Here is a 288,358-nt window from a genome sequence, read left to right as displayed (position 1 = left end):
GAATCAGAGGTGCGTTCGCGGTGCCCATCGAGGATGTGAGGAGTGAGAGCCACATCGACTCCTTGGCATGGTGCTATATCTTTTCGTGTATATGTACTATCGTCTCAGGTAGACAAATTGCAAAACAAACTTTATATGATTCCGACGAATCCGATGTACGCGCGGGATTCTCATCAAGTACCAAGTTACGGAGGTGAGGATTGGGAGTCACGACCACTTCCCGACCTGGTACCATAACCTTTCGTGTATACTATCATTTCAAGTAGACAAATCACAAAAGTATGTCTCTATGATTATGTATACGGTTTGTTAGGTAACGCACCTGGACTACATGTAAATAATCTTTTTAATGTATTTTATACATCAGTGGCTTGTTGTCGATTTTGATTATAAAATAATAAATGTATAAATAAAAGGACTATGATGATTAAAAGCAATATTTATAATTGCTAATCAGGCTCTGTCAATCTCTCAGATCATAATATTGTTGTAGAATTGTAGAGAATATAGACACTAAGTCGCTTGCCAGTATAAGGTGAAAAGCAAAAATGGTCCTGGCAGAAAACACTAACTCAATTAGTTGTTATTTCCAGGCAACATTTCGTAATTTTTCATTTAGTGCGTTTGCAGAAAACTGTTTTTAGGTAAATGTATATTTTATAAAAATTAGTGTGTTTTTCCAGACGGTAAAGTTTGAAATAAGGAACATTTTGGTATAACTAACTCAATATGTCATTTTTTCGAATTAGTGTCTTCTGCCAGAACAGTAACGATATGTTTTAAAATATTAATGTTAGTGAAGTAAAACAGCGCCACAGGCGACTTATTTTGCTATTAGAGCAAATTTGTAATTTGTGTTTATCTCACTAATCTGCTTGACCTGCCACGCCGCCCCCAGACTAGAGCCCCCCACCGTGTGGAGGACATACACCAAAATTACATTACATACTTATTTGATAAATAATTAAATATGCTTACATAACACACAACGAAGAACCAAATATGTACATACATATTCCCATGTATTTTTATTATCAATAAAAAAACTAATTAATGTGATATCTGAGCTTGTTTCAATGAACGTAAAAGTTTTATATATTTTAACTTGATATTTGAAAGAGCAACCCGAAGTTCTTGGTCATGACCCTTAAGACTTTTTATCATTTTTTATAACTTGAATTGAAAAACTTTGCTCACTTAGATATGTCGTAGAAAATGGGAGCTGAACTGCGATAGCCTTGTTAGAAATACGATATTCTTTATACACCGAAATCCAGAAAATAGCCAATGGAACATCGGCGAAGTTCAGTTTTAGCGTTCCGTTGTTTCTCAATTCAAAAAATTACTCTCGAATTTATAGGGATAGCGCTTATATAGAATTGCCGGCATTGGTTGCAAAAGGGTTTCGAATTCAGTCGTATTGATTGTATGAAAGTAATGATGAAATTTCTTTTGAAGCAGAGTTAAATGTTTTTTTGACTGATCAAAATTAATTGCTTGTCTTCGTTGGTGGTCTGGTAGGTCCTTTGGTACATTTGTAGAGATCCTTGTGTTAACTTTGAAAAAAATATTTGGTTAGTGGGTAAAAGTTTGAAACAAATTTTTAATATTTAAAAAAAACGATTTTATTTTTATAAAATAAAAAATATATACATACATATATATATATATATATATATATATATATATATATATATAACTCCAGCTATCAATGATGCGTCCTTTTACAGATCCCACAGTATAGCGTCCATCAGAAGGACTTGGTTTTTCGTAAATGTAAATAAAGTATATTCTTTTTGTCATGCATCTGACGACCGTAAGGTATTTAAATTTTTGAAAAACATACAAAAACAAAAAACCACCTTTTAATAACCCACTTATCGGCACTCCTTTCATATTAATACATTAAGGCGTCCAGCATATATTTTTTCATAGTGGGTCGCATCTCTTGCGTCCGACTTGTATCTTTTGTTCTTCCCAACAATCGGATGTCTTGTGATGTTGCCATCATTTCTTTACGTTTTTGTTTAATAGATTTAATAGGTATATAGATAGGTTGTTAAGAGGGCTATGATCATGGCGCGTTATTATGAGTTTTTCGGAGACTATTATTTCGAATAGAAAAATTGGAATGGTACACGTTTATTATTGTTAGTGATATGAGATTTGTATTGATGGGTAGGTACTTTCCAACCTTCTTCAGTTTACTCTCCCACCTCAATTTTATTCCATCTTTGCTGGAATACTTATTTTTAGGTCTCGTAGATGGGTAGGTACTTTCCAACCTTCTTCAGTTTATTCTCCCGCCTCAATTTTATTCCATCTTTGCTGGAATACTTATTTTGAGGTCTCGTAGATCTTGATATTTTCTATATAGTAGGTGGCAGTGGCGAAGGGTGGAGGTAGGCTGTTAAGATTCGACATCAATTGTGTACACTAAACTTTGTCAGTCATACGTATTTGTTTTCATTGGAATAAGACTACAATTCGGTTGGTTCGTTTTTAAAATTTAATTAAGCCCTGCGAAAAGCAAGCCATAACAGATAATAGTCAATAAATGCTAGTATATCTATAAAATATCTAAAATTATGCAATTAATTAATCATACATAACTTTGGACATTTTATAGATATAATAATATTTTTTATCAATTATAGTTTGGTTTAGGAGGGGCTTAATTAATTTAAAAAAATAACCAGCAATATGTGTAACATGTATTCTTAATCCAATGAAAACAAATAGTATGAATGAAAAAGTGTGCACAGTTTTGTCGTATCGTCCAAAATATACCAAAACTATTATGGTTTGGTATAAGGCAGGGTTTAATTAATTTATAAAAACTAACAAACACCATCTGTAAATTGTAGTTTTTTATAAACATTATTTATGGCAGGTCTTAACAGCCTACCTCCACCCTTCGCTACTGGTAGGTGGTAATTAAGTTTCAAAATTCTCTGATTCCCTTTACTGTGATAAGTGAAACTATACTTTTATATCCATAAGATCGTATAAGCAAATAGAAAGGGACGTATTTAATATAAAATTAATAGCATACCTAACACTTCTATGTGTAAAAACTAGATATTTATTTATTTTACATAATGACATCATCATTGTCCAGGATCTATCCGATGCTAGGTGAAAAAAAAATAGTCATAAGCCACAAAAATATTTTTAATAAATTCATATTTGGATAATGGATAAATTATATGTTTTTCCGTGTGATGTGTGGAATAACAATAGTATACACAAATAAACGTGGGACGCAAAACGGCTATATTATAGTTCTTATAATTTTTGTAAACATTAAAATGCTCATATCTCAAAACAATGTTTCTGTGGCATATTATTGTCTTGTAATAACCCATTCAATATGTGTATCTTCGTATTTTAAACAACATTTTCTTAAATATCATTTTTAAGAGAATATTAGAGGGCTGCAAACTCAAGGACTGTCCTAGACGGCAAAAGGCCTAGCTACGCCACTTCCTTATCTTAAAGGAAAAGCATAAAATGTAATGAAACAAATAAAAACACGGATCATATGGGCCTCCACAGGGTAGAGGTTTGTATTAACAGATTTTGTTTTTACGAGAAATGGATGTCAGCCACTTGCTCAACCTATTAGGTCCATACCCTGACTCACACACAAATTGAAAAACAATATGTGTACTTGCCAGACCCAGGATTCGAACCTGAGACCCACGGCGTGATAGTCCAACGCTTATGCCGCGCGGCCACCGTGGGTTTAATTGGGGCATAATAACTTAATATAGTTAAGGTGGTTGATAAAATTATACAATAGTGGATAAGAAAAAACGGTACATAGCCAATCTGTACCTAAAAATAATCGTACAAATTAATAATAAAATATAACTATATCTAAATAAAGTTAGGTTGGTAGATAGTAGAAACATTAGTGGATAAAAATAATAAGTACCCAATATGTACTTCAAAATAGTTACACAATTTAATATTAAAAAAAAAAAAAGCACAATGCCTAAATAATGTTAGGTTTTTGGTAGAAACACAATTATGACATTTGATAAGAAAAAAGTATATATATAATATATAATGGAAAATAGTTTAACAAAAAACAAGAATTACCTATAAGTACCAAAATAAAGTTAAGATGGTTGATAAAAACATATGAGTATCAATAAAATAGCTGGTAATAAACTTTTGCAAAAAATTGCTGAACTCAATTAAGTATCTTTCCCTACCAACAATAAAAATAAAGATAATATAATATAATACTGTACAAAAATGTAATACTAAGTAGGTTACCAAAACTCCAAGATAGTATTCGAAACAATAATGGGAATGTGATAAAATAATAATACCTACCTATCTAATTTACCATACATCCCGACTGTCCCGAAGGTCACATTGTAGGAATGAGTAATGAATAAATAATTATTATTTTTGCATCACCCGTGCTGATATTAAAAACCTGGAATACAGCGTTGCCAACAGTTGGTCGTACGTTACGCGACACATTGTAAACAAAATATACACTCATTGCTAGTACCGCCCCGTCAGCGACAAAACTGCAAACTACAAATGCATATTTTGTTCCTACGAGACATTGATATACTACTGGATGAATCATATGCTTCTTAAAATGACGCCCGATTTTCAGCGACTCGGCCAGTATTAAAACTTACTGTTTTAATATCAGCGGACTTAACTCGATATAAGCTCACTTAATATTTGTCTCGAAAACGACCTGGCAATAATTATGAGTAAGCCCGATCTAGATTGCATCTTACTCTAACTAATAGTCAGCGCATGACGACTTGCTCTGTCCGCTCAGACATGAATTTTTGGTAGCTTGCAAGCTTTGGGTTGCAGACCCTTAGGGTCACTATTCCAAGAAGGCAAATTTAGTTTTACAGCCAGGACAATACGGGTGAAATTCGGGAATCCATGTTAACGGTCTTAACGCATTATACCTACAAGGAAATATTATAAGACGATATTCGTAATTTCTTTTGTTTTTTAAAATGACACTTTTATGGGAACTCCTCATCTAGTAGTATATCAATGCTATGAGGTAACAAAACTGCATCTGGGCTATTTTAATTTTTAGCCTCTATGAGCGTTTGGGAGACAAGAAAACGTAAAATTACATGAATTTAATCCTGACGCAGAATTACGGTTGGACACAAAATTGAATGAAAGTGTCCTATTAGATGACGCAGAAATGATTGTGAGATGTATATATATACATATCTGTACCCGGGAGGCATAGGACATCATGTCCATTTTTGCCAAAAATGACTTTTCAACACAGGAATACTTAAGTTTTTTTCCTCTATCTAGGGGTATATAACAGTATCTCAAATTCGTTATATTAACAGAAATAGTAGTGTATAAAACAACACTATATCCATTTTCATTCCGGGGCATATAACACTTTGTGGACATGTAGTTATATGCCTCTAATTATTTATTTTTCCAATGACATCATATCCACATATTGTTGTATGCCTCTAAGAACTTTTTCACTTTTAATCTATGGTAACTGATATTGGATGATTATTGAGTGTCAATTTCACGAAATATAGCAGCTACTTTCATATAAAAGACCCATATTTTTGTAATTTAGTATTATTGGTGTGGGAACTATATTTTTATAGTTTTTCATTTTTAAGTTTATAAGGAAACAATGAGTTCACGTGCAAAATGGATAATGCTGTTGGCGTCAACATCAGCTCAAAATTCTAGAGAATGTCTACCACCAGGTAAATATTCACACCTACATTAATAATGAACCTATCTACAGTAGATATGCTATGTGAAATGATATATTTTTAAGTAAGTACTGAAGTGTTAGAATGAGTTTTTTGGTTTAAATTTTTTTTTCGACCATGTCCAATCCTAATAGGATCATATGGGCCTCCACAGAGTAGAGGTTTGTATTAACAGATTTGTTTTTTACGAGAAATGGATGTCAGCCACTTGCTCAACCTATTAGGTCCATACCCTGACTCACACACAAATTGAAAAACAATTTATGTACTTGCCAGGCCCAGGATTCGAGCCCCACGACCCACGGCGTGATAGTCCAACGTATATAATTTCACACAAGTTTTTTCTCCATACATCATTTACATGTTATTATTACCACTAATTATTATTTTATTACAGTAACGATTAGGGAACATTTGAATGATACCCGAAATTTTGCAATAGAGGAGGTTACATGCAGAGAGCTTCGATTAATCTTCGATCAACAGCTTGTTGAAGAAGAGATGTTATGACGGAGAGTTATAGCTTTTGAGATGTGGCTGTATAGACGCAATCTCAAAATTCCTTAGACTGACCGGGTGACATATGTTGAAGTTCTCAATCGAATGGGAAAGGACCAAGAAGTTCTGCGTAGTATCAAAACCAGGAAACTACAGTACCTCGGCCACATTATGAGAGGACAAAAGTACAGCATTCCCCAGCTTGTCATTCAAGGAAAGAACAATGGTAAGCGTAGCAGAGGATGACACCACATTTCATGGCTTAAGAACCTCCGTGATTGGTACGGGTGCAGCTCCACTGAACTTTTCCGGGTAGCAGATGACAAAGCTAAGATTGCTTTGATGGTGGCTGACCTCCGCTAGGGCATGGTATAAAAAGAAGAAGATACCCTTTGCATAACATACAAGACTAAACAAGTAATCATTGATATTGTCATACCCCACACCCATTAATAATAAAAAGTATTATGGTATAATGTCCTATTCGACAATTCAATCGAGGGCATTCAGGAGACAATCGACATGTTGCATGACAACTCGTCTCGCATTGGTTTGAAAATCAACGCGAAGAAAACTAACGTTTTATGCAACAGCACCTGTCCTGATCCAGATTTCCCTCTGATTAGCGAGAGGCAAAATATCGAGAGCGTCGACAGCTTTAAATACCTGGGGGGTACACATCACGGAAGATGGAATTTTGGAGAGAGAGCTCGCTACCCAAATGGAAATGGCTGGAGCAACATTCAACTCGATGCGGAATGTCTGGGACTCATGATTGTAGTCGGTCAAAACCAAATGCCGCCTATTCGACGCTTGCATTCTGACGGTGCTGCTTTAAGGTAGCGAATCATGGCACCTTACGAAGGCTCAGAGCAACCGTATGCTGAGCTTTGAAAACAGATGTTTGCGACGGATACTGGGTGTGCGGGTGGGTGTGCTGTGGGTATGACTTTAGGAGCAACGAGGAGATAAGAGAGCGCACCAAGCAGCCTCTGATTACGCTGAGAGTGAAGAGGTGGCGTTGGACCTGGCTTGGTCACGTGCAGCGATGCCAGAAGAGAATTTCAACCTGGCTTGCCTGTTCTTCAAGCCAACCGGATTCCGGCATCCTGGAAGGCCGCTAAATACCATCTATAGAGTGTATATGGCGGAGCTATGGGATGCTGGTTTGACCTGGAACAATGCAAAACGACTGGTGAGCGACAGAGATTCTTGGACGTGTCACGTGGTGTCCATATGCTCCAGCTAAGGGACGGATATGGCCGAAGAAGAAGACTTTATTACCTGCATATTGTCATGATTTTTATAAAAAATTAAAACAAGGGGCCAATTGAACACTCCACCACCTGTTTATTGATTTAAAACAAGCTTTCGACAGCGTGAATAGGGATAAAATGCTGCAAAGCCTAAAAATACTGGGAATTCCCTTAAAACTAGTAAGGCTAATAAAGACCACACTGACGGATGTATGATGTATGTATGATGTATGATGACGCGAACAATACCAACGTTTTGTGTAAGTAGCACCTGTCCTGATCCAGATTTTCCTCTGATTAGCGACGGACAAAATATCGAGAGCGTCGACAGCTTCAAATACCTGGGGGTACACATCATGCGAGATGGTATTTTTCAGAAAAAGCTTGCTATCCGAAAGGGAAAGGCTGTTCTATTCGACAATTCAATCGAGGGCATTCAAGAGACAATCGACAGTTTGCATGACAACTCGTCTCGCGTTGGTTTGAAAATCAACGTTTTGTTCAATAGTACCTGTCTTTATTGACTAGCGGCGGGAAAAACATCGAGAGCGTCGACAGTTTCAAATACCTGGGGGTACACATCACGGGAGATGGTTTTTTGCAGAAAAAACTCGCTATCCGAAAGGGAATGGCTGGAACAACATTCAACTCGATGCGGAATGTTTAGGACTCACGACTGTACTTGGTCAAAACCCAATGCCGCCTATTCAACGCTTGCATTCTAAGGGTGCTGCTTTACGGTAGCGAATCATGGCACCTTACGAAGGCTCAGAGCAACCATATACTGAGTATCGAAAACAGATGTTTGCGACGGATACTGGGTGTGCGGTGATATGACTTTAGGAGATAAGAGAACGCACCAAGCAACCTCTCATCATGCTGAGAGTGAAGAGGCGACGTTGGACCTGGCTCGGCCACGTGCTGCGGATGCCAGAAGAGAACCTCAACCTGGCTTGCCTGTTCTTCAAGCCGACCGGATTCCGGTGTCCTGGAAGGCTGCTAAATACTATCTATAGAGTGTACACAGCGGAGCTACGGGATGCTGGTTTGACCTGGAATGAAGCAAGAAGATTGGCGAGCGACAGGGATTCTTGGAGGCGCAGTGTGGTGTCCATATGCTCCAGTTAAGGGCCGGATATGGCTATGGATATAGAAGCATAGAATGTCACTAATCAATCGTTGTTTGTGTAAGTGTACACAAATTTCGTATATCGTAACGATATTTGCACACATTGGCTTAAATTAATAGTTTTTCATGTCATTTACTTATTTCTGACAAAGCAAAATTATTACGAGTACCGAAATTATCAACACAAACATGAAAGACTAGCTGTATAAAATATGGCTTATTATTACATATATTATTATTATTATCATGTGATTGACATCTATATTTTGTCGATAGATGCCATACCTAAGTAAAATTTCATTACATTATAATATATTATTAAATGAATGATGAAGACACCACACCACTGATAAAGCAAAAATTATATGTCGTCATAATACTGTCTCCTGGCTAAGGGAAAGAAATCCTTGATAGAAAAGCCTGGTTGAGCGTACCTTGCCTCCTTAAGACCAACAGATTAACAACTCCATACAGAAGCCTCAGACGATAACCAGACAACCCAGTATGCATATTGGTACATAGAATCGTCGGTGTTTTGTAAAAAGGGTGAATCGACCATTTTGGCGAAATTGCCATTTTAATGAAAAAACAATACCTTACTAGCTTTGTTGTGTAAAAAGAGCGAACTTGTATCTTCGCAGGAAAGTACTTAAAAACGATAATCGTAAGGCCGAATATTCACGTAGTCTTAGTGTTACGGATAAAAAACCAATGTGACATATTAGGCCTTTTAAGATATTAAGGTGAGTCGGGGTAAGTGTGACATAGAATTTAATGAGATGAATTTCAACCTGGTTCATGATGAATAGGTATGTTTTAAACAGTTGATAACTTTACTATAAAAAAATGATCTACAATATCATTACAATTATTAATATGTACAGAAGGAACCCACTGTATATCTTACTATAATACGACATTTTAATATTTTTTGATTACTAGTCAGTTTGTTACACTTACCCCAATATTGGGGTTAGTGTAACTAAATTCACCATTATTCCAAAAGTTCTTCAAAACCATAACGTATTACATGCATAGAAAGATAATATATCATTTAATGGATATTGATTCTTAAATTAAAACTTTTGTATAGATTTTCAACAAAAATGATCTCTATCATTTTTTTGGGGTAAGTGTGTCATACTAATGTATGTAGAGCTAGTGATCTCCCGAAACAAAAATGACGTTTTTTATTAGGTAGGTACTTAATTATTTAATGTGGTTATCTCAGCAACAGGAGTGGTAGGTAAAATCAATCAAAAGCTTTTGAAGATTAACTTATAATTTTATTCGTCTCGAAAGAGCACAAATACAAAGTATACAATACAAGAATGCAGAGTAACCCTAAAAATATTCAGTACTTACATGACAAAGACGTAAGCACTTACAGTAAAATCAAAACGATAAAGAGGTTTGCCGATTGTGTGCGGCGTGAGAATAAGTGTACGAAAGAATGAGTTAAATTTGAAATGTTATAATAGCTTCACCAAGAATTAACAGGGTAAAACATAATTTTTTAGCTCGAAACAGTGAGAATTAACAAACAGTTGATGAAATTTAATATACCTAACATGATTATTTTCGTATTATTACAAAATTAAATAACAATCAGCAAAAATAAAATGTGGATACAAATAGAGAGTAAGATATAAAAGAAAAAATAATAATTAATACACAAAAACATTAAATCTTTAGTAACGTTTTGGGTCTCATTCTCGAATCATTTTTTCGTTTTTACTGTACTTACAATTCAAGTTGGTGTGGTTTTGTAACAATGTGTTTTTTACAGGATGAGGTTGTTAGCCCCACGCCCAACCCCCTCCCCTATTCTAACTTAATTATTTCACATTATATAATTTAGAAAAACACTTTCTGAGAGCGTATATTCGATTGCCAAAGTAGCTTGATTTCGAAGAATGCTGATGAGTAGGTATTTAATGACCAATAGTTAATATTTGTCGCTATTAGTATGTCATACCGTAGCATAATGGATAAAATGCGACGATTGGGGCGTTTACCCGTGTAGATGCAAGGTTCGATTCCCGGCCGGTTGGCTTACTTTTTTCAAAAAAGATTTTTTCTATTGGTTATAATATACTCTATCAGAAAGTGTTTTTCTAAACTATAAAATGTTCAATAATCAGAATGATATATTCTTAAATCTTGTGAATTATTCGTTTGAATAAAAGAAATAGTTAATTATTAATTATTTCAAATTGCAATATTTGAAATTGCCTGACTAGGTACCTACTGAATATTGTAACCAGAGATTTTTGTTTTGAAAATTATTTCGCCTCTTCGTCCAGTTGATGGTTGAGGCAATATGCAAATGACATCCTCTTCTTTCACTTCGTAAATGTCTTCTACTGTTGGAAATGAAAACAAGTTTCGTTTTCTTTTTTAATCATCTTAAGTTTTCGAGCAAACTTTGTCAGAATGCTGTCATCTTGCTCAAGTATTATTATAACTCCGACAAAATGTTTCACAGTTTTTTTTTTGTAGCAAATTGTACTACAATCCATTTTCCAATCTCTAACATTTCTGAATTAGATGCACCTGCAGCATCATCAAACTGATCAAACATTGATATATTAAGCATATTAATTAATTGAAGGATCGTTTTCCTCATCGCCGAGCAAATCATTAATATAGTCTTGCATATTATCTTCGCTTTCGTCACTTGATGTCCATGACAAATCTTCTTCCGATGACATGGGTTCGTGTTTTTTTTTTGTTTTGGTGTACTTTTATCGGTTTCAATACCTTCTTCTGAATGTTAGTTTTGTTTTGCAATGGCTTTATTTTCTTTTCTATTGGGACATTATTTTTCATTCGCTCTATAACATCATAACAAGTAATCACTTCTGCTCCTGGGGCAACCATTTTTCTCCTATTCTTTATAGGCGCCTTACTACTGATGCAATTCAGCAAAAGTGTTTCAAACAAAGTTTTTTCTATATTCTCTGCAGGAAACTTTTGTAACAGTGGCATTTCTATTAAACTTTCAGTAACTTCTTTATTTGGTAATTGAACAACTTTGCAATCCAGAATCATAGGCTAAGAAGAACTTTTTTGAGTCGAACAGTCCCCATACAAATTGACGATTTTTTTTTAATCTTCAGAGAATTCGATTTATAGCGATTTTCGCGAATTCGAAATCAAATTTCTCCTTTTCCCTTGAATCCCTTGGATTTCGAATTGTCTACGTTATACTGGTATACAAATTCTTACATATAAACATTCTATTTCAATTACGAACATTTTCGATCTTCGATACTTCGATCGATATAAATAATCCGTTATGTCCCATCACTAGTTAAAATATTGACTTTGCAAATTCATAGAAAATATATGGGGGAAGTGTGACACAATACAAAGGCACACTTACCCCACATGTTTACTTTCGTGGGGAAGTGTATCTACTTGATTAAAGGTTTCAAATACTTATAATTCAGTAAAACGATAACACAACGTGAAGCAGCGTATCAAAACACATATACTCACCAATTTTTACAACCACAATGTGCAGATTTCCGTGTTTAAAAAAATATTTTAGTAACAGCTACCATCTCACTCGTCGACTTCAAAATGTCGTCTGGAGAATAATCCATGTAGTCACCTCAAAAAACATGGTATCGACACCATTTCTGATTATTTTATAAATCGGTGACTTTGCTATCATCTTTCCATAGATGGCATCATCCAATTTGTAGTAGATACTGAGATATCTTAGTAGCTACACTTACCCCAAAGTTACACTTACCCCGACTCACCTTATATTATAATGCCTATTATAAAGACAGTATTCTTTCTAAGCTTTATTATACACTTGTTAGACATTTATAATCATTCACAAAGGATTATTAAATTAATAAATAAATGCCAAAAGTTAAAAATCCTCCTGTAAAATAGCCTTTTGGTTAATTCGCTCATTTTACAAAACACCGACGAAATGTTCACACCTCCGGGAAGGACTTGCATGTCACTCGCATTATGCACACCTGCGGGTATGGCAGTGGCGAAGGGTGGAGGTATTCTGTTGAGATCAGACATAAATAGTGCACATTAAACTTATTTCTTTTCATTGAACTAAGAATACAAAATGCAGATGGTGATTGGTTAGTTTCTGGTGTAAAGCCTTCAATATTCTCTCTTAATATAGTGATATAGTCTCTTGAATCCCTATTTTTGTATAGAATGGATTGCACATCCCACAAACATGAAAATTGTTCATACAGTTCAAAAAAGTGAATAGTGGTATGGGTATGTGATTTCCACCTTCTGCTCGTATAGCAAAATTATATGACGGATTTAAAACGGAAATTAATTATAAAATGTAAACATGTTCTTCTACGCAGTGTAGTTTGTATTTTTCATCAGCAGGTTCGCCACTATCATTCTAAACTACGCACACGTCATAAAATGCAACTGTCATGTGAAAATTCAACTTTTTTTTTTTTTGTGATTTTACCGAGGCTTTGACTGCGACTCGCTGTCATATCGCCTCTTCTCTTCTAGAAGGGGATCCGTCGATCAGGTCCTCACTCCTATTCTGTTAAATAACTTTACAATTTTGCCTAGCTCTTCCGTCTTACCCACCGCCAGGCCACCCTTCAATTCGTCGACATTCTCATAGATATCTGCAATTCGCAGCTGTACTCTGTGAATTTCATATTTGGGGCATTGCAGTGCTATATTATGTACAATGTCCTCTAAAACATGACATTCATCGCAGAGCTGCGATTCGCTTCTTCCCATGAGGACATCAAATCTTTTGCCCATGGTGTGCCCTGTTCTTAGCCTCAGTATTAACTTAAGCTCATTCCTCGTCAAAGAAGACTCTACAAACCAGGGCACCTCTCGTGGTGATGGTAGAATTGATTTACTCCATTTCCCCTTTTCTAATGATGCCCTATGGTGAAAATCTATCCACATACTATGGCACATTTTTTTTATAGCCTCATTCCAGTCCAGGTTTTCTGGTATCCACTGATGTGGTACCCCTGAATGACCGGCTTCCTTTGCCAGATCATCTGCCCTTTCATTTCCCTCAATGCCCATGTGCGATGGGATCCATTGAAGGCATAGATCTCCTCCTCTATTTTTCTTGGCGTCGATCTGGTCAAGGATGTGGTATGCTATGGTTTTACTGTTATGTGAGCGAGTTGCTGCGGCAAGATGTTGTAAAGCGCTTTTGGAGTCTGTTAAAATGACAGCTGATTGCGCCGAGAAATCATCGCTTAAAGTGTATTTAATTGCTTCGTTTATCGCGATGAGTTCCGCCGTCATTATTGGTATTGCTGGGTTTAGCTTCCAGCTCTTGTTTATACCTACTTCTGGTATCACAAGAGCTGCTCCTGCTCTATTCTGATCTTTGGATCCATCTGTATAAAGGTGGCTCCATCCTGCGTACCTCTCTGTCAACATTTTTTCGACACGCTCTCTTGCTTTATCGGATACTATGCTCCGTTTTGGTTTGTCTATTCCTTTGGCCTCTAGTTGGATAACAGAGCTGAGGTCGTAGGTACCAACTGGCCTCCTCAGCGAATACATACCTAGGCATTTTGTATTTAATACCTCCCAACTTTCTGTGGCTTTAAGGATTCCTACCAGTAGTGGGAGCTTTCTTTTCTCATAGTATGTATTGCTTTCAACGAGCTCGTATAGGAGTTTCACCTTTGCCAATATGGGGTTATCTATTATAGATTTCCACTTCATCCATGTCTTGGTAGCCAGTGCCCATCTCCTGACATTCAATGGAGGTACGCTGAGTTCCGCTTGTAGCACGTGAATGGGCGTTGTCCTGATAAATCCTCCACATATTCTTAATGCTTTGGACTGGATGCGATCTAGCCTCACCGAATTAGTTTCGGCAGCGGAGTGGTAAAACATACTCCCGTAATCTAATCGGCTTCTAATGAGTGCCGTGTATAACCTTCTCATATGAATGGGGTGTACGCCCCACCCACCTCCCGCCAGTACTTTGAGTATGTTCAGAGGTTGTGTCAGGCTATTCGCGCAATGACTAATATGATGCTTCCACGTTAGTCTGTAGTCCAGGTTCATACCTAAAATTTATAGGTGTCTACTCTTTCTATTATAGTGCCGTCGATTTTTAAGTTAAGCTGGTTTTGTCTCTTGCCTCTAGGAAAAAGTACCACCTTAGTTTTGCTGGGAGCTACTTTGAGGCCTCGCGTTTCCAATAATAATTTTATTTCGTCAAGACTCTTCTGCATTAACCTTTGACATTCATCTACTCTTTTTCCCGAACAAAAAAGTGCGAAATCATCTGCATATTGTACAATGTTGACCCTTGTTATTAACTTTAATATGTCAGTTGTAAGAATGTTGAATAGTAATGGGGATAGGGGGTCTCCTTGCGGAAGGCCTCTTGAGCATACCGTACTCTTCTTTTCATTATTAATGCACATGGTGATTTTTCTTTCATTTAAATACTGCTTAAGATATTTAGTGATCTTCCCACCGATTCCCCATTCATTCAACACCATTGACACTTCTTTCACATGCACATTATTATACGCATCCTGGATGTCCAGAAATGTTGTCAGAGTTACTTCGTTTTTGACCTGTGCTGCATTGATGTCTAGTACTAGGTTGCCTATGTTCTCCAGAGTCGACCTTTGCCTTCTGAATCCCGTAGTATTGTGATGAAATAGTTGTTTTTTCTCTGCAAACCATTCGATTCTTCTTGCAATCATCTGGATGAACGTTTTGCACATGCATGATATGAATGCAATTGGTCTGACTGACGACACTAGGGTAGGGTCTCGCCCTGGTTTTAAGATTGGGATAATCATCGTTTCCTTCCATTGCCTAGGGACTTTGCCGGTTTCCATGATTAAGTTGAATATCTCCACTAGTTTATTTTTTACGGTCTCTGGCAGCTGAGCGATCATGGAATATGAAACTTCGTCCATGCCGGGGGCAGTGTCTTTATTTTTGGTTACTGATCTTAGTTCCGCCACTGTAAGAATTTCATTCATTGTATCATTAGGATTATATGTTTCCTGTTCTGCAATTTCTTCCTTCGTTTCGTCACTTTTACTTGCTAGTTGTTGAAGGAGGAGTGATGCCATGCTTTCATCCAGTTGATTTTTGAATTTGTTTCCCGATTTGCCCTTCATCCAACTCATTTTTCTCCACATTTCTGAGTAGGAAGTCTCCGAGTTGACGGAGTCACAAAATGCTTTCCAACTTTCTCTTTTGGCTTTTAGGATTACTTTTCGAGTTGTGGCTTGCTTTTTCTTTAGTTCTAAGTAGTTTTCTGTTGAACTGATTTTTTTGAAGCGAGTATAGGCAAGCCTTCTCTCAGCGATTGCCTTTGATACTTCGGAGTTCCACCATGGGTCTAGGACGATTTGGCACCGCAAACTGGCCTCCGCCGATTGGCCTCCGGTAATTGGCCGCCGGTACAATCGAACGCCGGCCCAATTGGACACCGACCCAATTCGACGCCAACCCAATTGGCCTCCGGGAGGATTGGACGCCGCACAGTTGAATTAAATGCGCAAAGGAATAGACGCACGTTACGATTTGTTGGAGTAAATAAGCAAGTCAGTTTAATATGCTTCTATCTTTTCAGTAGTCGTACCTTATACATTTCGCGCTTGACACATTTTTAATATAGATTGAGAAAAAATATTATGCCTTATGATATTTATTAAAAGAAAATAATTCTTCCCTCGCTAAAACTTAAATATGTGCATAATCAATTAATTTATTGTCTATACATGGATACTTATTTATATTTACAACAAATATTAATAATAATGTTAGATATTAGAATGAAAATTACATTATATTTCAGCGTTTTATCGACTTAATATTATAATAAAGCTTAAACATGTATATTATTATGCATAAATGCGTATTTTAAGATAGTATGAAATTAAAAACAAAATATTAAGTAAGTTATCTGCTAAGTATAAATGTTTCAGTAGTTTGATTGAAACTACTTAGGTACTGGGTGCCGGACGAAATCCCGAAGACCGAAATCCTGAATGGCCAAAATCCCGAAAGCCGAAATCCCGAATACCGAAATCCCGAACGCTGAAATCCCGAATGGCCGGAATCCCGAAAAATAAAAAAAATACAAACATCAATAATTGCGCAATTTTTGCAATAGACACAAAACCCATTTTTTGTGGAAATATAAAAAAATGTAAAATACAAATATCAATAATTGCGCAATAGTGAATTGCGCAATTTTTGTAAGACACAAAATCCATTCGTTCTACAAAATGGTCTCTCCTGAAAAAAATTGCGCAATCGGAAAAACCCATTTTCCGCAAAAATGGGATTTGTCTCTCTCACAAAAATTGCGCTCACGATTGCGCAATTATTGATGTTTGTATTTTACATTTTTTATATTTCCACAAAAAATGGGTGTTTGTCTCTCTTGCAAAAATTGCGCAATTATTGTTGTTTGTATTTTTTTATTTTTCGGGATTTTGGCCATTCGGGATTTCAGCATTCGGGATTTCGGCCTTCGGGATTTCGTCCGGCACCCAGTACCTAAGTAGTTTATCAATCAAACTACTGAAACATTTATACTTAGCAGATAACTTACTTAATATTTTGTTTGTAATTTCATACTATCTTAAAATACGCATTTATGCATAATGATATACATGTTTAAGCTTTATTATAATATTAAGTCGATAAAACGCTGAAATATAATGTAATTTTCATTCTAATATCTAAAATTATTATTAATATTTGTTGTAAATATAAATAAGTATCCATGTATAGACAATAAATTAATTGATTATGCACATATTTAAGTTTTAGCGAGGGAAGAATTATTTTCTTTTAATAAACATCATAAGGCATAATAATTTTTCTCAATCTATATTAAAAATGTGTCAAGCGCGAAATGTATAAGGTACGACTACTGAGAAGATAGAAGCATATTAAACTGACTTGCTTATTTACTCCAACAAATCGTAACGTACGTCTATTCCTTTGCGCATTTAATTCAACTGTGCGGCGTCCAATCCTCCCGGAGGCCAATTGGGTCGGCGTCAAATTGGGTCAGCGTCCAATTGGGCCGGCGTCCGATTGTACCGGCGGCCTATTACCGGAGGCCAATCGGCGGAGGCCAGTTCGCGGTGCCAAATCGTCCCATTCCCTTCCACCATGGTTTTGGTCTAAAGTTTGGGTGACTGCATACTTTGAGTCTCGGAATGCTTGAATTTGCCCCATTATTCAATATTGACTCCAATTTATCATACTCTACTTGTACATCTCTGGTAGGTTCTGTAAGTCTGTCTATGTCATTTGAGATGATTTCTCGATATTGTTCCCAGTTTGCTTTAGGGTAATTTCTTCTTGGGATGATTTCTGTTTGGCATTGATTTTCCACAAACTCGATGATAATGGGTAAGTGGTCACTGCCCATAGTATCGGAGTCTAATTTCCAATCGGTTTCCAGTACCAGCTCATTGGAGATAAATGTTATATCCGGTGCCGCTCCTGTCTGATTTGGAGGGGCGACCCTGGTACTTTGTCCATTGTTAATCGCTACTAAGTCGGAGTCAAGACATACGTCAGCGACATCCTCTCCTCTTGCGTCTCGAAGTATATGATCCCACATTGGGTGGTGTGCATTGAAATCCCCACCCATAATTGATCCCTCTCCCATTTGATCGAAGAGCCTGCTCCATGCGTTTTTCCGAATGGTAACATTGGGTTTACAATATATTGCTGTCACTGTTTTTAGTTTTTGTGTCTCTCTGATTTCGACTTGACATGCCTCCAGTTCAGTTGGAAGGCCTTGTAGGGTCTTTTCTTTAGACGCCAGTGTTTTATGCACCAGAATCGCTATTCCTCCGTATCCATCCCCTCTGTCTTTTCTATACATCGTGTAATCATTGAATTTTAGATAGTCTAATTCAGACCTCAGCCAAGTCTCTGAGATTAATGCTATAGAAATTTTTTGTCTTATTAAGTAGAGTTCTATATCATCCTTCTTTTGCTTCATACTTCTGGCATTCCATTGTAAAATCCTAATTTGTTTTTTATTATCCATTTTGCTGCAGAACCTCCCTTAGAATTTCCCCTAAGTGTCCTTCTTTGAAGTGTTTGCATACCCAGTCCACTGCTTTAATTATTAGTTGTTTAATGATCTGCTGCCAGTCTCCCCCTTTCAGCAAGACTTTCATAATTTCTCCCATCGCGTTAACCTCTGTCTTCCCCTTTGAATTTTTCTTATTTTTTGTAGGCTTTACGCTACTACCTGTAGCTATTATTGTTGAGCCTGAAGCTTCTACCACCGCTTCTTCTTTCTTTTTGATTTCCTTAGTTTTTTGAATTGTTTCGCTTTCATCTCTTCCAACAAGTTTTTTTGTTTTAATATGTCAGCATAGCTATTATTTAACATATTTTTTTTGCTTCCTTGAAAGGTATGTTCATTTTTTCATTGCTTCTTTGCAATTCTTTTCCTCTTGCCACTTTGGGCATTTTTGGCTGTTTGCCGCGTGGTTACCTTTGCAATTGATGCACGTAATTTCCTCATTTTTTTCGCAGGTTTTGTGGTTTTCACCACACTTAGGGCAAGTTTCTACTGTACGTCCGCAATTGTTCGCGATATGCCCATATCACCAGCATTTGTAGCATTGCATAACCCTGAATACATACGGTTCTACAGCAAAAGAGACTCCATATATGTAAATTGTTCTCGGCAATATTTTCTCCCCAAATTTAATACTGACTGACGAGGTCTTTGTCAGCTCTCCTGTATCACCTTTTCTTGTCAACCTCTTAAGGTTGATTACTTTTGCATCACTTTTGATTTCCATTTGCAGTTCTTGGAGGTCCATATCAATATCGACTTTTCTTATTACTCCATAAGAGCAGGAGTCATTCTCTTTGGTCACCAAACCGAGATCTTTGAGTTCTCCAGCTTGTTTCACTTTATCTGCTTCTTTTTTGTCTTCTACTTGGATGTACGTCTTTAAATTTTTATTGTAAAATTTCTGTACTTCTACTCCTGCCTTATGCAGCATCTGCGCTATTTTCAGCTTTAATGGAATTTTACTTCCCGTCGCTATCATGACGATGTTTTGGTTTCCCTTTGGAGTGACCCCAGAGTCTCTTCTGGGTTTTTTTCCAGAGGTCACCGTCTGCCATTCTTCTTCTTTTTCTCCAACCACTTCCTCTTCATCATCGTTTCTTTTCTTCTTCGTTTTTTTGGTTTCATTCACTTCTATTGTGGTGTTTTCCATTTTATTGTTTTTGCCGTTCACGCGGTCTTGGAATTCGCGCAACAGTGTGAACAAAAAACAGTGTGGACAACCCCTCGCTTCACAGCGTTTGACGCACTCCCCGCACAAAGTGCACTATCCGTGCAACAATAAATATTTTTCACTTTTTCTCAAGCACTGGCACTGATTGTCAAAATCACATGGGACCACACATGTTGAGTTTATTGTCAAATTCATTTACAAACAATATTATTTTTGTTGTATCACGTATTTATAAACGTTCGCGAGTAACCAGGCGAATAGCGACACGAATACGCAAGCGAAGTTGTACAACCTCACTCCACCGCTGTTGGCTTCCGACTGAAAAATTCAACTTGCATGATAATATCGCACCGCGAGTGTAAAACCAAGGGATCTGCAAATTTTTCAATTTCGAGATTAAATGCAAAACAGCTGCAAAAGTCGTGATCTTGATAATGTAAAAGTGAAGTAACTGAAAGAACATGCAATATAATGTAGATATAAACCAAAAATTATGTTTTTTTTTTTTTTGAAACTCTATTTCTCCTAACAAAACGAAGACTTCAAACCCTAATACAGTATAACCTCGTTTTTTACGTGCCCGGAATTCACGTTTTCCCGGCAATTGCGTGTATTTTTTTTTCAGTCCCGATGTATTTCAGTACATTTAATACCCACATTTACGTTTTTCTTTCCCGCGATTTACGTCGGAAATATTCAAAATATGCGAGTTACGCGCGCTTGACAATGATTGGGTCGTGACATTCGAACGATTTTTCAATAAAAATTTTAATTGAATGTGGTTTTTTAATAAAACGTTATTTTTTTAGAAACATAAAATTTAAATGTTCTTTTTTCAATACCTCCCTTTTACATTTTCCGTCCAATTAGGTTTTTTTTTCAGTCCCTTAAAAAACGTAAAATAGGTGTTATACTGTATATCCAAAATATGTCTTTTGCACCCTGGTTTTACACTCACGGTGCGATATGTGTATAATAATTACCCGTCGCCAAATATTGCAATGCAGTCTATATAAAGTAAAAGTATTTCGAAACTTTCTTTTGACATTCTCAAGTGATTTCTAAAACTTTCGGGGTCATCTGTTGAACGTTTTATTAAAAATCGTTCTGTTGCACCCAATTATTCAATTTGAGATATCCATTTTATCGCCCATATTTTGCGTATTCTTTTTCTTTTCTTTCAAACTATGAATCATATTGTCAACTATAATCCTGGCAACTATTCGGCAGCTGTTATGAAGTTTCGACATTTTCACGGGTCGATCAGATAAACACACATTTTATATTTGCTCTAAAAGGAAATAAAATCGCCTGCGGCCCTATTTTACTTCGGAGTTATTACCTTTTTAAAATATATGGTTGTACAATGCAATTTTAGGTTGACGTGTGTTGATACTCGACAACTCCATTACTATTCGATATGTTAAATCGCTAAAAAATACACTGAATTTTATTCGATCTCCATTTGGAAAACGCCACTGTAGAGCGACAGACTGCTTTTAACCTTAGCGATAGGTAGGGGGCCTGGAAAAGATCCTCGCCTGGGGGGCCGCTTCAGGATGTGGGGGCCATGATGATTAGTCTATGGTTTTCACAATCTGTTAAATCCAAATCGCACCACATTAACAAGCACGTCTCGTTTAGTGTGCAGAATGAGATTGATGAGACAGTCAGAACTTTTACATGCTAATATTTATTATCGCGATAGTTTAATTTATACACTATTGATGCTAGTAAACTTATGCATGTGTACAAGCGCTATTATGCTACCAATGCATGGAATATAGTGTCACTTGACAGCCCGATGTCTATTTTGGTGTGGTGTAATTTTGGATGTGCTGATATTATTTAAAAAACCCTCAAAACCTAATATGGTGGTAGAATGAGGATATTCAAAATAAAGCAGATAAATTTTTGTAATAAGTTTTATTTGAGGAATGTACGGAACTCATATTTTTTAATAACACTGTCAATTTACTTCTCATTGAAAAGAGCAAATAACACAGAATAATACACAAAGAAATAATTCTGTCCAGTGATACAATCACATGACTATGAATGTATAATTTATTAATTGATATTTAGCTACACAATTTTCATAATTGACAGCACAAAATTTATGTATTGAAAGATACCAGATGGTATATTTTCAATTGCAATACATTGTGATATCATTTAGGTTTCTGCAGTGTATTAAACAATATTATTAATAACACTAAATACAAATAGGAAAAATATAAACTTTGGCAATACATAATATTGAATAATGAATAATGAAGTATTGAGATCAAACAATCAAATGCAATTAATTAAATATTCATTATTCCAAGTGACAAATACATTGTTACAATATAAATTTTGATGTATATGAACCTTACAACAAAAATGAATATTTACAGCAATTTTATGTATACATACATACATATGTTAAGAAAGTATATAACGATTACAAACATGACCTTAAGTTGAAATGAAATGTTAAGATGTTTTGATACCTATCCTAAAGATTAGACTTCACTAAGAGCAATGACATACCTAATATTATTATTATAATATTACAAAAAGTAGTTTTGAGTTTTGGCTGCAATAATTCATACAATAAAAGTGTGACTTGCATTCTGAAGGAGTTTTCATAATTAAAAATAACAAAACAAATCTGTAGTAATGTGGAAACAAAAATACAGGAATCGCCTGGCAAAGTTAAACCTGACATCTTATAGATCTTGCTATGATTAATGATTAATATGTAATAACTCTTATAATGATATACCTATCACGAAATTGACATTAAATTAATAAAACACTCTAAAATTGTAATATTAATTATAAGTAGGTTTTAATAATTATTTATGTTATCTTCGTGTGCTTTACATTTACCAATTTAAATTGTTATTATGTTTTATAGATTGAGAAATAAGTCATTTAAAAATTCATTGTATAATCAAGTAAGTTACAAAAACATCTTTTCATACATTATTTCTTTTTTAAAAAATAATTCTATATGTAGATGCATTAATATTTGACACATTTATCTGTTTGAAATACATTAACACAGATTCATGAAATGAGTTTTTCAATATTTCCTACAGGGTCTAGGACGATTTGGCACCGCGAACTGGCCTCCGGCGATTGGCCTCCGGTAATTGGCCGCCGGTACAATCGGACGCCGCCCCAATTGGACGCCGACCCAATTGGCCTCCGGGAGGATTGGACGCCGCACAGTTGAATTAAATGCGCAAAGGAATAGACGTACGTTACGATTTGTTGGAGTAAATAAGCAAGTCAGTTTAATATGCTTCTATCTTCTCAGTAGTTGTACCTTATACATTTCGCGCTTGACACATTTTTAATATAGATTGAGAATAATTATTATGCCTTATGATGTTTATTAAAAGAAAATAATTCTTCCCTCGTTAAAACTTAAAGATGTGCATAATCAATTAATTTATTGTCTATACATGGGTACTTATTTATATTTACAACAAATATTAAAAATAATGTTAGATGTTAGAATGAAAATAACATTATATTTCAGCGTTTTATCGACTAAGTATTTAAATAAAGCTTAAACATGTATATTATTATGCATAAATGCGTATTTTAAAATAGTATGAAATTACAATTAAAATATTAAGTAAGTTATCTGCTAAGTATAAATGTTTCAGTAGTTTGATTGATAAACTACTTAGGTACTGGGTGCCGGACGAAATCCCGAAGGCCGAAATCCGGAAAAATACAAACATCAATAATTGCGCATTTTTTGCAAGAGACACAAAATCCATTCGTTCTACAAAATGGTCTCTCCTGAAAAAAAATGCGCAATCGGAAAAACCCATTTTCCGCAAAAAATGGGATTTGTCTCTCTTACAAAATTGCGCAATTCACGATTGCGCAATTATTGATGTTTGTATTTTACATTTTTTATATTTCCGCAAAAAATGGGTTTTGTCTCTCTTGCAAAAATTGCGCAATTATTGATGTTTGTATTTTTCCGGATTTCGGCCCTCGGGATTTCGTCCGGCACCCAGTGCCTAAGTAGTTTATCAATCAAACTACTGAAACATTTATACTTAGCAGATAACTTACTTAATATTTTGTTTGTAATTTCATACTATCTTAAAATACGCATTTATGGATAATAATATACATGTTTAAGCTTTATTATAATATTTAGTCGATAAAACGCTGAAATATAATGTTATTTTCATTTTAACATCTAACATTATTTTTAATATTTGTTGTAACTATAAATAAGTACCCATGTATAGACAATAAATTAATTGATTTTGCACATCTTTAAGTTTTAACGAGGGAAGAATTATTTTATTTTAATAAACATCATAAGGCATAATAATTATTCTCAATCTATATTAAAAATGTGTCAAGCGCGAAATGTATAAGGTACAACTACTGAGAAGATAGAAGCATATTAAACTGATTTGCTTATTTACTCCAACAAATCGTAATGTACGTCTATTCCTTTGCGCATTTAATTCAACTGTGCGGCGTCCAATCCTCCCGGAGGCCAATTGGGTTGGCGTCGAATTGGGTCGGCGTCCAATTGGGGCGGCGTCCGATTGTACCGGCGGCCAATTACCGGAGGCCAATCGCCGGAGGCCAGTTCGCGGTGCCAAATCGTCCCATTCCCTATATGGGTATAATACTTTCAATTAATAATACAACATTATGTGAAAGGAAAGAACATTTATTATCAGTTTTCTATATTGACACTGGACATTTCATTTTCTGTAGGGCACAAGTACAAAAATGTATCATTGTTTGTTTTTCAAATTTTGTCTTAAAATGTCCATTGTTACAATAATATAAGAAACTGTAATATAATGTGAATAATGCAAATAAATTTGTAGGAAAATAATCGGAAAAAAATCTCCAAGTTATGTATAGTTGATTTACATTTACAATCTTTGAAACTGGATTCTAACAATTTAATGTTTGTTGTTCAACTTTTGAGAGGTGATAAAAATTGAACTGTGAATTGAAATTGACAGGGCTGGATTTACCATTAAAGGTGCCTTGGGCTAATAATCAAAATACTACTGTTCTTGCATTTTGTTCAAAAAACCAAATGCGTTCAAAATCTATTAAAAACAGAATTTCAGTCTTTATTAACAATAGAACATAATTGATGATGGGAAAGTCATTGATTATGTTTCCCCTTGGCAAATAATTTATTTACAGGCCTTGAAACCGCTGCTATTTTAAGGGCTCTCTCAGCCCTATGGTATATCCAAACCTGTGGACAAATTACTATTTTATAAATAAATATGGTTTTGTGTATAGGTATGTGTAATGAAATGTAGTGTGAAAGTGTTTTTAATTACATCAAGTAAGTGCTCTCAATTAAACAATTTTTTTATCTTTTATCTTAATGTATCATCTAACAGCAAAATAAAATATAAATGGTAATCTCGTATCAATACATGAAAGTTGAAGGATGTCCACGTCATGTTGATTAACAAAGATCATATTACGAGAACTCCAGTTTTGTCAGATTTTTCTTTATAATTAATAATAAAAAAATGTATTTTGTAAATACAAAATAATTTACAAACAGGCAATACTGTTAGATACAATACTGTTAGATATTTAGGTATGCAATAACTCAATTATCTTTCAAGCTAAATCATATTTTTATATACACAAAAATCATATATCCCACTATTAAGATACTCTTATATAAAAAAGGGTCTGTGGTTATTATCATAAAGTCACTTTTCACTCATAATCCGGAAGTAGAAATAATTACGAATGCCTCAGAGATTTGTAGTGATCTTTCTCAGTATGGTCGTACGGCGCCTCTCTTTCAAACGAGGCAATCTCCATCGCTGGAAAAATTACATAAATTAATATAATAGACGATAAACACAATATAACCCAATTACAATATTCTACAAAAATAAGGTTAATAATCAATTAAAATTGTCATAAATCAGTGGTACAACTCATTGAGATTCAGCTGTTGTAACCTTAAACTGTTTTATAAACATGTAGACTTTTAATTTTTTTGTAGGCCTTGGAATAACTTCATTTATCTAAAAACAGTTAGTCATCTGATGATTACGAACATTTGAGGTTAGGGTCTAATTAAAATGACACATGTAACATCGAAGGTTTCCATAACTATATTTTATTTTTGGTGGTATATAGAATATTAATGATTTTACTTTACTATGCAGTCTAATATTAACTAACAGAAAATATAAAAATTGGCTAAATTGTCACATAGTAAGTTTGAACACCTCAACACTGCAGACTCAAAATCAACAACTGTAATAGGTAATTATTAATAACTTACTATATGTACATCTTTACTTTTACTTTCTTTTAATGAAGTAAGATAAAAAAAAATTGAATTGATTTGAAATAAGTAATTTGAGTATTCCAGCTTCTAGGAAGGTAGAATAGGCTATGGAAACAAACCATACTTTCACTGCTGGTGATAATACATCCGATCCTCTTTTTGCACGGGGATACGTACCAAGGACTACCGTGCAAAACAAAACCGTGTAAAAAAAGATAAGGTGCCCATACAAAAATGGTAGATAGGTTCAATTACTTAAAATCAACTCAAAATACGAAATTCTTGAACTCAAAAATAAATCGAATTTGGTAATAATTTTTTGGTAATAAATCGAATGGTAATAATTTTTTCAAATTATTATTTTTTTAAATTATTTATTTATTGAAAATATCAATAATTAAAAAAAGTTAAAATGAAAAAATAATAATGTTTTTTTATCACTTATTAATTTAAAGTAAGTAACTGAAGGTTTTTGTTTAAATTTTCTGTATTTGAAAATGATATTAAAAATAAAATATTTACCATCAATAAAAACACACGAAGGCATTTAAGATATAGATATGAATATAATTGTGAAATATATTAGCGCTATAAAAACAGAATTTGACGCGAGATTTGTGGATTTAAAGACATGTGGTCCAATGTTTAGCTTTATTATAAAACCTGAGCTTAAATATTTTGAATAATATCAATAATCTGAAATTAGAATATGTTGAATTCAAATGATCAGTTCTATGGACAAATAAATTTAAAGATCTTCGCCAGCATCTTGAAAACACAGAACACGATCACATGAATGATGCTCATCATTCTGGGCGCCATTACCACAAAAATTTTATGGTTAAAAAAATTGGATTTGCTCTATTATCAGCATTTTGTATATTCTTGTGAGCAAACATTTTCTCAAATAAAATGTGTCCAAAATACTCTGCGAAATCGATTAACACCAGAGAATCTTGATTTCTGTTTTCGACAAGACAACTACGTATTTGTGTGTACATATTTGTATACCGTGTGCCAATTCCTGTATGCTTTTTAACAAATTAAAGCAAAAGAAGTAGGTACCTAAATAAAATAATTTAACAATGCTGACAAAAAATTAACAAAAGAATTATTTGTTTTATTAATTATTGTACTGTACAACTTTGTTGTAAATAGTTTCCTACCTACTCGTATATAATATTATTACAAAATCGTTTATGTGTATTATTTGTACAATATTAATTATCATCTATGAAACGTATGAAACTTGGGATTCCGATATAACAATGCATCAGACAAAATGAAAATTCTCAAAACGTTGTATTATAGTCTAGTCAAATAGACTTTGAACATCTAGATAATTTATCAGATAGCTCTACAGCTGAAAATTTATACAGACCTTTAAATCATCTGCTTTCCTGAGCCCAACACTTACTAAATACGGGAGACTGCTATCTCAATTTAGCAAAACCTAGGCGTTAAAGGGTGGTGATCCCAGTCCTGTTTTTTGTAAACATTCTTTATTTGTATTAATTTAATAAAACGAAAAAAAATAATACGTACTCTACTTTTAATACATACATTTGGACCGGTTTCGTCCGCCTCATTTAAAAAAAATCATTCCCGAGTTTGACGTTTCTTCAAAAATTAAAAATTATCAAAGCTTGACCTTTCAAGGGTTCATTTAGATTTGAATACAGCAATAAAACTTATATTAGACATTTTCACAACAATTTATATGATAAATATTTGTTTTTAACTGGCAGTTATACATTAAACAAACTTTTTTGTTGGGCATGCGTATTGTTTGCTAAAGAAAAGTCTGCGTGGAATTCTACTGCCATAAGTGATTTAAATAATTTGAAAAATACAGCGGTGAAACCTATGAACAGTGTGTCGTTGTCATTGGTGTGCACGTATTCATCAGTAGTAATATCGTAAGTATTATCTTCTTATTTCCAGTAAGTTACCTGACAAGTGTGCTCTTTTTCTCTGATCTCCACAGTTTACCTCTTTCCAGAAGTCACTCTTTGCCACCGCTATACACAGTCACAGGGTCAACTGACATTTCTATATCATCATATTCCATTTCTTGATCGGGGAGGGCATCGCAGTAATTCATCACTAGCCTTTCCAGTAACCTGTCAATGGCGGCAGGGTCCAAAGATTTCACCGTGATAGATAGCGTCAATTTGTAATCCACGGAATATCCGCACCCAACACAGTAAAATGCCAGTCCACATGGCATAGACGCCTCAAAATTATGGCCGACGTTGATGGAAAAGCATAGCTGCATGATGCACTTTTCGACCGTCGCATAGAACTCGTCATAGCGGTCTATGGTCCCTCCTGAAATAGTTAAAAGTGTATCTTGAACACAATACTGCCGCCATACAGGAGTAGCAGTGTTGTGTTGAATACTTATTAGTTTGATTCTTTATATCTTGGCTGATACTTAAAAGGGAAGGAAAGGTTAGAATTATGGTAATTCTCAAAAAGCGTGGGTGGAAGCTTATTTAATTGCAAGTGCCTATTCACATTGCTTATATATTTTTTTTCAGTGTTAATAATAATTATAAATAAATACATATATTTCAATCACACCTTTTCGAGAGAAGTACCTACCTAAATACCAAGGATGACTTGAATTCATCATCATATTTTTTGAAGCAAAACATATCAGTGATATGTTTTTCCCAATTGTAATGACACAACATAACAAAATGCATACCTACTTCGCGTCCTACATTTTTTTTGAAAATATTCCTTTTGAAATACATGAAATTTAGAAGAGTAATTTGGACCTAAATTATATTGTTAAAAAAGTTTTATTCCATTGGCTCTACAATCCGTTGTGGAACCTGGGAAACTCACAAATAGAGATTTTTTACGAATGCTTGTTGACCACGTGCTCAACCTAGGCCAGGGTTGGCGAACGTTTTTACGTTCGCATGCCAAAATTTCCCAAATAATATTTTTCTACTGTATGATGTGCCAAGTAGTTTTTTTTATGGCAAAAAAAAAGTTTTTTTTTAAGTTTTCTTAAAAAAAAATGTCTAGCTGATGCGAACCGCCTCTATAAAATTCAACCTGTTCTTGACCATTTCGTACCGCAGTTTTCTTCATATTACAAGCCTAACCAAGAACTCTCCTTAAATGAAGCAGTGGTGCCATGGAAAGGTTTACTGTCTTTTCGAACGTACAATCCAGACAAAATACACAAATATGGTATACTAGTTTGTTTAGTTTGCGAAGCTGGCAGCGGGTACATATGTAATTTACTAGTATACCATTGTCAGGGTTTTACGTTGGCTAATACAGTAAATACTCTCTTACATCCCTATCTAGAGGAGGGCTACCACTGTTACATGGACAATTATTACAATAGCGTAAAATTGACTGAAGAGTTGCTGGGTAGGAATGTAAGAATGTGTGGCACGATACGGCAAAATCGAGGACTACCTCCCAATTTCAAATTGTTGTCAAACAATTTGGGAAGGGGAGACTCGGTTTTCCGCCGTAAAGGGGATATTCTCTTGGCGGGACAAAAGGGTGGTAAGAGTAATATCCACTTTACATTCGGCAGAAATGGTCAACGTCAGGACTGACTATAGAGGGCAGGTGGTTACTAAGCCAAAAAGTATATTGTGGAATATAATAAATTCATGGGGGGGTGGATCGTGCAAACCAATATTTGTCATATTACGATTTGCACCGAAAGACAGTGAAATGGACCAAGAAATTGTTCTTTTGGGTTATCATGTGTGCCCAGTTTAATTCTTTTGTACTATTTTATAAATATAACCCTAGTAATAAGGTAGAATTTAAAAAATATTTATTAGAATATGTGCAGCGGCTGATATCAGCTGAAAAGGCGACAATAGATGAGATAGACAATAGATAAAATACATTACTTGACGTCACAAATACGTCACGCAGATCGGTGGATTCTCCTAAGAGATTGTCTGGAATAATGTCCAGACATACTCTGAAGGCGATTCCACAGAATGCAAAAAAACAGTATCCATCGCGAGTCTGCCAAGTATGTGTCGCGCATAAGAGGCGAGGAGAGACCAGATACGTTTGTCAAGAATGCAATGTGCCTCTTCACATGTGAATCTTGCTGGCAAAAATACCACACAAAGAATAAATAATATTGATTTCATTATAAAAATATCTGAGTTTCATTCCAATATCCTCATAAATATATCTTTTGTAAGCATTTTAGTACAACACTATGTAATGAAAAATTTTTCTGAAATCATGGCGGTGTGGGAGGGTTTTCAATTTTTATTTTGCCAGTATTGAAAGGGTGAATTCTATTAAAAAAAATTTAAAATTATAATTGAGTTATTGATATTCTGTGTTTCACTGTATTTCTAGCCGAAGCCATATTTTTATTCTTTGAATATTCTTTTCCTTGTTTTAAAATTACTCAAAGAGATCATGGAAGCATTTAAACCACTCTTCTTTCATATTATATTCTAAATCACTGAACGGTTTTCCATTTTTAGAGATTATGTTTGACGTAAAATAACAAGCAGTTTTCTTTGAATGACTGCCGTTAGTTAATTTCGTAAGGTTTGTTGATTGAATTTCGATTTGTCATTATTTATGCATGAATTTCGTCGTTTCCGTTTGCGCATTGATTGGTACCTAAAGATAATATGAAAAATAGTGATTTTTTTCTCTTCAAAATGACACATTTGTATGCCATGCAAAATCATCGCGTGTGCCATAGATTCGCCATCCCTGACCTAGGCAGACATGGGGGGGGGGGGGGCTGCGCGTCCGATATTGGCGAAACTTGCACATATTATGGACTGCATTGTTCGTACTAATACTGGAGTAGGGTTCATGTTCATCTCGGTATAAGTATCTCAAAGGATTTCAAAGTTACAAGAAAAAGTGTGCACTATGTAAAGTGGTACCTAAAATAGCAACGATGGAGTAATGATGTGAGGCATGCGCCTGGATACCACTGTTGTCTATCCCATTGGTTTAAAAAAATCAAAACCAAAGTCTACTTCTTCATTCTGTATATCTTTTTCATGCAGACAAGGGTGCGCAGATTATTTCAAGTATTATGATAATGATCTCATATACTTACTAGTAGGAAACATCCAGCAGTTTGGTATCTCAATGGTAAAAGCCATCGTGTTCGGATTCAGTCTCGATGATGTGATGTTAGATTGATCAAGACAATTCTGTAAATAGGGCAAAAGAATAGTAATGAATTAATATTAATTATAGGTATTAATCACACCTACACTCTTGGGTAAGGGTTCGTCAGTGGCGAGGGGTAGAGATAGGCTGTTAAGACTCTTCGACAGAGTCCGAAACACTTATTATTTGGCCATTAGCATCAGATGTTCTTTCCGGTTGCAAAAAATAAATAAAAAGAGAATTCACGAATTTGGAGGATTCTGACATCAGTGGTGTACAAAACTTGAATGGGTGGGAGGGTTGGGGTTGGTTTAAGTGGATTTATCTTTTCAACTAGCATTATGTCAAATGAAAAACAGAACCTCGTAAGTTCGCAGCATGTGATTACTTTCGTAATGGCTTTCGTTAGTGGTTGTACCTGGCCTGAGTCGGAAAACTTCAAATACCAGTTACCACTATTGGGTATTTAGAAAACTTCAAGAAGAATACTAACCTGTATCATCTTGAGTATGATGTATATGTGTTCGTATTTTTTTCTTTTATCGGAAAAATAGTCAGTAGTGGCATGGTTTAAGTCTATGTATTTCGAAATTGTCATAAAGGTCCGATACACAATAATTATCATACTTTCGATGTCACTCGATGGATCTAAACGAAACAAGAAAAAAGTGTAATTCATTACATGGGTAATAAAATTAATAATATTAATTGTGGGATGATATAATATGATTAGCCGGGTGTACATCACATTCAGTTTGCGCCATAGAGGGGATCATACAAATGTTTGGTGTTTACAATAATTGCCGTCGATTCCATAGCGATTTTAGTGTTGTTGAGAACATACATTTGCGAGGGGTACTGGGTGTGCGGTGATATGACTTTAGGAGTAACGAGGAGATAAGAGAACACACCGAGCAGTCTCTCATCGCGCTTAGAGCGAAGAGGCGACATCTGACCTGGCTCGGCCGCGTGGTGCGGATGCCGGAAGATAACCTCAACTCGGCTTGCCTGTTCTTTAAGCCAATGGGATTCTGGTGTTACAGAAGGCCGCTAAATACTATTTATAGAAAGTATACGGCGGAGCTATGGGATGCCAGTATGGCATGGAACGACGCAAGGCTAGCGACAGGGATTCTTATAGGCGTCGTGTGGTGTTCTGCTTATGTAGAATGGCCCATACCTATTTCCAAATCAGCATATAAAATCACTATCTATACCGAAGAAATAAATAGACGTACCTACGTCAAACATAATAAAATAATCTGAATAATTTATTTGTAACAGACAGGATTGAACGATGATTAAGTAAATCAAATTAAAACCAATGATTTCATTGCAGGCATCCAAAACTCCATAGACGGGACTGCGTTTTGGGCAGCACACATCAAATACATCAAGTATCGCCATACAGATGAGCCCTCTTTGATCATTCCGTTTGGAGGCTTCTTTGTAAATGCTGGAGCGTGCGTTGCTCAAAATTTGCTGCCCCACTTGTCCGAAACGCGTTGTTATGTCACCAGCAGCATAATATATCGTTATATATGACAGGTTCTTCATCACCATATGGAGGATCTCATTAGGGAGCAAGTCCAAATACGTAGGTAATGGTGGATCATTTTTTCCTACAAAAGTAATAAAATATATTTTAACAGAAAAATAGGTGTTATGTATACGCTCGTATACTTTATTATTCGTTAACCCTGTAGAATATTGAGAAGCCCTGATATATATTGATTATTTTAGCCTATCGTATTTACTATATTCTGAGGTTCCGATCCACATAATATTATATCAAGACTTCTCAACATTTTGACTGCTTAATGTAAGTTTAATAATATTATATATTTTACTGTATGTGTGATTTTGTACCAACATTAAATAAATTAATGGTAATCCGTAATATATGATTAATATAATAATATCTAGGTACCTACCTAGGTAGATTTAAATTATGAAATGAATTCAAATTTCTTGTATTAATTTTACACTATGAAATAATCGAAATACCATATTTACACGTGCATGGATGTACTGTGCACAGTAAGAAAATGTATGGGGAAACATGTATTATCCTGCAGTTGGCAAGATTGGGTGCATGAATCAAACAAGTTTGGACGGTTCCGAATTTGTAAAGTCCCGTTTACATGGTTCACTTTTGAAGATCATCGCGGAGGAATCATCCGCAGTGAACCGTGTAAACGCACATTCATCAACGAATCATCGAAAGTGATCATCCGGAATCAAAAGTGAATGAAGTTGAACTTGTTCTACTTTGGATCATTTTTTGATCACTGGGAATGATTTCATGCATGCGCACTGTGCCCCTGAGACTCATAATATTTATATAGGTACGTAAACTGTTATTTTGAATATTTTGAAAACAAACCGGCTAAATAGATGTTCCTGCAGTCCATATTATATTATTTGATAGTACATACTGATTGTAATAAACAAAGTGTTGTTATGTGGTTCTTGGTTGCAGTTTCTGTGATTTCTGTGTTCGCTATTTCACTCGACGCCATGTTGGAATGAATCGAGTATTTAATTTTCGGTGACACGTGTAAACAAAAAGTGAATGCCTGAATCCAATTCACTGCGGAGGATCATCCGCAGTGACTCGTGTAAATGAGCCTTGAGATTATTTTCGATCTGCGCCTGCGCAGTAGAGCGATAGTGGCGAACATGCCGGTTAAAAAACGAACTACTAAGTTTTGAGCTTTAGGCCATCCTCTCACAAAAAAGATGAGGCTGAAACTCCAGTATCTAGCTAATGTATTTGAATGGCGGCTCGCTGACGGCAAGACTGGAATCTCTCCGTTTCAAAATCTCCACACCTGAAACCGAGGAGACGCGACATGCTAGTCTCCCAGTCTCTCAGTTGCCAGTCAGCCATTAAACAGTGGTACCAATATCGGTAGATTTGGTAAGAAAATCATATTTTCCTACCAAAATTGGTAGCACTGAACAAGCAATAACAAGAAAACAAGCCAAGACGTCAAAATTTAAAGATGGGCGACCCTGATTTTTAATTTTAAATATGTGGCAGATATTGAGAAATAGTCCTGCCTGTATAATTATAGGCTGCCAGAATATTCTCATAAAGATATTACGGAAAAAGCTTAGAATGAAGTAGGAAAGACAATGAGTTTGACAGTTTGAGGTTATGAGATTATTGGGTTTCAGCAGGCCCATGTGCGAAGCATCAGTCACTGGCCAGTTTATGCATTCCATCAGCAACCAGTTCGTCGGATTTTAGTTTCTGCATGAGAGGATGGCCTAACCTAACCGATTTTCAATACGACCTTGCAGATAGTAGTATAAAATGACAACCGCGCGTCTCGCTTACTCTTGAAGAATGAGATTGGAGAGACAGTCAGCACTTTTACGTGTAAACAGTTATTATCATGATAGTTTATAGCGCCTGTACACATGCATGGAATTACTGTCGGCCATTGTGCTTATTTTAAACTGTCATGACAATAACTGTTTACACGTAAAAGTGCTGACTGTCTGTCCAATCTCATTCTTCAAGAGTAAGCGAGACGCGCGGTTGTCATTTTATACTACTATCTGCAAGGTCGTATTGAAAATCGGAGCTCAAAATGAGTAGTTCGTTTTTTTTACCGGCATGTTCTCTATCGTTATCTCGCTCTCTATCGCTCTACTGCACAGGCGCAGATCGAAAATAATCTTGCACGCAATTAATCGTCACAATAAATTTGGAATCTTCCAATCTTGTTTGATTTATGCATGCAATCTTGCTAACTGCAGGATAATACATATTTCCCCATACATTTTCTTACTGTGCACAGTACATCCATGCACGTGTAAACGGGGTATTAAAATAAGCACTATTGCCGACAATAATTCCATGCACGTGTACAGGTGCTAAAATGTTCACTTACTGACAGTACGTCGTTTTCTTCTTGTTCCAAAAGGTTTCCTTCTCGGCATTTTGAGATTTTTTTATTTGTAATCTGGGTAAAATATGTCAAACCCAATTTTTTTTTGAAAAATCAAAATTTTGTTGAATGCGGTACTTTGGCACTGCAAATGATTTGTTAGGTGCTGAAAAAAAGAAATCGTTTTGATATCACAAACTGTGGAGATTTAAGATTAAAATTGACTAAATTAGTAGCTCACATACAAATTCTTTGTAGCTCACATCAAGCACAAGGATCACACTAATTTTCTTCCGAGTTGTAGGTACATCTAATAGGCACTTTACTTACAAAAGTTAAATTAAAAATAATATTGCCAATGTGCATTTTTTATTTGAAGCAATTCATTTTTTTTTCAGAAATTGTTAATGTTTCATCATATGTCAAAATGGAGCTTTTATGCTATTTTCAAAGCATGATCCTGGACATTCCTTAAACGTTGTAGATAATCTATTTACATAATTTTGAAGCCTTATTATCCTTTATATTTATTTTAAACATTTGATGACTGCATAAAGTATTTTTATTACATAAAATAGTATTCTTTTAAACCTCTCGCTCTAATGTTTTAGAATATAGTCATATTTCAGTACGTCCATGTGATGTGGTGTTATGATTTTTTATATTTATTAATTTTTAAAAGCATTTATAAAACCATTAGTAAAATTTATGTCGACATTATTATAGTGAAATATTTACAATTAAAATTATATTAATAATCTCTGTGACCCCAAATTTGACAAGAATTAGGCATTTTATTATTCAAAAAATGGGCAAGATTTACACATTTAAAGATACTGATTATAAGCTATGTCTTTGACCATTCAAATGTGATAAACATTCTACGAATAATGTTTGCTTTATAATAATTCTTGACCTAAGAATATGGTAGTATTTTTTTGAAATACGCCATTTCTATTGGCATTTCCCAGTGGCTAAGCTACAACATACGGCCATAGCCATAAATTGACAAACGATAAATGAAGTAGGGAGTAAGATTATGTTAACGCGCGTGTTTGAATATGTACCGTTTTTAAAAAAATACCATTTTTTTCCGGTTAGGTCAGGGGGGGGCAAACTTTTTGGATGGAGGGCCAAATTCAAGAATTCAAAATGAGCGGCGGGCCGCAAGTAAAATACCATTTTTGATATACACTATTTATTATCACGAAAAATAAACATTACAAAAAAAATAATGAGAAGAATGAAACTGTTGTACATTTTTTAACATTTTTTAAAATTCAGGTGTTAATTTTGTAGTTGATATTCTCAAAACTGCTTGTAAATGGGCATCGAAGATATTTGATCGTAAAGAATTTTTATTGACGTTCATGATCGAAAATGTTTGTTCAAATATATAGGTTGATCCAAAAAAAACGAACATTTTTCTTGCATAATCTTTAAGTTGGTCGAATTTGTCTGAATTAAGGGCATTGTAAAATTTGGAGATTTCTTCATGACGATATAATTCTCTTAAATCAGTGTCACTGCAGATCAATAATCTCAAGTTGTAGCTCTATCAGTACACTATCAATATCTATTGAAAATGGATCGCGTACTATTGCTAAACTTGTCTCAATTTTTCTGAAGTCACCAAATCTTTGTGAAAAATCGTCATTCAGAGCTTTATTTATTTTACCATATTCTTCAAATTTATATTCTGGTATATTCAGCAACTTCAAAGTTGGAAAGTGGTCCACGTTGTTATTTGATATTTGTCGAAGGAATAACTTGAGTTTTAATTGAAATCCATTCAAACTTTTTACCATATCATTGGCATATATTTTTTTTCCTTGCAACGCAGAGTTAAAAGTATTTAAATGTGTCACGATGTTCAACATAGAAAATAGTGGTTACATAGTGCGAGACGAGACGCAAGGAAGACGTACTGAGATAATATATTTAAACAACAAATTCTTCAAATTTTAATCTATTGTCAATATTTTTTAAAAAATATATAAAAAAGTTATTCGTAATCAGAAGTACAATTAATGATGGCGGGCCACAAAAAAATACCCGGCGGGCCACATGCGGCCCGCGGGCCGCAGTTTGCCCTCCCCTGGGTTAGGTACATGTTCAAATACGCGCGTTAACATGATCTTACTCCCTACTTCATTTATCCTTAGGACGCCGAAAAACAGGTGAACGATCAGAATGGTTTGACGAAGATTGCTGCGAAGTCACTACGAGAAAGAATGAAGCTTACTTAATGATGCTACAGATGAAAACACGGGCATCAGACGATGAGTATAAAAAGCGCCGGCGTCACGAAAAGAAACTACACAAGAAAAAGAAAGGTGATTATTTAAAAGAGGAAATGATCCTACTCCAAGAACACTATAAAGCCCAAGAAAGCCGGCTGTTCTATAGAAAGATAAATAATGTTAGGAAGGGTTTCAAGCCTCGTATCACAATGTGCAAGGATGAGGATGGCATGATACTCACAGAAAAGCACCGTATTCTTGCCCGGTGGGTGGGTTTTTTTGATCAACATTTTAATACCCCCCCCCATAATGATACCGGCAACACTAACATTAATACTCATGACCAGGAATCAGTACAAAGTGGCATTGATGATAACGACGATCCACCAACATTAAATGAGCTAAAAGGTGCCATGTCAACGTTAAAAACAAACAGATCGCCTGGAATAGATAACCTACAGAGTGAATTAATAAAATGTGGAGGGGGAAAGCCTGCTCAAACATTTGCATAGCCTAATCCACCAAGTATGGACTTCAGAAAAGATGCCAGAGGAGTGGGATGGGCTGATTTGTCCCCTGCACAATAAAGGAGACCAACTAGAATGTAGTAACTACAGAGGGGTGACACTCCTTAACTCTACATATAAACTGTTGTCGATTCTGATATTCCAGCGGCTGGAACCCATTGTAGAAGGAATACTCGGGCACTACCAAGGAGGCTTTCGACGAGGGAGATCATGTGTTACTCAAATATTCACTCTAAGGCAGATTCTAGAAAAGACCACTGAATTCAATATTAACACGTATCACCTGTTCATCGATTTTAAGGAAGCTTATGATAGCATTAATCGAAACCGGTTATACGAAGCAATGCGTGAATTTGAAATTCCGGCGAAAATAATTAAACTTATAGAGATGACAATGACACCAGTATAATGCCGGGTGAAGCTTCAAGCGGAAATATCCGAGCCATTTATATCACTGAATGGCCTCAGGCAAGGTGACGCTCTGGCATGCCTTCTTTTCAATATTGCGCTAGAATAGGCGAGACGGGATGCAAAGATTGATGCCAGTAGCAGTGGCACAATATTTACTAAGCCTGTGCAGCTGCTGGTGTATGCTGATGATATCGACATCATTGCCATATCAGAATTGGCGCTGAAAAAGGCATTCACAGTACTAGAAGCCTCTGCCAAAAGAACGGGATTACAAATAAACGAGGCAAAAACTAAATACATGCCAGTCTATGTCACACCACGAGAAGGCGCACCAAAGTTACATATTGGTGCATACAAGTTTGATACAGTCGACAGTTTCATATACCTTGGATCTCTTGTAACTCGACATAATGATATTACAGAAGAAATCAACAAGAGAATCATGTCTGCGAATAAATGCTACTTTGGCCAGTTAAGACATTTTAAGTCCCGCATACTATGTTGTCGAATTAAAAGCACTCTTTACAAGACACCTTTAAAGCCAGTGTTCACCTACGCATCGGAAACCTGGACATTAACTCTGCGAAATCAACGAGCCCTGAACATCTTTGAAATAAAAATTCTCCGCCGTATATATGGACCGATCAGGGATGGCACCAATTGGAGGAGAAGATATAATGCTGAGCTCTACGGGCTGTGCGAAGATTGCAGCGCAGTTCAATCAACTAAGATTGGGATACTGCGATGGCTAGGTCATGTGCACCGTATGAATGACAATGAACTGGCAAAGAGAGTGTGTCCAGCAATCCAATAGGGCGTAGAAGAAGAGGCAGGCCAAAGATTCGCTGGTTGGATGGAGCTGCCAGTGACTGCCGTATTCTGGGGGTACCGAATTGGAAAGCGGCCACACTGGATAAGGACAGGTGGAGGGAGCTGTTGGAGGAGGCCAGGACCCACACCGGGTTGTCGCGCCCCTGCGAGGCTATTCTAACATATCACTTAACATCGAAAAACAGCCAAAATGATAAAATATGTAACATTTAGCACATTACGCATTCCGGTTGTTAATTATGTATACAAGTTAGCCGCGAGGAATGCGAGAAACAGTGCTAGTGCCAGAACGAGTGAGAATACATCTATTCTACATATTGAGATGCAAGACACGTAACTTTAAAAAAATCATCGCGTGTCGCTGTCTCTCGATTTGTGGGTTTGATTCTATGGTTCGCGGCTGTCAAAATAAATATTGGGAGGACATACTTATTACTTAGTAAATTAATATTGTTTTATCACATACACATAAACAACATTGTAATATTTAAATTATATATCCTTACCGTCAAAATCTATGCAATTGACATGACTGGCAAAATTGTAGGTTAAGCTGGCGTATGCCTCATAGACGTTTGACCATAGACCAGTGTTGCCATATTTACTTTTATGTTGCTGTTTATGTTGCCATATTTATTTATTTGTTGACGTAATCATGTAATGACGCTTAAAAGATATGTTCGAAAACAAAAAAACAGTGAAGATGAAATATCGTTTTCGTCGAACTATAAGACGTCACAAATATTTAATAATTTTGAAGAAAAGCAGCTGAATTATTATTTGAAAAAAGCAAGTAAATTACATCACGGACTGACAAGTCAGAAAACTAGGTAACTTGCATAATATGAATATGCTCTGAAAAATGGAAAAAAAAATACCTGAAAAATGGGAATTGCAGAAAGAAGCATCTTATGACTGGTTGTTTGGTTTTATGAAGCGCAACACCGACTTATCCTTAAGAATGCCTGAAGCAACTAGTCTGGGGCGTGCAACCAGCTTCAACAGACATAACGTATCGAATTTTTTTGACAATCTTAAAACTATTCTAAATAAGCACAATATAGAGCCACATTCTATCTGGAGTGTAGACGAAACGGGACTTTCCAATGTTCACAAGCCTAGGAAAATTATTGCATCGAGGGGTGAGAAACAAGTTGGTAAAGTTACTTCTGGCGAAAGAGGTGAGACAGTCACAGCTTGTTGTGCTATCAATGCTATCGGTAACCACATGCCACCTTTTCTAGTGTTTCCAAGAAAAAATTGGCAACCTAGGATGTTAAACAATGCACCACCTGGTACCGATGGAACTGCTTATATAACAGGTTGGATGACTGCATCTAATTTTGTCAAATATCTTAAGCATTTTCAAAAACATTCTAAAGCTACATTGGCGAATAAGCAACTAATTATTATGGACAATCATGAGAGTCATGTGAGCCTTGAAGTAATAACTTATGCCAAAGATATTGGAATTATTTTACTCACAATTCCCCCTCACACCTCTCATAAACTACAGGCCTTAGACCGTACGGTATTTGGTCCGCTTAAAACATTCTACAACGGTGCTTGTGACGATTGGATGGCCTCCAACCCTGGTAAGGTGATGACAATATATGAGGTGGCTAAATGTCTGGGACGTGCTTTCCCTCGTGCTTTTACGCCATGTAATATTCAAAGTGATTTTAGGGTCACTGGCACACATCCTCTTGACACCAACATTTTCACCGATGACGATTTCTTGTCGGCATACATCACTGACAGGGAAAATCCAGAACACACCCAAGAAGAAATCTCTGTCTCAAATTCTCAACAAGGACCAGCTCAAGAAACAGTAACGATTCTTATTCCTGAAAGTGTGATTGCAGTGCAGTGTCAACAAGAATCAATACCGATGTCTCTTCCTGTAACTGTCGGTCCATCTGAGCTCCAACAGCATATACAAGAAGAGTTATCGTTATCGACGTCTCCTATAATTTCCGGTCCATTAGAGTTCCAACAGTTAACTCCGCAAAAATTAGCACAAACTCCCACTAAAAATGTCAAGCCATTCGTTCCATTGAAACATTTAAACCAGCCTTCTACATCTGCATTAATAAGTCCTGAATTAATAAGACCATACCCTAAGGCTCTCCCACGGAAATCAAAAAGAGGGGGCAAAAAGCCAGGATCTACCAAAGTATTAACAGATACACCAGTAAAATTGGCTATTGAGGCAGAATATATGGCCAGGGAACAGAAAAAGGAGGACAAAGAAAATAGAATAGAAATCAGAAAAGCAAAAATAAGTTTAAAAACTAAGAAGAATTTGAAACAAATTCAAAATTTTTCGAGTTCATCGGAAGATGATGTTTCCGTTCCTCCATCGCCTGATTCTCTTTACAACCTAAGTGACGACCTCGAAGCTGATTTTTCAACAGAGTGCGAATCAGACGGCGATGATGACTTTGAGCTTACGATAGATGATTGGATAATTGTCAACTTTATTTCGCAAAAAAAGAAGCTACATCGGTACGTTGGGCAGATTCAGCAACAGACAGCAAACAGATTTAAAGTGAAATTTGCCAGACAACGTGACCACAAGACATTTAAATGGCCTGCAGTCGAAGACATAGGTGATGTAGCGAGATATCAGATTGTAAAGAAGCTACCTAAACCAATTTTGAAGTCTATGAGCAAGCGAATTAATTTTTTCATTTTTCCGAAGTCTCTTCGCAATTTTAATGTTGAATGATGTGCCTTGATTTAATTATTATTAAAAGCATATAATATTATTATGTAGAGTTTAAGGTCAATAAAATATTTTCTTCTTAAAACTAGAGGTATTATTTATGACTATCATGCATGTGGGATCCCCTAATCAAATCTCCCATATGTAGTGATCAAGTCACCCCCATTGGGGGTGACTTGATCACTTTTCCCTTGCCTGACATTTTGGTAAATATATATTTTTTAAATCAGTTATCCACATTTTGTGAATTATAAACGAATACCTAGATAAATTTTGCAACTATTAGGTTATTAAAAATTATTATAATCACAGTAGGAAAAAAGTTATAACAACAAAAGTAAAACGGGGATCAAGTCTCCCTCCCTTCCCCTACGTATCTACTTGTACATAATAATTAGTAGTTCCCCATATTAATTAAATATGGGGAACTACTAATTATGATAAAATAAAATTGTAATCAACTATTCAGTTTTACAAAGGCACACCAGCTGGCACTCGACCTCTTGGCCGCCCTCGACGGAGATGGGCGGACAACATTCAAAGGGATGCGGAAAGGCTGGGGATAGTCAACTGGGAAGAGAGAGCGCTGGACAGAGATGCCTGGAAAAACGTTGTGCAGTCGGCCATGGACCTGAACGGCCCCTAGCGCCAGTTTAATAATAATAATATTCAGTTTTACAAAAAAAAAGGTTGTCCATACTTTTTAAGCAGTAATCGCTGTATTATCCTCATTCACATCTTTCTGATCGGATTCTGATAAAGTATCTTCCACTCATAATCCATGTGGCAGTTTCATAAACTCATCCGTCATCTCTGAGGGATATTACATTTAACACAAGAGACTTTTAAGATCGTTATACTCGATCTCCGATATTGGTGATTTAGCACTATACAGCAAGGGTGGCTGCGCTTAAAGCATCACAGCACTTGATCGGGATCTGATGGCATTTTCTAGATCTAACAGTTTAGTCCTACTGTCACCAGAGTAGGTACAATATTTGGTAAGTTTTTTTAAATTATGCCTCTCGTAATTCACCAAATTTAATTTTGAACTTTGAAGGAATGCAAGTAGCAGCGAAAGATTTCCAGTCACGTAATTCTGCATATGACATGATGACCTAGCGTTGGAAATGATGGTGGGTCATTTTGATAGTGCCCAAACTACTCTGAATATAAATGACTCAATTGTCGCATGAATGGAATCGACCGGCATCGTAGTACGACGGGTCTATTCTATACTTATCGACCGCTAAAGTGATAAAATGATAGATACTCGTATTATCAAACTTATGGTAGGTTTGTATAAAAGTATTAGTACTTATTGCAACAATTACAACCATCGTATTATAATTGTTGCAATAAGTGCTATATTTTAACAGCAGCAAGAGAGGTGCTGTTAAAATGTAGCGCTTATTGCAACAATTACAATCAACGTATTGTAATTGTTACAATAAGTGCTAATTCTATGATACAAACCTACCCTAAGTTTGATAATATTTATCACTTTATCACTTTAGCGGTCGATAAATACAAAATAGACCCACTGGCAATAGTAAATGTATTTTTATCAATTCGATGAAAGTTGAATTTTTCATAAAATAAGATAGCATAGCCAGCCAGTGTTGCCCGGTTCTTATTCTGACCAATCACAGTATAATAAATCCTTGATTTTTTCCCGCTTTGTCAGTCCTATTCAAAGATTTGTGCATGATTGCGGAGATCTCATTACTGCCACGCTTCACCCAGTCACATCAGTTTCACCCCATAAAAAGCAGTATCCATTATTTGTTCCACTTTGGTAGATACTTTCATTATAGTATGCGTGTTTTCGACTATAATATAAATTTAGGGTTTCATAGTGGGAAGTGTTTAGCACCTTCTCGAGGTCAAAACTTGCGCACAAAACGTCATTGTGATTTTTACTTTTGGCCAGATCATTAAAGAACATCTTGCATTTATCCTTTACAGTAAGGGCATATTTATAAGTATCCGTTTCAATTAGCCGAAGTCTCTCGTCACCAGACATATTTTTTACTTTCTCGGAAAAAGAACACTATTATCTTTTTTGGTAGATGAAAACTCAAGTTGAACTTACTGCCTATTAACGAATCACGACATTAGTGGATTCATTCAAAGAATCCAAATTTTCAGTATAAATTTTATATACATTTTTAAGATTTCGAAAATCTACAGGAAGATACTATTCTTTGTAGATTATTCCGACAGTAGTGAGATGGAACGGCGGATAATTATTGTTTAATAAACTCTATTACCAGGTTTATTTTATCTCAGCCAGTTTTACTGGACGGCGGGAGCTTTCCTCTCAAATCGGTTTTCGCACAACTCACTACCAGACGGACCACCGAATAAACCGTACCGTAGCTTACACTATCAAATAACGTCGGTTACGTTGTTTTGCTCTAGTTTATAATTCGATACAAGTTAAAACGCTAAAAGGCACAGACCCTAAAAAATGTCACGCGAATGAGATCACGCTGTAATATTTTTGTCACATACGCGCTAGGTGATATTGAACAGTTCTCAGTTTAAAACGCAATTTACCAAAAACTGTCGCTTACGTTGTTTTGCCGATTAAAGGTCGATATTATTAGTTAGGGTTCAAATAGACTATAATATGACAATCGGGCACATATATGCTAAGAGCGTTTTAGTGTCTATGATCAAATCTATGCCATTCCGACATATTATTAAGGTGACGCATCAGTGAAACGCCAAATAATTTTCAACTGTAGGCGCGACGAAATTTTGGACTCGCTCGCATTCAGTGAGAGAATGTCGAGCCAGAAACACGTCACTTTGCCGCGTGATGGCGACGGGTCAATTAATTCTAAAATCGTGTAAAGATGACTAAAAACGTTACCCATTTACTTTAAAAAGAAAACATGTCAATGAATATATTATTATTGTTACTAATAGAACAATAAACAGAACATAAAATGGACGTATGTTGGATTTATATGACAAATAATATTTCGTTTGACAGGCGTCATTTGCACCCGCGACCCGCAATCCGCGCATCGCCTAGCAACGATCTTTTTAGACCGTGCCTCAACTAATGCATGACCTTAAACATACATATTGTATGAGAGCTATGACATCGTATTTACACTCTGTGACACCCTGTGACACAGGACGCCAACATAAGAAACGGGTTTTTCGACATATGACCGATCGTCATAGAGTGTATTTGACAGCGCTCGAAATGGACAGGAACGCACCGGAGCGCCGTTGTGGTTCGTGGAATTCCAAAATATACCGTTCCGGCTCGTGGATTCATTTAAAATTGCGTTGCGGTTCGTTAGATTGAGGTATTTATGTGTGAATGTATCTTTTAAAGTTTTTCTCAAAATTAAAAATTAACGAAGTTATGTCATGCCGGGCGTGCAAGGGTTAAAAATAAAATTTATGACATCCCTAAATTTCTTTCAATTTTCTTTTTTGTGTCGATACATCCGTGTCTAAATGCATTGTCTAAACACTCCAAATAATTGCATACTTACATAAAAAAAGTAACTACAGCTGCAAGCTACAAAAGAATTGTGCCTTTGCTGACATTGTTTGAAAACCTTTTGTACTTAAATAACTTAAATTCAATAAAAAATAAAGATGGCACCTACATATTTGTATAATAATTTCTAAAGTATGAAATATCTCAGTACAGTCTCGCTTTTACCTTTGACTGGTATGCATTGCGAATTTACTTACCTACTAATTTATTACTTATATTTTAATGTGAGTGATAAAACTTATTTATTTTCATCGCCATCTAATCGCCGTGTTAATTTTATACCCACGTCTATTTTTGCGGGCAAAATTTTCGGTGGTAAAATTAATATGATAAAGTTTGGTAATTTAAATCGTACAATTCCGCTAAAATCTACTTATTAGTGATAATCGCTTTTTTTTAAAACATTTTGTATTATTTAAATTTGTTCTCTTGAAATTTGGTTAATCATCTCAGCAGGCGATACCTTTCTATATATTACATATACCTAAGTATATTTGAGTGGATATTTATAAATTTTATGAAGGTTTAATTAAGTAGTAGGTACTTCGTGTAAATCTGCTAAAAAATTAAGAATTCACTCCGATAAGCATTTAAGATCGACAATACAGTTGAAACAGGGTTTTCTGATTCAATGTCATTTCGACAATTGACTCGACGTGTTAAAAATATTTATGACGTGTCGTAAACCCTTATTTTTACAATGAGTAATAAATAAATGCACCATTATGCCATTTTCCTACAAAAATGTTTTTGGTATGAAACTATTGAATAGACTACCGTAATTAGTTTATTTTTAAGGGACGTTTCTATTGTGTTATTACATACGTTGTAACTTGCTACTTTAAAAAAATAGAAATAATAGATACCTACTATGTAGAGAACTTTTAGTTAATTTTTGTTTGTAAATTTGTTTTAAAAAAAAAGATCCTCCAATAAAATTTTATTACTATCATAATAATAAATTATTGTTCTGTATTATCATTATTCATCACCGTGGCAATAATAATGACTATAATGAGACTAGGTAAGGACAAACATCACAAATTGAATCGTTTAGTTTAAAATACACTCACAAATTAGGTAGGTACGTGTTCAGTGCGGACAACAAATAATTTTAGATGGTAGTCATAGATTAAATAAATACGGTGGTAAGTTCTTTAATCTGAGGTGGTAAGTGTGCGTATATTACAATAATGGTAACCAAAGCATCATCATTGTAACATATATGTCATAATCTCCACAACGAGGGGCTGAAAGGGCTCTAGCCTGGGAGCCCGTGCTCAGGAGGAGCCCGGCGAGGCGAATCGACCAGATAAGTGAGATAAACACACATCACAAATTTGCTTTAATAGTAAAAAAAAAGAATTTTCTTACAATACTATTATTTATAGTTATGTGGTTATACGAAACAATTCTTAATTGTTTATCAATACTCGACATCTCCATAATTCGTATGGATGTTTTAAAATATACAATAAAACACTAAATATACAGATTATTGTTACCCCGTACATACTGCCTTTATTCTTAGCGATAAGAAGGGGGCCCCACCAAAGATCCTAGCCTGGGGGCCAGCTTCACGATGTGGGGCCTATGGTATAGGTATATACATACACTACAATATTAGTCCTTATAATGTTGAATATAGGTAGGTACCTACTGATTAATGACAATTTTATATTATTCTATAGGAATCGTGTTTAGCAACTCGAGTTGCACCTTCCGTCATGTTTTATCTTATATAATTAATGATACTTCTTCTTCTACCCTGTCATGTCTTAATATTGGGGCATAGGGCAAGCATTGGCGCCACTTCCCTCGGTCCATCGCCATGAGCCTCCCGCCATGTCAGACCTGCAGCAAATAGGTCGCTTTTGTAGCAACGCTGCAGGGTGAGGGAGAGGCGGCCACGGCGATGGAACCCTTGAGGCTGTGCCACAAGGGTACGAAGTGCCGCACTCTTTGGCGGCATCCGGAATACGTGTCCCAGCCACGTAAATCGTCTCTTCGTGATAACTTCAATCACCGAAGGCTGCTGTGCTCACGAACTCGGGTATTTGTAACGCGGTCGTACCAATGTACCCCTAAGATTTGGCGGAGACATCGATTCTCAAAGCTCAAAAGCCGATAATTAATGATACACCATTGGTAATTTAAAATGCTATAATTACGTAGTTTGGTGATGATGGCTTGAAGCTTTTCTTAGAAGTAGGTATGGCCTAATGGCCCTTATGGTGGAGAAGGTCCAAAAGAAATCTTTGAGGATCCTTTGTTTGAAGCTGTGTGGATGCCATCCATGGCTTTATCCGATTGATTTATCTTAAGAACGCTTACACACTGTGTTCAACCAAATCGCTTCGGATATTGGTATATTCCTCCTGCGTGAGAACGAGTTTATGTGAACGATTTATAAATTCTTAGTTTGATAACTTCTTAAATAATTAAATGGCGTAGTTAGCTCTATCGGTATACAGATATGTACTGTATAAATTTTGTATTTACTCGTCTCTGTATAGGTACTTACTATTTTTTCTAATAGTTGCTGCATCTATTTCTTTATTTTTAAACACTATTTTAATACTATTTCTTTAATTTTTTAAAAAATATTCTGTGCTCGTCTTGAATCTATAATCTGTAAAATTTGTTATATGTAAATTAATTTTTAATTTGAATCTTTGTGGTAGGTATGTGGATATGTTGTTTTTTAAGTTTAATTAATTAACAAACTGAACTATCCCAAATGAGACAGTAATATAAGTTATAAGCAGTGACGAGTGGTGGTAGAAGTAACATGCCTGCTGATTATGGGTGGTAGATAAAGTAAGAGTAAAGAATAATACAATTCTTGACGGTATACTTTGTTGAGACGAGGTTCTTTCGCCTGCGGCGCTGACAATCCTTGCCCACTTGCTCAATATACATCCGCGTAAGAAGTTCAAAGTTTATTGTTGCATTTATACATCCAACGTACGTACGTATGTAATGAAAAAAATTAAGCATACCGTTTTTTCGGAAAATTATAGAGCGTTCCTGTTCGTGAAATTTTCCATTTCGAGCACTGATTGTCGGGTTATATTTTTTCTAAATGATTGTACTAATTGCTTTTCTTTCTAAATTGCATAATTCGCATTTACTGTTGAGGTGTCTTTCACTACCATACCATGAAATTTCTAAAAATATGTGCCATAACCACAATATTGGAAAATAAAATCTTAGGTTAAGTTAGATTATATTTAGTAACCTAATATTAATTTAAAATAGTCGAAGCAAACGACATCCATACCTAATGCGTTCGAATCATAGAGGTATTAAATAAAAAGAAGGGCAAGGATTTGGCTTTCTCATACAATTGAATGAAGCAGGCCAACAATAGCTGACAACTTACGAGAAATAGCAACGCGATAAAAAAAATGTAGGGCATCACGGAGGATTTACTTTGGTCATTATAACGTACCCATATAATATAATGTTAACGTGGAAATTTTGCCGTAAATTGATTACCAACCTGCCTCACCATACTTTTCCAACATACTTGCCTGCTTCACCACACTTTCATATAACCTGCCGCCGCTAGGTTCTAATCCTTTTGCACTATGAAAACTGTATGATGGGTAAAGTGGGTTATTGATAATATTTTTAAATAGTCAATTTGGATATGTTAGGAAAGCAGCATTAACCTAAATTTAATTACCAGACTTGGTTAAATATTTAAATGGCTTACTTATTTACCTACTCAGTTTGTAAAATATATTTAATGCATATTGATACTATTGATTGTTATGTTTTAATTATTCGTCCATCTTATATTATATATTGTCTACAGATAATTCTATCCGGTATTGAAGAATCATTGGAAAGAGTACGGAGCCGAACGGAGCACGGACACATAACCGGCGTTCACACAAAAGCTATGGGTTGGAGAACACTAATAAAGTGAGTACGCGACGTGAATTTTCCGGCGGCCGCCCCGTGAAAATTGTGCCAACGCAGTACGCGCCGGGCGCTCCTACTCCCAGCCCGTCCCTGCATTTTATCAACACCCCACCGCTGAGGATACTTTTCATAGTTGAGTGATTTTTTTTACCCCTGTTAGTATGTGTAAAAGAAAAATTTCCGGCCTATCTTTTGTAATAAATAACTATTGTTAAGAAAATTAAAACTGTCGACAGGGGATGCTGCATGGAATTAATGGATCTAATTTTAGATTTGTAGGTACACAATACTATAATAAATATAATTTTAAACACAATCTTATTTTTTTTACTACACTACAATAGTAGTGAAACAATCCCATAATCACCCAGGCTTGATTAAATCACAAAAATGTACTGAGATCTCGTTGGGTATCAGACATGGAACTAGGCGTGCACACGGAAAAATGGTTTGGTGGTGGGTGACATTTTGAATCTTTCTATTGATTTTTATGGCAGAGGGAGGGGGAATTAACGAAATATAGCAGGTGCCACTGACTTCCACATTTACCTCGCCTACCACTAAAGCTTCTCGTTGCTTCAACCTCCGTGGAATACGACCAGTGCTCGAAATGGAAAATTTCACGAACAGGAACGCTGTATAATTTTCCGAAACTAAGTACTTTTGCTAATCCTTTCTTTACGTACGTACTTTTGATATAAAATGCAACAATAAACTTTAAACTTCTTACGTGGATCTATATTGGGCAGGTTGGTAAGGATTGTCAGCGCCGCAGGCGAAATAATCTTGTTTTAACAAAGTATACCGTCAAAAATTGTATTATTCTTTATTCTTACTTTATCTACCACTATAACCAGTGCATGATACCTCTACCACCACTCGTCACTGATTATTATTACTGTCTCATTTGGGATAGATAAGTTTGTAATTAATTAGTCATAACAAACAACATATCCACATAAGTACCTTATAGATTCAAATTAAAAATTTATTTACGTACTTATAGAAAATTTTACGAATTCCATTTAAATACGAGCACAGAATATCAAACATCAAGAAATAGTATTAAAATAGTGTTTAAAAAATAAAGAAATAGTATTAGAAAAAACAGTAAGTGCCTACCTATACTAAGAATTTATAAAACAACGTTCATATAAACTCGTTCTCACGCAGGTGGAATATACGATTATCCGAAGCGATTTGGTTGAATATAGTTATTTCCTGCCCAATTATCATTAGCAATTATTGCACCTTGGCAGAACAAACAACTTAGATTATCAAAAAAGTTATAAAATAATATATAATAAAATCAATACTAAGTACCAATAATGGCAGAGTTCTCATTTGTACTGGGTAGATATAAGTTGGAAAAAAGTACGTAGCCTAAATACCTAGTTCTCTTTTAACTTTCAGAATACAGTATGTAAGCATACGTCTTGAGAAATCAATCGGATAAAACCATGGATAGTATCCACTATCCACACAGCTTTAAAGGATTCTCAACGATTTATTTTGAACCTTCTCCACTATAAAGGGGCATAAGGCCGTACCTACATCTAATAAAAGTTTCAAGTCATCCAAACAACGTAAACATAGCATTATTTGTAATTAAATTACCAATGGTGTGTCATTTTCATTTATATAAGATAAAACATGACGGAAGGTGAAACTCAGGTTGCTAAGCGCGATTCTTATAAAATAATATAAAATTGTCATTAATTAGTACCTACTATATTCAACATTATAAGGACTAATATTGTATTGTATGCATGTTATGTTACAATGGCGATGCTTTGGTTACCATTATTGTAATATACATCTACCACCGTATTTATTTAATAATCTATGACTAACACCACCTAAAATAATTAGATGTCCGCACTGGACACATAGGTACCTAATTTTTTAGTACCTACTTATTCTAAACGATTCAATCTATGTTGTTTGTCCTTCCCTACTCACATTATTATTGCCATGGAAATGATAATAGGTACCTACATACAATACAAATATAGTCGTACATTTTTATTGAAAGATATTCCTATTTTTTTTTAAACAAATTTACAAACAAAAATTAAGTAAAAGTTCTCTACACACTACCAATGTATTATTTCTATTATTTTTAAAGTCACAAGCTACAATGCATGTAATAATAATTATAATACAATAGGAACATCCCAAATAAATAAACTCTGCAGAAGCCTATTCAATATTTTTTCTGCCCAAACCGTCAATGGCCCAAACACATTTTTGTAGAAAACTTCATTCAATATTTATTGTAAAAATTGGGGTTTACGACTTACCATAAATATTTTTTTAACAGAGATGATAATAATTATTGAATCACAGAACAGACGTTGCCACTGTATTGTCCACCGGAAAGAATTCCTAATGTTTTAGCAGATTTACACGAAGTACCTACTACGTAATTAAGCGTTCATTATTTTTATAAATATCCACAAAATTATCAAATTGTGCGTGTGGCCAGAATTATCTTAAATCAGTTTGGATACCAGCGACAATAGTATATAGGTATATATTATGTAATAATATAATTATGTAAAAATTGCGAATTTGTATCCCACAGGAAAGTACTTATTAAAAACGATAATTATTGTAAGGGTGATTATCCACCTAGTGTTACGAATAAAAAGCGAATTTAACATAATAGACTTTTTAAAATATTATATTATAAAGCCTATTATAAGGACAGTATTCATCCACAGGTAATTAATAAATAAATGTCAAAGGTTAAAAATTCTCCTCCTGTAAAATAGTATTTTGGTTAATTCGCCCTTTTTACAATACACCGACGATAATTATAAAGGTATTCGTATCGCCTGCTGAGAATTTGAACCAGCTTTTAAGAGAACAAATTGTTATTAAAAAATATGTTCAACACAAAGTCAAAATTAAAACACAAAACTTACCAGAAGCAACAAAATTCACTTACAAAAAAGTATAGGTACCTACTCATCATGACCTATGGCAAATAAATGAATGAATGTAGTAGTTATATCACAAGATTTATTGTACAATAGTCGCAATTCAACAATAATGTAAATTACAAAACAAATGTAAACATCGTAAAAATAGGGGTTTACGACACGTCATAAACTTTTTTTTAACAAAAGTCAATTGTTGAGATGAATACCATCTGTTGCCATTTCAATGGTTATTGGAGTGAATTCCTAATGTTATGTGGTTTTAGCAGATTTACACGAATTACCTACTACTTTATTATACCTTCATTATTTTTATAAATAACCACTCAATATCAATTTTTAAATGATCAAATTGTGTAGGTATGTGGCAAGCGTTACGTTACCTGCGACAAAATATTTTTCAATAGTTTCGGTTAACACGTTTCGCCTGATGACATTTTTGACCAACTTTTAGGAGAACAATTTTTATTAAAAAATCAAGTTAAACACACAGTTAAAATTAAAACACAAAACTTACTAGAATGTAGCAAAAAAAAACACCAAACTAATAATATAAACAATTTTGTTTAGAAACGTATTTATATCATAAATAATACAAAATATTTTAAAAGGCAACTAATAGGAATATTATAGCGGAATTGCACGAGTCAAATTATCAAACTTTTTTATATTAATTTATTTAACCACCGAAAACACAATTCATTCGCCCGAAAATAAATGGAGAAGTAATAATTTTTGTCACTCCGAATAAAATAATATAATAAATTAGTACGTAAGTAAATGAACAATGCGTAATAGTCAAAGGCAAGATTGTATTGAGATTTGAAATGTTTCGTCCTTTAGAAATTATTAAACAATGTATACTTTATTTTTTAAGAGTTTTCAAATAGTGTTAGCAAGGCACATTTTTTGGGTAATAAAGTAATTTACGCTTGCAGCTGGTTGTTTCTTGTTATTTAGACAATGCATTTAGGCATGGACATATCGACACGAAATAAGAAGGTTGAAAGAAATTTAGGGATGTCATAATTTTTATTTTTAACCCTTGCACGCCCGGCATAACATAACTTCGTTAATTTTTAATTTTGAGAAAAACTTTAAAAGATACATTCATATATAATTATCTCAATCTAACGAACCGCAACGCAATTTTAAATGAATCCACGAGCCGGAACGGTATATTTTGGAATTCCACGAACCACAACGGCGCTCCGGTGCGTTCCTGTCCATTCCGAGCGCTGCCGACAATAAACAATAAGACAATATAATATATGTATTATGTTTGAGACTAACCTTACTAACATAAAATTATGTAACAATATAATAATATTTTAGTAAAGTCTTTATTCCTAATGTCGACTAACTTTAAATAGAGATTAAAATATAGAACTTAAATTTTAATATAAGTATGTGTGACTATAATACAATGGTACAAAGGCCAAATTGAATATTTGTGTTGTTAAGTAAAGTAAACAGTCAATGAGGCCGAATGGCACCAGTGTATCAAGTAATAGAAATGAAACAATGACAAACACCCAGACATTGTGAAAATCACATAAATATATTGTTACATCACCGGAAATCACACCCGAAGCTCCCGGATAAAAGGCCAGAGCTTTACGGATTACACCACGAAGATATTTGATTTAAGAAACAAAAACAAATGTAGGTATGCTTAATATGTTGAGTATAACGCAAAACGACCACAACATAAGCCAATGGATGAGAAAGTAAAAAAGTAATGTGCGATGTGGTAAAGAATTGGGTAGTTATACGACAGAAGTTTCTTTACATTGATGCTTCTGTGATTATTGTCACAATTCACTGTAAATTATGTTTATATTTAGTATATTTGAAATAATATCCGTCATAAGTAAATAATGCCTACATATTATACAATATTAATAATATATCACACAGTCCATAAAATAATGGATTTAATATGTCATTAAAATATAATAAGTGACTTGGACCGATATATATGTATTAGATATATTATATAGAGATGAAAGCGAAGACTAGACATAAGGTACATATTTGAATATTTTTGACTATATTTTATATTTAAATAATAGTGTTTTGTAGCCTAACGTTTGGCAACGCTAGTGTTGGGTTGTGCGTGGAATTCTCTCTTATGGAATGGGAAGAAGATAATATTGAAGCGAAAGACGGGAGCAGATGAGGCTATATCAGTAAATTTGCCAAAGAAATAGATGTCTAAGTTTTCAATTGATTCTCTCTCCGACTATATCACATATATTATTATATCACCATTTTAATCGCTTTACTACTAAATAGAAATAACTTATCAATTCTTACCATTATTAAGTACCTACTAATTCCTATTTAACTATTACTAGTATCAAAAATAATGACAACAGACAACAACACTAATTTTGTCATTAACAGCGAACCAATCAAACGTGCGACCCATTATAAATATTTAGGTACATGGGTGAATGAGAAATTAGACCAGTCTCAGGAAATAAAAACTAGAATTGAGATCGCAAGGAGTGCCTTTCTCAAAATGAGACGCCTCCTTAGCAATTGAGACCTTAACATAGGTCTGAGACTGTGTTTGGTACGTTGTTATGTTCTCTCAATTATTTTCTATGGTGTGGAAGTATGGGCACTAAACCAAGATATGTCACGGTCCACGGAGACTTGAAGCTTTCGAGATGTGGCTGTATAGACGCATCCTCAAAATTCCTTGGACTGACCGGATGACAAATGTTGAAACTCTCAATCGAATGGGGAAGGACCGAAAAGTTTTAAGTAGTATCAAAACCAGGAAACTACAGTACCTCGGCCACATTATGAGAGGACAAAATTATAGCATTCCCCAACTTGTCATTCAAGGAAAGATCAATGGTAAGCGTAGCAGAGTACGGCGCCGCATTTGGTGGCTTAAGAACATCCGTGATTGGTACGAGTGCAGCTCCACTGAACTGTTCCGGGTAGCAGACGACAAATCTAAGATCCCCTTGATGGTGGCCAATCTCCGCTAGGGTATGGCACAATAAAAAGAAGACTAATTCCCAATCCCGGACATAAATTAAACTTTTTAAATTTCGCAAATTCACAAACAGAATTCTGAATCTCTGATCTTGGGATTGAAGAAAACATTATTTTTATGTAAAAAAAAAAAGATGTCGAAATTTTTTAACAGAATGACAACAATAATTATCGAATTTATTAAAGTCTATGTAAGTATACGTATCTTGGCTCCGTGGCAGACCAATGGTTTAAAAATCAAATTTAAAGACGCTAAGGACGCTAAGAGTGCAAAACTTCGTACCCTTATGGTACAGCCTCAAGAGTTCCGTCGCCGTCGCCGGCTCTCCCTCACCATTCAGCAGTGCTACCAAAGCGATCTACGCGCTGCAGGTCTGGCATGGCGGCAGGCGGGAGAGTTGGCTATGGACCGACGGAAGTGGGGCGAATTTGACAGGGTAAAAGAAGAAGAATGCCGCTAAGTAATAAGGCAACAAAATTGTCCCGCAGTCTTTCGGAATTGAACTGACTAATCATTTTTCTCATGTTTTTCTTCCATTTTACTGAGTTTGAAGATAGGTCCCTATTTAAATACCTAGGTAGGTACTAACTCGTTTCTAATTTTTAAAGGTAATAATACCAACCAAATTCTCTATATCCACGTGATTCAAACTTATTGCGAGTAACGTACCTTTTGATCTTTGATGAAAAATGTTGTATTTAATGTTAAAAAAATAACACAACTTAAACTTGAAATATGATCTAGTCTTATTTTTTTAATAAACTAACGAATTCAATTGCGGTTTAAAATTATAAGTAATGAATTTAATCTCGATTTCCCAAAATATTAATTTTAATCACGCGATATCTCGATGAAGACATTGAGGGTAGGGATAATACGATTTCGGAATTCTAAACCCAGTCCTCACGCCATGTGTGAAAAATATATAAATGCTGTTATGTATGATTGACATACTTAGGTACTTACTTACTTAATTTTATTCAAAGAGTGCATAACATTGGCTAGTAAATACTATGTACCAAATCATTATTACACCTAATATTTGTTTGATACCTATATAATACATCAATGGTAATATCCAGGGAACTCAGAAATAATTGTTCTGTGTTAAAATCCAATTCATATAAATTTAATATTGAAGATATACCTCCCAGAAAAGTATACCTACAATGAAAAAATATCAACCATTTATTGAAATACGTTCTAATCATTTAGAATTCATGTCATGCCCAACAAAAACACGTCAATAGATAGAATAAGCCGGTTGAGTTTCATTTATTATTCATATTTTGGCGATAGCTGACGTTAGGGATAGTTGCAATTCGGTTTAACTCTGGATCTGATTCAATTTAAACTCAATAATAATATTAATGATAACATCCTGGGAAAGGAACGCAGTGATAAATTTCTTTTTTTACATACTGTAGTTTTCCGATGTTACAATTATTGTATATTAACGAAAAAATATATAATAGGTAAATAATATGACTTATCTTATAAACTACTTCATAATATCGATAGTCTAACGTTGACACCTCGTATCTGACATTAAATATTTTTGATAGGAGGAATTAAAATGTTATAAAAAATTATATAATCAAATTAAATAGAAACAAAAATTCAGTTACCTTAAAAAAAACTTTTTTTAAACTATTTTTGCACTAGCGTATTTTTGTTTTTATTTAATTTCATTTCAAAGTTTTTGTAGAACTTTTAATATGCCCCTATCAAAAATATTGAATGTCAGATACGAGATGTCAATGTTAAACCATCGATAATATGGCTTTAAAATCAAAATGAACGTTCTTATCGTTTAAGCTACCGTTTCGTGAAATGCGTATTAATTCTAAAAACTAAATTATCTGAGGTGATAATTATATTACCAATACGATACATAAACGGATCGGCAACGCAAAGTGAAACAGTGAAAGATAAACTATATTTCTAGGATTGTTTTCGAAATGTAAGTTATGAGTTTGTAGAGAAATTGTATTTACATATTATGCAATAATGAAAATTAAATTTTATGAATATGTGTTCAGGTTTATGAAGTCGTGGGTCTCAGGTTCGAGTCCCGTGTCTGTAAAATTCATAATAGGTATATTATTTATTTAATACATTATGCTTGTACTGAAACTGGACCCGAAATCAAAAATATATGTGCGCGCTTAGTGTCGGCACTTGCACTGTTAACATTACCTTATACCCCGTTTACACCTGCATGGATTTACCGCTGACAGAACGTATAATCGCAGCCATAACAAACAAATGCATGTGTAAACATATGTTATCCTGCAAGTTGCAAGATTGCATTCATGAATTAAAAAAGTTCGAAAGTTTCTGAACTTTCACACTTTGAAAAATGACAACATCGCGTCTCGCTCACTCTTAAAGAATGAGATTGGCGAGACCAGTCAGCACTTTTACGTGTAAACAGTACGATACGATAAACAAAAGATAATATCGCGATTGTTTAGAATATACACTATTGGTGCAAGTAAATCCATGCACGTTTACAGGCGCTATTAGTGGCCAATCTGTTAAGATATGACATAACTAGTGTAGGTACTTATATTAAACTTTGTCAGTCAAACGTATTTTGTTTTCATTAAACTAAGACTATAATGTGTAGATAGTGTTTGCAAGTTTTTAAAATTCAATTAAACTCTGCCTAATCCAATCCATAGTAGATAATAGTAAAAATTATTCGTTTATTTAAAAAATATCAAAAATAAAATAAAAATAAAATAAAAAAAGTTATACTTACCATTATTATTATACCATACATAATTTTAGATATTTTTTATTGATTATGGTTTGGTTTGGCAGGGTTTAAAAAATAAAAAAACTAACCAACATCATCTGTAATATGTACCTACCGACCTTAACGAAAAGAAATAAGTATGACTGGAAAAATGTGTACTATTTTTGTCGGATCGCCCATAGCATACTACTTAAGCTATTATGGTTTAGTTTAGGCAGGGTTTAATTGAATTTTAAAAACTAACCAGCACCGTCTACAAGCTGGATTCTTAGTTCAATGAAAACACATAAGTATGACTGACAAAGTTTAGTGTGCACTATTTATGTCGAGTCTTAACAGCCTACCTTCACCCTTTACCACTGGGCGCTATTCGATTTAGATAACAATACCGAAATTACCATATATTACTAACAAATGTTATTGATATAAAATAAATTTGTTTATTATTTATTTAATTTCTTGGTAAGACTATAGAGCGATGCCTCATGACTGAATTTAACCCAGCAGGTACACTATAAACTATGTAGATTTAGCATCACGTTATCAGGGCATGTCCACAATCTTCCCTTATCTTGCACTATTTCTAATCGGGATGGGGAGAGAAAGGGAGCGTACCTTTGTCCTATTCGTTCTTCGTCTACTTACCTATTCTATTATCAGCTCTTTATCAAATAACGCGTGCATGTCTTATCTTATCAGCCGTATTCACTCCCGTTGCCACGATGGTCTCGCAGTTTAGAATTGACCTAAAATCATAGATACCCCACTTATTATTATGTATATAAACGTCTACTTTTAGCTATTTGTAGATAAAATATTTAGGCATAAAAAGAAAAATATGTAGGTAGTTGAATTGAATGTCTTATATGTAAAATTAATCATTTTTCGAAAGTCTAATCAATATTTTGATAAGACAGTGACAGGGCTATCTAGAAAGATATACGTTAGAGAAACGCGCATAATAGTAATGTAAACATGAGACACTATTTTAAAATGTCATTTGTTAGTCAGAGATAGAAATTTATGTCTTTGTTCAACATAATTCTGTGAAGGATGCATTCAGCTGTAGCCTCCCACAATATGTCGAACCTTGAATTATAAATTTTTCAAATGCATCTGACGATAAACGCCAAAGCAACCCTTAATGTAATGTTATTAGTGTTCATTTCAGCAAGTCAACTTCGCTTTATATGCCGTTTATTATTCTAAAATACTTACCGGAAGGGCTCAGTTTTATTGAGCCGTAATAAAAAAAAATGTACCCGGATTTTGAATACGACCCTTATTGCCAGGAATGTAAGAATTACATCGGCTTGTGGGCCATGTGTATTTGAAAACTTCGAGCGACCTAAAAAAACATACTATTATTTGGGTGCACAGCAGGCAGTCGAACGGTTAGATTTGTGCGTACTCCCATCATCTACACGCCGATTATCAAATTGACAAATATTTTGAAAATATTTAATCATGCCGAGAAGATATTTAACAGAGGAAGAAATCAGGGTGGCTGCAGAGGAGTTTTGTGATGACTCTGATATTGAGTTTGAAGTGAACGACAATAATATTTCGGATAATGAAAATTTAATAGAAGTTTATCAAAGTAGTTCATCTGAAAGTGAGCACGAACCAGACGTTCAAGTGAATGATAGTGATAGTGAATCGGCAACAATTTACAAATCTAAATCAGGATTTGAATGGAGTTCAGTGCCACCTCCGGTTTGTAGACGCAGGGCTCATAATATTGTATCAGAAAATTCCGGTTTACGCAATGAAGCGGTAAGTGTTGAGAATATTTGTGAAATGTTTAGATTATTTATTAATGACGAAATGATTGAAGAAATTTGCACCCAAACAAACAATTACTGCCAAAATTTGCATGTAAGTGAACAAGGCAAAACATTTTTACCAATTACTGCAGACGAAATGAATGCATTCATTGGCATTCTAATATCATCAGGCAGAAATAATACTGGTAAGTTACAGCTTAGCGATCTTTGGACCAGTGATGTTCTCCACGCACAGCCTTTTTATACAGCCGCAATGTCCCGCAATAGATTTATATATATATATAGCAATATACGGTTTGACGATAAAACGACGAGGGCACAGAGATTTTCAGAATCTGGCAATAAGTTAGAGCCGATAAAAAACATTTTCGAAAAGTTTTCACATGCATGTAGCAATATGTACTCACCTGGATCTAATTTAACGGTAGACGAAAGATTAGCTGCCTTTAGAGGTAACTGTTCATTTCGTGTATACATGAAAAGTAAGCCTGGAAAGTATGGTATTAAAATATGGACTGTTGCAGATTCGGCTGTTTCATATATTTTAGATATGCAGGTATACACAGGTATGATAAATAACGTAAGGGAGGTAAATCAAGGACAACGAGTAGTAACAGATTTAGTACGAAAATATTACGGTTCAAACCGGGGAGTTACCACTGACAATTTTTTCACGTCGATTCCGTTGACGGAAAATTTATTGGAAAATAGCATCACTTTGACAGGAACTTTGAGAAAAAATAAAAAGGAAATTCCAGCTAATTTTTTGCCAAATAAATTAAGAGAAGTATTTAGTAGTACTTTTGGATTTACCAGCAGGTTAACTTTAGTTTCGTATGTTCCGAAGAAAAATAAAGCAGTATGTTTATTATCTAGTCAATTTCACGATGCTTCAGTTAGTGCGTCAAATGAAAAAAAACCCGAAATTATACTTCATTATAATAGAACAAAAGGAGCAGTTTATACAGGTGATAAAATGACCGCAGGGTATTCTTGTGCGAGACCCACCAGAAGATGGCCATTCAGGCTTTTTATGGAAATGATAGATATAGCGGCTTTAAATGCTTATTATTTGTGGGTTTTAAAATATCCAAATTGGAAGAAAAATGATAGAAGTAGACGAAAACGATTTAACCGAATTTTAGCTGATGAGTTAGCAAGATCTAACGTAGAAAATAGAAAAAACAGTACAATAAAATTTCACATTCAACAGCAGGATGCTATTAATTTTTATTTGTCAGAAATTAGTTCAAGTAGCACAAATTTGGCCCCCACAAACGTAATAGAACCCAATCCTCCTGTGGCACCAAAGTCAGGATGTTGTAGATATTGTACGACCTCTAGAAGAAGTCGCATATTTTGCGAAACCTGTGAAAAACCTGTATGTGTGGTACATAGGGTTGAAAAAAAAAGTTTTAATTGCCTTAGCTGTAATGAATCTAATAAAAAACAACATTCAAATTAGAGTAGCATTATGAAAGATTTTTAGATACTGGGGATATTATGTGTGGTGGCGTATTTATATATAATTAATTATTATGAAAAATAGTATTTGCATGGCTTACGTGTATTTTTAGATACCTTTGTATTTTGTTTTAGCAATTTACATACTTTCATTACAATAAAGTATTAAGAATTCATATCATATCAATTATAAATAAATTTCATAATCTTGTACCTACCCATTCAAATGTTACATGCAAAACCAAAGATGAAATCCATTTATAAGTATTCCACATTGAAATCAGATAGCTACATAAGTAATATTATGTTCTAATGAGTTTTAAACTATGTAACTTATGGTGCACCAAGGCTTTTAGTACGATATTCTAAAATATCCTTTTATGACGATATTAGGGTAAATAATACATACATATTATATTAGTTTTACTAAGAAGAATTAAAAAAAGATTCCAAATATTATTTTATTTAGTTTGTCCGTAATAAATTATATTGTAGTCATAAATAATTACTAATAATAGTTTTCGCCCGAAAATAATATTGAGTTCGGACGTGCTGACTGCAATGTTAACTGACTTTCCCTAATGGGTATGGAAAAATATGGGATATACTTGAACACATGTTAAATATTATGTTTTTTTCAATAGTTATGTCTGTATGATAATAATATGCCTTAAAGTTTGTCACGTACATTTAAAGTGCATTCAATATTGAGGGCTGTCGGTATGCTTTGTTATATTTGGGTTTTATGGCCATAAAAGTACCCTACTTCAAAAGCTTAACCCATGGTGATGGCTTTTACATTTATATTTATTATTCTTCTCTGTGTATGTGTATACGAACCGCTATGATATCTTTCAGTAGGTCTCGTACAAAGAATAATAATTACTTACTTATATTTATTTTTATATTTTCATTTTATACCAAATAATATTAAGTAGGTACCTACCTATGTAAATAAATAAATATAGTAAACCTGTTGCATTTATATATTTTGATATAATTTTAACTCCATGTGTCCCTAAAATCGGTGATTTTTTAGGTATGTACGAGTAATACATTTTAATATTACTAATTAATCATGTTGCTTTTAATTTCAGTTAAATAATATTATTTTATTTTAAAAATGTTATCATACTCTATCTGATGTAGGTATAAACATAATATTATATTATTTCTCTGCACCCATGTCTGTAAAATCAATTCATTTTATGTAGGTTTACCATTTTAAATTGAAATCGTCCATACACAATGGTATTGACTAAATATGTAAATAGCATAAAATATCCTAATCCCCTGCGTAACATGTTTTTATGTACATATTATTATGTAATTTTTTTTTCTTAATATTTTTCGTTTAAGAGAATAAGTATTATTCTTACAAATATAATAGTATGTAGTTTTATTATTTAGGTTGTTTTATATTATATAAAGTTTTGTGTCTCCAGTTAAAATTTAATTAGTTACTAATATGTAGATACCTATAGTCATTTTTAGTTTGTATAATATGTTGTACTTAGAAGATTGAGTTAAAATTTAGTACTGTGGAATAGGCCTAAAGGGGAAACCACAGATTAAAAAAAACGCGCCATTGTACTGTACCTCCACGGTGGTGTGGAAATTAGTACAATTTTCCGTAAGTACGGGATCTTTCCCACCGTGATCTCCTGATTAAATCTAATGATTGGCTTATTATAATGTTGAGTATCTACGAAAATATATAAGTATTAAATTACGGTACCTATCATATATATATATACTTATATATATATAAAAGTAGATTTTTCTGGGGATACAATATTATATTAAATATATGTTTATGTATTTTATTATTGACTATAAAACCTCTTGTTATGAACTTATCTAAAAGAAGGTGTGATATATCTATAGTCTAAGAGGTATAGACTTAATACGTGCATATAGGTTCAAGTAGCGTAGTGATTTAATTTTTTCAATGTGTATTATTTCAACATAATAAACATAATATTAAAATATATTTAGTGGAAACTATACGATCGGAGTACTTTTGTTGTTTAATTATTCATAATTATGTAAGTATATTTTTAATGTGTTTTAAAATCCGATTTTTAATAAAACCTAATAACATGATACAATAAGATCACAATGTTTTAAAATTATATAGGGAATCGATATTGCAAAATTATAACTATTATTTTATGTGGTAAACGTGATAACGCAAGTCCATGCAGATGTTATGCTACCTAAAAACATCCCTCATTCACTTCAGATGAATTAGCCACCCCCACTCTTCGTGAAATGACAGCGTATGTTGGTTGTTCCATTTAAAACAGATCGAGACATGCCGTGGTATGGTTATGACGTACATTTATCGATGTTCGATTATTATACACGATTATAAGATAATTGCATGTGATATACACATAATATCATGTTAAACAATGACTAAATAGTATTTAAAAACATACTTTACCTTTTGAAGCAATCAATTAGCTTTTAAAATGCCTTAAAATGCCAAATTTCCATCGGTCCACTGAGTGGACGGCATGGGATCGGGCGTAATTTTTTTACCATGGTAAGGGAAAGGTTAGGTACTATAACACACTGAACATCAAATCGAGATGTCTCGAGTCTTCCTCACTTCCTGTCTAGGAAGTATTTTTATATAAACTCACAACATGAATTAGTAACTCCTTATTAATTTAGATAACATTATTTATTTGATATAATTTCATTTTATAATAAATTAATAGTATAATTTCAACAACATAAATTCAACATATTACTACATTTTTAGTTGACAGCTTTTTCGGTTATCGAAATACTAAAGGATGACTTACTTATCTTAATATCAACATCATCATCAAGGGCGCGACAACCCGGTGTGGGTCCTGGCCTCCTCCAACAGCTCCCTCTACCTGTCCCTATCCAGTGTGGCCGCTTTCCAATTCGATACCCCCAGAACACGGCAGTCACTGGCAGCTCCATCCAACTATCAAATCTTTGGCCTCCCTCTTCTTCTACGTCCTATTGGATTGCTGGACATCACTCTCTTTGCCGGTTCATTGTCATTCATATGGTGCACATGACCTAGCCATCGCAATCTCCCAATCTTAATTGACTGAACTGCGCTGCAATCTTCGTACAGCCTGTAGAGCTCAGCATTATATCTTCTCCTCAAATTGTTGCCATCCCTGATCGGTCCATATATACCGCGGAGAATTTTTCTTTCAAAGATGTTCAGGGCTCGTTCATTTCGCAGAGTTAATGTCCAGGTTTCAGATACGTAGGTGACCACTGGCTTTACAAGTGTCTTGTAAAGAGTGCTTTTAGTTTGGCGAGATACTTATCTTAATAATAGTGTAATAATCAAAGTGTGAAGTAAGTACATACTTACTACATATCTTTTTCAAAATGCCTCCATTCGAAAATGAATGATTTTGAGGTTATTTTTGAACAATATGTTGATTTTGTAAGAAAGTTGTATAGGTATGTTAAGAATCTCTGCATTTTCTCATCATGTGAAACAAGTTATATCATATATGTATAGATATATTATATATATATATATATATATAATGTTCTTAATCACAAAAAATATATTAATACCATTAAATAGTAGGTAATATTTCAAGCATCTTCGTTCTGGAATTGAAAATATATCATAAAATATATTAGGTAAAATTTTTCTTTTGAGTTGACAATTGACTCTATTTATTGTCTATAGTATAGACTATATATAATACAGCCAGTGACGTCCCGTGGGGGTAAGCAAATTGAGCGACACTTGTGGGCGGCAGTTACTCGAAGGGCGGCAAATCGAAGAAAATTATTTAGAATATATCGTGGGTATACTGCGAAATAGCATTAAGTCAAAAATACTAGTTTTGAGATAATCGAGCTTGAAAGTTTGCGTGGTCTTAACTTTTTTTTATATATAAAAGGTCATGTAGTTATGGATTTCAAATTATAGATCGTTTTATTGGCCACAAATTTCTTAATGTGTCACTAAAAAATAACCGCAGGTTTGCTACATTTTGTAAAAAATATGAAGGTAGTAAGTACTTGACTTAATGCATTTTCGGTGACAAATTAAAGTACAAAAAGAGAAAACACAGTATATGGCGACTATGTCATATATTTTTTATCATACAATTTTGCAATATTTACAATGGTTTCACAAAAATATTTTATCAAAAGTATAAACATTAGAAAAAACATATTAGTAATATTTTTTTTATACATTTTTGTTCAAAAGAAACACTTTTTACTTAACTAACCTTCGTATTAACAATAAATAATATAACATTTATGACAAACAATTGAAAGCAAAATTATGATGTATCTGACAAAATAACATGTAGATATTCAACAATCACATAATTATTGCAGTATACAATATAATATAAGTTTTTTTATAGTAAAACAAAAGAATACATTGGTGTTCAACAAAACAGTAAAAGCAATAAACATTTTTTATTATTAATAACCAATATACCAATACCAATGCCAATAAACAATAACAAGTTATGTATCCACACAATAGTAAAATAAGCATGTTACACAAATAAATAAGAAAAAAAACTTACCATCTAGCATCAATATTTACTTTCATTTTGTTTTTTGCCATTTTTAATATTTTCGCAGCCCGTGACCTCATTTTTGGCTGGGTACGTTTATAAATCAGTAATACACGTATCCTGTCAATGGTCAAAATACGAATGATGACAAAAAATAGCTTCATGCAAATTCCTTTCTGCGATATTGCATTGAGTATGACTTAGTGCAGTTTCGCACGGAGAATTTTGAGAACCTATAATATTTTGTGAATATAGCTTATAATATAACTAAGTCCCTTAGTGCCTTTTCTCTGAATAGATGTATGTTTTTTTGACTTATAACATAAATGAGTCGCTTAGAATCATAACTCACATATTGCAATTTTGTCGTTTTTTAGTTAAATATGCCAAGTGATTCTAAATGAATTAATCTATATACCGAAAAATAGTTGAGTATTAAAAGTCAATTTAAACCATGTGAAAATCGTTGACAAAGTTCATTGTTGGTGTAATATGTCGTATATTTCAAAGAATAGAGTTTTGTCACCAACGCCTTCCTAACCAATCGGGGAGCTCTATTTCTCATAGTATGCTGTATGTCTGCAACGTTAGGAGTATTAGGTATATATATTTAAAAAAAAGTTATTCGACTCTCTCACTCATTAATATTCTAGGGAGTTCAATACTGTTCTTCTTATCACAAAAAATAGTGCTCTGTTGGTTTTTAGCGATTATCTCAAAACTTGATTTTTGGAATATGTGAGTTATGATTCTAAGCGACTCAAATTATCTTTGTTAGTTGTATAGATATGACTGTGTGTGTTTTTGTAGACTATAGAGCGTTCGCTTAATAAGATTACCTCATCATTAAGTCAAAACAGCAAAATTTTGACTTAGTGCTTTTCCGCAGAATACCCACGATATAGAAATAGCTACCTTAACTTAGTAATAACGAAACTATCTTTCCATTAAAAAAAATAGCTCACTGGTTTTGTCGGGTTCGCTATATCTAGTTTACTTCCGTTGCCCGTCGACATCCTTGGTGACCAGAAACGACATGTGCAGATTTGCGAATAATTAGTCTGATATTTCGTTAGTAATGTATCCTTAGTCCTTACAACACAATTCTTAGATATTGGACTCATGGAAGGATGATAAAAAATGAGGCAACATTTTGGCGTAGCCTACGGGCGGCATTTTATCTAGGGACGTCACTGAATACAGGTGATCGATTTTTATTTATTTTTAATTTTTAAGGCGGCGGTAAGGAGCGGACTTAACAAAATCTAGCAGGTTTACCGCGCCTTCTACGTATGGCTTGTCGTCGCTTCAACCGCAGACACCGCACTTTTCGTGTACATTCCCCATACCCTGAGGTTACGCACTTTTAATCTAGCGATAAACACCTGGCCTGCAAGCATAACTAATACTGTTCACCTAAGATTTATTGGGAGATATCGAATCCACAAGTGGTTATCGAATGCTCTTGGCCTAACCGTTACAATGATTTCGATCGTTAGTGTCCGTTTGTGTCTTACGCTTTGTCTTGTCTTTTAGGCATGCCAAATCACAATATCAAAGCAAACATTGGATGCCTCAGATCATGGCCCCCACAAGGGGGGGCTGACAGGGCTCTAGCCTAGGGGCCTGGGCTCAGGAAGGGCCCGGCGTGACGAGTCGACCGATAAATGAGATAAACACAGACAACAAATTTGGTCTAACAGTAAAAAAAGTCGACTGCGGCGCTATTTCGGTTCCATAATTATTAATAATTAAAATATTTGATTGTTGGTACGATGCAATTTTTAACTGTGTGCCGATACTCGACAACTCCATAATTTAAATGGATGTAGATATTAAAAATACAAATAATCCCCAAAAGTATACCTTAATTTAACCGCATACAGTATACACCATGGAAAACGCTACTGTAGCGCGTCACACTGCCTTCACCCTTAGTGATAGGTAGGGGGGCCCGCCAAACATCCTCGCCTATGGGCCTGCGTCAGGATGTGGGGGCCATGCCTCAGATGGTTGCATAAGTCCATGAGTGCCACAGGTCTCCCACTAACATAGGCCCTGCGTATCATAGAATGCAGGGCGACCCTGTTAATGAGGTAGCAAAATTATCCTGATTATGATTCTCAGTCATGAAGTCTTGATATGATACATTTTATAATTGTTGAATATAATATTACCTCATGTCACATTCAGTACAGTCTATAATAACAATTAAAAATGAATTCATTTTATGAAATGTAGTTTAATTAGCGCTCGAAATATAAATTTTTACGAACAAGAGAGCTCATTCTTTTTCTGAAAATATTAAAGAAAAATAAGTGTGTTCGATGTTTTTGTTATATGGCTTGTTATCTAGCTCAGATGGTCAAATTATTATTTCCACGAGACGGAGCGATAATTTTGAGGATTTAGTTCATTTCAAACCCAGCTAAAGTTTAATACGTGAACGTGAAGAAGCAGTGGAGAGAACTTGTGACATACTAATGAGATTGAAGGTGTTTCTTGGAGTCGATCAAGACACATATTCGTTCGCAATACCAATTATGATAATAGTGACACATGAAAACTTCTCTTTCTGGCTTACCTGGTGCTATATTTTACTGACCAGACATATCAACGACCTGGTTTATTTCAAATATTTTTTTTTACTGTACTATCTCATATAATAATATGTAGTGGCATAATCGTAGCATAGAGCATAGAGCAATTTGAAAACTTATTCTAGCAATTTTTCATTATCGAACTGATGGCTCCATTTTTTTTTAAAATCCTTTAAGAAACACAAAAAATTTAAGAAGATAATGTTTTGAGGGTTTTTTAGAAATTTGATGTGCGCCCGCTACTATTACTTCAAATCTCCAATGCGCCCGCTACCGTAAAAAGGTTAAGAAACCCTGCTCTAGGGGATGCCGAAATCCAAGCGGCTCTGTTACCAGGGCGCGTAGTGTCAAACTGTAGTTTAAATAGTTAGTTATTTGTGTAGTTCCTTCGACCATGTCCGATCCTAATAAGATCATATTATAGTCCTCCACAGAATGGAGGTTTGTATTGACAGATTTTTGTTTTTACGAGAAATGGATGTCAGCCAGTTGCTCAACCTATTACAGGGGTCGCGAACCTATGGCACGCGAGATGATTTTGCATGGCACGCGTTTGAAAAAAATACATAAAAATAATAATAATAATAAATGACAGATCGCATTGTATACAAATAGCAGGCAAATTAATACTCAAGAATAAGCATTACGTTTAATTTAAATATATAATTGCATACGCTAGTCCTTAGACTTTATGAGTTACATATTATCACACTAACCTCATCTGGCAGCAGGATATGCCGCGCCGCGAACCTCTAATCTTGATCGATTTACAATGCTTGAGACCATTGTTAGCGAGAGAATGCCTCATCTGATCGGTGCATTTCTCACGTCAATTTGTGCACAAAGAACCAAACCAAGTAATACATTAACAAACAATTTCTACCCACAAAATGACTGCACCAAATAATAAACAAAAACTTGATAAAGCTAGGTACCTAGTAGTAATTCGGGCAGAGTTTCAAAATTGGTGGACTTAAATGTTTGGCGTATTTGAAAAAAGTGATAAAGCTATATGTTTGCTATGTTTTGTAAGTGGTATCTAGAACATCATCGTTATTTTAACAGAATAAAAAAAAAACTCCTCATGAAAAAATGCTCGGTACGTCAGAGAGTTGATAAAAATAGGGAATTTTGGCACGCGTACATGAAAAGGTTCGCCAACCCTGACCTATTAGGTCCATACTCTGACTTATACACAAATTGAAAAACAATGTGTACTTGCCAGACCCAGCATTCGAACCTGGGACCCACGACGCTATAGTCAGACGCTTAAGCCGCGCGGCCATCGTGGGGGTTAGTTATTTAGAGTAGTTTAATTAGTATACATTCAACAGTAATTGAAAATACATAATTTTGAAAAACACTTTCTGAGAAAGTATATTAACCAATAGAAAAAATCTTTTTTTGAAAAAGTAAGCCACCCCGACGGGGATCGAACCCTGTATCTCCCGGGTTTACGCCCCATCCGTCGCATTTACCAATAAGCTACGGAGTGATATACTAATTGCGACAAATTTTAACTATTGGTAAATTTTAATACCTACTCATCAGCGCTCTTCCAAATCAAGCTACTTTGGCAATCGATTTTTGTTTCTTAAATCAAAGGAGGTAAGTATCTATTATTTCGATTACTAACCGACTTCGTGGATTTCTCCAATATTTTTTTATGATGTAACTTACTTGCACTTGCTAATAATTTATAATTAACTATTTCCTTTATTCAACGAATAATTCACAAGATTTTAAGAATGTATCATTCTAATTATTGAAAATACATAATTTTGAAAAACACTTTCTGAGAGAGTATAATAATTATAATTTATAACCAATAGAAAACCAATATAACCAACAGTAAATGTACAGCAAGATTTAAAATTTAAGGAAGATGCTTCATATTGCCAATATATAATATCAGATTGATAATACAAAATTATTATATAGTATAACATAAAACCGGATGCGTTTATATAGGGACTTCACGTTTTCATAAATTGTATTAAAATTACGAATTTTAAATTCTCCTGGTATGTTATTTATTACACTACAATATGATTGAGAGTATGAGAGTAATTAAGGTACTTCATCATAAAAATATTACCCACTCTGTACGATATTAAGGAAGACTAATCATCACTGCTACATCATTACAAAACATTAATTGCTTATTGAACACTTTGCTATACCAAAAATAATATTCAATAAAACGTTCAATTATTGGAATAATTTCTTTTGAATTTCGAGTATTCCATGCTTACGACCATTAGAATGAGCCCGACTAGTGAACTATTCTTTTTGCATAAATACTATCACGATTTATCAAGATTTAAGAATTTTCTATTCTTTATTACTTATAAAAAATATATAATTTAAGTATCAAAGAAAAAAGGTGGGTCCAGTGAGAACTGCAACTCATATCTTTTAATTCTAATGGATTAAAGTTTTGTGCTATTCTATTTGAGTCGTTTTTTACGACCAGGGATTCATCTTTCGGTATCTTTAGGTATTGTGTGCACTCACCAAAAGGAAAATACACACTGACAACGAATAAGTACAATTAATTCTAACTTATATAATAAATGAATACAATAAAGTAGGTAAAGACTGTATCTTTTGAATAATTATTTGTTTAATTAAATAAAACACAATGTTATAGTACTTATTAACACTTTATTAATTAAATTTTGTACCGGTTTCGTCCTCTTCAAAAGGACATTATAAACCATGAATAATTGACAGTTAACACTATAACAGAAAGACCACCAAGGACCCAGGTAGATACTTAAGTCAAAGATCATATTTAAAATAAAACAAACAAATTATGAATAGTTTAAGTATTTGTAAAAAAACTCCTATCAAATAGTACACATAGTTCCTGAAGATGCCGAAAGGCAAAACCCGGGTCCCAAAAACCACTCAAATGGAATAGTACAAAACTTAAATCCATTAGAATTTAAATACAAATTCCATCAAGTACCTTCATATTATATAATATCACATCTTTCACTTTACATGTGATTGCTCTAGCTTTTCAGCTATCGATCCGTATTGCATTCTTACGAATAATGTTTTAAGCCACGTTTAGGTATCTGAAGTACTTTTTTATTTTATCATACCTAAATACTGCACTTCTAAGTAAAAAAAAAAAACAGTGTTTTTGGTTTTAGTGAAATGAAAACCCATGTTTTAAACTACATTTTCTCTTATACTAAGTAAAAATATTGGATTGTTTTGACATAATCTCTTAATATAACACTGTCTATATAGAGATTATGTCAAACAATCCAATAATTTCACACAATACCTATAAGAGAAAGGGTAGTTTAAAACTTGAGTTCCCATTTTATTAAAGACAAAAACACGGTCAATACTGAATCAATCACAAAGTAAATAAAGGATTTATAAAAAACTGGCATTTAAATATAGCATTTTTCACCTTCCGTCAAATATACGTAATTTTTCAGTAAACCACAAAAACGGAACATTTACGCAGAAAACAATTATGTGTGAAAAATATTAAATATTCATAATTCCTAAAGCTAACGTTTATTAAATTTAAATTACATCAACTCGGTGGTATTAATTATATACATAATTTATTCACCTGTGTTTACCTGAGTATCATTATTTAGCTTTATATTGAGTAATAAATAAAATTGGCGAGTCGTAATGTGTCATCTTATGAATTCATGGTACTTTGGTTCGAATCCTAGTTGAGACAAATTCACAAATTGTTTTTTATACAAAACACGGACCTAATAGATTGGTAAGTCCCTAACGTTCATTTCTCACAAACATTATTTTATAAACCTCTTTGTGAGACAGTCAAAGCATGTCTCTTATATTGTATAGCCAATAAAAATTTTAACACAATAAAAGATTATTTTAATCATTATTACCGTATTTAACATTAATAGTCTTATAATAGGTATGGCTTAATATTGTAACGCTATGAAAAATCTGTTACAACTTGCACTGTCTCGTAAAGCGTTTTAACCAATCCACGCCAACCATGACCCTCCCAAACATATTTTTGGTTAACTCGAGATTCTTCAAGTAACTTGGGTACATCTCCAACTGAGTCTTGTATAAAACTTGGGCAGCATAAGCCCGAATTACACATTAATATATCTCAGAAATCTATATTTTTATTCTCGTTATTTTCAAATTCAAATCAGCAATAACGGTTCATTTAAAAACAGCGTCACTGTGATACACTTTTGAATAATATAATATCTAAATATTCTAAATACACCAAATTAACTATAATAAGACAAAGACAGAGATTATTAAAAAATAATACAGATTAAAATAAATGTAATTTTAACCATTTGATTAAAAATGTTTACTAAAATTAAATCAATTCACCTAAACCCACGAATCTAACCATTGATAAAGTTTAATTTTTCACTATCGTCATGCTTCAGCTATGTTGTATTATTATAAGATAATTATAATGTGTAGTAAAATCGTATATAACATACATACAAATGAGAAGCATGCGCATCGCAAATAATTCAGATATTATCTTTAGTATTAACATGTTCTCCTAATACTTTAGCAGGATTAATTCACATATTAGGATAGTAAAGGACGACCAGTTGGAGAAAGGAATATTATTCTAAATTTCCACGGATTCGTAAAGGTATTGATTTGTTGTTTATAAGGTTATTTTATATCTCCTTAGAATTTATGCTTTTCGGATAGAATGACTTTATCTCCAGGCTGCTATTGCCATCCTGTATTTCCCAGATGATTAATATTGTTGTATGCCAAATACGTACAAAATAATATTAGTGTCGTCTGTTTTTTTTTTAAATTATAACACCATAATATCTCATTTTAAATAAATTTTAAATAATTTTTCACAAAACTCACATATTCATAAAAAACATATTCTTCCAAAAGAAATACTATTAAATTACTTTATACTAAAATGTTTGTATCTTATTGGTGGACACCCAAACTTATGTGGGTCATGGCCAAAATATCATAAATTTATATTATTTTATAGACAAAAAATACTGAAAATAACCATAGTCCTTAAAATAAAAATAAAAGTTTTTTATTTGATGTAGATGTGGCTCTTGACCGCCTCACGAAGAGGTTCCTCAACAGATTTATTTTGTGAAATAGATTTTAGTCACTATGTTAACCACCATGCTTTAAATCCATTGAGGTATTTTTAAATCCAACACATATATTGGGGGGAAAAACATAATATGAATTATGTCAGATCCTGGATTCAAACCAGAAACTCACGATAACTTCGTAACCGGAAACTAGGGATTGCAATACCGAATGAATATATTCATACCGGCTTTTCGGTATTTCTTATTGAATGCCGGTATTCGTCAAAACATATTATAGAAAAAATTAGTACCTATCAATAAATATGACTATTAAAATCTATTTACAACACTATTTTATAGCAACCTAAAGTACCTTTGTAAATATGTACAAATCTTAATATTTTACAACTAGGTACTCCGGGTACAGAAAAATCTCTCAGAAATTCAACGTTTGTTGGATATACTATCAACGTTGGATCAATAGTTATAAAATAATTGGAAAAATTAGCCACGAATGTTATCTTTATCGAAATATGTTAATTCATCGTGACAATTATTATTCTATGAGTATATTTGTGGGATTTTGTTTCAATATTATTTAACCTTTGTTAGTTTCAGTCAATATATTTGCATTTGACAGCTTAAAACTTATACATTAAATTTAATATACTAGTAAGTAATGTCAAAATAACATTAATTTCAATTTCGAAAAACATAAATGTGAATGCTTTCTTAATTCCGAAAATACCGGTATATTGGATTTTTGAAACCGGTATTTCGGTATCGATAAATAATTAAATACTGGTTTTGAAATACCGGTATTGCAATCCCTACCGGAAACGGACGAGCATCTACTCGTACATATCGATTTATAAAATAAATAGATTTAGTATAAAAAACATACATACATAATGAAACGTAAATTTGATATAAAGGAGTATACACAAAATAAAAATATATACGTTCATGTTCCGTATGAAACGAGCTTTAGCTTATACGGTCGTATAAGATATCAGAAAGTTGGGAGGGTGTGAGTGACTTTTACTCTCAAACACAAGTGAGAGTTTTTATCTGTGTATTTAACACAGAAATATAAGAAAGGTATCCTCGGCTACCGGTTGTATATCATATTATATTTATAGAATTACTGTTTACAAACTGCCAGAAATCTTATTACATTAATCATTACCAAAACGTGTCTCGCAATAACATAAGTAAACAAAAAATATGGATTAGTTGTCACTTTAGGTTGTTATGCATGAATATAAGCTAAATATTGCTCTACACATTTTGGAAAATACATACGGCTCGGTTAGTAGGTATACCTAAGTTATTTTGAAAATGATGAAAAAATGGTTAAAAGTATGACTGTGAATTTAGTATGTAGGAATATACGTTCAAAATAAATGCTTTAATACATTAATAATATAAGTTTTTGTCTTTATTATGTTTTCAAGTAAGCTACGTAGTAACACTAAAAGAAACTACAAAACTCAAGACAATTTCAGAAAGTATATTCTGGTATCAGGAAAACATGGGTTACTCATAGCAAACAGCAGCCGTAGCAATCTGTAGCACAGCGCTCATATTATGGCCTTTATAACAGCTACGGGAATAAAACAGGACATTACTACATACCACTATAATACTACAAATCTGGCACTGTTTTATTTAATATATTAAACAATTTCAATATAAAAATTGCTTACTTCCATGATAAATTCGATTGGTTGATTTCTTTACTAATAATATCCATGCACTCTGGCGTTAGAATGCGGCATCAGAAAGAAAATGCAACGCCCCCTCACAGGACGTTCAGTATTAGGAAAACATGAATAGTCAGGGTGTAATATTTTACCATCAACTATTTTTGATATGAGAGTAAATTTTAATAACGAATAACATTGTTATGATTATTTATGAAGAATAATATGATTACTGAATATTTAAGGGAAATATGAAAAATTGCACATTAAACAATTATTATCACAGGTAACGATTTGTACATAATATTTCTCATTCTCACTTTTATTTAATACGTCTATGTTCTTACTACACACGATATGTACCTACACATTAAAGTGAAGGAATTTTTCTCCTGGATATGCTAAGTTCCTTGGGGATTTTCGTTATTAGGGTTGCAACTGAATAATGCTATATAGTACCTTTTAAATACCGACATCTGATCCGCCAATCCCGCATGTTAATATTGATACACTTATTTCATTTAAGTATTTAATTCATTTAAGAGTATTTATGTATATAAGGGTGAGAGTAACGTGTTTAGCAAAAACCATAATTTTATTTAAAAAACAAAAAAAAAACTTGCGACTAAAAATTGAAACTTTAAAAATTTGATTTTTTTATGTACCTATATCAAATATAGCTTTTATGTGGTCACAATACAAAGATTATAATTAATATAAATAAAAAGATTTCAAGCTATAAGCACACATTTATATTTTCTATAAAATCGATGTTTTATAGTTTAAAAAATGTTAAAGTATGACTTTTTCAAATATCGTTAAGTATGTGAAAACATACAAAAACTTATTATACTACATTTTAATGATCAAAATATTCATAAAATATGATGTATTAATAAAAATCGAACTTCCAATAGATGTATTGTTTTTTTATTGTAAGTTTATATTAATATAGTTTATATTAGTATAATTCCATAAATATATAATATTTTTAATACATAATCAAAAATAAGTATACCTAGGTACCTAAATTATCTTGTGTTACAACTCCACACATATCAAGTGTAACAGTATCCTTATTAATAACTAACCGATGATGTCGACTGTAGTTCATTTTTTAAGTGTATGCATGGATTTGGATTTTCAATTAATTAGATTAAGTACTAAAATAATAATTTGGTATTAGTGACTGATTGAGCAATCAATCGTCTCTGATTATTCATCATTAGACACCGGATATCTGGAGTCCTTTTTTTTTGGGACGGACTCGAATATTACAACATTTTTTAATTAAAAAATACGTTAATAATTTATGGAACCTATGTTTTTCAGAAAAATAAGTTGTACGATGTAGTAGGTACAATGAAATATGAAATAAATGATATTGATAATATGTGCAAGAGACTTTATCGATACTTAATTATATAGAAACGCTGCTATTAGTAGGTAGATATACTATACTATTTAGAGAAATTAATGAAGCGCTTACGTATAGAGTGGAAAAATTAGTTGTTAATAGTAATATCTATAATATTTAATAATATTCCACTTTTTATATACATACCTATTATTGTAATCAAAGTTTAAAATTTCTACTAAACTACTTTTATTTTCACTATCAAATAACAAATCACACTTGCTCCCATAATGAGAAGGACCTGACAGCTAGTGTATTATTAAAATCGTACCAAATCTGAATGATTTCGTATATTATGTTGATACTACGAAAATATATAATATGAAAACATATTATTATATTATATGGATTTATGGATGGGTAAAATGGGGAATATCGGACCTATGTGGTTAATGAAACCCTTTAGAAAAAGTTTCGTACGAAAGATACTTCAAATCGTACTATTGTGTTTCAAGCAAGTGGTTGGACATATTGAGATATTCAATTTTAATATATAGGTACTGATGTTGTAATGTTTTTTTTGACATTTTATAGGCCATTTTCAAAAACTTTATATTCATCATGCAAAATATGTAAGTACATGCGTTTTCTGTTAATTGCTACTCCCTAATACTATAAATTATATATCATAGTATTATTTCAATGAAATATATAAACCCGATATAATTATTTATTTCGGAAGTTATCAAAATGATACAATCATAATTAGTCGACATTGATACATTGTGTATATATAGTACCTAATACCATTGATAATAAATTATTTTATCAAGAAAATATTAGATATAAATAGGTATAACACAGTTGCAGTGCCTACCATTTGCCTTAACAAGTTGACCTTGGTTCTAATAGTTCATTGATTTATCCAATCTGGGAGTTCACACATGAAACTATAATTTGATGTTATAGTAATATGGTAGAAAAAACAAAAAAAACTTAACCTGCGCGTTTGTTAACTGATCTACGTATTTTCTTAAAATCCGAGATCACTTCAGTTTTAACGATTATGGATTATAGCTTAAAATTGTTTATTTGTTTTTATTTAGTGAGTAGGTATATTTTGTGATATTTCACATTAGCTGGTTCCATTGTTTACGGGAAATGACGATTTAACGGGCTTACCTATTGAATGTATTAATAGTATGTAATATATTCATTACGGGTTTTTCACAAACACTTCAGATAATCAAAATTTGTTTTTTACTTGATCCTTTACTAATAGGTAAGAAGGTTTTAACAATCTTTTATTATGTCAATGTGCATTTACGATCGGTGAGTGCGCATAGTGCACGAAGAAGCCAGAAGGCCATAAGCCAGAAGGCATAAGCCGGGTCGTAAATAATGACTAATAGAATACCTAGTACAAAACATAAATCAATTAGAATTTATTGATTAATATTTTTGCCACTCATACCCGTTAGATATAGGGACCATTATACCACTTTCCTCTAGAAGGTGTATAAGGTACTTTTAAACACTTTGTACATTTTGCATTTTTGTTTATTGTTATTAAATCTTAGTTGATATTATTCTTTTGACTTATTAACTTAAAAATAACAACAATGGATGAAATATAATATTCCTAAATATTATAATATGTCACATATATAATATTGTGTAAGTATATAATATATAATTATCAAGCCTCGATAGCGAAGGCTGCGTGACTAGCAAATGCACTTACGACCTATGTAAACCTGCCGCTTTGTAATTTTATTCTTGTAAATCCACGGTATTATAGATGGTTGCACTATTATATCTAAAATGTAAACATAAATTTATATGCAATATTGGTATATACTACAGCTGATGATGATACATACTATCGTATGGAAAATAATTCATTTTTAAGTTGTGGGTTTCTTGTACGTATCATGCGACAAAAGCAATAAAATCGTCTTCAAGTTTTTGTCATTGGTCGGGAACCTTTTTTGATACATACACCTACGGCAGGTGAATTTTAAACACAGCAAATTTTTCACAGTTTTGAAGTTACGCTATTTCTTAATGTATATAAACCAGTCATTTAATAAATAAGGACAAATATCACCAACAAGTTAGTTCAAGTAAACAATCGACTCCCACGTCCTCTATACTTAATTGACTTTTTATGCAATAATATGTAATTAGGATAAAATCGATTGAATATCAACATTATGGAATAAATGTGGAAAAAGTACGAAAGTACATATTATAAAGTGTTTTAATGAAATATGTATCTAGGTACCAGTCGTTTTATGTGATGAATAGTTCTTTACACTTTATAATATGTAAGTATTTAAATCAAATACATAATATAATCATATATCAGATAATTTCTTTTTAATAACAACATTTAAATATAATGCTAATTATGTCGAATGGTCACCTAATCGGCGCGCCTTTAGCGTACAATGTATTAAATGGGACGGCGGGACTTTTTTTAATGTTACACACCTACAAACTTACCTGTAGAATGGCCAAAAATGGAACTACGAATTACCATAGGACGCCATTTTGAAAATTTCATTCGAATGTCAGATTTTGTCCAGTTACTAGTCTTGATTGGGTAGTTTTCGACAATGGCTCCATTTTTTTTGTAGTACTTATTCCACTTTTAATCAATAAATTAGGACCGGTTTCATCCGCCTCAGAGGTACATTTTCAACTGAATCTTCCCTTGTTCGGTTGAAAATGTCCCTCTGATGCGAACGAAACCGGTCCTAATTTATTGATTAAAAGTGGAATAAGTACTACAAAAAAATGCGTTTTTTTAATTAAACAACAATAAATATTAACGTAATACAATCACTAAGTGAAAATCTGAAGCAATATTATATTGCAAAACCTTTAGAAGAATGCAATTACGGCTTACGCAATACATAATATTATAATAGTAGGTTCAAACGAATATTTTCAGGGATGTCTCGCATCTTCAGATGTACGCCACTGGTATTTTGAAGATGAAATTTCTTACGATCGATTTGATGAAATTCTTCAATGTCAATAGTTTATAATCAAATAGACCAGTTTGGGCAGAGCATCCTCAAAATACTTAAATATCTAAAGAAATAAACAAGTAGGTATGTGACTTTTTTATCGATATGTAGGTACGGTATTGTTGCTTGTAATACTAATAGGTATCAATATGATACATTTAGAACATAAAACGGGTCAGCGGACAAAATCTTCCAATATTTGTATTTATATTAGTGGTAGGTACGCAAAAGCTATTCGATATTTAATTATGAAAAAACATATTCTACACGCATTTTATAAAAATGGTTTACCATTACTTACCTGCAATAAAACAAACCATCAATTTTGTAATGCGATCTTTTTAATTGCATTTTGCGAATTTGAATTCGTTTGTCGTAGCCGCAAGTCGCGTTATAATATTGGCAAGACGATTATCTTAATTACAATAATTACCATCGCACCTGAGCTGCCAGAAAAAACAACTGACAAATTGTAGAAATCCATACTAAGAATCATTTGGGCAAAAGTCTCCTTAGGATATTGGATTCGTCCACCATTTTAATGTGTTTTTTTATGGGTTGACGGTTAAAAACTTGAAAGATCCGGCCTTTATTCATCATTCATCCATAGTTAATATATGTAGGAAAATATTATTATGTAAGAGTTAGTCTGAGTACATTTAATTATAATAATCACGTTATCTGACCTTTCTAACTATATGTATTCCAGATACTTATTTGATGTAATACAAAGGATGCACGTTTCCATTATGTATCTCTTTCCTGTATGCACTTGTTTCGGTCATGCAGGCTTGCGTTGTGACTTGCTGCACGTTTCGCACTCTCCCGCACCGTCCATTCACAAATTACATCAGCTGCTATATTGATTAAATTTTATATCCACCACATGTGATTTGAATTTTCTGATTTCCGGATAATACAATCTATTTTAGAATTGCTGTTGTCAAGGGACCGTAACTATGTTACATCCGTGTTATTACTACTACCGGTCAATAATTTAATAAATGGTATGAAAAATCTACAATAGAATTATTTGTATTATGTTATCACCGTATATGTACAGATCGTTTTGTTACAAAATATAGTACACATACCCCCGAGATGTTCGCCGATAAGCGGATGATTTTTTCAAAATTACTTCAAGAATTAAATAACGTAAATGCTCTGAACAAATGAAAAATATCTACGGAAATTTACACATGTTCGAAAACATTTGCAATGTTACAGATTATGCAGGACCTACGTACTTTTGATACTTTTACAACCAAACTTGTTAAAATAAGAAGGACACAGAAAATATGATGACAGATCTGGTCTATTCAGATTTTTGATATTGTAGGCAATTGTATTAAAAAAATTAAGATTGATATGAATTTCTTTTTAAATAATATCTAGATCATCTAAAACTTTGCTGTCTATCTTGTATTGGTTAGTCAATTTTCCAAAATTTCCATTTTGTTCTACATATCTTTGTAATTTTAAAAGTTTTGTATGTCACTATTATAGAAATATGTTCACCTTTATCAAATGTTATGTATCAAAGTTCGAAGGGTATAGGTATATAAAGTATAAATCATTCTACAGTAGCACCATAGGCAATTCGCACGAGTATTGGTATAATTTTCTGCAATACCTGTTTCAACACTAACAAGCAATACCAATACAACGTTACTGTAAATCTTTTTGCCGTACCTACCCATGGTCGTAGAATGATTTACCCAATTTATCTATATAGGTATATTATACGATTCTATTAAAAAAACGTTCACCCACACACCTGTCGTATTCGCTACATGACGAGTTTTAGTAATAAAAAAATGCGACGATTAGCTAGCGAGACAACATAAGTCAGTATTTTCCCCATTCCCTAATTACCCGTTAAAACGACGAATGCAAAAGCCAGTTGTTATAAACCAAGAGGGTTTTGATTTATGACTTAACAAGGGACAAGTTATTAATGCAAGAAATACAAAGTTCCCTGGATGTACCTATCTAGTCAACTATGGTTACATGTAAACTGTATGTAAAACATTTCACCATGGCACAGTTCGCCGTGAGCTTTGTATCGGAAAGAGATAAGCGTATATAATACGGTCTCCAATTTTATTAGATTCAACATTAATTCAATTTTCATAGCTGATTTTGGCAAAATTCATGAGGTCAAGAATGAAAACCTAACCTAACAAATAATCAAGTATATCGGCTATTTTCAAAATTTATTTGCTGCTGGCTTCCTGTAAAGTGTAAACCGACAAGAACCGTGTTTTATTTATACATGAATTTTATGTCAGTAATACACGACGTATACGACCCACGGAGTTTGGACGGTCTTTAATATACGGCCATATATTTCCGATACAATATTTCATGGTGAAGTGTGTTACGGCGTACTGCATACGTACAAGTTTCCGGACACGGTCAAATATTACTAATATTGAATACATGTTGATTCGCGCGCAAACTTTAATTTACATTATGATATAGATGTAAATATTAAAAATTACATATTAAGTTCAGTCTATATTTTTCCACACTTAAAAATCGTTCTTTCTTACACTATACCCTGAAGGTAACGCTTTTCCCATTATTTTTGTATTTCCCAATCTTGTCCGTTGGTAGTTCAGGGGGAAAGTCCTTACTGGATTCCTTTTGTGGACTCTGTGGAGACCTCAGGGCATCTTTAATCTTCTCATAATCTGCCATGAATGGATTATTTGTCATCTTCTAACTGTTTGTATGCATGATTTACGTTTTTAATGAAACCAGCATGTATATATAATATACTTACGTACTATGTTGTCAATTTTTGCCATACAACTACATGTACCTACAATCATATTATTACAGATCGTATTTTTTTTAAGTTGCCTGGACCTAAATTGGGTGTTCAGAACGAACAAGGCTACCTGGTCAGCGGAAGGAAACTAATACATAACTAAAATTTTTAGTTATTTAATAATAGTATCATGGCCCTTATGGCATTAACTTAACTTAACTTCTTGACTTAACGTCAGCGGATAGCAGAGCCAGTCCAAAAAAAAATTCTTTCTTAACTTTCTTCTTTAAGCACTACGGTGCTTGGTTGCAGCATCAGTCCCGTGCGGTTCCGTCTCGGGACACAATGAGCACTTAAAATCACTTCTTTTAGACACGTTTAAAGCGTCATGGAAGACGGCCGTGCATATCCACGGCTGTTCATATATGACGTGTGATGGTGGGAACTTTAACTATACACTACAGTCTACATCAGCGTTTCCCATATAATGTTCTGCGAACCCCAACGGTTTAGGTATTCCATGTATTTTAAGTGATTTTGTGTATTTTTAATTAATTCCACTTGAATTATCGAGCTGTTGGCGCTCGGCATCATAATTATGAAGCATTGATCGCGTTATGGTAGCCAAGTAACCTGTGATCCCTTGCCATATTGAATAAATAGCCATTTTTATTCTGATCAAGAAAAACACTCAAAATAATTATAAAATTTAATTCTACATGTGAATTATCATTTAAATTTAAGTAATTATATCAATCCAAACACACCAGATTGTATTGCACAGCCTCATATTAAAAAATGTTAATGTAATAAGTGAAGTAAAATAGCACCAAAGGCAACTTTTTTGTATTTATCTCACTTAGATAGTCAACCCGCCACGCCAGCCCCACCTAAGTCAGCCTCCTTCTTGTGACGGCCATGAATAGTATGATTGCTATTGGTCCTTTCGAATCAAACAATCTTGTAATTTTTATTATTGTTTGGTATTCAGAAATTTTGGTTAAGTAAAAATACCTTTTATACATTAATGGTTAAAACAGAGTTGCGCATCTAAAATACAGGTATGTTATACTTGAATAAGATGTGCGTGGTACGATATGAGTGAACCAAGTATTAGGGCAACACGTTTTCGCATAGATAGGCTACTCGTATAAATAGGCAACCGCGCGCATTCGAAAGTACCACGTGAAAATCAGCTGATAGAATGTTAAAATGAGACAGCAATATAAACAATTGTTTTATAGAAGGATGCTATGGACGGGTAAAGTTTTATTGATTTTGACAGCGCTTTATCCGTAGTATTTACTAATCGCCTGATATGCAGAATCTGATTACAGCTTAGCGTCGAGCACATATCTAAGTTTTCTATAAAAATGGTGCCAACATATTTATTTTGTACATAGGAGACCTTAAATATAAAAATAAATAACTATATTTGATTTTAGTAGGTATATTGAGTGCCTTGAACTGACAATGTGACTAATGTTGATTACTTCAAACGAATGGCAAAGAAAAGGACCAAGAAAATTATGCATATTATTAAAAATGACAAAACTACGACATTACCGTAGCTAAATTATTATGGATGGACAAACCACAACCAGAAAGCAATGAGTTGCCATTTTAGTTTTATATTCGCAGAGTTCTACCGAACTGTTCCTGCCGGGCAGCTGCAGTCAATAAAGTGAATATCGCTCTGGTGTCCAACTTCTGATAGTTTCTTGAGAAAATTATCGTATTTTTTTAGTCGCCTTTATGGATACCCAGCGTTTACTATCAAGATTTCTTTAAAGAAACAGGCACACAAACTACTTTACTTGAAGCTAATTCAAAATAAAAATGTGCCGCTTCTGGCTTATATGACTGCAACCAATGGATTTGAAAGGCATTGAAAATGAGAAAGCAAAAATACCATAGATGTAGCGAGGGATGCTTTCAAATGGTATAGAACTGCAGCAGTCATTTTGATACTGCTATTTATTATCTTTGGAAATATCAGCATTACCTATATATATTGCAGTATCGAAGGGTGAAGGTAGGCTGTTAAATTCACCATAAATAGTGCACATTAAACTTTGTTAGTCATACCATACGTATTTGTTTTTATTGAACTAAGCTACAATAATTTACAGATAGTGTTGGTTATTTTTAAAAATCAATTAAACCCTGCTTAATTAAACTAAATCATTATAGTTTTGGTATACTTTGGGCGATACGAGAAAGTTATGCACACTTTGTCATTCATACTTATTTGTCTTCGTTGGATTAAGAATAGGTACATATTATTACACGTCATATTGTTGGTTCATTTTTTTAAATTCATTAAGCACTGTCTAAACCAAACTATAATTGATAAAAAAATATTATTCTATCTATAAAACATCCAACGTTATGTATGATGTAATTGCATAATTTTAGATATTTTATAGATGGACAAGTATTTTTTGATTATTATTTAGGTATTATGACTTGGTTTCGCAGGGTTTAATTGAATTTAAAAAAAAAACTAACAAACACCGTATGTGTGTCACGTGTGACTGACAAAATTTAGTGTGCACTATTTACGGCTGATCTTAACAGCGTACCTCCACCCTTAACCACTGATATAATGTGGACCATTTACGATTATAGAAAATCTTACCCCGCGTGACACAAACATCGTGATCATCAAGGTACATTTTCATTTAATTAACAATGGGAGTAGTTACAGTGTAGTCAATGTAGTCAGAGTGGCGAGGATATTGGAAGCAGGCTGGTTATCTCCAACAGTATTAGGAAAACATAACAAAGATAATTTCTACGTGGTAATATCTCTCATTGTTCCTAGTGCAGGATCCCATAGACTTTTCGTATATATAATATGCGGAACGCATTCTGACAATTGGAATGGGTTTTAGGGGTCACAAAGATATATAAAGTCGATGTTGCCAGGTGATATTAGTGGTCAATTTTTTTTATTGAGGTTTTAATTTTTTTTCTTATAACCCACCAAAAACTGTTATGAGTTCTTCAATAAAACCAAGACCGAATCAGGGATTGATTGAAAATGCAATAATTTTACCATGCCATCGGCATGACATGTATATCATTGTGCGAATGTGTAAGGAGTGTTTTTAAAAACTGTGATCATGATACCTAAAGCAGTTTGAACACTTGACATGTTGTTTCTTTATTTTAATAAATGTGTACTTAGTGTGGTTAGTGGTTATCGTTATATAATTTATTCACCTACCTATATATTATTATGCAACCTACACTGTTTCTTGATTAACCATAATACTAAAACTAATGTCATATGCATAGATATAGTAAAGAAATCAATCTGGGTGATTCTATTCAAACATGCTACTAAATAAAATAATTTAAGCCAAGGAGGATCCTAAGAATCGATAATTTTGAACACATTGCACTACCCGCTATTTTTATTTTTTTAAACGGGACGAACCGTTCTACGACCATGCCAACGGCATGGTACAATTATTGCATTTTCAATCAATCCCTGATTCGGTCTTGGTTTTATTGAAGAACTCAGAACAATTTTTGGTGGGTTATAAGAAAAAAAATTAAAACCTCAATAAAAAAAAATGACCACTAATATCGCCTGGCAACATCAACTTTATATATCTTTGTGACCCCTAAAACCTATTCCAATTGTCAGAATGCGTTCCGCATATTATGTATACGAAAAGTCTATGGGATCCTACACTATACGTGTTACGATGACATGACGTTTTGATGACATCATCGCGAGGAGGTAAAATACGAAACGCGTCGACTTGTACTAGAACTAGGTTTTCATAATAAAAGTAAAGTAAACATATCTAATGATCAATACTAAAAATTCTGACATTACAGGGTAAATAATAATGTATTTTATTAAATAATAATTAGTAGTGTTATTTTAAATCAACAGTCATACATACCAAATATTACAATATAGATCTATTCATATTAATTCTTGGTATGTATTATAATGTTTGAGTTTAATGGCGATTCCAAATAAAAAAATAGTAAAGTTTCGAGGAACGTTAATCAAATTTTCTGATTATTTCTCGAGAATTCCCAATCCCAATCTCTAGATTCAATCCATTTTTAGCAAGGGACGGCTCTATCTTAAGGGTTTGTAGGGACCATCCCTACATCATTATCATGTCAAAAATACACTTCCGATATTTTTATCATTATCATAATATACCTACTTAATTATACATGATTAAATGAACTATTTAATTTATTTTATCCATTTAGATGGTTTAGACCCGTCGTAATTTTATTAAATTATACAAATAAATAGATCAATGATTGTAAATTATGTAATATCATAATGATGATTAGGAGATATTAAAATTATTAATTAAATTAAATACACCCTATTTCACGGTGACACATTTGTACAAATTAAGAAAGCTTTGGCGTTTATTTTTTGCTGACCGGAGTCACTCAGTTCTATTCCGTCGCCGCGGTACAAATCTCGTTCTACAAAGGATGTGAATCTTAGACTATAGATACATATGTGAATGCATTAGCGTTAGTATACGCATACTGGGGAGCGAATCAAATAATCCCATGGCAAGTAAAAACGCTCGCTGTATGTCGTTCAAAACTGATACTGGTAAGTCTATAATAATAATTATGATTAATTAAGTTATTGTTTAAGCACACCTTTTATATGATAGTGATTCAGTAACGACTCAGATACTCATATTATTTTTTCTTAAAAATTGCTCATTTCCTCATTATTAAAATCATACTAATATAAGTAGCTTGGTACAGAATGTATACTATGAGAAAGAAGGTAGTTATGTTTATTTAATAATTAATGGCTAAGCCCCACCACCTAGAAAGTCATCGAGCCCCCACTGACCAGTACACATAATATATAAAATAAATCTCTGATATTCTATAAAAAACGGTTTTGAAATATATTATTAGGTTTGAAAATAATATTAGGTTCTTATTTAAGTTACTCAATGCTTCGGCCCAGAACTACAAACCCCTAATATAATTTATGTGCGCCTGATATTTTTACTGGTGCATTGCAGGTTATGATGTAAGCCAGTTCCATGTAATTGCAGCAGCACACTGTGTACCCAGCGTAAAATGGGCGGTAGCCTATATAAGACGAGTAGATTGAATTTATGCTACCCTAATACATTTATAGTGTAATTTTGCGAACGCCAAAACCACTTTACCGTGAAATTTGAAAACTATTAAAATGTCCGTTATTTTTTTATCCGGCTAAGTAGTAATGATAGTGGCTATTCTAAATTATCTTAGTCAGTGGGATGTTGGTGAAATTAGTTTTCGATAAGGTTATAAGTATTATAAATCAATTTCTACAATTGACAAGTATTTAGTGTTGTAATCATGACTATGCTAGATTAGATATAAATAAAAAGGATTTGAAGTTTCACCATGTGTCTATTTTATAAAAAAATACGTTTTTTAAATGAAATACTCAAAAATCGGTCAATCAATGGGTTTTCAGTCCTACTATATTATGGAGTGGAGAAATGAACACTCATAGAAACAACGCTCAAAAAATTTAAACTTTCTAAATATAGGTTTACAGGCGCATGGTCCACTTACGGTTGGAAAGACAAAGATACGAATATCGAGGTAATGTGGTAGACGAAAAAGACCGAAGAAATAACCAGAGAAATAAAAACGAGAAAGTTGATCTTGGACATATCATGCGGCATCCTGAGAGATATCTACTTCTGTATGTTATCTTTCAAGGGAATATAAGCGAAGCCCTTGTAGAAGAGGAACGTATTTGATAAAGAATCTCAGCGACTGGTTTGAGCTCTACAGACAGGGAAATGAAATGGGGGGATATGGTTCAGAAAGCAGAAAAATTATCTCATAAATATTCGTACCTTAGACTATAATTATAATAAATATGTCGTACTGAATACAAGACAAGTTTGGTATAATATCTTATGTCTGCCTAGTATTTTCCGGTGCATTGACGTAATGCATTTAATAACTTTATTCACTCCAACCGTGTCTATAGTCTAAGCTCCAACCTGTTGCGTCGCCAACACGCCCCTTGGGCTATGCGCACAATGTGAAAAGTGGGAGGTTGCCTATTATCAAGTAGCCTATTTGAAAACATATCGCCCTAATACTTTTTAGTAGATAACGCTGCATTTTATAACCTTAAATTTAGAAAAACTATAATAATTTTAAATAGCTAGTTGACTATTTTAAAAAAATATATTTTTCGAAATAATTTCCAGATTCAATATTTTTGTAGTTTTGACATTGTAACCACATAGTGTTGGATTTTTATATCTTCTTCTTCGACCCTATCGTGTCCCAACATTGAGGCATAGGGCAGGCACAAGCTGACGCCACTTCCCTCGGTCCATCGCCAACTCAGACCAGCTGCAAGTAGGTCGATCTTGTAGCACCGCTGCAGGGTGAGGGATGGCCGGCCACGGAACGAAACCCTTGAGGCTGTGCCACAAGGGTACGAAGTGTCGCACTCTTTGGCGGCATCCGGAATACGTGTCCCAGCCACGTAAAGCGTCTCTTCGTGATAACTTCAATCACCGAAGGCCGTTGTGTCTGCTCACGAACTCGGGTGTTTGTAACGCGGTTGTACCAATGTACCCCTAAGATTCGGCAGAGACATCGATTCTCAAGGCTGTATTCTGTAAGGACCAAATGTCGTTTGTTTAACGCGTGCGTGCTACCTGTGCTCCTGTATGGCTGAGAGACATGGCATCTTACTAAGCTTCAAGAGTCTTGGCTTTTGAGCTTTGAGAATCGATGTCTCCGCCGAATCTTAGGGGTACATTGGTACGACCGCGCGGATTTTCATATACTTAAGTGTAAATAAAATATATTGCATACTAATTATACTTAAGCGTTGACTTGGGGTAACTGATTACTTAAATAGGTGTTTGAATGACACAATGGATTTTCCATTGGAACGGATTTTCGCTTTAGTCAATTTGAAATGAATTTTCCGCTGATCTGTCACTTTTGCAAGGATAGCTTTAATTATTGTACATTTAGATTGCTCTCCTTGTTTGTTCAATGATGCAGGAACCTAACAAATTGGTTAAATGATATAACTAATAACTATTTCTCGTAAAAGATACTTTAACATATCGTCTACTCCTACTCATTGGAGAACCATAAATGCTCTCCACACGAAAAACAATGCTGGTTTATTTGAAAATTAGTAATAATATATCCCAAAAGAAATTTGGTAACATTTATCACACACAAAAATCTGGGTGACATAGTTATTGTTATTAAGGTGCAGAACCAACCTGCCACTGGTAATGCCAATTGGGAGGGCGATAACTATGTTCAACGAAATTGCTTCGGGTGTTGATATATTCCACCTACGTGAGGATGAGTATAGGTGGACGTTATTTTATAAATTTTTAAAATAGGGTCTGCTTAACTCATCCGGTGTATTTCCATGTACCTATATAATTAATATTTTTGTATGTACATATTTGTTTAATAACATATTATCTATCTCTTTTTTATGTCATGTTGTGAACGTCTTAAACTTATAATTTGTAATGTCCACAATATGTAAAAATAAATAAATTGAAATTGAAATTGAAAATTAGAGCTGTCAATAAGCATGTTTAATGAAATCGCTTCGGATATTGATATATTCCACTTACGTGAGGGTGAATTTGGGTGGACGTTGTTTTATAAGTTTTTAAGATAGGGTCTATCGATAGTTCTTTCTGTGTGCTTCCATCTACTTTTATTTTTATTGCTTTATTTTATTTTATTTCTTATTTTATTTCTTATTTTATTACTTATTGTATTATTAAGTCACATTTCTCTGTATTTTTATTTTAAAAATTGTTAACATTTATTTTATGTCATGTCGTGAACGCTTTGAATTTGTAATTTGTTATGTTCATTATATGTAAAAGAAATAAATAAATTTGAGTTGATTTGAATTTCACTTTATTTAATAACGATTTTACCTTGAAAAATTCGGTAACAGTCCGGCATGTAACCTGGATTGTAGTTAAGATATCACCCTTAGATAGTTATCAAATCTGAGCAGAATTATAATTTAATATTTCCTTCTATTTATCAAGATAATCATAATCATAAAAATGTAGTAGGTATAACGAATATACATACGTCGGTACCTACTCTAATTACTGTGTAATTGCTTATTTACTGGTTTCATTTTCTTATAAGAATGCATTTTATGGAGGTAACTAATTCAAATCATTTGACAAAAAAACATACATGATATCATAATATATATACTTATTACCAATTGCCACGATAATGATGCCTGTTATCCATAGTTTGTATCTTGTAGAGTCATGGACCCTGAAGGTAAGTGGAAGGCAATTGACTCCTTCAAAGTGTGGTGTTGGCGCTGAATACTTCGTATTTCTACGGACGGACCACGAGACTAACCAGTAAATTATCCTGACACTCTAGATAAAGGAACGGCTCTCGACAATATTTCTGAGACGCATTCTACAGCACGTGAATCAGATAACTTAGGTTCTAGAGAGACTAGTGGGTTAAGATTGCCTCCAGAAAAATCTTACTGGGGGCAATCTTTGTTCTGTCTAAGAGAAACTGAGCATCGTGAGGAGTGGAAAGTCTTAGTCGCTCAGAAGATTAATATTATTTCATGATGGTCACGATCCTCAGCCATGAGGGAATGACCGAGAAGAGAGAGAAGAAGAGCATTACCTACATATTATAATGGGAGCAAATAAAATATAGATACCTACTTACATAGTTATTGTTTATTAATAAATAGTATTACAAGTCTTTATAAGTATTATTATTAAAATTGAATAATTTGCAATAGTTAGGTACATTGCTATCTTAATATTCAATATATATATATGTCTCAATTAATTTATCGATATATTTCATCCATGTTTCTTATAGTCAGTCCTTGGTAAATTTTCATAATATTAAAAGCTCAAAGCATAATGGAAGTGCATCTGATAGATCCGTTCAAAGTGGTTCATGCATCTCATCATCAAATTATATTATTGTTTCACAGAAAATGATTGCTGCTGTGCTCGACGCTAAGCCGGTTTCAGGACTTGCCTATCAGGCGACCAAAGGCTACAGAAGATATTCCAAACAACGTAACGTCAAAATCAATACTGCAGTAGTAGTAGTTGTTATGCCATGATCCACCTGCGACGATAGTTATTCTTGCTATCTCATTTTCACGATATATCACGTGGCACAACAGCCATAAATACACATCTAGAAAAGGGTAGGTAATTATTTTGTATTGGAGGGAGGTCATTTATTATTCCTTTAAAATATTCAGATTATTATATTAGATTATATTCAAATATTTAATATATAAACTGGGGTTTTCTTCTAAAATTCGTACACTACAGTGTAAATAAATACAGTGGCTAAGACTTCTTCTGTTTATTTAGAGTATTTTAGACCATACCTTAAAATAAATTTTATAATACATTATAATATTATCAGTGACATCTACTAGTATATTATCGTAACAAATCGCCCTAGAGTGTGAAGGCTTTTGATTATTAGCCTTCGAGCAAATCTGCGCCGTTAAATTATATTTAATTTGAAATATTTTGTGTCCTAATGTTTTTTGTTAATGGTTTAATTATTTTTTTTAAAAACATTAGTGTACTTATACGAATTCATTAGTAGTCATATGATAAATACCTACCAACGCACTATGATCCCCATAGTCTACCTACTTGCAGAAGTCACTATTCGCCACTGGATACACCAACACCTGCAGACCCAAACACATTAAATAAGGCCTTCTGTACATAAATTGACATAGAAAAGGGTTACTAAGACTAATTATTAAATTAACTGCAAGCCATTTTGCGTTTCAGATTCATTTGTAGTAAAAATCACACTTTTGGGTGCCATTAATTACTATATATTGACCGTTTGAAAACGTGGTTGACTTTTACCGTAACCAAACCTAAAACATATAGGATCTAATGCAAAAGGTAACTGTAACTACTTGTAAATAGATTGATTCCGTAAATTATTATAGAAAAATAGGCAGGCAACCAACCAATATTTTATCGTTTACAAAGCCTCGCGAGTATTAATTTTTTTTTTTCAATATTCGATGCATGGCAGAGTTATTTTGCGAATACCATCTCTTGGCATCACGTTTAATAGTAAGCTATCATTTGTAAAAAGGAACTACAACTGTTAGGCTTCGTCTGTCGTACCTACTTCCCAGGTCTTTTCGGATGTTATGGTATTTAGAATATTTAGATTAACAATCTCAAAAATCGCGAATGACATGTACCTACAAACATACTACCGAAACGTCAAAGTTGTTGCGAAAAACGGTGGATATAAACTTATTTTAGTTTTAAACTTTATATGGCAACTAGTTCAACCACACTGAAAATGTTGTGGAATCTCCATCACGTCTTTTAATGTGATATTAAGGGGGGACATGCTCGTCGAAGGTCAAAATTGAGTTTTTATTGTATTTTCAAACCATGATCCTGGACACTCCTTAAACGTTGTAGATAATCTATTTATATAATTTTGAAGCCTTATTATCCTTTATAGTTATTTTAAACATTTGATGACTGCATGAAGTATTTTTGTTACATAAAATAGTATTCTTTTAAACCTCTCGCTCTAATGTTTTAGAATATAGTCATATTTCGGTACAGAACTGTGCAGTGGTGTTAAGATTTTTTACATTTATTAATTTTTAAACGCATTTATAAAACCATTAGTATAATTTATTACGAGATAATTTTTGTAAAATATTCACGATAAAAAATTATTTTGATAATCTCTGTGATCCCAAATTTGACAAGAATTAGGCATTTTATTATTCAAAAAATCGGCAAGATTAACACATTTGAAGATGATTCTAAAGATATTTATTATAAGCTATGTCTTTGACCATTCAAGTGTGATAAAAATCTTATGAATAATAATTGCTTTATAATAATTATTGACCTAAGAATAAGGTAGTGTTTTTTTGAAATACGCCATTTCTTTTGTCATTCCCTAGTGGTTAAGCTACAACATACGGCCGTAGCCATAAATTGACAAACTATAATTAAAGTAGGGAGTAAAATTATGTTAACGCGCGTGTTTGAACATGTACCTAACCGAATTTTTTTTTATTTTTTTTTAAACGGTACATGTTCAAACACGCGCGTTAATATCATTTTACTCTTTACTTCAATTATAGTTTGTCAATTTATGGCTACGGCCGTATGTTGTAGCTTAACTACTGGGGAATGACAAAAGAAATGGCGTATTTCAAAAAAACACTACCTTATTCTTAGGTCAATAATTATTATAAAGCAATCATTATTCATAAGATGTTTATCACACTTGAATGGTCAAAGACATAGCTTATAATAAATATCTTTAGAATCATCTTGAAATGTGTTAATCTTGCCGATTTTTTGAATAATAAAATGCCTAATTCTTGTCAAATTTGGGATCACAGAGATTATCAATATAATTTTTTATCGTGAATATTTTACAAAAATTATCTCGTAATAAATTATGCTAATGGTTTTATAAATGCGTTTAAAAATTAATAAATGTAAAAAATCTTAACACCACTGCACAGTTATGTACCTAAATATGACTATATTCTAAAACATTAGAGCGAGAGGTTTAAAAGAATACTATTTTATGTAACAAAAATACTTCATGCAGTCATCAAATGTTTAAAATAACTATAAAGGATAATAAGGCTTCAAAAGTATATAAATAGATCATCTACAACGTTTAAGGAGTGTCCAGGATCATGGTTTGAATATACAATAAAAACTCAATTTTGACCTTCGACGAGCATGTCCCCCCTTAATAGTTCATAAACCCTTTCTATAGTTGTTGTTATTACTAAGAGTCAAAACTAGTGCTGAATGTATTAAAATCGTATATTGTCTCAATTTTCAGATAAACAAGATTCCTGGTGTGCTCGACGCTAAGCCTGTTTCAGGCTGTGCAAATCCGGCGATCAGAAGATAGTTCGGATAATGTAACGTCACAATCAATAGTTGCAGTAGCCAATTAGAGCAGCCATTACTATAGCCGTTTTAAGACGAATAATTTCAAATTTAGAATTTAGAAAATCTAGATACAAAAATTAAATCTGAAATAATTTACAGAATACCTTGATATAATTATTATTCTCAGGCAATCATTATACCTATTAAAATTTCATTCCATTAATTTTCATATTATTCTAGACGTGGATGTGAGCGATTGCCTAGAATAAGAGTAGCCTATACGCAAATATGTTACCCTAATACTTCCCTATTTTAACATTACGCCACTCCCATAACTCGGATATAATAAATATTTATATTTTATATAGCAATCCCTCGCAACTTTGTCCGCGAGAAATACAGAAATAAAACGCGGACAGATATACAGAATGGAAAAATTTACAAGTACTTACCCCATTTGAATGTTACTTTAGTGTTAGAAGACAGAAATCGATTAAATTCTTAATCTTGTTTTTTTTTAGCCAAAACTAGGTGGCATCAGAAGACTGACAGGGGAAAATTGGATCCCTAGAAACATTCGTGTCCGGAAATTTATACGTATGCAGTTCGCCGTATCACACTTAACCGTTAAATGTTGAATCAGAAATATATGGCCGTATGTTAAAGACCGTCCAACCTCTCTAGGTCGTATAGTACTGACATAAAATTCACGTCTAAACAAAACGGTTATTCGGTTATTCGTTATCGGTTATTGTCGGTTTACACTTTACAGGAAGCCAGCAGCAAACAAATTTTGAAAATAGCCGATATACTGAATTATTTGTTAAGTTAGGTTAGGTTTTCATTCTTGAATTTATGAATTTTGCCAAAATCAGCTATGAAAATTGAATTAATGTTCATATTGAATCTAATAAATTTGGAGACCGTATAGTATACGGTCATCTCTTTCCGATAAGAGAGCTCACGGCGTACTGTGTCACGGTGAAATGTTTTTCGTACATGTTACATGTAACCAGAAACATTACAGTACAGCTGCGAGGCATAAAGCGTTATGAATAACTTGGAAAAGGCCATCCGAATATCCAAAAACAAAATTCTCAGTTGAAAATTTTACTCGGTTGATGCATTCATACCAATGTTGAATTTTTTTAAGCCGCCATTAAAAACGTTATTAGCATATTATGTAGTATTTATAAACATAAATTCCATGAATTAATCGGCCACTAAATTTAAGCTAATCCGTGAGTCGTAGATTATAAAAATGTCCAGACACGCAATCATTATATTTTTAAATAATGGTCGATTAGTCACAATTCTGTAAGAAATGCAATTGGCATTCTGAAACTTACTTCGTTTTCATCCGTTCTATGCTCCGTGTTAGGTTATAATGTCACGAATATTCAGTGAGGTTTGTTAGGTAGGTACTTTAGTAAGAAACAAAAATAATACTTATAAAATACATTATTCATAAGTACGAGAACGCTGATAACCGAATTTGATTAGCATCAGAAGTCAAATACGATTAAATTAGTACCTACATAATATTATTTTCTGTAATTGGCCATAAAGCAGATTGTCTTCTGGTTGGTGTAATTTGAAATAGGTACCACATAATTTAATATTGATCAATAGGTACCAGTTTCGTCCACGTAAGAAATATTTAGTTGTCAATGTCGTCAATATATATATATATATATATATATTTATATCCGACCACATTTAGTGGCTCATGTGTGAATAGACGACCTTCGTCGATCACTATTTCACATGTCATATATAATGACATGGATGAGGTAGCAACTTGCTGTCTTTTTCGTTATATTTAAAACATGGTCAGCTATCACTTAACTATAAATATTATGTTTATACCCAAAAAAATATCATCTATTTTTAATGTCTCTACATTGATCATTTTGATCAACACACTTGTTCGTTCATGCAACGTTGCCAAATTATCTTGAATTCTGAATACACAGAACTGAGAGCTAGCTTAGTTCAACTAATGTTTACAGCTGTTGTATTGTTATGATGAGAGTTTTTAAGACCATTTTATATTTGAATGTAAATTACAAGATAATAATATTAGAAAAATAAATAAAATTAAAATTTGTGTACTAACATTATAAGTATTTTGACAATTACAAAAAAAATCAAGTTGATATATTATTTTGGAATGAGTTTGTTGCTTTGAAAAATGAAATTTGACTATCGATAAGAAAAATATCTCTTTAGTCGGTATCTTGATAAAATCATGAATAAAAGTATTTAGAAATGATTAAGACGATAGGTATTGTACCTAAATGAATGATTTACATGAGTGGTGTACGGTGTGGTGTACCTTAATTATTAAGGTAAGTAGGTACATGCAAAAAAAATAATTCGTCCACACCAGGGATATGTACATACTATTGGAGAAGACAGATGAAGGTGTGAACTGTAATAATTCTAATTAGTTTTTCCGCAATTATAAATATGTGTCCAGTGCCAGTGGCACCCATACTACCAAATAATATTTTGTATGAATAAAATTATCTTGTGAAGTGCATGTAAAAACAATACATAGCATTATGACCACTGTACTGCTTGGGCTTATTTTTTTTCCACTAAACAATGGCTACCTTTTTTTGTTTACTAATAATTGAAAAATTACTCATTTTACGAGATTCTCATTTTATGCCGTGTTTATTCAAAAAAACTTTTTAGATTTTAGAACAGTATTAAATTTTATATTTGGCGTTTTTTAAATCATTCTGTTATTATGCCTACTGTTAATCTTTTCGATGCACCCCAACTATTTTATAACTTATTAATATAAATTCTCCACCTAAAAGGTGCATATTAATAAAATAACTATACAATTTGAATTTGTGAAATGATACCATCTTATTATTAATTTTTATTTTATGGTTATGTTTTTCACCCTATGATTATTGGTTTTTCTCTTGTGCAGCACAAATTCAAATGATTTTGAATAAGTCATTTTTTTGATTTTTTAGATAAATAAAAATGTGTATAACGCGAAATCCAAATCTGTACCTTAGCGTCAACTTGACCCAAGATTTTATAATATTTGTATGTATGTGATGCAATTTTATGTGATATAATAAATTATCTAAATTTGATGATAATTCACATTTGGAATTTTATTTTATAATTATCTGTAGTGTGTTTCCTGACTAATATAAATGGCTATTTATCCAATATGTAGAAGGGTCGCATGTTAATATGTTACCATGAAAGGGGGTCGCGATCAATGGTTCATAATAAGCCAACAACTCAATAATTCAAGTGGATTTATTTGAAAATTACAAAAAATACACAGAATACCATTCATTTTACCTCGCCAAACCCAGGGATTCTACGGAATATCATTTGGGGATAATATGGGGAATACTATCGTAGAACATCATACTGCCCTTAACCTCAGTGATAGGTAAAGGGGCACGCCAAACATCCTGGCATGGGGCCCCGGTTCGGGATGTGGGGACCATGGCCAAAGCATAATAAAGCAAAAAAAAAACTGTCTACGATGAGAATTTTCACATTCAATGACTGGTGTAATTTTTTCAAAGAATGCGGAAATTCATTGTATCAATGACGTTTCAGGTTTTTAAATCATTCGCATCTAAATATGATAACCCAACGCACCATTTAATTTATATTACAAAAAAACATTGTGTGGTAAAATAGTTCCCATATACAATATGGCGTGGTTTCACGTTTGAAGAGATGATTTTGAGAGACTCTTTTTATATAAACATCATTTGAAGAAAATGATTTTATGGTAGTTGGTTAACGACGAAATATAGAAAGAATTCCTGTTATTGTTCCAGATATACTTATAATAATTAAGAATCCAAAGAAATCATATTTCTAAATTAAAATATCGTGATTTAGTGACAACGCTAAATACATACCAGAGGAATACCAAGAGTATTTTCGTGGGCTTTCCAGACAGTGAAGATTATGCCTGTTTTGTACTATTATTTTGTTGATAAATGCAAACCTAAAAAACAACGAAGATCTTAATGTTATCTAGCTTATGTATCTACCTACAGAACCCAAATCATTAAAAACAAGAGATTATAATATTATTTATCAATAGTTATATTTTTTGTTATTTTAACCAATATGCAATATTTGAAAAAACATGAGAGCCAAAATCTCTTAAAAACCCTAAATACAGTCAAATTTACAGGTACCAAAACAAAACATTTTTCACATCATTTTTCAATAGTGCACGAACTGTAAATTTTTTATTTTTTCAAGTGAAAAACAAAATACCTTTTTAGTGATGCGTGTGTGTAAGTAAAGTGATTGGTATTATTTTGATTACATATATGTAATTATTTTCGTCGGAAATAATTTTCGAAATTTCCATGTCGCGCCAAGTTGCATTAAATGCATTAACCAATGGTTATACGGGTTCAAATCTCGTCGAGTTTCGTATTTGTTTTCAAATATGATTTTTTCTAGTGGGTATATATCTGAGGTGTTTTCAAGTTATGTATGTTCAATATATGGAATGTTACATTCTCAAAATCTTGTGAATTATTCATTGAATAAAAGAAATGGTTAATTCAAAGATGTTTATTTATTGAGTGTATTTATGTATTCATATTGGATCAATACAAGCAAGCAAAAAATAAAACATCTGGTAGGTCGTGCCATTTATTTCAACTTTAATAGTATGCTTATAGTTAAGCACATATCTACTAAAATGTAGTCTATACAATTATTACGCACTTTTTTTGCTATTCAAATCATTTGACGACCTCCGTGGACGAACGGTTAAGATTCTCGTCTACGAATCCGGAGATCGCGTGTTCGAACGCGGCGTGCTAAGTCAATTTTATTTGATTCATATGTGTTATTTTACGTTTAATTACTATAAAATAATATAGTATAGTATACTTGCGGCAAGTTCCGGAGCGGTGGATACTCTCAATATCGTGAAAGACAACAATTCAGAATCGAAACGTTGCTTGAAATGACTTCTAGTCCAAATACTAAACAAAAAAGTATCAAAATACTAAAAGTATTTTGATATCCATTAAAACCCCACTTAGGGTTTTCAAAGTATTTATAATATTACAATTAATAATAAGTATACAAAGTCATAATATTGTTTCAACGAATAAGAAAATTTAATGTATTTTGTCTTCATCTATACGTATAGTATTTAAGCAAAGGCAAACGGCCTATCTGAATAGTCTTGATAATGGTGTCACTTCATTCAGGTGTAAACAATGGACCCGTCTCCAGCACCTGTACCTACAGTAAAAAATATTACTTATGCAGTTTACGCAAAGGATATTTTCGCATATTATTGAAATTATAAAATTTCACGCACCGTTCCCGTTCCGTCTCACCTCCTCTTCCTTGCAGTGGCAACGTCGCACTCTCCGATCAGCTAAAGGCGATTAATAATGAACGGAAATAATCAACGAAGTCACGTTCTATATTCAGGGATAAAAAAGTATATAGGAGCCTATTTACTGCCTTCGAAATTATCACTTACCTTATCAAATTGAGTTATAGGTACCTACGGTACCAGCTCGTCGAGCTGGTCACAACTGCATATAAATCTATACCTGACAATGATCAAGTAAGTGACAAATGAGCCAATAAGTCGAAATGATCAGGTAACTCCGGTAATTTGTGGACGGTTTGATTCACTAACTGCCCTTAGACATACTTATATATATATATATATATATATATATATATATCTTTAACATACATATTAATATTTTATATTACCTGCCATTGCTGGTCTCCAAGGTCGTTGAAGGGCAACGGGAGTAAACCAGACATCGCGTAATCCGACAAAAAGATACAGTCAGTTAGATACTGATTATATCGGTATTATCTGATGTTTAAAACTAGTATTTCGGTATCAAAAAATACTAAGATACCTGTTTTGAAATACCTGTATTGCAATCCCTAGGCACGACGTTGCACAAAAGTATACTAATTAAAAAGATACATACTGGTAAAAACATAATTAAATGTTTCGACTAGCATCAAGTAGAGTAGTTTGCGTGCCAAAGTCCTTAAAGAAACCTCGATAGTAAATGCGAAGTATCCATAAAGGCATCTAGGAAGAAAAAAAACATAATTAAATGTAATATCTCAACATATTCATACACAAACTGACGTATCCACTTAAAATACAAAATAATCACATAGGTACTAAGGAAGACCACACAAAATCCGATATTTATGTATTAGAAGTACCTACCTAAGTAACCACCGAAAATAATTAAGGTGAAAAATTGTTTTAATCATATCATAACAAATAATATTACAATGACGGCCGTCGTTCCACCACCCGTCGGAAAGCAAAGTATGAACTTATAGCGCATGTACACGTGCTTAGATTTACTGGCAGCAATAGTGTGTATTTTCAACCATCGTGACAATAACTGTTCACACGTAAAAGTGCTAACAGTCTCTCCAATCTCATTCTTCAAGAGTGAGCGAGTCGACTATTAGATCGTACTGTTAGTCATAAAAATCGGTTAACCTCAAAATGGGTCTTTCCGCGGTGTAGTTCGTTTTTTGCCTGCAGGTTCGCCACTATCGTTCTACTACGCAGGCGTAGATCGAAAGAATCGCATGAAAATTCAGAAGCTTCCGACCTTTTTTGATTCATGCATACAATCTTGCAACTGCAGGATAATACATGTTTACACGTACATTTTCATGTTGTCGCCGCGATAATACGTAACTGTCCATGTAAATCCATGCACGTGTAAATGGGGTATTATTGTAAGTATTATCAAATTGATAAAGACTAGACAATATTATAATTCAATTATTGTTTGGCGTGCCAGCAGAATTTAATGGAGTGGCACATTTTTTGATAGTGTGGTTAAATCTTTTTATATTCTGTAGGTATATTATTATTATTAACGCATTTCTTAAAAACACAGTTGGGTTTTTAGCGTATTTTAATGTACTTATTTATTATATACATGCATTATACCTGCACTGTAACTTCGTAATTAATTTTCTATCATTCTCTTTTATAAGTAATCGATTATCAATTAAAATTGATTGACTAATTCAAATACAGACATATTCAAAAAACCAGGTAATTTTTAATAATGGGAGAATAATAACATTTCTCCTTTCAAATTACTGATAAAAACTTTATTTCAGGATCAATTTCATTGACGCATGCATGCCATAAAACGGTAATGTTAACAGTAGGTATCATTATCAACTATGTACCGACCAGTGGGTCTATTCTATACTTATCGACCGCTAAAGTGATAAATATTATCAAAATTAGAGTAGGTTTGTATCAAAATATTAGCACCTATTGTAACAATTACATTAAGTTTGTTTTTATTGTTGCAATAAGTGCTTTATTTTAACAGCATCTATCTTGCTGCTGTTAAAATATAGTATTTATTGCAACAATAAAAACCAACTTATTATAATATTTACAATAAGTGCTAATACTTTGATACAAACCTACCCTAAGTTTGATAAATTTATCGCTTTAGCGGTCGATAAGTATAGAATAGACCCAATGGTACCTAATTAATACACATTTGAAAATACAATATATGTTCTAAATTTAAATTAGGTACCTACTAAACTTTCACATTCATCCTAAGTGCCGATGAAGTTGTAAATAATAATAATAATATGTACTGTTCATTCGCAGTTATTGAATTCTGTTATTTTAATAGATAATAATATATACTTAGTACACGATGCGATACAGGTCGCACAAACTGATTTGCCGCGTATTATGTCGTTTGGAAGTTGACTACAACTGGACAATTAATGCAGTTATAACCGAGAACAGTCGGCGGATGCAGATACGTGGTAGCGAAGAACAAGGAAGTGATACGAGTAGCATGAGCTAGGGGAGACCTGCACCTATTAGTGGATCGACCCCGGCTGATTATGGTGACAGTGATACCTACATACTATAATATTCAATTATCAGAATACTGTATACTTACTAGATATGCGGCTGTCGTAGTCCAGAGTCTAGTGCGTACTGCAATGGGTTTATGCAATTGGTTCATTTCTACTACTACAGTACAGTTTATTGAAACTACACTGCTGCCATTGGGCCTTATAACATATTGAGGTACCTAATATAAAATATAAAATACCAATGAAAAAATAGCGTCCGCCAGTAATGTGCTTAACGGCCCACATGCCCAACGTAGGTCAAAATGGAGGTTGTATGGTATTTTCGAAGCATTAGCCTGAACATTCCTTAAGCGTTATAGATAATCTATTTATATAATTTTGAAGCCTTATTATCCTTTATATTTATTTTAAACATTTGATGACTGCAAAAAGTATTTTTATTACATAAAATAGTATTTTTTTAAACCTCTCGATCTAATGTTTTAGAATATAGTTATATTTCAGTACATCCATGTGCAGCGGTGTTAAGATTTTTTAGTTTTATTAACTTTTAAACGCATTTATAAAACCATTAATAAAATTTATGTTGACATTATTATACTTAGTTAAATATTTACAATAAAATTAGACATTTTATTTTTCAAAAAATGGGCAAGATTACCACATTTGAAGATAATTCTAAAGATACTGATTATAAGCTATGTCTTTGGTCACTCAAATGTGATAAAACCTCATACTAATGATGATTGTTTTATAATAATCATTGACCTAAGAATAAGGTATTTTTTTTTAAATACGCCATTTCTATTGGCATTTCCCAGTAGTTAGGCTATAACTTACGGCCGTAGCCATAAATTGACAAACTATAACTGAAGTAGGGAGTAAGATCATGTTAACGCGCGTGTTTGAACATGTACCGAACCGAAAAAAAAATCGTTTTTTTTTTCGTTGGGCATGTGAGTCCTTAAACTTAGTCTAGCGTAGTAGATAATGCAGGTAATTTTTGATAGGTAACTAGGTAAGTATTAAATGCCAAAAATATTAAAATTAACAAAATAATTGTTCGAATCACCTGACTGATTACAAAAGGACGGGTGTCTAAATTTAAATCATAGCAAGTGACATTTTTTGGAAAAATGCATACCACTAAGAAAATGATTGCTACTAACTGTGCTCGACACTAAGCCGATTTCAGGCCTTGTATATAAGTATTATCAGGCGACCAAAGACTTCAGAAGATATTCCGAACAACACAGCTTCAAAATCAATACTGCAAGTAGTAAGTTTTGTGCAGCGATAGTTATTCTTGCTGTCTCGTTTTCACGTTATATCAGCTGATTTCCACGTGGCACAAATGCAAACAACACCTAGAAAATATATTTTTATTGAAGGTAGGTAATTTATTTTCATTTTAGAATACTCAGATTATTTTTTTATAACCGGTATCTGAAACCAATCTTCAATCGGATTTTGAATATTTATAACATAATACAGTGGCGACGAATCGTCACTAGGAATTTAAAGGTACCTACCTACCTTAAGGGTAAGCTCTACAGAATTGCCCTTGAGAATTGAAAATATGATTTTTTTATATGTGGTCCGGAATTGTTGGTCTACTAGCAATATACAAAGGTCGCCGACAATGCTTGTGTCAAATGTAAATGGTCTCTAAATTAAATTTAAATCATAAACACGGTCGACGTGAAGACAGAATGGGGTGACCAAAAAATAATATCTTCTAATATAGGTAGGTACGTAAATGTTACTAAATTCAATTTGTTAATCAACTGTTTGGGAGAAAGTATTGCAACCAATATGATGGTGACATTTTCAATTATGTGGTTGCCACAATATAAACTTAATAATATATTAATAACTTTTTAACCTGAAATTGTCCGAGAATTAAACATACGAAGGATGTTGAAATGCATATCTACCTACATTTTTATTTCATGTGCTATCCAAAAAACATTAATAATGAATAGTGTTTATTTGTAATGTTTAGGACCTACGTATTAAAAATAATAGGTATTGTTTAATTCTAATGCATATTTTTTAAAACGTAGAATTTAGTGTCTGCCTATTATAAAAAGAAAGTGACTTTTTATTGACTGCGCAACTTCACTTTTATACTAGTGAAACAAGTGGTAGGTAGAACCATTATTGCATGTAAAGGCAATGGGCGAAATAATTTATATCATGAGTGCCTAAAAATAATTATTAACATACAGTCACTAGATACATTATTTTTTTATTAGAACATCCGGCTGGCGGGCGACGCCAGGGCTGTCGACGCAATTAATTATATTGTACTTTTTAAATTTTATTTATAATATATTTTATTCAAGTTTTGTGCATCTAATGCCGGGTCCACACTGGCAACATGTCGCGCGACAACCTCGATAAATTTTACGATAATTATCATAATGGCTTAAGAAATTTTACGATAATTATCATACTTATCGTAAAATTTAACGAGGTTGCCGGCGACATGTTGCCAATGTGGACCCTGCATAATATCCACTGTAGTTCACGTAGTGGAATGGACCTGTTGTTTCTGGGGTCAACTTATTCAAGAAGTAAACACCCATGATAGAATTTTTCTAGTTTTAGTTGCATTATATTCCAAAACTCATTTTGGATTTTATAAATGGAAATTTCTTGGTGTACATAGTAAACAAACCTACGAATAAAAAAAGACAGGAAGGAACATACTGATTCATCGCCATAAAAACTGGCAACCAAATTCGCCATTTTGGAAAGCGATGACTTTGCGAAAACAAATATCGTGTGGTCTGCACGTGTGCGGTAAACTTAAATAGGTAATTTTGTGTATTTTATGTTTGTGTATCATGCATTGTTGGCCATATTTTCCGGTCTTTCTTGATTGCCGTGACACAATATGTTCCTTCCAGTCTTTTTTATTCATAGAAAAAAACAGTATGTTGTATTAGTTATATAACGTATTATGAATCTGTAATAAAATAATACACAATTAAAATATTTTCAAATTGAAAAAAACACATTTTCATAGCTTTGAGCCGTGCTCACTCATGAATGTCGAATATTCTTCATTTAGGTAAGTATATACAAATTTTGATGTTATCTTGAAAATTAAACAGGTATCTGACCTTTTCACTATATTATACATGTACCTACATGCAAATGTATTATTTTCAAATAATTGATATGGATTATATATCATCGTATTATTTTCTCGAAATCATAAACATACTATAATAGTATTTGAGTATCAACCTACGCTCAATTTGAATTAGGTAATAATAATACTATGACGAAATTAACATTTTAAAAATATTAATGGATATAATATTTTGACAGCCCTGTTTTCTGATCGGCGGACACGTGCAGTTGTTTATCAAATAATAATGTGTAAGACGGCCGACAATGCCAATAATATATATTTTTTTTAAAATAAAATCTCCGATGATTAGTGGTTTTTGCGAAAATATCGATTTAAATTAACGTCCTAACGACGCCGATGTCCTTTTGATACTAGATTATATTTCAATCTCCTCCTCTTGAGCCCCCTCTTAATATAAATTAATACATTTTATACAGAATATGCAGTGCTACACATATTTACCACCATTAGGCATGCGTTCAAAGGCTGTAATATTCCGTTCGTAAATGTAACATCTTTTTGTATAGACTATCCTGACTATCGTAACAAATCGCACTATAGTTGGAAGGCTTTTGATTATCTGTCTTCTAGCAAATATATTTTTAAATCATATTTAATATGAAATACTTAATTTAAAAAAAATACAAAACATACCGAATATGGTGGATAAACTAATGTTTATAAATGCAATATTTAAATATGCCAATTTACAGAATATAAAACTTTTTATGGCTACCACTTCTAACGCAAAAAAACATCTTCACGTATTGTGATATTAATAGTACCTACACAAAACCCCTTTATAGTTAATATTAAATATCGTCCAAACCAGTGCTGAATAAACATTTTTTGCTGTATGTAGGTATACATTCTTAATAAATAATATCGTATAATGACAAAATTTTTAGAAAATCATGGTTCCAGGCAGTGTTGCCAACCGTACTATAATTATAATACAATATCATAGTTTTCAATCCCCGAAAAATGTAAAATACTATAATTTTACGCAAATATGCCAAAAATACTATAATTTTGAAGGATTCGAGACGAAAAATGTTCCTGTACTATAGTTTCTTCCAGAAATACTCGACATAGAAAAAGATGGCAACACTGGTTCCAGGTGTGCTCGACACCAAGCATATTTTAGGTTATGCATATCCGGCGATCAGAAGATACTTCGGATAATGTAACGTCACAATCTTATACTGCAGAAGCCATTCAGGGCAGCCATTACTGTGGCCGTTGTGAGACGAATAAACTTAAAATAATTATAAAATGTGAAATCTACATTCAAAGGATAAATCTGAAATAATTTATTGAATACCAATTATATATTATTCTCAGGCAATCCTTATAGGTAATAAAAATGTCATTCCGTTATTTGCATATTATTCAAAACGTGGATGTGGGCAGTTACCTATACGAGTAGCCTATATGCAAACATGTTACCCCAATACTTACTCTATTCTAACATTACGCCACTCCCATAACTCAGCAGGCCTATTCTAACATATCGCTTAACTTAAAAATGAGCTAATTGTGATAAATATATCACGTTTCATCACTTTACGTATTCTGGCGGTTAATTACGTAAAAAAGTTAACCGTATGAAATGTCAAAAGGTGATATTATTATCTTGTAACAGCTCCTCGCTTGGCCGTGCTAACTTTGAGAACGAGACATTATGAAAATGATAGAGGAACGATCGCCCTATGTGGGATGATGCGAAAATAAGAAGCTATATTTTTTTGTAGTTGCAACTATAACTGGCCGTAGCATGCTACGCAGTATGAGCGTATTATCATACTATTACGGATTTTCTCCAAGTGGACCCCTTTTCATATAATTTGGCGTGTGCACGTCTACGACTGCATATGAATGAGTACAGTTGTGTTCCTTACAAACAGTCCCTTGACAACGGCAAACCTGAAATAGAATACACTATCCGGATATCATAAAATTGACATATTACATGGACGGTGGAAAATAGTTAATCCATAGAACGAATGTCATTTTATGAATAAAAGATCCGGGAGAACTAGCACGCAACAAGTTGCAATGCATGCGGGAATGCGGTGGATGTAAAATTTCACTCGTGTGGTTTGGTCAAACAAATATTAAGATCACATGACAGGGAGAACGGTCACAGGTACAGAATAGAATGAATAGATCTTAGATTATAGAAAAATAGAAGAGGTGTATACCAGTGGCGAAGGGTGACTTTTGGAAAGAGGTAGGCTGTGGAGATATGATAAAAAGAGCACACTTGTCAGGTATACTTACGAGAATAGTACGATATTTACTACTAATGAATAGGCACACACTAATAAATGATAACGACACACTAATTCAATGAAACTTCAAAAACTCATTGACGACATAAAAATGAGCGATGTGTTTAAATTACGTATTTTTCAAAACATGTATACGCATCAAAAATCATTAGATAAAATTTATTTTTATTTTTAAAAACAATCTATACTTACTTATTTATTAATATTCGATTAAACGCCGTTGAAATTATTATTTTAATTATCTAATTATTAATGATTTTGGACAAAGTGCGCAGTCGTGACAACAATATTATGCGCGAATGTTTTAGGCTCTGCGAAAGGAGCTTGCCTCATTTCGTACGAATCAGCAGACTTGCTGAGGTTACGAGACGTAAAGTCCATACGAAAAAAACTCAGAATTATTCCAAACATAATCGGAAATTTATTTACCGAGAAGTCGCGGCGCGGCGTTTATTATTTAATTTACGGCGCGGCGCGCTGTGGTTTTTTTAATACCTTTGCAGTTGTTTTGTAAACTGTGTAATACTGTAATACATTCCTACATATGCGATCTCGTTGGCAAAATAAATTGTTGTTATATAACATAAAATAATGAAGTGATTAAGTATATAAATATGTCAATATGCAATTAAAAAATATTTTTCTTAAGAAGGTAGGCTTTAAATAATCGCCTAGTATGGAGTCTTCGCCACTGGTGTATACAATGGTAATGCGAAAGCCAATCGCATAACTAAAAATGATAAAATAAAAAAAGTTAAGAATTATCATGAATATAACCATAGATCATAGCCAATATAGATCGAGACTTTGAAAGCCGATTTGGTTCTGTATTTCGTATATATTATAAGTACCTACCATCTTAATAGATTTTTGCTTTTCCCACGACGTTTCAAAATACATATTATTATGTATATTGTATTATAAGGCATTGTCAAGACCCGGCAAATTGAAAGCCTTACAACGTTCGGCGGATCTAGATACATGGGATTGAGAAGAGTAGAACGAGATAGGGGAGACCTACATCCATCAGTGGATCAACACCGGCTGATTATGGTATCAATGATACATACTATGATATTCAACTTTCACAATACAATATGTGTCTGTCGTAGTCCTGTGCGTAAGGCACTAGATTCTCATCCGAAGACTCCATGTTTGAATTTCAGTGAGATCATAATGCATTTATGTGATTATCTGGAAAGCTTGGGTATTTATTTCTAATACTATACTACAGTTTTTCAACACTACTGCCATTGAATCTCATTTCCTATCGAATAGTTAATGACTATAAATAAAATATCAATAAAAGACAGCATCCGCCAGTATTGTGTGTATACAAATTTAGTCTTCAGTATTTAGCATAGTAGATAACGTTTATAAATATAGGTACTAAATGCAAAAAATTGAAAAAATAATTAATAATATTATATATTATAATTTGACTGATTACAAGTTATATGTAAGTAAGACGACTGTCCATAGATATTTTTCAAAAATATGCTATATTGTATTATTTTTTTAAAATACCTACACAGTCTCATAGTAATATAAGTGTCTGCATTTCAAAAAAAGGAAAAATGCTATATTTTCTAAACCTAGATATTCAACATACAAACATCTAACCGTTGTTTACAAATTCATTACACTGTATCCAACAAACAAAAACATGAAACCGAATGGAAATACCAATACCGGTGCTTCGGTATTTCCTATTAAATACCGGTATTCGTGAAATATATGAAAATAATTACAAGATAAAAAGAACTTTTTATATACAACGTTTTTAAATTTTCTGTAGAATCATATAAACTTGACTTGACTAGCTTAAACGGTCAAAAAAAATTGTACTTGATAGAAATACTAAATAATGAAATGTCATTTCATATTGACTTCCATAGTAAACGCACGTATAAGTATATTATTAATAATTTAGTTGCTAGGACTAATGATGGTATCGAAATAACTTTTCATACAAAACATAATTAACTGAAAATGAATTAAATGCTACTTAAAGATGGCTAAAAGTATTAAAAAATGCATTGGCATCGTGTTCTGATATATTCTAAAACTATCTAGCTAGCCGGGAAGTTAGTTAAAAATCGATTACAAGATTTGTACCGGACAAAAAAGAATACAAGCTAAGAAAAACGTTGTAATAAAATAAAATAGAAGTATCTAGGTACCAATAAATATAGATATAAAAATCTCTTTTAAATAATAATATTTCATAGAATATTATCTAAATTTGCACATATTATAATATGTAAACATTGTAAACCTTTAAAAATAGGTAAAAGTAAGATATGGTAGAGATGCTGATGTTTACAAATACTTAGTAGTTTAATGATTGGCACTTTCTTCTTCGAATGATCTTTCAATAAATTTATATTATGAAGTGACCTTATCACTGATTCCACCTAATGTTTTATTGGGTTAATGTACTTTTTACACTTATAACTCTAATGGCAACGGAAGTTAACTAGACATCGCGTAATCCGACAAAAAACGTACAGTCATGTTAAACTTTTTATCTTAGTTAATACATTTTGTTTCCACTTTCAATACCGAATATATCGCTATTGTCTGATTTTTAAAACCGGTATTTGAGATACCGGTTTTGAAATTCCGGTATTATAATCCCTTTTTTTGCACTTTTTACTACACAGATACGCCTCTTTGTCTGATTACCTCGCATAAAATTAGATCAAATGATATTCACTTGTATTAATATTAATCTAGTAATAAATAAATAATTACAGTCGAACTTGGTTATTACGCTCACGGAAATAGCGAGATATCGGATGTAATGAGGAAACATTCGTTGACATTTTAGCTTATGATTTTCTCCATACTTTTATAACGAGCTATTTCTCGGGTATACCGAGCAAAACTGTTAATGTGTCGATCTTGTGTCGATCATTTAAAAACAACATTTTTGACCCTAAGCAATAAAATCCAACCGGGCAGTTAACTATACCGATGCCACCGGGATCGGATTACCTTTATGACTCTAGTTAAGTGTCTAAGTACCAAATTGGTGTTTTAGCTGACAACATTGAAAAATTATACACGCACATGGTTGAAATTGCATGTAAAAAAATAGCAACTTTTTTGTAGTTTATGAATGCCATGCTTATTTTGGGGATTTTTACGATGGTTTTCAGATTTTTTTATGTTCTATGCTTAAATAGAACGTGGCGCGAAAAATGTTATATAACGATATAACGAGCAAATTCAGTCGGTCTCATTTTCCTCGTGACAACCAAGTTCGACTGTAAATAATATAAGTATGTAAAAAAAAATATTTTTAGAATTTATTACATAATTTTCATCCTAGCGCCAGACTGAAAAGTTATGAAGGTTATAATAATAATATACCCGTATAAATATCAATAGTATGTTTGCTACAAAATCCACCCAAGTTATTAGTACGTACTTGCACAGGTTTGATTAAAAACTATGATGAAATTAACATTTTAAAATTATTAATTCATAATATTATTTTGACAGACAATATCAATAATAATAATAATGTTTCTTGAAATAAAATCTCCGATGATTAGTGATTTTTGCGAAAAGATCGATTTAAATTAACGTACTACGTACGACGCCGAGGTCCTTTTTATACTAAATTATATTTGAATGTCGGCTCTTCAGCCGCCCCTTAATAAAAAACAAATCAACCTTTATGGTGCCATCAAATGCATATTAAAAAATAATAACGTATGAATTCAGTAAGTCAGAGGCGACGGCACTCCCACACTTTCACTGTGGGTAATAAGAATAAATAATTCAATAAAACTGAATTCTTAATAAATAAATTAATAGCAGATTCATTCGATCGGTATTCTCTTACTAAGTAGTTAAATAGAATTGATTTTAACTTTACGACTATCGTAATTCTTATGTGCCCATTGTTGCAGGTAAATTTAATAACATGTCCCTGAATTTATATCTTACTATGCGATATTATTTATTCTGTATTTTGAAAGGTGTGGTATGATTAACACTGTGATACAGAATTGTACAAATAATCGCGTGAATAGTTTTAAAACCCTTAATTATTATGATCCATCCATATACAAAATGTATTTATTTATGAATATTTTTTACGATTATCATATAGATTCGTATATATTTAAATTTGAGGACACCTTATGCAAACTTTTCATTAAAATATTTATATTGACCGAAAATAATACTATCAAAAGAAGAATTTAACGCATGGGAGACAATATTAAAAGACAATTAATATTTCGGTATAAACAGAGCAAGTTCTATTACGAATTGCGCACATTTATTGGTTTTTGTTAGATATCAGAATGATTTATAACTTTATGACGACTTGCTTTTTTGTCGGAAAATTTTACGGCGGAGGTGGGCCGGCGGTTAACTCTACAAGGTCTTAATTTTTGATTGTGGCACTCTCTTATTGTAAGTATCCTTGATTGATTATGGCCATCAGGCCATCCAGTGATCTAAAAAAGACATTTCTTTAATTCATTATAATACTGATAAACGTCATAAATTAAACAAATTGTTTTAATAATTGCAATAAATGTTGTAGTATTTTAATTATCTCTAAAAGTATATTTTATACATATCTACTCAGCAGTGCTCGAAATGGAAAATTTCACGAACAGGAACGCTCTATAATTTTCCGAAAAAACGGTATGCTTAATTTTTTTCTTTACATACGTACGTACGTTGTATGTATAAATGCAACAATAAACTTTGAACTTCTTACGTGGATGTATATTGAGCAAGTGGGTTGCAAAGGATTGTCAGCGCCGCAGGCGAAAGAACCTCGTCTCAACAAAGTATACCGTCAAGAATTGTATTATTCTTTACTCTTACTTTATCTACCACCCATAATCAGCAGGCATGTTACTTCTACCACCACTCGTCACTGCTTATAACTTATATTACTGTCTCATTTGGGATAGTTCAGTTTGTTAATTAATTAAACTTAAAAAACAACATATCCACATACCTACCATAAAGATTCAAATTAAAAATTAATTTACATATAACAAATTTTACAGATTATAGATTCAAGACGAGCACAGAATATTTAAAAAAAAAATCAAAGAAATAGTATTAAAATAGTGTTTAAAAATAAAGAAATAGATGCAGCAACTATTAGAAAAAATAGTAAGTATCTATACATAGACGAGTAAATACAAAATTTATACAGTACATATCTGTACACCGATAGAGCTAACTACGCCATTTAATTATTTAAGAAGTTATAAAACAAAGAATTTATAAATCGTTCACATAAACTCGTCCTCACGCAGGAGGAATATACCAATATCCGAAGCGATTTGGTTGAACACACTGTGTAAGCGTTCTTAAGATAAATCAATCTGATAAAGCCATGGATGGCATCCACACAGCTTCAAACAAAGGATCCTCAAAGATTTCTTTTGAACCTTCTCCACCATAAGGGCCATTAGGCCATACCTACTTCTAAGAAAAGCTTCAAGCCATCATCACCAAACTACGTAATTATAGCATTTTAAATTACCAATGGTGTATCATTAATTATCGGCTTTTGAGCTTTGAGAATCGATGTCTCCGCCAAATCTTAGGGGTACATTGGTACGACCGCGTTACAAATACCCGAGTTCGTGAGCACAGCAGCCTGCGGTGATTGAAGTTATCACGAAGAGACGATTTACGTGGCTGGGACACGTATTCCGGATGCCGCCAAAGAGTGCGGCACTTCGTACCCTTGTGGCACAGCCTCAATGGTTCCATCGCCGTGGCCGCCTCTCCCTCACCCTACAGCGGTGCTACAAAAGCGACCTATTTGCTGCAGGTCTGACATGGCGGGAGGCGCATGGCGATGGACCGAGGGAAGTGGCGCCAATGCTTGCCCTATGCCCCAATATTAGGACATGACAGGGTAGAAGAAGAAGTATCATTAATTATATAAGGTAAAACATGACGGAAGGTGCAACTCGAGTTGCTAAATACGATTCCTATAGAATAATATAAAATTGTCATTAATCAGTAGGTACCTACCTATATTCAACATTATAAGGACTAATATTGTAGTGTATGTATATACCCATACCATAGGCCCCACATCGTGAAGCTGGCCCCCAGGCTAGGATCTTTGGTGGGGCCCCCTTCTTATCGCTAAGAATAAAGGCAGTATGTACGGGGTAACAATAATCTGTATATTTAGTGTTTTATTGTATATTTTAAAACATCCATACGAATTATGGAGATGTCGAGTATTGATAAACAATTAAGAATTGTTTCGTATAACCACATAACTATAAATAATAGTATTGTAAGAAAATTCTTTTTTTACTATTAAAGCAAATTTGTGATGTGTCTTTATCTCACTTATCTGGTCGATTCGCCTCGCCGGGCTCCTCCTGAGCACGGGCTCCCAGGCTAGAGCCCTCTTAGCCCCTCGTTGTGGAGACCATGACCTATATGTTACAATGATGATGCTTTGTTTACCATTATTGTAATATACGTACACTTACCACCTCAGATTAAAGAACTTACCACCGTATTTATTTAATCTATGACTACCATCTAAAATTATTTGTTGTCCGCACTGAACACGTACCTACCTAATTTGTGAGTGTATTTTAAACTAAACGATTCAATTTGTGATGTTTGTCCTTACCTAGTCTCATTATAGTCATTATTATTGCCACGGTGATGATGATGAATAATGATAATACAGAACAATAATTTATTATTATGATAGTAATAAAATTTTATTGGAGGTATTCCTTTTTTTTTAAAACAAATTTACAAACAAAAATTAACTAAAAGTTCTCTACATAGTAGGTATCTATTATTTCTATTATTTTTAATGTAGCAAGTTACAACGTATGTAATTATAACACAATAGAAACGTCCCTTAAAAATAAACTAATTACGGTAGGCTATTCAATAGTTTCATACCAAAAACATTTTTGTAGGAAAATGGCATAATGGTGCATTCATTTATTATTCATTGTAAAAATAAGGGTTTACGACACGTCATAAATATTTTTAACACGTCGAGTCAATTGTCGAAATGACATTGAATCAGAAAACCCTGTTTCAACTGTATTGTCGATCTTAAATGCTTATCGGAGTGAATTCTTAATGATTTAGCAGATTTACACGAAGTACCTACTACTTAATTAAACCTTCATAAAATTTATAAATATCTACTCATATTTATCATTTTCAAAACGAAAAAATTCTGCTTGTGGCCACTGGTCAACAGCATTATATGTTATAAATAATAAAATATACTTAGGTATATGTAATATATAGAAAGGTATCGCCTGCTGAGATGTTTAACTAAATTTTAAGAGAACAAATTTAAATAATACAAAATGTTTTAAAAAACAAGCGAATCACTAATAAGTAGATTTTAGCGGAATTGTACGATTTAAATTACCAAACTTTATCATATTAATTTTACCACCGAAAATTTTGCCCGCAAAAATAGATGTATAAAATTAACACGGCGATTAGATGGCGATGAAAATAAATAAGTTTTATCACTCACAATAAAATATAAGTAATAAATTAGTAGGTAAGTAAATTCGCAATGCATACCAGTCAAAGGTAAAAGCGAGACTATACAGAGATGTTTCATACTTTAGAAATTATTATACAAATATGTAGGTGCCAACTTTATTTTTTATTGAATTTAAGTTATTTAAGTACAAAAGGTTTTCAAACAATGTCAGCAAAGGCACAATTCTTTTGTAGCTTGCAGCTGTAGTTACTTTTTATGTAAGTATGCAATTATTTGGAGTGTTTAGACAATGCATTTAGACACGGATGTATCGACACAAAAAAGAAAATTGAAAGAAATTTAGGGATGTCATAAATTTTATTTTTAACCCTTGCACGCCCGGCATGACATAACTTCGTTAATTTTTAATTTTGAGAAAAACTTTAAAAGATACATTCACACATAAATATCTCAATCTAACGAACCGCAACGCAATTTTAAATGAATCCACGAGCCGGAACGGTATATTTTGGAATTCCACGAACCACAACGGCGCTCCGGTGCGTTCCTGTCCATTTCGAGCGCTGAATTCGAGACATTCCAACTTTTGGTGGTAACCCCACGAGTATTTATTTAATTTAACCTGTAAGTAGTCAAACATCAGGCGCCTTGTTCGAAGAGGAGCTATCGTTTTTCTTTTATAAAAAAAGTATTGGGAATCGAAATGACTCAGTTATCATTCGAGAAAAGTGTGAATAAGGTTATTTTAACTACTTAAACTAGAATAAAATATGTCGGCAACCAATAGCAATGATTATAATAAACACAATCATTAGTTACTGACCTAAGTAATGACGACACTCCGGTTCTGGTATTGCGCAAGGGCGCTATAATTCTTAATCGGCACTGTTCAAACCAGGTTGAGAACCCCTGCTCTCGGCTAGCTCAGCGAGGGGGTGAAGGGGGAGGTCAAAGTAAGAGTTCTTAATGACATATAGGAATACTCTATAGTAGTAGTCCACTATAATAGTTTGTAGACGCCACCCTGTATTAGAATGAAGTCAGAATTTAGTAGATATATTATTATTTATTTTAAAATTTCACTGTCACTGCGTGAAATGTCAAAATCAGCTGAGGATTCAAGTTCAATGTCACTCGGACAATTTTATTATTCAAGGTCGCAGTGCACACGTATTATGTTGTGGCACTAATTAATTAGGATTTGAGAAACTGTATTAAATGAAAGATCCTTTTTAAATTATAATTTATTTAAACTTTATAATTACGTATAGTAATTTTTACAATTAATTTTTATCTAGGAAAATTTCATTTGTATAATTTTCCCACGACACCTTTCTTCACGAAGATTTTATTTATAATTAAAATTCGAAAAATATTTATTTACATAAAACTTATTTTATTCACTTAATATTAGGCTTTATATTTACTTATATTTTATTGTACGGCTACGTGATTATTACACTATGAGGCACTTTTTATAAAGATTGGCCGCTAAATGTACCTTGAGATACCTGATAACTAAACTACGTACTTATCGATGACTCATCTACTTGATGAGTAATACTAGCACGTCATGTACAGATGACGCACTCACGTCACGTGGAGATGTATTCGGTACGTACCTACTACTCGCGGGAAATCTTTCGGAAGAATTTTCTATACGGAAAGTCGGCAAAACTTTGCAGACAATCGCGGAGTAGGAGCATATGGCTCGAATCGAAGAAATATACTACTGATTTGTATGAAAAAGTCCAATTTATATAATGAATTGGCGGTTCTTCCCCGAGAATGATGATGTCAGGGGACTGAAGCCATTTCCCTCCTTTTAAGATTTTACTAATTATCTCTTAAAACGATAATGAATCTAATTACAAAATACTATAGGCAGATGAGGATCATGATTACCTCTAACTCGAAATATATTACGAGAGTTTAAAGTTTAGGAAAATATGCGTACATGACTTTACAATACGTTTTAGCGCTCGGACGATGTACCAATGGGATTGTTTCATTCCCCTTCTACCAGACAAGTGGCAAAATCTTTGGACCAATCGCGGAAAAGCGGTTCATTTTCCGCTTTTCCGGAAAATTAGGAACATCTAACTAAGTTGAAAACCAAGTGCACTTTTGATATCTAAAGGTGGTGCGATGTGCGTGTGTCAAGATCATCGCCAAAGTATTACTATGAGTTTTCACATAATCTAGATAATTATTTTCCAACTTAAATATCGGCGTTATAATAATATAAAAGAAAAGTCTATTGATGGGAAAAGATGCATATCGTTGATATGTACGGAAGTACTATACCTTATATCAGTGCTCCGCAACCTTTTCTCACCCACGGCACACCAAAGGTCTTCCCAGAATTCTGCGGCACACCACACGTTAAATAATTTATATACAAAAACATGGACCCCACATCCTGAAGGGGGACCCCCTACCTATTGCTAAGGTTAAAGACAGTGTGATACTCTAAAATAGCGTTTTTCAAATGGTGTTCGAGGTAAAATTAATGGTACTGATTTATGTATGTATAGCAAATGTATTTATTAATACATCCACTTGAGTTATGATTGGTTGTCGGATTACTCGGAATAATAAAATATTGACATAATAATAATAAATTTTATCCTACAACCGCATGTTTTAAAATATTAATAGCGGCGTAGTAACACTTTTTTTACTATAAGCGCAAATTTGTAATTTGTGTTCAAATATGCTTTTATTTGTGTTCAAATGTACTCAAATATATTACCAGCCATGTACGTAAAAAAAATTTGGGAGCAAAGCACCGCGGCGCATCTTGCATCGTCTCGCGGCACACCAGTGTGCCGTGGCACACCGGTTGCGGAGCACTGCCTTATATGACCGCTCGGGTCTATAGTCGGCGTGAGAATGATTTGAAATTTAAAATTACGCGTTATTTTATACTAGGTATTTCCCCTCGATTTTCCCTTGTCCAGAAGAAAAGCTCGTACCTGATTCGCATTTTTATATTTAAAAGACGATATAAGGCATTGACAAGAATCAGCAAGAACACCTGAAAGATATTCATACGGCAAGTATGAAATTATGGGCTCCAAAGATCACCTGTTTTAAGGTGATGTCTCTAGGTAAAGTTGTTATCGAAAAATATGTAGACAAGTTTATTAATCGATAAATATACTTATATTCAAAAGTAATGAGAAAAAAAAAATTAAAGTTATAATGGAGTTCAGCATTCCGAAAATACGTGTGAAATTCGGTAAATTTATGTAAGTTGCCGTTATGTGATGATCCAAGTTTTATTATATGAAATTTACGATAAAAAGTTACATAAATCCATTATCTATGTCACACAACGGCCGAAACTGCAATTAATTATATCATTATATATATATGTTTAAGTTTAAGAAACACCGATTTAGAGGTTAAACAGATTGTAATTAAAATTGAAAAAACTCGGTTTGTAAGACAGTAATAAATTTAAAAAACGGCGTTCTTGCGTATTAGAAACATTTATTATTAATTTTGAGGACAGTTATTTGAATTATAACTTAAATCCGTGTTCAATGGTGACTGGATGAAATTAAAAATGATAATCTAAAATAACAAAATGTCAAAGCCTAATATGAGCCCCTACGGTGCTGAGCAGAATTTATTTGAACTACCATCACATGACGTTAAAATTACATTTTTCTCTCTTCATTTCGCAAAAATCAGTTTATGGATAAAACTTCGAGGCGAAATTGCCATATAAATAAAAACAGCTGCATAATAAAAATCTAATATATGTAGGAACCTGCCTATATTCAAAATTTGAAACGGAAAATTATTTTCAATGAGTATTTGCATAAATAACAACTTTTTTACTATTATTTCTGTATTTATGATAAAAATAATCAAAAAACAAACAAATCTCGCATTTTGACACAAATGGCAGCATTCATGCTTACTTATCGTACATCGCTCGTTATGTACCTACACCGATCTGATCGGGTTTATAATAATAAATTAATTATCATCTTCTTTATTTGGCCATTGTTATTATTGTTGTTTGAGAAGAGGAATGAATTGACTCATCAGTAACATTTTTGTCACGTACCTAAGTAAACTTTTTCAGTGTACCGTTCGGCAATACAGTTATGGTAGGTACCTATTATATTTTTGGGATACAATAATATGACCTAGTCAGAAATTATGTATTATTTATGTAGGTAGATACTGACATCTCCATTCAAGTCATGAGCAAGAAGAGGCATTCATCTCCTCGCTCAGTATGTTGGTGTTTTCGTCTGTGCATGGACTTCAGGAATGAACAAATTACACTGGAATTATGGTCGGAAACGGCGAGATTTTATTGCGTTAATATCTACCAATGGTTACATTTTTATACAAATTCTTTTCAATTTAATTTTGGCGGAGGGCGAGCTTAACATTGTTTACTGATTTGCTGTCAAAATGCTTCTGCAAGATTCTGCGCGCGCGAAAATCTAACGCAGAAAGCAATGCGAAAAATGCTGCGTTGCCCTTCTTGTTAAATTACTTATTACAGCATTGCCGGTTTTATTATTTGTTTATTTATTCTCGCAATCAACCCTTACTATGCGTCGGCTCGACAATGGTTCGAGGTTCTTTAGATCCACAGAGACATCCCCAAATGGGGACGGGGTGTAACAGTACCTACACGAATCATGAAGGATTCGCCAAGCGAGGTCAAAATGATGTAAATTCTTTGCTAGAGAGGGCATACATTTTACCAAACGACGCGGACTTATTTGTTCAGCAATGCAAGAAAAACAATCCTTGCAGACGTGTTAGAGGATTGGGATAATTGTATTGGATGCCAGAAAAAACTCCTGGGCCCTGACTTTCTGGAGAAACTGGAACAAAATGATTTTTTAAAGATCAAAGAAACGTTAAAACCTAACTTTAAGTCATCTAAGGCAAGTTAGAATGTACAAAATAGACCTGCATAGTAAGGGAGATGTGCTTTGCAAACATCTCAATTTCTCTGGGCAGTGGGATAGATTCAATGGTGTAGGTACTATGTGAGTGACGATTGCATTTAAGGAGCTAAGAATAATGTATTTTATAATTAATTACGTTTTTACAAAACCCAACAAATGCACCATTTTATGAAAATTTGGCATGTGACAATGATGGGTAGGTACGGATGATGACGTTGAAGAGGATAGTGAAGGTGTGAGCATTGCCCCCACAAGCGGGGGCTGACAAGGCTCTAGTCTTTGGGTCCGGGCTTAGGGAATGCCCGGCGTGAACACACACTAGCATTTTTCTCAAATAGTAAAAAAGTCTCTCTGTTTCTTGACTAATAAAAATTACGATTTATCCAATATGGCGAAGGGTAGCATGTTACTTGGGGGTCGCGATCAGTGCTTCATACTATTATTATGATGCCGAATGCCGATAATAATTCTAGTAGATTTATTTGAATATAACAAAAATCGCTAAACATTCACGAAATACACTTTATTTTTACATGTAACCCTGGAGTTCCGCGGATATACCATTTGGGGAATACTACGGTAGATGACTGTAAAACATTATACTTTCCTTAACCTTAACGATATGTGGGAAGGGGAGAGCGCTTCAGGATGCGAGGTCCATGGGTGTGAGTGATCAAGACTTCAGTATTATCATGCACATGATTAAAAACATTTCAGATTTTTTGAAAACATGCACGTAGGTAAGTACCTACTGTAATGATAGGTTGTCATTAGAAACCTAATTAAATGTAGTATTATAATTAAAAATATAATATATACTTACTTAAATAAATATTTGTTTTATTTATTGCGAGGAGGTGTGAGCGAGGATGATGAGGTAGGTGGACTTCAATGGATCGAAGGTAGTTGCGTGTTTGAGTAAATATCAGTTTATTCTCCTCAACAATACTTGAACAATTCTTACAGACGATATATTTAGAATTAAAGTTATATTGCTAAAGTTAAATTATAAAGGCGTGTTGCTATGAGAAAAGTTGAACCGAATGCGACGAGCAGAGATTCGACTATATGTTTCAAAGATTTGACGACGTATGTTATCAGATTCGCCCCGCTTTGAGCTTTTATAGAAATTATAACAAAGAAAGGTTATCTGAGGTCAGGACGTTGACCGGTGACCACATGTCACTTGTTTACTGTGAGTTTACTAAGTACGAGCAAATCTGATAAGTTGGCACATTTCCTGATTGCTTTATAAGGCCATGGAAATGCTGCTAACGCATACTTGTTACAATGTTGCTCAATAATTCTTATGAATAATTATATTTTATCAAGAAAGCAAATGTGTTTATGATGAAATTTGATGTCTTGCTAATTGCTGCGAAAGTTGGTTGACCTGACAGCGTGTGCCGTCAGTCAGATTATGAATCATGCCAACACGCTTTTCTTATCAACTAGTTTACATAGTAACAAATATTATTAGATACTTAAATATATTATGATAATTTATATGTAATGATGAGTTTCCATGCTAGTCCCGACAGACCCCCTCCCTAGCGATCTGGTGTGGCAGGTCGTGATGCAGGAAGATAGACGGTGTGTAGCATGGTGACTCTTGCGTTATTGTTGTCTTGGTGGTGCTCGGGATCCTGGGACGTCTGTCCTGATGTCCTTGAGGATCCTTTTTGTGAGGTGTTTCTTGCAAAGCGTCCACAACAGGAAACTGGTTGCTGCTGCGATGATGATGATGACGATTGCAAAAGTTGTCCAAGAAAGCTGGTTGGCTGCTGATGTGTCATTTATGATGGTGCCACCCGCGGCGGCTTGTGACAGTACGATTTCCTCTTTTGTCTGCTGGGAGCCCATGTTATCGGATGTTGGCGTTAGTAACTTGATTTGTTACTGCTCTCGTATTTCACACTGGTTAGTCCAGCTGTGTGGTCCAATATATATTGTTATTTTCTTGCTTGCGAAGCGTTTTGTCGTTGTGCAAAAACATACTGACCTGTATTTCGGTCACTCGTATGGTTTTTTTTTTTTTGCTTGCACTGGTTTTGTAATAACAATGAAACTCGTGTCGTCGTTTTGCAATTCGACGCTTGGACATTCCGGCGGCGCGTGCCGTGTGCGATATTTATGGTTTATTTTTCCTTCGCATTTTGTTGACCTAGTCTCTCCGGGAAACGGACACGACGGCCTGTTCGAGTTACATATTGTGTTTGTCCGAGGTCAGTTCCCTTTGTCGGCGTTGTTTGCGTATGCAAGTTATTCCCGTTAAATAAATATGCCGGTTTTAAACGATCGATTGAGACCGTGATATTTTTTCCATGTTTGCAAATGACATAAGTACGCGTGTTGCGTGTTATGACTTCATATGGTCCATTGAACGGGGATTGAAGTGGAGTCTTAACTGTGTCATCACGTACAAACACGTGTGTTGATTTGCTGAGGTCCTTGAAAATAAATACACGCTTTTCGCCGTGTTGTTGAATTTTCACAGGTTGTAGCTGTTGGAAGTGCCTTTTTAGTCTCGTGACAAAGTTACTAGGATCTTCGTCTGAGTCGACCTGCTTGCACAGAAATTCTCCTGGTAGTCGTAAAGGTTCACCGTAAACCAGGTCGGCTGCTGTTGTTTTCAGGTCTTCTTTCCAGGCTGCTCGAATACCCATTAACACGGTTGGGAGTGTTTCCGTCCATTTATTGTTTTCATGGCATTTGATTGCGGCTTTGAGCTGTCGATGCAGGCGTTCGACCATCCCGTTTGCTGCGGGATGATACGCTGTTGTGTGAATTCTTTTTGTACCAGTCAGACGATTTAATTGCCTGAACAGGTTCGATTCGAATTGTTTCCCTTGGTCTGTAGTGATTCTCAAGGATGTGCCAAATCTTGTGATCCATCCGTTGTAAAACGTACGAGCGATTGTTTCTGCCTCTTGATTTATTATCGGGAATGCCTCTGGCCAACGCGTGAATCGGTCGACGCAGGTAAGGCAGTATCTACATCCTTCAGACATGGGGAGAATGACGATGTCAATATGGACATGTTCAAACCGGCCTAAAGGTGCGAATTTTCCGAGCGGTGCTGAGACGTGACGGGTGATTTTGTTTTTCTGGCACTGTACACAATTGCGGGCCCAGGTTCTGCAATCTTTTTTAATGGACGGCCACACGTATCTTTGTGTGACAAGTTTGACCGTCGCATTAATCCCTGGGTGGGCAAGACGATGAATGTGGTTGAACGCTGCCTGGCGATGTTGCTTGGTGACGAATGGTCTAGCTAGCGGTGTCGATACGTCACAATATACGTTTACGCTTGAGTCCGGAATTTGCACGCGTTTTAACTGCAGTGCTGTTCCTTCACGTAGGTACGTATGTAACTCTTCGTCGTTTTCTTGATCGGCTGCTAGGGATGTATAGTTCAGTGGGTTGTCAATTTCTTCGATTCTTGACAAGGCGTCAGCGACAACATTGTCTTTTCCGGCGACGTGGCGAATATCCGTTGTGAATTGGCCGATAAAATCTAAATGGCGAAATTGTCTCGGCAAACATTTGTCGGATTTCTGTTGGAATGCGAACGTAATGGGTTTATGGTCGGTGAAAATCGTGAACGTGTGAGCTTCAATCATGTGTCTGAAGTGTTTCACGGCTAGGTAAATAGCCAGCAATTCACGGTCGTAAGCACCATACTTTTGCTCCGCTGGGCTTAGCTTCTTTGAGAAAAATGCCAGCGGTTCCCATTGGTCGTCGATTCTTTGTTGTAGTGCCGCGCCGACGGAAGTGTCAGATGCGTCGCTGATGATTGCCAAGTGTGTTCCTTCACTCTTGGGATGATGCAGCAGTGTTGCTTGTGCTAGGCTCTCTTTGCTTATGTCGAAGGCCTTGATTGCTTCTGGTGTCCAGTTTAGAGGCTCTTTCTTCGACGTTTTTCCTTGTAGGAGTGTGTTTAGCGGAGCTTGCATCTCTGCGGCCTTAGGAATGAATCTTCTGTAGAAATTCAATATTCCTAAGAACCGCCGTAAGCCTTTTTGAGTTTCGGGTCGGGCGTAGTCACGTATTGCGCTAACTCTGTCTGGAAGTGGCCGGGTTCCCGTGCTGGAAACTAGATAGCCGAGGAATTTGACTTCCTCTGCTCCGAAGTGGCACTTCGAGGAGTTCACTACCAGGCCGTATTCTTGAAGGCGTTTGAATAGTACTTCCAGGTGTTGCAGATGTTCTTGCTCAGAAGTTGACGCGACTAATATGTCGTCGATGTAAGCATAGCAGAAGTCCAGGCCTTGCAGCATCTCGTCGATGAAGCGCTGGAATGTCTGGGCTGCATTCCTCAAACCGTACGACATATATGGAAATTCGAACAGTCCGAAAGGGGTTGTGATCGCTGTCTTGGGGATGTCTTCTTTGGCAACAGGGATCTGATTGTAGGCTCTCACCAGGTCAATTGTGGAGAAAATCTTCCTGTCGCGCAGTGATTGCGCAAAGTCCTGGATGTGCCGCACGGGATACCTGTCTGGTATGGTTCGTGCGTTTAATCCGCGATAATCTCCGCATGGTCTCCACTGGTCCTCGTTCTTGGGAACCAGGTGAAGCGGTGAGGCCCATGAGCTTTCGGATGGACGTGCTATTCCGAGTTTATTCATGGTGTCAAATTCCTTCTTGGCGATTCGCAGCTTGTCAGGGGCTAGGCGTCTGGGTCGTATGGCGACTGATGGTCCTGCAGTGGTACGGATGTGATGTTGAGTATTGTGGATGACTTCTCTTCCTGCTCCATCCGGGCGAGTAAGGTCGGGAAACTGCTGCAGTAATCCATGAAATGTGGATTTGCCTGCGACAGTCTTGATCGATGTGATCTCCGATGTGCTGTAGCGTCCAGAAGTCGTAAGATGAGTCGTTTGATCCAATAGCTTGCGGTTTTTGATGTCGACGAGTAATCCAAAATGAATTAAAAAATCGACGCCAATGATGGGTTTTGTTACATCCGCCATGACGAAATTCCATGTGAAATCTCGCCGTAGTCCTAAGTTCAGGGTCATCGTGATGCTGCCATATGTTGAAATTACCGTTCCATTTGCGGCCGAAAGTTCGTATTGTGCTTTTGTTCGGCGCCCCTGCACTTTCGTGCGTGGGAAAACGCAAAGATCTGCGCCGGTGTCGATTAAGAATTGAATTTGCGTAGCGAGGTCGGTAACGAAAAGACGGCTTGAAGTAGGGCTGAAATCGCTTGCCGCATTTAACGAGCGCCCTGGGCGTTTCCCTCGGCGAAAGTGCACGGTGTGACGCACTTCTTCGCCTGCTGGCCGAATCTGTGATGGTACCAGCACATGCCGTGGCGTGATTGGCTTCGTTCTCTGGTTCGGGATGCGCTTCGATTTCTGCTGGGCTGACGTGACTGCCTGCTAGCTGGGCGGGAATCCTGGTTAAAATCCTTGGAGAGTTCTTCGCGGAGTGCTGAGATTTCCTGGCGTAACGTGACGACCAGCTGCTTGATCCGGCTGTCGAACATGTTCTCCATGGCTGTTTCAGCGATGGTGGCTTTCGATGATGATGCAGCAGACATGGCGTCTGCTAGGTCGGCAACTTTGTTCAAATCGGCGTCCTTCTGTGTGGCCAGGACCACTTGCATGGTGTTTGGTAGGCGGCCCATCCACAGAGTGCGCAGGATTTTGTCTGACATGGCTGTGCCTGCGAGGGTTCGCAAGTGACGCAGGAATTGTGATGGTTTCCTGTCGCCACCTGGAGACACACTCGCCGCTTTCCGATAAGCAATTTGGATTCAGAAGAGGCAAATCAGCAGTCGACGCCATAAGGAACGTGATTGCCATTGCTGAAAATTCTCGCCGTAAATACGTCCTAGGAGTTTTCCTGGACATTGCAGGTGCGTTTGATAGTGCGTCTTGGCCTCTTATACTTCGAAAGCTCCGGCTGAAGAGACTACCAGGAAATTTGTTCGCGTCAATTCAAAGTTATTTCACCAATAGATCGATCGAGTTTCGAGTTGGTTCAACCACAATAAAGAGGAACACCAGCATGGGATGTCCCCAGGGCTCAGTCCTCGGGCCCCTTCTCTGGAACGTACTCTTCGACGATCTCCTTAGAATTCCGCTTCCAACCGACTGTACTGTCATTGCCTACGCAGACGATGCGCTGCTGCTGGTCGAGGCCGACAGCAGGGCGAAGATTGAGAGCACCGTTGGCGAAGCTTTAGCATCAATTGAGGCTTGGGGTAGATTAACTAGACTATCATTCGCACCTTCCAAGACAGAAGCCATTGTCCTTAAAGGACCGAGATGACTTAGCTGTTCGAGACTACCCACAGTCCGATTCGGTGACACGAGAGTGAAAGTGTCGAAGATCGTCACCTATCTAGGCGTCAAAATGGACACAATGTTAAATTTCCTACACCATGCCGAAACCCAAGTCCACAAGGCTGGGGTGGCCTTCCAGAGGATCGGCCGCATGGCTGGTGAAGGATGGGGCTTAAAAGTAAGGGCGCTCAAGATCGCCTACGGCGCCATTTTTATGGGAATCGCGGCTTATGCCGCCAGTGCTTGGTGCCCGCGCATTCCCAAAAGTGTCAAACTTAGAATCTCTCTTTTAAGATGACAGCGCATCGCGCTTCTGTCCATTACCAAGGCCTACCGTACTACCTCAACTGACGCGCTCCCGGTCCTGGCCGGCATTCTCCCACTTGACCTGCATATTCAGGTCAGCGGCGCTTCAATATTGCTCCTCAAGGGCGAGGAGGCCGACGTTGGTGATTTTCACCTCGTCCCTCCCCCTCGGCTAGCTGGCGAAGGAGTAGCATTATTGAGGCGCAGAATTATACTCATGTCGCTTAACGCGGCCATTACGACCTGGCAGCGAAAGTGGGACGAATCGACCAAGGGCCGGCACACATATACGTTTTTTCCAAACATACAGTGGCGAATGGAGATAACCAAATATCTGACTCCAGACCATTACACCAGTCAATTTGTGACTGGTCATGGTGGATTCGCTGGCAAGCTCTTCGAGCTTGGACTTGTAAGCCGTCCGACATGTCCATGCGGAGGGGAAATACAGGATGCCAACCACATCCTATGGGAGTGTCTGAGTATGTGCTCCGAACGGGAGGAAATGCTCAGGTCGGTCCAACCAGCTGTTGGACCCATCGGCCCGTCCGACCTGGTTGCTACTAAGGCCAATTATCTTGCTTTCAAAAAATTTGCGGCGTCTTACTACGGGCGTGAAGATCTCTTCACATAAATTTTGCTGCCTGTATGATTAGCTTCGTTCTTTAATTTAATAAACAAGTAGGTTCATTTTTTTTTTAGTAATTTCCATGTGCTTTTTCTCTCCCTGGCACTTTGCATTAGAGTAAACTCAGTAAACTCAGTCAGAGCTCACTTTGAGCGTAGCAATCTAAGTCTTGGGCATCTTCTCCCAGGACACTCCCAGGCCAATTCTTAGATGCTTCACTAAGTACGAGCAAATCTGATAAGTTGGCACATTTCCTGATTGCTTTATAAGGCCATGGAAATGCTGCTAACGCATACTTGTTACAATGTTGCTCAATAATTCTTATGAATAATTATATTTTATCAAGAAAGCAAATGTGTTTATGATGAAATTTGATGTCTTGCAAATTGCTGCGAAAGTTGGTTGACCTGACAGCGTGTGCCGTCAGTCAGATTATGAATCATGCTAACACGCTTTTCTTATCAACTAGTTTACATAGTAACAAATATTATTAGATACTTAAATATATTATGATAATTTATATGTAATGATGAGTTTCCATGCTAGTCCCGACATATTTATTAAAATTATAATTTTAGTCATACTGTTTGCTATTTCATGTTTTCGATTTTGCTATAAAAACAGCAAAGGTCCAAAAGTTGTATAAAAACAGCAAATCGTCGCTTTGGGTAAACAAGGTTCCATCTGAAAAAAAAGGATGTTTCAGGAGGATCAAAAATTAGGGATTTCAGAAAATGTAACTTTTTGAAGAAACTATATTTTAGGTGAAAAGTAATTTATTTCGAAGTATTATTATTACACAGTTATTTTATTTAAATGTTGCAAGTATGTTAATTTAAAATAGACAGAAGTGCAGATAGAGCATTGATGCTTTGAAACGCTCTTAAAATGCAATAAAGTTATTAACAGATGGAACCATATTGTAATAACTATATTAACACTGTCACATATCAAATCAAATAATAAGTACATACATTTCAGAAATAATAGTAAAAGAAGAATACTAATTGGCCAGCTACAGGGAAAGGACGCGTTATGTAAATTTAATATGCAGTAGGTAGATATTTAACCAAATGTAATCCAAAACAAACCCTCTTTTAGTGGAGATAAAGTGAATTACCTAAAGCAAAAGCACCACAAAATTAATGAGGCTTTCGCAAAGGCATAAAGCGATAATATAGTATTCAGGAGAATATACCAGTGGCAATTTAATATTTACAAAGTCGAAAACATATCCTGGAAGTATGTAAACGATTAATGACATCACACGTATCGTTATCAGAGATGCATAAATCTGCTGATCATTGAATACCGCCCAAAAGAATCACTTCAGCAAAAAATAGTGTTTCAGTATTTTTTTTATATTCAAACAATAATTCTTGCAAATTATCTTTTCTTATATATAATTAAACTGGCGATTACGTGGTAAAGCTCCATTATAATGGTTTTGAAACAAAGTTGTTGTTAATTCTACTTCAAAGTGGACTCAAAAACCAATGTATGTTTTGTAACTTGAATACAAAAAAGAAATCAAAATGTTCGCGTGAAGTTTATCATGATCCCAATTGCTTGAAGATAATTTTGTCATGAACTGGTATACGTTGCATGAATCGAAAACTAATGTTCTATTTGGTTAATTACGTAACATTGTTAGTGCCACTGTGTGACTCAATAAATGATTGCCAGACTATACTGATTAGAAACAAAAAATATATAATAATAAACAAGGCACACAGGTTGCCTACTCAAACCAAACAAACATATTTTGTATTACATTTATATTAGACTAGGGAAACCAGATTTTTTTACACCTATAAGAGAACTCAAAAATATAGGCAGATATAAAAATTTATAGGACGGTAAAAGTGGCCGAAGGCATAATGAAATAATATTAAGTGTAATTTAGAAAGCGATGTATAACAAACTACAGTTATTAGCTTTGAGTGTTCAAGAGGTTTACAACGGAATGGGTCTTTTTATGAAATTTCATGCTAGCATTTCTTCTACATGAGTATTCACACTGATCACAATTAAATAGTTTTTCAACAGAATGAGTTCTTTTGTGTGCTTTCATGTTGCCAGACGTTACACACGAGAAATCACAAAGATCACATTTAAATGGTCTTTCCCCTGAATGCGTCATTTTGTGTTCTTTCATATTACTAGATGTTCTACACGTGTAATTACACTGATATGAATCAGTATGTGTTTTTTTAACGAGCTCGATGATATACAAGAGTAATTACATTGTTTACATTTGAAAAGCTTCTCACCGGAATGAGTCATTTTGTGTAATTTCATCCTTGAAGATGTTTTAGATGAGTAGTCACAGAGGTCACATTTAAATGGTTTATCGCCAGAGTGATTCATTAGGTGTAATTTTAACCCATCAGATTGTATACATGAGTATTTACATAGGTCACATTTGAAAGGCTTTTCGCCAGAATGAATCATTTTGTGTAATTTAATCGTACCAGATGTTTTAGAAGAATAATTACATTGGTCACATTTAAATGGCCTTTCACCAGAATGGTTCATTTTGTGTAATTTCATCGCACCGGATGTTGTACAAGAGCAATTACATTGGTCACATTTAAATGGCTTAACACCAGAATGAGTCATTTTGTGTAATTTCATATTACTAGAGGTTATACAAGAGTAATTACATTGGTCACATTTAAATGGCTTTTCACCAGAATGAGTCGCTTTGTGTAATTTCATATTATGAGATGTTTTAGATGAGTAGTCACACTGGCCACATTTAAATGGCCTTTCGCCAGAATGGGACATTTTGTGTATTTTCATTTTATGAGATGTTGTACAAGAATAATTACATTGGTCACATTTAAATGGCTTAACACCAGAATGAGTCATTTTGTGTAATTTCATATTACTAGAGGTTATACAAGAGTAATTACAGTGGTCACAATTAAATCGCTTTTCACCAGAATGAGTCGCTTTGTGTATTTTCATATAACTAGATCTTCTACATGAGTAATCACATTGATCACAATTAAATGGCTTTTCACCAGAATGAGATATTTTGTGATTTTTCATTGAATAAGATGTTATACAAGAGTATTCACATTGGTCACATGTAAATGGCTTTTCACTAGAATGAGTTATTTTGTGTTTCTTCATCGCACAAGATGTTGTACAGGAGTAATTACATTGGTCACAATTAAATAACCTTTCACTAGAATGAATCACTTTGTGTAATTTCATAGCACTGGATGTTATACAAGAGAAATTACATGTGCCACATTTAAATGGCTTTTCACCAGCATGAGTAATTTTGTGGCTTGTCATCGAACAAGATATTATACACGAGAAACTACATTGGTCACATTTAAATGGCTTTTCATCAGAATGAATTATTTTGTGTAATTTCATCGCACTATATGTGTTTGATGAGTAGTCACATTGGGAACATTTAAATGTTTTTTCATTAGAGAAATTTATTTTGTTTAGTTTCAAGGAGGCAGACTGATTTCCGAAGTAATCTCTCTTATTACGAGATTTTTTATTAATTTTGTTTAGATTATTGAAATCAGTAGCAATTATTTCATATACCCTCCCCAATTCTTTTTTAATGTCTTGATCGTCAATCTGTATTTCATCGTATGGTTCTTGTACTTCTAGGATTTTCTCTGACAATCCGAGACTAGCGGAATAGGGCATTGTAGTAGTTGCAGGAATCAACTAAAAGAATGTGGAGTATTGCATTAACATCAAGTCAAATCAATATATAAATATGAGAAAACAGTATTTAAAAAAATCAAACACCTTAAATACGAGTAATAATCTTGACATGCTTGACAGGATGATATAATGTGGAGGAAAATGGGTGTGTTGGTTAGTTATATCACTATATTTATTTCAACTGAATACGCAAAAAACTTGAATAAATTATGTCGGACGATGCTTTTTGTTCCCATTTTGTTTCCATAATATTCGGTGCTTAATATTAGGATACGTATAAGACCTAAAGTTACCACTTATATGAAATTGGTCGACATATTTTCATTTGGAGAAATCATAAAAAAACACTAGGAACCTAATTCTAGCTACAAATATTCGTTGATGACTGACATATTTTTTGGCAGCACACCTCTACTCGTTCCTGAGTGCAAGTTACACAAACTAGTATATTGTTTACAATTTATATAATATTGAGTATCAAATTGATTTACTGGGGAGCATACCAAATTCAACCGTGTTGAGAATAACATGTTTTCTTTAGGGTTTTGTGTGTGCATCAGAAACATACTCTTCGTTGAAATCAACTTCCTGAGAATTATTATCCAATTTAGTACTGGGCAAATCTATTAAAGGGCTATTGGAAAAACAATGGCTATGTTTAAAAAACAATGGATATTTGTTGAGGCACATCTTACTATCGCTTTAGGTTTGATATGGTGAGAGGATGGTTCTCAAGTAGTGTCTTTTACCATGCATGTAGTCACCAAATTTCATATTACCAATGGGCTTCAAAGAAAGTGCTGAATGTTGTATGAAAACTGAACAAGGGTGAAGCATATTATATGAGAACAGGTGTAACTAGCTACACTACCAAGCACACCAGGTGATAGTAATGAAGCAGTTTGAGTTGTTTTTAATGAATGTTTTACTCGGGTTCTATTGTTAAATAGTGAAAGGTTAGCGAGATAAACAACAGTTGCATCAATCACGCGTTCCATTACCCACCCCTTATATCACCATTTCATCCTGTTATGTGACCTAGTAATGTTATTTCAAGTGCATTTATTTCCAATTTCAGTTATACCCTTGTTATACATTGAAAACGTACACATACAATTTGAACGTATATATATTATAATATTTAATAGTCTCAGAGTACTGATATAAAAGAGAGTGGGTATTGTTTGGCAAAACGAAGCCGTGCTTCTTGCGTATAATGTACAGTAGAATCTCAATTTTATAATTATAAACTTAAACCATAAAACGTTATACATCATATCGTCACCGTTCAGGCAAAAGTCACCAACCCTAAAAACATAGTTTTGAGATATCGCAATTTGAAAGTTTGAAAATGCAGGAAAAATCAGATTTTAATGTTTTTAAGGTTTTATCTACATTAAATTATTTTCTTATGTCTTCTTAATAATTTCTTTAAGGTAATTTTACTTTTTGATGCTAATTAAAACATCTGGAAGGTTTTGAAGGAGGCAAGGTAGCTCAATTATGGTTTGGTGACTTTTGCTTGTTAATAATCTGAACAATGTTAGCCAAAAGAAGGATCAGCAAAACTCACCATCCATAGTATAGTGACTTTTGCTTGTATATTTTTAACGAAGGATTTTTTTTTTATTTAGTCGATAATGTCTATTCACCCATAATGACTTTTGCTTGTTAAGATTTTATCGAAAGTCATTTAGTGAAAAACAAATAATTCGGATTTAAGCAAAATTTTACTAACTAATGTACCGTGGTGAGTTTTGCATCTTAAAGAACATAATTTTACGCTTCGGGTGACATACTCAACTCAAAACTGCCATTTTCAGGGTTGGTGACTTTTGCCTGAACGGTGACGATTGTAGACGTTACAGTATGGTTATCAAAATAAACATAGTTAAATATATTTAACATTTCTACTAAATACACTAGGCATAATTAAGTACTACTATCCCCATTATTTACCGGGGACGTTTCCAAAAAATATTTAATTCAGCCATAGAAATGCTATTTTACTACTACGCATATTGCGGAGATATAAGCGTGCCGAATGTTTTCTCATTCCCACTTATGGTTCATTTTTGTTCAGGCCGTCATAATAGTCTTATGTGTAAGTCGTTGGATATACACTACATTCCTATCTGTAAACTGACCATTAGAAATCAGTTTGATATCAGGAAGAGGTTTATGTGACAGCATGCATGGAGCATCACCATTATATTATTCGAATATAGATTTGAAAAAAATATATAATTATATACCTGATTTACAGGGTTGCATTCGGAAAAAGAGCAGCCAGGTTGGGGGTAATCATAATTGCTTTTCCCTACATCCTTTTGTACCATCTCATTCTCTAAGTCATCCCGCTCGAAATTAGTCTCCAATTTTATACTGGTAGGGTAGTTAGAAGGGATCTAAAAAATACATTAATTTTATAAATCAAAAAATATATCATGTCTTCTTATGACTATATTATAATATAGTATCCCTGGAACGAATCCGGTGGGGGATTCCGACCACGAAGTAAAATAGCATTTGCAGGCTCTGCAGTATGTATGTCATAATATGATGTTGGATTGTTGGATCCACTACGTAGTTGTTAAGTAACTACTGTCACCAAATCAATACGTGCGACCCCCGTCGCGCTAAGGTTGTCTATCCCTGCACTGGACAGGGCAAAGGGATAACGGTTCTTTTAAGAAAGCGGCGGATCGCAGACGTTCCAAGGTCAGCAATGCGACCCTTACCGTACTACCTGCTGTCTTACGCAGAGCAAGTGAATAATAAGGCGTCCGATGCAAAAATCGACGTACGTAACGGCGCAAAACCTGACGCTCTCAAAGCCCGGGAAATATACATTACCGCTCGAATATCCACTCCAGTTGACTTAATATTGTAAATGACTGATGTTCAAATGAGCCGGCAATAGTGGTTAGGTCGGTATCTTCAAAAGATCGAACTTTTCCCGCCGCAGCTATCGGATATCAAAAACGGGCATCCTAGCGACATCTCGCCGCGAGTAGCGGCAAACTCGGTCACCTGCGTGAGGCATCGCCGTTCTACACCTATGCGAAGGAAGACGAACGCCAAGAACCCCAGAACCAGGAGGGCGGGGTGGACGACATCCCATAAGGCCTTCGGCCAGTTTAAATATCCCACCGACATACCGTGCCGTAGTAAAAAAAGGCCGGGATCTACCTCAGCGGCGGATAGCGGAACTAACGACGGCCGCCTAGGTGCCCCCTCCACGCGGGCGGCACAAAGAAGCTTTTAAAAGAAGCTTGCGCAACTCGAAGAGGCCTCTTTTCTCCTCCGACGCCTTGAAGACCCTACCTGGGTCTCCACAGGACCTTCATCCGAAGGTGCCATCCACCAGCACGCCGCCAAGCCCTGAGTACCCTGTATCAATATTTTTTTTTCGTTAATTTCTCCTTTGTATAACTTATATACTGTATAACGATAACTATATAATATTTGTATAACTATAAGTATAACTTTGTTCGTTAATAACTTTTGTCTTCCCTTTTGTTATTCTTTTTATTTCGTGTCTAATTTTACGCCAATTTATTTCAAGCTTGCCCCCCTTTGGGATTATATAATATTAAAGCCATGCCCTGTCAGTGATAAAAAATAATTCTAGGTGTTATTGGTATTATTTTTAATTGTCATAGTGTAATTGTTTCGTAGCGTATAGGATCCCTTTAATGTTTAAAAGTTTTTTTTTTTTTGTATTGCCGATTTACGTGTGCGTTAGATTATTCCGCGGTAGTGTTTAAATTTAATCCCCGCTCTATTAATTAATTTACATGTTAAGGAATTAAGTCTAATTGACCTGTGAGGTTTGTAGTGTGGTATGTGGTACCACAACATACGCTAAGCAAGGTGTAAAGTGGTCAATTGTCGTCCTAAATTCTCATATTTCGTCCTTTTTCTTGGTTTAAAAAAGAACGGCGCTTATCGATTTCCTGAACCTGCACTGCCATCTGTAAAAATCAGATAGAGGCACGTTACCTGACGCGCGAACCTTTTTGCGTCGATATATTGATTTCTATGCTTGGCCTTCTTAAGTTTTTTTTTTTTAAATTGTTTTGTTTACGCATTCCGTTATCCCGCCCGGGCAAATCAATCCTACCAAATAAATTAATTACGCCGGGTTAATTTCCGCGGGACAAAACCGTTCTTCCCGCGCGCAGAAAGGGCATTTCACCGGACGTGATTGTCGTATGATCAGAGAGCTTTGTGGTGCCACATCTCACCAAATATACGTATATATAGGGCTTTCTTTGTCTTCGGTTGGTCTAATCATCAATACAACCGCACCCGTCTGACCAGCCAGCTTTTGACGGTCCACAATCCTCGAATATAAATTAAATAAGTATAATTTCTTCTTTCTTTTTATGCTATTGCCATCTGTGTTCAGTCCATAGAACACGAGGAAAAATGCACTTAATTAAATAAAATAATTGAGTTAGAAAACCCGCAGGCGTACCCCTCCCTGCAAAGGGCTTAATTCGAGGATTGTGGAGTGGCTTTGGGTAGCTGAATCTATAAAGCTTCAACCAGCGGTTGTCACACTGGGCGCCTTTGGCCCAGTACTCCCAAACAAAGCCCTATATTGTTCGTACTTTATAGGAATAAATTGGTATGTAATTTTTCTTTATAATAGTAAGATTTTTGATCTGATACTTGTGATTTGACGTGTTCCTACGACTATATAATGTGTGCTGTACCTGCATGATGGATTAACCCCTTCAGGTCACTACGCTTGGCGATGTAAATTCCTAATATAATAATTGATCAAATGTTCTTGTTTTTATGTAACTTTACGATTAAACCTGTATTTGTAATAAATAAGATTGTAACCCAATATTTCTGTCGTCTACCGCATTAAATGGATCTCTGTTGAGACGATCGAGCGTTTCATTTCGACCACCCGAGTCTCCTTCCCTTTTCACTACATATAGGGGACCGATTTAACCCTGAATAAGCGCAGGTGCGATTTTACTGGCGCACACTTGCTTCTTCTTTAGAAATCCGACATGCATACCCGTTCTGCAGGCGTATACCATGGCATAACGGCCTTCATTGTCGTGGGGAGTATCCAAGGAAAAACTTACCAAGACCTCGGTTGGCGTGCACCAGTGTGTGTGATTCCTATTACCGGTCAATATTCAATGACAAAGAATATTCTGCCTTGTAGATCTACAGAGGGCCATGTTTTGAACGAAGCTCTATGGACCCGTTGCGCAAACCTACTTTGATTAAAGCACGCGAAATTTTATATTTTCTCAACCGGAACTTACGAGTGCAGATGGGATTGAACTACATATGCTTTGACGTTAGAGGCGCTGGCAATCGTCGGTTTGACGGTAAACGTCAGATTTTTAATGTCAGAACGTAATATAGAAAGGCTGTTTATATATTACATGTCTTTTACATAACTATTGCCGTTGAAAGTATTTGTGTTTAAATTCTCATTTAAGTATTTATTGTGATTTTGTAATACAGAATCATACATGTTTGGTTGTAAAATATATCAGAAATTCCGTTCACATTCTTGTATTGAATATTGTAATATTGGAGACGTAACTAGCTCCTAAGGATTAATTAGCTACATACTTTAACAATGAATCATTTAATAATGCAACGTTAACGGGTAAGTACTCATTAAATATGAAGTCATTACCAAAATGGATAAAAATGTTATTTAATTTCCAAGAAATCGAGCAAAAGTTCCGTGTTGACATGTCTCTTCCGTAAAAATTCTAACTTACCTACTCTAACGCATAGTGCGGAGGTATAAGCTTGCCGAATGCTTGCTCACTCGCTCTTGTGGTTTGTTTTTATTCATGCCTCGATACCATTCCAAGCTGTATACACACAATATTTCCTATAAAACTAAAAATTTCACGTACGTTAATCGAAGTAGCCGCGCAGCGGGTTCGTAGTGCTTCATTCAAAAATTTTCCTGCAGGCGTAATATACGTAAAACGGCCTTCAATGTTGTGGTCAGCGGCGGCTTCTCTAACACCATGCATGTGCGCTGCACTCCTTTTTCCTAAACATCACTCGATGTGCAACAATGCCATTCATAAGTCATCACTCGTTTATAGCAATTTAATCTATGTAAATTTGTACCAAAAGCATGTACCCACTGGACAGTCATCGAAAACGGGGCTCGTGGTCAGAGCCCTAATATCGATTTTAGTTTGTCATTCAAGCCGAATCGTGAAACGCATAACCCCACAAAATCTATTGGGCATTTAGGACGCCGCACGAACTCTTTCGCGTCACTAAATTCGACACAGAAAAAAACAGTATAGCGGAAAAATGTAGTAACTGAGACTTAGCATGATTGATAATTTTGTTTTGTTAATATATAAATTCATTGGAAATAGACTGATATTGAATACATATTGATTATCAACATAAATATTATGGATACGATTCTTAAATCGTTATATATTTGCAAATATTGAAATATAGTATCTTAGTGACTATCTTCTTTTGCCAAGTTAGTGAATTTATTATAACATGATGTCATATTTTTAACAATGCTGATTGCGACAGTTATATTGCTTTTTGTAGACGACGGCTCATTAATATAAAATATTACCGCTTGTCGAGATCAGGGTCGAAAAATACGTATTCAAAACAATCGATAGTTATGCATTTTTTTTAAATATATTTTCTTGAAATATTATTTACTTAATACAATTCAGTATGGCTTCTGTCGTTGCCATCTAAAGTCGGCCTTTTTAGGTGTTTTGTCACGTTATTTCGATAATTTAAAAGAGTTCCTTCGAAGAAAGAGTCAGAATAAAAAAGGATGGTCCGATAACATATTGATATTCTTTTTAAATAAGGTAAAAAATAATTTAGAGCACCCCCAATCAAAGCAATTTTGGAAACCACAGGCCGCCACTGATTATGGTGAAGTGTCCAAGGAGCAACTTACCAATATTTCGGTTGGCGTGCACTTGTGTGCGCGATTCTTCTCCTACATGGATACCAAGTCGCAATGGCCGTCCGTTCTAAGCGATGATTGGACAGACTTGTGAATCTATTATCTTTCAATTGACATATCGTCTGTAATTTTCTACAAACACATATCTCAAAAAACACAACTTTTCAGGAGAGACAAAAAACAGTTTTTAATTAAGAAATAAATTCTCTTCTACGAAATATCCATCTGGTATAGTTACACATATTTTCATGAAAAAAATGTTATGTTTCTTCAATTTATCGCACTATACTTTCGACCGATCAGTCATATTGTCGGAGATACGAGAATGCGTTGCAACTTTACTGTGAATATTACTGCAGCAAACACGTATCTTGACTTACGAGAAAGAGCTTTAGTACAATCATCTGTCGGAGTTCAGTATTCTGTATACTTACAAACACGTAACTCAAGATACGAGTTTATAATATTTATAAAAGTCTTTTATTGTGATACGAGTTTTCGTTATTGCTTAAATATATTATGCTGTAAAGTATGTTTTGAGATACGTGTTAGTGGAATATGTGCGGATTCAACTTCTGAATTCATTACATCAAACAACTTAAAACTGACAAAAAATGAGATACGTGTTTGTAGAAAATTAGCGACGATATGGGACACTCCCAGATCATGTTATGTTCGACTTTCTGCAGTTTCCCACATATAAATTTATCGTGAAACATTGTATGTAGGTTTTATACAACCCTATAACTGACATGTTCTTATCTATGCTCATATCTAGAACATAGACAAGAACGAAACGGAAATGATAAAGTTGTCTAGAGACCTTAATTCTATGTAGAAGTTACGACGACGCTCAGTCCTTTGCTGAATTATCAAGTTAAAAGAGTCATGTTAAATTCTAGCGATATAATATAACACCATGCAATCTGCCGTGTAATAACAATACATCTATGCACATTATAAACGATATAAATACCAACTCGTTCAACGCTCCCCATCACATGGCACATACACAAGGAACCTTCAGATATAAAAGAATAACGGGGATAGTTGAAAGAAGCAATTAACGACTACATCCCTTATATGTACAGTAGAAATTCGATTACCCGGAATAATCCGAGATGAATAGTTCGGAAAATCGAAAACTAATTAAAATAAAAATCTATTTTACTATTTATATATTTTTTTAATCATACTTATACCTATAAATCTTTTAGAAAAAATAATGATATTCCTCATTAGGTACCTATTACCTGAGATATTAAATTTCCTAAGCTTATGAGTAGATATCGGATAATATCGTCTCTGTTCTGGCAGAACACACTAACTGGATAATACTAGTTTTGAGTAATTTGACTTTGAAGTTATTAAAATGTTTGAAATAATGGTCTATCATGTGAGTTTATTAAGTAATCGTAAAAAGGATTACTTTAAAATAAAGACTGTTTATTTATTAAGAAGGTTTCCAAACGATAAAGTTTGAAATAAGGAACATTTTGGTATAACTAACTCAATTTGTCATTTTTTCGAATTAGTGTCTTCTGCCAGAACAGTGACGATATGCATTTGCGTATTATGCAAAATGTATTGCAATATTCTTTACCAGCATCTCACCAACGCTGTAATCTGATAATTTCTGAAAAAAAAAATGTTACGGCCAAATTTCTAATGTATGAACGATCCGTAAAAATAAGGTACCACCTATGAGCTAGTCGTGAATGTTTCAACGGAATTACGGTATGCTATTTTAAATAATTTAGTCTGGTATCGGCTGATGAAACTACAAATTCATGTGGGCGATATCTTATACATTTTAATAATTGGAAAGTTAACAACTGAATACGTGTATTAATTAAGGCGCTAAGTACCATACAAATAAAAACTGACATTTTTTTATAAAAATATGTTCTACAGACCAACGCCAATAACGTCAACTATGGTCTAAGTGCCTCAAGCAAGTCAAAAAAATCAGCAAAATATTTAAATCTGGCAACGTTGTAACTCCGTTGGCGTATTTTATTTATAATAGCGTAAGTACCACTGCATTGGTCAACGGTATTCAATATGAATGGCTGTCGACGGTGTATTGACACTCGCGTGTTCTTAATTCCTAAAATTATGGAAGCTGCCGAGATTGCTTCACACTGTGAAACCACATTTTTCAAAATGTTTGCTTCATGCAATATTACTGCAATGACCCAGTATTTTGTAACCACACGCAAAAATACTTTTTGCCTAGAGCCTTAATTTATACACGTATTCCTGAATCGTCTACCTCAGATTTTACTTTTAGTAAGGTACTGCAAAAAACAAATCATTTAACTATTGCCCGATTCATAATAAATGATCACATCAAATCTTTGATTCCCAATTTATGTATGGATGAAGAAACCGTGTCCGGAAACTTGTACGTATGTATGGAGTTACCCGTATCAACTTTACCGTGAAATGTTGTATCGGTAATATATGGCCGTATATTGAAGACCGTCCAACCTCTTTTGTCGTATAATACTGACACAAATGCATATCTAAATATAACACGGTTTACACTTTACAGAGAAACCAGCAGTCAACAAATTTTGAAAATAGCTGATATACTGGATTATTCTTGAATCAGCTATGAAAATCAAATTAATGTTCATATTGAATTTAATAAAACTGGAGACTGTATATATAGTATACGCTCATTTCTTTCCGATAAGAAAGCTCACGGCGAACTGTGCCACAGTAAAATGTTTTATGCACAATTTACATGTAACTTAAGAAAACATGACGTGTTTCTGTTTCTGATACTAAAACTGATCAAGCTCTTCAACTATAAAACAAAAATTATTCATTTGACATTCATTCAGATCCTAATAGAATCATAGGAACCGCCAAAGAGTGGAGGTTTGTATTAACAGATTTTTGTTTTTACGAGAAATGGATATTAGCCACTTGCTCAATCAATTAGGTCCACACTGACTTAAAACACAAAATGAAAAACAATAAATTTGGAAGACCCAGGATTCGATACCACGACATCATAAGCCGATGCTTAAACCGCTCGGCCATCGTGGGCGTTAAATACCCGAAATTACTGCTTTGGCTTGTGGACTTTATTGATTTGCCGAGGAAATATCGAGTCACGTCCCCAAATTTAAATACTTGTGCAATTCTTTCCTGCCAGAGTGCGTGTACCTATTAGCCATGTTTTAATAATAAATATTCAGTCTATAAACAAATAAAACATTGTTTCATTTCTAATAATAGTAATAATGATGAAGCATCAATGACATATTATTGACAATTGTTACATAAAATTTGACATATATTTTTGTTATATATCTCGTGTGAAAGGAAAACTATACCTTATATCATTCACTTACACCGAATCCGTGGTTTTGATTAAAGTATAAACCCTTCCATATCAGTACGTACATGCATTTATTGTTTTAGATTCATAGAATATTGTGTATCTACCTGATTTACTCGCTTCCATTCCCAATGAGAGCACCCGGGTTGAGGATCCTCATGAATGCTTTGGTTTATGGCGTCTTCAACATACTCCACTTTGAAATCAACTCGCTGGAAATTAATATCAAATTTTTTTAGTGGGAAGGTGTGTTGAAAGTTTCTGAATAATATTGATTACAGTCCGACAACAAGATCTCGTCGACAACCGGAAGTCGCTGTAGTCGCATTAATAGAAGTCTTCACAGAAGTGTACCTATCATGGCGGAAACGCATGTTTAAATAATGTATCGGCTCTCTTTTTAGATGTGACTTCTTCACAATAAATCAAGTTTACTAAAAATAATTTTAAAACAATGCTTACGGGCCCTTTTAATTAATTTTGTAATTAACGTATTAATTTGCATTTGAAAAGTAATTAGCAAAAACATCGATCGTTTTATAAGTATATATTTTTATTATAAAAAGCATCAAATGACGTAAATTAATAGACCCGTACACATACGTAAAATGAAATGATAAATTTAGGGGCGATCTTCACTTGAAACGGAAGTATGATTAACAGAATAGGAGGAGCTTGTTAATTCACAGTTTTAACACGCGGCCAAGAAGTTGTTGTACGACAATAATTAATTATATTTTAGAATTGACACGCAATTTGTTGTATTGTATTTGACATTTGTGTTAATAATCGGTTACTGTCTGTTTAGTGGAAGCCAACGGCAATTTTTTTTTGAAAATAGCCGGTATACTGTTAAGTTTCGCTTAGATTAGGTTTAAATTCTTGAATCCATGGATTCTCGCCGAAATTGGTAATGAATATTGCCGCTGTTTCCGCCTGGCTTCCAGTAAACAGGCTTGTACATAATATTCTACTAACCTACTATAATAAACACATCATAAAATATGCAATATGTATTGAAACGTTAGAACCTTGAAGTTCAAACTTTGAAGCCAACAATTACACAATATTATACAGTTTGTAATATCTTCCACCACTGATAATGTTTATCCTATGAAAGATCGCAATTTAATCTATTACACATATTGAATAAATACTTAGGTATTGAACAAGTATGTTTTCATAATAAATAACCTCTGAAAACTAACCTCGGCAGCGTGGGCGAAATTATCGGCATACTCTTGTTTGATGGAAGTATTTGGGTTTGGGTTATTTCCCTGTAAGGACTCATCGAACCAATGTTGCTCATCTGCATCAGGATTGACATCAACAGCTTCACTTTTTACGTCCATTTTACGCATTAAAATTGCTTGTTTTTACAGATTATCGTGACAAGCGAACGGAATGCAAGCAAATCTGACACACGTTGCAGGCATATTTTGCAGACGTGGTAGTAGACAATGACTGCTTACGCCACAGTGTTGCCATCTTTTAAAAGTGGAATTATAGTACAGAGCCTCAAAAATTATAGTATTTGGGGAAAAAATATAGTACTCGTTGTCGACGTTGAAAATGTATGGGTTTTTTGTTTCTCAGAGACCCCTTTTTATTTTGGTACCTACCCTCTTGCCACCAAAAATGCTTACCGAAGAATTCAAGAAATTTTATTTGAAGCCAGTCGGGATTTTTTTACGTTTTTCGAGCAATTTTTTTCCAAGTTCTCCAAATCTTCTTATATTGCGAAATTATAGTACTTTACACCAATTTATCGAACGGAAATATCTAAATTTTAGTACTTTTTACATATTTTTTCCGATATTCAAAATTATAGTATTTTGGGCGTACTATACCTGTTTTATATCGTACATAGTACGCGGACCAAAATTATAGTACAAATACTATAATTATAGTACGGTTGGCAACACTGTTACGCCATACCATAAACGAGGGATTCAGCCGTGGCAATAGACGTATAGTCTTTTACCAGTGTTGCCAAGTCAAAATTTAAAATTTCAGTAGATTTTGACAAAAAATTCAGTAGATTTCATAAAATATCAGTAGATTTTGAAAAATGTGGTTATTAGATATGATTTAAAACTAATAAGAATAACAATAACTAATAATATTAATTTACTGTAAGCAATGATGATATTAATGGGTAAAATGGCGCTCTTGGGTAGAGTTACAATGCTTTTTATGTCAATTTAGAAGTGTATAACATCAAAAAAAGTCATGCGTAAATCATTTCAAGTTTATTATTAAAAGAATCATCAGTTAATTTACAATTATGGAGAAACACAAATATCAGTAGATTTCTTGAATTTCGAAAAAAAATCAAAAATTCAGTATATTGGCAAAAAATATCAGTTGATCTACTGAAATTTCAGTAGACATGGCAACACTGTCTTTTACTGCCGTAATCATATCGCACCCCCAGTAAGATACTGTAGTAAGTCAAAATTGGCATTTTGCAGGAGAGCCATTTGAAGTTTTAAATATTCTTTGTAAATACAGGAAAAGTCTGAATGTAAAAATTATTACTCATTTTTATGGAAAAACATGATCTATTTTCAACTGTATTCATCATTTTTCTCTAAAACATATACAAACGGAGATATTTGAATATTTCTGAGTTACGACTGTATTTTATTAGGATATTTGAAAATTTCATGGTAAAATTTGAATCAACTCAATACTTTCTATGTAAATTTCCCTACCATCACTCTAATAATTTCAACTAATTTGTTGGGCACTGTAAAGGAAGGTTTTCAAAATATTAAGTTATGGTACAATCTTTAAAGATTTATTTAAAAAAAAAAGAAAAATACAATTATTAGTTCAAAACAACAAAAAAATACTTAATTATTTTATTTAATGGGAAAATAAAATTTTTATATACGATTTTTAATTTTTAAACATCACTTGGAAGAGAAGCAAAAAAATCATAATAAAATTCACGATGTTTAGCGGTGCAGAGAGAAAGCAAATCCTTCTTTTTAACTGTCGTTATTTTTGGCCACTCTTGATATGCTTTGGATAAATTGAGACCATCCATTGGTAACGGTTTACCTATTTGCTGTTGTCGAACATTCAATTTCCTACATTTTTAAAAAAAAAAATGTATGGATAGTCTCTGTCTACTTTTATAACTTTAATCTTCTGCCACAAAACTTTTTCTCCATTTTCATCCATGTTGTAATTTTTACCGATTTCATCTGCTAGTTCTTTCATGTTGAGAAAATTATTTGTCGTCATGGGTTTAACTATGTATGGTTGTCCTGTTTTCTTACTTGTTTGTACAATGGTAATCATTTGGCTGGGCACAAATATCGGTCCACTTTTTAGAGCCCTAGTCTTCTGCTGCTCAATTGTAGAATGGACAATATCGCCTTCATTTTGTTTATGCCCGGTGACCAAAAACTTATGAGAGATCGTTTTATTTTTTTGTGAATTCCCGGTGGCATATAAATACATTGCAGCAATGTATTTATTTTTATTCTGCCCGGCACAATTGTCACTGTAAAAAATAAAATGCTCATTGTGGTGATATTTTTTACATGCATTGTAATCGAGTACACAGTTACCAATTTCATTGGATCCTCATGCAGCTTGACTCTCGTCCCACATGTATTAGTTTGCAATATTTTCAGTGATATTATAGACTGTAAGATTGTACATTGCCAAACTTTCGTTTATAATAGAAAATTGACACATTTCGGCAAGGCAGCGGTAAAACAGCCTGCAAATCATATACAGCTACATTAATGACGCTATTTTGGCCATTAGTTCGGGACTCTGCTACGTCTTTGGTCTTTTCATCCCTTGCCTCTTTTTTCCAGGTTGATGTGTCTCATATTATTCTTGAAGTTGTTTTTTTTCATCTAGTGAAGAATTATTGTATAGGTCGCATTCAACGCACAAATCTTTTTTAGGCTTAAAGAAGCCAATATTAAATTCTTCATTAAATATGGATGCGTATAATAGTGTTCTTTTCTAAATGGCATATTGCTGTCAGTTTGTTGTTTTTTGTATAACCGATACATTTCAGCAATTGTTAATTTACCATATAAATACAATTTAGACGCCTGTGCACGCAAATAATGTTACTCGATCACTGGGAAAGACTTAATGTGAGCTCTTATATAAGTTTTTAAATCATCATCAATTTTTTTGTGATTCCCATGATGACCCCTTTGTTCTGGAATTGGCGTTCCGGAAAGGAGATCTCTTGTTTTCCACGTAGTGGAGCAGTACCTTTCACTCACCTCATATGTGTTGATAAAGTATTTTTTGCATACTTTTTTTATTTTACTTCTATTTAATTAAAGTTGATAACAAAAATTGTTGCCTCTGCTGCTTCCAGTTTTTTTGTTTGAATACTTTGGAACAATAATATCCATGCAACTAGTGAGAAAATTACGATGTGTCTCAAGATCTTCCTGTAGTAACAGAGTTACAACAGTATTTTTTTGAAAAGTATTGTTTTAGTTTTTTAGAAAGCTTCTTGTAAAATACTGTCGTAACTTAGTTACAACACTATTTTATTATCGATTTAACAGTTTTAGGAAAGTAATGTACTGTATTAAGTGCTTTCTTTCTGACACTATTTGAGTTTGAGATACGACGGTATTTTATTAAAATAGCAAAAAAAAATACGAATCCAACCACATCCATAACTCGAAAATGCCCATTTCAGACTTACGACAGTATCTTACTGGGGGTGCGATATACATTTCAACTGCGTTCAACGTTTCCGTTTATCGGCAGATTAAGGAAACTATAAAAAATGCATACGTCACGAGATGCGCACCAAACTTAAAATGGCGGCGATCTCCGCGAGCTGTCAGTGTCACTTTCATACACAATGACTTCATCACAACAGACGTTTAGTAGGAGGCTTGAAACCTTCGTAGGTTTTATAAATTATTGCGAAAATGTGTGTGAAACAGAAAGGAGGAGACGCTTGCGACTGCAAAAAGATACATCAGAGATACGGACAAGCCATACTCAAGGTGTATAGTGCGGTGGAATTTCGAAACAAGTTTCGATTTTCGAAAGATGTCGTTCGAAACGCGATATTCCCGATGGTGAGAAGTGACCTGCAAAAAGTTACACAGAAAGGCTTACCCATTGCACCAGAAGTGCAACTTCTTCTTACCCTCAGATATTACGCTACTGGAAGCATTCAGGTAAGCCACATTGGAAAATACTACATACCTACCTACTTTTATTTTATGAAAGAGTTCATTCTCATAAACATGATAATAGAGTTAAATGATATAGTACCTACCTAATACGATTTTATGTAAAAGGTTGATTGGGATCATTAGATCTTTTTTTTGATAAAAACACATATTGACACAACAATTTTAGTACCTGCCTACGTGTTCAGTAAACGGTGCCTGTTTTAATTTATCATCATCACTAATTCAAAATAAAATTCTACTTTTCAGTCTATATATGGGGATATCGGTAGGGTTCACCAGTCCACCATTTCCAGAACAATCCAGCGAGTGTCGGCATCTCTGGCTCATCATTTCAACAGATACATCAAATTTGACATATCTGATGAAAATTGCCAGCGGTTCGAGTCGATGGGGAATTTTCCCGGAGTCTCTGGCTGTATTGATTGTAGTCACAGAAAAATTAAGAACCCTGGCGGTGAACACGGAGAAGTGTTTCGAAACCGCAAAAGAGTTTTCTCTCTTAATGTCCAGGTAATCTTAATATTTACTAAATACTGTAAAAATTATATCTACTTAATTGAAACTAACCGCAGAATACTTTAGACGTGATACTTTATTGTAATGTGGTATATCGTGTAAAATCAATAAATCACTGAACAGATTATTATATACCTAAGAGCGAAACCACGGGCGCTGTGTCGCGAGACCACTGTATTCCGACTGCGAGTGGGAGTGAATACGCAACAGCGGTGCATTCTCACTTCCGCTCGCAGTCGGAATACAGCGGTCTCACGAAGGAGCGCCCGTATGGCTTCGCTCTAACATATATAAGACCTTAATACACAATGCATTTCAAAATAATGATTTTCTGACCATTATATTAAATTATTAATGGTACGCTAAATATCCAATATATGATCTGCCATCCAAAGCATCATGTCGATCAACCATTCAAAATTATTAAACTGACCATGTTTTTTAGGTTGTCGGCGGTCCCAGGCTTGAAATATTGGACATCGTTGTTCGTTGGCCGGGTAGCTATCACGACAGTTACATTTTCGGTAATAGTAGAGTGAAACAGCGATTTCAAGAAGGACTTTTATCTGGTATCCTTCTAGGCGACTCCGGTTACCCTTGTTTACCATACTTGTTCACACCGCTAGCAAACCCTGTTTCGCGTGCTGACAGACGGTACAACAAGGCACAGATCACCACAAGAAATTCCGTAGAACGACTTTTTGGGGTCTGGAAGATGCGGTTTGCCTGCTTGGCTAAAGGCATCAGTACTAAACAGTCGACAACAATTACGATTATAATTGCCTGTGCTGTTCTGCACAATATTGACCCTGAATTCTTGGCAGATCAAGAAATTGTGCCAGAGGAACCAAGCCCTCCATATACAGGAATTGACTCAATCGAGGGAATTGCTGCTCGTAGAGCTTTTATAGCCCGCCAGTTCAGATAAGTTTTTGTTAAAAAATTGTGCCAGTGTAATTGAATATTTACCGTCAACAATGTATCTTGCAAGTTTTTATTAGCGATTTTTATGAAAAGTATGCAAATGTAATTTAACAGTCAACTGTGTATCTTATAAGTTTTTGTTTTAAATGTTTATTATAATTGTACCTAGGCCAATGTAATTTAAAAGTTACCGCCCAACTGTGTATCTTATAACTTTTGTTTTAATGTGTTTTATAATAATACCTATGGCAATGTAATTTCAAACTTACCGTCCAACTGTGTGTCTTATAAGTTTTTGTTTTAAATGTTTTTTTATAAAATGTACCAGTGTAATTAAATATTTGTCATTGTGTATCATGATTTTTTTTGTTATTAGTGCTTTTTTTAAAAGTATGCCAATGCAACTGAATAGTTATGACCAGTGTATCACTCTTATCTTATATTAGTTTTTGTTTAAAATGTTTTTTTTTATAAAATTGTGCCAAAAGAAACTGCGTAATGTTATATTATTCAAACCCATCCATCTCGTAAAACATTATTTATTTATTTAAAAGATAAACATACTGAGTACATAACAAATAATGAATAATTTTGTTTTTTAAATGATTGAACATTTGACATTTTCAAATTCAAAGCGTTCCACGACATGACATAAAGTTTTAAATATAAATGCATGGTAATGTGAGTAAATAATACAATAAAATAAAAGCACACTGTACCACACAGTGAATTAATTTGATAGACCCTATCTTAAAAACATATAAAACAATGTCCACCTAAATCATTGAGGAAAGTTAGATCCAGAGCATAAACCAATGGGTTGGACAAATTGCTAAAAACTAATTCAAGAAACCAGCAAGATTTCTTTTATAATACTGAACGAGAAAAAAGGATCTTATTTTCTCATTAGTTTTTGTCTCTGGTTTCATACAAATAATGAAACTCCTTAACTAAGAAATAAGCACATATTCTTCTTCTTCGGCCATATCCGCCCCTTAGTTGGAGCATATGGACAGCACGCGGCGCCTCCAAGAATCTCAGTCGCTCGCCAGTCTTCAAACTTGCATACCTTGCGTGTGCGCTGTGCTTCGACCATTATCCTCGTTATCTCATTCTGAAATAAAATAATATACATCATTATTTGTGAAAAACTCAAATACTCTCATAATGACTATCATTCATTTTAGTTATTGCTTGCTTCCATCATTTCATTGTTTGTGACACATTCACATTTTCTAACAATTTTTTTACAATAATTGTAAGTTTATCTTTGACTTAAAAGAATATATTTTTTTTAATGTTTTCAGATACATATTTATTAATTAATACAGTTGAAATTGTAAGTTATCAAAAAAATGTCTCAAATTGCAAGCTTCGTATTTTTCCGCTAGGTGCCTCTGCTGGTCATCCCCATGAAATATGCCTGCATGTCAGGTTTAAAGAAAGTTTGAAAGATTTGAATTTAAAAAATTAATTAATACCTCCCGTTCAAGTGCTATCCTCGTTCAGTCGCGTCTGCGCTGTGATTCGACCATCATCCTCGTTATCTCATTCTGAAATAAAATAATATACATCATTATTTGTGAAAACCTCATAATGACTCATTCAATTCTATTTATTGCTTGCTTCCATCATTTCATTGTTTGTGACAAATTCACATTTCCTAACATATTTTTTACAGTAACAGTTGAAATTGTAAATTATCAAAAAAAAGTCTCAAATTGCAAGCTTCGTATTTTCCGCTAGGTGCCTCTGCTGGTTTAAAGAAAGTTTTAACGATTTGAATTTAAAAAATTAATTCATACCTCCCGTTCAAGTGCTATCCTCGCCCGTTCAATTTCTATCCTCGCTACCTCCTTCTGAAATAAAATAATACACGTCATTATCTGTGAACAATAATTTGAACTTATTTGAATTAAATAACCTTTGAATGCCAACATAGTGTACTCTCATAATGACTATCATACAATTATATTTATTGCTCGATTTATTATTTCATAACTCAATACAAGAAAATTTTGAAGACACCCCTTTTATGAAACATGTCTGAAGTGTTTAAAGAAAGTTTGAAAGGATCTCTAGATATAAATTTGATTGGTTGAGTAAACAAACCTATATAAATTGATACGGATTGAAATTTTAATTAAGTTTCGTTACCTCTAGCGCATGCTCCTCGTCCATATGCTGCAGTACCCGTGCATGCTGGGCTCTTATGCACCCCTCTCCTACGGCCGAAGCGCCCACCTGAAACAATAACATTTCTAATTACATTTTGTGCATTCAACTGCCTGTCATACTCGTTTACATTAATTATTTCACTGCTCAATAAAAACTGTCTAAAATAAAAGTGAGAACTCAAATAAATATATAAATTAATCATACCATCAAATCGCCATCCCGCCTTGTCTGGGTGTGAATAACTGATTGCCGAATTTGGACACTTCCCCTCTGCGATCGCGGTCTCGGAAACAATCGGCGAACAGGTGGTGGAGACACTAATGGGGCGGAGGTTAGAGGTGTTAGTATTCGTGTCGAAGAGCCATGTGGTAGCTCACACGGTGTGTGCTGTGATTGTAAATATGTCTGTGGTTGTGCTGGTTCGGAGGTGTCAAGGTGGGATGGTTGTAAAATTGATTGAGAGCCGTGTGGAAGCTCACTCAATGTGTGCAGTGATGATGTCGGTGTATATGTTTGTGTTGGTGACTCTGTATGTTGGTTTGTTTGGAGGGTGTGTCCGTGTGATGAACATGTGTTTTCGAGAGAATTTAATGCCTGTAAATGCATCCCATCAGAATCTCCATTATGCTGCCACTCTATTCGCAGATTGTCTGCTACAGCTGCGAACGCAGCCGGGTTGTTGGTTGGCCTGGAAGCCAAGGGTGGACCACCGCTAGTTCTCATGATGCTGGCCCTCTCTGCCGTGTCAGCATTCCTTATGTTTGACCTCATGGTATTCCACAATGTGTTTAACATAGCGGCAGTTCGCTAGAATAAAGCAGTTTTACCATAAATTATTAATTATATTGATGTGACATATGCGTATGATATTAAGACACGTAAAAGACTTACCTATGCCCGCTTACGCACACTGTCGGCATGCCGCTAGTTGGTACCTAGTGCGTAAATGGACTTAAATGTTCCAATAAAATAACCTTCTATTGATATAATATCTCTAAACTGTAGTTCAATCTATATAATATAGTACATAATATCATTACTTACTGTTATTCCTTGGCTTAGTCTATTGAATTCGACTGTTATCCTAGCCCAGGCGGCACGTTTCCGCGAGTTGCTGAACGCATTTGTTATACGCGAATTTATTATCAATGTTTCCCTATCGGCACAGCTAACTAACAATTCCTTTTCATCTTGCGTGAAGTTAACTGCCCGTCGTCGTTGTGCCACAATAGGATTCATGATGATGCTAATAAATGAAAATGAAAATGATGCTAAGCTGGTAAAAATGATCGAGATCGTGGTTCAATGGAGGTGTTTGTAAATATAATATTGACAGTGATCCGTGAAGCTGTATTGCCATATTATGGAAATATTTACTGGGTATACTTTGATCGTTTCGTGCATTATGAAGTAAAAAATAAATATGATTTTGTAACAAATAAATTATTTAAAGTTCATGATAATTATTTATTTATATTTATTAAATTTATATGGTACCGTTTGCACATTTTTACACCGATTCACAATTTCATAATTTTAAATTATTTTTCGGGAAATTTAAATTTAAAATTAGGTAACATTATCCATGGCATGACGCGTATTACGTCGGCGACGTGACGTCACTATCCGTCAGATTAGATATGGGAAATGAGTCACTTAATGAGGACTCCGACCGAATAGCTCAATTACGGATAGTGATTTGTTCGGACTAATTAGGTCAATTGTGTCTTTTGTTGCCGTAATAAAATGTATAGTTACTATTTCTTCCTATACTGCGCGCGCACTCTCGCGTACCTCGTTCGCCTCGAACGAGATATTCCGTTCGCCGGGCAGCGTATCCTTTGCACCCACGTTTCTTCCTATACTGCGCGCGCACTTTAGTTCAACGGAACGAAATATTCAGTTCGTCTGGCAGCGTGTCCTTCGCACCCACGTTTCTTCCTATACTGCGCTCGCACTCTAGTTTAACGGAACGACAAATTCAGTTCGTCTGGCAGCGTGTCCTTTGCACCCACGTTTCTTCCTATACTGCGCGCGCACTCTAGTTCAACGGAACGACAAATTCAGTTCGTCTGGCAGCGTGTCCTTCGCACTCTAGTTCAACGGAACGACAAATTCAGTTCGTCTGGCAGCGTGTCCTTCGTATCCACGTTTATTCCTATACTGCGCGAGCTGGCGAGCACTCTCGCGAATCTCGTTCGCCTCGAACGACATAAGCGCCAGGTGACACGGGACCGATTTGTTCGCTGGCTAAAGATTAGTTTTAAAAGATACGTTCGTTCGAGAACGACGCATGTCTACGTCAGATACATTTAGGTTTATGCATGCAAATTTGCAGTAAATAGCTTGAACGCAGTTTGCTGTTATATGCATACGCCTGTTAGAGCCCGATGCTCAATTCGTACTTACCATAAAATAACAGTAAAATTTGTAAGTGGCCGAAATCCATCTGTTAACTATAGATTATAGAGATAAGGAATCCTTAACCATAGACTACTTTTGTTATAAACTCGCCCCCTTGCCCCCCTTTTGTATTTCCATTTACCACTGACAGCTGCTGTCAAAATAAATTGACGTGTCTTTAAAACGGCCAATACACTCAAATTCATTTAACAATTGATCTCAATATGGGTATTGAAACACTATTAAATATCCATGTCATTTAATACGACATATTTTCCTTTACTTTCTTGATTCTGTACATGTCTTAATTTAGTAAAACCGATTATCGAATTGAAATGTCAGTGTCAAAGAATTATGAATTAACTTTTCTTATTCAGATTTAGATATTTATGTAATATTAAACCAATAGATACGTAGTTGAAATATATAAGTACTTAGTTACCTACACACCAACATGGTAATATTAGTTTTAATCACTCTATATAATTATTCACATCATGACATATATTTGTGATAATTGTAAATGACAAAATCTGACATTTCAACGGCAAGTGTTACCGTATCGGGAAAAACATGGTCAAAAAATAACTTATATTATTCACTAATTGCGGAGACATTTAATCATTTTTATAAAATATTAATTGTGTATTTATAGTTATTGAATTTATTTTGTATATTTTTGTCATCGTTTAACAATTACAAAATAATTTACCTAAATTATGAAAAAGAGAATTTTTATATATGGTAATATTTTCAATAGAAAAACAGAACGAAGCTATTGCAGATTTGGTGGACCATAGACAACTCGATCATAACTATGAAAGGCTTTCTGGATAGTGTTTTGTTGTAATTTTGTTGTAAATATGACAGACGATTGTGCATAGGGCTCTAGTGCTTGGCCGTAGTCATGGGGCGTGTACGAAACGGAATAGGCGCGGGGACGGGCACGGGTAGCGCTTGGCCGTAGACATGGGGCGTCTTCGACGCGGAATAGGCGCGGGGACGGGCACGGGTAGAGTGTCCGTAGTAGCCCGCGCGTGTTCAGTCGTGTTCAGCGTCAAATCTGGGATAGGAAACCATAAACACAGAAAAGCTTTTACTGGAAAACTCCTATTTGAAATGGCAAAACTTTGCACCAAAATATGGGGCCAATGAAATCAATATGGAAAGCACTAATTTAACAGAAGAATTTTATAACTTATACAAGAAACTGCGGGAACAACCAGACAAGTTTTTCGAAAAAGAGTAACATGAGAAAATATTTGATTAAGTATATTCTAATTGATCTAAGTTTTTTCTTTTCCTTTTGAGTCATTTTTTGCGATCCGACTATCGCCTTTTGGCATCTTCAAATACCACCAATGGTGAATACACACTGTCATCTGATACAGTTAATTCCTGTTTATTTGGTAAATTTATATAATATATGAATTTAAATTCAAATTCCATCAAGTACGCTTGGTCGATTTTATATTTTGATTATATATTGGATAATATGTAAGTTAAAGTTTAAAAAAGACTTTTCGGTTCATATGGTGTGAATGTAGGTGTAGAATGTACACTTCATAACTTTGCACCCCGGCTCTAGGATGGAAATGATGTACCTACTTAATATATTTTATTTTTATTATGTTTATATTTTTTTATTTGAGAAAACAAACAGTTACATAGACTACAAATATGTATAAAATAGACTAGAAAAAGATATTGCAACAAGCAAAGTTTCCATATAAATTATATTAATTATAGTTAATCATATTATAATTTAAATACAGAGAAATTAGATAAAGAGATAAATGAGAAAGAATATTGAATAATTATAGACAAAAAAAATATTTTTTTATGTACCAACCTTTATAACTATAAGTAAGATAAGTATACAATAATATATGTGCGTTAAGAATTATTGAAATTTAAAGATATTATTTTTACATAATATATATTTATTTAGTACTACATATTATATTAATACAAGTGAATATCATTTGATATAATTTTATGCGACGTAATAAGGCAAAGAGGCGTATCAGTGTAGTACAAAGTGCAACGTTATAAAACGTATACCTACTTTACATCACTTCACACTATCTATGCTTTGTGAAAATAATAGCATAAATACACCAGACGCGCGCGGTAAGCTCATGATGGTTTGAGACACCCGCTACTCGCTCGTTTCCCGCGTTGGCGCCCGTCTATTCAGTGCGGACACCTCTATGCGCGCAGTATGGGAAGAGCCCGACGCATGTACGATCTTGCCTGCGTCGAGCTAGACGCGCCAAAACAACACGCGCGAACACCCGTCCCCACGCATTGTCTACGGACACGTCGAGACGTGTTCATACGTTTGAGTTGCCCGCCCCGCCGCCGCCCCGCGCCCGCCAAACCACCACGGACGAGCACGTAGAGTGTCCGTATGCCAGCGCTCCATTGGCGAGCCAAAAGTCCGACGACAATAAGTCTTCAGATTTTTCTACGTTCTGCTACTGGCCAACAGACGTTCAACGAAACGAGTATATAATTAATTTGACGAGTAAAACAGTCGACTTTGACAGCATAGATAATATACGTATATCTGACAGTTAAATCGTGATGGCGTTAAATGATACCGACGTTTTATGTTTTTTGGGTTATTGGGTGGCAGATAATGTAATAACGAAGCAAAGGGTACACAAATACTGGGTGAAACATTGGATAAGGAAACGAACGACATTATCCCACACAAATTTAATACGAGAATTGCGTTTGCAACCGAGCGATTTCCGCAATTATTTGCGAATGTCGGAGGATGTATACACAGAACTGTATAATTTGGTCTCCCCATTTATTAAAAAAAAAAATACTATGATGAGGGAAGCTATTTCTCCTCATGATAGATTATGTGCAACCCTGCGATTTTTGGCTGCCGGCGGAACATTCACTGACTTGCATTATAGAACTGCGATTGGAAGACAAACTCTGGGCAAGATAATTCCCGAAACTTGCCAAGTCATCATTGACGTTTTGAAAGGAGAATATTTCAAGGTGTGTATTATATTATACGTCATCTAATAAAGTTGGGCAAATTTACAAATATATCATTAACAAGTAGACATTGGTTGGTCTTATAAAGTGAACGTTTAGTGGATTGTTTTACCTATATAAATCATAGACGGCAACATCATAAGAATGGCAGACAAAATGCATTTGAGATAGGTATATATATAGTCACAAATAAGGCCATCGTTGACATGCTAAATATTCAATAGACCATTAGAATGCTGTACCTAGCCAGGACTCTCCATATAGGCTGTAAGCAAGCTGCTTAATTATTCCTGTTGAATGTATTGTAATACTAGTCATATTCTTCGAAAAGCAAGCATGGAATTTGATTTCTAAATGAGGCCACATAATAATATAGGTTTGCTAACATAGCTCAAATACTTACCATTTGTTGTATCGCTTAAGCTAAGGTTTATAGGCATAAAAACAAACAAAAAAACAAATATTTTGACAAGATATTTATTCATACAAAAAACATTAATTTATTATACCGGCTTTTGTACATTTTTGCTTAATATACGATAAACTGGTTGAGTATGAACAGTAGTTGCTGGCGTTATTTTGTCACTTTGTCCCATAAAGGCAACTTCATGCATCAGCTTCTCGGCCAGCAATCTTTGTCCCTGTGACATCGATCGTAGTTTCATGGCCATCATTTTGCCAAAAACATCAAATTCATCTTCAGTCTTGCTTAGTTTGTCGGTGATTAATTCTAACACTTTGTTGGCGCTATCATTCGATTTTTTTCGTTTGAACGATGGGGGTTCTGGTGCTCTATTGAGATTCGACCTTGGAGTAGTCGACAACGTGGATGTTGAAGGCGAATATTCTATCTGTAAATAAAATGTTGATTATTTTTTGTTGCAGTTCCCTGATACGCACGAAGAAATGGAGACGATTGCAGAAGAATTTAATAGTAAATGGCAATTTCCAAAATGCCTGGGCGCAGTTGATGGGAAACACATTGCAATCGTGCCACCTGCAGGCGCCGGCTCCCACTTTTATAATTACAAACATTTCCACAGCATTGTTTTGATGGCGATTGCAAATGCTAATTATGAATTTATTTATGTTGATGTTGGAACAAATGGACGTATTTCTGATGGAGGCGTACTGAGAAAATCTGATTTTTTCAAACGTTTAGACGAAGGCAGATTAAAAATACCTGCACCAAAAAAACCTACTGCTAATTCTGATGCACTGCCATTTGTTTATATTGGCGATGAAGCCTTTGCATTACGTAACGATTTCATAAAGCCGTATTCACAAAGGCAATTAAATCACAGTAAAAGAATATATAATTATCGGACATGCAGAGCCAGGCGAATTATAGAAAATGTTTTTGGCATTTTAGCTGCTAGATTCCGCATTTTTCAAGCTCCAATAAACATGAAAATTGAAAATATCAATACAGTTGTATTAACTTGCTGTGTGCTGCATAACTTTCTTCGTCGCAAATCAACACATACTTATACTCCTTCTCATGACCTTGATAGGGAAAATCCTGAGACAGGTTTAATAGAGCTCGGACTGAGGTCACAGGACACCTTAGCGCCTTTGGAAGCAACGACTAATCGGAACTCGACTGCCAATGCTAAGAAAGCGCGAGGAGATTTCGAAAAATATTTTAATACTACCGGGGCTGTCACATGGCAAGAAAGTATGATAAGCAATAGATAAATTAAACCAATGTAACAATTTAGTTAAAATGTTTTACCTCAATACAATCTTCGTTGTTTAACGAGTTGGAGTAACTCTCATCAGGAGACATGTTTTCCAAATCGTCCACCATGCTGGATATTGAGCTCGATTCTGTAAAACAAAATGTAAATTGTTATAATACAACATAATACTCTAACTTGTTTTTTATTATCTCTCCCCTAAGTACCCATTCCTTCATACGGTTAATATTGATATTGGTATAATTGGTGTAATCCAGTATATCGGGTATTTTCAAAATGTGTTTTCCGCTGTATTCCTCATAACCAAACTGTACCATTAATTTTGATTGATGATTGACGATTTATTGATTGTCTCTGAAGGAACCTAACTCGAGCGATTTTTGATTTTATGATCATTTCTTTTCTTCTTCTTTCGACCATGTCCGATCATAATATGGACCTCCACGGAGTGGAGGTTTGTATTGACAGATTTTGTTTTTACGAGAAATGGATGTCAGCCACTTGCTCAACATATTAGGTCCATACTCTGACTCATACACAAATTGAAATTCAATGTGTACTTGTCAGACCCAGGATTTGAACCTGGGACCCGACCACGACTCAATAAGCCGCGCTTCCACCGCCATGATCGTACCTATATATTATTATTTCTTACCTACCTCAGCAAAGAATAAATAATTTTATTGTGACTAGAAATGATTCATAGCTGTATGTTTTAATTGCTTAATAGTAGCTAATCTAATGCGATGTCACTTTCAGAGATACGACAATGTCATAGTCTGCACGTGTATAATAAATAGCTTTAAAGCATTCCCTCGTACCTATATATTATTATTATTTATTACCTACCTCGGCAAAGAATAAGAAATTTTATTGTGACTAGAAATGATTCATAGCTGTATGTTTTAATTGCTTAATAGTAGCTAATCTAATGCGATGTCACTTTCAGAGCTAGGTACGACAATTTCATAATCTGCACGTGTATAATAAATAGCTTTAAAGCATTCCTACGTACCTTCCATTTGGTCGTTCAAGAACTCCAAATTTTTATAGTACCACAGTTTGGGTAGATAAACTGCGTCTGTGCCGGCTCCGCTTCGATATGATGTCCTTACTTTATTTCTCTCCTTTCTGTAACCCGACCTCAATGTCTGTATTTTCTTTTTAACATCGTCGACCCTTGCCTGCGGCTCCACCTTGATTAAAATCTCCAAAAGTTCCGCATACGCCAAGGACTTGGCATCACGATTCTTGTATAGTGGGCTGGTTGTCTTCCACAACGATGGGTTGTCTTTAAAACAACTAATAAAATCTTCCAAGAAACTTTTCGAATGCACTCGTAGATCTACCATTGTTGTTATCGATGTGAGATGTCCGAACACTTTGAATGACAGTAAAATAATGATGGCGCTGTCATCCGTCGGCATAGATATAAATAATGTGACGGTAAAGCGTGGTGAACGTACGAATTTCAGCGGCTCGGCGAGTAAAATATCAAACATGTTTGAAATCCAACGAGCCTGGTCTGCGGATTAAAAAGTCCGCAGACCTGGGGTGCTCCACGCGAAAAAAAAGTCCGAAGACTGTAAATCGTCTGACTTGCGTGCCAATGGAGCACCGGCAGTAGTACCCCGCGCGCGTCCAGTCGGGTTCAGCGTCAAATCAGGGATAGGAAACCATAAGCACAGAAAAGTTTTTACTGGAAAACTCCTATTTGAAATAGCAAGACTTTGCAGTAAAATATGGGGCCAATGAAATCAATATGGAAAGCAGTAATTTAACAGAAGAATTTGATAACTTATACAAGAAACTGCGGGAACAACCAGACAAGTTTTTCGAAAAAGAGTAACATGAGAAAATATTTGATTAAGTATATTCTAATTGATCTAAGTTTTTTTCTATTCTTTTTGAGTCATTTTTTGCGATCCGACTATCGCCTTTTGGCTTCTTCAAACACCACCAATGGTGAATATACACTGTCATCTGATACAGTTAATTCCTGTTTATTTGGTAAATTTATATTTATGAATTTAAATTCAAATTCCATCAAGTACCCTTGGTCGATTTTATAATTTGATTATATATTGGATAATATGTAAGTTAAAGTTTAAAAAAGACTTTTCGGTTCATATGGTGTGAATGTAGGTGTAGAATGTATGCTTCATAAGTCTGCACCCCGGCTCTAGGATGGAAATGATGTACCTACTTAATATATTTTATTTTTATTATGTTTATATTTTTTTATTAAGGAAAACAAACAGTTACATAGACTACAAATATGTATAAAATAGACTAGAAAAAAGATATTGCAACAAGCAAAGTTTCCATATAAATTATATTAATTATAGTTAATCATATTATAATTTAAATACAGAGAAATTAGATAAAGAGATAAATGAGAAAGAATATTGAATAATTAGAGACAAAAAACATTTTTTTATGTACCTACCTTTATTACTATAAGTAAGATAAGTATACAATATTATATGTGCGTTAAGAATTATTGAAATTTAAATATATTATTTTTACATAATATATATTTATTTAGTACTACATATTATATTAATACAAGTTAATATCATTTGATATAATTTTATGCGACGTAATAAAGCAAAGAGGCGTATCAGTGTAGTAAAAAGTGCAAAGTTATAAAACGTATACCTACTTTACATCACTTCGCACTATCTATGCTTTGTGAAAATAATACCATAAATACACCAGACGCGCGCGGTAAGCTCATGATGGTTTGAGACACCGTCCTGCTACTCGCTCGTTTCTCGCGTCGGCGCCCGTCCATTCAGTGCGGACACCTCTATGCGCGCAGTATGGGAAGAGCCCGACGCATGTACGATCTTGCCTGCGTCGAGCTAGACGCGCCAAAACAACACGCGCGAACACCCGTCCCCGCGCATTGTCTACGGACACGTCGAAACATGTTCATACGTTTGAGTTGCCCGCGCCGCGCCCGTCAAACCAACACGGACGAAATAATATTAAGTATATGTTTAAATTTCAATAATTCTTAACACACATACTTATAATATTGTATACTTATCTTACTTATATTTATAAAGGTACTTAAAAAATGTTTTTTTTTTTTGTATATAATTATTCAATATTCTTTCTCATTTATCTCTTTATCTAATTTCTCTGTATTTTATGTTCTTGCTTTATATATTGTTAGGCTTAACTATATTATAATTTATATGGAAACTTTGCTGGTTGCAATAGCTTTTTTCTAGTCTATTTTATACATATTTGTAATCTATGTAAATGTTTGTTTTCCTTAATAAAAAAATATAAACACAATAAAAATTAAATATATTAAGTAGGTACGTCATTTCCATCCTAGAGCCGGGGTGCAAAGTTATGAAGCGTATACTCTACACCTACATTCATTCACACCTTAAGAACCCAAAAGTCATTTTTAAACTAAGTTTCCTTATAATTATATTATCCAATATATTATCAAAATATAATATCAACCAAGGGTACTTGATGGAATTTAAATTTAAATTAATAAAAATATAAATATACCAAATAAACAGGAATTAACTGTATTAGATGACAGTGTGTATTCACCATTGGTAGTGTTTGAAGATGCCGAAAGGCGATATTCGGATCGCAAGAAATGGCTCAAAACGAATAGTAAAAACCTTAAGTCAATTAGAATATACTTAATCAAATATTTGCTCATGTTACTCTTATTAGAAAAATTTGTCTGGTTGTTCCCGCAGTTTCTTGTATAAGTTATAAAATTCTTCTGTTAAAGTGCTTTCCATATTGATTTCATTGTCCCCATATTTTGCTACAAAGTTTTGCCATTTCAAATAGGAGTTTTCCAGCAAAAACTTTTCTGTGTTTATGGTTTCCTATCCCTGATTTGACGCTGAACACGACCGGACGCGCGCGAGCTACTACGGACACTCTACCGTGCCCGTCCTCGCGCCTATTCCGCGTATTACACGCCCCATGACTACGGCCAAGCGCTTAGAGCTCTATGCACAATTGTCTGTCATAAGGTTCGTTTCTTTCAACATGGACGAAACAAATCAAATTAAACCATAGACAATATACATACAAATTGTAGTTGACCGGAAATGGTTTGAGATTTGACGTTTGGTTCAGTGTATCATTGAAAATCAAACCGTTCTCGGATCATCAGAAATGGTTTGACATGAAACGTCAAACCAATTCGGACGATCCATAGACTAATGGCAACCTGTCAAAGTGTTGATAAGCATTATTCGGCATTTATATATCGTGAGGTGTTCATATTAATATGTTAGATATTTACACCATAGGAGTTCACTTGAATTATAAATATATTATAGATTAATAATCAATACCTATTATTCATAAGTAACCATACGCGAACAAGACACCGCTTTTGGTCTTATTATCTCAAAATCCAGCCATATTTTCTATGCAAAGAGTTCGATTTAATATCATTACTATAATTATGTCAGACTAGGAATTTATTTTCATTTTATTTATATTTTGTAACGGAGATTCTAAACTGCAAACTGTGTTAAATCAACCCGGAATGATATTAAATTTATATTACCTAACGAATTTAATATGTTCGATTGTCGTCTAAGTCACAATATCATACTGTCGACATGAACAAAAGTAGTCAATTATGAAAAGCTCTAATCAAAAGTAATTTTTAAAAACTCGTCATACCTATAAATCTTATAAATTAACTAAATAGCTACCTATTTATGAAGCATTCTTTATATTTTGTATATTTAAAATGAATGAATTTGTTAAATTTGTATTATTGTAGACCACGATAGGAGGTTAGAATTTCATAACAAGTTGACGTTTCAAATATGTTTCTGTTTTAGATACTAATATAATATTATGAAATTAATTTTAAATACTGGCAATACTAATTAGTTGTCAGAAAAGCGTTTCCGTGGACATTCTACCAAACGGTTCCAAATCAAATAAATCCAACGGTGCCATTTGATTCATTCAGTTCAGGTTCAATGATACGCACTTATAATTACATCAAAATTACAACAAAACACTATCCAGAAAGCCTTTCATATTTATGATCGAGTTGTCTATGGTCCACCAGATCTGCAATAGCTTCGTTCTGTTTTTCTATTGAAAATAATACCATATATAAAAATTTGCTTTACCTAAATTTAGGTAAATTATTTTGTAATTGTTGAACGATGACAATATGCACTTTATAAATTCAATAACAATAAATACACGACTTATATTTAATTATAATACTTTTATGTATCCGTTATCAGTAATTATACGTGATTTGTACATGATTTCACAGGCCCCGTAAGATATTTTTTTAACATGGTGACACCAGTATTAAGCGCCAAACGAAACATTTATCGATCTTCACATAAATCAATCTTCATTTATCTTTTGCAATAATTATACTATCACAATGAATATTCCACGGGTACGTGCTGCAAATTTTACAGCGCAGGAGAAATCTATTTTAATCGTTTGTGTGGAACCGGAGAAGTATGTTATCAGTAGCAGGATTACGGATGGTGAAACAAACTCCTCGAAACATGCCGCTTGGAGCCGAATCGCGGATTCTTTTAATTCCACGTCTGGCGTTACACCGGTAAGTTATTTTACTATAGTACCTAATTAAATATTACAAAGCATATCAATCCTATTACCAATTTATATCTAATGTAGATAAATGGCTTTTCCTTATCTCGTAAAGGTACTCGGCAATGTATAATATAGTGTCATTCAAGGTATACCTACAACGAAGTATAATAGGTACAAAGCCTACAGCTATTTGTGTACATAATACCTACAGTGTAGTTAGGTTTTGCTTTGTTTCTGCCTCTAAAGACCACCACCATAAAAACTATTGGATATCATTTCCCTTTTCTTTACTGACTATTTCAAGATTAACCAAGCAACTGACACATTAATTTCAGCGTACTCCCGATACCTTAAAGAAGATTTGGAATCAGATGATCAGAGGGCGGATACAGCTGAAAGAGCTAGTACAATGAGGACTGGAGGTGGACCGCCTATATGGGTGAAAGTTGTCAGGAACCCGGTGGCGTTTGCGTCTGTGGCTGATGAATGCCGTATTGAGTGGGACAACAGCCTGGACGCAGACGGATCGTTCATGGCGAATAGGGCAAGAGAACGCTCACTTCTCAACCAGACTGTACAGACTATACAATCTAATACTACTTCACAAACCGCCCAACACACATTCAATATCACCCCACACATGTCATCTCAAACACTGTCATTAGAATCATCGACACCACATATGTCAAATCTTCCACCATTATATTATACAAGTACACCAAGACCACATATATCATTAAGATCTCTATCACAACCTACAAATCTATCCCCAGCTCTCTTGCCGTATTCGCCTGTGCCTCCATCTCAACCGACACCGTCGCCTCTACCTCCAGCCCCACCGCTGCCTCCTCCGCAGCCTGTGTCTCAATCTTCCTCCCTGCCGGTGCTTCAATCATCATCACAAGCGGGATTACGGGCGCAGCGGCGAAGGACCCCTATGCAGCATATGCAAGAGTCAAATGATGCAGTGGTATGTTTCATTTTTATATTATTTATTTACACCTCCTCTAGGTTATTTTAAAACTTTACACTCATTTTTGACATGTTAAATGATATCTGCCCGTCACAAAATATCCATTGTATATTCAGTGGAGGACCATAATAATATGATCTTGTGTCAAAAAATATTTAGATTTGAGCGAGAAAATGATACAAGCATGCTAAATATTATAATGCCAACCAGTCAAATGTAAAATTTGTTCAAAGCAATAATGATAAACATTCTTTGTTTCAGATTGACACACAAGCACTCCAACGGCAGCTGATACAAGAGCAGTTTGATTTGACGGTATGACCTATTTTTATATTGATATTTTTATTGGTATAAAATATTTCAATATTAAACATCAATATTAAAATATAAAACAGCGATCACAAAACATTGGTAATATTTCAGGTACGTGAAATGCAATGCAAATATGAGCAAATGCTAAGCGAAGAGGAACGCCGTAAAGAGCAACATGCATTGATGGTATGAAACATTTCATTATATCTTGGATCACTCTTACAAAGTATTCCACTGTTGCTGGCATTAATCTGTGTGTTCCTGATAACTGTATGAGAAAATATAGAGCATCAGTTATTAATTCCCTCGTTCACCTAAAAATCCCATTCCACACAGAATAGTTTTCACATTATAATTTTTTTCTTCTCTTCAACTCATTGAAATTTAAGCAAAGTGTTAACATGTGTTGGGAACAGGCTTCAATAATAATTTATAATGTTCATACGGTGTCAAAATAAATATATTTAGTTATAATCAAAAATCCCCCAATGACAAAATGTTATAAATGTGTGTATTATATCAAGCTATTGAATTTATAATTTGTTGAAAATAGTGATATCAAAACATTGTAATATTTCAGGTACGTGAAATGCAATGCAAATATGAGCAAATGCTAAGCGAAGAGGAACGCCGTAAGAGGCTACATGCTCCGATGGTATGAAACTTTTAATATATCTTGGATCACTCTTAGAAAGTTTCCCACTGTTGCTGGCATTAATCTGTGTGTCCCTGATAACTGTATGAGGATATAGAGGATCAGTTATTCATTCCCTCGTTAATATTCGATCGTTCGAAATATTATATTCTATAAAAATAATTTTATTTCGGTAGGAATGTTTTATAAATATTGCGATGAAGGGTAAAGTCAAACGATCAGTTTGTTTGCCTTGGTGAGCATTTATTGCAATAAGGCGAGAGAAGTACACGGGAAGAATTACAAAAACAAAAAAAATTAATACAAGCAAGTCATGTCGAATATATATTTAATCGTATGTATTGTGTATATGTAATTTAATTCTATCGACACAGGTATACAGACCTCTGCAGAGACCAGTATATTTCTATATTTAAACACTATCGTGTACAGGAGAGCTTATCAATAATCTAAACAATTAACTTATTACTAGGCTGTTCGGCGGGCGGTAGAAGAGACGCGGTGCTTCCCAGAGCTATTCAATATTAATTTTATATTCATTTCAACTAAATTATACGGATTTTTCGGCTTATGTAACATGGCAGGTACCTATTGTTTAGGGTGCTTCGGCCTTGAGGAGTCGATTCTTGTTGCACCGTGCTTTCTAAATAACCGCTATGTATAATATATCAATAATCATATGTATGTACATTATATCGTTTCAGGAATAATAGACGACTGCAGCGGAATATCCAGCAGTTACAAAAAACATTACTTACTATTAGATACTATTTATATTAGGTGCTTATCAACTATTAAAATAGGGTCTGCTTAAGCCGCATTGACAAGGTCCAAGTGCCATCCAAGCGCACTCGTATGGGATGAATAGGACGCGGTCCGAGTAGCTTGGATAGGAATACTTAGTATGAAGCTGTCGCTTGGATGGCACTCGGTCCAAGTGTACTTGGATCGTACTTGGACAGTGTCAACGCGGCTTTAGCTCATTCAGTGTACTTCCTTGTATCTAATTTATATTTTTTTGTATTCACACTTCTCTACTGTTCAATAACTTTTATATAATACTGTTTAAATAATATTCATTTGTACTTAAATTTATTGGGTAGTTGAAATATCTACATTTGTCGTGTTATTGCTTATAAATTTTAATAAATAATGAATATTTCAGTATAATATGTATGTACATGTTTTATTTAGCACATTGATCAGTTTCAGAAAACTATACAAATTATATTGAAAAGTTACAGTCCATTAAAATGTATCATTTATAACACAAACATCAAAAATAGAGCTTCCAAACCGGTTATAAGTGATAATAAGTAATTCTTTCAAGTATTAATAGCTGACTTATTGATTATTAAAATACCAAACAATTTAAAAAGATTAACAATTAGTGGGCAATACAATTTGAATTTGAAGTAGGCTGTGATTAATTACCTATCCAGTATCATAAGCAGTGATCTACCACACTTTACCTTTGTCATTCTTCAACTTATGTATTTGGCTGAAGATAGTGAAGCATTACAAATTAATCAAAACGTCTTGTATTTTATCATCCTAACCAATTTCCCATTCGTCGTGAAAATGGTGAGATTGGTCTTCTTTTAGGCAATCATCGTCAAACTATTGTCTAAACTAGGGAATCCAATCCCGAGCCAAAATTCTGATCCCGGGATTTCGGGATTACAATTTGATAATCCCGGGATTGACATTTTTTTCCATTGTAAATATAAAATTTTTATATTTACAAATAACATTGATAAAAACGATCAAAAATAAATCTAGTATAATTTATACTATTTAAGACATTTATTGTTAATATTGTATACGTTCAATATTGGACGTACATAAGTTTAATGGAGTAAATAATATTGTAATATAAATAATAATGTGAATTTAATATGAGTTGCTATTTCTGATAGTAAAGACATAATGTATGGATTAGCGAGATTTAAATTAGTAAAGCAAATAATCATGGCGTACTTATGACTTTTCCGCTTCATAAATCTAATTAGTCAGCCAACTATGAAACTGTCGTAAAACGTATGATATCATAACATCACAGTTGGAGCATATGGACACCACGAGACGCCTCCAAGAATCCCTGTCGTCTTGCATCGTTTCAAATCAAACCAGCATCCCGTATTCACTATAGATAGTATTTACCGGCTTTCCATGACACCGGAATCCGGTTAGCTTGAAGAACAGGCAAGCCAGGTTGAAATTATCTTCTGGCATCCGCAGCACCCGGCCGAGCCAGGTCCAACGCCGCCTCTTCACTCTCAGCGTGATGAGAGGCTGCTCTGTGCATTCTCTTATCTCCTCGTTGCTCCTAAAGTCATACCAACGCACACCCAGTATTCGTCGCAAACATCTGTTTTCGAAGCTTAATATACGGTTGCTCTGAGCCCTCGTAAGGTGCCATGATTCTACCGTAAAGCAGCACTGTCAGAATACAAGCGTCGAATAGGCGGTATTTGGTTTGGACCGAGTACAATCGTGAGTCCCAGACACTCCACATCGAGTTGAATGTTGCTCCAGCCATTCCCATTCAAATAGCTTAACTAACTATAATTCATAAACTTAACTAAAATAGCGGGCGATCAACGTTCTACGGGCAGCGATTCCCTCTCTCGACTCAATTCCTCCATGTGGAACGCTGGGTTCCTCTGGCACAATTTCCACATCTGATTATAATTCGGGGTCGATATTGTGGAGGACAGCACAAGCCATTATTACAGCTACTGTGGTCATAGGTTTGGTTGTTACACCTCTGGCCAAACAAGCGAACCTCATTTTCCACACGCCACGGAATTTCTTGTTTTCATTTGCGCCTTGTTATACCGTCTCTCGCCACGAGAAACAGGGTTTAAAACTGGCGTAAATAGATACGGTAAGCAGGGGTAACCGGAATCACCAAGAAGTGCACCAGGTATAAGCCTTTCTTGAAACCGTTGTTTGACCCTGCTGTTTCCTAAGATGTAGCTGTCATGCTATCTTCCTGGCCAACGAATGACGATGTCGAGAATCTCTAGTCTTGGACTACCAACAACCTAAAAAACATAATCAATTTTATATAGCAGGTCTTTGAATCCTCTAATACACACTTACCATATTATCATCAAAAGCTCATTTTAATGCCGCTACGTATACAATATCATTATTGTGAAATGAACTGTATTACTTTTATGTATCCACAATTCCCTTCTATACGATATCTCTCAATGACAGTAAATAATTTGTCTCAGCTCTACTCTCTGAGTTGTTTCACTGCACATCGAACTCTCCAGATTTCTTTCTCCTTTATGATATGTATGCTCTGACATTTGACTAATAAACCGACAGAAAGATTCTGTTGCCAATTTTACGATTAAATGTCATTTTTAAAGAGAACATGAATATTACCTGTACATTCAGGGAGAAAATTCTTTTTCTGTTTCGGAACACTTCACCGTGCCCACCACCAGGATTTTTTATTTTTATGTGGGTGCAATCGATACATCCAGTGACCCCAGAAAAATTCCCCATTGCACGAAATGCCCGTCGAGTCTCACTGGATGTATTGAATTTTATGTATGTGCTATGATTCTGAGCAATGAATTTTGACACTCGTTTCAGTGTCCTTGATATGGTTGACTGGTGCACTCTGCCAATATCCCCATATATGGACTGAAAAATAGATGGTTTAATTTGAATTAGTGATAAGTAATGACCATTATAAATACAGACATTTGGTGAAACCCCTTCTTGTAGGTTAATCAAAAAATCATTATTTTTTCTCATTATTGAGGTTATCTATGATGTTTTTCACTAAAAACAATCTCATAAAATAAATATTACCTATGTAAAGAGGTAAGTAATGTTTTTCTTTAATTTAACTTACTTGAATGCTCCCTGTGGCATAATATCTTAATGCCAGAAGAAGTTGAATTTCGGGAGTTATTGGCAGACCTCTTCGCGTAGTTTTCCGCAAATCTGGTGCAACCATCGCGAATATTACATTCCGCGTGACATCTTTCGTGAACCTGAACTTCAACCGAAATTCGGTCTCATCATATCTTGCGTACGGGTCCTGCATGTCCCTGATGTATCTCCTTGGTAATAGAGCATTTTGCGCGAATTCAATCATGCGTACATTGTTCGCAATAATTGCAAACTGCGTATGCATATTTTGCATATGCATGCCAAACGAATTCAAGTTATTAATATCCATATGAAGTCTATGGTTAAGGATTCCTTATCTCTATAGACTATATTAAAGTTAACAGATGGATTTCGGCTACTTACAAATTTTAACTGTTATTTTATGGTAAGTACGAATTGAGCAGAGCTTAAATAAAAATTGAATGGTATTGCAAGTAATTATAAAAGAAATACCAACTAATTAATAATTCTGTAGCTCAGAGGCAGAAGGATGCAAGTGCCAAATACCCAATTGTTCAGGAGAGCCAAAAAACAATTTTTATTTTAAACGAATACTCATAACTTCTACGAAAATATACACAGAATGATCATTATTTTTTTTTATTCTAATTCAATTAAAGTACTTCGGGAATATGTAAGAAAGGAATTTAATATAATACAATTTTATATCTAAAAAAAATAAAATAAAAAACGTAGTGTGGATTTGCATCCTTCTGCCTCTAAAGATATTTTGTTAATGTAGATTTGTATCTTATTTACCTAGCCAAAATAAAACAATTTATAAGTTAAAAAAAATTATAGGTATACATATAACAAAGCAAAACACATTTTTTTTAAAATTTTATTATGTCATCATCATCATCATCATCACCAGCCTAAATCTATTCACTGCTGGATGAAGGCCTCGCTAATCTCCAAGCTGATTCCACTTCTCTCGTTCCTGTGCGTTGCGTTGCCAAGTTTTTCCGCAGAACTTTATCATTTCATCGATCCAGCGGCCTCTAGGTCTACCTTGCGGATGTTTTGTACTTCTTGGATACCACTGGATGACTAAATTTGTCCAACGATTGTCCTTTCTTCGAGCTATGTGTCCAGCCCATTTCCATGTAAGGTTTTTAGCAAACTCTATCACATCATTAATCCTTGTCTGTTCCTTTATCCACTCATTCCTCTTTTTCTTTTTTTGCGTTATGCCCAGCATTCACGTTTCCATACCACGATGAGCTACTTTAAGTTTCTGGATCTCTCTTTTACTTAGGGTCAATGTTTTACACGCATGTGATTACGGGAAGTACACACTGGTTGAACACTTTGCACTTTAGGCACAGTAGGAGGTTTTTTTGAAGAAATTATGCAGGAGGCCAAAAGCACTCCAGCCTAGCTTTACTCTGCGAACAATTTCATCAAATATAAATCCATATATAGACACTTTTTGTGCCAGATAGATGTAGTTTTTCACCTGTTTGAGCTGAATGCCATTGATGAGGATCTCTTTTTGGCCCGCAAAGCAGTTAAACATGACTTTCTTCTTTGATACATTTATTTTCAAGCCTGTTGTGTTGCTTACTCCAGCGAGTTCCTACATTTTGCTTTGGAGGTCTTCTGAGTCTTGCAAACTACTATTTATTATCATCGGCAAAGCGCAGATGACTCACGTATTCTCCATTTATGGGGACCCGTGTCATCCCAGTCAAGTTGCCTAAATAAGTCTTTAAGTGTAGCTATAAATAGTTTAGGTGCGATTGTATCACCTTGTCGGACTCCTTTGCTGATATGACATGCGCGATGGTTTATGGAGATGTTGTTACGCTACTGTATATATTATTGAAAATATTTATATGGCGCCCGGGGATTCTATGATTTCTGAGTGCACGAGTATTGAAAATTTCTTTATGGAATCGAACGCTTTTTCATAGTCTGTAAAACCCATGGATAGCGGCAGCATGTATTCCTGTTATCGCTCTGATTTCTCTGATGACTTGGATATGGTCCATAGTGCTGTATCCTCTTCTAAAGCTCGTTCTCCTGGCTGGTTCTCGTCTAGTACATATTACAGACGGCTTGAGAGAATTTTATCTTAGTGGATTATTGGATTTGCATCTTTTTGCTATACATATCTTGGACTAGGACTTCCATCTCTCTGCCTTTAATAAATAAAGCCTTTAGCATGACGATTCTTAAAAAAACTCATTTTCCCAAAAAATGGAGTTGCATCCGTCTGCCTCTGAGGTACAGATATACTAGACCATATCATTATAAACAAATGAAAGGAGTTTTACCCACCAATAAAACTCTTAATATTCATGTTGACTTTGAAGTCCTTGAGATAGGGTTTGCTTTTCTTTCGCGCGAGGTGTTATTTTACAATTTTTTATTCCTTTTCTTGTCGTTGGTGATGTCTACCTTTTTATTTACTGGTCATACCCGCCCAGCGTCCCAATTTCTATAATCACGGCTGTCATATTGGTTCATGTATTACAGCAGTTTGTTTGTGTGGGTCGATAATCTTACAGAACGAACATTTTCGAAGCGTAAAATGGACGTAAAACGTGAAGCAGATGACTTCCAACCCGATGCAGATGTGTCATTGCAAGGAAATAACCCAGAATTAAATACTTGCAACAAACGAGAGTATGCTGATGATCCCTGCTAAAGTATATTAGTCTATGCCTGCTATGCTGCAGAGGTTAGATTTTCAAAGGTTATTTATTATAAAAACTGCTTACCTACCTGATAAATTATAGTGATTATTTTTTTCCAACCATAATATCTGTGTAGGAAATAAAATTATATTGTAATTCTCTAGGCAATCAATATATTATTATAATGACACCAACGATATCAATAAACAGGAATAAAGTTTATTATCGTCATAAGAAGACATTGATATCCTTTTTTATTTATAAAATTAATGATTTTTTTAGATCCCTTCAAAGTACCTTACAACTCTAAAATTGGAGAATGATTTTGAGCGGGTTGACTCGGAGAGTGAGATTGTTCAAAAGGATGTGGAGCAAAGTAATTATTATAACCCTCAACCTCCTTGCTATTATTCGGAATGCAACCCAGAACATCAGGTATATAACAATCTATTCATTTTAAATAGGTAATTTATATATTACTATCATAACGGTAACACAGAAAAAATTTAACACAATGTGAGTGCAAATTTATTAGTTTCCCATTTTTCTGATACTACAAACATGCGGTCGTTATGTAACCTTCTCCTCCGCCAACTTGATTCCGATGATCAGTTTCCAAATAGGAATGCAAAAATATGTCAATATCTTGGCGTAAGTGATATTATTAATTTATTATTATGTAACAGGAATGTATTATATATCTGACGATTCACACATAAGACTGTTAGGTAGGTATATATTATAATATTATTAACTTACAAATTTTACTGGTGACTTGATGTAGATGCGTATAACTAAAAATGGAAATATAACACATTTCAAACAACTCACCACATCCAGGATATCATCTAGTAGACAAGGTGAAAAAATGATATTAGGTGCGGATAAAGGAATGCGTGCCTATATCCAACTGTTGTTTATCACAAATCTTTCACTATTAAAGTATGACAGCAACATTGTCAGAGTAAAATTTTCATTAGTCACACTAATTCATTTCTATCGGGTGCTCTTACTGAGCTGTGCGCCACCGAGTGGCTACGTACATATGCTACATATTTCTTCACTTTCCATGCAAAATTCTGCACTTTCCTCTCAAGTTCGCTGGTAATATGGAATTTGGTACTACAGGCATGGGAATAGCCTGTATATAAAGAAAATTAAATTTATTTCGCTATTTTGGTATTTTGGTATGTCATACCTAAACCGATAGTAGGATGTGCCTCAACAAATATCAATTATTTTAAAACCTATGTTAAACTTATTATTATTCCCACAAATCTTCCACTACTAAATTGTATACTAATTTTCAGAAAATTGGTTTTAACAAAGAGTGTGTTGCTAATACAAAACCCTAAAGCAAACATAAGAATCCTCAACCTGGTTGCTCTTATTTAAAATGCACTAGGTACAGTAAATCAATTATCTACACAATATTATATAAACAAACAATATAGTTAATGTGACTTGCAATCGGCAAGGAGGTACTAGTCTGCTGCTAAAAATATGTAGGTCGTCATTGAATATGTTTACCTAAGATTACGATTCTTTGTGATTGATTCGTGTCAAATGTTACATTATTTTTATTTTATGCAATGCATTGGCAAACTCTATTATGCTATACTGATTTTTGAAAACGGGGTATTTTATTAATTTAAAATATTTGAATTTTATTCATTGTACTTACCTAAATGATTTTTATATTTGTAAGTACTTGTCTATGCTTATAATAGCGTTTTTGGCATGGTTGTCTATGCTCAAAAAGTGGCGAGCCAAAAGTCCGAGCACTTTAAGGCCTACCGCGCATGAACGTTTACATAACCGGCCGAACGCATTCGGCCAATCGTTGGTTTGTCCGCGCATGATCCAATTTTTTACTGGCCGGCATGTTTGAGCGCGCATGGCCCGATTTATATCGGACGGAGGCAATGCGCACGCAGCCAGTAAACACGTGCACGGAACGACGAATAATGAATAATGAAATGATGCCGATGCGCATCGATGAAGCCGTCATGTGCCATGTGGTTTCATAGCGGTTCGATGTAATAGTATGTGTGCGCTTCATACCATCGCGTCACTTGGTGCGCTTGTGTGAGTGCACTCGGCCGGCGAAACAATAGTCCATGCGCGCGCTCTCATTTGAAAGCATTGCCAATGGGCCACCGGCCGGTTCGAATCGGTGTAAAATTTTGTGTCTGAACACAGATTTTCAATTCGGCCGTTCGCTCGATCGTCCATGCGCGGGGTTGCATTGCAATACGATGGTTACAACTCCTCGATTGTTGACCGTACGATAGTAAATCGTTCATGCGCGGTAGGCCTAAGCATTGCCAATGGGGCCCCGGCCGGTTCGAATCGGTGTAAAATTTTGTGTCTGAACACAGATTTTCAACTCGGCCGTTCGCTCGATCGCCCATGCGCGGGGTTGCATTGCAATACGATGGTTACAACTCCTCGATTCAACACCGTACGATAGTAAATCGTTCATGCGCGGTAGCTGTCAAAAGTGAAAAGTTGCGATTATCGTAATGTCTTCCGGTAATCCTATAAGTTTGTGTTATTTATATGTAGACTTGCATAAAATAATATAGTAGTGAAAACAACACAAGTTTTACGTTTTATTTTCTGAATTTCATAAATACAAATAAAAAAATAACTGATAAATCTTTCATTTTCTAATGTGTGAATTGTTAATTTTGTTAAATTAATCAATGAAAATGTTTAATATAATTACCCAGATTTTTTTTCGGTCGAAATTATCGCGTATTAATGTCAAATCGAAATTGCATAGAGATCGACGGACGAAGTCTGTAAACTTGGAGAGTAAAAAAATATCAAACATATCAAACGCGCTCCACTGGCACGCAAGTCAGGGACATTTTTTTTCGCGTGGAGCACCCGAGACCTGTGGACTTTTAATCCGCAGACCAGGCTCGTTGGATTTCAAACATGTTTGATATTTCACTCTCTGAGTTGCCCGACTTCGTCCATCAATCACTACGTAAATTCGATTTGACATAATATATGCAATCATTCGGAACGAAAAAAATCTGTAATTGTTTTAAATATTTTTATTGATTGATTTGTTAATTTACACATTAGAAAATGAGAGATTTACCAATATTTTTTTATTTGAACTTATAAAATTCATAAAAGAAAACGTAAACCTTGAGTCGTTTTTACTGCTTTATTATTTTATGCAAGTTTACATATAAATAAGACCAGCGCTCGAAATGGAAAAGTTTACGAACCAGAGCGCTCGACAAATATTCTGAAGATATTTACATAGTCATCAAATCGTATGTGTATTTTATAAAAAAGTGTTATATTTTCTATTCTATGGCCTATCTTGCTCAGATGGTCAACATATTTTTTCCACGAGACGGAGCGATATTTTTACAAATTTCACGAGCCGGAACGGCGCTCCGGTGCGTTCCGTTCTATTTCGAGCCCTGAATAAGACAAAATTATAGGATTATCGGAAGACATTACGAATCGCAACTTTTCACTTTTGACTGCTCGACTTTTTTATTCGTTCGTTGATCAGTAGCAGAGCATAGACAAATTGAACGATTTATTGTCCTCGGACCTTTGGCTCGCCAATGGAGTGCTGGCAGTAGATCAAACCGTTCTCGGACCATCAGAAATGATTTCACATGAAACGTCAAACCAATTCGCAATGAAAAGTGATGATAAGCAAGTGCACACACCAAAGCGAATTCGCAACGCACCCGCTATCGCTACCGCATGCATTCCGAATGCAAATTTTTTTTATGGCATTACACCAATGCGACAGCAACGCAGCATAGACTAAATAATTTTATTTCCGTGACAGATTTAAAATTGTAAGTAATATTAATATTTTACGCCAAATATTCTATAATTTTTATGTATTTAATATGAAAAATATTCGTGCTTTCAGAATTATTGCTACAACTTTTACCTACTTCGCGTGAAGTGTATTTTAATTCTCTGAAAACAAGATGGCAGCATTGGATGCAGCCATAGACTAAATACGAATGTCAAAGTGACAGTGTTGACAAAATTTACTCGTCGGTCGTCATCGGATTTATATTACAATGCTTGGGTGCTTATTACACGCTGAAGATATAAGGAGATGGCGTGTGACTAATTACATCGACATTTAATATAACCTTACTTTATGGCAGCGCAAGATTGCCATGGCTCATGGGTAAGATACCTGTACCCATCCCTTTGCCTTATAGGACAGTGAGGACCAGTATCTGGTTTACTCAGAGCACAGGTACTACCTGTACAGTCCCACTTAACCCTATATAATTAACAAACAGCAGTTATATTTTATCAATCACGGTAAATTAGATAAAATAATTGTTGTTCATCCTATTGATTATCCAAACAATGAAAATATTAAATAGGAAGTAAAAAAAATCAATTGCATATAGATTATGGCCCCCACATCCTTAAACCTGACCTTGGACTAGAATATTTGGCAGTCCCCCCTACCTATCGCTAATGTAACAGTAGCGTTTTCCAAATCAGTGCATTTCTAGCGATTTTTTGTATTATTCAATACATCCATTTGAATTGTCAAGTATCACACACAATCAAAAATTTCATCGCATAACCACGTATTTTTAACTGTTTATATTATTGGAGGAAAATAGCGCCGCATGCGTCTTTTCAATACTAGCAAAGAAAATTTGTGATGTGTTTATCTCACTTATTCGGCTAAACTGCCACGATGGGGTAGAACCCTGTCAGCCCTCCCTTGTGGGGGCCATGGGATAGGTAATCATAATAAAATAGCAAATCATTGTTAGATACGATGATTTTTATTTATGACAACTTATTGCTTTCAGAGTGCGATAGAATGTCCGTCGAGATCCACATAGCGTGACTCTCACCAGGAAGGAGAAGACGACAGCTTATGTCTTCATTGTCGCTTCTTGCCAGGAGACAGAAGCAAGTCAGCAGCAAATGTCTTCATTGTCGCCAAGTTTGTAATTTGTAGTTTGTATCGACATTGACCCAAAGTATGGTATGTGTGCATAGTGAGCTGACAGGAAGTGTGCCATTTTTTTAAAACCACAATAATCAGTAAGAAAAACTAAACCACCAGATTCTCAATATGAAGTGTACACTAATTTGAATTCACCTTATTGGAAGAATCAGGATTGATACTGGTTATAGAAGTCAGCATAGATATTGAGAATATAAATTTAGTTGTGGAACCTAATAATTTGTGTTTGGCATCTGCGGGTCTATTCTATACACAAGACGACTATCAACCGCTAAAGTGATAAAGTGATAGTATTTATTACATATTTGTATTGAGGTATTATAGTTGTTACAATAAGTTACCCGTCTAAACAGTCAAAACTGTCTATCTCGCTCTAAATTTTATCACAGCCAAGAGAGGTGCTGTTAAAATATAGCACTTATTGCTACAATTATAACAAACTTTGATACAAACCCACCCTAGTTAGCGGTCGTATTTACCACCTTATCACTTTAGCAGCAATGATACTCAATACTCACTGCTCAATACTCAATGATAGACACATGTAGGCTTTGCAATAATCTTGGCACACCAGGTCTTTGGTAGAGTTTTCGATTGATATCTGAAAGAATAATTTAGGTATATTTGTCTATGTACATTTTTCATTTTACTTTTAATATTAAATAAAAATATTCATTCCCAAATTTATTATGACCCGGTAATATTTATTTTGAATTACATACATATTCAATAATTATAAAATGAACAAATGCTTTTGGAAGATGATTTAATCAAAAATACCCAGTAGCAAACCCAACCCTTTCGGCCACTAACTGCTCAAATAATGTAACATGTAGCACAAAAATTATCAACAGTCAATAATAGAATTTGACCTTGTGTCCTAACCCACCATTAAGCGAGCTTTCAATTTTTATAACCATCTGTAAAATACACAATCATGTAGCACCACTGGCAATGATGTGATGACAGAAATAAACTAATCTTTTCTGCTTGTCCAGTGTCTTCTTTCATTGATCTTTTTGTACTAGTCGTTTCCTTGCTTTTTTGGGGTCACCACATGTAGTCCACTCATCGTAATGTTCACAATACACAATTAAAATGCTGAAGAGCCTGCTGTTCAAATATAATTTAGTATAAAAAGGACCTTCTTCAAGAAATATTATTCTTATTATTTTATGAACACCTGCGAGATGAAGCCGATCAGAAAACAGGGCTGTCAAAATAATATTAAGCATTCATATTTTTTAAATGTTAATTTCATCATGGTTTTTAATCAAACCTGTGCAAGTACGTACTGATAACTTGGGTGGATTTTGTAGCAAACATACTATTGATATATATACGGGTATATTATTATTATAACCCAATTCAAATTGAACATAGGTTGATACTCAAATACTATTATAGTATGTTTATGATTTCGAGAAAATAATACGATGGTATAATTAATCCATATCAATTATTTGAAAACATTACATTCGCACTTTGCACAAAATTACAAACACATTCGAAGTTTGCCGCACACGTACAGACCACGTGATATTTGTTTACGCAAAATCGTCGCTTTTCAAAATGGCGAATTTGATTACCAGATTTTACTGCGATGAATCAGTATGTTCCTTTTTGTCTTTTTTTATTCGTAGGTTTGTTTACTATGTACACCGAGAAATTTCCATTTATAAACTCGGAAACGATTTTTACAGAAGAGTTTTGGAATATAATGCAACCAAAACTGGAAAAAATTCTATCATGGGTGTTGACTTCCTGAATTAGCTAACCCCAGGTCCATGCCACTACGTGAACCACAGTGGATATTAAGCCATTTCCACACTGGCAACAAGTTGCTGGCAACCTCATTAAATTTTACGATACTTACCATAATTGCTTAAGAAATTTTACAATAATTATCGTAAAATCTAACGAGGTTGCCAGCAAATTAACTTGTTGCCAGTGTGGACCCGGCATTAGATGCACAAAACTTAAATAATATATATTATAAATAAAAATTTAAAATTATAAATATATATTATGATTTATGTCTTCGACAGCCCTGATGAAATGAATGTGAAATATGAGTCGGATCAGTCACAGAGCAAATTTATTAACACAAACAACTTTGACATGACCTTTTTATATTAACTAGTAGACCAGATATTATGGACCACATGTTAAAAAATCATATTTTCAATTCTCAAGGCCAATTCTGTAGAACGTCCTCTTAAATGGTACTAAACTTGTATGAACGCTCCTGTCATGTGGGATTTTTCTAGTGCTCTGATTGGCTGCACAGATTTGACCAATTTCGATTTTTACACACCGTAAGATTTGACTCTTTTTGATACTAATTCCATTTTTAACACGTCTTTTCTATGTGTTTCGATTTTATTTCACTAATTTTGATCGTGATATCTTAAGATATTTTGTTGAAAAGTTGATTTTTTTGGAGATGACCATTTTTGATCCCATCTTTTGTGCCTCATGTAAAATTTGTCTACACATTCTGAAGGCTGTTGGGCATGTCTGGCGTATGATAGCAAAAAATAATTATAATATTGTGAAAGTTTGAAAATAAAACAGAACCTGCCTCCTCCCGGAACCGGTGTATTATTTAGTTCCTCCACCCTTCGCTTTCTTTATCTCAATTTTATCATCATCACAAAGGTCAGAAAACAAATGACCCTCTGGGAGTGTCCAGGATCATGGTTAGAAGAAGATAGAATAGAAGAAAAAGAAGAAGAAAATCACTTTAGGAACAATCACCCCACCCAACGCCATCTTTAGATTAATATCTACTTGAGTCGGCAATGCCTCACCCCATACAACTAAATACATGTGTAAAAAGGAAGTAAGTCGAAAATGTTGTATTATTATCTAAATTCTGCTTATTCAAAAATTCAATAAGTTATAAAAATGGCAATTAAACATAGCAACAATAATGTTCTTCAAATGTACCTATATGGATGATTCAATAGGTACATAAACCTAAGTTAATTTGTTCAAAATTACACCATGAATTTGTGGTTGGCTCGGAAGACGATTTTTAACTATATTTATGTAGGTAGTTGGAAAATAATTGTTATATTCTCTGTCTTGTGTTTTCTTGATCGACAAATGTTTTAAAGATTAAATTTGTAAATATTGTATTATAATTGTTTTTACCTTGCTGCTTGTTTTGAAGGTTATGTGACATGTCAAAAAATACTCATAATTACTATAATTCAGATAATTGTAATGGACTAATGGTACGTTTACATTTGACACTAATATCGTCATATTTATGTATGACACCATATTCACTTAAGTGTAAACAGTAAGTATATTTGTATCTGCCACTTATTTTGCGTGTGTCGACTCTCAACTGCCACTTATTCAATCTACTTATATACGCAAATGTAAACACCGCGTTTACGACAAGTTCGAAATTGGAGCGATATATCACCAAAGTTGAGCCACAGTCCACTTATATGTCAAGTACCTGACATTATTCGTAGGTACCTAGCTAGTTTGACAGGTAGTAAAGTGCATTCGGACAATATGGATATTAAAAAAGAGTGATTAAAAGCAGATACATTCGATTTAATAGACAAATATCACCTTAAACCGGAGTTATGGGATGTGACCGCGAAAGATTATAAAAACCGTACGAAAAAAAGTGATGCTATATCAGAACTTGCCAAAAATTTTGATACCACAGTTGTGGAAATTAACAGAAAAATACACAACTTAAGAAACCAGTATAATAACGAACAAAAAAAACGAAAATAAAGAAATCGGGATCGGGCCTCGATGACTTATATGAATCGAAGTGGCCCTATTATAAAGTGTTATCATTTTTATCAAACGCTACAACATGCCGATCAACACTGGGAAACATTCCAATGTAAGTTTGAAACTGTTTATACCTATTTTATGTATAAGTTTAATTTAATTGAAAAGGTAAAATTTATATTATATGAGGCTGTTAGTTTGAAAGTAGGTTAGGTTATGTTAGGCTATGCAGAATTATTGTTCATTATATTCGGTTCTATAAAAATATCAGTCGATACATTTTTGTGTTTATGGAAATTCTAGGCAGGCTGGTAACACAAACGCATCGCCTTGTTTTTCAACTGTCAAAGTGTTGTTCCTTTCTCATTTTGTAGTCGTTTTACCAATATACTATATATAAAATTCAATAAATCTATTAATATATGCTCAAACATATTATTAGGCATCACGGTAAAAGTACACTATTTGGAATGGCCCTCAAAATACAACTTTGTTCATAGTAACACTGCCATAAACACTAGATGGATAGAATGACATATTATGTTGGTTTTATAAATACTCAATTCATAAGGAATAAGCATCAATTTCACATAGAAATAATATAGTTTCTCCTAGTGGAATCATTAAAATGATTGATTTTTGAGGGCCGTTGCAAATAATGCACTTTTATCGACTTCACATTTCAAGTTAATTTAAGTGGGTAGGTAGGTATGTAAAACTAATGATTTAAAAAAATAAAATTTCTTATTTTTTTTTAAATTTTATATTTAAGTAGTATCTAAGTAAGTACAAAGTGTATTTTATAATATTTTATATTGCCAAGATAACTCTCCTTGTGAACTGACAAAATATTCCCTAAATTCTTCTCGTACACCTTTTGCATCCAAGGAATAATTATTACTCCCTTGCTGTTCTAGAGGTAATAGGTTACGTGTCGATTCCTCATTTCGCCAAGTTCCATTTTCTATTTCACCTGTTTCGATATTCTCTCTATCAAATATACCTTCAGGGGCATATATATTAGCAGAAGATTTTTCTGAAAGTAAGAAGTTGTGTAACGAACATGTGGCTAATATTATTTTATCAACACGTTCTGGAGCAAGAAGAATTGGTTTTCTTAGTACCCTAAAAATACTAGACATTACACCAAAAGCATTTTCGACAACATTTCTTGCTCTAGAAAGCCTGTAGTTGAAAATTCTCATTGAACCTTGACATTTATGTGCATATGGTTTCATTATATGTGGTTGAAGAGGAAACGCATCATCAGCGACAAAGACATAAGGAACTTTCATATTTCTACCAACAAGATGTGTTTGTTGCAAACTGTTTGCTTGCTCTTGAATGTAACTTGAAATTCCACTAGCTCTAAAAACTCCACCATCAGAAATTCTGCCATTTACACCAACGGAAGCTATGATAAATTTATAGTGTGCACCAACAATCGCCATTAAAACAACACTATGCTGTCCTTTATAATTGAAATAATAACTTCCACTTCTTGGGGGCTTGAATAACAACATGTTTGCCGTCTATAGCACCCAAGCACTGGGGAAAGTTCCATTTTGATTGAAAATTTTCGCTGACAGCCTTCCATGCTTCTGGTGTTGATGGTGCCTACAAAAACATCAAAATAATTATTAGTAACGGTTCAACCTACAACCTATTTATTATAATTTCTATTTTTAGGACGATGCTTCCACATTAGACGACACATACGTAACAACTGAAGAACAAGTTGAAGGATCATCCTCAGTTACGAAACCAACAAACTCAGAAGATGAAAGGGCGTGTAATATAAAGGGAAAAAAAAACCAGGAAAAAGGACACTAGACGATCGTGATGCATTATTAATGCGAAAAGCCACACACATACTCTCTCAGGATGATGATGAGTATGATATTTTCGGCAATTATATTGCATCACAAATTAGGACAACAAAAACCGAATATTTAAGAAAAAAAATGAAAAGAAAAATACAGCAGGCGATGTTAGAGGTAACTGAAGAGGAAGAGGAAATGATACGATCAGGAATGTATTCCTCTCCATCCTTAGCATCACCGTGCGTAACGGATAGTACACTGTCGAATGAGGTTGATATTCAGATTGAATATCAACCTCATTCAATAGTGCACTATATTGAAAATGAAACAGACAGCTGCGAAGCTGAACCTACCGATTTGTAGATAGAATTTATTTTATTATAAAATTAATAAAATATATTTAATCACCGGTAATATTGAACATATTTAATTTTGAAAAACATTTTCTGAGAGAATATATTATAACCAATAGAAAAAATCTTTTTTTGAAAAAAAATAAGCCAACCCGAACAACTCGTAGCATAGTGGTAATGCACGGATAGGGCGTAAACCTGGAAGATACAGGGTTCGATTCCCCGTCGGGTTGGCTTACTTTTTTTCAAAAAAAGATTTTATCTATTGGTTATAATATATTCTCTCAGAAAGTGTTTTTCAAAATTATATATGTTCAATAATCAGAATGATATATGTATTCTTAAATCTTGTGAATTATTCGTTGAATAAAAGAAATAGTTAACCGGTAATATTATTATAAATTGAATTCCTAATTAAATACATATATATTGATAGGTTCTTAAAAAATACAGTTGTGTAACTATGTAAATAGCTTATTACAAGCGACTAAGTAATTTTGTTTTATCATATTTAAATCCTAAATTACGGCGCTTTTATCATACATGTAGTATTCTATTGAGACTATTATATTGTATACTAGGTATATCATTTTAAAACAAGTTTTTAAAAAACATTAGAACAATCATTAATCTTTGGGTGGGAATTAATCGTACATTGCTTTGTATTTTATTATTAATTTCAATTGTGTTTTTACTGTTTCCTCGTCTTTTTGCTAATCTTTAAGTATTTTAAACTACTTGTTTTTCATCTTACTGTTTTTATTTCTAGGTTGTGTTTATTTTTCAGGATGTGATTTAATAAATTTATTATAAATTTTCAAGATATTTTATTATATATTAGGTACTCCCATCCATACACCTAAAATACACTATAATTAATTATTATTGATTAAATATTGTAATTTGCTAAAATGCAATACCAACAGATAAGGTAGTACAGGCAGACATGTTCAAGTTGATAAATTAAAACGTAAATGCCTACACAGTTGAAGAGACGGGTCTACCTGGAAATTATTTGAGCACATAGTTACATTACTGTAAGATTTAATTTAATTCCTGTTATCCAAGTTTAAAATTACAAAGAGTAACCTCATTACTTCCATAATCCCTTATAGTACGAGCGTGGGTCAATAAGTCCTTAGAAAAGCCGACAGGTGGCGCGACTAGTACTGTAAGCGGTTTGTTTTCATGCAGCGGCACTACCGATTCAGTATGCTGCGAAGTTTCAATCAGATTGGTCGGGTTGTTGTGTGTTTCTCGTACATTTAAAAAAAAAATTTGCTTGTGGAAAATGGAAAAATGGAAAATGGAGAAAATTGAGTTTAGAGCTGTTATTAAACATTTTAATATAAAAGGGTTAACAGCAAAGGAAATAAAAAATGAGTTGGATTTAGTTCACGGCATATCTGCTCCTTCACTTGCAACTATTTATAACTGGTTAAATGAATTTAAACGTGGTCGTACATCAACAAAGGATGAACCACGCTCAGGACGTCCTGTAGAGGTGACTACACCAGAAATGATCAATAAAATCCACGATATGGTGTTAAGTGACCGAAGATTAAAGTTGAGTGAGATAATTGAGGTTACAGGGATCTCAAAAGGTAGCGTCATTTCTATTTTACATGACAAATTGGGCATGAAAAATATTTCTGCAAGATGGGTGCCGCGTTTGCTCACAGTCGACAATAAACGCAATAGGGTGGTGGCCTCTAAAGCCCTGTTGTCGCTCATGCAACGCAATCCGGATGAATTTTTTCGTCGCTTTGTGACTGTAGATGAAACATGGATACACCACTATACTCCCGAGACGAAAGAACAGTCAAAGCAGTGGATTGCGAAGACAAACCATGTCCAAAGAAGGCGAAAACCGTAAAATCAGCTGGTAAGGTTATGGCTACTGTATTTTGGGATGCACGTGAAATTATTTTCGTTGACTATTTGGAAAAAGGAAAAACAATAACAGGGGATTATTATGCATCTTTATTGGACCAGCTAAAAAACGAAATTGAAGAAAAACGGCCTCATTTAAACAGGAAAAAAATCCTCTTTCATCAGGACAATGCCCGTGTTCACACATGTTTACGATCAATGGCTAAAATTGAAGAATTGAAGTTCGAATTGGTCGACCACCCACCGTATTCGCCAGATTTAGCCCCCAGTGACTTTTTCCTTTTCCCAAACTTAGAAAAATGGCTAAGTGGACAACGTTTTTTTTCAAATGAAGAAGTCATCGATCGGACAAATGCTTATTTTGAGGACCTTCCGAAAACTTATTTTTCTGACGGTTTAAAAAAAATTGAGAAACGTCTAACCAAGTGTATTGAGCTCCAAGGAAATTATATTGAGAAATAAAAAAAAAATACAAAAATAAAAACCGTTTTAATGCTTTTTTCTAAGGAATTATTGACCCACCCTCGTATCACCGAGCCTATCGGATAGTGCACTATCGAATGAGGTTGATATTCAGATTGAATATCAACCTCATTCAATAGTGCACTAAGCCGCGTTGACACGGTCCAAGTACACTTGGATCGAGTGCCATCCAAGTGACAGCTTCATACTATTTATTCTTATCCAAGTGCACTCGTATGAGACATCTTCATACTAATTATTCCTATCCAAGCTACTTGGACCGCGTCCTACTCATCCAAGTAAACTTGGATAGGAATAAATAGTGTGAAGCTGTCACTTGGATGAGACATCTTCATACTAATTATTCCTATCCAAGTCTACTTGGATCGTACTTGGACCGTGTCAACGCGGCTCTACCTATATTGAAAACGAAACTGACAGCTGCGATACCTACTGAATTAAACTGAACCTACCGACATGTAATCCTTTTCCAAAACATCGACAAGTATTTGGCAGATCTCTGGAACGATCAAACTGATTGTGCATTTGGGTATTCTAAATAAATAACCAAGACTAGCGTACGAATCACCTAGAATTGTAAAAATATTTGTGTGAATAAATATGTATACAATGTTTTTATTATTTTGAATATTCCGTCACTGCATATTCAACATATAATCTTGTGTGACATTAATTTGGCACATTCTCATATTCGCATTGGACCAAACACACATTGAAGTAGTTCATCAATAAGTATTGATACATGTGGGTGTTTTTAGTTCAAAACAACGACTCTAATCCCAACGCACGCAAATAAATGTACTGTAGCGATCTGTCAAATATCATAGACAGTGAGAAATAAATCAGAGTTGCCGTGTTCTATGGATTTTGTGGAAAAATAAAATATCGCATGTTCTCGGCACATACAATTAATTCTGATGCAGTCTGTGAAGAAAAAATGTGCTTCAAATGGTATTAACTGCACTCATATTACGAGAAGTAAAAATATATTATTGAATATGCAAGGACGATTCACTTCTTACCAGTTGCTAGATATCGCAATGTTACTGTTAATCGTTCTTCTACACTTATGGCATTTCTAAATTTTGTGTCTTGTTTTTTGGCAAAAGGTCCAATCTTGCAAACTAGTTTTTCGAAATCCACTGGCCTCATTCTCACAAAGTTCACAAATTGAGTTGGATCTTCGATGTTAAACTCTGACATTAAACGGAAGGCACCTAGTTCTTCTCGTCGCTGAATCCATTCCCGCACCCATTTTGACCGTTTTTTCCTTCTTTTTGTTGCCAAAAGACTTAAAATAATAAAACTCGCTGCTTTCTTTTTTAACATTCCCATATTGACAACTGACAACTACTGACAACTGACATAACGTTTTTGAGAAGTATACGAAATTAATTTATCGACAATTATTGGAAGCAATCCTCGACCGGATTTTGCATAACATCGTAGCAGCCAAAGGGCATCTTCATATTGTGCTATGACTTATTCTTGCGAGTCTCTGTTTTCTAATATGAAATGCCTAAAATCAAAATATCAAGACTCACAGACCCTCACTTGGATAATTGCTTAAGGACATGTAATTCTAATTATGTACCTGACTATAATACGTTAGCTGAAGATTGACGGTGTCATGTGTCGCATTGGTTTTTTTTTGCATAGCATGTATATAAATATATGTATGTGCATTTAAATGTACGAACACCCATTTTAAAATACATATTAATAATTAAAATTTATAATGTTGAAAATTTGAATCTTGGTTTTTGTTTAACTTTTTTAGTATTTGTATTTTTTTTAAAGCTTTAGTATTAACTTTACTACGTAAATATTAGTTAAGTAAGTATATATTTTTTATGTTGAGATTTTCGAAGTTATATCAAGATTTTAAGTTCTATTGGGATTTCCAATAGTTATTAGCATTAAAGAAAAGTAAGATAAGTATATATGTATAAATTATGCGCCACCGGCTATGTTCAAAATTCGTATTGCGCCCTTCGTGGCAACAAGGTTGCTGACCCATGCTCTAGACTACAGTATTAATAATTTACAGATAAATGGATATTGTCACAGATAAAATAAAGACAAAACAGTGAAGAATTCTTTTGATATATTTGTATATTTCACAAAAAAATAAAGCATCGAAATACTGAACATTTACATGAATAACATATACAAAAAGTAAATCATTGAAATAATAAGCATAACATGAACAACGTTGTGTTTAGGTAAAGTGGTTAACCAACCCTCACTGAACCAATTTTACAGAAGGCACAAAAAATGTTTTTTGAATGATTTAATATTAAAATATAAAATAAATGAATTGGTATTTTAGTTTTTCAACCTGAGAATAATAATTAAAAAAGATTCCTTATTGCTTGCCGAATATTTCCAACTTTATAGGAATTAACAGCATGCAAAGGCATCCCACAGTAACCAACCAGTACCTACTAGTAAAAGACTTTTAGTAGGTAGTACTCTGTAACTAAAATTTAATATCCTAATAGATAATGTCTATGTATGCATATTATATATTTATCTTTAGAACACATTACCCAAATGGAAGGGTTTTTCATACATTCCCCATATTATAAAAGAATAGGGTAGAATAATACCTTATTTATTTATTGACTTTAATCAGCTTATTTCTAAGCAATCCTTGGAACAGCTATATAGATTAATCTACTACATGAAATTATATAATGTTAAATTTTTTTTTCTTTATTTGATAATGTTAAATCTATTTGTAAACTAGTACAGTATTTATTATAGTGTTATGGTACGTTTATATCTGACACTTATACCGATATACTTATTTTATGTGTCTGACATAAAAATTCACTTACTGTTTACACCTGCATGGATCTGACATAAAATTCTCGTATACTTCTCGTTGAAATAAAGTCTCGAGACTTTATTCAATGGCAACATTTGGAATAAAGATATGCGGTGTTTACATGGTATTGTAACTTAAGTATTGTATTATTTTTAGACACCGTACCACTCTAATTGATTCTGCGAAATCGGAATATTATGAAAACACGTTAGGACAAATCCAACACGTTAGCACAAATCCACTTTACTTTAAACACTGAGTTGAGTAAAAGACTTTGGTTAAATCCATAAAATAATTTAAAACATTGTCCTTCCACCAAGAATTTGACTGTAAACAAATTTTTATATTGTAAACTGAAATATGTATTTGGAATTGTTTTTATTATAAAAAGGGTGATGCCATGAAAAAAATATACAATAGTTATAAGTTCTAAACCTACCCAGTCACAAAACATATATGAATCGGGTTATATTACACAACAATAAAACTAAATAGATAAAACAATGTTTCGTACCACTGGTGCAGTAGTATGTTCCCAAATTAACTTAACATTTCAGGCATCAAAAGCAAAATGACAATCGTTGTTAGCATTTCTGGCCATTATCAAAAACAACAATATATCGTTGTGTAGCATTCTAAGAGGGCTCGCACATCAGAACTCGCCGCATGCGTCTTACGACGAATTCGTCGATGTGACGTCATCGTAAACCAAGAAACAAACGTTATCAAATGGAGCTTCGCAGATTGGCCGATGCAACTGCGACGCTCCTGCATGCGACGAGTTGCTTTTGCTAGAGCCTGCATGTCGATATCGACAAATGTCGACTCCGCGCATGCGCACAGCCGCACAATCGGCCATTTCTGTCTCTGTCTCTGTCTACATTGTCATTGCTCGCTCATCGCTGGTCACCGCGTTTGACGTTTGTTCATACAATCAACACAATAAAAATGGCAGACGAGAGACTTCTTCTTAAATGTCTCCGGTACCAATACATAATAATCGCTGTTTCCGCGTCTGATGACATATTTGCGCAATGGCGTCGTCTAGCTAGAGTATATTTTGACGTTTCGGGAGATTACGCGCGAATGTCGATGTCGCTAGAGATGTGCGAGGTTGTATCATGCAACACTGACCGGCGGGTCTAGGAAGTTTTGAATTATGGCCGTCAGGCACACAAGGCGAGTTGTGATGTGCGAGCCGGCTAAGGGTGCACACTGCCTTAAATTAGAATAACTTTTCTTATTCTCTTCGACAAAATTCCAAAACATTCATCATCATTAGGTATATTGTGCTTTTAATATACATTCATTTTGTATATTTATTATTTCCAATTCTAAGTCTTTGGTATTACGGATTTCAAAATATATTGAAATCACATTTGAGTACTGTACGAAAACATCTTCTTGGCTACGCTTCCAGGCACTGTTGTTTACTAAATGGGAGGAGCTTATAATGGAATTGCAGTTAAAAATTGGCAGAGCATGTTAGTTCACAGTTTTAACACGTAGCCAAGAAAATGTTTTCGTACAGTACCTACCTATATCATTTTCAGTAATATTAAATGGATTTATAAAAAATATCACCACCGGTTCTAATAACACAAATTCCTCAAATCTGGAAGAAAACTGTTCTATGAGAGTATCCATAATCTTTATATAATAATATGATGTACAAATAGAGTTTTCTTATCCTAATTTCTCAGTAATATGTGATTTAGGAAATTTGATGATTTTATTATTATTATTATTATTAATTTAATAAAATGCAAATTTTTCTACTTAGTACTTTTTTCACTTTTATTAATTAAATCTGGACCGGTTTTGTCTGCCCCAGAGGTAAATTTTCAACTATATAGTTATGACTCAAGCTGGACTTTCGAGTGTAATATTTGTCACGGGACCCCCCCCCCATTGGTATCTTGAGAGCGCATCGAATATTCTATGAGGGCGCCGCGTTACCGATCCCTGGTCTAGAGTAGAGGTTAGAACGCTTGCTCATGGCTAATGTGACAGGGTAGAACTAAAACACTTCCAATATTCACATAATGACACTAGCTGATAATTATATAGTGAAATATTTACGATAAAAAAATTATATTTCTAATCTCTGTGATCCCAAATTTGACAAGGATTAGGAATTTTATTATTCAAAAAATGGAAACGATTAACACATTTGAAATAATTCTAAAGATACTGATTACAAGCTATGTCTTTGACCATTGAAATGTGATAAAACATCCTACGAATAATGATTGTTTTATAATAATTATTGACCTAAGATAAGGTAGTATTTTTTTGAAATACGCCATTTGAAATGCCAATAGAACTATGATGTATATGTGTTACACCGAATGTGCGAAATTGACTATTACATGAAATGGGCAAAATTTTGGCTAATTCACGTAATAGTCAAGCCTGTTGCCTTATTCATGAATTAGGTAAATTTTCTGCCGAGTACATGAATTCGCCAGGGTATGGAATTCTTAAACTGTCAACATGACAGAAGTAAAAGTAAATTTAATACGGATGGTTTTATTAGTTATAATTGGACATAATATAATATTATTATTATTAGGTTAGGTTAGGTTTTGTAATTCTGAATTAAATTATTCAACTGAATGTCTATTTTGAGGTTAGCTAACAAGTGTCAACAAACTATCACAAACATACAATCGACCATTGCACAATTGATACCCAAGCACGAATCAAATCGCGAAAATACCTTTCAATAAAATTCTTCCGTTATCATATTATAGTTCTAGGTTTTTTTTGCGCATAGTAAATGGATATGAACGTCATTGTAGTTATTGATTGATATATTTTTATATCATAATCAATGACATTTGACACATTTGGTTAGTTTGATTAGTTGCAAAAAACACCACCGGAGCGCGATCATCTATTTTGACCATAGATAATATACGTACATTTTAACCAATGCATGAGCATTTGACACATTTAGTTTAGTTGCAAAAAATACCACCGTAGCGCTACTATCTAATTTGTCCAATGCATGAACTAGGCAGAAAAATTACTGGCGAATTCACGCACTTGCCAGATATTTTGTCTAATTCATGAATAAGGCAACGGGCTTGCATTTTTCATGATTTAGGCAAGATTTTGCCCATTTCATGTAATAGTCAATTTCGCACATTAGGCGTAACATATGCATAAATAATATCTATGGTTTAAATGTCTAAAATATTAATATGAATATCTCACAATATATAAATGCCGAAGAATGCTTATCATCTAAATTTTTCTTAATCCTAAAAATATTATAATGTTAATAGGTAATGCAATATGTCGAGAAAATGACAAATACGGAATATAATAAAAAATTACTATAATGTTTAGGTTAGGTCCTGTCTGGGCCGTTATCACTTTGCAGATCGATCGATTTTGACTGGAACAGTGAACCTAACGTTAAATCTCAAACTGTTTCCGGTTTACATTTTGTGGTGCGGTGGTCATTTTGGATAATGCTGACGAAACAATGCTGATGCCGCGACTATCAAGTATTATAGCAAAGAAAAAGCAACAGATTTCGCACAAATATTTGTTTTTAAACCATTTCTCAAAATTTCTATTATTAAATGTCTATTTCTGGGACAGAGAAGCAAATGGCAGTAAGTCCAGTTTTTACGAAAATGATTTTTTGATGCCAATTTTTAAATGAGGCTAATATCTACGAGAAGCCGATTGCAAGTTCAAAAATAATTAACTTTTAAAGATAGATCATAAATTTGTGCGGCAAGTCTTCTACCCTGTAGAAGCAGAATGCAGTAGAGTGATATCGCATTATGCTTTTACACTCACATTTTAGATGTGACTATCATATCGACTATAATATAATGAAAAATGTTGAACTTACTTCATTGTGCTATTAAAATTTTTATTTGGTTGGCAACATTTTCATACTGAATGCTCGAAACTACAGACCCTAGTGGATTAAAAATAATAGCAGTCTTGGGGTATTTATCCTTGGTATTTATGATTATTTTTATACTTGTAATGAATCGCAAGACCAAAAATTAATAGTATGTCAACTGGTAATATTGTAGTACTTAATTCAAAATATTTTCGATTCGTCAACAGCTGATTCTATGATACAAAATATAAATCAAAAAGATACTCGTATTTTGGATCACGATCTTGATTGAATTATGAAATGACATTGCCTTCATTCGCTGTTTCAATCAGCCATTAGGTCGTAGTGGTCGGCTAACTCATTAGTCAATAGAGCCAAATATCAACAGTACAACAATTGAGATTTCTTTTGAGAGCCAAATTTCTTAAACTTAAAATATATCGGTAGGTACCTATACTGTTTATTAAATTTATAAACTTTAATTGAAGTTTTGAGCTTTAATTAAATTATAGGTAGGTACACTGAATAAAACTTGATATCATACTTAATAAGGATCTTATTAGGATTGGACATGGTCGAAAAAAAAGATATCCATAAAATTAAATCATGACAATGACATACAAACATGCATCTCCTTGAAAAGTTTGGGTAAGTCAGATTTGAATGTTGTTTTTAATTTTAGGCATTATTCCAGGTTCTCATCAATAAGAATCAATCACAATTTACTATTGAAAAGGTTCATGCTTGAAAAATACTGTTCGCATGAAGATGTAAAACCGGAAAGAGAAAGAACAGCAAATGCGAGTTTTTTCAACTGATCATATGAGTCAGGAATACTATTCCAGGTGTTAAAAATCATCATGTCTTCCTTCTCCGGATTTTTTAAAGCAGATTACTTGTGCTGTGAACTATATTCACATTTTTTTTTCTCCAATATGTCCATGTCAGCACAGAGACATTCAAATTTAGAGCTCCATATTCTTTATTTTTTAAATCAGCAATTGCATTTCAAAGTAGCCAATGTCAACATTAAAGGAAGAAAAAATTAATTCTGTTACCGTAGCACAAAGAGTTTTTTTAACAGAGACACATCGTTTTGCTCTTTCTGAATTCCTGAAACCTGTTGAGAAAAGCTTCCCTAATATTAAAAATTGTTGTTTTGAAATAGCAAATGTCAATATCAGAATTATGTTCTTGGCGATGTTTCAGCAGGCTTAGAAAGGGAATCAACGATTCTCTTTCGAAATCTTGAACAAAATGGGATAATTTGTTTTTGAATGAAATAACTTCTTCTGACATCGAGAAAATTGTGTTTCCTTTCCCCTGCAGTTTACGATTAAGCTGATTTAGATGAGACGTAATGTCAACCAAGAAATATTTTTTTGGATCAACTGATCGTCTGTTTCTAGAAATGAACACCCTTCTCAAGGCGAAATGCTTTAATTTCTGTTGATCTGGAAGCAAAACGTTTTAAAACGTTTCCTCTTGATAACCAACATACCTTGTTATGCAGCAGAAGATCTGCATACTCACTAATTGCATTGTACAATTTAAAAAAATACTTTTTGAATTTGAAAATTTAACAAATATCTTTTTCATTTATCACTCTTTTATCTGCGCGAGCAATGCCGGAAAATTCAGATTGTATTATATAAATATATTTTTTTATTTCTGCGTTAGCGGTCCGCAAAACGTTTCTCCTATTTTCAGTGGTCCACAGGTGTAAAAAGTTTGAGAAACACTGGACTGAGTCTAGTGCACACAGAAAAAAGAATTGAGGGAGGCTGCTTACTGTAGGTATCTCGTCGCTTCAATCATGGACCACTCCATTTCCTCAGTGATGAATACCTGGCATGCTGTTATAACTACTAGTGGGATGCTCATCTATGAGTCACTGTGACCTGTTCTATCCATAAAAAATGATCATCATTGTAAGCATGGCTACAAATTAAAGATGTCAACAATGTTGCAAAACATTTCCGCGTGGAGTCGGGACAGTGACAATGTGACTAGCTGAAACTAGGGATTGCAATACCGAATGAAAATAACAATAATGTTATTTTGGTATTTCCAATTGTATACCAGTACATATAATATGTACGTAACTTTTAAAATAGGTAAAGGCAAGATATGGTAGAGATACTGATGTTTACAAATACCTATAAAGGTAGTATATAATATGTAGTTGAACTATTCGCGAGCCGAATACTACAAGGTTCTAAGTGTTCGTCCTTGAAAAAACAAACCCAACAATGAAGTAGTATTCTAAGCTGCCTCATTGTTACTTTTGTTTCTCCAAGGACAAACACTTAGAACCTTGTACTTCTCCACTCGCGTATTGGTACATTCTTCTTCAAATGAGCTTTCAATAGATTTATTTTATGAATTACTAACTTCAAAATGTGGCATCTGCGCATGCGTTTCTGAAACATTTACTATGTGCATTGAGTAGATTTAGCTGCATGAGACAGGAGTTTCAGTTTTTAACTAAAAATGTTGCATCAATGCTATCTGCGGGGGTACATTAAATTACATGTGTTTTTTGAATGCCAACAAAATCACATCGACAAATATCATTATATTTTTTAATTAACTATTTATTTTACTCAACGAATAATTCACAAGATTTAAGAATGTACCATTCTAATTATTGAACATACATGTATTTATATGTATGTTCAATCATTATATTTGTTCAGAATTTTATCCTTTATATTCTGGCATTCATAACTCAATTTCGTCAAGTAGTGGAATAAGTTCACTTTGAAAATACACCCCTCAATTAATAAATTGCGCACGCCGCTCAACGCTCCGCCGAACGCGCAAACGCTGGACGAGCGCGCTTAAGGTAGAGCCGCCCCTGCTTCCCGGCAACTATGAAGTATGCCTAATAAATGTTGTTAACACAGTATTAACTGGTATGGAGTAGTGGAGTAAGAGAATAGTTAGTATACATTTAAGATTTTAATAAAACCACAGGTCCTTTAGTTCATATTTTATTGGTTCGATTAACATTTTTGAACAATAAAATTAATATATAATATTAATTACCTGAAAAAATAACGGGTATAGAAACCATAATCTTTATTTATTATAATTCTTATAATGAAAATATGAATGGGTTACGCAAAATAATTAATATAACTCTGTTGGATGTATTTGTTTATATGAGAGAACTGATTATAGTTTTTAAAAGAATCTTAGAAGTAGAGCTTAACAAAGAAATTAATTTATATCCTAATAAAATAATACAAAGGAAATCAGAACAATTGTTTCATTAACTGCAGATTAAAAGGAACTAGGGCAGATTTGTTTTTTTTTGATGTCATCAATTGAAATAACTTATATCCCACATATCGAACAAATATTATTTTACCTATACAATAATTTGAAACATTTTAGAAAAGTGCTTCCTTAATAAATTTGATATCATTAAATGGACCACAATCAGTCAGGTATTTTCTATCTGTGCTTCAGCAATATGTGCCATTAATAATTCATTATTATATTCTGTGACAAGTGTTATTTATATAACTAACTAATTATAAATTTTGCTAGTAAATCTCTTTACACATAATTTGAGTCCCCAGAACATTAAACTCTAGGAACACAATTTTTTATGTTAATTTTTTAACCAACTTCCAGTAGGTCAAAACGTTACATTAGCAAGCTTTAGTTTTAAGTTAACTTAAAGAACAACAATATTTAAGTTATAATAAATGGAGATTAAACATTTTATAATAATTTAATAACCATGATATGATACCATTTTGAGTATAAAATCTTAGGCCAATCAGATAAATTAATTAAGAATAATAATTAATACATATTACATATATAATATTAATAATAAATTGTGATGTCAGGGTCGAATCAGGACCCACTGGAATTATTGTGATGTCTTGAGTCAGCCTCATCTCGGCCACCTCGGGCCCTTTTTGCATAAAATGCACTAAATATTATAGTCTATATCGGCGTTTCCCAAACTATCCCAGGCGCTCTGAGAAATATAAAAATCTACAAACTGAGAATAATACCATAAAAAATTAATAATCTATTAAACGCCTACTATGCATGATAATATGGTAGGTGTCTTTGAGTAAATTATTTATATATTTTTTAGGAAAGTTAATTACTTATCTAATTATATTCAATTTAATGTTGAAAAATAATAAAATAGTTCAGGATTAATACTTTGATTATTTTGTTATATGACAGATAAATGATTTAAAAAAGTGTTGGTAAATTAAATGAGGTTGGGAAACGCCAGTCATAATAATATAAATAACATATGTAATAAAATTCAATATATCATATCATAGTAGTTACATATCTAAATGATAATATTTTTTTAGATGCAGTATATTGATTTTTTTTGTACAACTGCTATGTCATCGATTTAATTTTATCATTTTCATCTTGTGCATGCCTTATCCTTATAAGTTAGTAAATTTATAAAAATATCATCACAATATTTTGTTTTAACTTGTGCTATATGTATTAATTAATTAAAGAAACATAATATTTGATAGAAAGAAAAAATAATTATTTCAGATGTAATAATAATGCCGCGGCACCTGAGCAATGCCATTCATTAGGCTACTATGGAATATTTTGTTAAATAGTTTGGATTTTTTGGTCTATTTACTCTATTCGTTGAGGCAGACAGTTCTTAGTATGGCATCCACAACTGCGTAAGGGTCACAGTTGGATGAGGGTCTTCTGTCTTCCAGGTACCCCTTCTTCTCTTCTGCTACGCTACGGGGAATACGTATACTACAACCGCGGTTGGCAACACCTGTAACAAAATAAAGGTAGGTAACGATAAATCATTATTGCAACTTTTCATGGACTAATTAGGTATGAATGTAGTCTAGATAAACAAATAATGTCTAGATAGACAAATCCCAGTGACAAAGATATGTAACCGGAAAGAATATCGCTCACTTGAACAGTTATTCTTACAGGATATAATTAGATAACAGTAATATTATAACACAATGATGAAAATTCAAAACCTCGCCGACAATGTAAAGTTAATTTTTTGTGTGTCTTGATTTAATTACATAATAAATTAAAAAGTAGCTGATTTAGTTGCTTAGACAATTTTATATAGAGAACTTATTTAGCAAAAAACTTTATTCTAAAACTAGGAACCTTTTTCTTTTTAAAATTACTACCCCGATCTACCGTTCTCGCATAAATCGTTTTCCCGCATGGATCGTTCATTTTTGAAAGTCCCGTTAAACACCCATAAGAACAATGTTAAATAATCCTGCATTAACCATTCCCCGATTTATCGTTTTCCTCGATCTATCGTCTATATAATATGAAAATGTGAATAATAATGTGGCGGGACCATAATATTATTATGGTCCCGCCACAAATATTATCATGATTGACCGTTTTTGTTGAACATTTTTCATTTCGCTTTCGTAGAATTGTTTATGATGCTTTGTTTGCAAGATATTATGTTCCAGTCACAAATAATATTATCCTGATTGACCATTTTTTTTTTTATATTTTTCATTTAGCTTTCATAGAATTGTTTATGATACTTTTTTTTTTATTATTTCATCAGTTATTCTTCTAGTCATTTTTATCAAGAACCAGTGATTATTAATGCTCCTTCAGTAAACCCAGCATACTGGGATGGATAGCATGTGGCACTGTCAAATTGGAACCACGTCATGTTTGTCAGATCTATACTTTCCAATTGAGGGCAAAAGCAATCCTGGATCATCAACTGGTATCAGCCGTCAAGAAATGTGGGCCAATTTTTTTCAAAATGCAATGGATGTTCTCGGATCTCTTGAGAATTTTCACTTGCCGGGATTTCACAATTTTGCTTGTCAATGAAGTCATTCAGACAAAAATGATCTTCGTTGTTAAACACGATTGTCATAATCGAAGTACAATTGGTATGATTATGCACCATATTAACAAATGGCAAACACATGTGAATACAACTGTCAGAAAATGATACAAAAATTTCTGATTCATTGCCCCAATCGACTGTCAAAGACATCAGTCCCCTAATGAAAACCTGTTTAATTTAGCACCCATCATGCAATTTTCACTTATTTGGTATGTCAGATTATAAAGCCAGTCATTTGAACCTAGTGAAGCAGACACGGCATTACATCTCTATGCAGTAGTAGGTATCGCCTGTTATGTAGCTATGTTCAGACGGTTGGCTTAATGTTGATGATTTACTATAAAATCCCCGTATTGTCATAAATCATGAATATTATTGTATTTAGTTCATTTATCAGAATGACTCAGAAACTTACCGGCGCTAAAGTCGTTGATGCTAGAAGTTTCAAAGTTGCCAGTCAGTCTTTTTTCATTATCCTTTCCTCCTTTAGGATCGTAGACCTTGATATGTCTCATATGGACTTTGGAGAGCTTGTCAATTGCCTTTTCAATTTCACTGAAAATAAAGGAATAGATTTATATGAATAAGACATGATGGATGGATAGTGTTAGGAAACTTCTCCGGGTGTGTATGAAAGGTGGAGCAGAAAGCAGAGAGTATGTCATAGGACATAGATACTACATTCTTAAACCACTAAATGCCACGAAGTATTAGTATGGCAGTTATTGTATGGTGGTTTGCGAATTTCTATAAAACATATCTTTATTTGGAAATATATTAAAAGTATAATGATCATTAAGACTTGTATGTCTGTTAAGTATTTAACCATGATTCCAAAAAATGGTGGTGTCTGTACAAAATATTAAATTATTTAAAACCGGTACTAGTATAATGAGTGTAAAGTACAGCGTGTATACAATCATTTTCTATGATCGGCCATGTGCACAAGAAATAATTAATAATTGTAGACAGCTTAAACGCGCTTATGGCATACATCCAGTTGATAGGTTAGGAAAGTAGAAGAGGATGACCAAAAGATGACTGAAAACTTGTAAAATTTGTAATTCTTACAAGAGTACAAAAATAGGATCTCTTTCAAAGGTGCTGAAGAAAACCTTCTTATATATAGATGGAGCCTAAAAATGAATGTACCTAATAAAAAAATGAACTCTGTAAAACTGTTTATATAGTGTATATCTCATAGGTTACCATGGTGTAGTCATGTAGTAATATCAAAAAAAGTACTGCAGTACCAAATAACCTTTTTTTAAAGATTTGAGTAGATACTTACATAATTCCATTATCATCTCGCATCTTCTGGGTGGAGAAATTGGTATGAGCACCAGAGCCATTCCAGTTTTCGATCGGCTTGGGGTCCAAGCTGACAATGATGCCGAACTCCTCAGCCAGTCTGTGGAGAAGGAATCTGGCGATCCAAAGATCATCAGCTACCTTGGTGCCGACAGTTGGTCCAACCTGGAACTCCCATTGGGAAGGCATGACTTCGGCGTTGGTTCCACAGATGGAGACTCCAGCATACAGGCAGCATCTGTAGTGGGCCTCGACCAGATCTCTCGCATATACTTTGTTAGCGCCGACTCCGCAGTAGTATGGGCCCTGAGGAGGTGGATATCCTCCCTGGGGCCAGCCAAACGGTCTAAGGTCGGCATCCAGGAGGGTGTATTCCTGTTCGATACCGAACCATGGGATTTCATCCTTGCATTTCTGGTAGGCCTCGTCGCACGCCTTCCTTTTGTTAGTCTCTGTAAATTGGCAAAAAAAATGTTTCAACACTATAACCTGACAAATAATAACTGACTAACTGAAAAAAAATATGACAGACTTTAATGCATACAGACATAACCATTGAAAATAAGATACTTTTCAACAAAACGTTTATCCTATATTTTTCCACACTCAAGAATGATACCTTCTTACTACCACACCCAGAAGGTAACGTACTTCTCTTTCTTTTTGTGTTCCCTGGGAAATTTAAAATAACTTTTATTTGGGAGACAGTAAATTTCGAAATGTGAAGAATTAAAAAAAAGGACAAATCCTCATATTTATGAAGCTTTTTAAATAATAATTATTCTAGTTATAAGATCTTATAAAGAGGTATTCAATAACAATTTAAGATTTGGTTAAAATGGGATATACCCGATAGACTGACGATATAGTCATTGGATCGAAAAGATTTTTACTGATTTTGTTAACGTCATTATCGCAAAACCTTGTCATATCAAAATTCCTTAATTTTGCTTAGCCCGCTTCCTATTTAGTTCATAATTATAAAAAAAACTGTTCTTATTGATAATAATTTGTTACCTGTTGGTTCATAATTGTATTTATAGGTGTCACACATAACGAGGATATTGCTTCCACGCCTGAAGGGATCTTTGTAGATGGCCTGAGGGTACAAGAATGTGTCGGAGTTCTGGCCTGTTGCCTGGTTGGTTGAGCTTCCATCGTAGTTCCAGACTGGCAGATCTATAAAAGCAACAAATCATGGTGTTGGCGAAGAGTGTGAAAATACAAGAATGTTTACAAAAAAAAAAAGGAAATATAACATGTCCCGTAGGGGTTTATGGGAATGTTATCTGATCAAATCAATGGCGGATAAAGGAAATTTGGCACCTAATCGTTCAACAGCGAGTCTTTTTATATATGGGATATATTTTTGTATGACAAACAACCTTTGCATTGTAAGCTATAAAATATTTTTGGAAAGTGAATGCATACAAAGTTTTTAAGATTATGTTGCGAAAAGTAGGTACTCATATTGATTTATATTGAATACTATAATTCATGTCTAATCACACCATCAGAAAGGTGCCACAGCCTGGACTGGACGGAATGTCTATATTGAGGAGTTTATTTATGTGAAATGTCTGAAATTATTATGTGTAGACTGACAACTATAACTTGATGCGTGGCCTCGGCGCTAGAATCACAAGAGAGTGTTACGGGTATATTGCGAGCTATTATTTTTTCAAACACATCAAATTATAGTTGTCGGTCTCTATGTAGGTAGGTATGTTTTAATGTAAAACCTAAGTGCTATCTTATGATATTAAATTTTATACATTTATTTCATAATATTAAATTTTATTAAGTTGCATGTCGCTAGCGTACATTATTGCTGTTTTATGAATATTTAATATTGTCTAAAACAGTGATTTCCAAACATTTAGAATTTGAATGGTTGTTATATTTTATTAGAAATGTAAGGTACATACATCCCTTATAAATCAAACTACAAGTTTGGATCGCTTTCTCTAATGTGCATTCTAAAATGTATTTGATTTTATTTACAACAGTCGCAAAAAAGCAAAATGCAAGAAGCGCTATGCAAATACATATAAGAATGGTAAACAATCAAACTTTAAAAAAAAGTATGATGTTCCCGTTCAGGCAAAACAAACTAAACACATAATTTTAATTCTTACAAAATATAATGGGTCAATAAACGAGTAAACAAGCACATTTTGACATAGGTACAATCAGCGCTCAAAATGGAATATTTTACGAACCGGAGCGCTCAATATTTTATGAAAATGTTAGCATAGTTATCTAATTGCTTGTGTATTTTATAAAAATACGTATGTTATGCCGTGTCCATATTGGCAACAAGTTGCTGGCAACCTCATTATATTTCGATTAAAATAATTTTTGCTCAAACAAATTTTGATGATTATCGTGAAATTTAATGAGGTTGCCAGTGTGGACGAACTTTTAAATTTTTACATTAAATGGCAAATCTAGCTCACTGTCAAAGTTATATGTCCACGAGACGGAGCGATAATTTCGGGGATTTTACGAACCGGAACGGCGCTCCGGTGCGTTCCGGTCCATTTCGAACCCTGGGTACAATGATTTTTGACTAATTATTTATGTGTACTAATATTATGTTAATATCTCTATCCAATTGCATTCCTGAAAGTATCCTAGTCTGAAAAAAACATTTTGTATGATACTTACGAAGTAAAGTCTTTAATTTATATTGATAATGCCGATTTTTTTTCTATACAAACTGTCATAATATGGGCATTTCATGTCTTTTGCTTGAAAGGAAGCTGTGTAGTATCAATGATAAACAAGTTTACTTATTTACCTTTAGGGTTATTAGGAATGAAGTCTAGGGTCCTGTCCTTGCATCTCAGGTATTCACCAGTGCCGTCGATCCAGATATAAGTAGCCTGGATTTTGTCCGCAGGCAGCGGCAGGTCCAGGTACTTTGTGAGGATAGTTTTGTTTAGGACTGCGTTGGGAGAATCCGTCAGGAAATGACCTCCTAATCGACCTCGGTTTTCTAGAACACACAATAAGGTATTATATTATTAATGTTTATAGATATTTTATTAGTAGTTCAATGCCGAAAAGAATGCAAAATAAACTTTTTTAAATTTTGGATGAAACTCAATATTTGGTAGGTGTACAACTGTACAAGGATAGTATAATTTTATAATATTTTGTTTTTTACCCTTTTACTTATGTCATTCTTAATTTGATATAAATTGAATAAAATTTTAATAAGAATTTTAAAAGTATTAAAATGTTTTGATTATTTTGAATGAAAAAAAAAGACTATGTATATAAGTATATATAGAGCAAATAATTACAAGCGAGTGGTTTTCTAAACTATAATTTAACAATTTTTTTTTTCTACGAAAAGACAAGATTTGAGAATGTAACATTCTATATTATATTGAACATACGTAATTTGAAAATATTTCATGCACTGTGCATGTGTTGTAATTAAGTAGGATACACGTAGCTTAATTGGAAAAGCACACTGGCGCGAATTCAGCGGTTACAGGTTCAAATCCCGTCGTGAATCGTATTTTTTTCTAGTGGGTATATGCATGAAATGTTTTCAAATTATATATGTTTATAATTTAAGGTACCTAATATCTTTTTGTACGCAATAAGGATTTAATTTCTCAGGTACTTTTATTACCTACTACTTAGATAATCAGATTATTGAACTCACCATCTCCCCCCTTCCGCGGGCACGAGTCGGCCATCTTTATTCAACGTGGATAAGGACAGTCTGAAAATAGAAGAATAAGAAAACGAGTTCAAAGATATGAATATTTTTTTCTCAAAAAACGTAAAACACATTACTTAACGGTAGGCAAATCTTACTGTCATATTATTTATAAATAAATTGCAAGAAAATCTGCACAGCGGATAAAATTTGTCGCAAACAATATATATTTAAAAATTAAAATATGAAAAGAAAAATATTATTTACTACTTAACATATTATTGAGATTGAAAAGCGCAAACATCTTTTTGCCACATTTTTTTCGTGGCAAACACAATATTATATAAGTAATATAATATAATAGCAACAACATAATATGCGAATACAAAGTCAAGACGTTATTATATGATTCGAAAGAAAAACTTTGATTTTGAATATGTGGTAGGTAGCTATTCTAAAATTTATCGAATGAAAAATCAATAAGTAAGTACCTACTAGGTACATAATAAATTAATATTATGAAAGAAAATTATTAAGAAAATATTTATTTTTCTAAACGCATTTATTATTAACATTTTTTCTTCAATAAAGGTAGCCGCCAACGCAAGACAATATTATAACATTAATGGTCATTTTACAATTATTACATGTAGGTATCTATAATTCCAGAACATTTGTATTTTAGGTGATATTCATGAACGAAATAAGTATGTTAATTTATAATTTATTTTTTGTAGCTTAAGAATCTATGAATCTTTGTCGTAAAACTGGGTTTATATTAATTTGACGTTGTACTCGAGGAGATGAATAGAAGATGGGCAAGTGCAGTGACTGTATTTTTCAATTCTTTTTTTACCAGGTCACCAAAAACATTACCATTTCACGAGTATAACATGTGGTGATACAGGTCAAAACGTAAACATACTACGCCTTATATAAAATCAAAATGTTTATTTGCAAAACTATAGTTAAGTCATTAATGCTTACATGTCTCTTCTAAACAGCTCCAGAATTATTTAATTACCTTTGTATATAGATAACAAAGTGTTCCATAAACCATTGAAGATAAGCTTATTTCTTGGTAAATGATTAAAAGTAGCAAACACTAATATAAAACAATAAAACACACTAATGTGGTAATAATATTCTTATAGGTCGCGCGATAAACTAAAAATAAATAAAATAGTTTTTAATAACTAACCAATGTATATTATGGAGGTTTAATTTAGTGACATAAATGTTAAGTGGTTGTTAACCTTTTTTGAGAAGCGACCCAGATTTGGTTGATACCTTTGAGACATTAAAGGTACAAACAGATTACAACTAAATACACTATAATATTTACAACAAACAAAATTTATGAATTTATATCGGTAACAATAACAAGTATGTGAACCTTGGCTTTGAAATGTAACCCACCAGTGTGATGGTTACATGTTACATAGTTTACCTGAAGAGTGATTGATTATGGAATACAGTATGTGGGGATTGTTACCTACTATCGAATTTGCAATGTTTCGAAAGATCGTAAAAAATATGTTTGTATATTTGTTACGTATCGTATGTTATGAATTATTTATGAAGCTAAAAATTAATAGCTTGCTTAATTAGATTTTGTTATTGTGATGAATTCTGTAGAATGTGATAACGCTATGCAAACAATTAATATATAAATAATATCCATTCCGCAGAAGATTAGAGAAATTTTCAATGAGAAGGACCTCCAGCATCAAAATGTATCGGAACGTAAAGTGAAAAGAGCGTATTAGTTCTTTTAATGGCTGTTAAATTATGTTTTTTTATCGATAAATTACCCAATCAATGGAGAATTCTTTTGAGAAGGGTCGCAGATTCTGCGAAGATCTTGAACCACTCAATATCTGAAACAACATAGGAAAAAACACATTAATATTGAAAATAATAAAAATATAACAGTTGAAAATGGTATGAACCGATAAATCTTTGTGTAGATACATTATACCGAATGTAATTAGTATTTATATACATAAAACATTACATACATTTATTTAGTTACTAGATACTGTATATTATTGGTAACAAAGAACAAAAGCCGGTCTCTAATATTAACGGAATTATAAAAACACTTTAGTTGTGTGATTATTAGTTCTTTTGTCGTAATTAGGTAGGGTGCAGGTGACTAAATTGAAAAAGCAGATGCGAGTTCGAGTCCCGCCCGGTACCATATTTTTTTCAAGATTTTAAAAATAGTTATATTTCGGTGTTTAGTAAAGAATGTAACAATCTTAAATCATTCTTTGAAAAATTGAATTATATTTATAAATACTATTTCTATGTTCTTGCTTGATATTTTTATTTCATATTATTTGGAAAAACGTGGCTCTTACAACCAAAAAGGTTGAATACCACTACATTATATCGACAATTTTCCGAAAATATTGATATATATATATATATATATCTAATTTTATAAAAATAAGTTTGTTAGATTTTTTGTTATATAGCCTACATATTATCCCAGATGGTCAAATTATTGTTTCCATGAGATGGAACGATAATCTCAGGGATTTCTTGAATCGGAGTTGCGCCCGTGTGTTCCGGCCTATTTCGACCACTATATTGATACTATTTTTGGCGATATTTAATAATTATAGTAGGTTCCAACTTACATGATAATGTAGTTTTAATTATGTACTTCCTTTCAAACCTAAGTTAATTGCTATAATCAGAAAACCTAAGTGTATCTATATAATGTAATTCATATCTGAAGATTGTTATTAATTGGTTTGTTGTTGTTTATTGTGTTTGTTTTTCGTTCAATGTAGTTATAATAGTTAGGTAATCCAATGATTTTACTTTATTCAGAATAATTATTTATTTACTGCAATTACTATTATTTATCTAGGTACACAGAACAGATTAATAAATATAATTCCAATAGGCTATACCCCAATACACTACAATTTGATGCAGGGTTTTGAATGTGTGAGTGTCTTATAATAAACCACACATTATATAGGTATGTGCAATAGTGTGTGTTGCAACCTTCAAATACACCAATATTGAATGAGCATAAACCGGCAGCAGTTGTCAGAATGAAGGACAAGCGTATTGTTGACACGTGTTTAAATTTATCCCATATTCTTCCACACTCAAGATTGGTTACCCATTAGGTATTTCAGTTACCATTATTTCTGAGTTCCCTGTTCACCTGTCTCTCATTTAATACCTACAAATGTTCCAACTTACATATTATTGTACCTATAAGGCAGTTTTAACGATGTATTTCCTATTAAACTTAATCTATAATCTGGGGAAAGTAAAACATAATGATTTGTGTAGTTCCTCGAATTCAATCAGTAATACCTATCACCAATGGACTGATAATAAATGTACCTATTAGGTATTCAAAAACTTATTTCATTATGATTTTTTCCCCGTAATAGTGACAACACTAACTATGTTTTACTCAGTTTCTGCATAAGCAGTGTTGCCAATTGTCGTTGGCAAAAACATGTCAGGGTACGAAAACAAGCTATTTGGCAGAAAAACGCTAGATTTTGTGAAAATAAAAAGGAAATTTACTTATTCTACCAAGAATCTACCAAGAACGAAGTCAATGCCTTTCCTTTCGCGTACCTATCGAAAAACAGCGCGAAAATCGAAAAAATGTCTATTTGTGTAAAAAACACATTTAACAAACATATATTTTTAAATTGATAATAAATGCCTATATTGTGTCAACGGCGTTCAATTTTCGTTTTATGTCATTCCGATAATTGATCTATAGTCAAACTTATGTCACATACTTAGCACACCTTAAATTATATGATATCATTTCACTATAAGGCCACGAATGCTCCTAATATATGAAGTGTTAAATTATGTTTTATTTATCACGTTACTAAAATAGGTACAGATCTAACTGCATTAAGTAGATATCTGATGTCAGAAATTTGATGCGCATGAAAAAAAAAACTAAATATCTAGCGTATTTTTAGCACATTTAAATCTGTTGGATGCATTAAAAATGCTAGTAAAAACGCCACAAACCAGATGCGTTTTTTGCAAGCTAGATGTCTATCGAAAAATGCTATATCTGGCCAGGCTCGAAATGGATCGGAAGGCACCGGAGCGCCGATCCGGTTCGTAACATCCCCAAAATTATCGCTCCGTCTCGTGTAATTTGACCGTCTGAGCGACATATGCCATATAATAAAAAAACCTAACATATTTATTTTTTAAAATACATATACAATTAGATAATAATGTTAGGTAATATTTTCGTAAAATTATCGAGCACACCGGTTCGTAAAATTTTACATTTCGAGCGCTGTATCTGGCAAGAAAAACGCTAAATTGGCAACAACGATACTGCATTTATTTATATTTTTTTAATGTTAGACAGAGTGTGTTATATACCTTTTACTGCGAAAATAAAATGACGCAAAGAAAGTTTTCCTTGCCAAATAATTCCGCGTTTGACATTGAATACCGAATATTAAATGTCGAGTCAAAGAACATTGTTAAATCTGCCACATCACCACTAGTAGGTATTAACAATGCGCTACAAAAGGTATTTTATATACTGATATAATCAGTGGCGGCTCGTGGAAAGATACCTGGGGGTGCTGCTGTTGATTAAAAATAAAAACAATATTTATTTGGATTAAGTATGTTTTACTATTAAGGGGGATCATATATTATTTTTTTTTGATAATTCTGAATCTGAATCTGAAAACATTAAAAAGATTTTTTTAAGACAAAGATAAACTTACAATTGTAAACAAATGTGAATTTGTCACATATGTGGTACATAGCTTACGTTCATTTTACATTATTTTTATGGTTATATTTATTATTAAAATTTAGTTTATTAAGTTTTCAATGAATTTCCGCTAGGTTCTCTGTTGGCATATATGATCCCCCTTAACATCAAAATTAAATATAAATCATTAATTATATCATTAAGTAATTAAAATAACGAACTTTGCATAAATTGCTTGCAGAAATAAATTTAAACAATGTTAATAAATCATTAAAGTTATATTTCTTTCCTCCGCTGTCGCGCGCGTGCTCACGTACGAACGCAGAAACGGCGAAATACTATCGGGCTGGCATATTCGTTTGAAAACGGTACTGCAGTACCGCGGTATATGACAATTATTGGATGTATCGTTGTGCGGGCGAGCTTAATTCGCGCTTAAATAATATTGATATTTTCATATAATATATATACGTTAAAGTGCCCACCACCACCCGCCATATATGCACAGCCGTGGATATGCACGGCCGCTTTCTATGACGCTTTAAACGTGTCTGAAAGAAGTGATTTTAAGTGCTCATTCCGTCCCGAGACGGAGCCGCACGGGACTGATGCTGCAACCATGCACCGTAGTGCTTAAAGAAGAAAGTCAAGAAAGAAAATTTTTGTTTTTTACATAAATTTATGTATATTATAATATTACATTTTTATCAATTTGCTTAGGGGTGCTGCAGTTCCGCAGTGCATTTAGATGAGCCGCCACTGGATATAACATATACAGATGACGGTTGTAGGAGACATGCACATTCGTAATTTGACCAGTGGTCGAAATAGAAAATCTTACGAACCGGAGCGCTGAATAATCATTCAAAAATATCAAATTATGTTAAATATTTCTCGGATATCATAAGGGCGATATGCCTAATAATCAGGGTTTCATTTATACTTTGAAGGGGCTCTGCGCTAATACACATTACCCCCCCCCCCCAATACAACATTAAAATGTAGTTTTTTTTTAAATGGGTACCTATTCATTGTTGCAAAACCACTTATTTTTCGTAAATTTTCTTAGAATTGGGCTCTTATCTTCAAAATTCTAGAAGCTCGTACATTTGTGTATAGCTTCGCTGCAAGGTTCTTTTGTGATTTCAAATTATTTTTCAGGTTCCGGAAACCTACTAATTTAAGGTCCTGGACCTGTAGTCCCTTTAGCCATTTTTGTAAACACATCTGAAATCTGAACAGCCTATATTATATTATAGACCTTGTAGGACTCATCATTAATAAATAATATATACATATTGTCAGCGCCGCAGGCGAATTTTTTCCCACGAATCAGTTCTTACAACTTTAAAAACTATGAAACGGAACGCAATTTTCAAAGAAGCCACGAGCCGGAACGGTATCTTTTAGAATTTCACGAACAGGAACGGCGCTCCGGTGCGTTCCGGTCTATTTCGAGCCCTGAATTTGACAGTACAGTAAACATGTTTGAATATTGCGTTTAGTAAGTAAGTACTGAATCTTTTCAATCCGAAATTTAAATGACATAGACATATAACTTTAAATATTGAGGAAAAACGGTTTAAATTCAGACAGTTGTCATTGTTGTTAAATGATGTAGCAGTGGTGAGAGGTGGAGGTAGGCTGTTAAGATTCGACATAAATAGTGCACACTAAAGTTTGTCAGTTATACTTATGTGTTTTCATTGCACTAATTATACAATTTTCAGACATTGCTGGTTAATTTTTAAAATTCAATTAAGCCCTGTCTAAACCAAACCATAATAGTTTAAGTATGCTATGTGCGATCCGACAAAAATAATGCACACTTTTTCGGTGATACTTTTTTGTTTTCGTTGATTTAATAATACATATTACAGATGGTGATGGTTAGTATTATAAAATTCATTAAGCTATGCCTAAACCAAACCAAAATCGATTTAAAAAATCTTCTTCTGTTTATAAAATATCTAAAATGATTTTTAGATATTATATTTATAAACGATTTTTTTACTGTTATCTACGATGGCTTGGATTAGGCAGAGTTTAATTGAATTAAAAAAAAACAACTAAAACTATCGACACGTTATGAAAACTAATATCGTATAACTGAGAAAGTTTAGTGTGCACTTTTTAATATTATGTCCACCTGTATGTATACCAATGTAAGAATACAACTTGGGGTGCCTTTATTTACAAAATATAATAGATGATAATTTTTATTGTTACATAGTTGCAAAAACGATAACGAGGTTGAATAACATTTCATGATTGATACATTAGAATAATTGAGAAAATTCTACATATTTTGTTAAACAAAAAAAAATCTGGTGATAAGTACAACTGATAGCGATAACATAACGGCGATAACAGTGATACTTAACTGATTTTTTTAAATATATATATTATACTTTGTTAAGTTTACGCCTCTGACATTTTGGTAAAACTCCCCCGATTATAACTAATGAGTTATGACTAATGTGCAACTATTTTTTTTATTACTGAATATAAGTACAAAAAAAATAAAAATGTTAGTTTCTACATTAACGTAATCATTATTAATAATATTTATTAAATAATTTAAATTTGGTTAACGCAGTGAACGAGTTGTATTAATGTTATTTACGTTAATTTATTACTAAACATTTAAATTCGTGGAATTATAAGTACCTACATACCTCATAAATTAAAAATAATTCTCATAAATAGGCGGTCGAAAGCTTAAAGGCCACAGCACTCACTCGGAAAATGAAAAATCCGAGTTAGAATAATACACTCGGTCCAATATTTTTTTAGGATTTTCTCTAATAGGTGTGTTTTAGAGGAATTTCAGATGACTAAGATGTAACTGTAACGAGATGTACTATAATAATATAAAACCAACATTAAAATGAATTTTATATTGACCAGGTCGTCTATAATTTCTGTAATTTCTATAAGCTTCCTGTATCAAGCATATTTTATTTGAGGAACAACGTTTATTTAAAAAAAAATGATATTTTTATGTTTACTCTAACATCTATGGTTTACTCGGTACCTTTACTTAATTCAATTAAACTGAGTTGCCAGATGTTCAATGTAGATTTAATTTTTTTGTTACAAATTAAACAAAACAATATTATGTATGAAACCTACCTACGTCGGTAACCATAATATAAGTAAATAATGGATCATATTTATTTGCGTACTGTGCTCCACTGGTTTAATCACTGATCATTTAATTCGATCTTTTAGTTTGCTTTCAAATCAACAGATAGCGCGTCTAATAAGTAATAATAACGAAGGAAAATGTGTCAAGGTCGGAATAGATAAAACCAGGAAATTTTACGTTGCATTCAGACTAAGGTCGGAGATGCATCTAGTGTGAAGAACAATGCGAGATTTTTAATATTATTTTGTAGTGTTATTTGTAATTATGTATATTTCAAGAATTAGTAGAAAATCACTACTGAGTCGCGTTGTAGAATAAATTCTTGGTTTAAAATGCATTACGAAGTATAAGGTCAATACGGTAAGATAAAAATCAGAGTGTTGGAGCGGACCCTTTTTTGAGTTGCTCCGCTCCAGCTCCACTTCGTTACCTAATACTTGCTCCGGCTCCGCTCCGGGTAAAAAGTTTTAATAAGTATTATAAGAATACAAATGTTAAAAAAATAAGTAGTTTTAAAATAATCGTCATTTTCATTATTAATTATATCAAATTATTTATCACTTGGAAGTATATTAATATTTACAGGATTTTAAATAATTCCAGTGTTGCAAAGTGTCAAAATATTCATTGGATTTTAGGAAGAAAATTTAATAATAAAAAAAAACATCCGGAGCAGTGGAGCACTAGAAATGTTCGGTGCTCCGGGTAAAATCCCATTGCTCCAGTGCTCCGTGCTCCTGCTCCGAGCTCCGCTCCAACGGTCTGATAAAAATACAGCATATGGTAAAATCTAATTAAAAATACTTATACCTGTATAATTTCACACAATAACATTTTTTATGTCATGATGTAATTAATGAGTTCTGTAACCCGTCAAAATCACAAGAATTATTTTTAAAAACTTTACAGAAAACGACTAGGTATTTAAAATAAATAATTAATGTACAATTGTATTTTCCCTAAGTATATTTATTACAAAAAAGTAGTAAATAGTATCGCCAAATAAGAATAAGTAGGTATAAGTTCTAATTTTATAATTTAAAAGTCAAATTATATAAAATATAGTTTCGTCACAAAACAAGGCATCCCTAAACAGTGAATAAAGCGTAATGTTTTTGGAAAAAAGCACCGTTGATATCGCGAAAACACAATAAATTTTAAATTAATATATTGACGTCACACCCCAGTCCCCATGCTTTTTTGCACCCCGAAAGATGCGTCGTAATATTAACACATGGGTTAATACATATTGGACGTCAAAACTATTAAAACTTACCTAATTAAAACATAATATTCTTCTTAGTTTTTGTTCGAAACACTTCTAATAAATTCAAAATGAACACTTCGTCTCAAATTAAAGAAAGTGAACATGAACTGTTGTCATTTTTGTTGTTATGCGAATGATTTATAATTCCTGACAATCTGGGGAAAGACTTTCCCCTAATTCATTAGTTTTTTCGTGCTTCGGAGCTGCAGTCAATTTTTCAACTTGTACCCAGTGACGTTTTCTAATTAATTGTTCAAAGGCAGCAGTGGGTAAAAGAGTTGAAAAATATTTATATGTTATACTAGATTAGACATACATTTTATTAGGTATTTTAAATTTAAGAGTTACATATCAGATGCTCCAATAACTCTAGACTCTGCATTGCGTGCATATTTGCACGATGGCACTTAGTATCAACCCTATCAATAATATTCAAGGAAATATTTGGTGATGAACGAAATACTTTTGGGCTGCATTAGACCCGCGGTCTGCGAGTTGTGCATCACTACTTTAGCCGTGTTATAAATACAGGTATGCACCTGGGAGATGGGTGGAATTACAGCCACTCACCATAACAATAGTAAATTACTCGGATACTAGAATAGCTCTTTGATTATATAAGACGTAAATGCATAAATAATGACCGACCAGTGAGTACTTAGCGGTTTTCCAATGAATTAAGTAAAATAAGACCTACATTTTAATCTATTCTTTAATCGAGTTAAAAGCACATTTGTTTATTTCAAGGGAAAATGCACACAAACTGTATGCATATTAAATGCAACTGGACGATTTATATCGCCACGATGACATTGCCACCGGCCAAGGTGAAATACCAACTATCTACCTACACGGATGCAACATTCACAAATGATAATTTAAAATTAACATGATAAATAAAATAGTTTCAATATTTTAATATAAATACGTACTACATTATATACCTACATATTAAAAGAAGTGAGCTTGTAGGTACTATTGATTATAATATATATTATATACTATATTATAGTCTCATCTCAAAATTCATGAATTTTAGTACATCGAAATATGAGTAAGTAAGTATTATGAACGGTTACCTGTTACTTTACAATCGGTGGTGATTCCTCAATGTGGTGTGGTACGATGGTTAATATAGAAATGGCGACTACATTTTTTTGTTGTTGGTAAAATCCGTAATTCTTTCTTCAAGCCGACCGGATTCCGGTGTCCTGGAAGGCCGCTAAATACTATCTACAAAATGCATACGGCGGAGCTACGGGATGCTGGTTTGACTTGGAATGAAACAAGAAGACTAGCGAGCGACATGGATTATTGGAAGCGCCGCGTGGTGTCCATGTGGCCAAAGAAGAAGGAAGAAGAAAATCCGTAATCGTTGGCAGCTGGTTTGACGCGTCGTTACGATGTACTTATTATTTTTTAACAGATGTATGCGATATAAAACGAAAGTCAGATGCCATATTATACCAAAGCTTTGAAGCCATGTTCGGTTCATTGCTGTATGGCGGTCAAGCCACAAAGCACAATAAATACAAAGCGCGCCGAGTGTATTTTACGTGTCAAACTGTAATGCATACTATTTTGATACAGGCATACCAACGTAATTATTGCAAATATATTCTTTAACGCACGTTTAAGTTTATTCCATATTTATCCACACTCGAGAACTAAACATCTGATTATAAATAATGATGATTCGGTGTATTTGTCTATGAATGTACAATAATAATTACTGGCCGTTATATATACATTTATATTATAACGTAAATGCTTAATCTATATAGTAAATATTAATTAAACTATTAAACAATACCAACCATTATGTTTTCATTTATTTTAATTTTATTGTTCTTTTTTCCTCTAAGATTATTCTTTGCTTTGTACTTTTATTATAACTTATAAAAAAAAAATCGTGATATGGGTGTCGTAAATAATATTTTTCTATGTACCTACAAAATACTTATAATATGACTTCTTCGAGAGATGCGGGCGATAACAGCGTGAGATTTGACAATTTGAGACAATGCGAAATTTAATAACTCTTTTTTCAACTTTGTTTTCATATACATATCCATATATGGATACTGTATCTTCTCCGTATTTGATTAAAGGTACAATAATTAAGTTAAAAAGTATATAATATAATATTATAATATATACTTTTGTTGGGAATTATATAATTTAACTTTCTGAGAAAATTTTGGCCGCTGACTGATACGATGTATTTCAACGTGGCGATGTTGTAATGTCAACTCTGCGAGTTTCAGTCAAGTTGGCAAGGTCGCAACCTTCAATAATTATTATTTCTTCGCACTGGTGATGTGCTGTACTCACAATTTTTAACTACACGTTATTATGTCGTTACTATCGCTGTAACGATTATTTATTATATTTTGTTAAATGTGTTTTTAGAATGAATACTTTTCGTGCTCTTTCGGAAAATAGTAATGATTATATTATTACACGTGTATTGCTGGAATCGTTGAAAGTAACTTTATGTATCAGGTATGTGACCGCCGTTTCGTCGTATTGTTTATATAGACACTGGCATTATTTGGCGGCGTGTTTTTAATGAGTGATGGCGGTTACCAAATTGATCACCCAGAGAACTTTCGAAATTATTATGGAGTATCCTATAATGCACGCAAGTGAATTGAATAATATCTATATTATGTATTAAGTTAAAGTATTGCCATCTCGCTCATAAATGGAACATACGAGCATAGGTAAAAATAGTTGAGCATACTCATTTAGGTATTCACGACACTAGGTGTATCACGGATAGCATCTCAAAATGAATGCTTTTCATTCTGGCTATGTGATCAAATGAAAGAACATAATATATTATCTACATCTATGGATACAAATCTTAGAGAGCCGGTTCTTAACTTTTATTTATTACATAACCAGAGGTGATTTTCTTTTACGCATATGGCGCAATCGATTTGTCAGATTTAAAAGGGGTCGGTCTAAAATTATTAATAAATTATACCAAAATATGCACATTTCTCACATAAAAAAATATTAACAAAATCCCTGCAAATAAAATCAAATGAGCCCATAACATAAACACTCATACAAACACTTGTAGGTACACAAAAACACTTATGGTACTCGTAGGTATGTACACTGTCTGCATCAAAATTAATTTAATATGTGATTTAAGGTTTTTATTTAATTTTTATCGCCGAGGAGACTCAAATCAGTCAGTGCATCAGGCCTCCCCGTCCCTAAACCCACCACCGTCCAGAACGACATTCTTCCCCTTTATTGCCTATGATTGAAATGCACCTCCATCTCAACCTGGAGTCATAACATGTACGCCTTTCTGTTTTTTTTATTGTCATGGTCTTGGCCAGGCAAACTTCGGTCCATTTTGATATGATACTGCTTTTCCGTATGCCCTGTTTTGATATTTTCGCAGTACTGTGTGAATAATAGGTATTAATGATTGCCAGAAGAGCGAAAGCTTGCTATGCGTAATTAAGTCGACCTTGAAATAATCATAAACACAATCAAGGTTTTTGACGATTTGAATATCTCTATTTTTCGGGTATTAGATACTTTATTAGCCCATCATTATATATATTGTCTTGCATCAAAGTTTTCCCGCCCACAGTGAACCGTGAGCGTTTTTAGCGCGAAAATATAAATTTGTCAAGTGCACGTTCCCGCCATGACCGTGTTTACTGTATACAAATAAACTGCAAGCTTGCAACAAAAAATTTGCATGCAAGTGCAACGCTTCCGTGATCACAATATCAGACTATTTATAATAATATAAGAAAATTAAGCCAAATTCTTAATAATATAATATGCGAGGATTGTTGGCATAGGTACCTACTACTCATTCGTCTCCACACAGACAATTTGGACTATTATAGAAGGTTTTATTCAATATCTTTGTTTATACACTGTTTATTTATAGCATACTTATTCCAGTGGCGTAAACTCGGATCTAAACGATTATTGAACGCTTACCATGACTCATAAAAATAATACTTATTTAAATAGGTACGATATTTTTAAAACATAATATCTACAAGATAATTAACGCTAATTAACTTAAATAGGAATTGTATATAAACGTAATGAAATTACGACGTGAAAAACACCAATAATAATTGTAAATATTATGAAATTCTTATCTATTATAATATCGATTTGACGGCCATGATGGCCGAGCGTTTACCGCGTCGGCTTGTAATGTTTGACGTCCCAAATCCCGGGTCTGGCAAGTCACATGTTCTTTTTCAATAAGTGTTTTAACCCAGAGAAGGTGAATGAAGTGGCATTTCTTATAAACAAATGTATTAATACAATCTCCACTTTGTGGAGGTTCATATTATTATTATGATCTTCTCCGAACATGGAAAAAACAGCGAATTTAATATCTGATTAACATTACATTTTGGAAAAATAAAAATTGCCATTCCCATTTTAATTTACTAAAATGTAAAGTTATATTTGACAATAATATTGTTCCCGAACATTGAATACAAATCACCAACTAATTTAATTAAGATGAGGAAAAAAAGATTTCCCAATTAAATTTATATAAAAATTGTATTTAATATATTTTTTAAATATAGTTATTACGTCGGTATGGCTGTGTTTATATTAGTTTTATTTAAATATGTACAATTGCATCTAACGAGAATATTATTGACACTCATTCTTACTTAAAAGTGTACTGCCAACTCTTGAGACTTTAAAACATATTTCACTGCACAGCAATTATTATCATTGACCATTATATTATGTTTAAAGTTTTTATTTAGTCTGCTTAAGGCCGTAAATAAATTACCTATGTAATAATAGTAGATAAAAAAGATTATTTTATGAATTTTCCCGTATACACAATTGAATTCTTTTGTAGATTTCATCAATAAAACATAATTTATATGAATTTCAGTGATTCATTCAGACGTAAGATAAGATTCTCTTGACATGTTATCTATGAAAAGCCTTGGTAACAAAGTGCACAGAAACCGATTGATCTTTTGGTGGATGCAATCTAAATTGTATCGCATGACTAAACAAAAAAGTATGACAATATTCGGACAAGGATACCTAATTAATATAAAATACATTATTATGATCAATGGCTAAGACAAATTTGATAAAAAGATTTTTAGAGGCCTGAATTCAAAGAACTGATCTAGTCTTATATTATATACTTATATATTATTATTTTACTTCATCTCAGTGCAGTATTTTCTCATTCATACTTACTTAGATACATTTATTACATTAGTGAACGAATGAAAATTATAATAAGTACATATTATGTGTCGCTGAGTTTCAAAACCCGCTGTAATACTTTTTTGAAATAATTAAGATATATATATCGATGGATTCGTTATTAAAATCTCTACATGAAAATTTTATCGCCTTTTTCAAATCCGCTACGATTAACTGTTATTTATGAAACAAAATCAATGCGTCTATCAATACCCGCTATAACACTACGTTATAACACTTTTGGTTGAAACATTCAAAAACCTTTTTAGCTCAAAAAGTTTTTATTGATTTTCTCAACATAATGAAAAAGTATTATAGCGGGTTTCACGGGTTTCTCAGCGACACATAATATATAAACTGTTTTATGGTTGTACTAAGACTGATTTTTTTTTTAATCTTGAGAAACGAATGTCAATGTTATTGACTAGGCTTATTACTTTTAATACGGTAACTATTTGGGTAGTATCTAGCTTTATATACAGTATTGTACGTCAAAGCGATTTTAAATCAAATATGGGAACTGTGGACGTCGATATCGGTTATTGGACATATTATAACCACGAAAACTGCCAGTTCTCACATAATAACACACAGTAAAGATACCCTAGTTCTAACTATAGGAAAAGAACTCAAAATTTTAAGGTGTTGAATTAATACTAGCATTCGATGTAGAAAGGACTTTTTTATAACACAACAAAATAAAATAATAAAAAAATCTTCAACGGGTTATAAAATTGAATTACCTACCATTTCTGGAATTAATCATTAATTCAATTATAAACGGGAATGTCTGGATTAATTAATTGTTGAACTGTAAAATTTCATTGTGTATTGCTAAGTTAATTTGAACTAAATAAAAAATTAACACATTTACTTGAAAAATCGAGGATTTTAATATTGAAATGAAATTTTGAGCAAAATTTTCAAACGCCAATATCTTAAAATACTTAAAACAATGCATTTTAAGTTGTTTCCCTATATAACTAAGGTACTGCTAGTAACACGTCATCTACTATGATAAATGAATCACTAATATTGTATTTATATCAGGATATCTAAAATCATTGATTAATTGTAATCCTCGTATAGGTACCTCTTCTGAAATCATTATTTTACAAGAGCATTGATTGCGGGTATTAATTAATTAACGTCGATCATTTTTATTGATAACAATCAGCATCACTGATTGATAAGCAGTTAATCTAGAAATTTGTCTGGTTGTAACAATACACAAATTATCGCACGATCGATGAGATACGTTTTACAAATATTTCACAAAAAAAAAATCACTCAAGTCGTTGACAACACGAAAATGATTATCAAAACTGGCCTAATTTTCAATCCGAAAGGAGATAACAGCGATGTATTTTGATTTTGTTTTTTTTCGAGCGAATCGTAGAGTGGCGGGAATGTATTTCGAAGATATTCTATTTAAGAAGCGACAAAGTCTCTGCCAAGATATCTCGAAACACTTTGAATCAAAATAATATCGATTGAAGAACATATTAATCGGAATGATTTTGAACTAGAATATATTTAAAACATAAATGTTAATACGTTTACTGTGGAACTTCAAGCAAACTTAGTAGTGAATTCAATCAAGTTAAATTACTTTATAACGTACTGATGTAGTTATACTGTATAAGGTCCGTTTCAGACGGGACACCGGTGTCGCCGCTCGATATAATATAGGAGGCCTTTGTATTCGAATAAAGGGGCCCTTGTATTATGTTTATGAACGCACCAGAGCTAATGAGTCAACGCACAATTTTGTGTTATAAATTAGAACATAAAACTGGGTGCGGTAATAAAAACAAGTTTATCGGCGGCTTGAGAATGTAGCGGCCGACGGAAAAGTGTACCGGACACGCGTTGACTCATTAGCTCTGGGGCATTCATAAACATAATACAAAGAACCCTTTACTCGAATACAAAGGCTTCCTAATTATATACGAGCCCGACACCAGTGTCCCGTCTGAAACGGGCCTAAGGCAGGATAGTCCAATAAATCGGTCGCGAAATCATTTTTTACAATAAGTAAGTATATAAATTCGTTTATTTATTAATTATGCGTTGACTCATTAGTTCTGGGCGTTCATAAACAATACAAAGGCCCCTTTATTCGAATACAAAGGCCTCCTTATTATTATACGAGCGCGACGTGTCCCGTCTGAAACGGGCCTTAAGAGGACTCTGTAATTATTTCATGCTTCGAAGAGTCCGTGTGTACTTGTATACGTCATACCTATATGATGGGGCTCACATTTTCATTTCCGTTCGAGTACCTAGAATATTATATTATAAATCATTTTATATGATCTTCTGGGACTTAAAACCGCCTTTCGGTTCTCTATCCTCTTACTGTACGTACCTATGTACCTACGAGTAATTTTAGATAGATTTTGTAGTACTTACCTACTTATGCACGGCTTTAACGCAAAGGTTATGAAAATTGTGAATGTGTCCCAGATATACCTATGTCATATAATAAGTGTTTATTATAGTCGTGATAACCTCATATTATTTAGTACACATCATGACTCAAGATAATCAGAGAATTTGTTATAAGAATGTAGATACCTATATATATTATATACCTAAGTTCCAATATATTAGTATGTGTTAAACCAGTGTGTGGTTGCCGTATTCATATATTATGCTTGCGAAACATGGACCCTAAGTAAAAGAGAGATATAGAAACTTAGAGTAGCACAACGAGGTATGGAGAGGTGTATGCTGTTCATAACGCGAAAGGAAAAAAACCGGAATGAGTGGATAAGAAAATAGACAAGGGTTTGCAATGTAATAGAGTTCGCTAAAAACATCAAATCGAAACGGGCTAGACACATAGCTCGAAGACAATCGCTGGACAAATATAGTCATTCAGTAGATCTAGAGGCCGCTGGATCGATGAAATGGTTGAGTTCTGCGGAAGTACGTGGCAACGCAACGCACAGGACCGAGAGAAGTGGAACTAGTTTGGAGAGGCCTTCATCCAGCAGTGGATAGATTCAGGCTGATGATGATATTATTATAATAGACTTTAAGTCTTTGTTACCTATAGTACCTAAACAAATACACGTTAATTTTTCAATTTTATTTACTTCAAATTATGTATACAAATGCTAGGTACCAGTGGCGAAGGGTGGAGGTAGGCTGTTAAGATCCACCATAAACAGAGCACATTAAACTTTTTCAGACATACATATTTGTTTTTATTGAAATAAGACTACAATTTACAGATAGTGTTGGTTAGTTTTTAAAATTCAATTAAACCCTGAGAAACTAAGCCATAATAGATAATAGTCAAAAAATACATGTGTATCTATAAAATATCTAAAATTATGCAATTAAATCATACATAACTTTGAATATTTTATAAATAGAATAATATTTTTTATTTATTATAGTTTGGTTTCGGCAGGGCTTAATGAATTAAAAAAAATAACCAACAATATGTGTAGTATGTATTTTTAATCCAATGAAAACAAATAACTATGAATGAAAAAGTGTGCACAATTTTGTCGTATTGCCCAAATTAGACCAAAACTATTATGGTTTCGTTTAGGCAGGGTTTAATTGAATTTTAAAAACTAACTAACACCATTTGTAAATTGTAGTCTTAGTTCAATAAAAACAAATACATATGACTAAAAAAGTTTAGTGTGCACTATTTATAGCGAATCTTAACAGCCTACCTCCACCTTTCGCCACTGCTAGGTACATATTATTAATTAACAATCATTCAAAAAACATATTACCTAAATTAAATCATATTATAATCTGTTTCAGTGGGTTTGTTAGAATGTATTATAGCATGTAGGAACTTAGTTAAGTTTAGTAGGTACGTGGTAGACTAATATATTTCTAGAAGGTACCTACGTATATACTGTTTGCCAAAGTTTAGAATATATCCGGCGAGCAGCGCTTCCAACTTTCGTTTTTCTTGCAAGATTTAGTATTATAGCCATATAGTTTTCACTACGCATATGGCGTTAAATCTGGCGTTTTCCGATACCGTCATTACGCATAAGCCTAAAATTTCTCATAAAAAAGCAAGAATTTTACAACAGGTTTGATTGAAAGCTATAAGGAATAGGAGCCCTATAGGTATTTTGTAAAAAAACATAGTCACACTCTAGGGGCGGCAGGTTATATGAAAGTATGGTGAAGCAGGCAAGTATGGTGAAAAAGTATGGTGAGGCAGGCTGGTAATCAATTTGCGGCAAAATTTCCACGTTAACATTATATTATATGGGTACGTTATAATGACCAAAGTAAATGCCCAATGATGGCCTGCATTTTTTTATCACGTCGCTATTTCTCGTAAGTTGTCGGCTATTGTTAGCCTGCTTCATTCAGTTGTATGAGAAAGTCGATTCCTTGCCCCTCTTTTTATTTAATCTATGGTCACACTCAATAGTTAGGCGATTATTAAATTTCATACCTACCTACATTTTTGGTTGTATAGTTTATTTTATAAGCCACGAAATAATAATGTATTTATTAATATTTGTATCTACCCATGAAAACAATGTTTATAATTAATTATTATTTTTCGCTATTTTTTTAAAATCTTAGGTATTTATTTATTTTTATTGGCAATATAACTCAGGAAAATTTAATAAATACGATTAAAGTTAAAATATAAGAAAGATTTAACTAGCTGAAATAACACATAAAATTTGATTTCGAGATTGACCTTTTTAATTGTTTAAATTTATGCCGATTACAAAGTCTCGTTCATGGCAAGTCTCTCTATAGAAGTAGCCACGAAGAGGCCATTTATGGACTGAAACCGTATGCGTACCGTTCAGGTCCGTGTGCTATACTAAGCTTATGATTTTTGTTCATGAAAATATATTTTCACTAAATTTGTAAGTGTAAGTGTATGGTATAAACGGATACGATCAGATGCTTTGTGGAAATATATTTCCATGACCAGAAAAGATAAGCTTAGTATAGCACACGGTTCGAAACCGCATACGGTTTCAGTCCATGGATGGCCTAGAAGTCTGCGTAATACGATTGTAAGAATTGATTGAATTAATATTTAACTTAAAACCTACTAGGTATATGGTACAAATTGAAGCGAAAGCTGAATGGAAAAATTATTACTCGTGAAAGTTAAATCAGCTGAAATTATCGATTGGGCAGGTCGTCGCCTTAAGCGCTCGGTTTTGTGATTACTGAGTGATTACCTGATTACAAATCATAACATAAACGAAATAAGTAGGTACTTTCTGAATTGTATTACCTAACAGTAACTGTATTATAAATTATAATGTAATGTTTAGGTACCTACTTGTACGTATACATTATCTACAAATCTGTGATGGAAAACCCCACGAATGGGAAATAAATTAATGTCAATTTTATAAAAACGTTCCATGTACCTACAGGTGTATTTGAAATGGTAGTTGTTGAAAAGAAATATATCAGAAAGGTCAACGTATTTTTTTACTAATTCGTTTTTTTGTAAGAGTATGTTATGTGATAAAATTAAATAAATGCTAGATATTATAGTCCAGTCAAATTAGACCGAAAAATACGTTATGGTTGTAAAAGGTGGGGTAGAAGATTTTTTTCCTACTTGTGTATATGGTAAAGAGTGAGAAAAAAACGAGTTTGCCAATTCGGATGACTTCGGCACAACTTTTGACGGGCACACAATTTTAGAACTTGTTAGATTTCCTAATTTTTTTATATAATACGTTTTTTTTTCTATCTCTGACCGTTTATGAGACATTTGCTGTTGAGAACAGTATATGTATTCGAATTTAGTAAAAAACAAACTTTAATGAGAAGAAATACCATTTTAAGCTTAAGATCTTACAAATAAACAGTCTGGGGTTACAATCTAGACTTTATGGTCAATGGGCCCAATGTTCCAGATGGTGGGTGGGGGTGGGGTAAGGGGTATTGGGAGTAGTAGAAAGGGCCACACCCCAATACCCCCACCAGTACCACTGGTGCCACGATACGAATCAGTACGGAAGCGTTAGAAAAAATAAATTTAATTTATATATTATGTAACCAATTTTGTAATAAGTAGTAAGTACTTGTCATAACCAGTGGTTATAATAATAATGAATACTGTTCGGTTAAAGCGGATACAGCGGAAAACGCATTTTGAAAATAGCCGATAAACTGGATTATTTGTTAGGTTAACCTAACCAAACCTAACCAAACCTAACCTAACCTAACCTAACCTAACCCAACCTAACCTAACCTAAACTAACCCAAACTAACAAATAATCCAGTTTATCGGCTATTTTCAAAATGCGTTTTCCGCTGTATCCGCTTTAACCGAACAGTACCGAATAATTATACTTTCTATGTATATATAAGTATAAATCTAACTGTTTGTAATTAATAACATACACACTTACATAATAATATCACTTAAGTATATCAAAATTAATGCTTTCTTTCACTCTCAATTTATTTTAACCCCTATACCTCCAAAGGTAGAGGCATCATTGAATGATCATATTGATGACGATATACAATCTTAAATGTTGAATTGTATTAGTATTATTCATCACACACATTTAATAAAAAATAATTGAAAATACATATTACATAATTTTATTTTTCCGTTTGCTTTGGAAAGTGTATTGATAATTTCTTTCTCATACAACTGAACTTCCTGTCACACAATAATAATTTATTGTTCTTTAAAATAATTCCAATAGTGGTAGATCTTCCATAGATGAATTCGCTGTTGAGTTTTGATATATTATGTACCTATCTATTCTATATATATATATATATATGATGTGAGTCGGTATATATGTGTAATAGCTCCATTGATTGTTTAGAGATTAAGATAACAAAAGCTACGGTCGACACTTAGTCAGAACCGTTTACAACGAATCAATAAAGTTATTTCAGGAAATTGACCTTAATAATAATATTACATAACTTACTATGTATTTAGTTATTCGTACAGTTTTTACATTGGGTATAAACAGTATAAAGTGTTAAAAAGTGGTAGTACATTCCTGGTTAGTCGGATATTTTATGATGCACCCACAATAACATAACCGGTACCTATATTATTAGACTGTGTCCGGAAACTTGTACGTATGCAGTTCGCCGTATCACACTTCACCATAAAATGTTGTATCGGAAATATATGGCCGTATATTAAAGACCATCCAACCTCTTTGGGTCGTATTAATAGTACTGTCCATGACTCTCACATCCCGAAGCACCTACATCCATTTGAATTATCAATTCATATTTGCATCGTCCAACCACATAGTTTTAAATAATACTATTGTTGAAGGAAAATAGCGCCGCAGGCGACTTTTTTACTATTAGAGCAAATTTGTGATGTGTGTTAATCTCACTTATTTGGTCGACTTTCTACGCCGGGCCCCTCCTGAGCCCAGGCCCCCAGGCTAGAGCCCTGTCAGCCCCCCTCTTGTGGGAGCCATGGTACTTAGATACAATTCATGTCTAAATAAAACACGGTTCTTGTCGGTTTACACAGTACAGGAAGCCAGCAGGAAACAAATTTTGAAAATAGCCGATATACTGGATTATTTGTTAGGTTAGGTTTTCATTCTTGAATTCATGAATTTTGTCAAAATTAGCTATGAATACTGAATTAATGTTTATATTGAATTTAATAAAATTTGAGACCGTGTGGTATAATACGCCATACGTAGAGTTGGGTATTTCCCGAGAAAATCTCAATCTCGAGATCCGGGATTTCCCGAAATGTTAAAAATTTCAATTCTGGAGATTCGGGATGGAAAATCTCGAAAATTTTTCGAGAATTCCCGAAACCCAACTCTAGCCATACGGTAATCTCTTTCCGATAAGAAAGCTCACGGCGAACTGTGCCACGTTGAAATGTTTTACGTACAAAAATACAAGTGTAACCATAATCACTAGACCGATAATTATATTATTAGGTACGAATATATTATATTATTTCGGAAACTGCTACTTAGGTACAGTGTGATAACGACATCGTTGTATTGCATGATAGAAATTTTGTTGCTTAAACTGGGTAGACTTGTTCAAAAGGTGATCAATTCAACATTGTTTGGACAAGGTAAACATGTTAATTACAAAATTACAGTACCGAAGCCAGTTTTGAACCTTTGGGGTGACATTGAAAAACGTATTATTTAGTGATGCCATGTTTTGGAGTACTTTCGCCAATAAAAAAAGAATTTATTCTGAATAGAAGATTTAGAACCGAAGATTAAAATTAGTTCGACATACTTTGCTAAAATTGCATCCACGCCCACGATATCCGAGCGGCTACCGCGTCGGGTTATAATGTCGTGGGTCCCGGGTACGAATCCCGGGTCTTACTAATTCACACGTTTTTTCAATGTACGTTTGAACCCAGAGTATGGAGCTAATATATAATAGATTGAGCAAATGACTAATATCCATTTCTCATAAAAACAAAAATCTGTTAATACATCTTCCACTCTGTGGAGGGCCATATTATCAAGATCTTATGATCCAACATGGTAAAAATGCATTTATCGCGGAGTCTATAACACTTCGTAACCTATTTATGTAAACTTATTGAAAATACCTACCTACTAATAACTTGTTATATTATACATAATAAGTATTCTGTTTGTCATTAAAGACACTGTTTTATGTCAACTGTATTATATAAATATATTCAATTATAAATAATATAGAACCAGTGACGTCCCGTGAGGGTAGGCAGATTGAGCGTCGCTTGGGGGCGGCAGTTACTTGAAGGGCGGCAAATCGAGGAGAATTATTTGGAATATATAGAAATAGCTACCTAAACTTAGTAATAACGCTAATATCTTTACATCAACAAAATCAGCTCACTGGTTTTATCGGGTTCGCGATATCCAGTTTACTTCCGTTGCCCTTTGACGTACTTGGTGACCAGAAACGACACGTGCAGATTTGCGAATAATTAGCCTGATATTTTATTAGTAATGTATCCATACAGCACATTTCTTAGATATTGGACACATGAAAGGATGTAGGTGGAAGGAGGAAAGGAAAAATACTGTATAAAAAATGGAGCGGCTTTTTGGTGCTGCCTAGGAGCGGCATTTTATCTAGGGACGTCACTGTATAGAACTGTCGAAGTGCATATACGTAGGTGACAGTAGGCGTGCGGTGACTTTTGCTTTGCAGATATGTTGTTGAAATATATAATCTGCTACATAGTATCAACTTAAGATTTTGTAACTAACTGAGTTTGAAATATTCTTAAAACAAAAAACGTGAATACAAAATTGAAAGTTTCAAGCAAAATATATTTTTTTATAAAAACTTTAAAAGAAGTAGGTACTTACCTACCTACAAGTCAAGTAAAATTTACCATTAAATTTCGTACGAAAAAATATGTTATGATATTCCAATGAAAATTAAAACATTTCTCGGGAAGCTCCTCATCTACAGCATCTATGTACTGGTAGGTACACGATTCTTATTATTATAGAAGTACATAACGTTCAATTATTAGATAAAAATAATCTAAATTTGATTGTAAGTATATATTTATCAGATTATTCAAAAATCGTTGTTAAAATAATCACCAATCCCAGTTCAAATGGGATTTGTTGTTAATATTATAATCTTACGAACAAAATTTTAATAGTCATATTATATTATATTATATATAATAATAAGCATTTCTCCGAGTGTAACATATCTATGATAAAATTTGCTTAGTAAGTAATAAACGTTATCTCGAAAAGGCATGACAAAAGACACATAATTGAACAGAAAATGTTCGAATATTAAGAAACATGTAAATATTATTATGAAGTCTCTATTTATTATGTACACATAATAATATTATGTAATAAAAATGTAATGTTATGATTTTATTGTGAAATGATAATATAAAGTGTAACATAAATTATTTATGCTGCACTTTACATAATAGATATTATACGCCGCACCTGTGTACCTACATAAATTTTATTGTGATAGGCATTATTAGTAAGCGATGGGAAATCCTGACATGGAGTAATGCAGTGATACACAATAATCTGCTATGTGTTTTTATAGTTTGACCTTCGATAATCTGTATACACGCTAAAGAAAAAATATTGCTTTATTAGTTAATGTCATTGGTTATTATTAATTAAATAACGAAGGTGTAGTCAGATAAGAATGATAATTTATTGAAGAATACACAACGGTAGTGTAAATATATTATATACGTCGCGAAGGGTGGATGTAGGCTGTTCAAATCCGATATAAATAGTGCACACTAAACTTTATCAGTCAAACGTACTTGTTTTCATTGAATTGATACAACAATGTGTGGATAGTGTTTGTTAGTTTTTAAAATTTAATTAAACCCTACCTAATTCAAGACATAGAAGAAGTAGATAATGGTCAACAAATATTCGTTTATCTATAAAATATTTTAAATTGTGCCATTAAACTATACATAATCATTTTATCGACTATAGTTTGGTTTAGAGTTTAGACAGGGCTTAGTGACACCCATGGTGGCCGCGCCGAGTCAGGGTATGGACCTAATAGGTTGAGCAAGTGGCTGACATCCATTTCTCGTAAAAAACAAAATCTATTAATACAAACCTCTACTTTGTGGAGGTCCATATGATCCTATTAGGATCGGACATGGTCAGAAAAAATAGTGAATTGAAAATCAACTAACCAACACCATCTGCAAAGTGTACCTATACTTAATTCAATGAAAGCAAATAAATATGACTTGAAAAATGTGCACTATTTTTGTTAGATCCTCAATAGCATATCTAAACTATTTTGGTTTGGTATAGGCAGGGCTTAATTGATTTTCAAAAACAAAAACAAAAACCAGTACCACATGCAAATCGTATTCTTAGTTCAATGAAATCAAATAAGTATGACCGACAAAGTGTAGTGTGCATTATTTATGTTGAAACTCAACGGCTTACCTTGACCCTTCGCCACTAAACCAATATAGTACTAATTCATAAGTACAATTTTTAATAGGTATCTATACCTAAATTGTATACCTGATATTATCTTTTAACAATTAGTAAAATATAATTAACTATGTTTACGGATCCTTGTTGGAAGACTGTTTATACAAAGTTTACTTGTATTAACACCCTCTTGTATGGCCCACAAAAAAGGGGGAGGGGGGGGCTGACAGGGCTCTAGCCTGGGGGACCGGCGTGGCGAGTTGACCGGATACGTGAGATAAACACACATCACAAATTTGCTTTAACAGTAAAAAAGTCAAATATGTGGTTGTGTGATACAATTTTTTATTGTGTGTCGATACTCGACAACTCCATAATTCTAATTGATGTATTGAAAATACACTTTAATTTTACTGAATACACTAGGTACTGTAAAGCATCACACTGACTTTATCCATAGCAATAGATAGGGGGGCCCGCCCTAGGGAACCCGCTTCATGATGTGGGGGAATGGGACGACTGGCCTCTGGACAATTGGACGCCGCACTGTCGTAGACACGTGTATACGAGGTATTTTAATCAGTTTCTATCTACTACTTAGTAGTTTGAATTCATTTTACTCTAAACATAATGTATTCTTTATCGCGGATTGAGAATTACCATGCCTAAGGCTTTATATAAAATAAAAAACTCTTTTTTCGTTGGAATTTAAACATATGAACGATTAAATCATTGTTTACGTCTGCATATTTACATTCTCACCAACTATTAAATCATAATATAATCATTAAACCTACCTATAAGTACCTAACGTTTATTTATTTTCGAATTCCGTGGCGTCCAGTTGTCCGGTGCCAAATCGTCCTAGACCCTGATGTGGAGGCCATGCCCTTTTGTATACATTATAATTTGAGTTATTAGTTAATTGTTGTTATTTAATTCATGTATTAAGCTCGTGATTCTTTGGTTTATTATATCTGATGTAACAGTTACTGAAATGCAGTACGGAGGTTATTGGACGGAACATTTTTTTTTTATCAAACGAAAACAAAATTGTTTATTTATATTATTATTTTAAGTAGCGTTCAATAATTATTATCGCTAATGATACAACAAAGTTTGTTAATATATCTTACTTAACATGACAAAGTCCAGAAGTACGAGTATATAAGTACCCACTCAAATTTATACAACTCTAATAAGGCGAGGACATTTCAGGATAAACAACCCGTGACTTTATTCGACTTTAAATCATTCATTACAATAATACTGTGCATACTGGTAGTTTCCGGACAGTTCGCCGTGAAAATGTTGTATCGGAAGTACCGACTTCCGAATTCATGTCTAATAAAACACGGTTCTTGTTGGTTTACACCATAGAGGTATTAAATAAAAAAAGCCGTAAGCAATCGGCTTTCTCATACAACTGAATGAAGCAGGCCAACAATTAATGGCCGACAACTTACGAGAAATAGCGACGCGATAAAAAAAATACAAGGCATCACGAAGGATTTACTTTGGTCATTATAACGTACCCATATAATATAATTTTAACGTGGAAATTTTGCCGCAAATTGATTGCCAGCCTGCCTTATCATACTTTTTCACCATACTTTCATATAACCTGCCGCCCCATGGTTTACACATATTTTGGAAATAGCCGATATACTGAATTCTTTGTTAGGTTAGGTTTTCATTCTTGAATTCATGAATTTTGCCAAAATCAACTATGAAAATTGAATTAATTTTCATATTATCGTATAGTATACGGTCATCTCTTTCCGATAAAAAAAAAGCTCACGCCGAACTGTGCTACTGTCATGGCCCCCACAAAGGGGGGGCTGACACGGCTCTAGCCTGGAGGCCCGGGCTCACGAAGGGCCCGGCGAGTCGAGTCGACCAGATAAGTGATATAAACATACATCACAAATTCTCTGTAAATAGTAAAAAAAGTCGCCAGCGGTGCTATTTTCCTTCAATAATGTTATTATTTAAAATTATGTGGTTATATTATGATACAATTTTTAATTAGGTAACTATGTATTAAAATATAAAAAAAACACTAAATATACACATTAATTTTAACGCGTAGATACCTACACTATTTGGAAAACGCTACTGTAGAGCGTCACACTGCCTTTATCTTTAACGATAGGTAGGGAGGCCCGTGCCAAAGATCCTAGCTTGGGGGCCGCTTCAGGATGTGGGGGCCATGGCTACGGTGAAATGTTTTATGTAGAATTTACATCTAATCGGTAGTTTCATTTTTATTAGGTATAACGCAGTACTGTTTTATACTAGTTGTATATTATGTTTATCTGTATGACACCAAACAGTCGTGTCAATGACCATTGTGAGACTTGATCGTGATTCATGGGCGCCATCCCATTGCTATGCGACCCGCCACGATACTATTCAAGGTTTAGGTTGCTAAATAACACACGATTAAAAGAATATTATCGAAGGTTCATGGTTGATACATAGTATATTATACAGTGACGTCCCTACACAAAATGCCGCCTCATTTTTTATACATTATTTTTATCATCCTTTCATGAATCCAATATCTAAGAAAATGTGTTGTATGGATACATTACTAACAAAATATCAGACTAACTATTCGCAAATCTGCACGTGTTGTTTCTGGTCACCAAGGACGTCTAAGGGCAACGGAAGTAAACTAGATATCGCGAACCCGACAAAATCGGTGAACTGATTTTTTTAATGGAAAGATATTTTGGCTATTACTAGTTTAGGTAGCTATGTATATATATTCAAAATGATTTTCCTCGATTTGCCGTCATTCAAGTAACTGCCGACCTCAAGCGACACTCAATCTGCCTACCCCCACGGAACGTCACTGAGTATATATGTTGAAAACACGCACTTAACTTTCATATTATGAGAATACCAAGCAGTGCCGGGTTTTCGGAAAAGGAGTCCCGACGCACTGACTAGTTACGACGATAAAAAATAAAATAACAACCACATCAATTCCAAAAGATTAAAGGCAGTATGGCGCTCTACAGTTACTTTTTCCAAATGATGTTCGAGGCAAAATTAAGAGTACGTATTATGTTTTAGCGATTTTTAGTATTTTTGTTGTACATCCGAGTATTAATACACATCAAAAATTGCATCGCATAACTACATGTCTTAATTTTTTTAAATCATAATCACCAACATTCAAAGTAAATTAGCGCCACCGGCGACTTTTTTACTATTAGGATCAATTTGTGATGTGTGTTTATTTCACTTATCTGGTCAATGACATATTAAATGGACAACTCACTTCATATCGGCGCGCACGAGAAATTGAGCATGAAATTCATTCACAGATGTATAGGTAGACGTCACGTGACCATATGACGTATCCATTTCCATTATGCGATACAAGCTTCGAGAATTTATAGTAATATAACCTTTATTGTAATGGCGTATTAGTGTCATTACTCATTACGTTATAAACAGATTCTAGGTTACTTACGACTTCTCGGAAATTAGACGCATGTGAGCCCAGCGCATCACAAGCGTTTGCCCAGTAGTTTCTGTCATTCAATTACATTGAATAAACATTCATCAATATCTTAAAATGGCATTTTATCAATAATTAATAATACTAACACATGAAAAGTGATATCCCAACTTTCTTGGAGTGCTTAGTAGATTTTTTTTACAATTTTTAACTAGGCACATTGGCATTTTGTAACACAACAATAACGGCGGAGTCGAAACCTGACAGTCAGAAATTTTGTATGGGCAGACCCAGCGGTGTCGTCAGACCGCTTGCAAGCAGAATGTTCATTTGAGCGTAGGATACCGATATTAAAATATGAATTTCGCCATCCGGCAGACCCGACACAAAGTGAGTGTCATTTTATTTTCCAGATGATTCGTCCATATTAATGTCATTGTATCTGGTTGACCCATCACGCCGGTCCCCTGGGCTAGAGCCCTGGCACGATGTGCATACTTACAAGGTATTAGTTTTAAACCTGGTAGTTATAAAGTATAAAAAAAATCAAAGCATACCCAATGATTCAAAATTGTTTGTCAAGGAGTGTAGACTAGTAGAGAGATTCACTGTAGCTGATTTTAAACAATCTAGGTAGAATCCTATGCAAGATCAAGTTGCTCACCTGTACAAAAAGAAAATATGTTATTAATTAATTATTTAGGAAATTCCACGCGCTAACAGTTATGTATATGTATATATATATATTATCGAGCTATAACAAAAATGTTAAAAAGAATTTTCCTCTATTAATATGTCAGTATCATGGCCCCCACATCTTGAAGCGGGCCCCCCTACCCATCTCTAGGGTTAAAGGCAGTGGGACGCTTTACAGAACCGATATATAAAGAAGGTTGTTTTAGGTAAAATTAAGGGTATTAGGTGTATTTTTTTTTAAATGTTAAGATTCTACAAATAAAATAGCGCCGCAGGCGACTTTTTCTCCGTTATGGCAAATTTCTGATCGTATTTGGTCAACCCGTCACGACGGGCCCCCACGCTAGAGCCCTGTCAGCCCCCCCTTGTGGGGGCCATGGTCAGTACGGTAATGATTAAATTAACGTCAAGCAATTACGCCGCACCAAGAGTTAAAAGAGAGTTTAAACCCCTAAAATACAGTTATTAATTTAAATAATGATTGTCCATTGTAAAAATAATCAGGTAAAACCGGAAATAATGATTCGCAGGCAAGTAGTCAAAGCAAAATATCAACGGCAGGCTCCCGTATTAATTTTATTTACTTTAGTAGTCTAACTAATACCTATTGACCTTTATAAAAATCATACTACTATAATCGTCCCCGAATTTTTCACTAACTTTGTAATATAAAAGGTTTGCGTGACTCTATCTTTCTAATTTTTTAATTGATACTATAGAAATCTCAATCAATCTAATACATAAATCGTATATATATATATATATATATATATATATATATATATATATATATATATATATATATATATACTGAAGTGTACCTAAGTTTATTATGATTTTTTTTAAAAGTAAATATAGGTAAAGATTGTTAAGTATTTTTCTAATCCACTAAAGGTGCATGCACGATGACTAAACATATTACCAGTAACATGTTTTAGTTATTTGCGTAATATTAATAATAGCTATGTATCCATCTAGATTTCTAGATTCTAGACTCCAGAGTATCTACCCTTGTTTATAAAACCGGAAACTCCTGTAAGACCCTGGCACAATGCATACATGGATTACAAAAGTTCACGTTTTCAGATACTATAAAATAAATAATAAAAGTATATTATTATTTTTAGTATGTGTTACATACAATCTGCAAGCGTGGGCCGACAGAGTCAAGGACCTAATTTCACTAGGTCAAATATGTTGAAAAAAAAACATTATCAACAAATTAAATTAATACTACTTATATACTCATAATTTATTATAAAATTTTAAGAATTATTTCAGTAGTAAATAATAATAATATCAAAACTATAATGTCATCAATCATCATGTCTTTTGGTTCAAATTTGACAGTATTTCTTAGAAACAACATTGGTTGATTTTCTTATTTTTGGAGTGTAAATGATATCCGCACTATAATGATCTATTACACTGTTATGTAAGTAGGTACCTACATTTAAGATATATGTAGGTATGTGGAAAAATATTGGGCAAATGATGATAGTCACGAAGTAAAATAAGTTAGGTACTGTTTAGTAACGAATAATCGATTGACAAAGACAATGTTTTATATGTCAAGAATGACGAGGCTCAGAACAGACTGTTGCACTAGCCGTGATAATATACCTACCTACATAGGTTGACAGGTAAGAACAGGTGGGTAAATTCTCTCCATGTAACAAGTGTATCGATATATTATCGTCGCTGCACGCGAAATACCTCCAATATGGCAAAACCATGTTTAGGAGAGAGACACAAAAACGGTTTTAATACATCTAGAACATAATAATTAAATAAATAATAATGCAGTTTAGTGTAGTACGATTTTCACTATTTTGGACAGGTCAAGTTTGTTCATAAGTTTTGCAGAAAATGCTTTAAAATTGGATATTTTTACATTTTAGGTTTATTTGGCCGTCCCTAGAAAGCCCTAAACAGACTGAGAGCCATGGCAGGGCGTACCCGAGACAACATAGTGAAGTGGGGGGTACTCCGATGACCAAACCTGCGAGTGCAGTGAAATGCAAAGCATGGAGCACCTCTTGTCATGCAAGGCTTGCCCAGTAAGCTGCAATTTCGACGAGATCATACAAGCCGAGGAAAATGGTGTTGCCTTCGCCAACTTCTGGAGCGACACATTGTAGCTATTGAACACCCGACACGACGAAGAAGAAGCATAAAAAAATTGTTGTTTTTACCTAAATAATGAACAAGTGTGTACTTGTTTACTTTATTTTAGCTTTTAAATAAACACTGTTATCATTCGATATATTTAATATTTTTAGCATATATATCTTAGTTGGAAATGTCATGAACGATGAAACCAGTATCGATTCATTAAAAAAAAAAATGAGGAAGTACGCTAGTGAAAAGAATTTATTAACTATAATGATCTGAATCTAAATTTTGTTTGGATGATCTTGAAGCAAATAATGCAATCAAGCCTGCTATGTCCACGTGGTCCAGTTAATTTGGATTAGGTATTTTAAATGTATTTGATTAGAAGTTTCAACGATAATACAGTAGGTACCTACTTAAATAAGCTAAATAGTAAAAAAATCCTAATACTATTATAAATGAGATAGTCCCATGTAACTAACCTAACTTAAATACCTAGCTATTTTTTTTTCTAACGCCAGATAACCTAGTCACACAGTTTCCTCTAATTATATGTTCAATATACCTAAGACCTATTAAGAAATTAGTAAACACGTAACGACATTTTAATTATTATCTCAAACCAAAGAAAAGCAATGTTATCTCGCTGTCGTTATCACGAGAAATCTACTGTTACCAACCAAAAAAATTACATTAAATATTTGCCAAATGATTGCATATTTTTATGTAAAGACCTGCAAATTAAAACCACAACAACAGCCTAAGGAACGATTATTATGCAAATGTATTATTGTAGAGGTTTGATGTCAGAATAATACAATGTATATATATATGCCAATAAGATTTTCTCATGTAAGAATACACAATATAATATTACCTACATTACGATCAAACTATAAATGTGTTAGGTCAAAAATATTATGTGATGTTGATGTTTACTCTTTAACTACAAAGCTGCTTTGTTATTCAGATATTATCATCATTATTCATTACAAAGTTTTTTTCCTTTGAGTTTCCGTAGCGAAGAATCGATATTCGACATACTCATAGGTACATTGTATGTAGCAACACGAATACTATAGCGCCACGGCTGGCAGTTTGGTAGTGTCTACATTTTTTATTGGTACTTATTCCAAGTTACCCCTTGGTACGCACGTAGGTACCAATGTATCTAACATCAACCCTTTCACAGAGAAGGCTTAATGATTTCGATATTTTACTCTGTAACTATTGTGGAGATGATTTCAATACACAAACAATTAAATATGTACGTAAGTAATTAATTATTTTCAAAAACTGTGGGTTTGAAAACTGATCAATGATATAAATTTGTATGATTTTTAAGGTTACACGTAAATTATACGTATTACATTTCACCGTAGCACCGGAAAGAAAAACAAATACCATTGAGTTAAAAAAAACCCCCCGTTGTTCGTGAAGCATTGCAGACTAGCGATTCCAATTCCGGGATCCCGAGATATTTTTCGATACCTATGAATCCCGGGATTAGTAAACATAATCCCGAAACATAAAACTGGCTGCGGTAATAAAAACAAGTGTATCGGCGGCTTGAGAATGTAGCGGCCGACGGAAAAGTGTACCGGACACGCGTTGACTCATAAACATAATACAAAAGCCCCTTTAATCGAATACAAAGGCCTCCTTATTATATACGAGCGCGACACTGGTGTCCCGTCTGAAACGGGGGTTATTTATTGTGTACCTTACAGGGAACTCAGAAATAATGGGAACTGAAATACCTAAGAGGTGTGGAGAAGCAGGCAAGCGATCTAGAGTATGGAAGAATACGTCGAATACTGACAACTGTTCTCGGTTTATGCACTGACGCTCATTTAAAATTGATATATTTAAGGTTGCAACACACACTATTGCACGTTTGTACTGCGTGGCTCATTTTTGTAGGATACTCACACATTCAAAACCCTGCGTCAAAATGTACTGTATTGGGATATAGCCTATCGCAATTATATTTATTAATCTGTTCTGTGGGACCTCCATATTCTTTTATGCATAAGAAAGTACATTGCGTCACTACTTAAGCAGTCACATGTAGTTTCAAAGTGAAATAGGGTTGGTATCAGATGCCTACAACGCGATTGCAAATCATTTCTAATAGCTTTACTTCACTTTAAATAGAATGTTAGTCTGACTTATTATATTAAAAGTCTTAATATTTTACCTACCTACTCAAGCGATATCATGTAAATTAAGTACATATATATCAAATTGTAAACCATTTAGGTACATTTCTTTAGTTAGATAAGTATAAAAACTAGTTAATTGTCACTGGTGGAAATGTAAATTAAACATAATGAAGGTATATTGTTAATACTATAATGAAGCATTTCAATCGATTTTAATGGTTATTTATATTACTTGCTATTTTAACTAACATGTATTGTATAGGTACATCATAAAGAATCGACATTTACAATTTGATTAAAGTGGCATGTTTTCTGTGAATGTAGTGTGTAAATATGATATAATGTACCTACATACATGTAACGTTTTCCTTTTGAGAGGGCATAATTTAATTTCTTTGTAATGTGGACTAACGTAGGTGTACTGTATAAACACATACACAATACCTACATCCAACTAAGCAATTCTACTTTGTAATACAAAATATGTCATCTTTGTTATGCTTTGAAAACATATTCTCAATAATATTCAGAGCGCTCTTTAGTATACGCGTGTACGAAAAATACTTCGAGAGAAATTCTACAGGAAGAGATGAATTTTTAAATGGGGTAAGATCCTGAAGGCATACGGTGGGTTATGCATTTTCATGGCTTCGGAGCCATAAATAGTGTGGAGCCATTCACCAAGATTTATAAAATTTTTAAGTTACATGAATCCTCATACTTCTTGAGGATGTGACCTCTCTCTCTTCTCTCCCTAGGATCTCTTCAGGATCTTATGTTTTTTCTTATCCGACGCAAATTTGGCTGTACAATTATGGCTTATTAAGCATCACCTTACAGAAGCGGCGATTTACTTTAACGCAGAAGATGAAATCGATTCCTCAATTTTCTTTAAAGGGGGCTTCGAAACAGATCAACCCAGTCATAATATTATTACACATTTGTACGTCTCACAAATTCAGGGCATATAAAATATAATAGAATTCCTATAACTAACATCAAAAGGGCCTGTAATAAATAAACACTCAAACAAATAGATAGCTGTATAATAATCAACCACTAATATTATCATGAAGTACCTATGTGTCATTTTGAATAATATTTTTCTTTATTTAAAGCATGTAATTTTAGAAAACATTTATATTTTAGCGGGTAGGTACGTTGGGAGTTGGGATTTTTATTGTGGGGGACTGTAAATTAGTCGGTGCCTGGGGCAACCACGTCCTTAAACCCATTACTGCCTTACTTTGTCTCGTACCTTATCTCATGTGAAGCAAGTGGGCAAAGGACAATATCACAAACGTTGTTGGTTCGATTTTAAATTAATTTACGTTATTTTTCTAAGTGAATAACGTTAAATAGATACTGGGTCTCAAGTCCGGTCTTGCTAATGTACATTCAGTTAGTAGAATTGGACATATTGTCTTCTGACTTTATGGCCGAGAAATTATTATAATTTAAAAAATATTGAGTAGGTAAACATTAAGCCATAAGTATGTGAATAAATTTATGTATATAGGTGCCATCATTGTCATCTTTTTCTGTGCTGATTATAAGTACAAATGTGTAAAAAGTACAGTAGATATTTCTGAAAAAAAAAACTATAGTACTTATAGGTAGAGTTGGGTTTCGGGAATTTCCCGACGGGAATTTTTCGAGATTTTCCATCCCCAATCTCGAGAATTGAAATTTTTAACATTTCGGGAATCTCGAGAATCTTTTCTCGGGATTCGGGATTTCTTCATTATCAAATTAATATTAATTGAAAAACGATTTTCTATATGGAAAAAGTGGACAGAAAACAAAACGATCAAAGACTGATCGGGGCATTAACACAATGAAGCCAACGTGGACTCAAAATGAGCGCAATTTTTCCAACATCGGGGAATTTTGTGACTCAAAAGCGTACGCGATTGTCAGACGCAGCGATTGACAGTCTGTGTTTTTCTAGTCGTAGTCTATTTTAATAAGTAATGTTTTGAATTATTTTTGTTTTCCTACAAATATTTTGTTTGTCTGTTTTTACACTGATTTAAAGGTTTTTTTTTCAATTTCCCGATATCTCGAGAATTCTTTTTTGGAAATCCCGAATCTCGAGAATTCAAATCTTCATCATTTCGGGAAATCCCGAATCTCGAGATTGAGATTTTCTCGGGAAATACCCAACCTTACTTATAGGAACATTTTACTAAACTTGTAGGTATAGTATTTTGGCATATTTTATAATATGGCGTAATATTATAGTATTTAATATTTTATTATATTATATTGGACTATACTAATTATTAGGTATTTTTTACAATGCAAAGCATAGTGGGTATTTAAGTTTGATCGTAAAAATCAATTCAATAAATTCTAGCAGCTGTGTATTTGATTGTTTTCAATTATGAGCCAACTTTCCTATAATATTACGACCCTAGACTCGATTCTAAGCCCGGCAGTGTCAATAAATTAATTAATTCCTGTCACCGTTTTCTTCCGATATCCATTTACTTTTTAGGTACTATAGTCCGACAACAAGAAATCGGCGATAACAGGAAGTCGCTGTAGTCGCCTGCAGGGGTCGGCAACCTTATTGCCACGAAGGGTGCAATACAAATTTTAAACATAGCCATATACATATACCTATATACTTTTCTCTCAAGGTAATAACCAATGACATATTAAAGTAATAACTAATAAAAAATCCAATAGAACTTAAAATCTTGATATAATTATGAAAATGACAGAAATGTGCATTTTTAATAATATGGAGTTCTATAAATTAAACAATCAATTAATATTTATTTAAGAGAAGATACATACATATCGACATAAATCAACATAAAAATATATAACTTTCAAGCTATAAAATAAAAAATACAAATACTAAAAAAGTTAAACAATAAACCAAGATTAAAATTACATAAATCTAAAGATCAGTAAGTATACCATGTCAGCGTAAAATGAAATGATAAATTTGCGGGCGTTCCTCATTTGAAAACGGAAGTGCGATTGGCTACACTGGTGGGGATTGTTAGTTCACAGTTGTACAACATAACATAACAACACGTGGACAAGAAGTTCTTGTTCGACAATAAATCGGTTATTATGTTATGTTATAATGTTATAAATACCAAATAATAACGAATACCTATGTTTTAATGAGATTATTTTGTTTTTCGACATGAATAAAAAAAGTTGCGCTTTTAACTTAGGACACATACACTCTTGGGTCAAGTTATTTTGTAATGTATCTAGCGATAGAAAGTATTTATTTAAGAGAAGGAGCGAAGCAAAACGAGTGAATACATTTTTTTACACGTAAAAGTAACGCACAAATAGTAATTGTTGCATTAACATACTTTTAATAGATATATTTGTTAGCCATTCACAAACCCACTCGGTCTTTGCTATCGATCAAACAAACACACATTGACAGATAGTGGTGAGAGAGAATAATTTTCAAAAATAGAATAAATAATTTATACTGATTATGATAGCGTCGAATTACACTATGCTTCGAGTATTATAGTATACCTATGTTAGCGTTAGAGACACAATCTATCCCACTTTCTCGTGTGGTTTTTGCCCAAGTTCTCGCAAGGAATCATCGAAGGTCGGATGGATAATTGGTGCGTTATTTGCTTGGCATTCAGGTCGGCTCTTACAATTTAATAATGCATGTCTGGATCCGCAAGTTCGCTCGGGGCCCTTATTATACTTTACAGAATTCATAATTTCATGTCGATCTTGAGTGCGTCTCGGTGGCCGATTCAGGAAACAGGTGTTGAAAACAACGTTTACGAGCACTAAAAATGGACCAACTTTAAGATCACTGACAAATAATATATTATATCATGCACAGTGTCATATAACCAACATGAATTATCCCAGGTTTATGCAATTTTGACGAAGAATGGAGGTAGGCTGTTAAGATCCGCCATAAATAGGCCGCAAAAAACCGCACACTAAACTTTGTCAGTCTTATGTACTTATTTATTTTCGTTGAAATAATACTACAATTTACAGATAGTGTTAGTTAGTTTTTAAATTCAATTAAATCCTGCGAAATTATACCATAATAGATATCTATAAAATATCTATCTAAAATTATGCAATTAAATTATACATAAATTTGAATATTTTATGATAGAATAATATTTTTATCTATTATAGTTTGGTTTAGGCAGGGCTTAATGAATTTAAAAAAAATGAACCAACAATAATATTATGTAATATGTACATTGTACATTAACCCAACGAAAACAAATAAGTATGGATGAAAAAGTGTGAACAATTTTGTCGTATCGCCCAAAATATAGCAAAACTATTATGGTTTGGTTAAGGCAGGGTTCAATTCATTTTTGAAAACTAACCAACATCATATTTCTGTAAATTGCAGTCTTAGTTCAATAAAAACAAATACGTATGACTCACAACGTCTAATATGCACTATTTATGGCAGATCTTAACAGCCTACCTCCACCCTTCGCTACTGATTCAGCCATTGTAAAATCTATATTTCACCCTGTCTACGTGTCTACCTAAATGATGTTGACGTCAAGTTTCCTTTTTAATGACAGTATAGGTATTTCTTTTAGATGTTCAGAATAAAAAAGGTTTTCTTCTGCTTAAACATTGTGTATGTACATAATATTACCGTATATTATATAAAACGTCCTCTCGCTACCTGTAGTTATTTATAAATGATTTGCCCTAGAACGACAAAATTTAATTACGTGGTATGGATGGTTTTGATAACAAACTCGAGAAAATGAGAAAATATTCTACTTTTAAAAATATGAAAGAGTGTTTTTTTTTATAATATAACATGTGGTTGATTTCTGTCATTTATATGCGACTTAAGTAACTAAATATATGATATTGATCTGTATTGTTTTTATCAAAAATAATTATCAATACAAAAATCATAGCAATAACTAAATATCAATCAAGATTATCAACTTCGGCCTACAGTGGAATAATCAGTAAAGCAACCGACTGCCAAAAATGACATTTTATTTTTTCAATGTCCGCTTGATTCCGAGCAAAGACATTATCTAAAAATCTCTCACATATTTTTTATGATCAGATTCCATATCTTACAATAACTTCTTGCAAAAAAATCTTTTAATATGATCCCAAATTTGATATGAATATTTTGACACACTGTTGGTAGGTACCTATAAAGGATTCGAGATTCTCTATGGATTATGTTCATGGGGAAGAAGCACGGGAGCTGCTGATGGTGAACGACTGGAAGGAAGCAACGAAGAAAAGAGTATCGTGGATGAGGAGAAATGAGAATCGGTCTCGATTTGAAGGATAATACTTAGGTTTACAAAAATGTGCTATCATTGTATAATTAATTATGAATGAAAAAAAACAATACGTCGAGACGCTAAAGATTAAACTAACACTAGTTCACGTGTGACCAAGTTAAGTTAATCGATATCTAAGTTTAGTATGCGATTGTACATTTTCCATTACTGCAAATGAGGTCAGCTTCTCAAATAATTCTTTAAGTATTATAAATTTTTAAATAATACACGTTTCTATGAAAATAATAACGACATTTTATACAATATCTTGTCACTCCAATGTCGGTAATTACTTCACGCATACATATTATCGTCACCTCAATACTATAACTAGATAACTCTGATTTGGTCATTGTTGGGAAAATTAAATTTAAACTTTACTTGATTAACATAAATCTAGGCTATAAATTATGATTTAAAATAAAAATGAAAAATTGTACTTGCCTAATTGGGAACAATAATTAATTAATGTTCAATTCTATGAAAAAAATATTGTAGATTTATTATTTTATTTATTTAATGCATTTATGGTTTTTAAGTTATCTAACACAAAATTAATACAATTCCCATTAACTGACTTAGTAGGTATCTACCTAGTTTTACCACTTTGTAGAGAAGGAAATGTAGAATCATATTCAATAGCTATCTCAAAAACAGTGAAAATTAAGTTATCTAGTTGTAGTATGTATTGAGGTTACGATATGTAGAAAGGTGCTCCGAACTATTTTTTGAAGTTATACTTCTTTTGGCGCGTTTCGAAAATCAGACCAGTGTATTTTTGGCGTGTGGCATGTAACATATAATTTATTTTTTCACACGAAAATAAACGCACTCGATTGGATTCGAACCACCGATTGTTCGGTTATCAGCCGAACGCACTGCCTTTACGCCACAGTATTATAATGCAATCGTGACGATTATACAGTATAATATTATAGTTTAGAATTGTAGGCAGCGAATTTATTATTGTCGGCCATTTGTAATTCTTTACGTAAACGAACTATTAAACGTCATAGTGGCAGTTGTTACATTAAAAATAAAAACAACGATAAATAATTATATTATTTAGTAATATAAGTTAAAGTGTATAGAAATAAACCAACGGCGTTCCAATAAGTGGTCCTTTAATTGAGTGTGTAATTTTACAAGATAATCAAGAGCTAGTCGAAGAATCTAAGTTATCATTAGTTTTGTTACGCCAAAGAAGTGTAACTTCTATCGCGGGTACATAAGTACACACGCCGATTTTTTTATCATGTCCAAGAAGATCAAAATTATGGTGGAGGTTAAATTAACAAATTTTTGATATTACGAGAAATAGATGTTAACCATGGATGCAGACTATGTTAACTCACATTTTAAATATTTTACTGAAGTATCTATTAATTCTTTGAAACATCATATTTAAGTTATTTATATAGACACATTTATGCATCATTATTGTCATCGATAGTTAGTAACAACTCATTTAATTCATGACGAATTCGATAGATGAATAATTCATTTGTAGGACAAATGGTTCGTTGCGGAACGCTGAAGTGACAAATGTTTTTCGCTGACCCCGACATTATAGATTAATTCGCATTTTTTGCACTTTAAGCATCATAAATTTTCGCGGTCATGAATTTTTCAATGCAAACAATTAATTGCAACGATCACTCTACTTCAGTGATGCTAAACATTAAAAAGCTCACACGACCTCAGAATAATAATATGAAGAGAGTGGGTATTGTTCGGAAAAATGAAGCCGGTTTCTTGCGTATAACCTCAATTTTATTATTATTAACTTAAAAAATCACTACTGACGTTTTAATTACCATATTTAAATGACATGTTAATTATATATAATGGCCAACTACTCCAAACGCGCCAGTCGCGGTGTTAGCACTAAATGAGTTTACTATGGAACGTTATTTATACCATCGTTGTTCCTTCTGAGTACGGCTACCAAAAACACAACATATTTTCTACAAAATTAACTAAAAATAATTACCACTAATTCTTAATACTGAATGCTTTCTCACTCGCACTTATGGTTTGTTTTTATTCAGGCATTGCACACGGCCCAAAAGATTCACACACCATAATAATGTTATGTCAATAACATATTAAATACTAATTATCTAGCTATCCAATTATTGTATTAAAATTAAATTCGGTATGTATGAAGTTAAAAAATAAATAAAGGAATGTCTAAAAAATTAACTTATGCGTACGTATATACAATAATATGATCCATTATAAACTCATTCGTACATGTACGTACACTATGAAGTGACCTAATTATCAATTTAAATCAAATTATTACAACCATGAGATATGTAGGTACAATGTTTATGAGTCTCATGTTTTTTTTTTGTTTAATTATAACAATTAAGACACGCTAATGTCTGTTGATACCGTATACATATTAGGTCAGTGCGTTTAATTTTAAATCAATGGATCCGGGGTTTGAATATTGTTAACTGAGTAAATTAGAAAACAATATTCTTCATGGGTACTCAATCTAATTGTGCACTTGGAACTAGGGCATAGACCCACGGGGTTGATTGAATGACTGCCAAACAAACAGGGAATTTCATAAAATGTGTACTGAAAGGTAAAAGCTTCGCAAGACATTGGGCAAATTTTGATGAATTTCGAAAAATTGCGGCACCATCAGTGTTGACATATTTTTCTATGCTGATTATAGTACAAAGGCGTAAAAATTATAGTATTTCTAAAAAATATATAGTACAGGAACATTTTTCGTCTTGAATCCTTTAAAATTAAAGTATTTTGGTATATTTGGCGTAAAATTATAGTATTTAACATTTTTCGCGAAATCAAAATTATAGTATTGTACTATAATTATAGTACGGTTGGCTTCACTGGGCGCCATACTGTCAATGAGAAGATTTCCTTACGTGGATCGTTCGACAGTTTTGTAATAGATTTTGTTATTTACCATTAAAATGCCTCTATGCGGTGACCTCTCCCATGGACACAGTGACGTCCCGTGGGGGTAGGCAGATTGAGCGTCGCTTGGGGGCGGGAATTACTCGAAGGGCGGCAAATCGAGGAGAATCATTAGGTGTATATATAAATAGGTATCTATCTAAACTTAGTAATAACGGAAATATCTTTACATTAAAAGATTGATTAAAAGAAGAAAGATAGTTGGAAAAAAATGTATTAATTAACATAAAAGGTTTACCAGGCCTGAATTTTTTTGTCGGGTTCGCGATGTCTAGTTCACTTCTGTTGTCCTTGGACGTCACATCCTTGATGACTATCAATGACACGTGAATATTTGCGAATTATATTTGAATTATAGGTAGGCACATACTGACCTAATTAATTTATCAAAATATTTTTGCCAGTCATTCGTGAATTTTGAAAGTTGTCAGGTGTATATTTAAATGTATCTGAAATCTTAGGGGCGACATTTTGTCTAGGGACGTCACTGCATGGACATGTTTAATTCAAAGTCAAAGCACACTTGAGTACATGGCGACCCAAGTCTTGGGTAACTGCTCCCGAAATATTTTCGGTCATACAAAATACTGATAGTTTACATCCAAACGTAGGGTCCCGTGATAGATTAAGACCGGGTGTGGTTTGGTGGGGCCAATAACTTCAATGACAATCAAGCCTCATAAAAGTCAGTTATGATACCTTATTGTAGAAGTTAATAGTATTGATAGATCTATGTGTGTATGTACTTATTGGTACTTTAAGTGAGAGTGACATCCATTAAGGGTAGATAAGCAAGTCATAGACTGCTCAAAAGTTAAACATTCAAATATCGGGTGTCCCAACAGGATTCACCAACACGCTTTAATGCACCTTTAATTAAAATTAATCTTACCTCTGTTTATTATTATTATTACAGCCATTTATTGTTAAAGTGTGTATACCTACATTGTATTGGGGGCACCCAGTACTGCTTAGTAGGTTTATTAGAAAATGTGTTTTTCTTGCCTGCAGTGCTGGCAAAGTGTACCTATTCTAAACGTCCGTCGATATGCATGTCAGCAGTTTATTTTTTTTATTGCCTTTTAAAATAATCGAGTGGACGTAAATTTACATATTATCTACCTACCTATCCTATCTACTTACAATTTTTGACTAGAAATAAAAAAGATATAACTGTAACCTACGGACTGTGAATCAGATGCAGATAAATGCATTGCAATCGTGAGGATTATTGTAAAGAATAGTGAATGCTTCGATAAGATACCTATACATGTGGCCAAGTACTATGAATCAAAAGTCGCGTGCCATTTTTTTACACATGCCGGTGATTATCTATCACCGCCTCGACTGGCACACTTCTGCTTCGATCTCTTTCCCAATGTTGACACATTTTGCATTTTTTTCGATCGGTATGTTTGTTGTTTGAATCAGCTGTTTGTCAGTTGACAACTGACCAGCTGGCGAGGTGTCAACACTGACAACGATGACAGTTCGACATGCTGTTAGTTGAGTACGTTGCTAATCCGGAAGCGTTTCCGGCCATGTAATTACGCTCTCTCAATCAATGATGTAAACAATTAGTCAATATTAAGCAGGGCCGCATCGACCTTATGAGCATCCGGACCAAAACGCGATGGCCCATTCAGGCGATTCGTTTGACACAGTTAAAATTAAATTAACTATGTATTATCAGCAGCAATATTTGCAAGCAGTTGTCATTATTCGACGTATGACGTATTCTTGACACCTGTTTAAATTTATCCCGTATTCTTTCTTACTCAAGATCGGTTGCCTTTCTCCTTACCCGTTACATATTTCAGTTCTCATTATTTCTGAGTTCTCTGGTTTAAATAAATCTAGACTATGTATGGAAACATATTTGATACACTGAAACACGTGTAGAGGGATAAGTTACTTTTGTATGCATTAATGTCTGTCACTTAGCCGAAATGAGCATTCGATATTGGTGATATTTGGTAATGTTACATTCCGGAGGCTTTGTATTTCTAACTTTTGCTAGCAAATAGCTGAAAGATTACAAGGTTTTACCAGACATGTAAAAAAGTAAATTATTACTAAGTTACTAAAGCAAATAATCAGCTAATAATATTCTTACAGTCCTGACTAGTAAGTAATAAAACAGTTACGTGTGTTATTTATTAGTATTATTGAACTATCAATTCATAATAATAAAAAGTTAATGCATAAACATAATAATAATATATATAATAAACATAATAATAATTAATATAACAAACATATTAATAATTATTAACGATCATTTAATACATTTATTGTTATTGCATTTATATGCATTATTTAATTATTCTGTAGGTAACAATAATTCTTGTATTGTAAATCTGAAACTACATACTAAGTTTAGTAATACACAAGTGAGTCGCTTAGAATCATAACTCACATATTCCAAAAATCAAGTTTTGAGATAATCGCTAAAAACCAACAGAGCACTATTTTTTGTAATTAGAAGAACAGTATTGAACTCCCTAGAATATTAATGAGTGAGAGAGTCGAATAACTTTTTTTTTTTAAATATATATACCTAATACTCCTAACGTTGCAGACATACAGCATACTATGAGAAATAGAGCTCCCCGATTGGTTAGAAAGGCGTTGGTGACAAAACTCTATTCTTTGAAATATACAACATATTACACCAACAATGAACTTTGTCAACGATTTTCACATGGTTTAAATTGACTTTTAATACTCAACTATTTTTCGGTATATAGATTAATTCATTTAGAATCACTTGGCATATTTAACTAAAAAACGACAAAATTGCAATATGTGAGTTATGATTCTAAGCGACTCAAGTACAGTTTCCTTAGTAGTTGTCCATTATTGTTTTTATGTTATTATAATTACGTTATTAATGTAAATCTCTTCATAAATTATAATTATTGTCTTATACTTATTAATATTATATTGTCAGTAGTTTTTCAGAATATAAAATACTTTGCTAGAAAGTCGATAAAAGACTTTGCCCACTTTCGTAACTACCGAAATACATTTAAAAAGTATAAAAACTATACTTACATAGTAGGATTAGTAGGTAATAGATAATGGTTCATAAAATAATAGAAAGTAGGATGCTTATTGCTTGAACTAACAAGAATAAGTTGATATCTTTTAAAATTATATTATTTTACATTTTACAAAAAAGGAAGGTAGTATTCTGCACAATATCAATAATTTTATACGTATAGAGGTGGTTCGTTAAAATAATAGGAAATATGCAAAAAAGAATTATAATACGTGGAAAAGATTAATAATATACCTATTGGAAGTTTATAAAAGACATTTCAGCTTTTGGATGAGTTGATCAATTATTATTACTTAATTGTGGAAATAATACTTTGACACGAGTGTAAAAAGTCGCTGATGGCATTAAGTACCAACTGTATAGGAGGACTTTAGGGCCTTTTGGAAATCTTTATTTTACAAGAAGAATGTTTCTATATTATTTTTATAATATTCATAATATTAATAAAAATTAGTCATTTTTTGTACATACTTAGATCGGCATTCCACCTAGTTGCAATATAAATTATTTACAATCACTCAATATTCATACGAAGAAAGACAATATTATCTATTTGACAACACCTATTTACACATAATTTTCAATAAAATTGCAGGTACATTACCTATTATAATGTTTATTAATTTTTTTGAAGTTTATTGAAATAATATCAATAAACATATTCTATGATAGGTATATGTCTATATAGATATGTCGCGGATGCAAGATAGTATATTACGATAGTAGGTACATAGTTACGACTTAGTTTGAAAGTGATTGGTGATCAGATCATTGATCAATATCGGCGACCGCATTCTTCTAATGTCAAGCATGTTGCAATCTTCTAAAGAGGTTATTATTTAACATTATTTGAAGTTAATATAAGTTAATTTGAAGTGTTTATGACTTATAACGTATATTATTGTGGTTTGGCACAATAAAGAAAATTGTTCACTGGATTATATACCTACATACGACAAATTTATTTACGGGACTCATTATTTATTACGCGGTGCCTAATAAATGATAATTTCATAAAATATATCCGATTTATTGAATCCAAACTAAGTACAACGAGATAGGTGTTTCGCAAAATATGCATTTATGATAATTTGAATATTATACAACTATTGCATTAGAGTTTCCAACAATAATTGTCAAAAAATGTAATAGTTAGATACGGAAATAACTCCGATTTAATTATGATTCGGTATATACGTAATGTTTGTGATAAGGGACGAGCAGTATCCTGTGCTAAAATAGTAAATATACGTATTTATCACACTGACCGTTTATCAGCGCACTGAATCATGATGTGTGTAATATTTTATTTTTAAAATATTTTAAGATAACTCTTTGAAAACCTCTACCTCAGTCGTTTATTAATTAAATTATGCATAAGAATGAAACATTTTTTTTTATTTTATTTATTAATTTAAAAAAAATTTAGTGCGTACATGGAAATTAAAATTTGATTTTATTATGAAATAAAATGTATCCATTGAATTGGCAGGAGACAAGTACCTATTATTTTTTTAACATGAATGTTGGCAATTTAACAAAATCTGAGAGCGGGCAACGAACACATAACGAAAAAAGTTTACGTGGAAATAAGGCAAATGTTTGAGAGCCAAAATAGACCACGCAAACGACCGCTCTGTCGTTCAAAGAAAGTTCAATTCCTCAGAAATGGTTGAGAACAAAACATTTTCATCGATACAGAAGCCCGCTGTAGATAGCTCGGTAAGGAATTGGATTCGACAGTTCCAAAGCTCTAAAATACTATTTTCCTTAATTTCCTTTCATTAATCGACGGAAAACTGTGTTTACAATATTACAGTATAATAATTATTGTTGTATGTATTATACCTACGTATTATCATCGCGTTAAATGTTCCACCACAGTGACTGCAAAGAATATAATTAATTATTATGTAAGTACATATTTGTATTTACTCTCCACTCTATTGGGTCATTACTCATTATAATATAGGTACATGGCTTTAATCATTTAGACATCAAATATTTATATATAAAAGAAGACATCAATAGACTGATAGAATAAGATAAAATCAAATATGTTATTAATTAAAATAAAACGTAATAAGTAGATACTACGTAATAGGTAATGGTCAAACCTTGTCAACAGCTATTTATACAAATGGGTCAAATCGTGGAATCATGTCTGATATAAATATTATTCGTAACTGGTATTGCAAAACTATAGAAAACTCAATATTATGATAATGCTATGATGTATCCATATTGTTTAATTAACGTGATATTTTTTTAAATATGTAGGTAGGTACTGTGCATCTACACTTTTTGCATCGTAATAATTATATGATGGAATAAATATATCCTATAATATTATGTATATAATACATCCCAGCATTAATACTCGATAAGCATTAAATTTATTGGATATACTTACAGTAAGTAGGTACCTACGTATTATTATTCAATCGCAAAATCTAAATGTACGGGGATTCATGCTATATAACAGGATTTCGAACCGGAACTGAACAGAAAACCGGAAAAAACCGTTATTTTTGTCGGAACGAAAACCGGAACCGAACCGAAAAAAAAATATCGGGTTTTTCGGTTCGGTATAATAATATGACACGCGCGTTAACATGATGTTACTCCGCAGTACTGTTGCCAACCGTACTATAATTATAGTATTTGTACTATAATTTTCGTTTGTATACTATTTACGATATAAAACATTTATAGTACGCCCAAAATATTGTAATTTTGAATATCGGGAAAATACGCAAAATATATAATTTCGCAATATTATAAAATTTGAAGAAACTGGAAAAAAAATGCTCGAAAAACGTAAAAAAAGCCGTTGATATTGGTTTAAAATCAAATTTCTTGAATTCGTCGGTAAGCGTATTTGGTCGGAAGAGGTACCTAAATAAAAAGGGGTCTCGGAATTTCTCATACCCCGTTATTTTTTTGGTGAGAAGCGAAAAACCTATACCTTTTCAACATATGGCAACGCGTATAATTTCTTGGACATGGTACCTACATACTATAATTCGGTGACAAAAACATGGCAACACCGCTCCGCACTTCAGTTGTCATTTAGTGGTCGTAGCGCAACAGGTCTTACGTCTTTGGTCTTAGAAACATTTAAAAATTAATCACACAGCTGAACCGAAAATAGGAAAACCGTTATTTTTTCGTAGTGAAAACCGGGACCGAAACGAAGAAAAATAACGGTTCGAAGCCCTGCTATATGACACGTACCTATATTTCCCAATAGCAGTAAGTCCACAATTATTCAATAGGTATTACTTTGTTATATAAAAAAAATGTTAATAATTGTATTTTAAAGCGTTTTGTACATATGCTTATGGTAGTTAATATAACTAACATTTTCTCATCCGATATCGCATATGTTATGTTATATTATATTATTATTAGTATTATTACACAATGCAGTCTGCAATCTGTATTCACATACTTTAATATGTAAGTATGTAATTCACAATTGTCTGACTCCACGACATGCGGTCACCACGCATCACAAAAAAGCGTCTGGAACACCGGCACGTGAGAAACTCGACAAAAAAGGTATTGGCGAGTTTTCAGAATGAAACTGGGACGACGGTGCCGAGGAATGGTGATGATTCTTATGAGTTTTGTGGCATGACTACTATTTGAAAATTACTATTCCGGATGAGTAATGTGATTTAAAAGATTTTAAAATGCACTCGTGAGTTGCCATGTATATAAGGCCAAAAATGACTACTTCATTAGCTATTAAAAAAGATATCTTAGTTTTAATTAAATAATTAATTAGTATAGTTTAAAATTATATTTAAAAAAAAATCGGTGTGTGTACTTATTTACGCGCGTTAGAAGTTATATTCATTTGGCGTAATAAAACAAATAACTATTGTATTGGACTAAAACTCATCTTTGCCATACAGCGGTTATAATCGATTCAGAAGTGCCCATGATGAATTAATAAAAAATCAAATTTTATTGGCGTGTTATTATGATTATATTCATTTCCGTCTCGAGGGTATTTTATCGATATAGGTACCATCAGCAATAATATTATGTATGCGAATAAATAATATTATTGCAGAATGTACCTACTTTGAAAGAGAAAAATCTCAAAACCTGTGTTTGAAAAATTTAGAAAACCACTGCTTCGACCATCTTTGCTTAAAGAGATGACTGTACAACTATTTGCGTTAACAATAATAATTATTTATTACAAATCAAAAGTAAAACATAGCCTATTTAATGGTTTAACTGAAACGTGATATTGGCTTTTGTGATGAAACAAAATAATTTGTCTTCAATTATAATAAACCGCTAATAAATAAATTGACATGGGATATACGATAAATATTATCCTAAACCGTAAAAATATGTATTTTTGTATATGAAGTGTCTAAGTATTGTAAATTTACAACATACCATTGTTTGGATCATTTACCAACTCAACATTCACAAAATTTATTTATTTATTGATGTATAATTTTACTCATAAATAATACTTACATAAATATAGCCTCAAATCTTGATACACAATCTTAACAATGAAAAATAAATATAAGTACACTACAATATAAATAAAGTTTTATGAATATAAATTAACAGTGTAGAATGTTATAATAGTAAAGTTGTAAGAATGAATAATCATAATAATAAATTGTGTTGCAACTTCGGTCATACGCCAAACGCGTTACATCGGCTGTCACACGCCAAATGCGTTACATCGGCGTCACACGCCAAATATACACTATGATCTGTTTTCCCAAACGCGCCAATAGAAGTATAACTTCAAAAACTACTGTACTTCACAGCGAAGAGCGAAGTCCCAGAAGAGAGGAGTGAAATGATGTAGGTGAGGCCTCCATTCAGCAGTGAACGGTGGTGCTTGGCATACGAATAAATAAGTCTTTTTAGAAATTTGATGGGGCTAATCTAATGGTCACCCTATTGACTAGGTCAACCCGAATGACCCAAACGTCTATCAAGGCACCGATTACAATAGTGTCATGATAGTTGTGCATGCATTTCGGCATATTTCCTTAATTTTGAGATAAATAGGTTATGTATGACGTGATAATTTAAGCTAAGTATATATATCAAGAGTTCATCGACCAATCATTGACAGACCGTGATATGTGGATAGCTATTAATTGGGTACACGTCGAAAACAAATTTGGACAATAACATTAATAATGGATAATAATTATATTTTTAAAAATGTTGTCTAGTTTGATCAATAATAATATCAAGTGCTCGCCTTTACTTGACAGGTTTGTAAATATTATTCACTCTGGATGTTTTATCTATGTATATCGGAATAATTCAATCATCACTTATAAGCACCTATATATATATATGTGTGTGTAAGTCAGTGGCGAATGGTGGAGGTAGGCTGTTGATCCGACATAAATAGTGCACACTAAACTTTGTCATTCAATCGTATTTGTTTTCATTGAACGACAACTACAGTGTGTATTGTATATAGTGTAAGTCTAATCCAAGCCATATAAGATAATAGTTAAATGTAGACAGGGCTTAATTATAATAAATTAAAAAAAAACTAACCAACAACATTTGTAAAATATGTACTTATATGTATTCTTAATACAACGAAAACTAATAAGTATGACTGAAAAGTGTGCACTATTTTTGTCGGATCGCCCATAGCATACCTAAACTATTATTGTTTGGTTTAGACAGGGTTTAATTGAGTTTAAAAAACTAACCAGCACCATCTGCAAATTGTATTATTGGTTCAACGATAACAAATAAGTATGACTGACTAAGTTTAGTGTGCACTATTTTATGTCGAATCTTAACAACCTACCTCCACCCTTCGCCACTGGTGTAATTAATTACCTACCTACTCACACTGAGTTGTCACGCAGGTATGTAACTACATATTGATAGTTTATAAAGTTAGTTACCCTGCAAATATTAAATTACACTGCTTTAAAATGAAATAACCTGTTACCAGTACTCGAAATGGAAGATTTTACGAACCGGAGCGCTAGATAATTGTTCATATTATGATAATGATAACAGCTATATGTATTATATGGAAATATACCTGCCAAGCTCAGATGGAGTAACTGTCTTTAAATTTGTGACATGCAAGTTTAGGGCATAATGTTGTCAGCGCCGCAGATGAAAATCGAGGTTTACGTCATGTCATAAATATATTTTTTTTTTACTATGATTCCGACAAATTTCGTATCAACTTTAAGAAATATATGTAAGTAAAGTTAAAGTAAGTAAAACTAATTTTAATAATACGTTTTAATAATAAAATTCACGAACCAGAATGCAATATTTAATTTTTCCACGAGACAACGATAATGACGGGGATTTCACGAACAGGGGCCTTAGCGATAGTGCTCATAGAACGCGTTGAGCGGGCGAAGTCGGCGAATGCAGTGTTTATTCATAACCATAATCACACGTCTCTTCCCGCGCATTACCCTTCACCTATGTACGAGGGTGGGTCAATAAGTCCTTAGAAAAGCCGACAGGTGGCGCGACTAGTACTGTAAGCGGTTTGTTTTCATGCAGCGGCACTACCGATTCAGTATGCTGCGAAGTTTCAATCAGATTGGTCGAGTTGTTGTGTGTTTCTCGTACATTTAAAAAAAAATTTGCTTGTGGAAAATGGAAAAATGGAGAAAATTGAGTTTAGAGCTGTTATTAAACATTTTAATATAAAAGGGTTAACAGCAAAGGAAATAAAAAATGAGTTGGATTTAGTTCACGGCATATCTGCTCCTTCACTTGCAACTATTTATAACTGGTTAAATGAATTTAAACGTGGTCGTACATCAACAAAGGATGAACCACGCTCAGGACGTCCTGTAGAGGTGACTACACCAGAAATGATCAATAAAATCCACGATATGGTGTTAAGTGACCGAAGATTAAAGTTGAGTGAGATAATTGAGGTTACAGGGATCTCAAAAGGTAGCGTCATTTCTATTTTACATGACAAATTGGGCATGAAAAAAATTTCTGCAAGATGAGTGCCGCGTTTGCTCACAGTCGACAATAAACGCAATAGGGTGGTGGCCTCTAAAGCCCTGTTGTCGCTCATGCAACGCAATCCGGATGAATTTTTTCGTCGCTTTGTGACTGTAGATGAAACATGGATACACCACTATACTCCCGAGACGAAAGAACAGTCAAAGCAGTGGATTGCGAAAGGCGAACCATGTCCAAAGAAGGCGAAAACCGTAAAATCAGCTGGTAAGGTTATGGCTACTGTATTTTGGGATGCACGTGGAATTATTTTCGTTGACTATTTGGAAAAAGGAAAAACAATAACAGGGGATTATTATGCATCTTTATTGGACCAGCTAAAAAACAAAATTGAAGAAAAACGGCCTCATTTAAACAGGAAAAAAATCCTCTTTCATCAGGACAATGCCCGTGTTCACACATGTTTACGATCAATGGCTAAAATTGAAGAATTGAAGTTCGAATTGGTCGACCACCCACCGTATTCGCCAGATTTAGCCCCCAGTGACTTTTTCCTTTTCCCAAACTTAAAAAAATGGCTAAGTGGACAACGTTTTTTTTCAAATGAAGAAGTCATCGATCGGACAAATGCTTATTTTGAGGACCTTCCGAAAACTTATTTTTCTGACGGTTTAAAAAAAATTGAGAAACGTCTAACCAAGTGTATTGAGCTCCAAGGAGATTATGTTGAGAAATAAAAAAAAAATACAAAAATAAAAACTGTTTTAATGCTTTTTTCTAAGGAATTATTGACCCACCCTCGTAATAAGCGGCCCAAGCAGCACAAAATAATTATTTTTACAGTGTCTCTCATAACAAAGCAATAAAAATATTATATTATTTCGGGGCTTGTAATTAATATTTACGACGACATTATTCAACCAGCGAAATATAGGATACGGAACAAAGAGTTCCCTGTTATTAAATAATTGCTTTTCGCCCGTCGATCGACGACGCCTCGAGCAGCGTAATTTTGGTAGCCGTGTTCAATGAATGGACTTCTTTGTATTTTCGCCGAGAAGCGAAAAACGGTGACTCATGCGGCAAGCGGGGCGCAAGGCATCGTCAAGTCCAGTGGGCGCTGGCGTATTTGATTACGTTGTATTTTTGATAATTTACGCGCCACTTGTAGAAAATTTGCGCGAGCGCCGCACTCGCTGCGTCAATGGGCTTTATGCCTTATGTTAGAACTTGCGAGTCCCAGTCGCCCGGTCGACATGACGTCATATGACATCATTGTGACGTACTACCGGAGTGATAATAGCATTCGAGAAAATAACGCTAGTCAAATGCTGGCGTTATTCATTGTCCTCATACACAAATAGGTGTTTAAGCGTAATAATATCTATGGTGAGCAGTGTGTATTGGGCGGCTTGCCTCGAGCGTGTATTGGCTGACGTCACAATTACGTCATGTCGTCGGGTGACACACGAGTCGATAGTTAGGAAATCGCAGGCCAGGAGCTGCGCTCCGGTGCGTTCCAGTCCATTTGGAGCGCTGCCTGTTACCTTTCATTGCAAGTGCACTTTTACCTACATAAACCAGATATTTAAAAATGTGGGTAGGTACCCAATAACAATAAAATATTACAACACATATAATTAACTATGTCCGTAATATATAATGTTTCATTAATGATACCTGTTTATTACGTTCGATAATTACTAATGACAGTAAAAACTGAAAAGTAAGTAAGTATATAACAAGTAAAAAAAATATGTATTCCTTAAAATCCCAAGATCAGTCAGTAAATGCGTAGAGCAGCCTATAGGAATTAGTATACCTTCATTTATTTGTAATCAACTTGCATAGGATGTGCGTGTCGCGAGATTGAGATGACATAATGTGTTTGCTTCAAGAGTGACAAGGTGAAATATTTTTTATTTTAATCTAAAAATGATTGCTGTTATTGTCGGAAGTTGAAAACACCTGAGATTCGTAGGTACTTATTATGATTTATGTTTCACATGGATAGTACCTACCCGCCTAACAGTGGCGAGGGGTGTAGGTAGGCTGTCAAGATTCAACATAAATAGGGCATACTAAACTTTGTCAGTCATACTTAATTGTTTTAATTGAATAAAGAATACAATTTGCAGATGGTGCTCTTTAGTTTTTAAAATTCAATTAAACCCTGCCTTAACCAAACAATAATAGTTTAGATATGCTATGGACGATACGGCAAAAATAGTGCACACTATTTCAGTTTTCGTTGAATTAATAATAAGTGCATATTGCATATTTTGTTGGTTAGTTTTATAAAATGTATTAAGCCCGGTCTAAACCAAACCATAATAAATAAAAATATTCTTCAATCTATAATATACCTAAAATTAAGGTTTAATGGCATACTTTTAGATATTTTATAGATACTTAGACGAATATTTTTTGACTGTTATTGACTATGGCTTGGATTAGTCCGGGTCTAATTGAATTTTAAAAACTATCCACACATTGTAGTCTTAGTTAGTATAATGAAAACAAATACGTTTGACTGACAATGTTTAGTGTGCACCGTTAATGTCACATCTTAACAGCCTACCTCCACCCTTCCCTACTGCCACCTACTAATTAAGCGTTGCTTTAAAAGTAGGTGCTATTTTACAGGATGTAAGTAAGACACGTAGGTTACTAATAACCATAGGTACATAATTGTATTCGAGTCTCCGTGAAAACTCTACCTGTGTCCATATTATCAGCACAGAGTGTCTCCTCATTTATCATAGCATTCATCAAAAGTGTACCACGCGAGCGCCTACTAGGACGTGAGGGCATGCACCAGGGACCAGCTTCAGCCAGACCGCTGAACATCAATAAGCTTAGTGCCTGGACTAACTCCCGTGTAACAGCCCCCCAGCATCCACATCCACCGTCATAATCAATTAGAGTCCACTATGAAAAGCGCAGCCATAAAAAATATGTAAGTACCAACGTAATTAGAAAAAATCGGCGTAACACAACTTGTGATAACCTAGATTCTTCGACTAGCTCTTAATTATCTTGTTAAATTACACACTCAAGAAAAAGGGCCGCTTATTGGAGTTCCGTTGGTTTATTTAAATACACTTAAATTTATATTACTATATTATATAATTATTTTTCAAACAATCAAACTTGCGTTTGTATACAGCTGACTGATTCGCAGATAACTTCATAGTGTCGTGCACTTTCGTATCGGTGTGCGCGCGGAGCTCTCAATTTCACTCTATACCAAACGCCCCAAAATAAGTATAACTCGAATAAAAATTGTGATTGTACCGTTTAGGTCGAATGCGGAATGAATCACACAAGTGATGCCTTATATGTAATAATATACACAACTAGTAATCTATAAAATAACTAAAAACCGCATTTGTGTAATATTCAAATATGATATAAATATACGATGATTTCCGTAAAATAAAATTACGATATTTCTTGCATGGTATCTGGTCGTGGTTGAAGTCAATATTATAATATGAAATTAATTCAAAGTTACTTTTAATACCAGATTGTTATCCGGTTGTGACATTTGCTTCATCTCGTGTTAGTTGTAAGGTGAATAATATTCCATAATTATTATTTCGTCACTGCCTACAGTAGGCTACTGTCTCCGATCAGAAAAATCTATTTTTATAATAAGCCAGTGAATGTCGACTCCGTAATTAATTATTAATGCAAGCTAAAAAAAACTACCGATATGAAACAGCGGTGACTTAACGCTGCTAACCCTGAAATCAGCTGTTTTACATTTGACCGATTAAAAACATGTTCAACAAAATAATTATTACTTACGATAGTGTTGTTATTACGGAACGGTTGTGGTAAAAATGTATCCATTTATTATTATGCAACTAATTTGCGTATAATATTATATTGTGATAAATACTAATATGTACACGATGTACGCACTGCATTTTTACCGCGTTTTTATTTAAATTCAGAACATCAAGATTTACCATAATATACGTCGGTGTTTTGTAAAAAGGGCGAATCAACCATTTTGGCGAAATTGAGATTTTAATGAAAAAACAATATGTAGCTCACTAGCTCACTGGAAAGCACTTAAAAACGATAATAGTAAGGGCGAACATCCACTTAGTATTATGAATAAAAAGCGAATGTGACATATTAGACCTTTTAAAATATTATACTATAAAGCCTATTATAAGGACTTTATTCTTTCTAAGCTTTATAATAAACTTGTTAGTCATTTATAAGTATCCACAGGTAGTTAACAAATAAATGTTAAAAGTTAAAAATCCTCCTCCTGTAAAATAGCATTTTGGTTAATTCGCCCTTTTCACAAAACAACGACGATATGAAAAGTATTATAGGTTTTGAAAAAAAAGTCTTTTTGGTTTTAGTGAAATGAGAACACAAGTTTTAAACTACAATATCTCTTATATTATGTAAAATTATTGGATTGCTTTGACATAATCTCTAAATTTAATATAACCAAAAACACTATTTTTTTCTTAGCAGAGCAGTGTATAGATCCCTACATATTAGCGTTTGAAGTGAACATGAAAGCTAGAGTTTTTTTTATTTGACTTTTGAACAAAAGGGGTATTGTATTGATAGAAAAAGGTTAGTGTACCATTCTTTTACCTAATTAAAATACCATTAGGTAGGTAGGTATCGGAATAGGGAGCATACTTAATAATCGGTAATTAATTTATTATTTCTCAACCAAGAAAGTGTTAGGTAACAACTATAAAATTATAGGTAGGTACACGTGCAGTCTGCAATACTGTTTTCCGATTTTATACATAAACATTAAATTAAATTAAATACAACTGTGAAGATATCGTGAGCATGCCGTTATAAATACAGGTGAGTTTGAGGGTATATAATATACCTACCTATTCTGAATATAACTCTCCACATCTATTAATTGCTGTATTAAGAACTTATTTTATTGTTGTATTCGTGAAACAATAGTTACTTTACCACTACCAGTAAGTAAGTAATATTATCATAAAATAAACAACAAGAAATATATTATGTACCTACTTATATAAGTATTTCTATCACAGAACAGATTAATAAATATAATTCAGATAGGGTACGGCTACACACTACATTTTGACGCAGGGTTTTGAATGTGTAAGTGTACTAAGAAAATGAAACACACATAATATACGTGTAATAGTATGTGTTGCAACCTTCAAATACACCAGTATTGAACGAGCGTCAGTGCATAAACGAAGGACAAGCGTTTTCTTGACACGTGTTTAAGTTTATCCCATATTCTTCCATACTCGAGATCGGTTGCTGTTACTCCACACCCGTTAGGTATTTCAGTTCCCATTATTTCTGAGTTCCCCTGTTTTATATTATTTATTTATATGTAAGTATACATAATATATATTTATACGGGTCAGTATTACAATAATAATTGCATGATGAATACACATTTATAAAATTATTATATACTTAAAAATGTATGTTGCTAGTAGGAATGCACTTCCGGTATTTCAAAACCGGTATTCAATTTATTATCGATACCGAAATACCGGTTTCAAAAATCCAATATACCGGTATTTTCGGTAGTAAGAAAGCATACACGTTTATGTTTTTCGAAAATTAATGTAATGTTATTTTTTCATTACTTACTACTTACTATATTGTAGGTACTATATTAAATTTAATGTATATGTTTTATGCTACCAAAATGCAAATATACTGACTGAAACCAACAAAAGTTAAATAACATTAAAACAAAATCATTCAAATATACTTAAATATAGAATTTTCGCGATGAATTAACATAATTATGTTAAAAAAAGAAAACATTCGTGGCAAATGTTTTCAATTATTCTATAACTATTGATCCAATGTTGATAGTACATCCAACAAACGTTGAATAATTTGAGAGAGAGTTTTCTGTATCCGGACTTATAGGTAGTAAGTATTTGTAAAAAATAGCAGTTCTAAAATATTATGATCTATACATATTTATAAAGGTCAACATAATAAATGTAAGTATGTTGCTATAAAATACATTTTTATAGTTATATTTATTGATAGGTACCTACTTATTTTTTTCTATAATATATTATGACGAATACCGGTATTCAATCTAAATACCGGTATTGATATATTCGTTCGGTATTGCTATCCCTAGTTACTAGGCATGCTTTTGCTCAAGGCTGTTGAAAACTTTCACTATATGTAGGTATAATCAAAATTTGAAAAAAAATGTAAAATTGTTAGTGCATTGTATTATGCACTATCATTATCTACAGTAAAATTATTCAAAACATAATTATACGGTTATGTTATCAATACACTGTGATTCAAGGTAAATAACTTACAATAATAATTGATATGGTACCTACTGTAATAATATTGTATTATAACTTATAACATTATAACTTATAACATAACATAACCAAGGGCAGAGAAATGTGAGACATTGATTAATTCTTTATGTAAATCATATAGTAAGTAACATGTATGTAGCAACAGTTGGACTGAATCAAAAATGACCATTGTGGGTAAACATTCTGCCAGTACATAGGTATTCCTCGTACGAAACATAAGACTAATTAATAAAAACTTATTTCAGAAACGACACAAACGAAATGATTTGATAGGGTATACCTGTGGCGAAGGGTGGAGGTAGGCTGTTAAAATCCAACATAAATAGTCCACAATAAACTTTGTCAGTCATACGTATTTGTTTTCATTGAACTAAGTCTACAATTTACAGATGGAATTGGTTAGTTTTTTTAAAATTTAATTAAACACTGCAAAACCAATCCATAATAGATAATAGTCAAAAAATAATCGTCTATCTCTATAAAATATGTAGAAAATTATGCCATTAAACCATACACAATTTTGGATATTTTATACTTAGTTAGAATATTTTTTTATCTACTACTATGAATTTTAAAAACTAACCGACAATATGTTTTTATGTTTTAAATTTTTTTATGGTTTGGTTTGGGCAAGGTTTAATTGATTTTTAAAAACTAACCACCACCATCTGTAAATTGCAATCTTAGTTCAATGAAACCAAATTCGAATGACTGGCAAAGTTTAATGTGCACTATTTAGGTCGAAACTTAACAGCCTACCTCCACCCTTTGCCACTGGGATATACAATATAACCTAATATAGTTTTCGTTAAAACTTTATAATTATTTATAGGTATAACGGTTAAGTTCTTCAGTGGCTCTATTCTATACTTATCGACCGCTAAAGTGATAAAGTGATAAATACGACGGCTAACTAGGGTAGATTTGTATCAAAGTATTAGCACTTTTTGTAACAATTACAATAAGATGGTTGTAATTGTTGCAATACGTGCTATATTTTAACAGCACCTCTCTTGCTGCTGTTAAGATATAGCACGTATTGCAACAATTATATTCAACTTATTGTAATTGTTACAATAAGTGCAAACACTTTGATACAAACCTACCCTAAGTTTGATAATATTTATCACTTTAGCGGTCGATAAGTATAGAATAGACCCGCAGGTGTATGTTGAACGCAACGTACATGGGTGAATCGGTTTGGAACTCCGTCATCCAGCAGTGGATTCATCCGTGTTACGAGATATTGCATGTTAGTAATACCTACTCACTATGAGTAACAGAAGAATAGCCGCGAGTGTGTGCGTATCCTACTATTTATATCTGATTCGTTTCCACACAAAGAACATTACAGTGCGCTTTTCTTTATACCTACCAACTAGCAGCGGACAGAATTTTCTTATGATCTTAAATTTAGTGTTATTATAACAGAGCTGGAACAAAGACTGAGCCAATTTGCTACTTCAAATATTATAAGTATGTAATATCAAGTAGATACGTTACGTATTTACATGTCTATTAGAATATATATACCTAAGTAAAATATTTTTGAAGTTATACGTCTTTTGGGGCGTTTGGTAGAGAGTGAAATTGAGAGCTGCACGCGCACACCGTTACAAAAGTGCGCAACAGTATGAAGTTAGCTGCGAATCAGTCAGCTGTATACAAACGCAAATTTGATAGTAGAATTGTTCCGTTGCCTAAGCAACGAATTTATTCTTGTCGGCCATTTGCAATTCCTTGCGTAAACAAACGATCAAATGTCATAGTGACAGTTGTTACTTTAAAAATAAAAACAACCAGAAATAATTTTATAAGTTAAAGTGTGTAGAAATAAACCAGCGGCGCTCCAATAAACGGCCCTTTTTCTTGAGTGTTTAATTTAACGAGATAATTAAGAGATAGTCGAAGAATCTAGGTTATCACAAGGTTTGTTTTTGTTTTATTACGCCAAGAAGTATAACTGCTAACGCGCGTACATAAGTAGGTACATGCATTGATTTTTTTGAGAATAGTCTGAAATAGGAATCGGGGTAATAGCATTTCGTTCAATATCACATAATTCGAGCATGCATCTTTATTTTTGGGTGTTGATTGTTTTGTGGTTACTGCCGTTTGTCACACATATGGTTCTTACTTACGTCACTTGATGTGCAAATTAAAAACGTCGTCAAAATTATGACCTATGTAAGTATACCTACATCACACGAATGACTATGTACCTACAAGCCAAAACAAAATAGTCTTCTACAATTTACGTCACGAGCAATAAGTAGGTATATACAGTCTTTGTAACATACCTAGAGATGTTATAATTTTATTATAATAATATCTTATTATGAATGAAAACAGTTCGTTACTTTTCTCTGTACTATGTATGCCGTTTACAACTTAATTTCCAAGAATCATTGTAAAAATACAATTTAATTCGGACCGGTAATGAGAGGTAGGAATTTCATCATCATCTTCATCGAAGCATCTAAATTTAATAACAACACGATATTCAGTATACATTCTTACAGCTGATTACTAATATTAATTGTTTGTATAAAAGAATCTATCTAAACTATATATAAGTCAAAAATATTAATACGAAAAAATGGTACTGTTTGGTTATGAGGAATACAGCGGAAAACACATTTTGAAAATACACGATATACTGGATTATTTGTTAGATTAACCTAACCAGACCTAACCTAAACTAACCCAAACTAACAAATAATCCAGTATATTGGGTATTTTCAAAATGTGTTTCCGCTGTATTCCTCATAACCGAAGTGTACCGAAAAAAGTTCACTTTAAAAAAAACTAAGCAACTTTTGAAGTGTAGATAGTATGGATAAAAAGATGCCAAATTAATAAAATGTGTCTTGTTTATTACTCCAGTTGGGGACTTTTATGTTGGCTTAGATTAAATGACTGCGTTGGGCTGTGTTGCCGATTTTATGGTGACGTGAAATTCGATCTGGCTACTGCTTTAGATACAATTGAGGAATCTGGAAACAAAAATGGCCGTCTCCATTTTCAAATTAATGTTGGCAAGTCAATAAAATGTCTTATTTCTTTCTTATATCTATAATTTCTGAAAGAGATATTATAAAATCTTATTTGTTATGAATTATTGTTAAACACTTTTTTTCAGAAATTATACACATAAGAAAGAAATAATACATTTTTATTGATTTTACGAAGATTTTACGAAAAGTTTCGAGACCCCTCAATTATGTACACAATTAAACTAAATTTAATGCATTCATAACTACGTCAAACGCTAGTCAAACATATATATATACACGTATATACCTACATTAAGGATTAGTACATAATTTTACGGTAAAATAAGATACATCGTCGAATCATACGTCGAATACTGATAACTGCTCTCGGTTTATGCATTTACGCTCATTTAATGTTGGCGTGTTACACACACTATTGCACGTGCATAATGCGTGCTTCATTTTCGTAGGACACTCACACATTCAAAAACCCTGCATCAACATGCGGCGTATTGAATATAGCCTATCGGTATTCTATTTATTATCTGTTCTGTGAATTTTACTCAAAGGTAGAATGCTAAAATTATACGTATCAAATTGTTTTTAATAAAGTTCGTTTATTGCCAAATTTCAACTTGTTGATAAGACCACGCTTTGTGAGAATTTCCAAAATGCATTGAAATACTGATCACGTTACCTACTCACTATAATAATAATATAACCTTAATTATTATGATAATGTTATACTATTCATAGATAACATAATGTACGTCACAACATAACTAATGAATTTAATATAATATTATAATTTAATAAAAAAAAATACTTAGTGGTATAATTTAGTCATTTAAATCATTTCCTGAAATTATATGACATTGGAGATAGTGTAAGCGATTTTTTTTTAATATTTTATTCTTATATTATAATTTATGTTTTTTTTAAATATCTTATTATGTATTTATCAGTGAATGTAAAGATATAAAATTTTCGTTCCTAAGCGGATAAAATAACCCCCCTTGGAGTGGATGTTATGTTTAGAGTTTTGTTTACTATGATTGATTGTTAGCCACTAACCTAACCATGGCCCCCACAAAGGAGGGGCTGACAGAACTCTAGTCTGAGGGCTCGACCAGATAAGTGATATAAACACACACACAAATCAAAATTTTTCTCAAACAATAAAAAAGTCGCCTGCGGGGGCTATTTTACTCCAGGATTATTAGCATTGCAAAAATAAATGAATTTTGGATTATTGTGTCGATGCACGATAACTCTATAATTCAAGTGAATGTATTAAAATACAACAGTAGCTAAAATTACACTGAATACCCTTAATTTTACATCAAAAACCATTTGGAAAACACTAATGTAAGGCATCACACTGCCTTTCACCTTGGCGACAGGTATGGGGGCCCGTTTTAGGATGTGGGGGCCATGGACCTAGCCCGCTGGGTCGTTGCACTAGTCAATTGAAACACATCGAAAAACAACATGATTATTTTTTGCACATCCACAGGTGAGTATGGTGAATCCGTTTAATAATTTGATTATTAATCACAATAGTAGGTACATATAATATAATATAACATGAGTGGAAGAAGCTATGTCATGTGGAGGTTTTCATTCAGCAGTAGATCGACTAATATTTGACAATAAACACAATGTCTACCTACATAGTTATCTACGATTATTTACAATAACATAATTATGTAGTCTTCGTAAAACTTCTGTACGTGCAAGTAGGTAGGATCGACTGAATATATTCTGAAGTCCTTAGATATATTATTTTCAATAAACTAAAACTGCTTTTTCAGTAACCTTTATAAAAAGCTGATGAAAGAGTGTAAGATCATAACTACACAGCGGAAAATATCATCGTAATAGTATATAATACTTTTGTTCCAACCTAGAGAAAGGTGCCATTCATTTATAATGGTGGGGTGACCTTCGTTTAGCAGTGCAAAATCAAAGAATAATGTCAGTCTGATGAAACAGATGTGCAGTATTACAGAGGTTCTCAAAATGCCAGACAAGGATATTACGTCATTTATCGATAGTAAATTCCGTTCCCAGTATTGGCACTTTTCACCAGATAATAAATAGGTATTACACTCCCACGACTCCTTGCGTCAGACAATGTTATCTACAAAATAACATGTTAACTAAATAATATATACCTAGTACTTATAGGTACACGTGATACGCCGAGACTGCATGCGCTGACTGATTTAGAGGCTCCACTATTATAAAAATTACGCCAATCTACTTTTAGTAAAAAAATAAATTTGTACATATTTTAAATGTTAGTTAGAAATAATTAATTCTCGTTAAAAGATCGACCGGCGTACGTACGCGTTTCGTGTCTTATTTTAGACAGGTATATTGCCTCCCCCTACAAATTTTTCATTCAATGTTAAAAATACAACCACAGAGATGTGCTGCAACATTTTTTTTTGCATTTAAGTACCCACACATCTGATGAATTTTCTGACAAAGCGAGCGCCTCATACGCATTAAGGAAAACCGCCACTCATAATTTATGCTTTCCAACATTAAGGCGATACATCAGTGAAACGGCAAATAATTTTCAACTATAGGCGCGACGAAATTGTGGACTCGCTGCCGTTCGGAGAGAGAACGTCGAGCTGGGAACACGTCAATTTGTTTCGTGATGGCGACGGGGGTATTAATTCTAAAATCGAGTAAAGATGACTAAAAACGTTACCCATTTACTTTAAAAAGAAAACATGTCAATGAATATATTATTATTGTTACTAATAGAACATACGTTAAAGTGCCCACCACCACCCGTCATATATGCACAACCGTTAGAACAATAAACAGAACATTAAATGGACGCATGTTGGATTTATATGACAAATTATATTTCGTTTGGCATGCGACATTTGCACCCGCGACCCGCAATCCGCGCATCGCCTAGCCACTATCTTGTTAGACCGTGCCTCAACTGAGGTATAGCCTTAAGATTCTTTTAAGATTGTCATCCAAGACTAAAATTATAATAATTTATTATGAAGCTAATAATTTGTAATATTATTTTGTTTCTATATCTACATATAAAATAAATACATAGTAGGTTAGAGAGAGTATTTAGGCAATTGGTTCAAAAATATTATAACTGTTTTATAATTTTAAAAAATATGACTTTAATAATAAAGTATAACTCGTATTGCCTACAAGATTTAAAAAATGTTTTATGAAAACTATTATAGTTAAAAATAATATTATAATATTTATATACCTATAGACATTCATCGCAGTTCACCTAATAATATGCTTAGTGAGCTCAGCGCGCACATGCTGAACGGTAAACAATCATGCTTGCTGTTGGTGTTTTGTCTACCTTTCGAATACTACGCAGGTGAGCTGCAGGTGCCTGACGCAAGAATTGAGGTATTGCGTGGACCAGCGATGCACCGGTCACTCAAGTCACTGTCTAGTGATGTCATATCGAAAGAAAAAGTATCGATACACAGTATCAGATTATTAAAAGAATGAATATAATATTATACATATTTATATCCATTGGAATTTGGATATAATATAAATATACAGTATAACCCCTATTTTACGTTTTTTAAGGGACTGAAGAAAAAAAACCTAATTGGAGGGAAAATGTAAAAGGGGGGTATTGAAAAAAAGAACATTTAAATTTTATGTTTCTAAAAAAATAACGTTTTATTAAAAAACAACATTCAATTAAAATTTTTATTGAAAAATCGTTCGAATGTTACGACCCAATCATTGTCAAGTGCGCGTAACTCGCATATTTTGAATATTTCCGACGTAAATCGCGGGAAAGAAAAACGTAAATGCGGGTATTAAATGTAGTGAAATACATCGGGACTGATAAAAATACACGCAATTGCCGGGAAAACGTGAATTCCGGGCACGTAAAAACGAGGTTATACTGTATTATTTTTTATATATTACACATTCAAAAAACTTTTGTAACACATGTCCCATGTTCGATTATATATTGCTAATATAGATACTTAAAATCGTGTCCGGAAATTTGTACGTACGCAGTTCGCCGTATCACACTTCACCGTGAAATGTTGTATCGGAAATATATGATCGTATAATATACCTACGGTCCAACCTCTTTGGGAGATAAAATTTATGTCTAAATAAAACACGGCTCTTGTCTGTTTACAGGAAGCCAGCAGCAAATAAATTTTGAAAAATAGCCGATATACTGGTTTATTTGTTAGGTTATGTTGGGTTGGGTTAGGTTAGGTTTTCATTCTTGAAGGAACATTATTGTCTCCACGAACAACGCGTAGTTTTTTCATCTCAGTGCTATAGAAATCACTGTATAGTACACGGTTTTCTCTTTCCGATAAGAAAGCTCATGGGGAAATGTAATACGTACAATTTAAATGTAACCACTGAAAACTATTGAAATTATTGGTTTATACCTGGATACCCTCAAATATATCATTATCTATAACTAGGCTTACCGGGATTGTCCCGGTTTCACACATCGGTCCCGGCGTCCCAGCCGGTTTGGCATTTTGTCCCGGCTGTTCCGCGTATGAATATTTGTCAATAACAAATTGTCATGATTGACCGTAGTAGCGTATATTTTGTGATGAGATAGCGGGGAAGGGTGCAGGGCTCGAAATGGACCGGAACGCACCGGAGCGCCGTTCCGGTTCATACAATCCCGAAAATTATCGCTCCGTCTCGTGTAAATATTAATTTGACCGTCTGTGCGAGATATGGCAGATTATGTATAGAATTAGATAAGTAACAGTGTTAATATTTTCGTTAAATTATCAAGCGCTCCGGTTCGTAAAATTGTCCAATTCGAGCGCTGGAAGGGTGCGAAAAAAGTATATTCCAGCGAGAAGTGCGGACTGGTACAATAAATAAATAAAATAATTTAAATTTCTGCTGCAGAAGGTCTGCATTCTTTTTTTGTACATACTTTAAAACAATTTTTGGTGGTTAAATTTGTTTCTTTGGCATATACCTATCCTTTTCCTGTCCAGGTTTAGAGTTTCATAATTATGGTAAGCCTAATTATAACTCATGTTTCCGGATTGAGAAATGGCTACCGTATTAACAAAAAGTAGATACCAACGTATTGATCAAATCAAAAACACCGATACTTTCATATTTATACCATCCCTAATTTTATTGCAGCGCAGTGCAACGTCCTTGGCTACAGCAATAGGAGAGGTCGTCGATCAAATGATATGAGATTATAACATGTATTGATGGATAAAAGACATGCAGTATGTTCTACATAATATGTCTACCTATATGCACCCATTACTTTTGTTACTACATAATATAATTGTATTATACCCATATAAATATTTCCAACAACTATAATTATTATTGTTATTGACATCTTATAGTTATCCCACTTGACCTCATTCACATAATATTATACTTGCAAAAATAAGAACATGTTTATTATTGAGTGTACAATTTTAAGATTAAGTAAGTATTGATTTTGCTCGTTTAATAAACATTACATTACGTAGTGACTATTGCCCTATTATTCTAGTTTCTCATAAATTACACTGAATAATCATTAGTGGCAAATGGTGGAGGTAGGTTGTTAAGATCCGCAATAAATAGTGCTCATTAAACTCTGTCAGTTATACGTATTTGTTTTCATTGAAATAAGACTACAATTTACAGATGGTGGTTTTTAAATTCAATGAAACCTTGGAAAAAAAAACTAAGCCATAATAGATAATTAATAGTCAAAAAATACTCGATTATCTTTATAAAATAACTAAAACTATGCAATTAAATCATACATAAGTTTGGGTATTTTATAGAGATTAATATTTTTTATGTATTCTAGTTTGGTTTAGGCAGGGCTTAATGAATTAAAAAAAAATGAAACAGCAATATGTGTAATATGTATTCTTAATCCAACGAAAAAAAATAAGTGGGAATGAAAAAGTGTGAATAATTTTGTCGTATCGCGCAAAATATACCAAAACTATTATGTTTTGGTTAAGGCAGGGTTTAATTGATTTTTAAAAACTAGCCAACACCATCTGTAAATTGTAGTCTTGGGTCAAAGTAAACAAATACGCATGAGTGAGAAGTTTAGTATGCACTACTTATGCCGGATCTTAACAGCCTAACTCCACCCTTCGCCATTGACAATCATACAATCATGATAAATACGTACAGATAAAATATAAAATGTATTTAATATTATTCATGCAGAGTTTTTAGTTCGTACCTACATTTAATTACACTGAGAATTATCTGCAGATGAAAAGATTTCAGTGGCAGAGTGTAATTTTCCCGCTCTTTTATTTTGTTGAAGCTGATATTATTGGCCGCCAAATTTTATGTGACAAAGAATCTATTTTCGGACACTATCTAGTAATATTATTTTTATTACAATATACCCAACAACACTTTTCAGTGAAAACCATTTTCGGTAATAAGCCAGATAATAAAATGCAGTACTTATTTGGGAAATACAGGATAAACTTAATTTATCACATACATTAGATAGGTACATCGATTTGAAGTATGTAGGTACCTACTCAATTAAAACGTCATTGAAAATAATAATTATCTACAAATAAAAAAATACATATTTGGATAACAAGAAGTAGGTACCATAAATTCTGTGGTTTCGGGAAATCAGTTTGGTTACAGCTGACATAATCTGTTTTTATATTATAAATGACACTTTTCAAAATACTCTTGCTTAGAAGTTAATTGACATATCTTTTCTAATTTCTTTTGCTTTATTTATATATTATAATAATTAAATTAAGTTGTTGATATTGTGCTATATTCAATCTTTTGAATGAGTAATTTGACTTAAAGATAAAAATATTTTGCTCAGTTTAAACTATTTTTTACAAATTACATGACAAAATGTAGGTATACATAAAAAAGAGCACAGTAATTCTTTACACACAATCATTAAAATCTTAATTTCGTAAAAACGCGACTAAATAAGAACTTTTAAGGTACCCTGCAACCACAGAATTCTATTTTAAATGTATGTACCTATATAATAATAATAATGCTATTAAAAATGGGATGTTCCAATTACAATATGAAAATATTACTGACTAGTAAGTATTCCATATAATAAATAAAATATGGAAACAACAGCTTGGGATCGTAATAAAGTAGGTAATAAACTAATAGATTAAATTCGTACAGGATTTTCAGACCAACAAAAAGATTAAAATAATCAAATTATAAGCAATTACTCTGACTATTAACTGATAATGCAAGTAAACCTGGTTGATTAAACCTACAATGAATTAATAATTATAATTATGGAAGTTTTATTCGGCGAAAAGTGTGTCACTAATTAATACAAAAAAATATGTTCATATGCCGATTTTTACATAACTGTCATATTATGTACTTATATCGTTTATGATTTAAATTTTAGTGTTATTGCAATTTAAAGAAAGTTATATTGAATTTTGGAATACAAAGTACCAACTAGGTAACTAATATAACTTTCGTTATCGATGCATTTAAAATGTACTATTTGTTTCCACTAATTAATATATTATGAGAGATGATAAGCATAAGAAGATGCAAGGAGCATCGTACCAGAATCTAATCAGTCTTCAACATAATAAATATACGACAATGAACTCGCGACAGTCTTAAAAATGAATATATTAAGTACCTAATTTAAATGATTTATAAATTATAAGAAATATCCAGATTAAAACAAATTTTAAATCACTCTTTATAAATGAATTATTTTACTTCCTGGATAGTGGATAGGAGTTATAATAATATATGTTCATGCTTTATATTCAATCAGCTGTTTTATTTATTATAATTATCGTGAAAATACGAAATACCACTAATGTTTCCCGTACTTAACTATATTTTTAATTAAGTATTATATTTAACGTGGGCTTAGTCGGGGAATGAAATGGTATCGCTGTAATCAAAACACATAGTGATTTTATTTGACGTTTGACGTGATTCGTTGCTATTTAACTCAAAATGATCAATGAAAAAATGGTTTATCTGCGACGAGGATTACCATTCATCAAGATAACATGTCGTTATGCCAGTAATCGTAAAAATGCTGGTTATAAAGATATTTAAATCATAATAAAATACCACGATCGAATAAACTGACATAAAAATAACAAAAGGAAAATTTTGCATGGACATTCGAATGAGTGCCTACCTTTATAACCTGAGCAGGTGCTGCGGATGGTTGACGATTGATTATTTATTGTAAATAGACAATAAGCAATGATGACGGAGAACTGCTACGAATTAAAACAGCTGAGACACGGTTTAATCACAATGGTAATAAACAACCTGTTAATGCACTGAATGTTTCTCTAAGACTGATCTGTCAGAGCCGAACGCCGCCTTTTATAAAATGCGCTCGACCAAACGCAGTGCTCAAAACGCATGCGCGGTGCATGTTTGGCGCACGCACTCGATGTTACAACCCCTAGGGTAAGTAGCCGTAAATTAAAATTCTACTAGGAAAATAATTCATAATAAATTTTCACAGATTGAAAAAATATTTCAATTACTGTCGAACGTGGAATAGGAATAGTTCATTAGAAATAAGAATATATTTGGTGGATACCAAATTAGTAAATAATTCTCTAAGTTATCGTTAAAAAATATTGCATTGATGATTGTCATAGATATTTTTAAAATCAATTAAATAGAAAAATAACATACATAGTGAATAAATACCTTGTGATGATGGTATATAGTTTCATATAACACATCATATAAACTTGTAAATTGGCGGACGAAACCGGTCGTGATTATTATTGTACAGTGAGGAATATGTACTTACTATATAATAATATAATCATAAGAATGACATTGTCAACTAGAATCTAGTTTACAATGTCCCTCTGAAGCGGTCAAAACCGGTTTAGAGTAATATTAACAAAGTGGAATTGTGTTTTATCTTAATTATTAATACAATGCAGTTTTATTTTATTTAATATAGTGTCTTTACATCAAAAATTGAATTAAAATAATTTTATAAATTTGTAATTATTTTTTTACCATTTCTAGTCCAAGCAGGCTTTGTGTATCCATATCATGTTCTTATATGTATACATAAATGATTTATTGTAACCCAAACGTTCAAACCCTATATTCCTATAATAGGGTGTGAGTTGGTACATAATATAATATAATTATTGAAGAATGGGATAATAATGATTGATTAAACAAAAGCCAAAGGGTGTATTTAACGCTGTCGACAGGATTTCAACCCGTAGATCTCTGACTTACGAGTAGGTAATAGGTATATATTATGTACTAGTGTACCTACTACGGTGGGCGGCATCTAAACGTTCCTTAGGGATTGTGCCACGCACCAGTATAGGAAGAATAAATTAAATAAATACAGTCGAACTTGGTTATTACGAGGAAGATGGGACCGACTGAATTTGCTCGTTATAAGCATTACTCGTTATATAACATTTTTCGCGCCACATTCTATTTAAGCATATAAAATAATAATTACAAGATAAAAATAACTTTTTATTTACAGCGTTTTAAAATTTTCTGTTGAATCATATTATATAAACTTGACTTGACTAGCTTAAACGATCAAAAACAATTGTACTTGATAGAAATACTGAATAATGAAATGTCATTTCATATTGATTTCCATAGTAAGGCACGTATATATTATTTAATAATTTAGTTGCTAGGACCCCTACCAACCAATAATGGTATCGAAATAACTTTTAATACAAAACAGAATTAACTAAAAATGAATTCAATTCTACTTAAAGATGGCTAAAAGTATTAAAAAATGCATTGGCATCGTGTTCTGATATATTCTAAAAGTTTCAAATGTCTAGCTAGTCGGAAAGTTAGTTAAACATCGATTGCAAGATTTGTACCGGACAAAGAACCACCGGACAAATAAGAATACGAGCTAAGAAAAACGTTGTAAAATACTGACATGAACATTGGATAGATTTATTAATTTGTGCAATTTACAATCTTTACATGTAGGTATGCGTGAATTATGGTCATAAAAACTTTATTATTTTTTTAACGGGCAGATTATACTCGTTGCACCCGTCATTGCAAGATTTGTACCGGACAAACAACCACCGGGCAAATAAGAATACGACCTAAGCAAGAAAATGACATTTCAGTATTATTTCTATCAAGTATATTTTTTTCAATCGTTTAAGCTAGTCAAGTCAAGTTTATATAATTCAACAGAAAATTTAAAAACGTTGTATATAAATAGTTCTTTTTATCTTGTAATTATTTGTTATAAGTAATATGAGTTATAATGTCTATGTAGTTAAAGAAATAATAATTTTCAATCTGAATTTACGACACGACACATTACCTTTCTGATAGTCATGTCATGTCACTCATATCCCTCGAATTCGAATGAAACTAACAAATCGTCAACGATTCTAACTTGTTGTAAGGATAATTGAAGTGTTGGATATCTACCAGTTTTCACACATTTAATGTGTGTGTAATTTTAGTCTTCTTTCAGTTAAAATTGTCATATTATTTTGTTTTGATGCATTGGATTAAACCCAAGAGTCAGCTGGTGACTACCCTATAATGGTCGAAAATTAAGATTGGGTATATTTGGTTAATTTGGTAGTTAAGTCTGAACCATACGCAGCCTATTTAGAAACTATGTAAACGTCATGATTTTGAGTTCTGTATTATTTTCTATGATAAGCAGCGCTCGAAATGGAATATTTAACGAACCGGCGCGTTCAATAACTTTACGAAAACATTAAGATAAAGTTAAGTATATAATTGAATGTGTATTTTATAAAAATAAGTGTGTTAGATTTTTACATTATATGGGAAATCTAACTGAGACGGTCAAATAATATATCCACGAGAAGGAGCGATAATTTTGGGGATTTTACGAACCGGAACGGCGCTCCGGTGCGTTTCGGTCCATTTCAAGCCCTGATGATAAGTACCTATACTATTTATAGTATATAATATAATGGTTTAATATATTTTTATTTAAATGTTTGTTTTTTCCCAGACATTTGAATGAACCTTTATATACCACTTATGATTAGAAAAACGGGGCATCATGTTGAAATACATCTTTCATTTGTCTACAGATCGTTTAGGCGTATTAAATGTATACCTATTTACCAACATAGCACATAATTATATTATTCAGATTCAATCTTCAAACTATTAACGAAAAATTTAGAAATTTTAGAAATGGGGTGACAATTTGTATTAATGAATATTATTGTTGTCGCACTAAGTAATTATAACAATAATTATAAGACAACAGTTCAAATTACTTTGCTAATACACACTGCTTACTTCTTTCTTGCTCATGGATCGTAAACCTTTGTACGGGTATCTACTTATTGAAATATTGAAATAATTCTTGCTTTAAAAAAAATGTTGGTATGATATTATTTCAACGGTCTTTTATTTTGTTTATAAGTATATGATTTAAAAGTAAACTAGTACCTACTGCAAAATGAGCATAATATCCCCTTTACACGTGCATGGATTTACTGCTGACAGTAAGTATTATCGCGGCCATAAGATAAACATGTATTATTCTGCGGTTGCAAGATTGCATGCATGAATCAAAACAGTTCGAAAGCTTATGAATTTTCATGCGACATTTGAGAATTTTTCGATCTGCGCCTGCGCAGTAGAACGATAGTGGCGAACTTGCCGGCAAAACTACACCGCGGCTGATTTTTACGACCTGTCAAATAGTAACATAAAATTACAACATCGCGTCTCGCTTACTCATGAAGAATGAGATTGGAGAGACAGTCAGCACTTTTACGTGTAAACAGTGTCATGATAGCTTAAAATACGCACTATTGCTGCCAGTAAATCCATACACGTGTACAGGCGCTATAACAATTTTCTCACAATGAAATGCCAAAGAATTTATGAAATATTCTAAAAATTGATAACATAAATAAATGATTGTCAACAATTAAATTATTAATAGTACATAAGTATAGAATAATCCACAGAATAGATTAATAAATAGAATTCAGATATGCTCTGCCTCAATACACTACATTTTGAAGCAGGGCTTTGAATGTGTGAGTGTCCTATAAAAATGAAACACGTTATAGGCGGGCAATAGTGTGTGTTGCAACACTCAAAATGCACATTGGATGAGCGTCAGTGCATAAACCGAGAGCAGTTTTCAGAACGAAGGACAAGCTTAGAATGACGTATTCTTGACGCGTGTTTAAGTTTATCCCGTATTCTTCCACACTCGAGATCGCTTGCCTGTTACTCCACACCCGTTAGGTATTTCAGTTCACATTAATTCTGTGTTCCCTGGAATAAACATTACATTTTTTATAAAGTATATTAAAATGTTGAAAATACCCTACCTACTTTACTAAAAACCGATTGCAAGATTTGTACCGGACAAATAAGAATACGACCTACGAAAAACGTTGTAAAATTATAGTTTTTCCACTTAATAGATACCTACCTACAAATAGCCTGTAGAGCTTTTCAAATTTCGAGATTTGAATTTTTCCATCCGAAGTGAATGTCAACAGGTTTTTTTTAATTTTCCGACACTAACAGGTATATTTTTTGAAGTATTTCTTCAAAAAAAAATTTGGTCGATAGGTATCTACCCACTGTGGGCTTTTCCGTCCAAAAGTTTAAACAAAAATACTGGCTCGTGTCTTGAGCAGCTACATAGTTCCGTGTCTGATTGTGCAAATTTATGTTGATTTTGACATCCATCTAAAGATGAGGACCGGTTCCGTCGAACCGGTCGTACCATCTTAGGACCGTATATTATTATAACACACTTATTCACACAGTTATTCTGTTCGATTATGATCATTTTCCATCCAACTCTTGAAATCGTTGAATTATACCTAAATAAATAAAACTGAAGAAATAATGTCAATTGACAACGTCTTCGTCAATTTGCAGAATCATGTGTCTTGGTCCCTGATGACAAAAAGGTGAGGAGCACATATTTTAATGGATTTAAATTATACCATTTTACCTATAATTACCCATAATATACTTAATTGTGTTTTTCAGAACACTCGTACTCAAACTGACCTAATGATTTTATATCACATTACCTACTTATTTTTTTATATATCTAGGTTTTTTTTAAAAAAAATCATTATGACGTATAGGTACATTGCATAGCGTAAAAAGAATTTAATTTTCTTATCTATGAACATCTATGAATCAGAGTACATACATATCTACGAAATATTATCGTTTAATCAATTATTGTAATTTCTACTAATTTTGATATCACTAGCCCTATTGCTAGGGACGTAATATCGAATGAAAAGGTATCTATTCCAAAGTATCGGTCAAAAATATTGATACTATCAAATATCGATCACAGCCATTTTTTCCAAAATCTCAATCGATACCAACGTATCCAAAAAATGGTAATATACGATCGCAGTGGCGAAGAGTGGAGGTAGGCTGTTAAGATCCGACATAAATAGTGCACAATAAACTTTGTCAGTCATACGTTTTGTCATTTTTGTTTTCATTGAACTAAGTCTACAATATTTACAGACGGTGTTGATAAGTTTTTTTGTAAGTTCAATTCAACAGTTCAGTCAAAAAATAATCGTGTACTTATTTATAAAATATCTAAAATCATATCATTAAAACATACATAAATTTGGATATTTTATAGATAGTATAGGTAATAATATTTTTATTCACTATCGTTTGGCTTGGCAGGGCAACATGTGTAATATGAGTATTATTAAATCAACGAAAACAAAAGTAGGAATGAAAAAGTGTACACTGTTTTGACGAATAACAAAACTAGTATGGTTTGGTTTAGGCACGGTTTAATTGATTTTTTAAAGCTAACCAACACCATCTGCAAATTATTGTAGTCTTAGTTCAATAAAAGTAAATATAAATGACTGACAAACTTTAATGTGCACTATTTATGTCGGATTTTAACAGCCTTCGCCACTGGGATCGATACTTCAAAGTATCAATACTTTTCTGACGGCCCTACCTATTGCTGCTTTCTTATCAGTCAATTTGGAAATTATTTATCTATGCAATGGATAAATTAATATCCATTAAAGATTGCGTGTGTAGGTAGGTAGATAGTTACGTACATTTAATTACAAGGTAAATCCTAAAACCACACTATCACATCAATAACGAAGGAGCTGGATATAAGAAGAGCGTAAGTGCTAAACAATAGTTTTGAAAAAATACGCTTAAACTAGGGTACTTGATTCCCAGTATTTTTTTTAATATGTAACTATTATTCTAGAATCCTTATTTACATTTTGACCTTTGTAGTCATCAGACTAATAAATTAAAATATACCTATATTCAAGTGCTATCTCGTTCGCGCGCATTAAATGTCAATAGTGTTGAAAGTCTACCAACTGGCGAGCGATCCGCGATGATATCATGACAAGTTTTTTGGAACAAGTTTATTGGGCCATGCATACTGAGTATGGGTAGTTTCATCCGATACTTGAGTACACAAACTGGTGACAGTATTTCCAATCCAACTCACCCCTAATATGCAGTGCCAGCTTAAGTATTTAAGTAAGCAATTGTAATAATTAGTACACATAAACATATTATTCCATACATTGCATTGTATTGTACTTACTAAAATTACAACGCGAGAAAGTAGCGACATCATTGGATATTTATTATTCGTTCAGTATGAAAACAATTAACGCCGAACTACGGAAAATAAATAATTACAAGATAAAAAAAACTTTTTATATACTTACAACGTTTTTAAATTTTCTATTGAATCATATAAACTTGACATGACTAGCTTAAACCATCAAAAAAAATTGTTCTTGATAGAAATAATACTGAAATGTCATTTTGACATGTCATATTGATTTCCATAGTAACGTACGTATATATTAATAATTTAGTTGCCAGGACCCTAGCAACCAATAATGGTGTCGAAATAACTTTTCATACAAAACAGAATTAACTGAAAATGAATTCAATTCTACTTAAAGATGGCTAAAAGTATTTAAAAAATGCATTGGCATCGTGTTCTGGTATATTCTAAAAGTTTCAAAAAACTAGCTAGTCAGGAAGTTAGTGAAAAATCGATTGCAGGATTTGTATCGGACAAAGAACCACCGGACAAATAAGAATACGAGCTAAGAAAAACGTTATAATAAAAATGATTGAGATCGATTTATAATATAAAACAAAAAACAAGAATTTAAATCTGGATATCGACTTATTAACTAAACAAAATTTTCACGTGTTACTGGCTAAGTAAATAAACTGGTGAATATGTAGGTACGGGTGTACACATTAATCTTAATCTTTTCTTTTTTTCCGAACACTATAGGTACATCCATGTAAAGGCCACCAGTATCTTGAATGATAATATATAATATAAAATTATTTTATTACGTTACTACTTCGGAAAAATGAGATAATGCGCTGGTTATTATTATTGTCTATTATCTATATTACAGCCAATAATAATACCTAATTGACTGATACGATGTGAAATTAATTTTAAATATTTATTTATTATGTTATACTTATTTGGATGACTGTTTCATTTTGTTTGATGAAGCATTGAAATAGAGATCAGACGAATTTAAGTAAATGTTAAAGTCTGATCAGAGTTGCCAACCGTACTATAATTATAGTATTTGTACTATAATTTTGGTACGATATAAAACAGATATAGTACGCCCAAAATACTATAATTTTGAATTTCAGAAAAAATAATGTAAAAAGTACTAAAATTTCGATATTTAAGTACTATATCTTCGCGATAAGATTCGGAAAACTTGGGAAAAAAATTGCTCGAAAAAAGTAAAAAAATCCATGACTTTGGCTTTAAAATAAAATTTCTTGAATTCTTCGGTAAGCATTTTTGGTCGGAAGAGGTACCTAAATAAAAAGGGGTCTCGGAGTTTCGGAAACGACAAAAATAGTGCACACTTTTTCAGAAAGATTTATTTGTTTTCGTTGAATTAATAATACATAAATTACAGATTTTGTTGGTTAGTTTTATAAAATTTATTAAGCCCTGTCTACTCCAAACCATAATCGATAAAAAAATATTATTCTATCTATAAAATATCTAAAGTTATGTACAGCGCTCGAAATGGACAGGAACGCACCGGAGCGCCGTTGTGGTTCGTGGAATTCCAAAATATACCGTTCCGGCTCGTGGATTCATTTAAAATTGCGTTGCGGTTCGTTAGATTGAGATATTTATGTGTGAATGTATCTTTTAAAGTTTTTCTCAAAATTAAAAATTAACGAAGTTATGTCATGCCGGGCGTGCAAGGGTTAAAAATAAAATTTATGACATCCCTAAATTTCTTTCAATTTTCTTTTTTGTGTCGATACATCCGTGTCTAAATGCATTGTCTAAACACTCCAAATAATTGCATACTTACATAAAAAAGTAACTACAGCTGCAAGCTACAAAAGAATTGTGCCTTTGCTGACATTGTTTGAAAACCTTTTGTACTTAAATAACTTAAATTCAATAAAAAATAAAGTTGGCACCTACATATTTGTATAATAATTTCTAAAGTATGAAACATCTCAGTATAGTCTCGCTTTTACCTTTGACTGGTATGCATTGCGAATTTACTTACCTACTAATTTATTACTTATATTTTATTGTGAGTGATAAAACTTATTTATTTTCATCGCCATCTAATCGCCGTGTTAATTTTATACATCTATTTTTGCGGGCAAAATTTTCGGTGGTAAAATTAATATGATAAAGTTTGGTAATTTAAATCGTACAATTCCGCTAAAATCTACTTATTAGTGATAATCGCTTGTTTTTTAAAACATTTTGTATTATTTAAATTTGTTCTCTTAAAATTTAGTTAAACATCTCAGCAGGCGATACCTTTCTATATATTACATATACCTAAGTATATTTTATTATTTATAACATATTATAATGCTGTTGACCAGTGGCCACAAGCAGAATTTTTTCGTTTTGAAAATGATAAATATGAGTGGATATTTATAAATTTTATGAAGGTTTAATTAAGTAGTAGGTACTTCGTGTAAATCTGCTAAATCATTAAGAATTCACTCCGATAAGCATTTAAGATCGACAATACAGTTGAAACAGGGTTTTCTGATTCAATGTCATTTCGACAATTGACTCGACGTGTTAAAAATATTTATGACGTGTCGTAAACCCTTATTTTTACAATGAATAATAAATGAATGCACCATTATGCCATTTTCCTACAAAAATGTTTTTGGTATGAAACTATTGAATAGCCTACCGTAATTAGTTTATTTTTAAGGGACGTTTCTATTGTGTTATAATTACATACGTTGTAACTTGCTACATTAAAAATAATAGAAATAATAGATACCTACTATGTAGAGAACTTTTAGTTAATTTTTGTTTGTAAATTTGTTTTAAAAAAAAAGGAATACCTCCAATAAAATTTTATTACTATCATAATAATAAATTATTGTTCTGTATTATCATTATTCATCATCATCACCGTGGCAATAATAATGACTATAATGAGACTAGGTAAGGACAAACATCACAAATTGAATCGTTTAGTTTAAAATACACTCACAAATTAGGTAGGTACGTGTTCAGTGCGGACAACAAATAATTTTAGATGGTAGTCATAGATTAAATAAATACGGTGGTAAGTTCTTTAATCTGAGGTGGTAAGTGTACGTATATTACAATAATGGTAAACAAAGCATCATCATTGTAACATATAGGTCATGGTCTCCACAACGAGGGGCTAAGAGGGCTCTAGCCTGGGAGCCCGTGCTCAGGAGGAGCCCGGCGAGGCGAATCGACCAGATAAGTGAGATAAAGACACATCACAAATTTGCTTTAATAGTAAAAAAAGAATTTTCTTACAATACTATTATTTATAGTTATGTGGTTATACGAAACAATTCTTAATTGTTTATCAATACTCGACATCTCCATAATTCGTATGGATGTTTTAAAATATACAATAAAACACTAAATATACAGATTATTGTTACCCCGTACATACTGCCTTTATTCTTAGCGATAAGAAGGGGGCCCCACCAAAGATCCTAGCCTGGGGGCCAGCTTCACGATGTGGGGCCTATGGTATGGGTATATACATACACTACAATATTAGTCCTTATAATGTTGAATATAGGTAGGTACCTACTGATTAATGACAATTTTATATTATTCTATAGGAATCGTATTTAGCAACTCGAGTTGCACCTTCCGTCATGTTTTACCTTATATAATTAATGATACTTCTTCTTCTACCCTGTCATGTCCTAATATTGGGGCATAGGGCAAGCATTGGCGCCACTTCCCTCGGTCCATCGCCATGCGCCTCCCGCCATGTCAGACCTGCAGCAAATAGGTCGCTTTTGTAGCACCGCTGTAGGGTGAGGGAGAGGCGGCCACGGCGATGGAACCATTGAGGCTGTGCCACAAGGGTACGAAGTGCCGCACTCTTTGGCGGCATCCGGAATACGTGTCCCAGCCACGTAAATCGTCTCTTCGTGATAACTTCAATCACCGCAGGCTGCTGTGCTCACGAACTCGGGTATTTGTAACGCGGTCGTACCAATGTACCCCTAAGATTTGGCGGAGACATCGATTCTCAAAGCTCAAAAGCCGATAATTAATGATACACCATTGGTAATTTAAAATGCTATAATTACGTAGTTTGGTGATGATGGCTTGAAGCTTTTCTTAGAAGTAGGTATGGCCTAATGGCCCTTATGGTGGAGAAGGTTCAAAAGAAATCTTTGAGGATCCTTTGTTTGAAGCTGTGTGGATGCCATCCATGGCTTTATCAGATTGATTTATCTTAAGAACGCTTACACAATGTGTTCAACCAAATCGCTTCGGATATTGGTATATTCCTCCTGCGTGAGGACGAGTTTATGTGAACGATTTATAAATTCTTTGTTTTATAACTTCTTAAATAATTAAATGGCGTAGTTAGCTCTATCGGTGTACAGATATGTACTGTATAAATTTTGTATTTACTCGTCTCTGTATAGGTACTTACTATTTTTTCTAATAGTTGCTGCATCTATTTCTTTATTTTTAAACACTATTTTAATACTATTTCTTTGATTTTTTTTTTTATTCTGTGCTCGTCTTGAATCTATAATCTGTAAAATTTGTTATATGTAAATTAATTTTTAATTTGAATCTTTATGGTAGGTATGTGGATATGTTGTTTTTTAAGTTTAATTAATTAACAAACTGAACTATCCCAAATGAGACAGTAATATAAGTTATAAGCAGTGACGAGTGGTGGTAGAAGTAACATGCCTGCTGATTGTGGGTGGTAGATAAAGTAAGAGTAAAGAATAATACAATTCTTGACGGTATACTTTGTTGAGACGAGGTTCTTTCGCCTGCGGCGCTGACAATCCTTTGCAACCCACTTGTTCAATATACATCCACGTAAGAAGTTCAAAGTTTATTGTTGCATTTATACATCCAACGTACGTACGTATGTAAAGAAAAAAATTAAGCATACCGTTTTTTCGGAAAATTATAGAGCGTTCCTGTTCGTGAAATTTTCCATTTCGAGCACTGGTTATGTATGGTTTAATGGCATAATTTTAGATATTTTGTAGATAAACTAATATTTTTTGACAATTATCTACTATGACTTGGATTTGGTAGGGTTTAATTGAAATTTAAAAACTGACAGTCACTATCTACAGTCTACACATTGTAGCCTTAGTTCAATAAAAAGAAATACGTTTGACTGACAAAGTTTAGTGTGCACTGTTTATGTCGGATCTTTACAGCCTACTATTATGTAGGTACATATCTATTGAATTGTGGAGGATTAATTCCTTTATTACTTTATAATGCTGATAAGTGATAATTATTCACCAAATTATGTTTAGTATATATACATAATAATTTGACTTTAGACAATACCATTTACAGGAAGCATAACTAATGATTTTAATTAATTACGTGTTAATTTTGATAACCTGTATTTCAGGTATTGTGAATGATTCAAGGTAAATACAATATCTAACAGCAATAATTGGTCGTGCACTAATACACTAATACGCGTAAGGGATAAAAGTAAAATTTCTATGTATTTATTTATTATGAATATTTACAACATATTATGGATAGCAATAAGTATTTGGTACCTGAGTGACATAAGTATTAACGTGATTGGAGAAATCAATGTATTCGGTAGGTAATTAGTAATTATATTTATAAATCATAATAAATAATTTATACCTAATGAGTTTTTAATTTTTTTTTTGTACCTGGCCCCTTTCGTGAGTGGCTACATAAACTAGTATTAGGTAAAATACCTTTCAATAAAATTCTTCCATTATCATATTATAGTTCTAGATTTTTTTTGGGCATAGTAAATGGAAATGAACGTCATTGTAGTTATTGATTGGTATATTTTCATATAATCAATGACATTTGACACATTTGGTTAGTTTGATTAGTTGCAAAAAACACCACCGAAGCGCCACCATCTATTTTGACCAATGCATGAGCATTTGACACATTTGGCTTAGTTGCAAAAAAAAAAACCGGAGCGCCACTATCTAATTTGCCCAATGTATGAACTAGGTAGAAAAATTACTGTCGAATTCACGTACTCGGCAGATATTTTGCCTAATTCATGAAAAAGGCAACGGGCTTGCATCTTTCATGAAATAGGCAAAAATTTTCCGATTTCATGTAATACGCAATTTCACACATTCGGCGTAACATATACACAGAACAGATTAATAAATATAATTCAGATAGGTTATACCCAAAACACTAAATTTTGAAGCAGGGTTTTGAATGTATGAGTGTCCTACGAAAATGAAATACTCATTATGGACGTGTAAAAGTGTGTGCTGTGTCAGTGCTGAATCCTTCAAATACGCCAATATTGAATGAGATGTTTGTTTGCAGTTGTCAGAACGAAGGACAAGCGCATTTTTGACACGTGTTTAAGTTTATCACATATTCTTCCATACTCGAGGTAGGTTGTCTGTTACTCTACACCCGTTAGGTATTAATTTCAGTTCCCATTGATTCTGTGTATCCTGATTATATAGGTACCTAGCGATTCCTTTCGAGGGAGTATATTCGTAGTGTAGATATAGGTACCTAATAAAATCAATATTATTTATGTACTACCTTATCCGTTATCGTGATCTGCTTCTGTAGACATGGGTTGCAGGTTCGAATCCCACATCTGATAAACTCATCATGTTACTTTTCTATGTATGTTTAGATTTAAATGAAAATGCAAATGGCTATCAAACATTTCTCGTAAAAAAGTATGTGACGAAGCCTCTTACCCTACCCACACCGGACTGCAGTGTCACTGTACCTATACTAACAATAATAAAAATAAAAAAGAACACACACGACGGAAGTGATACTTTTTGGTTTATTCTCTATTCTAATAATCTTCAACGTCGTATCACGTGAATTGAATTATCAGTATCAATGTAAGTGTAAACCATCCTACCTAATTCCATTAAAGTTCTCCGCAATTCATGACATATCTGGATCCACAAAAGACAAAATAGACGAAGTAGATTCATATACTTATATATTATTATTATGTACTATAATTTTTCATTGATGCTTCGAATTTACGATGTTACGAATTTACCTGGCGATTTGTGTTTAATTATTGTAGAAATTTCCATGATTTCAAAATGTAAATCAAAGCAAGTTACCTCGTCCACTGTTACCCACCTTGTCAAGTGGTAATTAATTATTAGTGTGTACCAAGTGTTCTAAAAAATCACATTTTCACAGTGACGATGGCGCAATTGGTGGTAAGTTCGCCTGTCGACCGAAGGTTTGGTGGTTCTAGTCTAGACTAGAGCTTATGATTTCTCAAGAAAGTGTTTTTATCGAGAATTCGATATTGGTTTTTTGATTTTTCAAGATTCACGAGAAATTGTCATTATCACGAAATATCCTTTTCTTGACGTTTTAAAAAAATATAGTAGCCAAATTTATTTTACGATCAAATTTTTTAAGAAATCAAGATTGAAAGTCAAGACCTATTTTTGCTTCTTCCGACCAAAATATATATTAACCAGGATATTTAACAAAATTCATTCGACGGCTTTTTAAACGAGAAATCCAACATTTTCTTAGTCAGGTTAGCCACTTTGCAAATTCACGATTTATCGAGAATCTCATTAATTATTTCTCAAGAAATGAAAAAATTTATAAAATCAATTTCTCGAGATTTGAGATTGGCATTTATCGAGAATTCTCGAGACAAGGTTTCTCAATCACAATGTCTAGCATAAACCAACCGTGGAGTTATTTGTTTTTCAATTTTGAAATCAGCAATGACGACTTTTCGTTACAAATGGGTAAATAGATTATTTCACGTCAAAATTTAAACAACTGAAAATAACTTTGCTGTAATTTGTATTGAAAACATAATTCATATTTTTAATTATACATGTATTTAGTTAGACTAGGCACGTCGGTTCTTTAAATTTCGGGAAATGTTTGTGAATTAGATACGTGAGAATTTGAATTGCGATGCGATTTACAAAATATTGCAGTGTATAGTTTTGATAGTCAACTGAGCAGGTAATTTTGATTGCAAATACAATGTGGTATGAAGTAATGCAATATATAGGTACTTACTACTTCTTGCAAACGAGTTTTCTTTCACTTTATAAATTTAATAAGTATGTACGAACATACCTGGTAGCTGCAGTAGATAAGGTGGCTATTTGAATCGCGGTCCATGCTCGGTCTCACAATTATTTAGTGTTGGTATAGTGTATTTGTCTCATGAATGCTCACCCCCAGTCCGCTACGCAGGACAGACAGTAGGTATCAAAATTCATAGGATAAAGATAAACCATTGACATACTAATGTAGGTACACTGTCTTACATATAAATTTAAGTGTACACATTTATTATAAATACCTACAGGTATATTTTCAACTGCATGCAGTATTCTTTGTATTTTAACATAAAAATAATATTATATTACGCGGATATCTGTAGCTAAATTAACAGAAAAAAACTTGAACGTAGTTTTGTCATAATATGAAACCTTATTTCAATGTAAGTAAGCAGATTTTTCGGGATTCCAGTATTAATTGATACCGAAATACCGGTAGTTTCGGTATTAAGAAAGCATGCTTTTACGTTCACGTGTTGACCGATAAAAACACATCATTAATCAATTAATTTAAAAAAAAATAAGAATACAATAGAGGCGGATTGATATTTCAGATATCTTACAATTAATACTAGTTCAACTTAAAAAAACATACAGACTTTTACATATTTTCATAAATATTTAATCCGGTCATGAAATCTAATTCAATGTATTTGTAAAAATAAGCAATTTTACCATCATAACAATATTGTTGTATAATATAAAGATCAACAGAATATTATGTAGGTAATTAGGAAATTTTGATATAAAATTTGTTAATTTTTTAAAAATCTATGCCTATAAGACACTTGTTTTTTTAGTATATGTTTCAACGAATACCTGTATTAATACCAGTTTTTAATAAGAAATACCGAAACACCGGTATTGATATTTTCATTTGGTATTGCAATCCCTAGTTTTGGGGTCTTTGCAGAGGCAATTTCTCAAGAGATAATGTATCTATTATCATCTGCGCTTGTGATTATCAAGGACAAACAAATAAATCAACCAATTGACGTGGATTCAATTATTTATATAGGTAATTACCTATATTTAGTTTAACAAAAAATAATATTAGGCGTTATATAATAAGTTCACAAGACCCGAAAGACCTCCAAGGTAGAATGCAAGAACTCGCGGATGTCAGTCAAACGGTCGGTCTAAAGATAAATGTCTCAAAGACAAAAGTGATGAGGAACTGTTTTTCGGACCCTGCAATTATCTGTATTTCTGGCACCCAACTCGAGCAAGTCAGCAGCTACGTCTATCTTGGACAGCAGGTGTCCATAGACGGAAGCATGCATGATGAAATTGCTCGAAGAACAAAGCTGGGATGGAGTGCTTTCGGACGTCTGAATAGTATCTTCAAGAGTGACCTACCATTATGTCTTAAGCGTAGGGTGTTCAACCAATGTGTGCTACCCGTGCTCACGTATGGCTGCGAGACGTGGACCCTCAACACGAGAGATGTCCAAAAGCTAAGAGTCACACAGCGAGGCATGGAGAGGTGTATGTTGGGCATCACGCGAAAGGACCGTAAGAGAAACAAATGGGTTAGGAAGCAGACAAGAGTACGCGATGTAATAGACGTTACCAAACAACTGAAATGGAGATGGGCGGGGCACATTGCTCGCCGAAAGGACGGCCGCTGGACAAATGCCGTCATCCAGTGGTACCCAAGGGGCACGAAACGGCCACAGGGTCACCCTAAAAGCCGCTGAATTGACGAACTGGTAAAGTTCGGCGGAAATACGTAGC

At 33.6% G+C, this 288,358-nt stretch overlaps 2 protein-coding genes and 1 long non-coding RNA gene across 4 annotated transcripts; 1 reads left to right on the top strand and 2 right to left on the bottom strand.

Annotated features, from left to right (window-relative positions):
* Positions 1-156,333: 156,333 nt before the first annotated feature.
* On the bottom strand, positions 156,334-157,646 carry LOC147079515 (uncharacterized). The gene is made up of 2 exons (XM_085960814.1): positions 157,566-157,646; positions 156,334-156,681 (listed from the first exon to the last, which is right to left on the bottom strand). Exons 1-2 carry the CDS (start codon positions 157,638-157,640, stop codon positions 156,334-156,336), a joined length of 423 nt encoding a protein of 140 aa, XP_085816940.1. The 5' UTR covers positions 157,641-157,646.
* Positions 157,647-171,473: 13,827 nt separating this feature from the next.
* Positions 171,474-175,670, top strand: LOC147079514 (uncharacterized). The gene is made up of 3 exons (XR_015069896.1): positions 171,474-171,675; positions 171,914-172,066; positions 175,551-175,670. It is a non-coding gene; the product is annotated as an uncharacterized LOC147079514 (long non-coding RNA).
* A 19,034-nt stretch (positions 175,671-194,704) lies between these two features.
* Positions 194,705-272,288, bottom strand: Gs2 (glutamine synthetase 2). Of its 2 annotated transcripts, XM_085941674.1 has the most exons (9): positions 272,121-272,288; positions 231,877-231,983; positions 204,337-204,402; positions 202,526-202,585; positions 201,647-201,844; positions 199,861-200,022; positions 198,824-199,295; positions 197,948-198,087; positions 194,705-196,452 (listed from the first exon to the last, which is right to left on the bottom strand). In XM_085941674.1, the coding sequence occupies exons 4-9, from the start codon at positions 202,557-202,559 to the stop codon at positions 196,304-196,306; spliced, it is 1,155 nt and encodes a 384-aa protein (XP_085797800.1). In that variant the 5' UTR covers positions 202,560-202,585; positions 204,337-204,402; positions 231,877-231,983; positions 272,121-272,288; the 3' UTR covers positions 194,705-196,303. The 2 variants fall into 2 exon arrangements, with proteins under 2 accessions (XP_085797800.1, XP_085797794.1); XM_085941668.1 differs by lacking the exon at positions 231,877-231,983.
* Between the last annotated feature and the right edge of the window lie 16,070 nt (positions 272,289-288,358).

The sequence above is a fragment of the Rhyacophila brunnea genome, unplaced genomic scaffold, assembly GCF_057557595.1.
Source record: "Rhyacophila brunnea isolate RB1 unplaced genomic scaffold, BYU_Rbru_1.0 scaffold_1, whole genome shotgun sequence".
NCBI lineage: Eukaryota > Metazoa > Arthropoda > Insecta > Trichoptera > Rhyacophilidae > Rhyacophila > Rhyacophila brunnea.
This window is presented reverse-complemented; position numbering and strand designations above follow the sequence as displayed.

Coding starts and splice junctions, on each gene's coding strand:
- LOC147079515 (XM_085960814.1), bottom strand. CDS start 157,640: ATGGTGGACGATTTGGAAAACATGTCTCCTGATGAGAGTTACTCCAAC. Junction 156,682..157,565: donor ACAACGAAGATTGTATTGAG/GTAAAACATTTT, acceptor TTTTATTTACAG/ATAGAATATTCGCCTTCAAC.
- Gs2 (XM_085941674.1), bottom strand. CDS start 202,559: ATGGCCGACTCGTGCCCGCGGAAGGGGGGAGATG. Junction 200,023..201,646: donor CATTCCTAATAACCCTAAAG/GTAAATAAGTAA, acceptor TTGCTTTTATAG/ATCTGCCAGTCTGGAACTAC. Junction 199,296..199,860: donor ATACAATTATGAACCAACAG/GTAACAAATTAT, acceptor GCCAATTTACAG/AGACTAACAAAAGGAAGGCG.